We start from the raw sequence: 286,789 nt of genomic DNA, 5'->3' as shown, positions 1-286,789 counted from the left end.
TATGGAAAGATGGGCAGGATTAGATTTGGCCGTAACAGAAAACCCAGAGTAATACGGGCTTATATATGAGAGAGTTTATTTTTCTCTCCTATAAAGGTCCACGGATAGGCAGTCTAGGTTAAGATGGTAGCCCCATGATCTTGGCTTCTTCAGTCTTGCTTCTCTGTCAGCTTTAGCTTGTACCTCATGGTCTAAAATGGTTGCTTAAGCTCAAGCCATCGCATTAACCTACCATTCAGCAGGAAAAGGGGAAAAACTGCACACTACACTTCCTCTAATTTCCTATTTGCCGGAAGTTAATTTATAGTTTCACTATACCTGGTTGCAAGCAAATCAGGGAGATCTGGTTTCTATTCTGAGTAACCATGTGCCCAGCTAAAAGTCAGAAGCTCTATTTTTAAAAAAGAGGGACAAGAGGTAGTCTGGATACCCATTCTTAAGGGGAGAGAAATACTTAAAAAAATTAAATTTAAAAAAAAGGAGGGAGAAATACTTTCCTGAAATTTGTCTCTAAGTTATAACCGTACTAGAGTTCATTTCATTAAAATTTGAAGAAAATAACAATATTAGTGATTTACCTATTTTTACTTACTCACAAAGAATGACTTGGAGGATTGGAAATATATCCTTGAAGTGGCTGTCCTCTGTGCCCCCATCACTGTCACTCCTCCTTGGCAGATCCACCCCAACAGGGACACTGTCTTGTCGCTGGCAATCAGAAGGCAATGATTTCCCACACCCCCCTCAGCCCCTCCCCTGCACTGTGGCCTTGGGCTGCCCCTCCATGCTGTTTGAGCCTCGGTTTCCTCTTGAATAAAAAATTCATGGTCATGCCAACCTCAAAGGTGAAATTTTAAGTGCACTCTAGGGAACTTGGTGAATGTGACTGTCCTTTGCTCTGAGCCTCCTGTCGCCCTCAGCTTGATACATTCAGAACTGGTAATAGTAACAACAAGGGCATTCAGAACTGGTAATAGTATCAACAACGGCTGGGTGGGATCTCCAAGCAGGCTCTGGGGGAAGCCGTCCACAGCATCCGCACGAGGGTCTGCCTTTGATAGAAAAGGAGCCTGCAGGCTAAGAGACGTGCCGGGTGACCCGGCTGGGCAGTGGCAGCCAGGACCTCGGCCCAGTTCCTGTAATTTCTGGAGCCCAAGGATGGAAGCTCTGCTGAGCTGAAAATAACAAATTTGGGTTAAAAGCCCCCTCTCACTTTTCAAACCAGTAAAAACTTTCAAAACTTTCCCAACTTTCTAAGCTTAACCTAGAGGCGATAAAGAAGAAAGGCAGGCTCCTGGAGCTTACCGCACAACCTGTTAATGGTTCGGGATAGTGTGTTTATAAAGTCCACAAGGGGAATAAACAAGGATCATTACTGTTTCCTTTTTGTGCTTTAAAACACCGAGGATGGGCAAGCTTTTTTTTTTTTAAAGATTTATTTTTTTATAATAATCTTATTTTTTATAATTAATTTATGATTTTTGTAATTTTAATTTATAATCTAATTTTTATAATAAATCTTTTTAAGTATTTATTTATTTACTTGAGAGAGAGAGAGAGGGAGCACGATTGGGGGAGGGGCAGAAGGAGAGGGAGAAGCAGGCTCCCCGCTGAGCAGAGAGCCCCAGGAACTCAGGGCTCGATTCCCAGGACCCCGAGATCATGACCTGAGGCGAAGGCAGATGCTTAACTGACTGAGCCACCCAGGGGCCCCAGAACAATTTTTAAAGAGAACCTGAGTCCGGTGCACCCACTGTTCTCAGCTCCACTGGCGATCTGCTGACATTCCTCAGGGAGGGCAGGTGTTCTCAGGACCCACAGAAAGCCACCTGAATGGGCCATTGTCCTAGGGCATCTGGGCACAGTCCGGACTGCAGAGCCTGCTCTCCTGCATTCTGCCCTTGTGTGGCAGCACCAGAGTGGATTCATTCTTGACATGGTGCTATTTCTCTGCCTCAGAGCTTATCGAGCCTATCTGTCTTCCCTTTGATCACTGGTATCTTGCTCTGACCTGAAGCCCCAGGGAAAGCATTTCTCCCTACACCCATTCGCCATCCAGGCATGTAATTCCTACCAACCCCAGGAAGCTGGCTGCAGAGAAAAGAATGTGGACTCTTGGGCAGTGGCTGGGTCGGGGTGGGGGGGGGGGGAGATAAAAAGTGCCCAGGTTGGCACGAACGAGCCCATGACGCAGAAACTCTACTTGTACCAGACCAGATGGCTGTGTATTTCGCCTCTGTTTGAAGATGCTAAGCCCCAAAGGCCATGGAGCTCCTATGAAGGGTCATCTTAGCCCGTGCCCTGTAGGTGGGTTTTCTGCCTGAATACAGAAATATAAGACAAAAAAAAAAAAAAAAAAGAAGAAATTTTCTTTTTTTCTGAGGATGGGACCTCATGGCTTTTTAAGATACACTTTGAAAATAAAGTCATCCAGGCTCCAAGGAAACTTTAGCACCCTTTCCTCTGGTCACTGCCTCTTTTGGGGCTTTTCCAACAACGTGAGGGAAGGTCTCACTCAGCACAGTGCCCAGGTCATGCTGGCTGCCTGCTAGTTGTGCGCCACGTGGAACTGAAGATGGTTGAAAGTAGGCTGTGCCCCACGGAGGACAGCCAGGTCAGTCTCATCAGGGCTGGACCTCTACCTCAGATTTCGTGAGTTTCTGTGTGTGGAATTGGAGACCTCACCTCCTCCACCCAGATACCAGCTTCTGCCCAAAGGCAGCCATGCCTTAATAGTTGGGCTGGATTTTTGCTGGAAACTTTTGGCTTCAGATGACGATGAGCAAGGGGCACCGGGGTGGCTCAGTCGGTTAAGCGTTCAACTCTTGATTTCAGCTCAGGTCATGATCTCAGGGTCATGAGATTGAGCTCCACGTCGGGCTCTGCACTCACTCAGTGGAGATTCTGCTTCTTTCCCTCTCCCTCTTTCTCCCTCTGCTTGGGCTCTCTCTCTCTCTCTCTCAAATAAATAAACAAATAAATCTTTTTTTTTTTTTTAAGAGGAAGATGAACTATTTGCTCTATTACCTTCCTAGCCTTTGATAAGAGGCTGTCCCCCTTCTAGGAGGACCACCACAACAGCAACCTCCAGCCTGGTTTCAAGTCTTTAAGGAGCAAGACCCGGGAGAGATGGGTAAAAATGCCCAGCGCTGATAAAACCAGCAGGGGACCTGCTCAGTCTCCAAGGCAGGAGGAAGGATCCTTTTCCATTCTCTGCTGGGCACACTGGTCTCCCCCACCCCCCAGCTTTACCAATCACATAGCTGAGTGACCTTGGGCAAGTTACTGGCTCTCTCCCCATCTCCGTGTCTCAGCCTGTAAAAGTAATGGTACCTGTCTCTTAGGGTAGTGAAAAGGATTAAATGTATCGATGCATATAGAGGGCTGCATGCAGTGCTTGGCCCATAGACGTGCTCAGTAAATGTCCACTAGGATTACTCTAGTGTCTATAGGGAATCAATCTCTGAATGGGTAGCTAGAGATAGGTTTAGCCTTGAGCATGTTTCCTTAGGCGTTAAAGACATGTACTTGAGTAAATCAGGCAGACTCGAGGACTTAAGTCCCTACTAAAGACCAAAGGGGATGATATATGAGAGAAAAATTCACGTGATGGTGGTGCCTGGGGGGTAATGGAACAGGATGAATATTGGGAGCAGGAAACTGGGTTTTGAGGCCTAACTGGTCAAAACTTCTATTACTTCTCTCATTCATACAATTAATATTTACTGAGTATATACTGGGGACCAGGCACCGTGCTGAGTGCTGGAGATCCCGGCATGAACATGGATAAGTTCACGGAACTTATGTCCTAATGGCCGGGTGGCAGGGAAAAGGGGAGGAAGGTCATGGAGAGTTAACAAGTGTATGAACAAGATCATTTCAGATAGTGGTTGGTTATCCATTGCTGGGCAGCACACCACCCCAAAACAAAGTGACTTAAAACCACCATTTGTTTGCCCAGGATGCTGCAGTTTGGGCAGGCGTTGGTGGGGTCAGCTTGTCTTGGTTCCACGTGGCATCGCTGTCTCATGCCCTGGGCTGGCATGCTGTTGCTGGCTATTGGCTCTCGACTGTTGGCCAGGCCCTAGCTCTGCCCAGAGCTGGGATGGCCTGTCACAGATGGGCCTAAGTCGGTGAGAAAGCATTCCACGGTGAGTGGCAAGAGAGCGGGGAAACGGCCCAGGGTCTAGATGGGGCAGGGATGCAATCTGAGAAGGCAGTTGCAAGACCTCTTTTTCATTCACAGATTGGGAGACCTGCCTGAACCGCTTCGGAGGTTCCTTCCCGCTAATTTTCCCAGAAGAGCATTAGCTCTTTGGTGGCTGTCCTTCTGCATTTGGGTCTTTTCTGTTGCACTTTCTCACCCGGGGAGCAATGAAGAAGCAGAAGGCTTCCTGGATGCTTAATGAGAGAAGACACTCACTAATGAAGGGGTCCTCAGCATGTTCTCCACGCTGTTTTGTGGGCCTGGTCATCAGGGCCATATACACGCAAAGCATGTGAAAGGGAGGTGACCAAGCAAAGCCTCTTTGGAGCAAAAAGAAGGAATATCAGTTATCAAAGAATTTCAGAAGACACAATTCCTCCAGTCCAGATAAGACCAACATGTAAACCAAATCCCGCCTAGCTGGTGTTACCCCAGGGGTAACTCAGTGGTCTAGGAGGCCATGGAATAGACGTTTTCTTTGCAATTGAATTAGATCAAGATGGTTGATATGCTCCTTAAGGAGGGAGCTGAGCATTGAAAATTATCCCAAAGGTATTTTTCCCCAGGTATCTGATCTGTAAGGGGAGCCGTGAACCCATCAAAATGTGTGATAAGGAAGCTACATGTGTCATTTTTAAACTAGTTCAAACCAGCCAGGCTACTCCCTGCTCTGAGCTGCTGGCTATTAGCTGTCATCCAGCCTGGATGTGAGACAGGCAGGTGGATAAGGAAGACATCATCTCCTTAGGACTTGCAGGAACAGGCAAGCGGGGTGCCTATCACCGTCCACATCTCCGAGGCAGGCTCAGGCTCCAGCATGAAGCACCATGTTAGATGGGCTTTTTCATTTCAATGACATTTTTTTGGAAAGGTTAGAATTTAATCCTCTCTCAGGATGGAGTTATTTCAGTTTCCACTGATCCTTCCGATAAATGAGACAGGATTTCATTTTTTTTTTCTCTTGCTACTGTGGTATCTTATTTTATAAAAGCCTACAACAATGTAATAATTTATTGTAGCAACAGGACGGCTGCGTGTAATGACTCGTCTACTTTCTATTAACTTTCTACACGAATCTCTTCCCCTTACCACTGAGAAGCTGTGCATGCCTTTCCCTGTGGGTTTCATTAAGACTGTTTGAAGTCATGATGGCAAGATCATTACGATGTTTTTGAAAGATAGTGGGTTTCAAAAGAGTTGTACTTACAAGACTTAAAAAGCTTCATCATCTTAATTCCTGTCCTCAGCTACTTTTTCAGAGCTATGATCTGGATGTGTGGTAATTGGTATCATTTTCCTTACAAGCTCACCCCTAGCTTTTATTGTTCTTATCACTGCTATTCTTCTTCTGAAGTGACATGTGTAATAAGAAATTAAAAAATAAGTCAGAGCCCAGCATCTTCTAAGGAATCCAAAGCCAATGTATTCATATGCACTCACAAAATCAGAGTTATTTTACACATCCTTACAGAGGGGGGAAACTGAGGCAGAAGATCTTTGATAAGCAGTCTAGCTTAGGTAATCATTTCTTACAGTCATGCCATGGCCATGTCATGGGGAGGGCCCGTGTGGGCATAAAGTAGAGATCAGTAGAGGAGTGTGTGAAAACATTTGCAAAATTGTCCCCAGAGGATGGAGAGGAAGGGCATAAAGGAAAAAAGGGATCCGTTCTGAGCCTCAGAGGCCAGACTGGGGCTTTCTGCTAAGACGGAGGACTGGAGCTAAGATGGAGACAGATTGGGGCCGGGCAGTTTGGGGGACAAGAAAATAATTATCACAAATTCCTAAACTTGACCTTGATTTACAAAGAAGTGTTATATTTGAATTATAATCATTTCATCCTGTGACTGAAACTTCTAAAGCCTCCATTTTGCAGAGAAGCTAAGTCAGGAAACAAGATGTCAATTAACTTGTCCAAGCTCATAAAGAAAGATCACAAATTAAGAGGCAAGTTGTGATATCCCTGGTCTGTGACTTAACCAGCAGAATCCTTCTGCCTATCCTGGTTAGTGTTAGGGAAGCAAAGGTGGTTGATGTGATTGCATGAACCAGGGGGCCTCTTCTGCCCTAATGGGCAATGTGTTTATCGTATCCAGGTATTCTGTAGAAAACACTGTTGGTTGAGCCACATTTCAAACCCATTCAGGATACATTATTTTGTAGGTTTAAACTAGATCTAGGACTTTTGATAGTGGAATAGATATGCTCTCTTAGCCAAGCATGTTTTATTGATTTCTTGGGGGGGGGGCGGTGGTTCTATGGTGGGGGAGACACCGTACAAGAGATCAGCCTTTTGTCGAAAAACAATATTTCGACAAAGAGCAAATGGATCAAAACTATCACAGGGAAATTTCCCTTTTGCTGCTCAGGAAATGTTTTTAAAAATTGAAAGTGTGGGAACGCTGCGGAAAAATATAATTGAGGAAAAATGTCTCTGTACCGTGCAGACTTCCTTAAAATTGTCCTGTGCCCTTTCTGACATACAAACTATTGATGTTGCTAAATGTACTCTTCTCAGCCTGATGAACCATTCTTTCACCCAAACTCCCCTCTGAGGAGAGTAATTGTTTTGTTTGGATGGATGCTGTGGCCGTCCGCTGTGGTGGCCCACACGCATGCAGCTGCCCTCATAACCATCCTTTTGCAAGAGCTTTCCCTCCTTAATCAGAAGTCAGCGTTCAGTGCCATGGTCTGGGATTGTCCCCTTCAAAGTTGGTAGTCATGTGCCTTTCGGTTTGGAGCACTGGGAAGTTTCTGCTTCGGTAGTTCCCTTACTCAAGATGATAGGAGCTGGAAAGAATTTTTTTGAATGAGAGACAGAGAAGTAAAAGATACTCTGTTGTGCAGAGTTATTTTCATTTTTTAAAACACACACTCTCAGATGCACACACCAGACTGTTCTGGAAACACATGAGCTCGAGTCCCAGCCAAGGCCTCTGCTGGTAGGCGTCCTTCTTACCCAAAAGGGACCGTTGGTTAATAGCTGTATTTATAGAAGTTAAAATTAAATTTCTGTGTATTGATGTAAAGCCAGTTTTCCCCTCAGGGCTATTTATTTAAAAAATCGAAAATAGTAAGGGGTCCACAGCACATGCCACAACGTAAGCAAATTGGGGTCTGTGCTCCGAGCAAAGGTTCCTTTGTGCTTGTCTCTGCGATTTAATGCCCTCCAGGAGAAACCTGGCAGCCTGCTGGCTCCCCCTTTCCCTTCAACATGTGGCAAGCTCAGGCAGTTTGCAGATTCGCCTACAAGAGCAGTTGTTCAAGATTTTTATACCTGGTGGCAAACACTATAAGCAACAGAGTTGTCCCCGATGCGCCACCACCGGGCGGTGGGGCGGGGGTGGGGTGGGGTGGGGCGGAGTGGGCGTAGAAGACTCCAGCCCGCCTGGGCGATCACTTTTCCTTCAGGGTCCAAGGTTGGGATTGATGGTGTGCTTAAACATATATATATTTTTTCAAGTAAAAAGATTTTTTAAATTAAAAGTCAATATTAAAAAGCCAAAGGGAAGGAGGCCATCTCCAATAAATGCCAGTAAATACAGCCAAGAAATGGCACATACCACTTAGAAATGCAAAGGCTTCAAATCTAGCTGTTTAATGGAAGAAGAGGAATAAGAAGTTGAAGGCAGTGGTAACAGTAAGTTGTAGTGCTAAGTAACAGAAACGGAAGGCGTGTCTTCTCGGCTCCTTGGTTGGAGTAAGGGAGAAAGCAAGAGTCTTATAAAATGCCTTTGAAAAAATCCCAAAGCCCTTCTAGTGAAGGAACGAATAGCCTAAGCAGTGGTGGGAAGGCAGATGGGTCAGCGTAGACCTTCCCTTTGCAACCCCAGCCAGTCTCCCCACCCCCATGAAGCAGCAGGAAGCCTTTCAGGCTGGATTCACCTTTGATTTCCGCACTTGCAGTTTTTATTTTCACCCAGAAGAAACCTATCCTGCTAATGAGAGGACCTGCTCGTCTCTCTTCTCAGAAGTGCGTCGCGCTGATCTCTCCCTTTGTGTTAGTGAAGAAATTTAACAGATGAAGTTTTGGCTATTGGGCAGGAGGAGAAGAAAATATTGATGAGCGAGTGTGCAGTGACTTCCTCCGGTTGGTGAGAGGCATGTTCCGGCTGTTCTGGAAGAGCGTGATCGAATTGGAATAGCCCTAGGATTGAGAAAATGCTACCCGCCTGTCGTTTGCGTGACTCAGTTGCCCTAGAGTGGGGGATTCTATAGCATTGCCCGTGGCTTGTTGTCCATGTTTTATCCAGGACTCCTGACCTGGAAGGGAGCACAGCAGCCCCCCTTGGCAGCTGGGTTTCCCATTCCTTTGTCCCTCACTTGGGGTCCGTGAGTCATCGGTGCATTGTACAGGGGAGCGGCCTCTGCTTCTTTGGGCAAAATGAATGAACAGAGTTGGAGTTGTAAAAGCAGAACCATAAATCAGCTCTGTTACAATGGCAAAGTTCTTGAAAGCACCTAAAAGCCCCACATGCATTCCTCCTAGTTAATAAGCAACAAGGTAGAGCCTAAGCCACTGGCTTGGTGGAGGCCAAGTTAGAACGAGAAGATCGATGTGCAAAAATCAGTCACCCAGGAAAATCTAAGCCACCCAAAGAAACCCAACCAACTTCAAAGGCCCCTTCTTCCTTCTCCTCTATAATGCCTTGTCGGCTGAATACTTTGTATAAAAACGCAGCTGGGTCTTCCATGCACGCAGCTGTTAGAACACATTTGGTGCAAACCCTATCGAAGGGCACTTTCTCTTAAAACCTTCTTTAAACCTTTCCTTGAAGTATTGCCTGGATTCCCTGGGACATGTTGGAAAGCTGAGGGCGGCCTCCTCTTCTCCGGGTTTGGAGGCCCTCATGTTCTCTTGCTTGCTGCTTTTCTCTGACCCCCAAGTGTGTTGATAACTTGCTTCCTTCTTCAGCTGCCCAGGAGGCGTGAGACCCTGCAGGCTCTCACAGTAAATGAAACTAAAACAGATTCCTGCTGATGGAGTTTTTGCTTTCCCTGTGAGAGGAGGTGTCCCAAGCCTCTGTAGCACAAGAAAGGGAAATTGGATTCCAAAGCAAGTGCATAATCATTTAATCTCTTTGTGTGTGTATATGTGTGTGTGTGTGTGTGTGTGTGTGTGTGTGTGTGTGATTCTAGTTTATTGGTCTTCTCTTATCACATTTGTTGTAGGTTTACATATGAATCACAGAGCTTTAAATTCCTTCCCTCTTCCTTTTAGAATTGATCCTTATGTACTAGATAAATTTTGGCACACCGCACGCCCTACCAACGCCCCGCTCCCCGCCCCCCCCACCCAATGCCATCCTTATCATGGGGGTTCACATTCAACAATAACCAAAGATCCACTTGGATTTTTTTTGGCTTTTCCGAAAAACAAAACACCCCCCTCTCCTCATTCCCAATGGATGTGTCACATTTGAGAAAAAGCATTTACCTAGAGTGGTCCTGGTTTAATAACAAAAAGGAAATGTGTGCAATAGTTTTACCTTTCAAATGCCTAGCTCATCATGTCCTTTTCACCGGAGTGAGCCTTCACTCAGCTCCCCAAAGAAAGTGCCCTGCTCAGTTCTCTGTTGTGGGTGACACGCATGGCCGTATGGCAAAGGTCCCATAGTGTCTCCAGTGACGAGCCTGACCTTTCCTCTTGTGTCACGCCCTGGCAGAAAGTCAGCATGTACTGATGGTTTGGGCCATGGCCATGGCCACTGTGGGCTGTTCTCCCAAGCTTCATGCTTAACCCCCAGAGCAAAGAGTCTGCTCTTCCTTCTTCAACCCCCATGTACCATCACTCTCAAACCCTCCATAAAGAATCCAGCTTGGCTCACACAGGCATTGAGGAAAGGCTAGTTTCCCTAACAGAGGGATATTTAACCTGCGGTTCCCGGACCCTAGAAAGTCCATGAATGGGCTTTAGGGTTGCAACCACCCCTTGAGAGCATATGCACAGTGTCGTATGTGCCAAGACTTGTTTTGGCGATGAGTGGGCTTGTCGTTGGTCCTTGGTGGCATCTAGGAGGACTCCAAGACCTGGTGAAAGTTCATTGCCGTCACTCTTGCTGGCTTCTTGCATCCAATTTCATTCTCTTCCCAGTTCATCCTGTACGTGATATTAACGTCATCTATCCAAAATCTACTTTTATGTCTTGTCCCACAAGCCAAAGCCTGCCAAGACTCCCCTTGCCTGCAGGACAACGCACACTCTTGTCCTCGAGGCCTTCCTCATTCCCTCTCCCACGGTTCTCTGCACTTCTCCCTCTAGACTGTTCTACTTACCTCCCCGACATGCCTGCTCTCGTCCCTTCCCCACATTCTTACGTTTCAACTCCTTTCAAATCAGATGTTCCCATGATGACTTCCTCCCACCGACCAAAAGCCTCCCTCCCGCCCCCATGCTTGAACCATCCGCAATGCTCTGACCCCTAATCTGACCCTCCCTCATGATGTTATTTATGTCATAGAATTACTCATGTATGTGTTGTTTTGCCATCCAGACTGGATTGTGAATTTCTTGAAGACCAAGTTTTGTCACTCATTCATTTGTTCAGCAGATACGTATTCAGGGTCTTCTACTTATGGGGCGCTGAGCCTGGTGCTGGGCTTGGGCCCTCACTGTACCTGGGCCAGTTCTGTGTACAGAGAACACACTCAGTGAGCAATGAATGAATGGATGGATGGATGGATGGATTTGGGTTAAAGCGAGCTATTTCAGGAATGCTTGCAAACCTCTGAAAAGAATGCACAGCTACAGGGGCATCTAGGAGGCTCAGTCGGTTAAGGGTCTGCCTTCAGCTCAGGTCATGACCCCAGGGTCCTGGGATCGAGCCCCACGTCGGGCTCCCTGCTCAGTGGGGAGCCTGCTTCTCTCTCTCCCTCTGCTGCATGCTCTCTCTCTCTCTCAAATAAATAAAATCTTTTTTAAAAAATCCAATTAAAAAAAAAAAAGAATGCACAGCTAGAGACTCTCTAGATCTCTGGAGCCAAAGCAGAACACCGAGGTGTGGTGATTCCTAAAATGTAGCCTTCTGGAAGGGCTCAGAGAGTCCCAAGCAACAATTTCTTTCCACACCGAGGGCAATAGCTTTCTGCTGACTCTGCATCGTTCGTGGCAGGTTCCTGGCTTTGCTGGCTCTCCTTTGCTTTCCCTTTCCTGGGGATGGCTGAGCGAGAGTGGGATCAAAGTCCACCCTTTCATCAGAGTTTGTAACCTACAGTGAGGAAAGAAAAAGAAAACACCAGTCCTTTATACCCACCAGAGCTTTTGAACATTCTCGCCCCTCAGGGCCAGCAGCTAAACTAATATTTCTGATAATGTTCCTTCCCGAAGAAGCCCACCTGTGGAATGGGGGTGGGGGACGTGGTGGGAGGTGGGGGAGCGGCATCTATGCAGGTGGCATCGAGTTCGCACACCTTCAGGTGGGCTCAGGAACTGGGTGCTAGGTGCACATGGCTTTTAGAGGTTGCTTTGAAAGCCCCTGAGTGTTTGTCTTGGCCGGCTCCACGGGCACTTGAGTATCTGCCATGAGAGCTGGCCAGGCCGGCAGCTTAGTTTCCAAGGCCTTGAGTCTTGGACTGGGACAGATTCCACCGCTCTGCTTCCTTCAAAGAAGGGGGAGTATAGCCCCTGAGACCTAGGAGCGGCAGCAAGCTTAAGCTCTGTAAGCCACATCCCGGAGGCAGGGGGCCGGCCCCCAGGGCCCAGGATTCTGTCCTCATTGCTGCAAACCAGAGCACCGGTCCTGCTCCTGCTCCTGCTCAGAGGCCCCATCGTCTGCTGTTATTCCTTTCTGCCTCCTGCTCTCTCCTGCCAGTAAAAATAAGAGCGTGAAACAGCTTTGATGCTGGACCTCCCTTAAGACGACGTGCTGTGTGCCGGCAGAAAGAGAGAGATTGTTCGTATGCATTTCAGCGTATCTTTTACACCTTAGGCTTTATTTCTCTTGACTTATTTTTGCAGAAGTCCCCTGCAGAGGTCCTGAGCAGCTACCTTCAAAATAAGTAAAATACACTGCAACACTGTTTGGTTGGGACCACCGGCCGCATGTTCTGGAATGGGGGAAAAGTTACCTTTTACTCTTTATAAAATGGACCCATGTGGGGCGTCTGGGTGGCTCAGTCGGTTAGGTATCTGACTCTGGATTTTGGGTCAGGTCACAATCTCAGGGCTCTGAGATTGAGCCCCGCACCAGCCTCTGTGCTAAATTGGTAGTCTGCTTGAGATTCTCTCTCCCTCCCTCAGCGCCTCCCACATCCCCCTGCAGCCCACCCTGCTCACACTTGCACTCATGCTCTCTCTCTCCCTCTTTATAAAATAAATAAATAAATCTTAAAAAAAAAAAAAAGGACCCAGGGTGCCGGAGTGGCTCAGTCAGTTAAGCATCCCACCCTTGGTTTCGGCTCAGGTCATGATCTCAGGGTCCTGGGATTGAGTCCTGAGAGGGGCTCCCCACTCTTTCCCTCTGCCCCTCCCCCTGCTCACACACTCTCTCTCTAAAATAAATAAACCTTTTAAAAAATGGACCCATGTGAAAATATGCTCAGTTACCTTTCGATTTTATTGGGGTAAAATACCTATATTATAAAATTTGCCATCTTAACAGTTTTAAATGGGACAGTTCAGTGGCATTTGGCGCATTTGTGACGTTGTGCAGCCATCAACGCTATCTACGTCCAGAACATTTTTTCACCTCTAAAAGAAGCCTTGTCCCCATCAGAAGTCCCCCCCACTCCTCTCCCCCAAATCCTGGCAACCACTACTCGGATTTCTGTCTCTACAGATTTCCCTATTCTGCATATTTCATGTAAATGGAATCAGACAATATTGTGCCCTTCATGCCTGGCTTCCTTCACTCCATGTAATGCTTCTAGGTTCGTCCACGAGGTGTCATGTATCAGAATAACTGTCCTATGTCCTATTTTCTCTCCTTTGAACTTTTGTTCCCACCCATACTTTCACGCCGATTCTAGACCTTCTGAGGTCGTGATTCATCTAAACTTGATTCCCCCTAACTTGCTCCCCTCCAATCTGGCCAGCAAGCCCCAAACCATACCCGAGAGCTGCCTGCACCAAGGTCCCCCGAAGGACTGATTAAAACTGCAGTTTCCCAGCCCCGCTCCACAGCTCCATACCTCCTAAGCTGCTCTCTCTGGGGATGGAGCCAGAAAATCTGCATTTCTTACAAGCTCCCTGGTCTGTGATATGCACACGTGTGCACCACTGGGGCTGGGCCACAGGGCTAGTGCATTCCTCTCAAACACCATGGTCAAATCCCAATGGCTGGGCTTCATCCCCATCAGTGCCCTCCGGAACCCCCAGCTCAAGTGCCACATCGCTTCTGATCTGTAAGCCTTTCCTCAACTCTGGGCTAAAATTCATCTCTTCTAGACTGTGAGCAACCTGAAAGCAGGGTCCAGGCTTCTCTTAGTATGCCTTGAATAAAATTCATTCCCAGAACTCACTTACATGCAGGTGCTATCCTGTGTGCTTCTAATCAAGCACCACATTTAATCCTCACAGGACACATGAACACAATGTCATATCCCCAAACACCTGTAACAGCTAACTTTCCAGGAAGCGCCTGGGTGTTTCTGCTTATGACAGATGGAAATTGAGCCCTCAGCCTGTCATGGAGCCATGCACAAGTAAGTAAAAAAAAAAAAAAAAAAGGCTATCCTAAACTCACTGGTAATGAGAAAAGTGTCATGGCGCTGGTAGGATAATAATCATTTTAAAACAAATATTATTGGCTTCTAAGGAAGAGATGTCACGCTGAGCTGGGCTTTCAGTCCTGCAGAGGGTTTCCTTCTGTCCGCCAGCTTTGTGCTTCCTCCCGGGTACTTGGCGAGCACCTCTGTACCTGAGGCTTCCTATGTGGAAGGTGTTCATCTTCCTTCACCTTCACTTTTGGTCTCACTTGGTTCACTTTTCTCAATCATCCTGCAGCCAAAGCATAAGGTATGAGCCATTTAGTGTAAGAAAGGCACGTGTTAATTCATGACTGGGCTCCAGCAGCAAGGCCTGTGGGACATGTGGCCCCCGTGGCTCCTGTCTGGTAGTCTAGGACAAGCCTTAGCCAAGAAATTAAAGCACTGAAGCAAAACTGAAACTTTTCTTGCTATATAACCTAGGAATTCCACTCCTAGGTATGCATTCAAAATGCCTGAAAACAGATCCTTACATATCTGTGTTCATAGCAGCGCCATTATTTACAATCACCAAAAGGTGGAAACAAGTGTCCATCGACAGATGAATGGATAAACAGAATGTGGTACGTGCATACCGTGGAATATTCTTCAGCCTTATAAAGAAGTATTGACACATGCTATAACATGGATTAATCCTGGAAACATGGTGGGTGAAATAAGCCAGACACAAAAGGACAAATATTATATGATCTCACTTACGTGAAATATCTAGAATAGGCAGATTCATAGAGAGAGAGAGAGAGAGTGGACTGGAGTTTACCAGGGGTCATGGGAGGGAGGAATGGAGAGTTATTGCTTAATGGGGACAGAGTTTCTGTTTAAGGTGTTAAAAAAATTTTGGAAATAAACAGTGGGGATATTTGCACAACATTGTGAATGTAATTAATGCCACTGAATTGTACATTTAAAAATGGTTAAAATGGTAACCTTGATGTTACTTATATTTTACCACAGTAAAAAAAAAAAAAAAAAAAAATCACAGCCTTCCTTTTCAGCCACTATAATGAAATAAAGAACTGGGGGTTTGCCAGACTCTGTTGTGGAATCCCTGGGTCTTAGGTCCCCTTTGAATAGGGTCTATTAGGAGCTCCCTGCTGTTGAGCACGTAATCTGTTTAACCTCCTACTTCCCAGTTCCAGCTGCCGCGGTCTGCGCTGAAAAGGATTTCTGGCTTTCTCTGAACAGCCGCAGGGAGAGTGTGTCCCAGCTGAGAGTCAACGCCTGGCCCGCAGGCCTTCCCAGCAAGTCTCAACCAGCAGATGTGCCCCCGGGGCACGTCCCGTTCTGGGATCAGAGTCCTGGCTGGTGATCCTGCAATGGCCACTCACTGGAATCTTCTTTCGTTGTTAGAAATTCCCCGGTAACATTCTGCCTGTGTCCTTTCGGGGCTGACAGACTCTCCAACGATGAACCGAGCATTGAATAAATGTCCAGATTCACCCCCAGCCTTGTGGACATACCTACAGTGACTCTATAGACCTGGTATGGGTAGGTCTTGTTAATCCCACAAGGGAGGGGGGCAGTGACCAGGACTAGGGACAAAAACGTTACTGGTGACAAGGCCCATGGTGGGGTTGATGGTTGTTCTCGAATATACCACCATATACATCTCCAGTTTATTTACATGTCATATTGATTTTATAAGCAAAAAAGTCTCCCATATCAATTCAATGCTCTATCAAAGACCTCCATGCTTCCCCAAAGCCTCATGTGCTCCAGGCTGTTTGGAAAAACGCTTGCTTAGCTCTTCTGAAACGTCACTTACAGATATTTTGTTTTATTTTAATTTTTATTATTAGTTTTATCAAACATGTATGTAGATTTATTATGTGCCCAATGTGTTCCGAGCTCTCCATAAATATCACCGCATCGAATCCTCCTAATCGTCCTTTGAGGTAGGCTCTTACCTGTTATTACGTCCATTTTACAGATGAGAAGACTGAGGAACAGACTGCAAGGACATTTCCTACGGGAGGCAGGCAAGAGACTAAACAACCCACCACTCACATGCAGGGTCAGCACCCATGCCCGCCTGTTTGCAACGCTTCTAGAAGGCCCAGCCGAGTCTGCTAAAGGGCAGGGCAAGAACAGGAAGCCTGGCTGCCTGCCTCTATTTCCCCACCTCTCCCTTGTTCAACCTGCTCTCCTTGGCTGCTGGTGAAACTGAGGGAAAGAGGGAGGGGCCAATGTCTTTTTTCACCTTGCCTTTGAGGCTCTCATCAGGAACTGATGGCGGAGGGGAGGCCAGAGTTTCCTGAACTTCCCCCGGCATCGGTACCTTAAACGTGCTTGCTGAGCCATTTTTAAGAGCAGCGCTGAAATTCCTGGCAATACAGCCATTGTTGAAAGCCATTTCGAGAGGGGACTAAAATGCCATTGTTTAAATCTGAATGAGGGCCGTGAATCGTCCCAGTGGCAGCTTCCTGGGTTTGATAGTGTGCTTTAGTGATACGAGATATTAGCATGGGGAGAAACCAGGTGAAGGATACACAGGCCCCCTCTGCGCTATTTTTGCAAGTTCCTGTGTATCTATAATTATTTCAAAGTAGAAAAGAGTTTTTAAAAATGCCATTGTTCGCGATGCTGGGAAATGTACCCCCTTCTTCGGCTGGGCTGTGTTTCTCTGTGCTTCTGCGAAATAACAATTGTCAGCCTCAGGGCTGTGCTTGCCTCTGTCAGAGGCTGACCCCCCTCTTGGCACAGGTCCCCTTTCCCCCCACACTGGGGATTCTCTTTTCTGCTCTGGAGCTGGGACAATTAAACTGCTCCCTTGGGTGCCACCAGGGGCCTGCGCTGCTTGCCCATAAATCTCGGGCACCACCGGCCCCGAGACTCCCAGCCTCCCGCCCCAGCTTCTTGGGGGTCCGCCTTTCTTGTCCCCTGTTGGGCGCTTCATTCGGTTCTCTCAACAGGAAGGATTTTGACCCAGGAATTGCAGGTGTCTGTGGGGGAGGGGCAGGGACACCCCAGATGGAGGGAACCCCAGAAGCCAAGGCGCGGTGGCAGGACCCCGTGGGCCACTGGGAACAGCAGAGGTGCCACTGGGAACAGCAGAGGTGCCCTGGGGTCGGACCATCACAAGGCGAGCCAGGGCATCGAGGAGACATTCTGAGACCCGGAGTTAACGAGGCTTCTGGCAAATAGGGAAATGAGATTCTTGGCCGCAGTAAAACAGTCTGGGCTTTCTTCATGCTCCAGACACAAGGGGCTGTCATCTTGCACAGGTTTGTCTTCTCCTATTTCTGTGGCCGGGCTGTGGGAGCTTGCCCTTACAGCCTCAACTACCCCAGACTCCGATCTCTCCGGACCCTGGCATTTGGGGCTAGGGCCTCTTCAAGGGGAAGCAAAACAGGATGGGACATTGTGGCAACAACAGTGGAGTCCCCGAGCCCACAGTGCAGAAAATCCCTGTGCATTAGATTGGGCTAGAACGCCTCGGGGTTTAGGGGCGCTTTAGGGAATCTGAAACCCGACGCCCTGGATTAGGAGGGGCAGGGTTCTCTCTCCTCCTCACTCAGATTGGGCTTCAGAGTCCAGGAAACAAGCCTGCCCTCCCAAGCTCTGTGGCTGCATCCTCTCCCCGCCCCCGCCCCCGTTGGCCTTGAGGAGCCAGGACAACTGTCTCCCAAAGGACCACGGGGTCCCCTCCCCTACCTTTCTTCCCCTCAGAGCCTGTTTCCGTTCCTGGATCAGGCAAAGAGGAGGATCCTCCCTCCACCCGCATCTCCAGCCTAGCCTATTTTTTTGTGATTCCTTCCCTGCAAGACAGCCAGGCCGCTTTTCACAGGCTATTTCTGAATTTGGGCCCCCAGTCCGAGCTGACTGATTCTCCTGTGGCTGGCTGCATTGGGTCATAAAGCTTGGCACCTGAATTTTCTCGCTAAGAGGCCCCCGTCTTGGCCATAAGCTTCCTGAGTGGGACTGCAGGGTCTCCCAGTCGGAGGACGCCCATCCATCATCCCAGCTTCCCGCCACCAGGCACCACGGTCCTTGTTCTAACTAACGGGCCCCCCGAGGCCTGGCAGACCCAGGCTGCTCGAGGGCCAGACGGGTCCCACTGGGGCAGCAGGAAGCTGAGCGGGAGGAAAAGCAGAGTCACGACTTAACCTCACTCAAGAAGTGGTGAAACAAGGGGAGCCTGGGTAGCTCCGTCAGTTGAGCGTCCAATCTTGGTTTTGGCTCAGGTCCTGGTCTCGGGGTCCAGGGACTGAGCCCCACATTGGACTCCCCACTCAGCAGGGAGTCTGCTTGTCTCCTCCCTCTGCCCCGCCTCCTGCTCACTTGCTCTCTCTCTAAAATAAATAAATAAATCTTTAAAAAAGAGAGAGAGAAAAAAAAGTGGTGAAAGAAAAGGAAGGGGCCATACTGTATTTTATGTTGTGATGGTAAAGGTGACATCACAGGTGGACGGGGGCTCTGTGCTGCTAAGACCCTGGCCTGACTGCACGTCCAGTAGTATCAGCACCAGGCTTAGTAACACTAGCTAATACTTCCGGACCACCACGGTCTTGAATGCTTGTTACCTAGTTGCTCAGCTAATCCTCCTAACAGCCCCATTTTATGGATGGAAACTGAGATTTAACCACTAGGGGACTTGAACCTATATGGTCTGGCTCCAGGGTCCTTGCTATTAACCACTAAGCAGCAGTTAATAATAATAATAATAATAATAATATATTAGATTATAAATATTAAATATTAAAATCAAACATTTAATGTAGAAATATATTTATAGATTATTAATTTAATAATTGTTATAATAGGTTATACTATTGTATGTAATTATATGTTAAATATATAATTTTATATTATACAATATATTTAATTTTACATTAAGTAATATTAATTTTGATATTAAATAAGTTAATATTATTAACATGATAGTTTAATACTAATAAGATATTTGCTAAGTCCTTATTAAATGTCAGGCACCATGCTTCGAAATGCATCCCCCCGCATTCTTCTGGGGAAGGTGTTTTATGCCCATTTTATGGGTGCAGAAACTGAGGCTCAGTTCAGCACAGGATTCAGGCTCAGGCTTCTCTGCTTCCATCTCCTGCTCTTTATTTTGGGGTTATCCAGGTGGAAGGGAGGCTGTCAAATGTTGCCTGGGAGGGCACCCCAGCAGCGTTTTACCACACACTTTCTACACACGTACTTCCTAGGGGCTCAGTCTCATCTGTCAGGTGGCCTCCAGGCCGCTACCTTCCACTTTTCTGATTTTTGCGGAGTACCTTCCCTTGATATCCTGACTTGCCCAGTGCATGAACCCAACATGGCTGGACTTCAATGCCACCCCCATGTCCCACGTCCCACCCACCCTGAATCTCCAGGAAACCAGCACCTTCTTCAGCTGCCCTTTCTGTCACCCACCCCCCTTCTCTTGAAACCTTGGGGTCATCTTTGACTCCTTTTTCCCACTTGTCCTTTACCCCAATAGTTACCAAGTCAGAAAAACTCTATGACCCCTGGGACACACTCATGACTATCTAGTGGGGAAAATCCTGGAGTGGCCAGATGAGATCCCGATCCCTGGGTCTTTTTTCCCAGGTCCATACTATCATCTGGCAAACATAAATCCTCATGCACTGAAGACCCTGTGCTCTACGCCAGGCTTGAGTCTCCCTCTCCAGCCTTCATGGGCTTCAGGGGTTCTGCCGCTATGGACTCAATGTTTGGGTCCCCCTAAGTGTCATATGCTGAAGCCCTAACCTGCACTGTGATGGGTATTTGGAGATGGGACCTTTGGGAGGGGGTTAGGTTTAGATGAGGTCATGAGGGGATGACCAACCACCCAATACAACAGGATAAAAGTTTTCAAAGCAGAAGGTCAAGAGGTACCACAGGGAAGCAGACCCACCTGGACCTAGTTCCCTTCCCAGAGGCAAGCACGGCTCCCCCTTGATTTGTTGGGAATATTCCAGAAATAGTCTACACATGCTCCATCACACAGGCAAACACCCTCTGACTTCTTTCTACCTGCACGGTAGCATATTATGATCACTGTCTGGTGCTCCATTTAAGCAAATACCTCAGATAATGTTTCCCTCGTTCTTCTTCATGGTCTGCATGACACCTAACAGACCGAACCAGCCTCCTGATAATGGACATGTAGGTTGTTTGCAGTCTTTTTGAGTCTTGTGAATCTGGGAGGTGAAATATGGTATGGAACAGGATTTAAATTGTGCCATGTTTTTTTTTTCATGACAAAGATTGAGCATCTCCTTATATTTAAGTGAAGTCATTTGGATGTGGTTTTCTGTGCATTTACTGGGTAAGTCTTTACTCTCAGCTCTTTGGGTCTCCATGGTAAGGAAACACCCTTAAGACCATTTACATTCCTTAACGCCAAAAACTGGCTGCTCAAGGCATGTATTAGTGACAGCTTGCAGGAGGGTTGGCAGAGTCCCCTCTGAGTTGAAAGATGGCACTCAGAGGGGTAAGGCGGGCTGCCCCCTGGCAGGACCGTCAGACTGGCCGCCTGTGTTCCAAGGAAGAAAATTATTTCCATTAGCCCAGGCATCTCTCAAGTGCCCTAACATACCACTAACAAAAGTAAGCAGCCAACTTTCTTTCTCGAGGTTCTACTGTGTGCCGGGCGGTATGGCTCAGCACGTCAAATGCATTATTTCCTTTGATTCACACTGTCGGGTCAGGACCGTTGCACCTGTTTTACGGATGAGAAGACCAAGGCACAGAGAGGGGTCAAGCGAATCATCTGGGGTCCCACAACAACGGACAGGATTTGAACCCAGGCTGTATCTTTCATGCCCTACCTCCTCCCACATGGGTAGGCAAGCGCTTCTCAGGCTGGTAGGCATAAGAGTAGCCCCGGGATATGGGCACTGTGAGGATCTCAACCAAGAACTTCCTGACTTCTCCATGGTCATGGTCACCCTTGCCAGTGATGTTCATCAGAGGGGCAGTTTTAACCTCCCTCAGCGACAGCAAAATCTATCCCATTAAGGATGGTGAGAAGCCTCTTTGCTCAGGGCTCAGCTTTGCCCTCCTTCTCTTAGGCTTGTTTTGGCAGGAGCAGCCCAGGAGCTTGGCTGTCCTGTAAAAGTCAAAGAAACACCTACAAAGGGGGGGATTGTTTCTCCCTTCAGCCCCTCCAGCACCCTGGGGTCCTTCCAAAGCAGAATATGAATCCCTAGGTTCTCCAGGCAGCCAGCTTAGGAAGGGAAGCTCCCTTGGCCCCTCCTGGGAGGAGTCCAACCACAGCAGCACTCGAGGGGGAGGGAGAGAAGCTTCTGCACCTGCTCTGCCTTTGGCTGAGGCCTGGAAGACTTTCCAACCCCACCCAAGTTACATGATGATTCAAGGCGCTACACCCGGTTTAGGGCACGTCCCAGGACCGAGGGGACTGTTTCCAACAGGAGCTCCTGGCGTGCCGGGACAACCTAGGAGCCTGAAGACAGGTGACCTCATGTACGGGCCTCAGATCTGTCAGTTTCTGGTGCCACTTCTCTCCCTTTCATAGGGAAGGTGTGTCTTACCTCACCTGCTCCCCCCAGGTTGGTATCTGCCATAGGGAAATTGCCAGAAGTTTTGGCTGAGCATCTCTCCTGATGCTGCCGGGCTGAGCACCCACCTCGCCCTGATCCACCCCTGGACTGGGATGGGGAAGTGGCATCAGGAGTCTGTTCCCCACTGAAACAGAGCAGTGCCCCATGCCTGCCCTGCTGGCCTCCTGTGTCTCTTACCACAATTTCTGTAACAAATTACAGCTGATGGCTCAGCTCCAAGAAAGCAGTAAGAGGGGGCAGTCAGTATGCCGGTGGTCACATCCGGGCTGGTAAAGGCACCCTTGCCCTCAAAGTTGTCAAAATTGTGTGTGTGGAGAGAGAGAGGGAAGGGTGCAGGGTAATAAATGCAATAGAGAGATTATTTGCACCTTCACGAGGAATCTTCTAGAAAACGAGGCCAGGGTTGTTTTCCACCCAGGATATACAGTGAATAGCTAAGAGAGTGAACAAGTTGTCAGGCTTGGTCATGCAGCAAGAAGTAGTTCCTTGGTCAAGCTGGCTCTGGAAACCCCCAGGTGCCATTTCTAACACTGGTGAATCCAGGTTTATGGAAGCTCCAAGGCCTTCCTGCCTGGTCCCCACCTTCTCTCTCACTACCCTGTATTGGAACCACGCCGAACCCTTACCAAGTACCCCCAGACCTGTTCTTTCCCACTTCCATGCCTTTGCTCATGCTGTTCCTTCCCCCTGGATAGCCTTCCTTTTTTTCTCCGATGCTCCTATGTTATCTGTGCCTTGGGTCCCAGCCACAGGCTGCCCCCTCCTCTAGGCCAGCGCCCACATTGCTCAGGGAATGAGCAGATCTCCATGGGAACCGGACAGGGGACCCACAGATGCGGAGAGCCGTGGTGCACAGTGCTAAGTGCCTCTGGTTTTGTTCCGGGAAGTGATGAGCCCAGCTAAAAAAAAAAAAAAAAAAAAAAAGACTACAGTCCCAGCTCCCTTGCAGCTAGGGGACCGTGCCTCCCAGTTCTGACGAGGAACGTGTAAACAGAAGCTTGAGTGGGCCTTTTGAGGACACTGCTTAAATGGGAACAGGATCACGATATGGCAGCCCCGAGGGTCCCAGGCCCATGCTAGGGATGGCCAAAGATGAGCTGGAAGGAGCTCTGTGGGCTCTGTGGGGAAACCCCCCCTACCCCCTACCCTGGAGAAGTTCTGTGCGACAGATGCAGGCTTTGTGAGGCCTGAGGCTCTTCCAGCGTTGGGGGGTGGGGCTTCTTTGAGAAAAAGAATATAAAATATCAAATAAAATGGCTAAAACTTGGGAGGGGTCCAAAAGTCTAATGGGACCTCTGCTAGAACTCCTATTTCTGTGCTTCTTTAACACGGAAAAAAGGAACTCTTAATTTGTTTATGCCACGGTGCTCAGAATGCTGTTACTCGGAGCAGAACGGCATTCCTGACACCCCTGTGTTATCAGGAGCGTTACCAAGTGCGGGCCACCCCGTCAGCTCAGAACAAGGTCCTGAGCCTGGCTGCAGGTGGGCAGCGCCCGAGACGTGTCTACAGCCGTAGGGGTTGACCTGGGCTCCACAATTCAGTCCCTAGAATTCATAACCCCCAGTAGCTCAGAATGTGACCTTGTTTGGAGATAGGGCCTTTAGAAAGGTAATCTGAGTTAAGATGAGGTCCTTAGGGTGGATCCTAAGCCAGTGTGGCTGGTGTCCTTATAAAGGGGGCAGTTTGGACCAGGAGCTTGGCACAGAGGAGAGACAACGTGAAGGCACGGGAAGAAGATGTGATCTACACGCCACGGAGCGAGCCCTCAGGGGCGCCCGGGTGGCTCAGTCGTTAAGCGTCTGCCTTCGGCTCAGGTCGTGATCCCGGGGTCCTGGGATCGAGCCCCGCATCGGGCTCCCTGCTCCGCGGGAAGCCTGCTTCTCCCCACCTCCCACTCCCCCTGCTTGTGTTCCCTCTCTCGCTGTGTCTCTGTCAAATAAATAAAATCTTTAAAGAAAAAAAAAAAAGAAGGAGCAAGGCCTCAGAAGGACCCAACCCAGCCGGCACCTTGGTCTTGGACTTCCAGCCTCCAGAACTGTGAGATAGTCAATTTTGGTTGTTTAAGACCCTGCCCCCGCCTAGCTTGTGGGACTTTGTAATGGCAGCTCCGAGACCCACACCACACCCAGAGAGTCTGAGTCAGTGGTCCGGGGCCAGTCAGAGCTGGTCATGTTTCAAAAGGCCCTGGGGTGATCTAATATGCAGCGGGGGTGGAGAACCAGGGATGTCAAGGATCGGAGAGAGATTCAGAGAGTAGATTAAGGTCACGTGGGCCTTGAAGACTGACTGGCTGAGCCGACACGAAGCAGGGAAGGTGCGCAGGCAGGGTAACCAGCCAGAGTCGGTGGCGCACAACCTGGCCGTGTGGCCACGTCACAGGGGACCAGGCAGGGGGCCGGAGGTGAGGGCACAAGGGTGGCCTAGGCCAGGTGAGTGGGGTCTCACGTTGGCATGTGGGGCGATTTTCCTCAGCAGCAGGGAGCCGGTCACGTCTGCAGACTGAGGCCGGCTGGGATCAGAGCTGTTCCCAGGAGCAGTAATGAGGCAGCGCTCATTACTTTCACCGGGTGGTCGTGACCGGGAGTTCCTGCGAACTCCTCAGCTCGGGGACAGCCCTGAACGGACACAGGTCACGGCTGAGCTGCACGACAGTGGCCGTCCACAGGCCGGGGCCCTAGGACGGTGAGGGTGGCACCCGTGAACCCTTGCAGGCTGGAATCGGTGGGCTTTCCTTTCACGGAATGCCCCTCCCCCTCCTTGCCCTCTGGGCAAACTCCTACAGCAGCGTCAACACCCAGGGCGCGCCACCTCTCCTGGACAGCCTATCCTGTCTTCCTTTGGAGGCCGCCGCCGTCCCCCATTCCGGCACCTCCCAGGCTGCATTGCCAAGGTTTGTGTCTAGCTCCCTCCTCACTGGTCTGTGGGTGCCTTAAGAATAACGATTCTGTCTCCTCTGCCATTTATTCAAAACTGTTTACTAAGCAGCTGCCGCCGGTCGGACACTCTCCCGCAGCGGAGAGCAAGACTGATGCTCTCTCCATAGACAGCGGCTGAGCTGACGGAGCAGGAGAAAGGCTCTCGGGGAAGGTGAAACCGAAGGAACAACTTTGCATCGTGTCAGCTTGCAGATATGTGAGGATTTGGATGGCCCCGGGGCCTGTGTGTGTTGTGTGAATTAAGTTAACCACTTAAAACTCTCCAAGCCGATTGCCTGTCTATAGAGCAAGAGTCAGAATCAGCTGTCGGTGTAAATCTGTTCAAGGAAAAGCCACTAAATCATATTCTGTCTGCGTTTAAATTCCTTCCCTGGGGCAAGTGCCGTATGAACCCTGGGCATCTGGTCATTTTTCAGGTCGTGTGTCCTGTGAGGGGACAACCTGGCGGGCCCCTCCCACCTCTAGGCTTCAGGTCCGGGTGGAATGCAGACAAGCCGATGGCAGATCCCCTGTCTCTGCCCTGCCTGACTGCTCCTCTCTTCCCCGCTGCAGGCTTTACTCTTATCCATGGCTTGCTGGGTGACAGTTTGGGTCCCCCTGCAGCCCTGCGTGTTCTCTGCTTGCAGCAAGGGCTGCATTAAAGAGAGAGAGAAGAAGCCAGGAAAGCCCAGGGCGGGACTTGCTGAGACCAGAGAGGAAGGTGGTCTGAGCATCCTCAGCAACGGGTCTAGGCTTCAGGCCGCATCCCATGAGTGTGCCCTGGGACTTCATCCCCAGAGCTGGTTTCTGCTCGCACTGGAGGCCCCCGGGAGGCATATTACAGTCAGCTTGGCAGAGGGGCCGGCTTCAGAGGGGAAGGCTCAGCTTCCTTCTGAAAGCAAACCAGGTGTTCCCAGGGGAATTCTGCCGTTCAGGAATGATTATTGCCTCTGTGGCAGAAAGCCTGCTGCAGAGGGGAGTGGCTCTTTTAGCAAAAGAGTCGCAATTAATAGATATTTCTTTGAACCTACCCCATGGGTTACAGGAACAAGCTTTTATTAAAGATCACATCGACCCTGGTGTTTGGCATTCACTTCTCTGGGCTGGCCCAGAGCGGCCAGCCGCTGGACACTGAGGCAGCCCACGCAACCCACTGTCTACTTGGCAATGGGCCTTCCTTGCCCTCAGGTGGACAGGGCAGTATTTAGAGACCCGTGGGTGCCTTTTCCTGGAAGATGCCATTCTAAAGGTTTCAACTACGCGAAACAGCGGATCACGCTTTCGACTAACCTTAAAGGTTAGGCACGGGTGGGGGCGCCTGGGTGGCTCCGTCGGTTAAGCGTCTGACTCCTGATTTCATCCCAGGTCATGGTCTCAGGGCCCTTGGATCGAGCCCCGCACTGGGCTCCGCACTGAGTAGGGAGCCTGCTTGAGGATTCTCCCTCCCCCTCTCCCTCAGCCCCTTGCCCCACTCATTCTCTCTCTCTCTCGCAAATAAATAAATAAACCTTAAAAAAAGAAGTTGTGCATGGGTGAATGGGCTGTTTTTGGACAGGAGGAGATGTTGTGGCGTGTCAGTAAGCAAGGACACACAGAGCTGAGGGAGAGGGTGGGGTGAGTGGGCCCAGGTTTGCCACCGTGGGGACAAGGAGGAGTCTTGAATGGGGGACATACACGTGCTCCAGCCGGGTTCCTTCAGCAGCAAGTGAAGACCACAGCCTGGAGGGCACGGGTGCCGGTGTGGGGCCTGCTCCTTAGGACCGCGGTGGGCCCTTCGCTAGCCCCCACGGGTCACTGCATACAAACACCGCTCGGAGGGCTGCTGCATGGGGGAGAAGCTGGAAACTGGGCAAACTGAAGGTAATGCTCTTACCTTTCCCTGCTCCTTCGAGCAGCCAGGTAGGAGCGGACTATTGGCAGTTTCTTTGAAACTATGACGGTTTAGTCAACCAATGCTCGCCATGGACCTACTTAGAACGGGGCTAGGGTACGGCCACCCTCGAGGGGTGACCATCCCGTCAGAGACCCAGGCTGCGTGGCCCCTCAGAGGCAGGCTCTGCCTCTCTCATCCCTCTCCCCTGGGCTCCCCAACCAAATCTGTCACCCTCCAGGCTGTGCCCAACTCCCGCACTCAGCCTTTCTAGGCTTCCTAACCCTGGATCCTGGCTTTCAAAGACCCGTAGGATCTGGCCCCACTGCCGTTCCAACTTTGACCCCTCTGGGAGAACCGCCTCCCCCTGGAGCTCCAGATGACCCAGAAACGCTCTGTCCTCCCAGCCGTGCCCCCAGCCTGGCATCCTCTCTGCCTGGCAACTTGCCCATGTCCTCAGCCCACCGCAACCTGGGAGCTCCCAACTCAAGGCCTTATCCAAATCCCGCTTCGCCCTGATTCCCAAATGGGGCCATGCTTTCCTTTCCTCTCCTCCTTGGCGCTGGCACCTCCCACATTGGCTAATTCTCCCAGGCGGCTTTACACAGTAGTATTTCAGGTCCCTCTGTTTCACTTAATATTGAACCTCATATGTTGAGGCTCTGGTTCTCAATCTGACTGCACGTTGGAACCCTGTGGAGGGCTTTGCAGGAATAGTGAGGTCTGGGGTCACACGCCCAGAGATTCTGACATCATCAGTCTGTGTACAGCCAAGTGGGGAGTTTTAAGAACTCAACACGCGATTCTGATGGGCAGCGGTGCTTCGAGACCATCCTTATATCCTCCGTGGTATCCTATTTATTGAATTTGAAGGAATTATTGGAACTTAGAGATAGAGTTAGGACCTGAGAATATAGACCAGCACTGATGAATGGAACTGTAATATGAGCCACAAATATGAGCCACATATGTAATTTCCAATTTTCTAGTCACCACACTCAAGAAAGTAAAAAGAAACAGTGAAGTTAATATTTGTCTTGCCATGTATGCCAATAGTGTTGTTTCTATAGGTAATCAATACCAAAACCATTAATGAGATATGGTACTTTTTTTTTTTATATACTAGCTCTTTGAAATCAGGAGTGTATATTATACTTTTGGTACATCTCTATTGGGATGAGCTCCGTAGCCATGCGTGGTTGGTGGCTGCCATCTCGGTAGGTAGCTGTGGCCCGGAGGCCGATGAAATCATGAGGTTGCTGTGCTGAGCTCGCCTGGAGAGCACCTGCGTGCTGGCAGGAGAGGTGGCTTCTGCAGCTGTGATGAGAGAGATCTGACACTCCTGGCCCTGAGCAACACCCCCTTCTAGTTAAATCACTGTATCGTCTTATCTGGCTCCACTCCGCTCCCCCGGCGCCCCCACCATCTGGATCGCACATCCAAAACAAATTTCCTCCCATGCTCGGCCTCCTGAGCGCCAGCTCTCTCGCACCCAGCTGTGGACCTGTTGCTGTTTCCTGTCCCCCTTGCTCTTTGGGAGCTGGCGGCCGGTCGCAGCGGGAAAGAGGCGTGGGAGGATGGGGGCTTCGGGCCTGGTGGTCTGGGAGAGGTCCGGGAGAGTGGGGAGTGTGTTCTCTCTCACTTGCTCCCCTTCGCTTCCTCTTGCTTTCTCCTGGGGTCACCTGACCATCCCCCCACCCCTGGGCCTTAAGTGTCCTCCCCAGCCCTTAAGAAGCCCCCAGAGCTGAGCAGCTCTCCAGGTGACAATCACCGGGCTATTTGCCAACCTCTCCAGGGGCAACCCCTGGAGGGGACATTTTGATGCCAAAATGTGCAGAGCCAGCAAGAACAGGACTATTATTAGGCCTTCCCCCTACCCCCCGCCCCCGGCCATCCTGGTTACCAGCCACATGACTTAGCCCTTTGATGTCACAGTAGGAGCTTGGGTCCAGCTCTCCGTGACACGAATATGGTATTTCTGCAAATGCTTTCCCACTGGCACATACTATCACTGTGCTCTCAATGATTATCTTTTATTTCCAAAGGCAATTAATCTTCTTTGTCGTATTTTTTTTTTTCCTGCATGTGGCCAGTCCTCGTCTTTGTTGCTGTTTCAAATCTGTGAATCGTTTGGGAGCATGTGGTAAATTGGCTTTTATGCTGTACGTTTTTGCTGAAAGCTGAGGCGGCAGGAATGGCTAATGAGAAATATATATTTTTAAAAGTGCTATAATTCTTAGGCATGTAGCAGGAGGTTTCACACAGAAACTTGGAGAGATTAATTGTCGATGACCCAATTTTATGGCAGTGTAGAGTGCTTCAACCCCACTGGTCCCACAGCTCAAACATCAAAGATTGATGGAGCAGTAACTGGGCAGCACCGCATAAGCTCCTGAGGAGGTGGTGCAGGGACAAACCAGAGCCCCATCTAGTTGAGGAGATAAGATGTATTGTGCTGGTAGAGAGAGGCCACAAGGTCATGTATGCTAAATGGAAGTCTACGAAAGCAACACTACAGACCTAACCGTGGGGAACCAGACAGGAAGGAGTGATCAGGGAGTCTCCCCAGAGGAGGTGTGCTCAGGTTGAACAGAAGGATAGGCTGGTCATAGTCACAGCGGCTAGGGAGGGCATCCAGTAACTCCCACAGTAGGTTCTGCATGAGTCTAGGGGGGAGTGTCAGGTTTTATGATGCTTGAAGGTTGGAAGATGCTCTATTTCATGGCAGAAGTGGTGATTCCCAAAGTCAAGAACATTAGGTTCTCTTTTTAGCTCTGCTGCTGATACCCTTTGGTAACTTTGGCGAGTCACATAACCACCTCCGGACCCCTTCTAGGACTGAGGGTTCCTTTCATTGCTTTTCCCTTGATCTGCTGTTCAGGAAAAATCAGAAATTGACCATTCACCCATCATTCACCCATTTAAACATCTGTCCACCTATCTATCCATCCATCTATCCATAAATACATCTCTTATCTAATCATACAACTGTCTATCCAACCATCTGCCCATCCACTACCCAGTCACCCATCCAAACATCCGTGCATTCACCTAGCCACCCACCTAATCATCCACCTGTCCACAAACCAATCCATGCATCCATCTACCCATCCACCTGTCCATAAACCAATCCATGCATCCATCTACCCATCCACCTGTCCACAAACCAATCCATGCATCCATCTACCCATCCACCTGTCCACAAACCAATCCATGCATCCATCTACCCATCCACCTGTCCATCCATTTATCAGCTGTGTGTTTGTTCATTCATCCAGTCCTTGTTTTCTGAAGGCCTATGCTGTTACATGCACTGGACTAAGTGCTAAGAAATGCAGAGCCAAAAAACACAGTTCTCACCATCAAGGCAAGTCAAGAAGGTAAGGATGCATACACAGATGACAGAGTTCCTGCCATAAGACAGGGGTAAGTAAAGGACTGCCAGGTTAGAGGAAGAAAAAGACCTTGAGGGAGTAGTAACAGTGTGGGCTCACCCCTCCCTGAGCACCGACTTCATGGGATTATGATTATCCATGTATCTTCTTTGTTAGATCCCAAGCTCTTGAACCCAGAGACCATGGTTTCAGTACCACCCTCTGACTTAGACAGAGGGATCTCTGTTCAATTTTAGGGTCCTGGTCTGATTCTCCTTCAACTCCACTATCTCTCCAGGGACACGCTCACCTGGAGCCCATGCCTCCTCTCCTCTTTCGAGTCATGCCACAGATGGCCAATGCCACCGACAACCAAGGCCAGAATTCTTGGCCCACGTGGACCTGAGGAGGGCTCTTCCCTGTCCCACATCACTGGTGTATGCATCCCTGAGCCCGAGGCAGCCATCTGTAGGGTTCAGATGAAACTTGCAAGTGCAGGCTGGGGTGTCCACTTGTGTGCATCCAAGACTCCTCATGATGTGGGACAAGGTCCGGATGGCCAGAAAGAGGGGGGGCAGGCTACAGGCCAGGGACAGGAGGCTGCTCTTCCCAAGTCATGGATTCCAGCACAGAACCCCAAGGCGCCCAAGAATTCTGCATTAGAAACTGGACCTTCCAGTTGTTTTGAACGTGCATTTGTCAAGTAGGAAGAGAGAACATGTTTTAATGAAAGTTTTTTTTACAAAAATAGCCTTTAGATATTTAGACCTATGGCCCATGGGCCTCCTCTAGTGCTCTTGCCTGCGTCCTATAAATGTCAGGGGCAGGACTCCATGCCTTTCTGTGGCTGAATGGTAAACCCCCAAGCACACATGACAACGAGATATAGTATGTGATTCTGGACGGAATTCTGGACTAGAGGAAAAAACACTGTAAGAGACGTGATTGGGACAATGGACAAAACTGGAGTTTGGACTGTAGATTAAAGTATGCCAATGTGAGATTCTAGAATTTGAAAGCTGTGCTGTGGTTGCCTGAAGGAACGTCCTTGTGTTTAGGGATCACACACAGAAGTCTAAGGGGCAAAGGGGCATGACGTCTGCAGTCCTTATCAAATGATCCAGGAAAAAAAAAATTAAAAAGACAGTGGGAGAACACACAGAGAAAACGTTAGCAACTGATGACTGGAGGTACCGGGTATATGGAGGGCCTCGGTATCATTCCTGCCGCTTTCCTTTCAACGGTCACCTTGAAATTATTTCGAAACAAGAAGTTTAAAAACAAAGCGGCACAGTGCCTTGGGCAGAGTCGTGGTGTTTGCTGGGGTGACATCTCAGCTCGCCCTTGAGGAGGGCTCTGGTTTCAATAGTCAGCGCGAGGGGGAGAAAAAAGGGTTAACAGCCATGGGTGCGGAAGCCATGCCTACAATCTCGCTAAGGGCTTTGCTATATCAACTCGCTTTAATCCCCGCGACAGCCCTGTGTGGTAGGTTTGATCATTCTCCCCATTGCACAGAGGGGACGCCGCAACCCAGAGGGGTGAGCTACACTGCCCAGGCCCTGCAGGGGTTCACAGCAGAGGCAGGGTCGGAAGCCAGGTATCCGGCTCGAGAGCAGGCCACTCAGCCCTTACATTCTACTCCCTCTAACATTAGCTGATACCCAATGAACCACACATGCAAAAAATCATGGTTCTCCGTCTTTCCCATCCATCGACTCCGTTAATCCCCATGTCTTACTGTATAAATTACTTACGTATTAGGTTGATTATTTATTTTACGTCCCCCCAACCCCACCTTCAGCTAGAAAGCAATCGCGGTTAAAACCAAGATGTTTATCTATTTTACGCACCAATGCATTCCCAAAGCCCTCAACAGTGCCTGCCACATAGTAGCTGCTCGATAAATACTGGTTAAATTGAATTAACTTAACAGAGTTGGGGGATCAGGAAGAGGGACTGGTTGGGGAGGAGGTGTTATGAGGCCAAAGAGAAGAGCTCTGGGATCTTCTAGAAGGCGTGGTTTATAAAGCAGCCCTTGCCCCATTCCTCTGCTCTGTGGGGCTTCCCAGGACCAAGGTGCTACATGCTGGCTCCCGTGGGCTCGGGTTGCCTCTGTCTTACCCAGAAAGACCCGAACTAGTACGTCCTTCAGAGTGAGGACATGAGAGCAGGAGAGTTTTAATGTTACTCTTTTTGGAAGGAGTCACTCAACTGAATCAGATCGACCGGTGTGGCATTGTACACCATAACAGCACTTTTCCCCTGAAAAGAAGTTTCTCCCAGACAGCCAGGGAAGGTGGGCGAGTACCTGTGCTCCCCGATCAACAGCGTCCCTCTGGACGTAGTACAAAGACGGCGCTGTTCTCAGGAAGGGAGCTGAGCCTCCATCTCTCCACGGCGTGAGATGCACGGTGCATGGGCCCAGCAGATGTGGGCTTTCCTGCTCCCCTCCGGAACCCTGGTGCTCCCTTCCTGCTCTCACTGCCCCCCGTGTTGTTGCTGACCTGCGGCCAGACCCCCCGGGGCCAAGTGTTGACTCCGATGCTCCCCTGGGTCACTCTGTCAGCGTTGCCCCTGGCACCATGCTCCCTGGCTGCCCAAACAGTTGGAAGAGACGCGCTCAGAGCTGCTTCCACACTTGGCTCTCCCCACGGAAATTCTGGGCTGCTTCAAACCACCAAGTAGCTGGCTGCCTGCCGGGCCTCCCGGTGCAGCACCTTCCTGCCCGGGGCCCTGTCCTTCCTGGGAGCTGGTCCTTTGCCTTTGCTCTCTTCAGAGTCCGCCGTGGGAGTGGGCATCCACACGCTCCTCATCTAGGCTCGCCAGTCGAGTCTGAAGATAGGAACTATCTGGGGTGTCAATAACACAAGCTCCTGGAGGTCCACCCAATAAACTGGCCACCCCCAGTTCATGAAAAGCCAGAGCCAGGATAACCAAACAAACCCTCTAGAGCTTTGGACAGGATCCTGTTTATAAAAGCTGGGGACTTTTTCCATCTCACGCTAAGAACATCCAGAAACTGGCTTCTATCCCTGTGCCATATCTCCTACCACTCTGCCTGAGCGCCCTGCCGTAGGGCCTGCATGCACGGTGCCCAGCACTTGGTAGGCACCCAATAAACAGATGCTGAGTGCATGCCTTCCTTCCAGCTGGGGTGGGTGCTTTCTACCTCACCAAATCCCAGTGCCCCTCCAGGATCCACATCGAGCCCTGCTCCTGTGTGAAGATTTCTCCAAGCTCTTTCTCGAGGTGCTTCCCCCTGCTCCAAAACCTGGAAGCAGGTGTTCAGCCTCTCCTTCGGCTGCATTAGTGCTTCCATTCTTCCAAATAAACCCTTAAATCACGCGGTGCTGGTTTCTGTTGCTTGCAACCAAAGAATCTCATAAATTTTTCTTTGTGAACAGGGACGAGGGTGTGGCGAGAAGGGGATGCTCACGTGGATTGAGTATTCCGGCAGGCCAGGCAACGTGACAAGCCTCATATTTCACACATATTCCGCCCCCCCCCCCGACACGCGCGCATTTTAGCGTGAACAAACCAGCACGGTTTTATGCCAGCTGCCAGCCACAGAGTCAGCTGTAGATGTTCCTACCTGTGCCTGAACATCAACACTTGCAGGGTCAGCGCCTCTGACAAAAATCCCGGAGATAATGAGGAGAACTCTTTTAAGAGAAGCTACATACTTCCAGAATGAGGATTTTAACAAATCCTCAGGCACAGAGGCCAGTATTGTGTGGGAAATTGTGGATGGTGACAAGTCTCGATTTAAAAGATAATTGTAGGGGCACCTGAGTGGGGGGAGGGGCAGAGGGAGAGAGAGAGTCTTTTTTTTTTTTTTTTAAGATTTTATTTATTTATCTGACAGAGAGAGACCCACGGAGAGAGGGAACACAAGCAGGGGGAGTGGGAGAGGGAGAAGCAGGCTTCCCGCCGAGCAGGGAGCCCGATGCGGGGCTCGGTCCCAGGACCCTGGGATCACGACCTGAGCCGAAGGCAGACGCTTAACAACTGAGCCACCCAGGCGCTCTGAGAGAGAGTCTTAAGCAGACTCTGCACTGAGCGTGGAGCCTCACGCGGGGCTTGATCCCACAACCCTGAGATCACGACCTGAGCCGAAACCAAGAGTCAGACATTTAACCGACTGAGTCACCCAGATGCCCCTAGCCAATTTAATTCACTTATATATCTCATTTCATCAAGAGTGCAATAGAATGGTGTCTGATTAAAATACTCTCTAAATAAACCTAAAAGAGTTCAGTTGATAAGGATAAAATAAATATTCTAAGCCAGGGACTGGCAACATTTTTCTATAAAGGGCCGGTAAATGTTTTAGGCTTTGTGAGCCAGATGATCTCCATCACAACCTCACAGCTCTGCTGTTGTAGCATCATAGACAACAGGTAAGCAAATGGGCATGACTGTGTTCTTATATGTGTATAAATATCCTATACTATTTGTTTATGGACAGCAAATTTTGGATGTCATACAATTTTTTGTGTCATGAAATATTGTTTTATTGTGCATTTTTAAAAGCCATTTGCAAATATAAAAGCCATTCTTAGCTCGTGGGCCATACAAAGAGAGAGGGCAGGTTGATAGCTTGCCAACCCCTGTGCTAAGTGATAAGAAAGCTCTGCGTCACGGCCTAATTGACAGCATCTTTTTTCTCAGTTCACCCATGGTTCAATAATGATGCACCGTAGGGTCAATGCAATACGTTTTACAGCAATCCTATGAGGTAGGTCACGTTCCCAGACGGTGCTGACGAAACATGCAGAGGTTTTGTTGCCCAAGATCGAACAGTTAGCAGGTGGCAGAGTTGAGGTTCAACCCTGAGTCTGGTTAATGAACTAGAAAACCCCAGAAGAAGCAAAAACAGATGCCTTTTTAAAGATAGCAAATCGGATGTTATAACTGACCTTCTGTCGACAGGTAAAACCTGCAGTGGGTCTGATGGCTTTAATTTGAATCTGCCTCGTCCATACAGAGTAACGCAGGAATTTGGGGCGAGGACAGCATGACGGACTAGGTAGGTCACTATTCTAACGGGAGCTGATGGCCTGGGTCTGGTAACTGGCACATACTCGGGAGGCTGCAATTTTCATAAGGTTTATCAGGCTCACTGTCCTACTTACCTCTTACTGTTTTGAAATGCATTTTTATTCAGAGAAAAATGCAGATAAAAAGAATAGAATGAAGTGTTGCTTATAATAGGTGCACCTGGCCTCAGCTGCCTCCCCGGTTGGCTGACACACTTGCGGTTTTCTGGAACCCAGGCAGGGCATTGGCTGTCTCACTCCGGTCCCCGGGAAGCCTGCAGGAGCAGAGGTGTGGAACGGGTGAGCCTCGCGGCCGATGGAGCAGGGGCCGGCCCAGCCCGGTGGTCGCAGAGCTGCAGAAGGAAATAACAAGTGTTCTGCTTCATTTTTCCAGGCACCGCCCTGCGGACAGGCCTCCTGGACAAGCCTTAGATGAGTTCTGCAAATGGGCTTCCAAAATCAATAGGCTGCAAAAATCTATCTGGCCCACAAAGCTTTCCTTGGTTGGCTTCACATCCATCAAGTCTTCGCTCTCCCTGGCTCCCCTTCTTCCCTCCACCCCGCACGCACGGCTTGGTGGGCACAACACAGGCCCAGGGGAGGGGGGCTGGTGGCTCAGTTCATAGCTGCGAACACGGGCCTGGGAAATGATACCCGAAGCGAGTGGCAAAAAACACTGAACAAATGCATCTCACTGGGGATCCTTCTAAGGCGTGCTTGTGTTCGTGGCGGCCCTTATGGAAGCCCTGCTTTCCCTTCTTTGGGTGTGACCCTGGAGGGTTGAATGTCTTCCAAGGACTGTTCAGGGCTTGTTTTGTGAGACCGATGGCTACCATTTACTGAGCAGCTGCTGCGTGCCAGGCATGGCTCTCTGAACTTCAGAATGGTTTCTTCTCTCCTTTTTTTTTTTTTTCCTCACACCTGCCCTTAAAGTATTATCCCTGTTTCGCAGAGGAGGAAACTGAGCATCAGAGAGGGAGTGAATGTGGCTTGCTGCCTGGGGTGGGATGCAGACTCTGTTCTGTCTTCTCTGGGAGATGGTGCTAATTTCACTTTACAGGAGCCGAGGATTTGAAGAGCCCATCAGAACCCGGCCTGAAATCAGACCCGTGGCACCTGTCACATCTCTGGGATCATTTCTCATGTCCAGGTTCTCTCTGATTTCAGCCCTGCCCCCTGGCTCCACTAGAAGCTGGCCACCGTCTGCACCTCCACACGGCAAACGGAAGCAGGGGCTGTGAATTGCTCGCCCCTCCTGGACTAGGGTTTGAGTACATTGAGGGAGGAGGGCAAGCCAGAGGTTTCTGCACCTACCTCACCACCCCCGTGTGCAACGGCTTCCTAGTTGTTTGTGGAATCCATGAATGAACCCACCGTCTGATCACCCTGTCCCTCTGTCAAAGATGACTTGCGATCCCCAGGTGAAAGCTTTCCTCCACAATGTGGAGCTGCTGGGACGTTACCGCATCTTTCATCCTTGGGAGCTGCTTGATTTTCAGGTCGAATCTGTGTGTGTGCAGCCGGCTGCCAGCCTGGTGGACACTTGGGAAGGAAGGGGGTTTTCCTTATAAAATCAGAATGTACTTTTGAACTTACAGGTTGTCTCCAGGGCATGCCAATCCTTAGGGTTGTATCAGATTCAAATAGCAGTGGGCTGGTGAGAGCAAGCTATACATTTCGAATCTGGCAGGCAATGGGAAATATCTATGCTGAGGATGAAGACAATGTTGCAGTGTTTGCGGGAAGCTGAGACAAACATGTGATTGTATACTGCTACACGGAACCAGCTCCTGGCACTGGGTACAGAGACAAAGCATGAGCAGGGGAGAGGGGCAGAAGGAGATGGGGGAAGCCGACTCCCCACTGAGCAGGGAGCCCAATGTGGGGCTTGAACCCAGGATCCCAGGATCCCAGGATCCCGGGATCATGACCTGAGCCGAAGGCAGACGCTAAACCGACTGAGCCACCCAGGCACGCCGGGATTTGGATTTCTACCCCGTGCAGTCAGGAGCAGAGCTCCAGGCCCACGCTTCCGCCACTTGCTCCTCTCTCTGGCTTCTCCGTCTTGGTACTACCACCCACCACTGCCGAGACCCCCAGCCAGGGGCTGCCTCAGTTCTTCTCTCTCCGCTCTCCTCCCTGGGCCCACGGCCTCCCGTCCGTCAGAAGTCCTGTCATCTCTGTTTTCAAAATATATTCCAAATTCAACCACTTTTTATCCCCTCTCCAGCTCCCATGCTGGTCCAAGGCTCCATTGTTTCTTGGCTGGGTGAGTACAATGGCTTTTTCACTGGCCTCTGTTTCCATCTCCCTAAGGCCGTCAAAATGATCTGTTCACCGTACATGTGATTGGGAAATGTCTCTGCTCTTTTATTGTCACTCCACAGCCCCCATTATACTTGGGATTAAACCCCAGCTATGCACCGGGCTTGCGGAGCCCTGCGAGCCTGGCCCAGCCTGCTACTCCTGCCCTTCCCTGTCTCTATCCCCCATCCGGCCTCCCCCAGCCGCACTGTGGCATGTCCCGCTCAGGCCTACCCCAGGACCTTTGAGTTTGCCATGGTGTCCGTCCCCAGGCTCTCGGTACCTCGCATTTTCTCAACCAGACCTCTGCTCACTTGTCCTGCCCTCTGAGAGCCTTTCCTGACCCACCACCCAGACAGTCCCTCCTCTGCCATCCAGTCCTTCTGGACCCATTGCCCTGCCCTATTTTCCTATAGCAGTGCTCATGATGAGAAGTGACATTATTATTCATTTGTGCACGTGCTCATTCTCTGTCTCACCCCATGGAGCGCAGTTCTAGGGGTAGATGCATCTGGTCTCGTTCATTGCGGGAGACAGGGACCCTGCAGTCATCTGGTGACCTTCTCAGAATAATGGCTTTAAATGCATGAAATAAGATACACAAGATTACAGAGGACAGCAAGGGTGTTGAAATATAGTTTCAATGGTTATGAAAATACTAAAAACGTGTGGTAGTATAACAGTGCATATGCTTCTTTATTAATGAAATTCAGTGTGGGTATAGTAACTACAGTAACAATTACGGTAATAACTACATTTCAAAGTAATGATGAGGGTAAATACGATTTTACAATGCCTGCAACAGTTATAAGACGATATAAAACTATCTGAGATTTGGTTGGTGACACTAGTCACAGGTACTGCTAATACTGTGGTTTGGGGCCTGTGTTCATAATTGATGGAAACGCTGAATATGAACTTGAGGTTAGTAAAATGAAAGATATCGTTTTTTTCTCCTGCCTGCAAAGAGTATCCAATCCCATTGGATGAAACAGTCATGCCTGAGCAGATAATTTCAATACAATTTAGCAAATCTAATGGCCTGCACTGAGGTACTGAGCCCGCACTGTGTCTGCAGGGCAAGCACCTGGAGGAGAATCCCTTGAGCTAAATGCTGGAGAATAAATGACACTTGTCCAGCAAAGGTGGGGTTGGAAGTGTGTTCTAGACCCATGGAACAGCGTGAGGGGAGCTCAGAGTTTTAAGGGGTGGGGGAGAGCAAAATGCAGTGTGGGAAGTTAAGGGGGTGGGTTCCTTCCACAAATATTTATTGAGCACCTACTAAGTGCCAGGGAATTCTGTGCTGAAGGAGACAAATTCTCTGCTTCTAATGAGCTTGCATTTCAGTCAAGAGAGTCAGACAACAAACAAGTAAGTATATACACTTTGGTGGTCCCACGGTGATAATTCCGATACAAGAGAGCAGGAGGCAAGGCTGAGGTGTTCCAGCAGGAGCTCTGTAGGCAGGTGTGGGGTACGGAGCCTGCTGGGCGGGCACCGTGTCGGAGGTGAGGGCAACATACAGGTAGGAACCTGGGCCTGCCTGGGCCACTGAGCCGCTGAGACTTGATGGCACTGAGATTTCTTCCATCCCCACATTTTCAGGCAGACCAGGAAATGGGGGAAGGGAGGTCATCGTCCTGAGACTTCCTCTCCCTGGCCGGCAGGGCAGAGCGCTTGGGGCCCCCATTGTTCCCACACAAAGGGGCAGTGATAAGTTAGTTGTTTGTAGCTTCTGGTGCCAGTGGGAGAGGCTGCCTCCCTGCCCTAGGACCCGCCTGTGTGGGGTACCAGATGATGTGAGGCCCTGAGCTCCCCAGTGGTGGTGGAGGAGGGGCTGGGGCTTATACCTGAGTCACAAAAGCGGCATTGATGGGCTCCGGGCAGGCGGGGGAGGCCGAGGACCAAGCTGGACCGCCCTGGGCTGGCAGAGGCTGCTCCCAGGTCTGGGACCGGCATATCCACTTCTCTGTACGCAGTCTCACCCTTCTTCCCCCACCCGCCTTCCTCCTTCCCTCCCCCTCTCTTTCTCCCCCTCCTTCTTCTCCCCTCCCCTTCCACTCCCGGTGGACCGCTAACCTGTACAGCAGGTGTCTACTGCTCACCCTGCCCCCCGCAGGAGCCCTGCACCCCCGTGCTGGCTTGTGCTCCCACCCCGCACCTGGCACCCCTTGTCTTCAGGTTAGCCCATACCTCGTCCTCTTCCCCACCCCTCCTCTCTCTTCATCCAAACTTACCTGTCCTGTGTCTCAGTGCCCTCCAAACCCTGCTGGGTGGGTGGCTTGGTGCTGCACCCACGCGCTTGTTTGGTAAATGGAATTACCTGCTTAATCTGAGCTCCTTTGGGCTGATGCATCTGCTGGAGTCCGTGATTTAATGTCTTCTCCCTCTTATGTCACCTTGGCATTATCTTGTGGCCATGGGTCTAGGGGAAGGTGGTATCCCAGAGCTTTCTGTCTACTCTACTTCCTACTGGGCTGAGCACAATTCTTCTCTTAGGAACCCAACAGGCGTTCTGCCTCCGCAAGCCTGGTTGGTCAGGGAGGGACACCATACTCTGGCTCAGACCTCTGTTCTGTGCTCCCCCTCTTCTGAGCTCCCGGTATACACCTGCATCTTACCTACCACCACCTTTCTGCTCTCTCGGGTTGACCAGTAGTCCGACGGACTAGTCACACTGATGCTATGGCTTCTGGTTTCATGGAGCCTCTATATTTTAAATGGCACAGCCCAAGGGACAATGCGGGTCTCAAAAAGTGGCATTGCTGTGTGATGGGCAGGTGGATTGGGTGGCCTTCTTGCTCAGATGAGTCTTTATGCATGTCCTCAGAATCACCCTGCATCGTCCGCAGCAGGGCCCTGTCTTCTTTAATCAACACAGAGGGGTGCCTCTTGAATGTTTGTCTGACGAAGGTGGACATGAGACACAGAAGTGATGATGAGGCCACGTGTTGGCACGTGCCTACCGACTGCTTGTCCCTGGGATCACAAGGCACGTCCCATAAGGGCAGAGATTTGTGTCCATTTTGTTCTGTTTCCACAGCAAACACCTACAGGGGTGTTTGGCCTAGAACTTGCACCCCCCCCCCCCAGATCCTTCTTGAATAAGTGAATGCATCAGAATCCCCTAGCTTGGCATGGCCATTCTCTCCAGGAGGCTGGGCACTGGACCGAATGGATTCTTAGGGTTCCCTGCAGTCCTGGGGATCTATCCCGTGTAGGTTTTTTTCCAACAATCAGCAAGAGGCCACTTCTAGTTCCCTGACTCACAGCAAACCTGCCTTCATAATTATGCACAGTGTTTGGATGCTTTCAGATCCCTGTTCCATTTGCTCCTCACAATCACCTATGAAGCAGGCAGAACTAACCATGCTAAGTCATTCTACAGAGGGGAAACTGAGGCTTGGGGACATTCAATGTCTTGCCCAGGGTCACACGAACAGTGAGTGAGCCCAGAAGCCGAGCCCATGGCCTTCTGCCAGCCTCCCTGTGTTGGGGGCATCTGTGAGCATTGAGGTCGTGACTGACGAGGGAGGGTCTTGAGAGGGTCTTACAAACCAAAGCCAGAAAGACCTTTCCAACCAAAGGAGGCAAACATCCTCTTAGATTTAAATGCGTGGCCTCTGGGGTCTTACAGTTGTTCACTTTTTTAGTGAAGTAAAAAATCCCACAATATAAAAATAATTATTTAAAAATGTACATTTTTGTGGCATTCAGTATATTCACAGTGCCCAAGGCTCTGCAACCACTAATCGGCTGTCTGTCTCTCTGGATTTGCCTGTTCTGGGCACGGTCAGTGAACCCAGAAGAAACTGGACAGAGAGGCCAGTGGGGGACAGCACTGGGGACGGGAGGCAGCAGACCACACTCTGTGAACCCTGCCTCACGTTCACTGGCAACCTCGTGGAGAACTTTCCTTGCTGGGTTGTGTGACCCACTCTGTGCAAGTTAGGTATAGGCCCCAGACCCCTCCTGCCTTGCACACCCCGAGCTCCAATCTGTTCATTTCTGGTATTAGTTGCTCCAGGCTTAGTGTCCAGCTTGGGGTTCCTAGCTTGTATTTTCCTCCACCTGCCACATGGATCTTTTGGATGCTCATTAGAACGTTCCCCAGGTTCCAATCACCGAACTCCAGCACGAACCATCTGTAGCGCCACAGGTTCATGAAGGAGGGCTCATGGGGCAATTACGTGAGTTAATTGCATACATTTTCTGGCTTCTAAATTTTGAGCAACTTGCTGTGAACACTATGATCATCAGTATTATTATAATTGAGTGCACTGGAAAAAGAAGTACAAAAATGTCGCTGGCTTGGCTTGTCTGCTGGATGAATTCCCCATTTCCCTGTGAGTCTGAGCTGGGAACCGTGGACCTGTCCTATGTGGAGCTCAGCATCACCACCTGTGGCTAAGCTCCCAGCCTCCTGCCAGCCCCGCACACAAAGGGAAGCTGGGCTCGGTGCACCAGGGTGTAGTCCATACTTAACAGGATTCAAACCAGAGACAGCATTTCCACCTCACCCCCCCTCCCCACATCCTGTTTCCAAGTGGCCTTGAGGATAGAGCCAGCTTCGCAAATGATACCACACCAGGAGCTGATTGCTACCTTGGATGCTTTGGCTGAAATGCAACAAGCTTCATAAATGTGCGCTTCTTGAGCTTTCATGGGCTTACCAACCACCTGTGACCTGGCCAAAACGTAGAGGTTGTTCAGCAATCTGAATAGAGCCTGAGATTCTGCGTTTCCAACAGTCTCCCGGGGGAGGCTGGGTTGCTGGTCCTTGGAGCACCGCGGGGGTAGCAAGGGCCGACGCGCTTCGTCCCCTTGCCCGGGCTGCGTGTGTGAGACTCACCTGTCACGGGAGCTTTTAGAAAATCCCTGACAGGGTTTCTCGGCTGCTCCCGTGCCATGAAAGCGGTGTTCCTTAATGACATCAGGAGACGGAGTCCGGCAGCTGTGACCAGCTGGGCTGCAGGAGGAGCTATGGCCTTGTCGTGTTAATGGCCAGTGACCTGGAGCAGAACTGTGGTCTATTCAATCCACTGGTTTGAACCTGAGGGCACCTCTCTTGCCTACGGGCACGGCTCAGGCTGCAGGGGCACTCAGCCCACGGACGTGGGGACGGGGTGGGGGGCTTCAGGGGGCACATGGCCTTTAGTGCCTGCTCTCAGTCAAATGTCAACTGTTAGTGTGATTCTGCGTGTTACGTTCCTGCCACAGGGGCTGCACCCCCCTGCAGAGGCAAGGAGGGGGACTAACTCCCCATCCTGGGGTCACCCAGCACAAACCCCGAACCATCTGGTCCCCCAGCTGGTGCTCTGGTGTCTACTGGAGGAGTGGTCACATTGCCGAGACTGTGGAGTACACGAAGGCATCTGGAAGATTCTAAAACCAGGAGAGAATGCACACTCTAATCCGAGGATGTGGGGAGCGAGCACCCCACTTCCCACTGGCACAGCTGTGCCCACACTGGGCTTCCCTGTCATTCCACCCCTTGGTACCATCGGCGGCCACCAGGCCTCAGGACTTAGTGTTTTTCCTCATAATTCATGGGGCAAGACTTTCCTCTAGGAAATGGGGTGGAGAGCCAGAAATCATACATTTTGTTCTTTCCCTTTCTTTCAAGGGGAATAGGAATGTTCTTGGAAAAGGAAACAAGTGTGCATCCCCATTTGGGATGCCATGAATTTCAGACACATCTTGCAGGGAGAGATGTGACGGAGCGAGCCTTGGCTGGGGCAAGTGGCCAGGGGTGGAAAGAACAGTTTGAAGAGTCTTTATTTATTTATTTTTAATAACGTTTATTGTTATGTTAATCACCATACATTACATCATTAGTTTTTGATGTAGTGTTCCATGATTCATTGTGTGTGCATAACACCCAGTGCTCCACGCAGAACGTGCCCTCTGTAATACCCATCACCAGGCTAACCCATCCCCCCACGCCCCTCCCCTCTAGAACCCTCAGTTTGTTTTTCAGAGTCCATCGTCTCTCATGGTTCGTCTCCCCCTCCGACTTCCTCCCCTTCATTCTTCCCCTCCTGCTATCTTCTTCTTCTTTTTTTTTCTTAACATATATTGCATTATTTGTTTCAGAAGTACAGATCCGTGATTCATCGGTCTTGTACAATTCACAGCGCTCACCATAGCACATACCCTCCCCAATGTCTATCACCCAGCCACCCCATCCCTCCCACCCCCCACCACTCCAGCAACCCTGTTTGTTTCCTGAGATTAAGAATTCCTCATATCAGTGAGGTCATACGATACATGTCTTTTATTTATTTATTTTTTTAAGATTTATTTATTTATTTGAGAGAGAGAGAGAGAGAGTGAGCCCAAGAGCGGGTAGGGTCATAGGGAGAAGCAGACTCCCTCCCGAGCAGGGAGCCCGATGTGGGATTCGATCCCGGGACTCCAGGATCATGACTGGAGCCGAAGGCAGTCGCTTAACCAACTGAGCCACCCAGGCGCCCTTGAAGAGTCTTTAAATGCTCCTATTCTTCAAATCAGGGCAGAGAAGCCAAGGCCAGGGGCTATGCAGGCAGTCGGGAATATGAGGATTTGGGGGGCAGCATAGCAGACCTGCTAGGGCACGATGCTGGTCCCATAGGGGCTTCCTGGTTGATGGGAAATGGAAAAGGAGGCACCTGGGTGGCTCAGTTGGTTAAGTGTTGACCCTTGATTTCAGCTCAGGTTATGATCCCAGGGAGGCACCAAAAAGGGAGGCACCAGAGTGAAAGCCGATGGGGAGCAAAATGAGGGGTTTCTTCTCAGAACAAGTGGAGAAAGGCTGAGGACTGTGAAGAATCACCTCTGAGAAAGAACTAGCTGTCACCGAGAATCTGCCTTGGAGTGAGTGCTTCACTTAACCCCCAAAGGATCCTGCAAGGGAGATGTTTTATGCCCATCCTACAGATGCACAAACTGAGGCTCCTTTAAAAGAGGTAGTCATTTAAAGTCGCAGTGTGACCCCCGGAGGTGGAGCCCCAGGCCTGGATCTGTAAGCAGCTGGCCACGCACTCTGTAGTTAGAGCCATGTTGTCTGGGCCGGGGTGGTGGTTGCTGCTCTTCAGAAGGGACCACTTTGCCTCTAAAAACTGAGTCATAGCCATCGATGAAAGCTCAGTGGGGAAAAATAGCACGAGAATGACCTTCTAGAAGTATTCTGTGGGTTCTCCAGGCAAAAAACTTCTGAGCTGGGACCAAGTGCTGGGAGAGCTTTACAACTGCATGGAATTAGCATGCTTGCTGTCTTCTCGTTGATAGTGGATGGTGAGTCAAGCTCCCACTGTTCTCTGGCGGAATCAAAACAAGCTGACAGTTTTGTATTTGCTAATGTTTCCATAAGGTAAGGCCCTTGTCTTTAAAAGATTTTATTGATTCAGGGCTTTCCATGATGCCTGTCTTGATCTGTTTCTCTGCAGAACCCAAGCCAGTACATCAGTATTGAATCAATGGTGGACGTTTATTGAATGTTTACCATGTGCCAGATATTTTTAAATGCACTTTACAAGTATTGCCTCCTGAATTCTCACTACAAGCCTAGGATGCAGGTACTGTTATTATTTGATAGTTGAGGACACTGAGGCCCAGAGAGGTTCAGTAACTTTCCCTTGATCACACAGCCAGGGAATGTTGGAACCAAGATACGAGACCAGACATGTTTGTTTGTTTTAAAAAACTGTTTACTTGGGAAAATTTCAAACACATAAAAGTAGAGAGAATTGCATAATGAACCTCCATGTTTCCATCACCTACTTTCAATGATGATCAACATTCTGCCATCTTGTTTTCTTTTTCTTCCCCACATTTGCTGTTGTTTTCTGGAATATTTTAATCCCGGATATCATATTATTTCACCTATAAATACTTTAGTGAGTTTATCTCACAGATAAGGACTTTTCCTTTTTCATATAACCATAATACTTATAATTGCTACCGCAAATTATTCCTTCATATCATCTAACACTTGGTCCATGATCAGCTTTCCCTGATCACCCCCAAAATGTCCTCTTGCAGTTGGTGTGTTTGAATCAAGGTGCAACCACCCAACCCTGCACTTGGGTGATGTTTTTCGTCTCTTTAGAACAGTTTCCCACTCTTTTCCAGACCATTTCTGGGTAGAATGGTCTAGATTTTGCTGTTTCTACCGTGGTAGTGTCATTCAGCATGTTCCTCCGTCCCTTATATTTCCGTTACCATGGGAGTTAGAATGAGGGGGTGGGATTCCATTCAGGCTTAATTCTCTAGAAAGAATCCTTCATGGGCATTGCTCTTCCTCCCACTTAGGGGGGCTGTCTGGTGATTCCATTTTTAACGACGTGAATTGTTCTGTGGGTTCAGGTGGTGTCAGCCTGGTCACCTCATGACCCCGCTCCCTGCTGGTCTTCACAGACTCTCAAGTCTAACTGCCTGGATTAGCAAGTGGTTGCTGTGGGCAAACTTCAGAAAAGCGGTTCAGCTAATGGATACAGATCAGGAAGGCAGGAGTGGATTTATTTCAACAGCAATGCCGAGAAAGGACTGTCGCCTGAGCTTCCTCCGTCCTCTCCTTTCTAGGTCTGGGTATTCCGTTCCTACTGTAAATATGTGACGTGATCCGTAATTCCACATGAATTCTGCTCTGCTTAAGTTAGCCTGAGTTGCTGTCTGTGGCTCACAACCAAGACACCCAGCTGGGGAAGGCTCCATCAGCGTCTCAGACAGTGGGACTTAGCTGCCAGGGTTGTGGCCACCCAGATGGGCGAGCTGATGGGAACTGCTTTGGTCGCTGGACTTCGCAACTCGGCTGCACTGTCACTCTCCCACAGTGGCATGCACCTGGAGAACAGGAGAGAAGACGCTGATTTGGGGCACCTGGAAAACCTTTGAAATGAGGCTTCTTCCTCTTGGCTTTTCCAATGAATTCGGTTTTATGGGAAGTACACGTTTTCCTGCATGTGGCTTCACCGGCTTAATCTCACGATTATGAGACAGAGGAAAAGTGGCAAGAAGCTACCAGCATCAAGGATTGGATCCTCTCGTAGGATCCCCACATCTCTACCTCCCAGAGCGACCTTGTCAACACCTGCCATTGCAGCCACATCTGAAAGAGGTTTCAATTATGAGGGTCTCCGTGAGGTCCCTGAGTCATCAGACAAGTTTTGTTTAGTGCATTCTGCTTAAAAAGGAAGGGAGGGGGCGTCGGGGTGGTAGAGTCGGTTGAGCCTTTGACTCTTGATTTCAGCTCAGGTCATGATCTTCAGCATCGAGAGATGGAGCCCAGAGTCAAGCTTCACGCTGCTCGTGGAGTTTGCTTGAGATTCTCTCCCTCTCCCTCTGACCCTCCCCCTCCCCGCTTGCATGTGCTCTCTCTCTTAAAAAAAAAAAAAAAAAGAAGGGAGGGAGGGAGGGAAGGAAGGAGGGACTTCCTGCTGAAGAAAGTAGAAGGATATTCATCCTCCTAATTCCCAAAAAAACAAATTAGTAAATAACAACAACAATAAAAACAAAACCCCCAAAAGCAAAGAAAGCAAAAAAAAAAAAAAAAAAAAGCCCTACCAAAAACAAACAAATGAACAAACAAACCAAAAACCCACAGGTAGTAACCAAGCAAGGAATTACCTTTGTCTGGGAAAGTCATGACCTTGGAAAGAAACAGCAAATCCTGATGTAGTGCAGCTCCCGAGTCCAAACCTCTCTCTCCAAGAAAAGAAAGAACCTTGGTGAAATTCAGCATTTTTACTAATACTCTTCCATTTAGAGAGAAACAGGATCTCTAGCAGAGAATGCAAGAGGAGGTAGCACTGTGAAAAGATCCCTTGAATTTGCAAGGCCCGAAATGTCTCCTGGAAACCTCAGCCGAGGTTTGCCCATCTGCAGGGAGCCAAAAGTGGCAGAAGTGAGATGCAGCTGGGCTGGATGGAATGGCTCTTGATTTATGACATCTAGTGACATCCTCAAAGAGAGCAGCGCCCAGGCTTCCGCGAGAAGGCTGCTGGCTGTACTCCCGACCCCATGATCTGCTCCTTCCCCATTTCGTCTCCCCAGACTATAAAAGTATGGAGAGCTAGTAAAATCCCCACTATGCTGTGGCCTACAAGACAATGAATCCTCGATAAGGTGAAGAGGGGGTCAAGGAAAACTCCTCCACTATTTCTTTTCTTTTCTTTTTTTTTTTTTTTAAGATTTTGTTTATTTATTTTAGAGAGAGAGGGAGTGCATGAGCTGGGGAAGGGGCAGACCGAGAGAGGGAGGGAGGAAGCAGACTCCCCACTGAGCAGGGACCCTGGGCTCCATCCCACGACCCTGAGATCATGGCCTGAGCTGAAACCAAGAGTCCGACGCTTAACCAACTAAGCCACCCTGGTGCCCCTAAAAATTCCTCCACTCTTTTAGAGTAAATAGATGCATAAAGCGCTGCACTCATTCAACTTGAATAAGACAAGACATGGGATGACAACCCTACAAACACATTATAGCAATGGCAACTTTGGCAAGAAAGGGAACACAGCTGGCTAAAAACAAAATAGATGAGGAGCGTGCCCCAGGCAAAAACATATTCCAGGAACTACCTATGAACATGTTGGATAACAGAAGAACTGAGTAATACTATGAATCTAGTAAAACAAGACCTCAAAAGCGAGATGATATAAAATAATAGAATGAGATTTTATAAGATTTCAAAGCAAAGGAAACACACTGAGTAGTTTTAAAAAACAATTTGATGACATCACTAATATACTGGAAATCAGGAATAATAGAGACGCCACTGAAAAATCAAATTATTGACAAGGAAGACTTGCTGGAATTGTTCCTGGTAAATACACAGGAAGAAGCAATGATGAGAATAGGCTAGAACACATGAGAGCCACAGAGGACAAAGAGGGTCCAAGACGGTCATGAGCGCTCAGAATGAGGGATCCGACAAATGAAAGAGGGGAAATGTGCTCAGAGAAACCCTCAGAAAGAAGTAGAACAAAAGAGCATCAGGAAAAAACCAGCATGCCCATACTGACGTTCAGCTGTATCCTGGTGAAGATATTGAACTTGGAGGATAAACAAAGACTTCTCAGGCATTCAGGCAGAAGAAGCCGACGAGGGGAAAAAGTCAGGTTTCCTGGACTCACTAAGAGAAGACAATGGAGCAATGTCTAGAGTGTTCTGAAGAAAGGAAAGCAAAATCCAAAAATATTAAACCAATGCAAGCTGTCAACTCAAGCAGAAGAGCAGCGGGCAGACACCTGAGCTGGGACAGTGCAGGACCTCCAGCACCTGCGTGCTCTTCTGGAAGGAGCCCCACCAATCAAAAAGAGGAATTCAAATGAAGACCTTGGAAGTGTCATACATTCAACAACTAGGAGGTGGGAGGAAATGACTCCAAATTCTCGCTATCTTTTTTTTATGAATAAAAAAATCAAGGGACGCCTGGGTGGCTCAGTCATTAAGCATCTGCCTTCGGCTCAGGTCATGATCCCAGGGTCCTGGAATCGAGTCCCACATCAGGCTCCCTGCTCAGCGGGATGCCTGCTTCTCCCTCTCCCACTCCCCCTGCTTGTGTTCCCTCTCTCGCTGTGTCTCTCTCTGTCAAATAAAATCTTAAAAAAAAAATTATGATAGGATACTATTCAACTCATTCATTGAACAATAATTACTTAGAGCCTTCTGTGTGCCAAACACTATTCTGGGCACTAAGGAAACTGAAGGGAGAGAAAAAGAACAAAATGTTATATATCTTATATTAATATTAAAATATCACATATATAGCATTATTATATATAATATAGCATATATAGCATTTAAATATGTTATATTAATATTATAGTATACATCATATATAATATTATATGTTATATATTATATATAGCATTATATATACTATCGCATATATAGCATTTAAATATATTACATTAATATTATATCATAGGTCATATCATATAGTATCATATATCATATGTTACATATGAGATATATAGCATTATTATGTACATAAAATACTATAAAACTATTTCTACTCATCCTTCTATCCTTACAGAACTTTAGAATGCCGTTCATCAAGTATTAATGCTATGATTTCTAGGTGGTGTGTCTTTGAGGTGTGTCTTTGAAATTTTCGTGTTGATTAAACTCTTTTTATAAAGCACATTGTAGCACTTTTAAATTAAAAACAAGTATGTTTGAATGCTATAGTTAATTGGAAATTGGGGAATTATTCTCTTTCATTTATTAATTTTGCAGTTCTTTCATTGCTAATGATGCTGAATGTTTTCCCATATCTTTGTTACAAGCTTAGGAATACATTAATCTTCATTGACATGTCTGTTAGATAATGTTCCACTTATATGCATTGGCATATAAATGTGTTCTTTCAACTTTTGCAATCTCCAACATGTTTCTTTTTTATGGTACATATTATTCCTGGTCTTGTTTATGTTTACGTCTTACTTATTAAAATAATATATTTTTCTTTATAAAAATACATGATCATTGCAGAAAAATCAAATAATATAAATAAATGGGGGGAATCACACAATCCCCCCTATTCAGAAACATGTCCATTAACACCTTAGAGCACATATTTCCAGATGCTTTTCTGTATAAATACCAGTTGGGATTTTTTTTTTTAAACAAAAACATCACAATACCACAGTGTTTTGCCATATGCTTTTCTTCACTTAATTTACAGTGAACGTCTTTCCATATCATTAAACTGTCCTGTTTTATTATTTGGCTCCTTATTTTTAGTTAGTTCACTCTTGGCTATTTCGAAGATTTCCTGTCTTTCACTATTACAATCCATAGTGCAGTGGATGTGCTTTATAAATAGAGTTTTGTGCACACCCATGTTTCTTTCCAGGTACAGTTGCTGGGACAAAAACTAAACACATTTTTTTTAAAGATTTTATTTATTTATTTGACAGAGAGAGACAGCGAGAGAGGGAACACAAGCAGGGGGAGTGGGAGAGGGAGAAGCAGGCTCCCCACCGAGCAGGGAGCCCGATGCGGGGCTCAATCCCAGGACCCTGGGATCATGACCTGAGCCGAAGGCAGACGCTCAATGACTGAGCCACCCAGGTGCCCCTAAACACATTTTTAAAAAGATGTTTGACATATATCGAAAACTGCCATCCAGGAAGATTGACCAAATTTCAGTCCCACAGGAAGTACATGGGTGGTTTTGTCCCTACAACTTGCAAAAAAGGCGTCCTGTTGGTTTCGTAAGCCTCCTGGCAGGTGAGACATTGTGTCTGAAAGTTGCTTTAATGTGAAATAATTTGATTAGAGGGAAGGTTGATTTTTTAAAAATTCTTATCAGTCATTTCTATTTCTTCTCTAAGAAATGCATCTTCATGGTTTTCGCCATTAAAAAAAAATGGGCATCTATTTCTTCTTGTTTGGGAATAGTTGCTTATGTCATAAGTATAGTAACCCTTTATTATATGTTTTCTAAATCTTTTTCCTGGTTTGACACTTAATTTTTATTCTGATCTTTGTGCACAAGTTTTGTTTATTTCTGTTGCCAACTTTGTCAAAATTCTCCTTAAAAACATTAGGAGAGGGGCACCTGGGTGGCTCCGTCTTGAGCGTCTGCCTTTGGCTCAGGTCATGATCCCAGTTTCCTGCTCGGCGGGAAGCCTGCTTCTCCCTCTCCCACTCCTCCTGCTTGTGGTCCCTCTCTCGCTGTGTCTCTCTCTGTCAAATAAATAAATAAAATCTTCAAAAAAAAACACACATTAGGAGAGTGTACAATGTAACATACAGAGTTTCCATTTAACCTCAATGAGAGCCAAAACGCTCAAGGATGTAACCTCTCAAATGGACTCTCCTACATTGCTCTTTCTGCTGAGGTTGCCTTTTTTTTTTTTTTCTGAAGATTTTATTTATTTATTTGACAGACAGAGAGAGAGCACAAGCAGGGGGAGAGGGTGAGAGAGAAGCAGACTCCCCACTGAGCTGGGAGCCCGACGTGGGGCTCCATCCCAGGATCCTGGCATCACGACCTAGTTGAAGGCAGATGCTTAACCGCCACCCAGGGGCCCCTCCGCTGAGGTTTCTGATCACCCTGGTTCTGCTGCAGTTTGTTTTCATCTGTCCCCAGGATGTTGGTGACCTGCCATGATCCATTTCTCTTTTCTGGGGCACCTGCCACTCACCAGGTCGTGTGGATGGAAAGATCAGTTTGTCAAGGCCTGTCGTCTGGGGTGCCATGGCTTTAAGCTGGGCTGGTGGAGCTGCCCCAGGCACCTCAGCAGTCCTGCATCGGCAGCCCTTTTGGGGGAGCAGGGGGGTGCAGGGGTGCCTGCCGACATTGCTGCACACGGGAGGTGTAGGTTTGGGCCCCCAGGGGATGTGGTTCCGGGTCCGGACTCCCTCCCTGGGACACCTGAAGGGGGCAAGGTGAAGCTCCTCTGGTCATGCAGAACGTGGGGAGTCCACTGAGAGCCCGGCCACTGACAGATCTGAGGAAGCCAGGTCATGAAAAACAAAACCAGGGTCCAGAAACCAGGGGTGGTCAGAGCACAGCAGCTGCCAGAAAGGGGCTCTGAAGGCTTTAACACCCGCAGGCTTTAACGTTTCTTGACTTACCCCCACCCCAGGCTTCAGGCAATCTCCCCTTCCTCCCATACACTTTCCCCACCTGCTCTGTAGCACGCTTTGCTTGGGGTTAGGGTAACTAATGCACACGTGTTATCTCCCTTGCGGAGCGCACCCCTCCAAAGTCCAAAGTCTTGTGTTTGCGTCCCCTCGAGCACCCAACATGGCGCTTGGCTCACACAAGCCTTCCTGTGGAATGAATGTCTCCCGGGGATGGGTGACTGTATGCGTATTTAGTTGTCAAAACAGAAAACTTCTTCTTCTCCTCCTCCTCCTCCTCACAATGATGGTGGTCGTGCTGGTGGTGGTGATCGTGAATGACGCATTTGTTTCCCCAAAGTTGGCTGCAATGATCATGCACTGAAGAAATAGGGTTTTCCCAGCCATTCGCCTTTGTCTCAAAGATGAGTTTTGTTGTAAACAAGGTGTCTTTGTTACAAAGTTACATTTATCTGTGGGCTTCCCTGAGGAGCAGACTCCAGGCAGGAGCTCACCACAGGACTTCCTGATCCGTTTCCACAGGACCAGCCAAGACCACCGACCACAAGGAATGTGACAGTCCAAACACAGCGAGAAGCAGGAAAGCCTGTGTTCTGCTTGAGCGGAGGCCTGGGGGACACTTTACTCCAAGGATCCAGCTTACAACGTCACAGGGGGAGGGTGACCCCCCACACCACAGAAGCCAAGCCAAGCCAAGACCCTGAGAAGGAGCACCCTCCATTTAGAGAGGGGACATCCCAACTTCCTGGGTGGGAGGTTGTGAAAAAGGAAGCGGTGGGACCATCAGAGAGACAACAGCAGAACATAGTGAGGCTTCTGCTCCTGCCCTGAGGCCTCTGTTTCCAGCTTTTCAACTTGAACCCGAACTATTCCTGCACATAAGCGCGTGCTGCTCGCCCTTCTTGCCGGCACTGACCTAGAAGTGTGGGGTGTCAAAATACATTCACACCCCAACCCAGACAACCGCGAGGCTTTGTGTCACTGTGCGGGTGTGGGTGAGGTGGGCTTCCATCCTCCGGGTGGGCCCCCCTGGCTCCCCTCCCCGGGGTCCCTCCAGCAACAGCAGCCTGAAGAAGAGCCCACGGGGCGCCCAAGTGGCTCAGTCGGTTAAGCGTCTGCCTTCGGCTCGGGTCACGACCTTGGGGTCCTGGGATGGGGCCCCGCATCGGGCTCCCTGCTCAGCGGGAAGCCTGCTCCTCCCTCTCCCACTCCCCCTGCTTGTGTTCCCTCTCTTGCTGTGTCTCTGTCAAATAAATTAATAAAATCTTAAAAAAAAAAAAAAAGAAGAAGAAGAGCCCATGTGTGAAGGTTCTGGCTGGCTGGGGAGAAGAAAGGCAAAAGGGTGGATTTGCTGAGAGCCTAGTGCCGCAAACCCAAGGTCCCCTCCACCACCAGAAAGGAACAGAGGAGTGTTTGTTGTTCTTTAAAATGTGTCTTTCTAAGCATCTGGCAAGAGACCATATATAAAGTAAAGCACGTTCCAGTGAAGGGAGGGTTTGAGTGATAAAGCTGACTATTCACCATCTGGCCTGTGTGTTTGACTTGAACGACGGTCAGAAGGATGAGTGTGTACTTGACATTTCTTCTAGAGTGTCTAATGCGTTGCCAATCCGTCTCCAGGATGGGAAGCTTGTAGAAACCTCTGTGTTCAGCAGCAACAATGCAGCTTCTGAGTCGCCCAGCATGGAACCACTTTTGGTAAAAAAAAACAACTCAGAGATCTGAACTTTACTTCTTTGTTCCCGAACCACACTGGGGTGTAGATTCCCAGCTTCCGATTTGAGTTAGGGCACTTTGTCGCTGTGTTACCACGGGCAGGTCGCTTGGCCTCTCTGTGCCCTTAGTTTTAACATTTGCCCAGACCAGAGTGTCAGACCTGGGCTTGTGCAAACCTTCTTCAGTTGAGAATTTGGCAAACAATGGCCCATGGGTCAAACCTAGCTTTTGTATGGCTGGTGAGGTAAGAAAGGTTTTTACGTGTTTAGATCACTGAAAAAAATCAAAAGAAGAAGAATACTTTGTGACATACCAAAATTATATAAAATTCACACCATGCTAAGTGAAATAAGCCTACACAAAATGATAAAATACTGATTCTGCTTATATGAGGTAAGTTCAAGTTCACACAGACAGAAAGTAGGATGGTGGGTGCTGGGGGAGGGGAAGGGGCGGGGGGAGGATGAGGGGGCGTTAGCGTTTGATTTGTATGGAGTTTCAGTTTGGGAAGACAAAACGGTTCCGGAGATGGATGGTGGTAGTGTGCTTACAAAATGGTTAACATGGTCAATTCATGTTACATGTGTTTTATCACAATAAAACAATTATGTGAAATTCCAATTTCAGTGTCCATACTTCAAGTCTTACCGGAACACCGCATGGCCGGCCACTCATGGATCATCTATGGCTCCTTGCGCTACAACTGTGGATTTGAATCGTCGCAACAGGGACTGTATGGTCCATAAAGCCAACATTATTTCTAACTGGCCTTTTGCAGAAAAGGTTTGCTGAGCCCTCGAGTCGTAAAACATGTCGCTTTTTGCAAAAGGGGGGGCACAACCTGTCGCACTGTGACCCCCACATATTCGGGCATCTCTGAATGCAAGGCATCCCTCATGGAGGCGGGGTGGTGGGACAGAAAGGCATGGCGACATGGGGGGCGGTTGTCAAGTTCTGCCACCAGCCATCTGGGTGACTTTGGGCAGGTCCTTTCTCTCTCCGGGCACAGTGTCCTGAGAGGTCCGGGGGTGCGCGTGGACCCCAGATGCGCAGGTGTGTATTTATATCCAGTCAGGGCCACTTCTGAGCTGCGGGATGTTGGACCAGTTACGGCGCCCACCCTGCGCCTCAGTTTCCGCATCCTCCAGGATTAAAGAGGGTATGTGTATTGTTTGGGATGATGAAAACGTTCTGGACACAGGTGGTGGTGATGGTTGTACAACAGTGTGAATGAACTTTATGCCCGCTAACTGCACACTTACAATGTCTAATATAATACACTTTATGAGATGGACATTTTACCACAACAATACAAAAAGAGTGGATTGCGTGCAGTGTTTAGCCTCGCACCTGGCATGCAACAAGCACTTAATAAATACAAACCATTTTGCAATGAAGGGTTGAAACCAGACGATGGTGAAGAACTATGGTAACACTTGGGATCTGAGGGGTGTGTTCTCTTTGGGTCCCAAATGTATTGCACTCACATTAGTTCCTGAAGGCAGAATCTACCTGCTTGGGCATTCTCTCACCGGGCTTTTGCTCAGTGACAAGCAGGGAAAATTGGGCAGCTGTTAGGATTTTCCTCCCTATCGAAGGAAGCCAACAACTGAAGGAACATGCTTGTGTTCTTCCAACATCATGATACCCAGGTGGCCAAAACATGGCTCCCGCCTCCCATGGTCCCACCTGCGCTTCCTCCATAAGATTCAGCAAACGACCAGCCTTCGATGGCCCTATTGGCGAGGTCCTTGCTTGCTTTCTTCTAGTACTAGGAGCCAATGGTTTCCTTTAGAGATGATTAAGAACATTACTGCTGTGTAATTAATCGTCCTAAGACCCACTATGCCAAAGCAGTGACTTACTATTTTTAAGTAAGTTTTACCAGCCTCTGCATCTGGTTTCCAAAATAATCGAGTTAGAGCTAAATTTAAGAAGGAATGATCAGTTCATTGCTTTGAGAGGCTTGTACCGTCTCATGGAACCGTCATTTCTAACAGGGTCCAAACAGGCGGGGAGGGCAGGAGAGTTAAATAAGATTTCTCTTCAAGGTAAAACTTTATCTGTGATTTTTAAAACCATCAAAAAGAAATGTTCGTGGAGGGGCGCCTGGGTGGCTCAGTGGGTTAAGCGGCTGCCTTTGGCTCGGGTCATGATCCCAGAGTTCTGGGATTGAGCCCCGCATCGGGCTCCTTGCTCAGTGGGGAGTCTGCTTCTCCCTCTCCCTCTGCTGCACCCCCTACTTGTGCTCTCTCTCTCTCTCTGTCAAATAAATAAATAAAATCTTTAAAAAAAAAAGAAGAAGAAGAAATGTTCATGGAGAGAGCCAGTTGAAACCCAGCCTTACCGCATCATTACCCAGAGAGCCCTCGTGCGTGGAAGCTGACCAACGAGAAAGGTAGAGCTGAGACGAGCGTTTCTCAATTTGAGCAGGCTTGCTAAAAATCACAATCTGTGCTTGCAAAACGGCAGCTCAGATTTCAGTCTTAGAGGTTTGCCACAGTCTGTGACCATCCGTTTAAACAGTCAAGTTGTAACTTAATTCTGTAGATCAGCGTTCCTCAAAAGGAGACGTTTTTAGCTGGGGGGCTCTGCCCAGCCTTTTCCTGGCAGCCTCGCTTGGAAGTGGTGTGTGCCTTTCTCCCTCTTCAGACTCTTAAGGACGGAATCGAATGCTGAGAAACTTTAGCCCGTTTAAAAGAAACTCAGTCCATATGTAGACCCCTGACAGGACCCAGGGCATGCTGGAGATTAAAAAATGTGATGATCACACCTTGTTTGGGCTCTGGGAGGGGAGTGGAGGGGAACTGGATAATTTTTTAACAAGTAAAGGCATGCGTAAGACATAGATCTGAAAGAATTTCTATAAATGCATTCTTACAAGCAGCATACCAAATGGACTCATTTTGGGGGAAAATTGGTGGTAAATGTTTCTCTTCTAGATGGTATTTCTTTTTTCTTTTCTTTCTTTCTTTCTTTTTTTTTTTAAGATTCTATCCATTTATTTGAGAGAGAGACAGAGAGAGTGAGCAGGGGGAGGGGCTGAGGGAGAAAGACGGACTCCCCACTGAGCAGGGAGCCCGATGCGGGACTCGATCCCAGGATCCCGAGATCATGACCTGAGCCAAAGGCAGACGCTTCATGGACTGAGCCACCCAGGCTCCTTTAGATGGTATTTCGATCCTTTGTAGCCATGTTGTGCTGACTGCTCACGGTTGCCAGGGAAGGGCTGCAGAATTGAGAGAACTGGTAGACATTGGGAGGAGTAGGTAGACCAGGAACGGTCGGGCGGGGTTTGGTGCCACAAATATAGTAGCGGTGTGCTCATAAATGTGTAGCAACTGCTTCCCCAAGAGAAAAAATAAGCCCCGATGTTTAGCATTTGCCGATGTCTATGGTGTAAATGTTCCCATCCTGGTCGCGTTCCAGCTATGCACGTGAACTCCCCGGACCTGGCCGCGGTGGGAAGTACACACCGTGGGCTCCTGAGGACCAGAGGAGCCAACTCCATCCCGCACATGAGATCAATGGTGATTCTCCAGGATTTAGGAGAGAGATGGCCGTGTGCACGAGGGAACGAGACCTGGCTGAGGAAGCCCACCAGCTGTGAACGAGGCTCAGGGCTGGCACCCGTCACTTCTCACTAGAGGTAGGACCCGTCAGCAGGGATGCTCGGGGCCCTTTCTGAGAATTCTCATGTCTCAACAGGGAAAAGTTGGCTCGCTGTCCATTTGTATTGGATCGTCAGCAATGAGACTGATATGGAGAGCAAAGACATTCAGCAAACTTCTATGTGAGAGGCAGCAAGACCACCACTGTGCCAGGCATAGCCTCTCCCTCTGCAGAGCTCAAGAGTCTAGAAAGAGACATACAGGTATACCAACGATGCCATGCTATGAATAGATATGGCAGCAAGATGAAGGAGCGGTGACTTCTGACCAAATGTCTGCATCGTGCACCAACGATCGCGACGAATCTGTGAGCTCTGAAACACGCACGCCAAAGGAAGGTGTGAGAAGTTCTTGGAATTGCAACCGACATCAGCGTGCCAACCACCCCTTGAGCTGTTAGAAGCCACATGGGGACATCTCATACTTCAGTGGAAGAGAACCCGGAGACCACCTGGGCTTACTGCTGTGTGGCCTTAGGCAAGTTTCTTTACTTCTCTGACGTTCACAGTCAAGCTCTGCAGAAGGGGACCTTGCAGAACCCCAGGGACAGAGACCAACTCCTCAGAGCAGTGCTCAGCAGTGCTTGTGTTCTTGAGGGCAAGGAGCTTAGCACCTGCAGTGTGACTCTGAACCCACGTTCTGCTAATAGGCTTTGTGGCTTCAGGTCACTCTTCACCTCCCCAGGAATCACTAACTTTATGCATTAAATAAATAGGTTGCATCTGATCATCTCTAAGACTCTCTTGTAGGAAACACTGACAGCTGGGGCAACCACATGCCCTCACTTACCTGGGACCGTCCTGGTTGACCCCTGCTGTTCTGGCATAATTATTAAAGTGCCCTATTTGCCACCCAGAGTGTCCCTGTTTGACCAGTGGCTTATATGGTCACCTTCTATAGCTGACATCTTTCAAGTACTTACTACTTGCCAGATAATGTGCTTTATAAATTTGATTTCATTTAACGATTTCACTTTCATTTAATCATTTAAATTTATGAATACATAGGCTTAGAGAATGTAAGGTCATGGAAATCGTGACAAACGTCACTGAGACGCGGACCCAGATCCTTCTGTCTGAAGCCAAGGTCTCAATCCCTTTTAACCATCATGCTTCACTGCCTCAATATTGTTCAGTCACTCAACAAATATTTATAGAGTGCCTGTTATTCTATTCTAGTCCTGTGGTTCAGAGGAGGTTTCCAGAAACAATTTCAAAGGGCTGTGCATGTGAAGTTGGTTATTGCTAATAAGTAAAAGCATCATTAATTAGCCTGTGCCCACAGCACACACTGGAGGCTTTCGTGCACATGTGATGCATACACGCAGCACATCTAGGCTTCAAGGAATCTTGCCGTAAATGAGTTTGCCTTTTCAACTTGATGCTTTGGGGAGGCCAAAATAATGTGAAACATTAGCTTAAATAAAGCACCAATTAAGTAGGTGTGTTTGGTGCAAGGCATGTTTCTGCTTGATAATTGTTCTTTATCGTACACAGATGTGGGTCAGATTCCCAGAGATGCCCAACCCTGATGCCAAAGAAAATCAGGGAGACCTCACGGGGGCTTAAAGAGACAGGACAGCCTTTCAGGTACGACTGGTTTTGCGTGATGTTTTTACAAGGCTTCTCTGTGACTCCTGATTGCTGTCTTTTTCTCTAACTACCATGGATCCGTTTAATGCCGAACTGAATCCATACAACCACACGCCCAGGCTGACTCTCAACTGCTTCCTTCAAATCCCCAACGAAGGATCCCCATCTGTTTGTCTGTTTCAAGGCTGGGTAAACTCCAGGCTTCTAGATCTGACTTCTCATTGTATTCATGTGTGTTTCCTCTGATCGCACCATATACTGCAAGGAAAGCAGGGCTGCATTATCAGCCCCGTGCACACATGGGCCTCCAGGGCCAGGAGGTTAAATGCTTGTTAGCGATGGCCCAGAGATGCCCCACCTGCTGCTCTTTCCACAGCACCCAGGGCACCTGAGGACCGAGTCTAGCTCTCAGAGACAAAGTAAAGGGCAGGGGCAGGTCCAAGCAGAGTAAAATGGCTGGGGGCTGAGATGTGTGTTGGGGGGCGGGGGCTGTTAAGGGCAAGCCACTTGGTCAGGGTTTGCAGTGTTTCCCATGGTCTGTGGTCCCTGCACCAGCAGCTTCAGCATCATCCGAAAGTCGGTGAGACAGGCAGCATCTCAAGCCCCAGCCCAGAACTAGGGTATGAGACTGCATTTTTTTGGTAGGATCCATAGGTAGTTCATGGGCACACTGAAGTTTGAGACCCTCTTTAGACAGCGGCTGCCCACCTGCAGAAGGGTGGGGCTCCAAACCACAAGATGAGGCCCCTTGGGTGCTCTTGACTTCCATCCTTTTATTTTCTTGTTCACTCTTGATGTGATCTGTAATTGTCTTGTTTATTTATTTACTTGGTTACTGTCTGCCTCCTCCAGAACACAAGTTTTATGGGGGACGCAAAGACAAAGATGTTGTCTTATTCAATGCCGAATCCCTGGTGCCTCACCCGGAGCTCTGCACAAGGCAGGTGTGTGCAAAAAAAATATTAGTAGGTTGGCTGGATGAGAATGAATGAATGAATGAATGAATGAATGAATGAATATGGAGAGGGGGGTTAAGGAAAGAAGGAGCGAGGTAGATTGGCCGACAAATGGCCAGCCTTTTCTCAAATCCCCCAAAGGCAGCTCTTGTTGCTTATGAACTATTTGTCACTCTTTGTCACAAAGCTGCCATCAATAGAAATGGGTGACATTTATAGATTGACTGTAAGAGACACACGTTGTCAGTGGGATCCTTCAGTCACCTAGCATTGCGGTTGTCACGTTTATTTTAGCAGGGAAACTCCTTTGCAAATGAAATGTGATGCAGAAACTGAACTTTGATGACATACATAACCAGGGGCAATGGGGTTCCAGATCAGGGGACCCTGGCATGTCCAGCCGAGGCCTACCAGGTGCCCTGCATGGGGGCTGCCCTGGGCCCCTCCTCGCTTCCATCCCTCTTGTTCTGACCCTGGCCTTCTTCGGAATGCAACACAGAGCACCCCTGCCTCTCCCTCGTTCACGATGGGGCTCGAGGGTCGGCAGAGCGATGGCAAAGCTGATGGTGCTGCTCAGAACCAAACAACGGGGGTAGCAGCCAGGATCTTCCTGGAACCAGTGACCTTCCCTGGCCTGCACAGCATGGGCCTTTACCCTGCTAGACAGGTAAGAGCACACAGGTCCCCAGACAACAGTGGGGTTGGGGACCCGCCCCGGCACCCCAGGGGAAGCCTCCCCCCAGTTGCCTCCCCGTTGCTTAGTGAAAGAGCATGGCCAACTGGCCCTTCCCACGCACGTTTGCAGATAAGAAAACAACGCCAGAGAAGGGCAGTGGTCTGCCTTTGGCCTCCAGTGACCGAGCTGGGATGAGAACTGCCATCCCCGGGGACAGGCCCAGTTCTTTCTCCACCTCCCTAGGCTGGGCGTGTCTTTTGGAAAGAAAGAAAGAGAGGAAGAGAGAGAGAAAGAGAGAAAGGAAGAAAGGAAGGGAGGAAGAAAGGGGGGGGAAGGAGGGAGGGAGGAAATCATTAGTGAATGCTGTGGAGAGAAGGTTTGCCTTCCCACCCCCCTCCACCCCTGCCCCTAAATTCATATGTTGAAACTGAATCCCCAGTGTGATGAGATCTGGAGGTGGGGCTTTTGGAACGGAATTAGGTCATGAATGGTGGAGCCCTCGTGACTGGGATTAGTGCCCTGATAATTAGAGGCCTGAGAGCTCCCTCCCACCTCCACCATGTGAGGACATAGCCGGAAGATGGTCATTCATGAACCAGAAGGCGGGCTCTCACCAGACCTCCAAACTGCCAGCACCTTGATCTTGGACTTTCCAACCTCCAGAACTGTGAGAAATAACTATTTGATGTTTAAGGTCCCGGTCCAGGTGTTTCTGTTCTAGCAGCCCAAACAGACTCAGACAGTGAGTCACCACAATGATGGGCTATAGGGGTGAGTGATGGAGGAGTGCCTTGTTTTCCTCCAGGCTCAAGGGTCCATTTCCTGGTGTGACCTTTAGACAAATCTTTGTATGATATTTGGTGGCTGGGTCAATGCATCCTGTGCAGGATGGTGCCGATCAAGATGCGGCAGCAGATAGCATTAATTCTCAAATCATTTGTTCATAATGTATTACTTTTTCAGACAGGACTTGGGCTGAGAGCTGAAGAACAAAATTTGTGCTGACTTTGTATGGAGCCACAGGACTAACGACATGATTCGCATTTGCAGCAAGAAGCGGTTCTATGGTGCTCTCCCGACTTGGAATCACTTATTGAACACCTGTGCTCCCGCCAGACCACAAGCTCCAGGACGGTGGGCTCTAGCAGCCCAGCTGCTCAGTAAATGGTGATTGAATGACTGAATCAATAGATCAGAGGCAGTAGAAGTTGTCTGGAGTTTCTTGGTTGTTCATTGCGCAGTTGTCTGTGCATTTTATCAAACGTTCCAAACCTCCCAGATAAGCCCTGATGTGGAGACTGACCATCTTTTTTTGTTTCATTTTGCTTGATTTCAAATTGGCTTTGGGAACACCTCGAAAAGTAGGAGAATGTGGTGAGACGCCATTAGTCACCATGGGGAGCGGAGATGGGGACACGTGCATGCCGTGACTGTCCCCACACCTCTGGGCTGTAGTCGGCGGCTCTGTCTTTATGTGCTTGGCAATTGCCGTGTGGATGAGAAATCGCTTTCTGGAAATCTAGCGTGGTTTTCGCATTATGGTTTGGGAGTCCCTTAAAGCGATTTCTGATACCCACACCCATCCCCCACTGCTTTTCCCAGGAATTGATTGGACTGGCTTTCTGGGTATGCAGGGGTCCTCCGGGGCCCAGGCTCAGAGGTCCCTGCAGAGCTAAAGTAATATCTGTAGTCTGGGTAAGTGAAATCAGGCAGGGATGGGAGAAAGGAGGTTAAAAAGAAAAAAAAAAAAAAGCAAATGTGTGTCTCTTTCCTGAGTGTTCTCTCTCTATGTAGATTTAACTATACTACATGTAAATTCAACCCTAGTTTTAAGTTTCAGTTGATTTAGATCACAGCACTGTCACATAGAAAAGGACTACTAGAAAATGTGTTTGGAGTTTGGGATTGAAAAGTGCAGAGAGTGGGGCGCCTGGGTGGCTCAGTCGTTAAGCGTCTGCCTTCGGCTCAGGTCATGATCCCAGGGTCCTGGGATCGAGCCCCGCATCCGGCTCCCTGCTCCGCGGGAAGCCTGCTTCTCCCTCTCCCACTCCCCCTGCTTGTGTTCCCTCTCTCGCTGTGTCTCTCTCTGTCAAATAAATAAATAAAAATCTTAAAAAAAAAGAAAGTGCAGAGAGGAATGGGTCTTGTGGTCACCAGTAGACTCAAGGGGGCATTTATGATCAGTGAGAGCTCCGTTTGTTTGCATCAGGAACGTCCAAAGCCAAAGGAGAAGAGAAAAAGTGGCCAGGCCAGGACAGTGGGGCTTCAAAGTCGAGCCATGCTCCCCCTGCCATCTCTCACCCATTGAGGAAAGGTGGAAAGTTTCCTTGTTTCCATGACTTTGTGTCTCCAGCCACTTCAGTGCCAAGCCGGGACAGCTGTGAGACTGATCCTTCTGCCCAGAGTGAGTCCTTAGCCACCAGTGGTGTCTTTAGCAGCATAAAGTGGAGTGTCCTCCGCCGTCCCCCAAGAGTGGCGTCCTGCGGTGGATTAAAGATGGCTGCAAATTCTCTGCCACTCCTCCCATGGAGGGGTGAGGTCCCTCCCCACTCCCTTTGGATTTGGGCTGGCCTGACTTGCTTGGATGGAAGGGAGGTGTTGGAACCTCTGGGGCTGGGCTTTCACAGGTCTGCAGTTCCTGTTCGGAACCCAGCGTGACGCCATGAGAAGCTCAAGCCCTGTGGAGTGACCGTAGAGAGGGAAACTGAGGCTCTCTGTTGACAGCCCTCCTGAGCTCCCAGATGACAGCTTGTGCACATTGCTGGCTGTGTGAGTGAAAGAGAGTGGGCATTCCAGCCCAGTGAAGCTTCCAGATGAGTGCACCCCTGGTGACAGCACCGGAGAGCAGAAGACCCCCCCACCCCCAGCTGAGCTCAGGCAACCCACACGACTGTGGGTGGGGATAGCAACCGGCTGCTGATGCAGTCGAAGATGCCCCAGGGTCACCGTAAAAAGGAGGTCCCAGCTCAAAAGCCCCAGGTGGCCTCTCACCTGGCTAATCTGACCTCACCCGCTTTAGGCTGAGCTGAGGCTGTCAGCAGCGGATGCTGGATGATCACCTCCTGGACCATTTGAAGAGTCACCTGGCTTGGGCCGTGGGCCTGACTGGATTGCGCCTGGGGAAGTACCAGAAGGATCTGCGGCTCGGACTCTCCCTCCCCCACAACCTAACAGGGAGCATTTCCTCTGAGCGGAACTTGCACACACAAGCCCCTAGGAGGGGATCCATAAACTAGGTTTATTAACCAGCTGAAAGGCGGGGAGCTCAGGACCCCGGGCTTTGACGCTAGGATTCAAACATCACCACATTTGTTTATTTTTTTTACGTTTCTGAGCGAATGTATATTCCTTCATGTTTAGAGATTGGCAGCCCTGGAAAATGAAGTTTATTTATCTACCAGATACACATCACATAAACAGCTGCAAACAGCTTCCCCCACCCCCAATGGCTGTGGCTCTCAGCTCTGACCTGTGGGACCCCATGCTCTGCAGCTGAAAGGTAGTTGCATTTTCTGGCGTGCTCTGCCCTTGGCCTGGCCTTGGGGTGGTGCCTATGGGAGGTGGAGAGCCTGCATTATGGGACCCAGGTAGGGGGGAGACCAAGTCTCGGCTGCAAGTGGGGGCGGCTTCCAGAATCTTACCTGGTTGCCTCAAATCACTTCCTGGTCTATGCTTACTTGTTCATTCAACAAACCGATATCCATCTTTCCCGGGCCCCGTGCGAGCCCCTGGTGATGCAGAGATGATCAGCCCACCCCCCGGGGCGGGAGGACCCTTACCCTGAAGGTGAGAGCCTTGAGAAGCAGTTCTTGGGGGAAATGGTGACTTCCCTCTGGGGCATCTTTCAGGCCCAACCAAGCCCACCCGCCTCTTTTACTTCCCCAGCGGCGACAGCTGTCCTGTGTCCTCCCAGTCCCATTCCCATCTGTGCCGGGGGGAAGTGAGCTTAAGGACGTTTCCGGAAATGAGGAGAGGTCAGGATGCTGAAGTGTTTGGAAGTCATTCTAGAGGACGCCCGCTGAGGCCCTTGCTCTCCACTAAACTCTGCTTGTGGGACTGCTCTGGCTTTGCACGTGTTCCGATTTATTGAATGTGGAGGCATTCAACTTCGGGGTGAGATCCCCGGGCTGCTGATGGGCTCCATCAGGCCTTTCCTCTGTTGCATTTCGAAGGCAGGCAGACAGAAGAAATGCACGAGGGTGGTAATCAGCCAATACCCAGCATCTTGTATGTAATGCAGATCCCCAAAGAATTATGGCTCCTGGAAGGCTCACTTGGCAAGAGTGTTTGGATGTTATTGTTTTTCTTTCTAGGAAGAGCAGTTCACGTTTACAAGACGGATGATTATCGGGCCAGGAGCAGCAGAGGGTGCAATTTCTTGCCTGAAAATTACTCGTCTTCTGAACCTTTCAGCCACTGAATCAGCACCTTGCTTTGTCTTCGCTTCTCCCTGGCGGGGCTGGGTTTTTCCTATCTGCATTTCCTAATAGGAAGCCTCTCTTTTCCGGCCAGCCGAGCAGCAGGATTTCCAGGGTGGTACGGCCTCTCCGTTCTCCCTCTTTAATCAGCTCAACCTGCCAATGGGCGCGGCACCTGAGCGGTGGCCTTCCAGAACAGGTGGGACTTGAAAAGCAGCCAAGATGTGGATTTGGACAGTGCAGGAGAAGGAAGGGGGCGTCGCAGGCAAGGGGGCAGCCTGAGTAAAGGGCCGTAGGGAAAGCTGAACCTGTGCTGGGACAGGGACAGTCAGGAAGGCAGGACGGAAGGAGGTGCCATTTCTCTGGCTCTTGCCACACCTGCACCACCCGGCCAATCCGTGCCTGCCAGGACCCAGAGTACATGACCGTAGAGCTGCCCAGTGCCCACTGCCCCTGTTGGTTAAGCACCGGCCAGAGGTCTGGACCCTGTTTTTGGGTTGAATTATGTCCTGTGGAAGTCCTAACCCCATTATCTATGTTTTGGGTTGAATTATGTCCTGTGGAAGTCCTAACCCCATTATCTATGAACGTGACCTTGTTTGGAAATAGGATCTTTGCCGATGGAATCAAGTTAAGATGAAGTCCTTAGGGCGGACCCTCCTTCGGTGGGACTGGTGTCCTCAGAAGGCGAGGGAAATTTGGACCCAGACATGCAGGGAGAAGGCTGACTTGAGACAGAGGCAGAACCGCAAGCCCAGGACTCCAGTGAGCCACCACCAGGAGCCAGGAGAAGAGAGGGGCATGGCCCGACTGACACCTTGGTTTGGGGCTTCTAGACACTAGAACTGTGAGAAAAGTCACCGGGTTTGTGGCACTTGGTTATAGCAGCCCTAGGAGACTAATACGCCTGGTTTCACGTCATCACCCCACCTGTGGTTGGCAAATAATGGCCCCTGCCCCACGATGTCCATTCTCTAAACCCCAGAATCTGGTGAAAGGACTTGTGGATGACATTAGAGCTACTGAGGTTAAAATAGGGCAAATGCCTGGGTGGACCCAACCTGGTCACGCAAGCCCCTGAAAGCAGACAGCGCCCTCCAGCTGGAGCAAAAGAGACACGGCAGAGGGTGAAGTCACAGAGACTCAGCGGGCGACAGGGGCTGGACATGTGGTTGCAGGCCCTGAACATGGAGGCTGGGCGCTGAGAGAGGCTCCCGACTGCCGGTCAGGCCGGGAAATAGGATCTGAGCTCTGCAGCCACAAGGAACTAACTGCCTTCTGCCAACAACCCAAACGCCCGGGAGCAGGTTCTTCCCCTAGAGTCTCCAGAAAGGAACACAGCTCCGCCGATGCCTTGACTTCGACTGAGCTCCCCCCAGACCTCTGACCTTACAGAACTGTGACCTGAGAATTGTGTGTTGTTTCAAGCCACTAAGTTTGTGGTTACGTGTTCTGGCAGCCCTAGGATACCCATGTACCATCTATAAAACAGATGGAGCATAGAGAGGTTAGTCACCTTGACCAAGTTCAGATGGAGGCTCAGTGGAGAAGCGGGCATGGGGACCCAGCTCTGACTGAAACCAATGTCCATGACTTAGCTGTTGGAAGCCGAAGAAATTTGTGGCAAAGGTGGATGACAGGTAAAGTAAGTCCAGAGACAGAGACATGACAGGGGCTGGTGGGAGGCAGGGGAGGGTAAGCAGGGAATTTCGTGATCCCCAGGCTGGTAGAGGGGTGGGACCCACCGCAGATGGCTGACAGGGATGGGGTGAGTTGCTGGGAACCCTGCAGGCTGGAGCAGAGGGCCGGTCCTGACCACCAGAACCAGGTAGAGTGGCAGGGGCTGGTGCTGGAAGGCAGCCAGAAAAATGTGCCAAGTGTGCGAGGGCACATCGGTAGCAGAAAGGTTGTCTGCCTCCATCCTGGACCAAAGTTCCATTTTCCCCGTAAACTAACTCCCCATAGGATAGCTGAGGCCAGGTGAGAACCCACAGTGGTGGGAGGCTGTCATCCCAGGCTTTGTGGCCAAGTCCTCCTGGAGCCACACTAACCCTGAGCAGGAAGGCAGGACCCAGGATGGCCAGTGAGGCACCATTCCCTGGTGACATGGTCACTGGTTCTGAAAAATGGATGGTGGCCAGGATTTCTTGAGACGGCAGGCACCAGAGGCTGGTGGCTGAGCACCTGCCCGTAATAGCCACTCTCTCTGGCTCATGGTGAAACTGGTGCCTTAAATGTTTGGGGTCTCATGGAGGTTGTCCACTGTGGCAAGACTCTGCCCCAGGGAACTGACCACAGCCACACATTTCGTATACACACTTGATTACCAAACACCATAGCATCCTCACACCACAGTCAACACCCTGGGTACTACTTCACTCGGGAGGAAACACGGCGGGCCGCCTGGCTGCCTCAGTCGGGAGAGCATGCGACTCTTGATTTCAGGGTTCTGAGTTGGAGCCCCACGTTGGATGTAGAGATTACTTAAAAATAAAACCTTAAAAAGAGATCTCTTTAATTTAAAAAAATAAAAGAGGAAACAGGGATTTTTATAAGATTATTATCATTAACATCAAATATACAAATAGCTCTCTCAATATACAAATTAATCACTTCAAACTCGGTGCAAGTGTACCATACAATGGCCCCAGAAACCAAGCCTGGGGAAAGCATTATGTTTCTGATCAGGCCTGACTTTTCCAGTGTGAGCCCAGGATGGCAGGAAAAGGCAGGTAATTCCCAGTGGTCTCTGGAAAGAATGCCCACCTCTCTTGGACTTGTCCCAACCAGTCAACCTGTGCGAGCGGCTTCTACCCAGTATCAGGTTGCCAGAGAAAATACAGAACACAAAGTTCAATCTGAATTTCAGAAAAACAGTAATTTTTGAGGTAAGTATGTCTCATGGGCTATTTGTTCATACAATATTGGGGAATGCTTCTACTAAAAAAAAAAAAAAGGTGCCTGTGTTTATCTGAAATTCTACTTTAACTGGGTGTCCTGCATTTTTATTAGATAAATTTGGTACCCCAAACCAGCAGTGTTCTGAAGTGGTATCTTGTCTTCTTTGGAGGAGACAAGGCGACCATATGTCTTTTGAAGCACACGGAGGGCTTTTTACAAAGAAAAAGAGAATGGGACAAAACAACGCTTCAGTTGGATAAATGCAGAATCTGCCCAACGTCACGATGAGCTAACTCTGGAACAAATCTGCGTGATATCAAGAAGACCTTTAGAAGAAAGTGAGCAAATGCTCTGCCCTCAAAAGCTCCAGCTTCTGCTGGAATCAAGACTCTTAGAGGTGAATCTGGAATATGGTTACACCCAATATTCACAACCTACAAATAAGGACGCAGAGAGCCAGAAAGGCTGAGTAACTTGCCCAGAGTCACACAGCAGAGATAATCAGGGAAGTAAGGCCAGGGTTGGGACAGGGCTGCAAAGAGGGAGGTCTGAATGCCTCTAGTCTGGAAATAGTAAAATTAGCTAACACACACTGATCATTTGCAGTGAACCGAGCACCTTACGTGAAGCTTCCCATTCAATCCACAAAAACTCTGGTAAGCACGTTAAGCAAGCATTACTCCAATTTAGAGAGGAAGATGTAGTAAGAAGGGGCAGACATGAGGCCCTTTGCAGGCAGAACTGGCCTACAGATCCCATTTTCTTAGCCACTTCCAGACAGCAGAGGATATGACCTGCAGACCCACAGGCCAACCCAACAAAGGAGCTAATGTCTAAAAATTGAGACAGTTAGGGGCGCCTGGTTGGCTGAGTCGGTTAAGCGTCGGCCTTCGGCTCAGGTCATGATCCGAGGGTCCTGGGATCGAGTCCCGCACTGGGCTCCCTCTCCCTCTGCGGCCCCCACTGCTTGTGCTTTCTCTCCGTCTTCCTGTCAGATAAATAAATAAAATCTTTAAAAAAATAAAAATTGTGACAATTACCATAATCTGGATGGGATAGCCAGCTTCTCTGGAAGGATCAGAAGAATGGGCCCCGCTGGCCTACATTCCCAGTCCCCCGCAGCTGCACCACCCTGGGCCCTCCCCCACCGGGCCCACACCACCTGCTCACCAATAGGGGCAGCAGAAGTGAGGCTTTGAAGCCAGGCTCCCTCATGACCCTGTGACCTTGGGCAAGCTCTCAGTGTTTCCACTGCCCAATTTGTAAAGTTGGGGTCATAGTGGTATCCACCTCACAGGGTCCTTGTAATCAATATGTGATAATTCATTAAAGGCCATGGTCACAGTTGTTTGGAACATAATAAGAACGCAATAAATGTCAGTGCCAAGAAGGCAGTTGCCATGGTCCTTGCAAATGGGGAGCCACCAAGGCTCTGGGCGACCTGATGGAGGAGGAGCAGGGCAGCGGTCCCCACCTCTGGGCAGAGTGGCTGGCAAGGAAGAGAGATTAGAGACAGAAGCTGCCCGAGGATCCTGAATGACCGTCCCCAGGGAGCCAGGACAGCTTCAATGATACTAGGGAAAAAGCCAAGAAGAATGCGGGTGCGTGGCTTTCAAAAGATAGCCCAGATCTCGGCATGGACTGGCCTTGGTGGGAAGGGAGCGGGCAATGCTCAGCCTGGAGGGAGGCGGCGTTGGTGGAGACTGCGGCCGGAAGCTCAGACAGGGGGTCCGAAGTTGAAGCCGGGAAACGTAGCTCTCTGGCTTGAGGATCCAGGTGGAGAGATGCCGCCCCAAGCTGTGGACAGAGAAGCAGCCGGAGATAGCTTCAGGCCAGGCCAGGCCCGGGTGGTGGAGACAGTTGCCACCCCACGTCGCTGCAGGATCCCCTCCCGGCGGTGCTTCAGCAAGCACCAGGATTCCTGCCGCAGACACGCCTCGACATTGATCGCTCAACACCTGCACAGCCCGAACGAGTTCGGGGTGAGGCCTGGTGCAGACGGATCGCCCCTCCTCCGCGCCGGGCCTCCCGCCCGCTTCACTGGTCCAGCCCCGCAACCTCTTGCCCGGGGCGCCGGCCGCCCCCGCATCCACCCTGCGCCTCTCCGGACGCCCGCGGCCACACGGGGGCGCTGGCGCCCGCCGCGCGCGTACCTGCGCGGAGCCGCGAGAACAAAGGGAGCCCTGGGGACCTTGGCCTCCTTCACCCGGAGCCACCTGCTCCCCCGGCATCTGGCCCCCGCGAAGGAGTTAAGTTTTTTGCTCAACGCTGCTCTTAGAAATCTGTTAAAGAAATCGCTCCTCCCTTGATGGCCTTTCTCCCCAGCTTGGGGACAAAATATAAGAGCTCTGGGACTCTAAAAGGGTTACTGGGTTTGTGGTTTTACGATGTGTCCTGCCCTGTGTTCTCCGTCTCCTTCCTGGGGTTTACCAGGATCCTGGCAGCATCATTTTTCTCCCCTTTGGTTTATTAAAGTGAACTTCCTTTCACGTTTGGACGACGTAGACACGCACTCGGGGGAAATGGTGTAACAAACTAAACACAGAAATCAAGGGGAAGGCACTGTGGAAATCGGGTCATTGCAAGGAAGGTTCACTTGCACCACACAGCTGCGTCGGCCTTGCCCTAACATGGCTTCTGTGCCCTAACTTCGAAATATACCTCATCGACTAAGGTGCAAACCCCTGTGCTAATAATGTACCCGGATGCCTTAATTGGGAAACCCCAAAAGAGGCTAAGTTACAATCACCATCAATCAAGTATCCATTGAGGGCCTGTGAGCACAAAGGGCCTGTAATAAACTGCCAGAGGCTGGCCAGGCAGTGAGCCCGGCCCCCGCAACTGCAAGATGGGGGAGGCAGGCTAAGCTTTCTGGGTGTTCTAATTTAGTGGTCCCCGATTAACCCCTCTCCCCCCAAACTGATGCCCATGGTCACATTCAGCGGGGTGTTTTCCAAGGGCATCGCCATCTTGGTTCAGCCAGCCTTTCTCCCTCTGGGTTCACGGCTCTGAGCGCACAGCTGTGAGTTCTTGAGGACTTGGGGGAGCAGGAGGCCTCCCAGAGAGAACCAGAACCCACAGAAAACCCTACTGAGACCGGGGTCTGCTTTGAGTAGGCCCCAGAATCAGGAGATGATGCTATAGACACCATATCACTTATGTTCAGTCAACAGTAATATTGCAGTTGTCCAACGAAGACCTTTCCTGGGAATCTCCTGCGCTCTTTCCATGCTGAGGTGCGGAGTTCCCACCCCTAAACTCCTCTGGTAGCATGACACGAGCGAGAATATACGGGAGTTGGGGTTGGGGGAGGCAGAAGCAGTTCCTGGGGACTCCCCCGGCTAAGGAGACCTCGGAGGAAAAGAGGAAGACAGGGTCACTCTCCAGTGACCATCTGTCATACCAGCATCCCCCAATTTGGTAGCCAGAGCCACGGGTGGCTATTGAGCTCGTGAAATGTGGTTGGCGCTCCTGAAGGGCTGACGTGTAAGTTTTATTTAGTTTTAATTAATTTGACTTGAAATAATCATACTGGCTAATGGCTACCATATCAGATGGTGCCAGGACAGCTCTAGGCAGTGATGGTGGGCAGGGAGCAGGGATGGAGCAAAAGTTGACAATAAGACCTAATTGCACCCCACCCCACCCCCTGCTAAAAGCCCCTGCATATTTTCTCTCTAGTCTGCTGGGAGCCATTGTGGCAGAGGTGGTGGTGGCTGAGTGCAGGCCAAGGGTGTCGGGAAGGCATGGAGTCTTGTAGTCAAGCAATGACATGCCATAAATTGTCCTTAAGCAGCAATGGGCCACGGATTAGAGGACTTTCCCGGTAGATACTGTTACCAGTAGACAGGGGTCAACAGCAGGGTTCCTAGACTGTGGTTTCAAAATACTTTAAAGAGGATGTTGACTTCCTCTAAACCTGGTCGCTCTTTGGTGATGGGTCAATGACAACTTTTAGTGTCTCTGGAGGCAGCGAATGTTCAGGGATGGTAGGGGTTGGAGCTCTTAGACACATTTATTTTTTAAGGGGAGACATTATGCAAAAGAGGGTGAGGCCAAGGGGTGGGGGCATGTTCAATGACTTTCCCAGAATCATATGGTTCTTGGCAATGTTGGGATAGAACCCCAGGTCTGGGATGCCCTGGCCTGGCGCTGTTTCTACTGCACAACGTGGCTGGTCAGGTACCTTGTGACTTTGGGCAGTGTAGACATTACATCTGGCTGGTTCGGCCAACCAGCGAACTGACTCATCAATTTTCCTTCACAAATGGGCAGGTGCCTGGTAGGAACTTGCAGCCCGGCGGTGGGGGGGGGTGGGGGTGGTGGTGGTGGTGGTGGTGGTGGTGGTGGTGGAAGGGATAGTGTTGAGGCCAGAGTAAAATTTCCCCAATTATTCCCCCTCCTACTACTTTTATAGCAATTTTTGCTTTTCTTGAACCAGAATGGGGTCGAATTGCCTGTTCATTGCCTTTTGAGTGACAGACCTGGTTGCCCAGTTTTAAATAGCAAACGTGTAGCAGATTTTTAAGCCTTAATTTCTCAAACACAATTCTTCAGAATTGTCCATTTCTATTTGTTTTCATTATATCGCTGTTAAGAGTCATTTTATGAACCACAAACGTTGGCCCTTACCTCTTCCCCTATTTTGAAGACTACAAATTCAGCTGATGAACTGTAGGTACGTGAAAGAGGTCTAACAATCTTATGTACCTGAACTTGAAGGTTCTTGGAAACATTGACAGCAACAACGACCCTCACCAAATTCTTGGAGCACTTGAAGAAGTAGGATGAACCCATGGTGAGTGGACAACTGTTCTCTTGAAATATTAACATTTGGGGAGGCAATGAATTCTACTCAACATGTTTCAACTCTGCACTGAGTTGAACCACCTATAAGGATCCCTCAGGTGGCATGGATAGGTGAAAATGGTTGACTTGCTCTGGTGGCCACCAGAATGAATCCCAGCCCCATCAGGAGACCAGACTTTTGGCTTCCCTGCCCTTAACCCGTGGTGTGACCTTGAGCCCACCACTTCCCCTCTCTGTGCTCCACTCCCCTCCCCTGTCAAATGTGGGGTGTCAGCATGATGTTTTAACACACACTTCCTCACCTTTGGGTCTAGCCTCCTTAGGAAGACTTATGCAGGTCACTTAAGCCACTTGGAAATCCGATAAACCGCAAGAGCAGAACATAGTGGCAATTTTAATTCCGGTGCTTCTCATGTTTGTAAAAAAAATTCTTCCTTTGGGGCTGAATTGTTCACCAGTGCTAAAATAACTTCTATCTGAACTTACCCCTGCCTCTCTTGCCACCCCCAGGGACTGCTGCTGGGGAGCAGTGGGTACCAATAAGCACTGCGTTGCCTTCCATTTGGATAATCATTTGTATGACTCAGGCTGCCTGCACAGGCGACATTCCATCTCAGGTGGGCTTTGGGTAGGCATCACCAGGTCCTTCAGCTGGGGCAGAGGGTGGGCACGGGGAATTCAGAAGTCCTGGCTCCAGACTCTGTTAAAACCAGGTCCATAATAATATCTGGGTGGTGCCAGTTGGTTCTAGGCTCTTCACTGAAACACTTGGATCCTTCCAATAGACCCAGGGGGTAGGAATATTAAGAACGGCTAATAATAATCATAGCAGACAACATTGCATTTCCAGAACCATGAGGAGTATCTGGATAAAAACAGGTTTTGTCACACTTTCATTCACTTAATCTTCTTAGTGACCCTATTAAATGACTACAAGATAGGTACCACGATTGTCCTCATTTATCTGAGAAAATGGAAAACCCAGAGAATTTAAGTAACCTGCCCGAGGCCACACAGCCATTGAGTGAAGAGAGCCACACCTTGCCTGTTGGAACCAAAGCCCCTTCGCCTCAAAGCGAGGCAGGAATTCTGGAAGGACTTTGTCTCCAGGGACGTCCTGGCTTTGAGATTCCATTCTAAGTTTAGCATCGTCTTGGATGTTCGATGTGTGGTGCTGGGATTTATGATGTCGCTTCAGTTAAATGCCCTAAACTCCCTGAAGATGGGACGGAGCTGTCAGAGGATGGGGCCCCTCCCCTCATCCCAGGAGTTAACTAGGCTAACCACAGTCCTTGGACTCCTCTATATTTCGCCTTTCAAACGCTTCTTTTATGCTCCGGACATTATTGAGATGTAGCCTGAAGAATGAGATTCATAGTTTTGTAGGGAGCTCAGAACAACATTAGAAGGGCTCATTAGCACTTAACGTCAGCGGCCTTTATTCATCTAACTTTTCTATAGGGTGAAGGAATAGCCACCCATTAAAAAACGAATTATTAAAAAAAATTCTGAATCTTTAGAGGAGAAAGGCCCGTGGCTGCGAGGGCTCCCACCACACCCTCCCCTCTCCTCCCCTCCCCTCCAATCACCGATGGGCCAGCGACACAATTTGTTTCTTGAAAGTCATAGGGCAAGGGAGTTCTGGTGTCCTCATTTTTCTTCCTTCCATTGATGTATCATTACTAGAGTGAAAGAAAGAAGGGCGTCTCGAGGGCTTTTGAAAAAAAAAAAAAAAAAAGGTGGCTACTCAAGACATTTTGTGAAGGGGGGAAAATTGTGAAGAAAAGGGCCCCCAGTGGGGGGCGGAGGGGTGGTGAATGTGGCCTTGTCTGGCGGTTCTTTCAGCAGAAACCTGGTGCTGGCGCTGGTAGTTCAGTGCAAACTGTCACCTTTAGTTCTTGCTGGCTTTTCTGCCCTCGGCCCTGAACCTCAACAGATTGGGGCTTATTTACCTATTCACACTCGGCCGGGGAAGCTCATTAATAGGCTTATTAGCAACACCATTCACGGGAGGCCATTGACAAAAGGGGTTCCAGCCACTTGAAGAGGGAAGAGAAAAAAAACTGTCCAGAGATTATTTTCTCATTCAGAAGCCTCACTGGTGTGAAAGCTTTCCTAGACCCTCTGAGGTCACTTGAAGCCTAAATATGATGACAGAATCGGTTTTTGTAAAAAAAAAAAAAAAAAAAAAAAAAAAAATCCAAACATGCTTTTGCTTCTTTCAGAACTGAAGAAGGTTGCTGCTGTGGGCCTGTGGGCTTTGCTCCCTTAAAAAAGGAACACTCTAGGGGAATAAGGGTCTTGTGATGGATGGGTGTCTTTTCAGCCCTGTAAAGAATAAATTCTGCAAACTGCATCTGGTCATGAAAGTAGGTGTTCTGATTTGTCATTTTCAGTGGAAGCCTGCCTTTTTATTCAGTGTACATCAAGCTATTGATGAATGGGGTTAGGGACGATGGTTTCCTGCACCAGTAATTTATGTGAGAATGTGTTAACAGCATTTTCAATGGCTGACGGATATGTTGCAGGATGGGAAGGGGATCCGTCCTGAGACACTTGAGTTTCCCATTGGTGGGGAATATAAAGATATTAAGTGCCAGGGCCCGAGGAGGCAGACATGCAGGCACCTCTCTTTTTATGATCACAGGTCTGAGGACCTGGAAAAGGTATTGGTGTGTTCAGAACCATCCAGGTGTGAGTGGACCGCTGAGGTGTCAGTTCATGAAAGGCCTTAGGACTGATCCAGGTTAAGACTTGACCAAAGGAGCACCTGGGTGGCTCAGTCGTTAAGCGTCTGCCTTCGGCTCAGGTTATGGTCCCAGGGTTCTGGGATGGAGCCCTGCATTGAGCCCCGCATCTGGCTCCCTGCTCCGCGGGAAGCCTGCTTCTCCCTCTCCCACTCTCCCTGCTTGTGTTCCCTCTCTGTCCGTCAAATAAATAAATAAATAAAACTTAAAAAAAAAAAAAAAGACTTGACCAAAAACACACCCAAGCATATGGACCAATCATTTGGCTTGAGAATCTATTCTTTTTGCGGTCAAATTTCCAAAATAGAATTTCACAGCCATTTGCCTGAAGCATTTCAATGGATTTGATACTCCCAGCATGTAAGTTATTTACATAAAAGTTTTCTGTGATGTATTGTGAAGCAAAATGATTTTCTCATGATGTGTGGCACCTTCAAAAAAATTTTTTTTCGTAAATGTTATTGAAGTGTGCTATGTTGGTGACCCAGGAGCAACTGCATTTCTAAATGCTGGAAAAGTCGATTTTCCAGGTCAGTTTTGTACTCACTGCTCCATCTATCTTCAGGCCTCAAAAGCATTTTGAAGCACTTCGGGGTTTAATGACCTTTTCTAAGGAAAAATAATTAAGGTTTTTATCTATGTTGTCTTGGACTTAAGCACAAAAGCTTAGGACCTGGATGAGTGAGGAGGAGAGAAAGTATATTAGAAAATAAATTATCCCGTAGACACAGCCTCCCGAGAAAGGTAAATGGAAAATACGAACTTTAACCAGTTGCAGCCTGGCATTCAGTTTTAGAATCTGATTTTGCGGTTGAAGAATTTAAGATTCAGAAGGAGGAACTGCTTTGCTCAAGGCCACATAGCTATTTATAGCGGAGTTGTCTTTAGAATCTTTCCAATTTCTTTTTATTACTCCAGATATATATTACTAAACAACACATTTTTTGTCGTTGCCGTTTTTGACTTTCTCTAGGAGAGGCCAGATTCAAAGTCAGGCTCTGCCAATAAGCGGCTGTGTGGCCCTGGACAAATTGCTTAACCTCTCTCCTCCTGTTTCCTTATCAGAAACTGGCAATATTACTTTCTGCAGGGCGGTGATGCCGAGGAAAAAGAACGTGTTCGGTGTGCCCTGTCCAGAGTAGGGCCTCCATAGATACTGGTTTCTTCTCTCACCGCTATTGTTTTGCAGGACATTCTCCTCCAGAAGTTTCACTTGCATTAACCACCCCCCCGCCCCAGTGCAGTCGCTTCAGGGGTAGGGCAGGCAGTCCGTCATTTGTTTTACTGACTTGAACTAAAACAACGCAACGCGATGAGCGATCAGCGATCAGCCGGCGAGCCGTCTGCCTAAGCCCCCAGGGAAGGAAGGGGGCGGTGGCGCGGGGCGAGACCGTCGCCGTACCTCTCCGGGCCGGGGGTGGCCAGGGTCTCTGGCAGCTCGCGGGCGTCGGGAGCCGCGCGGAGTCCGGGCAGCCGGGCGCGCGGCGCTGATTGGCAGAGCCGGCGCCGCCGTCCAGGAAACGGCTCGGGTTTCAGCGGGGGCGTGACCCGCGGGGAGGGGGCGGCGGCGGCTCGGGCGGCGGCGGCTCGGGCGGCGGCGGCGGCGGCGGCGGCGGCGGAGAGCGCCGCGGAGAGCCGAGCGGGAGGGCGGCGGGTGCAGAGCGGGCGAGCGAGCGAGCGCGGCCGCCACAAAGCTCGGGCGCCGCGGGGTGTGCGCGCGGCGTAGCTGGCCTGGCGCGGCGACTGCTCTCCGGGCTGGCGGGGCCCGGGCGCCCCGAGGCCGCGGCTTTCCAGGGCGCCCTGTGCGTTCGCAAGTTGCGAGCAAAGTTTGGTGGAGGAGACGCCGAGCCTGAGTCCTTTCTTCCCCTCGCTCCGCAAACCCGAGGGCAGCCGGCGGGCGTCATGCCCGCGCTCCTCCTCAGCCTGGGGCGCGCCTGAAGCCTCGGAGCCTTGGCGCAGGCAGGACCCGAGGACCACTCTGTTTTGGAGTTTCCCCCGAGTTCGTCGCTTGCTCCATCCCGACTCACGCCGGGCGCGGGGACAGACCGGCGGCCGAGGAGCGTTGCCATTCAAGGTAATCGCCGTGTCGGGTGCCTCGGGGAGCCTCGCCAGCCGGGGAAGCTGGCGCCGCGGGAGTCCGGGACGCCGGGTGCACCGTCCCCCGAGCGGAGGGCGCGGGGGCCTGGCACGGTCGAGGCTGTTCCCTGTCCTCCCTCTTTGGCTGCATAGGTGATGGGGGAGCGGGGTGCGTGCTGACGGCGGCCGCTTGGGAAGCTCGGCCTCTACTTATCGCCCCCATCCAGATGCTGACATCTGCTTCTGGCATTGACACCCGGTCCCTGTCAAACTCCGGCCGGCGCCATCCCACCGGCCGGCGCGATCCTCCGACCCCAGGGCGGTCGGGCGAGTGGCGGGGCTGCCTCGCCCGTGGCTTGGCCCCGCAGGTCCGGGGTTCGCAGGGGCATCTTCGGGGTGCCTCATTCCGGGGCCCGGGCGGCGCGCGCCCTGTCCCATCCAGGCCGGGCGGTGGAGACCCTTCCCCGGGAGGGAGCCGCTGGATGGGACCGGCGACCTCTCCGTAGGGCTGGCTGTGCTCGGGGGTGGCACCCTGGGGGAGGAGGCTGCTCGTGTTCCCCGATTTCAGTGACCGGCGCCCCTCTCCCGCTGCCGCCGTCGGTGCTGGAGGGAGCGCAGCGCGCCGGGGCTAGGGGGCGAACTGGACCGACTTTTTCTAGCTCGCCGCCTGCTCAGCCGGCAGCAGCTCGGGGATGTCGAAAGCGCAGGCGAGTTCTAACTTGCGCGCTCATTCTTTCAGCGCCGGGGCCGCGCCGGGGAGTCAGCCCAGGGCCCTGCGAGGCGCTGGCTCCCACCCTCGCGGCCACAGGGCCGGGCTCAGGGGTCCCGGTCGGGCGCGCGCAATCGCCGCCGCTCCCCTCGAAGCCCGGCTCTTGCCAGACCCTTCTACGGGCCTGCCTTCCTCCGGCCCAATTCAATAAAACCTACCCTTGAAAGCAAACCTGCTTTCACACTCGGGGCACCCATTATGTGTTTGGTGTGAAACGCTATCAACATTTAAAACCCCATTGTCCCCCTGGTCCCAAATCCCTGTAAATCTTCCACTGGCCGCGACTCATTTTCATCTGAAAAGCCTGTTTAGTTTGAATAGAAAAGCAATCAGGCGCCCCTCTCCCTGGAATGTCAATTAAAATGCAGATTTCTCTGAGCTCTTTAGCGCCCCAAGAAGGGGGAGAAAAACAGGATATTCCAGGCAAACAAATGAAAGAAATGCTACAATGGAACCGGGCTGGAGGTGGTTAGGAGTTCCCCAAAGCTGCTGCAAGTTCTCACTGGCTTGGTAGCGTTAACCAGGGCATGGATTGTCGTCCTGGGTCAGCCTTATTTTGTGTTTTTGGAGATTTCAGTTTGTTGAGGAACTTCCTCTCTATCCGCCCCCCCCCCCCCCACCCGCCCAGATTTGACCCCTGATAGCTCTCTCCATTACTCAGCTCGGAAGACAAGGGGAACAGTAGGGAGGCTTTGAGCTCAGAGATAGGTCGGCCCCCCTGGGGGGGGGGGGGAACCCAGGCATCCCAAATTTGCCTGGCACTGTTGACTTTCCTGATGTAAAATCTACCAGAAACAAAGCGCCCAAGTGCTCAGCATGGGTGAGCCGGCAGAGGACAGATAACCACTCAGTGGTAGAAGCTCAATTAAGGTAGGCACTGCGTTGGTTTGCCTTCTTGGAGCGTGGGGGTGGGGTGGGGGGGGATTGGGAATATTTTGGTTAATTGAGGAGCCCAGCACGAACCTGGCATAGGGACCACTCGCCAGTCAGGCTCTCTTGCTTGTCACTTTGCCTGACTTTGGGGGCAGGCTTGTGCCCAGGTGAAAACAGACCCGGGGAGCGGGTGGCCGTGAAGAGCCGTCCGTCATAGGGAGGGTGACAGCTCTTCCCAGGGCCGAGAAGAGAGTTCCCTTTCAAGGGGAAAAATAAACACGCTGGGGCTTTCACTGAGGCTCAGACTCCAGGAAGGATTATGGTATTGAAGGCAGGAAGCCGGGATTGTGGCCGCCAGCAGCCTGCTGGGCCTGTGTTCCCAACACCGAGCCTCGGGACCTAATTATCCTGCCTAGGAGGTCCCTCCACACTTGCGTCCACTCTGGTGAGGGGTTGTGCAGACGGGCTGCCTTAGGCCTCTGCGTTCCAGAGATTTGGGCAGGGGGCGGCCTGGGGCCTAGACCTGGTAATGGCTAAAATTCAGGCTTCTCGTGCAAGCTGATGGGATGAATGAATGGTCTGAGATTTAGCTGATTTAGGTCCCTGGCCAGCTTTCTCTGCCTGGAGCAAAGGAAACCCTTCTGGGCTGGGACAGGTGGGTGATGAAGCCAGGGAAGCAGCCTGGGATGAAATCTGCTCGGATTTAAGATTGTTCCTAAAGTTGTGTCAGAGGAGGAACATTCCCATGCATTCTGGAAATGCTTAGTAAATCAATGAGAATGCTTGTGTACTTTCCTCCCACACGTATGTAGAAATAGATACCGAGTTATCTTTTGAGGCTCTTAACTTCAAGAGGAAAGAAGATCGAGGGGGGAGAAAACATCCTTCAAGCAACCTGAAAATAGAGGGTGTGCTCACAGGCACATGCTTTTCTTGCTTTTGCTGTGAATCACACCGTTTCGTATGTGCTTTCTTTTGAAGCAGAGGTTTTCCTTTTTCCGTCTCAGGAACTGCAGCATTCTCTTTTCCCATTTTAATCCTTCGTCAAGGCTAAGAGGAACAGTTTTTCTGATGTAGCTTTGGAGAGGCTCAGGCAGTGTTGAAATCTTTGAATCTTTGACATGTTTGAAACATCAAGTTGGCATGCCAAAAGCCCAGGCTTTAGAGATTTTTATATTAAAGGTCTCACCCTCACCCCCAGTCCTTAAAGTGTGGTTCGTTTATTTGGTTCACCGAATCTGTGGTCGTTGCAAAGTTTCTCAAGTTTGTGCATTTCGGTTCTGCACTTAGTCATTGAGGATAATGAGTACATTTAAAGTTATTTAGAATAGTTAAGCTTGGACAATTCTCTTTGCCTTTGGGTCACATGGGTGAACAGACCAGTGAGTAGAGCACCCCCTGTAACTTCTGAAGTTTTAGCCAATAGGTTAGCATATTGCAAGTTATTGGTCCAATCACATACCATGACAGTAGTTTACATATCACCATCGTTGTTAATCAACACCCGCGTTATTCCTCAGAGTTTGCATCCGCTGTGTGGGCTGAAGACATTGACCAGGAGGGGGCTGCCAGTAGTCGAAGTGGAAGGGGATTCAGGCTTTGAACCTCTTTTTGGATCCGCCGCTTTGAATGTGTTTGCAGTTCCTTTCATTCTCCCGTAAGTGGCTGCTTGGCGCAAGATCGAGAAATACATTTCCATATTGGAAAATGAATCCTGACAAGTGTAAACTGGTGAGGGCTTTTTGGTAGCCTTCCTGGGGTTCCTTTTATTTTGCGGGTCTCCTTTCTTGCCGAGTACTACAGTGAGGGTGGAGCCAGCCGCTCAGCCGCGGCCCCAGAAATAAGTGTGCACGCAGCCGCCTCCACCATCCAGCTGTCTAAAGCCCCGTTGGCCTAAGAGAAGTCAACAAGGACCCGGGCACTGTTAACTTGCTTTTGTACTTGCCCTTGAAACTAAGGGCACGTTGCTTCTGTGTTTTGAGGGCTGTAGAGGTGACAGTGGATGGCAGAAGAGAGTGGCCGCACGGAGCTGTGTCCCATAGCCACTCTTTCATCTCCGGTTCTTAGAAGTGTGCGTCCTCACGGTCAGCCCGGCACGGCTCGTCGGGGACCGGTCTGGCAGGAACACCTGGGACCCTGAGGTGCCCACGCAGGGCGTTTGCAGATAATGCAGAGGAGCTGTTGGTGCCTCTTTGAAGAGGCTGTAGCCCACTTGGGTTTCCACGAATTGGCATCGGGAAGGATTGCACTGACTTGCTGCATCTGTCTCCCCTAGGGGCTGCAGCGGCTTCGGCGGCACCTTGGCTCCGGAACGCGCCGCAGGCTGGAGGCATTGCTGGCAGTCCATGCTCGAAGACGAGGTGTGCAGATGGGAGTGACGTCCACATGGAGATATGGAAGAGGACGGGGGACTGGCACGGCCACGGCCGTGCTCAGCTGGGCCCGCTGGGGCTGCCTGGTCGCGGTCACCATGGCAACCTTGTCCCTGGCCCGGCCCTCCTTCAATTTAGTGGAGGATACCACATTAGAGCCGGAAGGTAAGTTGTTTGTCTCACCTTCCAGGGCACCGAGTTTGTTGGGGGATGTGTCTGGGGAAGTGGCGCTGAGGTTAAGTCCTGTTTTTGAATCAGCTGCCCTTGCATTGTAAGTGAGTCTTCAAGAGCAAGGAGAGTGGGCTCTCCGCTCCCCCCCAGGTCAGAGATTGGCACCCCGTCCCCCCAAGTCCGAGATGTCGAGAGAAGGTTCCTTGCTGTGACACTGCAGGCAGAATGGTCCGGTTTGGTGGTTTCTTGGTGTGTGCGTTTTTCTGTGCTGGGCGAGGGAGGAGGCAGCGACCCAGGAGAGCTGTGGGAGGGGAGCCTGTAGGTGAATGCCATCTAGAGCCTTCCAAGCAGGAGCATTCTTACTGGAGGGAGAGTCTTGCCTAGGATGTGAAGGATTGGCTGTTTGCTGACAAAAGGAGCCACGGAGGGAAATTGCCAATATCTGAAACGCTGACGCTTTATTTTCATTGTCTAAGGAGAAAAAGAAGCTTCTGGAGTTCACAGAGATGCTTGACGTGTTACCTTTTTTTTTTTTTTTTTTTAAGCCGTTGTGATTCCTAATACCTAAGCAATATGTCACAGGAGCTGCTAGTCTATTTTAGGTAAATTTGAAAGTGAAGGTACCTGGGTGTCTCCCACCTCTATGAGAACTTCCAGGTCAAACAGGCCACACACTGGTGTTTCAGCTTTGGAAATTTAATTTTAAAGGCAGAAAGCCAGTTGTGAACACTAAATGGTGCTGCATTACTCAGCTGGGCAGTTCTGGAACCTTTTTCCCGGGTCCTTCCGAGACGACAGTAGCCAAGCCTCCACTTGGGGCGGCATTGAAATCTGTCATCAGCCGGGAATATTGGTAGCTGAGTTATTTTTCGAGTGGTAATCCGAGAATAAAATGGCAGATCCCAGCACTCATCGCCACTTAATGAACCTGTTTGCTGAGAGCCCACCTGGTGCTTGCTTAGCTTTGGGGGCCTGCCGTGGTCCTGAGTGGTCTGGGGTCAGCTCAGCTGTTCTGGAAAAGCACCCGGTGCCACAGACTGGCAAAGGACAGAGAGCCTGGTCAGGATAACATGGGAAGGAGGGCTGCGTCCCTGCCCAAAATGACCGCGCTGAGAGAGGGGCTCCCAGTGGGACCCTGTGCACGGGTCATGAAAGGATAGGTAGGTAAGGGCAACAGTTTTTCTAAAATGTCCTGGATTTTACCCGAAGGCCAGTGCCCTGTCTCATGGAGAGGCATGGAGGCCTCATGAGAACAGGTGCAGTGACGTCACAGTGGCTTCTACGTCTCGGGGAGGGGGAGTCTGGTGAGAGTTCGTGTCTGTGGCACTTAGAGGGGACAGGCTCCTTGTGACCTGTGATGTGACGTAAGCATGCGTGTGATTTGCAAAGGCATTGTGTTTCTAAAGGGCTTAACGAGAGAGAAAAGGGTCCTGGTTTCTGAAAGTCAGGCCTGTACTACTTTAATTTTGCTAATAATTAAAATAGATGTGTTTCCTAATTGCTGGTTTTCCCTTGAGTGCATGGCTCAGCACGCAGTGAGGCAGCTGAGCCAGGATTTCCTACCGGATGAGCCCCGGAATGGCCCAGGTTAGGAAGAAACTGTCATTTTTCATTTCGACTTTCAGGACAGCATATTCTTGGCAGTTTATCTCAACAGAAAGTGTAAAACGGTCCTGGAGGACTTCTTTTCTCGTCCTTAATTACTGAAGGCAGTTTAAAATATGCAGGAAGAAAGAGGTGGGGCAGAGAGGGGGAAGAAACCATGGACAGCGATAAAGTGCCCCCAGTGGTTCTTTGTGTAAAAATTTATATCCAACAATGGGAGTATTGTTGAAAGCAGGTCTTCCCAACCTGGGATCTGGGGATCCTCTTGGGGTTTCGGGTGGGGTGGTTCGCGAATTCCCCAAAATTACAAGAAATACTTTGCCAAAGTCGTTTCATGCATTTTTCTGGGCTCACAGCTTCTTTGAAGTTTGTGTCCAGGGTTGTGAGATGTTTTAAATGGAAGGTGCAGACCAACAGAGGGGTGGAAAAGCATGCGAACCCCTGCCCTCTGTTTCCCTTTCTGTTGTCTGATGGTTTGATAAGATGACCTTGAAGGTCTTGATTAATGTTAAGTGTGTATTAATGTCCTCAGGAGGCTTCTGGTTCCTTACATTAGAAGGTCACCGGGAGATTTCAGCGATCCTGGGAGCAGAGAGCAGTCGGCACGTGGCCTGGTACCTCCTGAGCATCCAGGACATGATAGCCTCCTTGTTGCCCATGAGATGGGCACACGTGTCTGCTCTGTCCCATGTGAGCTGGCCCTGCCGGGTGCCACAGTGTCAGGAAATGTGGAGGCTTTTGGGGACAGTTGAGAAGGAAGTTGCTGTGTCACAGAGAAGGCCCTGTGTGATTCCAGGCGGCTGTGTTTGCTTTCTGGAGCATCTGGGCTGCCCTGGTCGGTCAGTACCATATTGGCAACCGATGTGAATTCTTCCATTGCAGGTAGTTTAGCTTTGGTGTCAGAGGTTATTAGGAAGGTCATCTAATCTAATTCTAGACGAAAAAGGAGTTAACTGGATGCCAACTGACTGATTGGGACAGCTCCAGCTTAAGCCATGGTCCCCTTGCCGAACTGGGGGGAAAAAGGGAGGGTGGGCGAGAAGGAGGAACTATGGATGGATGAGTGTGTGCTAGTCCCAGGCTGTCCTCCGTGGTTAGTATAACTATAGCTTTGGTTAATATAAATTCAACCTTAACCTTCTATCGCACCAGGCCCCATCTCGGAAGACTTTCTGGTTTGTTAATTCGGAGGCTCAGATTAGATGAGGTCTCTTGGGCTGGACCAGAGGAAAATGTATCCAGGGAAAAATGCGAGGAAGTTCCAGGAAGAAGCCTGAGCCCTAAGACTGGAGGATCCTTTGCCAGGCTTCTTGGCTTTGTACAATATTACCCTATATCATCCTGTCACATCATCTGTCACATACCATTTGTCTTCTGGACACGATGAAGTGGTAACAAACAGTAGGGTTGGATCTACTCAGCTGACTTGAGAAGCAAATAATCTCTAGGAGGTTTTAGTTAATATCCCAGATAAAAAAAGAATATTTCCAGTTGGTCATTCATTGTTGTAGAGGAATGGCTGAAGGCTATAAATTCAGTTATTGACTCAAAGGGGGGGGCAGTCCTCAATGCCAAGTACTGTTCCGTTGATTAATATTCTAATTATTTAAAGTGTAGTCAAGCTTGATTATCCTGGGGGAGGAGGTGACTCTTTTAAGTTCTTGTCACCTACTCTGGTTAATTAAGTCATTGTTGACATTAATGATATCTTTGTTTACACCAGCCCAGTAGGAGCTAAAATAAAAGGGCTTTTCCAGCCCCAAAACCCTAGTTACTTTCCCACCCTCCAGAAAGTGTGATTCTGGAAAGCAACAACCTGGGAAGAATGTAGTTTGCCTTTTTTTTTTAAACCAGTTTTTTTGGCAACCTTCTAAGAGGTGATGCTGTCCTGGACCGATGTTGAGTTGGTGCAAAACTCAGTAGCAGAGCCGGTGAGTGAAGGATGCACAGGGAGAACTTTCAAAGTCAGATTTTTCCAGCGTGGTTTAAGTCCTTTGTTAGAAGTATTGTGAATGCCACAACATCAGCCATACGCATTTAATTGCAAGTTAAAAGAAAAGAAAAAAAAAAAAGAATATATCTGCATACCAAGAGTGAATGATTTAAAATAATCTGTTTTGTATTATCTGCATCTTTGTTCCTCAATACTAGTGTTAATATTTAAGAGTTGACTGGAACTTGAGAGTTCGCTTAGGAACAAGGACTTACTCTTGCTCAATTAAACCAAATGCAGGCTTATGCAGTTAAAGAACTGTGCTTAATATTACATTGAGAGTGACAGTTTGGCAAGCTGAGAGACTTGGCGTTTGTGTAGTTAGTTTCTGTACCCACTCCCTCTGATCGGAATTCAGCGTGTATGTTGTGTGTGTTCTGCCTGTTCATTTTAACCAGTCAAAACACTGAGTACCTACTATGGGATGAGCCACCCCTCAAGGAACCAGAAGCGGTTCTTTCCAAGTCCTTCTGACCCAGCTGAGGGTGAGAATTCAGATAACCAGAGCAATCCAATAAGAGATGTTTCCAGTATGGGACTGAAGGAAGAATTATGCAGTTATGCAATACCTAGGGTAGTGTTTCCACAGGAAGAGTCTTGTTCGGTGTTGACATTCTCCATAAAATGTATCCAGTAGCCTCGCAGCCTGAAGTCTGTTGTTTGGGTGTTGACTTATCCCCGGTGATTGTTAAAAGGCTACCACCCTTTCTCAGCAGAGTCTGGCCTGATTTTCCATTTCCATGGAAGCTGTCTGATTTTAGTCTTTCAGGGAGAACGTGGGAAATTGGTTTTTGGCGCCAAGTAGGAAGTAAAGCTGGTGTGCTACTTTCCACGGTCCTGATTGGATTCCTAGCATGGTGACTTGGCTCGGTAGGCAACTCCGAAATTATTTGGGGGAAGTTTTTCAGGCGATCCCACAAATGATTCGGATCCAGTGGGTTTTCTGCTGCTGTGCGGAAATGCCCGTTTTCCTTGAGGAGGGATGACGTTAGCTTTGTATTGTTAGTTTTGTATTCTTTTTTTATCCATTTGCTGTGTCCACTTAGTGAGGCTTAGCAATGGCTCTGCTTTTTCAGCGTTAATGGCATGGACATGCTTGACTCTGCTCACCATGCCACACCTTTGCCTCACGTCCTTCTCTCTGACCTGCCTCTTTAGTGTAGTTTCTTTTAACTGGTGGTGACCCATGTTCAAGGCTGTATGTGGCTGAACAGTGAACCTGATGTAGGGGCTGAACCTTTGGCCTTAGCTGAAGTGGGCCAGGGGTCTGAGCAGTTAACGTTTCAGCGTCATTGTATCCAAGCTGAGCAAATTCCTAAGAACACAGCTTGAACTTTTTAGAGGCTCTTGGACTTGAGGTTTTACTATTTTTATTTTTATTTATTTTATTGTTTTTTTAATGTAAGCTCTATACCCAAAGTGGGGCTTGAATTCATGACCCTGAGATCAAGAGTCACATGCGCTACAGACTGAGCCAGCTAAGGGCCCTGGATGTGAGATTTTAAAGCTGTGTATAACTTGTGTTCCATTTTGGGGAAAATGTTTTATCTTCATGCATAGCCTTGAGGCTTTCTGGAAACCGTAGAGTCTCCGCAACACAGCCACCTCCTTCTCCTTATCCAGGTAGACCTGGAGTGACCCAGCTGGTTCAGCTCTGGCCGTCTTGAATTAGGGAATGTGTAAAGGAGGTAGGGAAAGGAGCCTGAGGCCAGGCTCTTTTATGAGTCTGGTTGAACAAGCTGTTGGCCACTTTACCATGATGATCCTGTGTGTCTTGGAGATGGCTCCTTCTGAAATTAACAAAGGTTAACGCTTTTCCCAAGTGTTTTTGTTTTGTTTTGTTCTCTTTTCCTTTCCCCTTTCTTGCTCTGATCTGTGACTACCCCTTTTTAACAGGGCATGATAGAAAACCCAAAGTGGTAGCTTTCGCTAGGCTTCATTTATGTAACTTCAAGCTTTTACTACTTCTGTATTCATGCAAAAGGATATTTAATTCTCAGGACAGACTGTGGCTGTCGTTGAAGAGAGTACGTTATGTAAAATGGGCATGCTTTAGGTTTTCAGTGATTTTTGGTTTCGGGAAACTTGCACCATGACGGAGTTGTAAGATGTTGGGCGTGTGAACTGTTGTCATTTATTCCACTTCGGAATACCTAAGTAATTACGCCCCATTCTGGATTTTTGCCACTTCATGGGAATATTGTAAATTTCAGATTCTTTTTGTACTGAGTCAGGGAGCTAAGCTGTGGCATATTCTTTCCTTTAACTCAATGTCCAGCTAAAGACTGGTAAATTCCAAGTCCTGTACAAATGGAATGAACTTATATGGAATTTCAGGTTATAGTGAGTATGTTTTATGAGGAGGTCAAAACCAGCTTATAAGGAAAGTTCTGATATATTCAGGAATGAGGACAAGGGATGTATTTATTTGTATGATTTATGTATCACCTTTCCTGGAAAGAAAGGAACTCAGTCCTGAGCTCTGACACTGAGAAACTCTGCATGAATTGTCATGTTTATTTTCTAACATGAGAACTCCTTCTTTGTGATTCTATGTGGTCTTTCTTTACACGTGATGTTGACTGTTAAGGTTTTCCATACATAACCAGGTGTAATGTTTTAAGGATATGTAGACATCATAAAGGCCAACTTGGCTTGTTGGGTGGGGAGCAAGGTGGGGAGGGGCCTTAGAGTGAAAATAAGGATCTTTGCGGTGACAAGTTTTGGGTTTAAACTTTTTGGAAAACCCTCAAACTTGAGATTCTCAGTTGATGGTGAGATTGCCCCGTAGGAGTGTGGCTGGCTGCCTTGAAGAGCCTCCTCCTTGTCTGCCAAAGCCTCCTGGGTTTCCACCAAAACACATTGCATTCTTAACTGACGGGTGGTAGGTACACAATCGAGTGTGGATCCTAAATGTTCTAAATGTTTCAAATTTAATACCACTCAAATCTTTAAAAGACCAAAAAGCCCCTATAAAATTAACTTAAATTTTTCATCTATTTTTTTCCCCATAAAGATGAATAAAATAATTCTGAATGGCATGTCATGTGCTTTCTGGAGACAGACAGAAGGAACTTAGCCTTGAGAGTTAGGCAAGTCAGGCTTGAATCACTCTCCTATCTTCTGGTGCTGCGACCTTGGATAGGATAGATAATCTTTCTGAGCCTCCCTTTATCTAAAATGGGGCTGATAATATCTATGTGAAGGGGGGGGATATGAAGATTAAATGCAAATGTATGTAGACCGAGCCCTTACTGTAGTTCTTGGCCTAGAAGAGGTGCTCGGTAGATGCTACTTTTCTCTCTACCCATCCCTGCTTCTTGTCAATGTAAAAACCTGATACATGATTGAAATTTTTTTTTCATTTTTCTATTTTTAAAGTGTGTGGCGGGGGGGCAGGCAGAGGAAGAGACTCTTAAGCAGCATGGAGCCTGATGATGTGGGCCTTGATCTCATGACCCTGAAATCATGACCTGAGCCGAGACCAAGAGTCAGATGGTTAACATCTGACTGAGCCACCTATGTGCCCTGAGAGAGAATTTAAAACTAGTATTTCAGGTATATTTACCCTACAACGTACAATGATAAATTTTCTAATGAGAGGCGTTTACATTAATTAAAATGGGAAGGGTGTCTAGGCCCTGGTTTGTCCAACCCTTTTTATTATCTTTGGTCTCTATAAGTCTGGACTTCAGAAACGTGCTCTCATCGCCTTGCTGGTTGCAGTCCAGACGGTTCAGGGTTAACCTATTTTTCCCCATTGAAGAAACGCGGTTGCAGCCCTGCGGTCACGGTGGGACACGCACTTCGTGGAGAGCAGTGTATTTTTGGCAGGGAAAGCGTTTTCTGTTGGAGGCTTCCAAAGGATTGTCATCAGGCCCTGTGAAGAATGATGGGAGACTGGGTTTGGGGGGTGGGGGGAGCGGTTGGGGTGTAGTGGGCTCCGCTTTTGTCCAGGCCAGTGAGGGGAGCGCCGTAGCATGTTATGGACATCCTGGTCAAGTTTGCCCCTAGTGACTTCCCCTGGGCAGCCTGCTGGGAGTTCCTCGGGGCACAGGTAGCTGGGCTTCCAGAATTTAGGGAAGGGAAGGAAATTGTGAGGGGACCCACACAACTGAGGGCGAGTAGCTGAGCAATGCTTTGCGTGTTATAACCTTGTGGGGTCACTCGATAGGGTGGGTGGATGGGGTCATATTCTTTAGCCCGTTCCTTGAGAGGATGGGGATGAGGATGGTAACTAACAGGAGCTCATTGCCATTTAGTAAGTGCCTGCTACGTACCAGACAGGTGTACCTTGGCCTGTATTATCTCTAATCTTTTTCTCCCCATGTTTAATTGAGATAGGGTAGACACAGAGCACTGGTTAAGAGCGTAGGATATACAGCATGATGATTTGACTCTAGGTACTCATAGTCCCATTTTGTGGAGGAGACTCTTGACCGAGACTCCTGGAGTTGAAATGTTTCCTCCAAGACCCCACAGTTAGCATGGGTCCAGGCGTTTGGGTGAATTTACTGGTATGCCAGAGATTTATCAGTTGATTCCTTCTCTTTCCTGAGCAGGAGGGTCTTTTGTGGAGTACTGTGGTGGCCCCCTCATTCTGCCCTAAATCCGTCGTTTGACTCTTAAACCTGTAAGGACGCTGCCGGGTGATTCTGTCTCTTCCCCACATATCCACACCTATTTTCCTAAAGCTGTTTGAAGAAAAGTCACCGGGCAATAAAACCACACCAAGAATTGCCCCTTTGTGATTCTTCTAGAATGGCCTCCGGCGGTAGGCGGTATGTAGCTTATTAGTAAGGAGCTAACCCTTTTCCTGCCCAGTGGACGGGAGGGGGATGCTGTGAGTCCCAGTTAGTGACCCAGCCTAAGTCACCCGGCGGGAGTTCGGGCAGGTAGGGCTGATTAGTCTGGTATTTGCCCATTTTCTGGCAGTTTGCTCTGGCACTCCAAAGTGTTTGCCTTGTGGGTTGTCACTCTGATAGTATGTCCAGCTTTTCTTCAGCATGTCTGATTTTCGGTGGGGTCAAGACCCACCTGCGCAGACTGGTGTACCTGGGGCTCTTGCAGCCTACGGTCATGGCAGTGACAGATGCCATGGGAGTGATAAATACCTGGCCCTTATGATGTCAGAGACTAAGAAAGAAGAAAAAATAGTGGGGAGGGAAAGGTCAGAAGGAACAATACCTTTACCTCCTCTTGGCTAGGAGGGGCATCCCAAGGGGGGGAAGAGGCTGGGGAGTAGAGCATTTTGAAAGCAAACAAAGTTCATTTTGGGTGGCTACAAGTAATTTCTGAGTGGAGCTGCCTGGTCATGGAGGTGAATCGGGGCTGGTTTAGTCTGCTGGACTCTGTGCTGAACTTGGACAGTGATTGCAGAATGCCCAGGGGTCGCGGGTGTTGAGAAGGGGGCGCTCAGGGCTGGGCAGAGGGTGTTGAATACTTGGCCGCAGAAGACCCTGCTCTTTCTCTCGAAGCCTCACAGCCCTTGTGTGGTGACAACTTGCAGAGCTTGGCAGAGACAGCAGATTGTCCGCACACTTTTCACGCTGCAGCGTTATTGACTTTGACTTTGTTCCCCCAGGTCTGTTTTTTGGAACCCTACTATGCGCTAGGTTCTGTGGGGATAGCATGGCAAGCCAAAAACAGCCTCAAGTGCCGTTGAGTGGGTAGCCACGGACCTTTGTCACAGAGCTACAACAATGAGGCTCCAGCTCCCATGCAGGGTGCAGGTGCTCTGAAGGAGCAGCGTGGCGGGCTCACAGGGAGGCAGAGCCCCGAGGAGGCCAGAGTGCTGCGGTGACAGGGGCCAGGGGCCTCCGGGAGGCTAGAGAAGTGGGCCGCGCCAGCCTGGGAGGCCTGTGGGCCACGGTGAGGATTTTTCTGGGTACTCCAACTAGGCAGCTTCCCGAGGCCGCTCTTCACAGGGTGGTGGGCACCCACCTCGATGGATCAGCTGACCCCCTGCATGGGCCCTAGTCATGACCAGCCAGATGTGAGGGCCAGGTGGCTTCCTGCGCCTCTTGGGAACTGTTCAGGGCTTGGCCCCTCTGCTGGCCTCTGTCCGCGTTCACTTGTTGCCCAGAGGTGCCCACCCTTAAAGGTGTGGCCTGTGGACAGGTGGTCAGGGGTAGCTCTCACCCTCCTCCTCGACTGTCTCTTTTTTCGGGAGCTGCAGTTGTTTACCAGGTTACCATGGAGGCAGGGGGATGGTGCAGGGCAGGGGAGCCCGGTGGACCTGGCCTGGGTAGTGAACACCGATTTGTGGGGCCTCACTCGAGGACCTGGGGGTTCAAGTAAGGCTCCCTCCTTTTCCCTGGAGTGGGGTGTGGCACAGTCTTGGGTTAAAAAGGGCAGGTATGTCCTCCACAGCAGGCCCGGATGCTTGGGGGCCCAGCACAGCCCCTTCCAAGATGAGATGCTCTGGTGGCTTTTGCAAGGGTCTCTGCCTGGAGAAGCGGGATCTCTGCAAAGTTTGTTTTCAAGAAGGTTTTATTTCTATGCAAATAGGCGGCTTAGGGCCTAGGAGAAAGGTTAGGGTTTAACCCTGGAGGCACCTTGCTTAATTTGGAATTTCCTGAATGAATGTGGTTTCAGTCCTGGGGCACAGGATCGCCCAGGGGGAAAATTTCCTTTTCTCTGTAAGTCATGGGAGAAAAGTGATCCCTGGGGCTTGGACCTGCCTTTCTTGGTCTTGGGGGGCAAAGCCAGCTGGGGATATGCCCCTCCCACCGCAGAGGCTCCCTGCCCCCTCCGACCTTAGGAAACCTCCCCAAGAGGCCATCCTGACCCAGCTCCTTGCTAAAGACCCCTCGGGCTACGAATCTGTGCCTTCAGCCTGAACGTGATTTCTGCCCCGGCCAGGCCTGAACTTGCTGAGGCCTGCGTTGCCAGATCAAACCCATTCAAATGAGGAGGGCCATCTGTTTCCCAGTATCCAGCTGCTGTCCCTTCATTTGTAAATGGCTGGGATGCTGCTGGTGGGGCGGGGGGGGGGGGGGGGGGGGCAGTCCTGGGACACAGCTGCAGACTCTGAACAAGTGTTGGAGCTGGGGTCCTGCTGAGAGTAGAAAGGTCCAGCCCTTTAAGTAAACTTGCCGATGGGTACCGGCAAAGGGCCCCGAGTTGAAGTGCAGGAGGCGGCCTTGCCTAACTCTTGGCCCACCCCCTTTCCCTTTTCTTTTGTCCCTGGGGGTACTATATTCACATGTTCCGAAAGTACTTACTGAGGGAAGGACCGGGGGAAGATGTCACAGAGGATCTGGACACCATCTGACCTTTCAGGGACTCGTAGGGCAAATGTACCTACCCCCTTGAGTATGCACTGTGGACTGTTTATGTCCACGTCAGGCGGTGAGCTGGTCCTGGGCAGCTTCGAGGAGCCAGGGGTAACAGTAAGTGTGGAAAGGTGACTTGCCACCCCTGAAAACTTGCTTCTGGAGTGTAGTCTGAGGACTGGCTTTGGGACATGGTCTCTGGAAAGCAGGCCGGTTACCCCACTTGCTGTAGCCTGGCTCCTCGAGCTTGGGACCTGTGCAGGGCATGGGTTGAGCCCCTTGCCCGAGGGATTTGGTGTTCAGGGTTACTCCCGGCATGCTGTGGGGTTGTGATGAGGCGTCCTGTCAAGGGAACTCTGCTGGGGTTTCTGTGCTCCACATATAAATATCAGGTATCCCTGATTTGTTGGATGGATGAACAGTAGATGCTATTTTAATAAGCCACAGGCCTCTTCCCTCAACTAAATTCATCAAACAGGTGTCATCGGTGTTGATAACAACTCTGGCAAGATCCTGGGATGTTTAGTTCCATTTGCGAACATTCCAGAAATCCCCACTTAGGTAACTTACATAGATAGAATGTGACAGATTTGCACATTTGAAAGAAGACCCTGTCTTAAAGTCAGAGGAATGCAAATCAAGGTTCCCATGTGGTTGGGGCAAAAAAAAAAAAAAAAAAAAAAAATCTGCTTAGTTAGCATTAAGCTACAACCCGCACAGAGGAACGGAGGCCCGAGCTGGGGTGAGGGGTGCTTTTTCTCAGACGTGCCCCCCACTTCAGGGTTGACAAAGGCCTTCCTAGGCAGCCTCTTGGTTTGTCCTCATGATGACCTTGACCAGCAGCAGGCTAGCCCGGAGGTGTTTTTCCTGTTCTATAAACCAGGACTCAGGCTCAGCGCTGGGAAGGGGCCGCCCAAGTTGATGTGGGTTCACCACTGCAAAACCAGGTCTCAGACTGCCCTTGGACACTGACACTGAACTTCTTCCAGTGTGGGCTCTGGGAGCTTGTGGGAGGTTCAGACTCTCAGACCCCACTCTACTCTACTGATGCCGAAACTTTGGAAGTAGGGCCCAAGGGGCTGTGTTTTAATAAACTGTCCAGGTGGTCTTTATGCAAAATAAAGTCTGAGAAGCACTGTGCTGATCCCCTCCTCAAGAAGCTCAGTTGGAGGGGATGGGTGGGGGAGGCGGACTGTATTTGGCTGTGTATGTACTAGATGTATAAACAGAGGCTGTAGTGTCTTGGAGATGAGAGCAGTGATAATGGGAATCAGGCATTTTCACAGAGGAGATGCTATTTGAGCTGGGCTTTGAAGGCTGAATAGGAGCTTGCCAGGCAGAGTGGGACAGGGTTTCCAGGTAGAGGAAAGAGTGCCCATTAGAACAGACGAGTCTAGGGTGTGAGGGAGAGGGTGGAGAGGGACCTGGGGCCTGGAGCAACCAAGGCCTGAATGTGGGTGATGTTCCTTGGGTTTTACCCTCTCAGAGTGGGGAGTGGTCTCTGCCTTTTTTTTTTTTTTTTTAAGTCAAGATCAGATTTGCTTTTCAGAAGCTTGCTCCCGTGGTCCGTGGTGGATACATAGGGTGGACTGTGGCGGTGGGTTGGGGGCATCGTAGAGGTCTTTTGGAGAAAAGTTAGGGGCTCAGAGTGAACCTGCACGAGTGAGGTCTTGTCTTTGCTCTCTTTTCAGAGCTGTTTTGGAGAGAATTCACAGGGGTGCAGATGCAGGGGCTGATCCGATGGGAGGCAGGAGGGAGAAGCGGGGCTTTGGGGCGGACTTGGAGCTGGTGATTCCACTCAGCGAGAGGCTGCAGGTGGGGAAGCCGTGGAAGGAAGGGCACGTGCGGGTTTGGGGTAGCATCTCCATAGCTGGGCAGCTGGAAGGGGAAGCCTGTGAGCAGGGTCTTGAGCCGCATTGCCCTGGAGTGGATGGGAAGAGCCCCTGAGACGGAGGGGAACAGAGTGCCGGGAAGGGAGCACCAGAGCCAGGGGTGGGATTCGGCACCTGTTTGCAGATGCAGGGGGTGTGGAAGGAGGGGGAGGTCCCAGGAAGGCAAGAACTCCACCACAGGGCTCTGTGGTTAGAACTCACACACGTGCACAAGCAGAAAACAGAATGACACTAGAGATGATTAAGACTAACCTGTGTGTTAGGGGTGCTAGGAATATAATAGAGGGGTCCCCTCTGGTGTGCTGCATCCCCATCCTTCCGTGCTGAGCGCACCTGGGTGGGGGCTTTTCTTTCTTTCGTGCTTTGTCTGCCGCCGCTGAGGAGCAGTGCTTTCGGCCGGAAGGTCTTCCTGCTGGCGGATACCTTCGTGTTTCTGCGGAGGGCTGGGCCGGAGCTAGCTGCTTTTTGCCCACTCTCTCTTTTATTACGTTCCTGGCTTGCAGGTGAAGAAACAAGAAGTGATGACAAAAGCTGAGAGGCTTGTTTCCGGTCGCACAGGTTGTAAGCGGGCACGTTGGGACTTAGGTCTGTTTTCAGTGTGTTAACGTCTCCAGAATGTCCTTTTCAGAAGAGTCACCAGGGCGGGGACAGAGATGGGACCAGAGCCTTAACGTGAGGGCACCGGGAAGGGCTCAGGGACCAGCTGTGGGAACCGAAGGAGCATCCGATTAGGAAAGTGGCTTAACCCCTTCATAATGAGGAAGAGGGCCGTGCCATTGTCAGGACTCGGGGGCCTGAAAACATTTTGGGGGCAGATGAGGTTTTCAGAGCCGGAGATGATGTGTTCGTTTTAGAGGAGACACCTCTGCAAGGCCACTCTTGATCTTCAAGAGTGTGTTGCTAAAGGTCAGGCAAATCCCGTTCATTCCTTCATTCCTTTACGTGCTCGTGCAGCCATGTCCCCCCCCCCCCCCCCCCCCCCCCAGTTCCCTTCCTGATACAGGGAGCGCAGAACCTTCCCACCGGGAGAGACTGGGTCAGTCGCTGGGGCCACCGGCAGTGTGCCCAAGGAAGCCCTGAAGGTCTTGAGAAGCACCAGCTTCCTCCCATGTCTGGCAAGTGTGTTTCCAGAAGGCAGGAGGCTCGGGCCTGGGTGAGCAGGCAGTCGAGCACATGGACCCCTCGTTCTGTATCCAACCGGGGCTGCAGACCACTGTGACAGAACTTGTAGTGCTAGTTTTTGCCTCAGATAATCTAATGGCGTGTTTGGGAAATGCCGTTTGAACAGAGGGCTGACTTTTGAGGTTCTTGTTCAGGCAGAGCTGCTGGGGACTTGAGGCAGATGGGGCTCTTCGCTACCTGCGTCCTGGGGGTCCGGTGGAAAGTCTGCTCTCCTGGACATAAGAGTTTGATGCAGGTGTCGTGAACGGGGAGTAAACCTTCCTTTTGGTGTCCCCCTCTCCCCTTTTGGAGAACGTGATAATTAACAGCCTGGAACATCAGGATCAGAAGGAAAGGAGATGCTGACAAAAGACAGGGGGTGAATATTTCCACGTCGGGTCCAGATCTCGGGTGATAGTGATGGCTCCTTGGATGAGCATTCCTAGGTACTTGGCTGTTTCTACAGTTTGATTTTCTCATGGGCAGCAGCATCATTTCTTTTTCAAACTTGGAAGGCTGTTCGCCATGTATCTCCAAGATAGACCTAAATTATATGAGGGGTGTGCCTAAATATGTAATTTTTAATGGTTACCATATTGGAACCATATGCCATTATCCCGTCTGATCATGAGGAATGTGAGCCAGTCCAGAATTTCTGGAACAGGCAAGCTACTGTGGCAGAGGTAGCTATTAGTGGTTGTTACGGCCCCTGTGGAACAGACAAGGAGAGTTTTAAGTGCTGACGTGTGTCTATAAGACACCCCGACAATTGGTCGGAAAGAGAAATCTGCAGCCTCTCAGACTGTTTACGTATCTGCATTCCATCGCTTTGACTCCTTTGTGTCCCCCCGTTTTTATGTTGGCAGTATTTCTTGAGGCAGGGAGCTTTCATCTTTATATTGTGCAGCGTATTTGTCTCTCCCTCCTGCCTCTTGCCTCTTAAAGAACAAGTAGTACCCGTGCCTTATAAGGTGTCCGTTTGATGTCAGGATTTTTGTCTTCTGCAAGTCTGCTCTTGCAGAGGGGAAGCTTGGAGGATGTCTGAGCTGAGAGAGCCAGCTCTGCCGTCGCCTTCACTGGCTGTGTGTCTGCAGAGGCCCCGGGGTAGGGCCCGCAGGGGCGGTCATTTCTGATGTCACTGGGGGGGGGGGACCCCGGTGCCTTTATGTCTTTCCGTTGGTGAGTTCCGGTACCAGGCAGGCTGATCCGGTGCCATCTGTGGGTTACGGAGAAGCTGGGCCGTAATGCCCAGGGTCTCGACTGTCCAGACTCCCTCAACTCACGCTTGTAAAAATACTTCAGGAGTCCTGTGTGCGATGAGGGGGTTTTGTATTCCAGCCCCATGGACAGAAAATTGGGTATCGGCCAGGTAAATCTTTGTACCTGGAGCATGGCGCGGCCGCTTCAGGCCATCTCAGACCAGGAGGGTGAGTCGAGGCTAACCGAACAGACAGGATCAGCCGCCGCGGACTTCGAAGTGTCACCCGCGCTGTGACATTGCAGTGACATTTGCAGCTTTGGTCTGTGGGCTGTTTCTGTCCAGACGTGGGCAGCCCCACAGCGGTGATATTTATTTCTCTTGTAGAGGGCGGTGCAATATCAGGGAGGGCACCAGGAAACCCAGGCTGTTTTACTACTCTTGCCCCTAGGCTGGTGCGACAGTTCCCGTGGGGGCCCTGAGCTGCGCCGAGGGGTGCAGGTTGGTCCCCACACCCTGCCCCCCACCCCCCGCCAGGCCCCGGCAGTGCGTGATCTGTTTCTCCTATTCTCTCTCTTTCTCCCCTTTTAACCCTTTCTGGCGGAATGTGTTTGGGGCTTGGATGCCCCTGCCTATCTGAGAGGGAGGGGCGTCGGAGGCTGCCTTCCAGTGGCCACCCCACTGCATCCTCGAGGCTGGGGCTCCTGTTTCTTCGCCGTGGTCGTCTCGACTCGTGAAAAGCCACCGTCCCGAGGAAACCCCGGGAAAGGCTGAATCTGTGCCGTGTGACGTAGTTGTCCTGCAGGCACAGGCTGCTTTGTTCGTCCGGAAGGGTTTAAATCTGTCGTCCACCCTCTGCAAGCGATTGGACGGGGCGACACGCGGGCTTCCCATCTGTTCTCTCTTTGCATTTGGGCGCCATTTCAAAAACCGCACGGGAAAGTTTATAGGCAAACGTTATAAAAAGTGACAGTCTGAAGTGCTGCTATGGCTGGTTTGGCAACGTAAAGCGTTACCTGAAATAGCTTACTGTTCCCAGCGCCCTCCCCGCTTCAGTTGTCGCCAGGCGGTCCTGCTGGTGACCCTGGCCAGGATGCGTAAGTCACGGCCCTTTTCTGACTTTCACGGGATGTCCCGTTCCCCCCCCACCCCCCCGCCCTCCCCTGGGCTCTGGAAACAGCCAGCCAGGATTTGCTTCCCTGGGCTTGTTTACCCTGCAGCCGCTGACATCACGCAGTGTCCCTCCAAGAGTCCGTGGTCCCTGCCTCAGTTTCCTTCTCTGCCCAGATGAGGCCCCTCCGCTCCCCAGGAATGAGGGCACGAGGCCTTCCTGAGGGGAGGGGAGGGGAGGGGAGGGTGGCCCACGGCGGGGATTGCACAGACTGTATGCGGGGTACCCCGCCTGCGTGCTCACTCTTTCATTTCCTAACCTCCCAGGAGTCACTTTAGGGAGAAGAAGCAGTGAGACCTTCTGCTGCTGGCACTTCTCAGGGTTTGGAACTTCTGGGGAGAAAGTTGAGTTCCGCACGCCCACTGTGTGCGTGTGGTGTGCCGAACCAGCATGGAGAGCCCTCCCCGGCCGTCACCTCACCTGCTGGCCCGCTTAGCTGTTTTGGGTCACGGCGACACTGTCCGACGGTAGTGTCCATCGGTGCTAGCTTTCTCACCTCTTTGTGAACTTACATTATGAGCGATAGGTGGGCACATTCGGTGTCCGTCTGCGGATGTCCCTGAAAAGAGTATTTGGTGTGGAGCAGAGGGGCTTCAGGAAGCTTCCCCTTGGTTGTGTTTTGGCGAGATCAGATGAGGGACAGTGTTGGACTGTGCGCTCCACGTGGATTTCAGCCCCGCTCTGCACAAGAAAGGTTAAAAGTAAGCTGTAGCACCAGGAAAGAAAAAATCCAGGAAATGTTAATATCACTATAAAAGGTATTGTTTAAATCTCCCGGGGAATACTTTGCCCTGTGTCAACCGTCGGGTGTTACAGAGCAGGCCGAGCAGCTTGTTGGAGTCGGGGCGGGGCGGGGGGGGGGGTGCGGGCACCGGCCGTGTCCGTGGAGGCAGACCGACCTCAGGGAGGCTGCGGGGCCATGGCAGACGCTTCGTCGCTGGTGTCAGAGGACTTGGCTCTATCTTCTTGGCTCCGTGTGAGGGAGATACCTGTGCAGGTGTGGGCAGAGCAGTCGGGGAGCGTGTTTGCAGGGAGTCGGGTGCAGAAGAGAAACCCAAGCCTGGAGTGGCCTCCACGGAGCCAGCTGTTGGGGTTCCAGGCAAAGCACCCATGTCCTTGCCCCTTGTCCCGAGGTGTCTGATGCCAGAACCCACAAGCTGGGTGGGGGTGCTCCCGGGTGGCGTGGCAGTGGACCGGTGTGGCTTCCCTTCCCTCCTCCCACTCACCTCCCACTCAGTCCCCCTCCCTCCACCACTGTCCCTCTCTTCCGCCCTCCCCTTCTTTTTATTCGCCTGTTTGCCCTTCTTCCTGAGCTGCCCTCCCTGAGGGTGCTCCTCCTGGCATGCACCCCGGTCTTCCTGGGCTTCACACAGCCCGGGTGAGCTTTCTGTGAAGGGGTCGCTCAGGTGAGGGAGGAGCTCATGCTTTCTGAATTTCCCATGCTGTAGTTACGGGTTCAGACTTGGAGTCAGGTGGCTTCGTCTTATGGATGAACATCCTTATTGATGTATTTGGGGGAGTTATTTTACTGTCCTTGAAGCTTATCGTCTGACTGGAAAATGGGGTGACAGTTTTGACCTGGTTTTACTAGAAATAAAAACCCGCTTTTAGTATAAGTCATCTTACACCGAGTTGGGAGCCTGTCATTAAACTGTCCTGCATTCTGTGGAGATCCACCAATCCAGGTTTTCTCTTGAGTGTCCTCTGGAAAGAGTGGTGCTCAAGTCCCCGTGAGCATTTTTCAGCCTTGAAGAACGACGGCAGCAGTGCCGGTCGTGGGCGCCCAGCAAGCTAGGGATGGGACGATGGGGTTCCTGTTGGTTGGCTCATTGGGTCCTCACAAGGGACACCGTGTTATTTGGGCCTTCTTGCTCTTCAGTGGATGAGGGGCTGGAGGTGGAGAGATCAAGCAGGAATGGAGTGGAATTGGGCCTCAGGGCTCCATCCTCTTCTCGTGCAGGATGGCCCCCATTTATCAAGCAGTTCCTGTGTGTCCAGCCCCAAACAGGACGTGGTCCCTGCCCTTGAGGCCTCATTGTGCCCGGTTCCTCCTTCTACAACTGGCAGGTGGTGGTGTCTTTGGTGACATGGGTCCAGGCACCTCTGGTTTCAGTGAGACTTAGTGGTTTACCTATTTCAGGTGAGGCAAAGGTTTCTCAGTGAACATGCGTTCCTTTAAAAACAGGGAAATCACGGCTCTGCCTTGGTCAGGGGAGAGATTTTTCTGCGTCATAAGTGCAAGTATCTTGCTTATTATTATTATTTTTTAAAGCAGTGTGAGCGTGTCCCGCTGCCTGTGTGAAGTAGGGACGTGGTTCTCCTGATCTGAGGGCCAGGGTAGAAGCAGGCTGGCTGCATGGGTCCCCGTCTCTCCTAAAGAGAGAGGGGAGTACTGTGGTTTGGGTCCAGCTACTCCTCCTCGGTCATCTCTTGATGACCGACTCTGACTCAGAGGAAAGCCAATGTTGTAATATTCTTAGTGACATGATGATGATGATGCCATGTGGGCCTCATAAATATTATTTTATGATCCGGGCCAACCCGGTGTAAATTCATTCTAACATTATGGGTGCTGTTTCAGTAATTATTTGTCAGTTGTAGGGGACCCAAATGGCATCTGATCCTTACTTTAACCAGCTGTGAAAGGGCTTGGGCCAGGTGTCCTTCGGGGCACCATGAGTCCTGAGGTGACTCCAGGCCTCTGGAAGTGGGGCAAGGTCTGAGATTTGGGGCCAAACTGAATTCCTTTTTCTCCTCTTCTTCCTCCCGCTCTTGCCCACATATTTCCTCCTCTCCCTTTTGTGCCCAGGCTTCAGAGTTCAGGATCTTTCTCTTAGTCCCGCAATTCAGTTGCATTAAGGGACCTGAACAACCTCAGAAGTGGCCTGAGGACCTTCCAGCTAAGTTCCCAGCGCCATGTTTCTCAAAGAGCACTGTGCCCTTCACCACTAGGGAAGCCTTCCCTGAACAGCCCATTCAGCGGGGGTTGGCAAACTTTTTGTAAAGGGCAAGGCTTTGCAGGACATAGGGCATCTGTTACAACTAGTCAGCTCTGCCACTGTAACAACAGTGGCCCCAGACCATACTTAAGGAACGAGTGTGGCTCTGTTTACAAAAACGGGCGAAGGCTGGGTTTGGCCTGGGGACCATAGTTTCCCAGCGCCCGCCCTAGAACGAGTCCTCCCCCGTGGTCTGTGGTGGTGCTGCCGTCTTGCTGTGTTTGGCTTCCTGACACTTAAGACCACCTCGCGTACTTTGTATTTTTGGCTGATTTTTTATTTATTGTCGGTCACCTCCACTGTAATTAAAGTCCCGCCAGTGTTGCAAGGATTTCATGGTGACCTGTTGCTTCCTGAGCATCCAGAGTAAAGCGTGGCCTGTGGTAGGTGTTCAGGAGGTGTTGAATGAGAAAAACAAACTTATTTGGGAAATGTAAACTGTCTGTGAGTTGGGGTTTTCTGCCCTTGTTCCCGGGTATGTTTGTCATGTTAAATTTGACTTTTTTCTTATTTGTTGTTGTGGTTAGCTCTTTATGTCCACGTCCTCTTCAGCATCTGGGCCCATCTTGGCATGTGTGCCTTTGGAGATGCCCCTTTGGGGAGTCCTGGCCCTCCCATGTTTGCCATTGATGATGGTGCTGTGGAGGATTTCTAGAACCAGAGGCACACGGTCCTCCCTGTTCCTTCAGTAGTGGGACCAAGGCACGAAGTGACTTTATTCCATTGTTATATGGGAGATTTGTCCAGACTACACTCAAAAGGGCAAAACAATTGCCTTGTGATGCTGCCCAGATTTGGAGCCATCCCAGAGCTGGGAAGCTTGATGTTTCTTGGGTCTGGGACTCTGGGTACCATTCACAGTTCCCATTGTGAGGGATGAAAGCCCATTCACGGGTCCTCGTGGGTCCCAGCCAGCAGCTCCGGCTGCTCTCCTTACAGACCTGTGGCTCCCTCTCATCTCTGCTTGCACACGTTGCACGGGTCCCCTCTTGCCCTGCATATCTGGGGACTGCAATCCTGTTCAGCACGGGGCCCTTCCATGTGTATGCTTGGGGGTGGGGCGGGACGCCCAAGGGGACCTGAGCCCTCCGTCTAGATCTTGCTGTCTCCCTGGGAGACAGGACATGGCCACGGGATCTGTGGTGCTTCCCCAGAAGCGGGCGAAGTGGGCAGGTGAACAAGGAGGGGAGATCCATGTCACCCCAGGCCTGGGGGATGGATGGCAAGCCCACATCCAGCAGGATGAGTTGGGCCTGGAAGGATGAATTGGGTAAATGGGGAGGTGAGGGAGGAAGGCATACCTCTAAAAGGACATAGAGCTACAGGTCTGAGGGGGCTGGAACCCAGGACGTGTGGTGGGGGCTGGTGGGCAGGGAGGGACCCAGCTGTGACTGTGTCAGAGGGTAAGGTGCACAGTGCTCAGCGGCTTCATTTCCAGATCCTTTTCAGTGCAATATGAAGACCACCTCTCGGCTGTCTGGGGGCATTTCGTTCTTTTTGGTGTGAAGAAAAACAGGGTGTTCAGCTTGCCCAGCACACAATTGGATCTCCAGACCGGCAAAGTGATCTGAGCCTTACAGCTTTGCAGAAGGACTCATTAGTTTCCCTTGAGTTTGAGGCATTTCATTTTAAGAAGCTCGGCTTTGTGACAACAAAAGTCTTAACAAAAATAAATAGGGGTGTGTGTGTGTATGTGTGTGTGTGTGTGTGTGTGTGTAGGTGTAGACACACAGCCATGCAGTCGCATTGTATGAAAAAGATGATAAAACACACGTCCCTACAAATAAAATGCCACAGTAGAATTGCCGGGGTGTGACAGTTGCAAGCAGACTTTGGATTGGCAATCGACTGAAAAGTTTTTTTGTACGATATTGTTCAATGCTGGGGTTCGGGTGTGTGTTTACAGCCCCCCAGCTTGCGCAGACTCAGCGGGGCAGCTTCCACTGGGTGCTTCCTCCGGTCCACATCTCGGACACTCAGTCTCCTCTGTGCATGAGGCTGCTTCCTGGGCTCCCGGGCATGGGCAGAGGCGAACGCCCGCTGGGGCCATTTGCAAACCAACAACGGCCTCTCCCAGGAATGAACGGGCCGCCACTGACCTTTGTTGGACGTTCTCTCCTTTTCCTCCTTCCCATCTGTCTCCATCTTCTCTCTCCTACCTTTCTGCAGAGCCACCAACCAAATACCAAATCTCCCAACCTGAAGTTTACGTGGCCGCGCCCGGGGAGTCGCTAGAGTTGCGCTGTCCGTTGAGAGATGCCGCCACGATCATTTGGACTAAGGATGGGGTACACTTGGGGCCCAACAATAGGACAGTGCTTATTGGGGAATACTTGCAGATAAAAGGTGCCACACCTAGAGACTCCGGCCTCTATGCTTGCACGGCGGCTAGGCCGGTAGACAGCGAGGCTGTCTACTTCATGGTGAATGTCACAGGTGAGTTGGCCTGCGAGCCCTCCGCGCTCTCCCCTCTGTAGCCGTTTTCTGGGTCAAATTGTATTGGACAAGCGAAATCATAGTGGGAGCTGCTAATTGGATGCCACGCACAGAGCTTCGTAGTTTGTTATTGATCTGTTTTTGAAGTTCTTCCATGGGACCAGCTCAACCAGAGAGGCTGGTCGTTAAAAATGACAGGATTCTCATGTGCAAAGTAATATTTTCCTCTTAAGACAGTCCACTTTTATAGAAGTAAAAACACATCTTCAACCCCCTTCCCTCCGCCACCCATACTGCTGGCATCCTTGGCATTTAGAATCCAGGACTGAAATTTTTGATGTGGAAGATTTTGGATTCCTTTTATTAAAATGTGAGTGTCTCTCCTTTATTTTTCTTCCGTGCAGTTAGGGGGAACTGCACGGACCCCCTTTGTGGCCGAGTTTAAAGGTTTGCTTTCAGAAGTTAGTAAACGGATGGAAGGCCACACAGGGGCTAAGTTTGGCTAGGGACGAATTCCCTTCTTGAAGGGGGTCCTGAGAACTGAAAGGCGGTGTTGGAAAGAATCTTTGGATGGGTCACAACACAATCAGTAAATCTGTTGGGGACTTGAATGCTGTTTGAAGCTTAAAATCCAGTTTCGATATATCCAACTTGACAGCATGTTTAAATAACGTGAAAGCAGAAAGCTTTGAGAATCATAATACAGACCAACTGTCATCACGGAGAGAAAATTTAAGCCATTAAAACCATCTTTGCTAAACACGGTCTCGGACTTTTTGCGTGGGCTCCTCCCGGGTTGCGGAAGGCCCTCTCCAGAAGGACTGAGTTGTACGTGATTGCAGCCTTTTGCTTTGCACAAACCACATCCATGGCTATATTCTTTTGAATACAGATGCCATCTCATCCGGAGATGACGAGGACGACACGGATGGTTCCGAGGATTTTGTCAGTGAGAACAGTAACAACAAGAGTAAGTAGTGACCACCTCGGAAGTTTCCGGAGCAAGCAGAGCCTGGTGGGGAGTCTGGACTCTAACCTGTCATCTCGTCCGTTCTTCGGGATACCGTGGCCTACAACCCACAACCCTTGCCTTTCTCCGCTGTGTCTACTCTCCTGACTTTCGAATCTGAGAATAAACCAGTGCTCCTGTACACCCTTCTCTACTGTCGGTCCTTTCTTATTGTGTCAGAAGCCACTCTCTCTGGGAAGCGGTCACGATTTTCCTTTCCTTGATTTTCTTTTTCTCTTTGGTTTCTCACGGTTTGGAGACGTCACCCGAGTCGAACCGCATACCATCTCCTGGTTTGCTTTGACAGTGCGGGGCTTAACTCTGGGGTTCTCCGCTGGGGGGGGGGGATTCTCCTCCTTCTCCCTCCCCTGGGGGACATCGGGCAATGTTTGGTTGTCTCACCAGGGGAAGGAGGGATGCCAGGAGCATCCAGCAGGAGGAACCAGGGTGCTGCTAATAAACATCCTGCAATGTACAGGACAGCCCATAACAAAGAAGGATCTGGTCCAAGGTGTCAGAAGTGTTGAGGTTGAGAAACCGGGGCCGTTTTAAACACTGCTGTGTGCCGAGAGGAAATACGGGGAGTAGTGTGCCTTACTTTGCAGGCAGCGATAGGGAAGGGGGCCAGCAGGTGCCGCTGGCTTTTTGTAAAGGCAGTTAACACTGAGCAGTGACACATGGGTGGCCTTGGTGTAGAAGCACGTGGCCTCTCTACCTCCGTCACTTGGGCAAGTAATTTAACTTCTGTGCCTCAGTTTCTTCAGCTATAAAATGGGAATAGTTACAGTGTCCGTTGGGGTTGTTAACGAGGATTAGATGAGTTTGTACAGCGCTCAGAAGAGTGTGTTTGTTTGTTTGAGAAAGAAGATAAAATAGAGCCTTCTGTCTTTCCGGTAACATGGCTTGTTGTGTTCCCAAATTGATTTTAGACTGGTCACTGGCATTCTTTGCTCAGGTGTTATATTCTACGTGTTTTCAGAAGGGTTTCATCAGTTTAATAAATTTAAACAAGGCCTAAATAATAAGACAATTAGTTATTAAAAGAGGCCTGGGGCTCTTTAAGGGAAGACGAGAAAATCAATGCTGTTAGGGACCTGGGATAATGTGTTAAGTGGGGAAATGCATTTGTCCCTGAGTCTCCTAGCAGCTTCGGCAAGAAGGGAAATGTTTTGGGCTATAGTTTTCACTGTTTTGGCAAGAGAAAACTTAGGGCCTGGACCACTAGCGTCAGCATCAGCTCTAAGAACTTACTAGAAATGAAAATCGACACGTCGATATGCCTTGAGCAGGGGTTTACTGTTAGAGCTCTTATTTATAAAACAGTGGGTGAATGAAACTGTCTTCTGCTGTGATTCATGCCAACCTTCTAACAAAGTTATTACTATTTAGTAATAAAACCCTGGTACATCAGAAGACATCACTCATTCCCTACTATTAGTTCTTTGGCTCTAGCAGGGGAGGCAATAAAAGACCCTGCTTTGGAGTCCTGCTTTGGGCAAGCTCTGTGCTGGTTGCTGGCTCAGGCAATGCCCCCCCCCCCCCCCACAAGCCACATAAGGTAGAGAAAAGTATTATTCCTGTGTTATTCATCGGAAATTCATGATTCAGTGAGCAAAAGGCAAAACTGCCATTCACTTGTAGGCCTGTTGCATGTTGAATCACAGCGCCCCTCTCCCAGTCCCCAGGGTGGTGAAGAGGGTGCAGTGTTGTTTACAGCCCTCAAGTGGTGCCCCCACGTGGGATCTCAGACTCCGGCGGCATCTGGGTTGTGCTGACATGTCTGCAAGCTGCATTGTCCTGCTGAACCAAGTCTCATAGCATGTTGCCAGGAATACTTGGGAAGCAGTACAATGTAACAGCAAGGTATAGGTTATGTAACAAGTAGACCGAGTGAATTGAACCTCTTTCTGATGATTGGGAAGGATTACCTGCCACAAACCTCCAGGTTTTCCTCCTGAACACTAGTCCCATCTTCCCAGTGCCTGTGCAGACGGACCAGGGAGTGGAGTGCATTTAATGAATGCCGTGCCTTCACCCTGGGCCCAGGGTTCTTTGTAATTAGCTCTTGAATGACACCAAGTCTGCCCCACGATGGGTGCTCTGCAGTGATTAAGGGCTGGTGTTAGCTGTACCAGGGAGATACTGCTGTCGGGAACTGCCTCTGTTTGGTGCCTGTGAAACATTAGATGCGATTTAAAGTGATAGCGGTTCTTAGCTGGCTACTTGGCCTCTGCCATCTGTTAGTGTGATTAGGCTGGTCTGATTCACAGGTGCAGCCTGGGGCAGCGGAGATTAAGCAGCTGTGGCCTGTGTGGACAGAGGAATGCCATGGCCAGGGTAATTGGCAAGGCGGGGAATGGGATGTTGTCATTAAAACAATTTTTTGCCACCTCCAGTGTCAAATGCCTGACCTGATTAATAGGGAAAATTGTAGAAACGCCGAATTCCATGCATTTTCAGCCACCTGGAAAACACCCATGTGTCCAGATTGATTCCTCTGGTGCCTTCTGATTGTCTGGAAATGCCACTGGGGGGTGTTTGAAAGTTCCTCTTCAGTGAAGTTAACAAATGATGCTCCAGTGATCTTCTGCTGACAGTCACATTTCTGGGCTTGTCTGAAGTTTTTTTTTCTTCTTGGGTTGGTAGATGTTAGTTCTGTAGCCGATGGCTTGAAAAATATATTGCAGGTCGTTCTCTCTGCTGGTATGCTAGATTTTTGTTTATTTGATTTTGTGGTTAGCTATAAGGCGGCAAGCTTATCTGCCTGGTAGAGTTCTTAAATTTTGTACAGAGTACAAAAAGCATGGCAGGCAAATACAAGGGCAAAAATAAGTCCAAAATTAAGGCAAGATTGTTGAAGTTTGGCCATGGAAGTAGGTCTGATCTGATTTTTTTACAGGGATGTTTCACAATATTCAGGGTTGACTTTAACTCTCACACCATCATACAAGACCCAGCTCAGCTCAAAAGTGAGCTCCCCTGTAGAGATTTCCTCGCTCACATAAGTAGATTGAGTGGCTTGATTTTGAAAGTTCACGTGTTCCGTTCTCTGACATCACGGGCCGTATCGCATCGTGTCTCAGACCCGCCTTTCCAGGTAGACCACTTTGGGAGGCAAGGACTAGCCTGGATGTTGAGGGAGTATTCTGTGAAATTACAGTCCTCATGTACATCTTTCATGGGTCTCATGAGAAGCGGTAATGCTCAGGTCTGGTCTGTGCCTTAGTGCCTTAAGAGAATAAGCTGGTGTTTCCCAAAGTATATCCCTTTGGAACCCTAGTCCAGACTAATTCTGTGCCAAGGAGTTGTATTTTGAAATGAATTTGAGAAATACCTCCTCCTAGGACCCTTTTCTCAGACTTACAGTGTCCGTCAGTCAGCATACTAAACTCTGCAGTGTTCAATGGTAAAACATCCGTTTAATTTTGGCCTTTCCCAGGGTTTTCCAAACTTACTGACCCTAAGACCTTCTTTAAAATACAGCGTTCATTCACATATCCTGTTGCACATGCTTTGAAAATCCCTGCAATGGGCTGATTTGATTGACCTGACTTTTCTCTTGCCTTTTAAATCAAGTCCTTCCCTCACAGATGTGAAGGGCATTCTCAGGTCATATTTTAGCAGCTGACTAGCTGATGACCTCACACCTTACCAGCGCTAGACGTTTCCCTGAGCGGAACAATCCTGTGATGTCATTGCAAGCCTGGCTGCCAGGAAATAATGCTGCTTACATATGCCCTTTAGTGAAACAGACTTTCTGGGACAGAAAGTTGCGATTTCAAATGCTAATTTTTGAAATGCATCCAGGTTGAGGGTTTTGAAAGGTTCAGAGTTTCTACTTCAGCAGAGAAAGCATAACTTAATTAGTCCTTGCCTCCCCTAGGTACAGGTGTCTTAATGGGTTATCTGGCAACTAATAAGTAGACATGCATGTCCATTTTTTTTTCTCGAGTGATTTTTTATTACCTCAAGCTTGTGTTTAAGTGATTAATATTTCTGAAAAGCTTGAGACTTAGTTCTCGGGAAGATCATGATTGACAAAATTCAGGTTAACTGCTAAACTAGAGGGATAATCACAGCAAGGCAGCTTTATCAAGATTTTTGCTCCCGGAGTGGTTCTTTCTCTTGAGTGAAGAGAGAGACAAGGCAGTTTTCTATTTTGGTTTCATTCCTGTTGAGACCTGCAAGTACCCATACTCTGTGTCAGGGAGAAAGGCAATTTTTTTGGAACTGGCTAGGGAAAATGAAGGAACTTGGCCTGAGATTCCATACTCCTTTTGTTGATTAACCTGCTGATAACAACAGTTTACCGTCACCTTTGGTCTAATTGGGATTTTTACTTAGTAGAGATTATATCTAAGTTGGTAAATGTTGTGTTGCAGTTTCCAGGAATTAAAAATAATAGTAATAATAATAATAATAAACCCAAAGCACACAGGCTTGCTGAATTTTTTTGACATTCCTTCATAATGAAAACCTCATCCTAAATTGGTTTGGGTGTTTTATCACAAAAGCCAGGGATGGTGTTCTGTCCGGAAGGTTGGATTGAATTATCTCTTTCTTGGCCTCCACTGTGGTCAACCAGCATAACGAGTAAGTGGAGGGTTTTCTTTTGAAGGCAGATCCTAGGAACCTCCCACGGGGCAGCTGGTCTCCCGGTGGACTCAGGCATTTCAAATGAGGGTCACTTGCCTGGCTTGTTTTAATGTGTTTCTTATCAAATGCCTCACTGGTCAGCAAGTTGTTGTTTTTAATGAGATTCTCAAATAAAGCCCGCTGCCCCCATAATCATGCACACACTCACATCGCTGTATTTTGTTAGATTTGTTTTCTCTTAATTTATGCAAAACTGAAAACAGATGAACCTCAGTCTACTGGAAGGATGGGGGTGGAGCTCAGAGACATCTTCCCACCCCCACCCCAGTCAGGGTCAAAGCATTCAAATGTCCTGATTAGTGGTATTTTTAAAGGCCCTAATTATAGACTTAAGACAGAGGCCTTAGTGGGGCTTTAGGGAGTTTGTGAGACTTAATCTAGGAGCTGAAACAGGCTGTGTTTTTTTATTTTTGCATCAATAAAAATACAGTTGGCAGTCATCAGGGTCCACAGCTCACATAAATCTTGAACTTTTGACTTAATTACCATGGGAGAGTTCAAAGGGCAGCCTGGAGTGGTTGAAAGAGCATTGCCCAGAGAGCTGGAGGCCTGGGTCTTGCCTCAGCCTGGCCTTGGCCATGCAACCTTGATCAGATCACTTGACCTTTCTGGGTGACATTGATCACATCAGCCGTTGGACCAGATGGTGACTGAGGCTTATTGGTACAGGGATAATATGATTCCATGTTTCCTTTAAACCACTGGGCTGTATTCTGTTTTTGATTTCAGAAAGAGAGGAGACCATAGACCTTAGGTGTCCATGTTGAGATACATACTGGGGCATGTAAGGGCTTCTGTAGGGGCAGCCCATGTTTTTGATTGCATGGTCAAAAGAAACCCTCTAATCCTCCCATGTGTTGACAAAATCATTATCTGCCTAGAATACCTGACGGAATGTTAGGACATGGAGGGACCTTACCATACCAGAACATTCAGTTCAACTCCCTCATTTTATAGCTCAAGCTTTTAGTAGTTGTCCATCTGGTACATTTGTCCATCTCTCTGTATGTCCATCCGTCCATCCGTCCATCCATCCATCCATCCATCCATCCATCCAATAAACACTTGAGTGCCTACTCCATGGGCTGAAGGCGACTCAAGCTGTACCCTTCAGGTGCTCTACTCTTACTGGTCAGCAGACATTGAAAAGGATACATCTCACTATGGAGACCCCCTGGTGATGGAAATGCGTAAATGACAAAAAGGAGGCCTAGCAAAGGAATGTGATGAATCTTCACTGTGGGATGGAGGTGGTAGGTTGAAGGAACATTGAGGGAAGTTTTTGTGGGGTTATCCATCTCTGTTTAACCAGCACATCTTAAGAGAATACTGCTGTATTAAAGTAAAATTTTATTAGCATTTTCACTAATATACAATAACTGTTTCAGTGTAGAAAATGATACTGAGTAGGTGTAGTATTCCTTGACGGGATTTTACTTATTTATTTTTTGCCAGGATTTTACTGTTCCTTTAAGCTCATTGTTAGTATTTAATGACTAAGAGAGCATCATTCTTTTGCTACCTGTTACATCAGAAGATCCGAGAATGTCGGAGCAGAAGGGACCCCCCTATCCTGTAGGTCAACTTGCTTCCCTCCGATTTAGTAGAGTTCATTTCTTCACGCCCTCCGAGATTTCTGTCACCATTCCTTTTCTGTGGATTGACTTTAAACTCACCCCTCCTACACCCCTAAGATTATGCCAGGGAGGATCCATTAAGTAGATGCTCAGAGACTCAGAGACTTCTTTGAAATGTGATGTAGCCTTGGCCTGCAGGTTTCATCTTTTATAAAATTGTTGAGGAAAGGTTTGTACTGAACACCTACTATGTGCAAGGGCCATTTTGCTTTTGTAAATCATTAATTTGTTAGGTGAGTTCCTTCTGCAAGTGAAAGTTAACCCACCATATGAAAAGAGGAGCCTGGTCCTGGTCTCCCACCAGCTGCGTTGTTGTTCTTGGGGGGGGTGTGTTGGGGGGTGGGTAGTGGCTGGCATTTCCGTGTGTCCAGACTGCAAAAATGGCAGGAAATATTGAATGCAAAGTTCGTGGAGGACATGAGGCCACCGATGAAGAAAGTGCAGCTAGGGCTAGTCCTACAGTCTCATTATTTTTCTAGACCTTTCAGGCTCCACATAAAACTAGGTTATTTCAGGAGGAGCCGTTATAACATAAGAATTCCTCCCCTCTAGCATCATGCGCATTAAAATTCATGAGCCAAAATCTTCAAGGAAAGTCTGGTCACAGAAGTGTGTTGTCCTGTGTGACGTGAGTGGGACTGGGCACAGCATTGGGGTGGCCCACCACTGCCACACAGACAACCTGGAAAACTTGGCTCAACGGCTTTTCTGTCAAGTCACTATTTACAGGTGTTCAGGAAAAGAGTGTTGCAGATGTAGGTTTCAAGGGGGTAGCCGTGTAGGTGACCATTTTCTACTCTGTTGATTAGATTTCACAGTGCCCCGCCCACCTGGCATCCCTGCGATTTTAGATGACAAGCTGGGCGCCCATACCCTGCTTCGTGGCCGTGCATCTATTTTGCACGAGCAGATTTTATAGGTGCAGTTTTGACGATTGAAATTTTACCCCAGGGAAGTGGCTTCCTGCCAGAAATTCCAGCAAAATTCTTTTCGCCCTTGTCCTTAAATCATTCCTTAGGTGCCAAGACAAAGGTGCCGGCTGTCAGTGTGATGTTGCCACAGGCCATGACCGTGCGGGCTCATGTAGTCTGGGGTGATCCCTGTGTGGGTTACAGCCTCCCTGACAGCTTCGCTCCGGCAACATTCCTAGTTCCTTCAACTAAATCTTACTTTTTAACATTTTAGGGAACGTACAAATCATGCCTAATGGAATGTAAGCACGTATCTGTTGATTTCTTTTATATGAAAATGGAAAGACATTCCAGAGGATCAGCTCAGCTGTAATTGATGCTATCTCAAAGAGTTACTACATTAATATTTAGCTAATTCGTATGAATAGGCCATTGTGTTTACTTAAACAAATGACATGAGTATAGACACCTGACAGCATGAGGTATGCTTTTCATTTAGGTCAGATTTATAAAAGTCTTTGTGTAGCGACAAAGCTCATTATTTATTTTGTGCTCTTAATGGTTTCTTTTTAGTGGCTGTGCTGTGGATGGATTTTTCTAAGTAGAAGCTTTTAAAATGAAAGATTATTGAAATTGTTCCAGTATATGCCAGGCTCTGGGAGCCTTGTGATGAATAGCAATCAAGTACTCCCCAGTGAGCCCTCAAAAGAATGGGTGTGTTTATGGGCATTCGACACCCAAAGCCAAATGGCCACCAAGTTGCCTACTCATTGCAGATACAACTGGATTCAGAGGAAAGCGTGCAACCCCGTTCTTATTCCCTTGGCTCTCCTCCTGCCCCTGCTCTGGCCTTTCTTTCTCTGGTACACATGACCGCCTCAGTTTTGCCTTGCCTGCAAGGTCTTGGCATTGTGTAGACACCATCTACATCTACACTGATACTTAGATAAACAAGGATAAAGAAGATTCAGCATGCCCTTGTTAAGAAATCTCAGCTCCACCTTTTATAGTCAGGTTTCAAGAGCAAGGGTGAGGCAAACAAGGGTAGGTGTTTTGAACGCAGTTTTTCCAATTCCTCATTCTGCCATGAGAGTCTGGCTGTTAAGTGAAGGGGATTGTTAACCCCCGCCCGGGAGCGAGCTCTGTCAGACACACAATAGAGGAGGAGACCTGTAAATCCACATCAGAGACAAAACCCCTGCCTGGACCCGTTTGTCTCTGGTTTGTGAAATGTGTGTGCCGCTGCTCAGTCTAACCCTCATCAGTGGTAAACACAGTTATGAATCAGTCTTCTAGAATTTCAGTGTTATAGAATGTTCTAGAAGGTGCAAGGCCCTGTTGATGGATGCTTTAGGGAAATTTTGGCTGCCAGTTTGCTAAGACAGAAACATACATGTGAAAAGTTAAATAGCTGTACGACATTTGAGTGAAACTTTTGGGCAGTAATCAAGAAGGCAGTGTGCCTTTGGCAAGGGCTGGCTGTCCTGGACTCCGGTCTTTAACATCAGAGTGGTTGAAGGTATGGATTTCGACCCCTTGGAGAAGCTGGTTCTTACCAGCCATGGAGAGTAGGGGCAAAGACAGTGGGCTCTGGAATCAGACCGCCTTGGCTCAGATCTGCCTGCCCTTCTTCCTAGCTTTGTATCTTCTCTGTGCCTCAGTTTCCTTGTCTGTGAACAAGGGTTATAATAATGCTTTTCTCATCAGATTGGTGTCAGGATTAATATGCTAAACATGTAAGAGTTTTTAGAGCTTGGTTTGGCAAATAAGAAGCCCTCAGTCAATAGTGCTCATTAGCCGCTGTTGGCAGGCATGAAGAATTTACAGTGGTATTCTGGATCGATGCTGTGGTTCCTACTTAGATAAAATGTCCTTCGTTTGGCAATTTAAAAAGTTATCTCTTCTCTTGAGTTTAAAGAATCACTTGTATCCATGACTTTGCGGGCCATTTAGAGGGCTCACCTTCACATAACACGTAATTGATAGCCTTCTGTTAAGTTTTACCTGTTTAGACGCGGTGGTAGAATTATGGCATTCACAACCACTGAAAAATCTTTTGTCCATTTAAAAAATTAAAACATAGTTAGTGATAGGGCTTTCTGGTTTGTCATATAAGGTACTGGGAAATTAATGATGCCTCCCTGAATAATTTATCATCTTAGGATGGTAAGTTGTATTATTGATTATTCTTTACAGCTTCCGTGGCTGAACTGATCAGGCTTCGAGCACACCTTGTATGTGTATGTGATCATTTGCTAGGTGTGGTGATCTAAAATGATTCATTTTGGAGGACTTAGCTGTTGTTAGTTACTGTATAAAGTAGCATTTGAAAACATGATTCGCCATGAATTTATATTCTGGCCCTAGGAACAAGGGAGAGAAGGTACCTCAAACACTTTTTCCCCCATTAAGAGACACAAACTAATAAGCAGTCCATCTCCAGGGATCTTCTGCTAGGCCATCTGCTAGACTTCAGAAAACTTTTTTCCTAATGTAAATACTACCCAAAGATTTTTGAGAATGTTAGCTCGCTCACTTACAAAGTAACATTATCTTCCCTGTTATGGAAATGAAGCTGTCCTCTGTACATTTTAACCGTGTTTTCCACCCCAGGAGCCCCGTACTGGACCAACACAGAAAAGATGGAAAAGCGACTTCATGCCGTCCCTGCAGCCAATACTGTCAAGTTTCGCTGTCCGGCTGGGGGAAATCCAGCACCAACTATGCGGTGGCTGAAGAATGGAAAGGACTTTAAGCAGGAACATCGCATTGGAGGCTATAAGGTAGAATGAAGTTTTCAAAATGTTCTCTTTCTTACGTTTTTATGAATCTCTTTTTTAAGTAGTTGAAAGGTAGCAGGAACCGGATGGAAATATATATATATTTTTAAATCAGTTGTTCTCGGGGTGCCTGGGTGGCTCAGTCGGTTAAGCGTCTGCCTTCGGCTCAAGTCATGATCCCGGGGTCCTGGGATCGGGCCCCATGTCGGGCTCCCTGCTCTGTGGGAAGCCTGCTTCTCCCTCTCCCATTCCACCTGCTTGTGTTCCCCCCTCCTGTCAAGTAAATAAATAAAATCTTAAAAAAAAAATAAATCAGTCGTTCTCCTCATCGGTCATTTCCACAGTTGATCTTTTAAAACTGTTTTCCTGGACTTGCACATGCTTTAAAAGCACAGTCCCCGTTGGCATTGTTCTTTATGCGAGAAGAGTTTAATAACAGGAGGGTAGAAAGTTGAGAGTCTGTTTTCTATATGCTTTATAGTCTATAAAACTAAAACTGAAGCAGAATCGGAGAAGCGTCAGTATACTTGCCCTGTTTGAGCAGGGTTGTGTGAGTATGGATGGACTTGGCTCAGACGCTGGGTATGAAATAGTGTTTATGAAGAGAGAATGCTTCCATGGTGACAGGCCATCTCTGTCCTCCGTCTACAAGGCTCTGGAGAGCCCATCACAGAAGGTGGTGAAGTGTAGTCTCCCCGCTCTGGGGGAGGTGGAGCTTGACAGCCGTCTCCCTAAAGAGGCCTGTAAATGCCCGTTCAGGCTCTTGTTCATCCAGTCAGTGGACGTTGATGAGCATCCTTGGGGGCAGGCACCCTCGGAGGGCTGGACAGCACACAGCCTTAGCTCACGGGGCTTCCTCGTCCTGAAGGGAAGACAGACCAGAGAGCCGTGATCCGAGTGGGCCAAAGTCAGAAGAGCATGTGGTCCTGTGGGCGTGCAGGGAGAGAGGATGTTGGCTCTTGGGAAGGCTTAAGGATAACAGAGGTCAGGAAGGGAACCTGGGCTGAGTTTGAAGGAAGGGTGTCTCGGGAAGAGAGACATGGGAGTCTCTCTGCACTATTTAGTATGAAAGGGGAGGCCTTGAGGAATGTAGTGTATGAGGAAGGCTGGAGGAATTTGACTATGACATTCTTTGGTCCGTTTGGATAGCATGAGTCCGTGAGTCGGTGCATTGGTTACTTATTACTGTGTAACAAATTCTCCCAAAGTGCAGTAGCTTTAAACAACATTTTTTTATCACAGTTTTCCAGGTGTGCCTTAGTTGGGCCTTCCACGGCGAGGTCTCTCGTAGGACTAAGATTTCAGTTATGTCTGGAGTCTCATTTGTAAGATCAGCTGTGGGGACGGACCTGCTCCCAGTCTCATTCCCGGGGCTGTTGGACTCACTTCTTTGCAGGTTGTTGGGCTGAGGGCCTCAGTTCCTCACTGGCTGTGGGCTGGAGGCTGCCCTCAGTTCCTTGCCCAGTGGGCCTCTTCATGTGGTAGCTGGCCCCCCTCAGGGAGGGCAGACGAGAAGAGGTAGCGTGTGAAGAAGAAAAGAGTCACAGCCTTTGGTAACCTAATCATGGAAGTGACCTCCGACCACTTTGGCTGTTTTCTGTTATTCAGCAGATCATTAGGGAAGGAGATGAATTCCCCAAGGGCATGGACATCAGGAGACCTGGGATCAGCCGAGCCATCTGGGCAACCTTCAGGGGGACGCTCTAGACTGGACCCCAGGTTCTGAAGAACCAGGTCAAAGAGGGTTTCTTGGTAGATGGACTTTTCTGCTACAGCTGTGTCCACAACACCCCGACGACACTTGAGAGGGCACGTGAGCCCCGATCTCATCACTGCTGTGGTTCATTGGGCCTCCTCTCTATAAAAAAGTGCCCCGGAGCCCTTTTCTGAAATACCCTACCCAATTCTCATCTTTAAAAGGGTTGTTTTCTTCTAAAAAATGGTTGACTTTTGTTTTAACATTTAAAAATATCCAGAAGCCAAAACCCAGAGGACAACAACGGGGAAAGCCTAGGAGTGAATTTCTAAGCGTGGACGTGGGGCAATTTGCGTGTGCGACAGGTGTGAGGTTTATCTGCTGTGAGGTGGGTGCCTTGGAAGCTGTGGAAATAGACACGCTTGGCCTGTCTTTCACGACTCCTGTTTGTTGGTGGGAGCAGAAGGCAGAAAGGTGCTTTGTCTCTTTGCTCTGAGGTCAGTGCTTACACCAGGCACCATGAGCTGGGAAGATTGGCTTGCTTTTTTTTGTAAAGGCTGATAAGACAAAGATTTCCTTACGTGGGTGCTGGTTGGAAAGGAGGAGTTAAAACCACTACAGTTGTGGCCCTGGGGATTGTTCTAACCACCAAACGCTCTCCGGGAACGTAATTGATGCAGTTCTAATGATTTCATTTCAATACAACCAAAGTATAAGAGTGGTGGTCAAAATCCTGGCGGTTAACGAGTTTCCTCATTTAAGACAGCCTTGGAAAAAAGTAAAAAGAGTTGATGAGCCTCCAGAAACTCCTGGTCTCAAAATAAATAGGACCAACATCATTATTATGGGTAAGGAGCTTTTTGCAAATCTGAATTAGTGATTATAAATGAGCTAGAAGACTAAGGGTGCCTGATGAGGAAAAACTGCTTGATTTTTAGCAGGTGCAGTTCAGTTTTAATCACTGAGGGCAACATTCCACTAACCGAAGAGCGCCCGGGTTCTAAAAGCAAAGTGGGGAAACCTTTCGCAGAGTACCTTTAACCTGTTCGAGTGGAGGCATAGACCAAAGGATTGTCATTTCATGTTGGAGCCATTTCTGGAGTGAAAGAGAGTGGGGATTTGAGTGCATGGGAACAAAAAATCTGAAGTATATTTTGCTATCGGGGTGCCTGGCTGGCTCAATCGGTAGAGCATGTAATGCTTGACTGGGGGTGTGGGTTCGAGGCCCACATTGAGTGTAAAGATTCCTTAAAAAACAAGATCTTGTAAAAAGATAAAATATATTTTGCTGTTAAAAAAACAAAGATCAAGGAGGGGGGAGAGCATCGGAACCTTTGGAAGGCGGTGTGCTGGCTGGCAGTGAGGAGTGCACATTTCTGGTCCTGTTGGACTTCCTCTGGAGAAGAGACCGTGGCCATGCCTGAGTGCCCTGGGGTGTGGTGGGGGTGTCAGTCCATCAAGCGCAAAGGTGGTCAACCTGGGTTGAGTAAGGAGTTTTTACAGCAGTTGTGGTATAGGACATTGATTTGGGGGATACTCGTTCCCTCAGGAATTCTGTCGAGCCCCACGGGCTTCTGGGATTTGAAAGGGAAAGAGATCTCTCATCTCCTGGGAAAACATAGTTACCTACAGCATAAGCCTTGCTAATGATGTGTTAGACGCAACCCAGGCCCCCAGGTCATGAAGTCCTGGGTGGTCACAGAGGCCAGCAGCCCCGCCCCCACCACGAGTCCAAGCCCCCTGGCTGGTGCTTCTCCAACATTCGGTCTGAGGGAACCCGGCCCCCCCCCCCCCGCCGCTGCAAAGCAGAGACCCCATTGACATGCGGACAGCCCCATGTCCAAATGTCCCTCTCCCCTGACTTGCATCCCTTTGCCACTGTATATAATGAAGAAGCGAAGTGTCAAGTTTTCCAAGATGTGTTTTTCCAGAAAGCAAGACCTGAAAGTTTCCGCAAACAAATATGTGTTATTTCTGTGATTTTTTTTTTTTTCCTTCATAAATCTCATTCCATAAACCATGGTCGCTCTGTCTGCCTAGCTCAGCTGTCGGTCTAGCTCTTTCTACCTGTTTATGGATCAGGCACCTTGGCTCTCGTCCACTGTGTTACAGCTTGTTTTGAAATGGTGGCCAGTGAAGGGCGAAGGGAACCTGAAAAAACCCAAAACAAAATCAAAGAGAATTATGAAATGGGACAGAAAGCTCCTTTTAATTAAAATGACCAAGAGAGCTCTTTGGTATGCTGTTGTTCAGTCTTATTTATCAAAGAACTCATGCTGAGCCTTCCTTAGGTGATTTAAGAGTCATATTATTGTTTTTCTTAGTATGTGGGCAAAGGCTGGGTGGATGTTATTATTTATGGTGATAAAGGTTGACCTGAAGCATAACTATATCTCCCTAATTGTACTCCTGCCTGGGCTCGCTCTTTCATCAATCTTGACTTGGGCAAGTTGTTGAAGCTCTTCTTTTAGGTCACCTATCCTTAAAATGAAGTTTGAATGGATAGTCTTGAACATCTGATCCCTTCCAACTGTGATTTAGTAGCATAACTACCAACCATTTTTTTATCCTAAACAATAGCACAGATTTTTTTTTTTTTTTTTTAGGAGGAGGTTACCAAAAGGCTAGATATTTCAAAGGGCTCTGAACAGTAATTACCATTTAATGCAGAAAAGCAAGAGGACCGAGGTAATTAATAGACCACCTCAGGGGCGCCTGGGTGGCTCAGTCCTTAGGCGTCTGCCTTCGGCTCAGGTCATGGTCTCAGGGTCCTGGGATCGAGCCCTGCATCGGGCTCCTTGCTCCGCGGGAAGCCTGCTTCTCCCTCTCCCACTCCCCCTGCTTGTGTTCCCTCTCTTGCTGTGTCTCTCTCTCTCTCTCTGTCAAATAAATAAATAAAATATTAAAAAAATTAAAAAAGAAATAGACCACCTCAGTTCCCGACTTCATTCCTAGGTAGTGACTCAAGCGTAGAGGGGAAGAGTATTCTTAAAAAACTGCCTTTCATGCCGCTTAGTAACTGCCAAAGAACCAAGAGAGATCACAGGATCCAGCACTCCCCTCCATCTGGCTGGCGGACGGGCACGGGAGGACATGGCCTCAGGCCTCCTGGAGGGGAGAGATCCTGTGGACCCCTGAGCAGGGCGAAGCATCACCCGGTCTGGACTGTCAGTTTCCTGGTATGTTTCAGGCCCAAGAAAAGATGAGGTAAAACTTGTTTTTCATAATCACAACGAAACTGGTGGTTTTGCTGGGTAGGTTCATTAGGTTTACATTTTCCAGGTTACTTAGATGTCATATGAGAGACTTTTGATTAAATGTTATGCTTAATCCCAAAGTATGTTTCTTTGGAAAAATCGCGACTAATGTCCTTCATACATTTATATTTTGCGGACCTCTTTCTCAGCCAAGGCATTTCAGCTTTCATCCCAGATCGGGCCGTCTGTGATGAGGAAGCAGGTGTATGTTGCCATCAGCCAGCATGCAGTGACTGCTCACCCGTGTTACTGCACTGGGTCCCCTGTGCTGCCCAAAGAGGGGGACTGTCATTTCGCCCCTTTTATAGATGAGGCTTGTCACGTGACTCCTCGGTGGCAGAGCCGCCATTTGGACCCAGGTGGTTTTCCTCCAAAGTTCATGCTCTTACTAAACTGTTTTCTTCAAATGTGGTCCCGTGTTTTTATAAAAAACACTTGAAAAGTCAGAAACATGGAGGTAGTAAGGGCATCCCAAGAACATGTAAGTATCAGTCAGCCCAAGGTATACTGTTGAGAGCAAAGTTGGGCATATGATCCGTGGGATTTTTCAAAATTGTGGTAAAATATACAGAATATAAAAGTTGTCGTTTATTTTTCATCACCCCAAACAGAAACTGTGTATCCGTTAGGCAATAATTCTCCTTTCCTCTCTCCTGCCCCCCCATCCCCCAGGCCCTAGTAACCTCTAATCTTTTTCTGTGTGTGCATTTCCTGTTGTAGGTATTGCGTGTAAGTGGAATCATAGGATATTTGTCTTGCTGCCTGGGTTCGGATGTGTTGTTACTGCTTTTTAGGGCTGGATAATATTCCATTATATGGATAGGCCCCATTTTGTGTATCTCTTCATCTGTTGATGGGCCCTGGGATGTTTCCACCTTTTGGCTCTTGTGAATGAAGCAGCTTCGAGCATGGCGTGTGCAAGTATCTGTTTTGAGTCCTTGCTTGCGGTTCCTTTGGGTATAAACCGAGCAGTGCGACTGCTGGGTCATCTGATGATTTTTCATTCAGCTTTTTGAGGAAGGTCATGAGATTTTTAAAGAGTGAAATTCGAAAGGCAGTGACCCTGCTGTCAGTCGGCCCCCAGAGTGCCTTTCTGAGCCCCTTCCAGCGTCTGAGGACAGCCTTGAATTTTCTCATTTTCTCTTCCCTGCCCTGGGAGATCCATGCACTGTTCACGGACTGGAGGGAAGAGTTGCTGCAGTTGCATGCTAGGTGGGATCAGAGCTTGCCTCGCCCTGTTCTCTGGACACCTCCTGAAAAGCAAACTTAAGGAGTTTAAGCATTAATCAGGCATTTGCCTCCACATCTTCGTGGTGCTAAGCAGCCGTGAGTGCCACAGCCCTTGACATGTGGAAGCTCAGTTTGTGCACACCTCCAGAGGCCTGGCTTAGAGACCCAGGAACCTGCCGGAAAAGGGGGTCTGGCATGGGATGGTAAGGCTCTGTGCATCCTAATGACAGTTGGCTTATGGTGAGCTGTAGTTCATGGGCTGCCTTTGTGAAGGCCAGGGTTCAAAGGGATTGCTGCCTTTCTCCTTAAACTGGGCCCTGATACGGGTGGAAGGAAGTGTTGGGGGTATTTGCCATCACATGGACACAGTATTCATTGACTTGGCGTAGAGCAAAACTTTCCATCCAGCTTCTCGTTGTTTATTCTGCTTGTTATCGAACACCTAGCTATTTGGAAATGTCCAGTTGTTTTTTTTTTGCAATGTGGAAACCAAACATCCAGGTGACAGCCTGGGTCTTTGGCCTTTCCCCTTTCCCCTACGTGTTTCAGTATCGTAACAGACTAAATCTACATTCCCAGTTGTCACCTGAAGATAGCTGCGGCTTTAAACATGCACCTCGGAAGACTTAGGTAGCAGAGGAATTCTGAAAAAACCTGTCTGGGCCATCTTTTGTCTTTGTGACCACGGGCGTGGAATGTTTGTGGAATCCACTTTTTTGTATTAGGAGTAAAAGAGTTTAGGCCATTAGCTTCAATCTGCTTTGTTTCAGTATGGAAATGTTATTTTTACAAGTTTTTAGTGAACATAGTTTTGAAGCCTCATGCTGTCTAATTCTGTTCCTTGGCAGACGAAAAATAATGGTGAATTCCACAAAGATTTGGCCATGGGCAGGAATGAGAAGAAAGGGTTGTGCGTGTGTCTGCCGGTGCAGGATTCCTGTCCTCCCCAGCCCTGTCGCTCAGGCTGCCAGAGACTTACAGCCGCGGTGGTTTTGCAACAAGAGCAGCTACCACTGAAGGGGGAGGCAGGGGGAGCGGTTTTATTTCACTTTGTGGGTCAAATGTCTGCGATTTCAGTTTAAATTTGAAAAGCAAAAATGAGAAAAAAGGCAGCAACGTGCATAACTCCACCTACTTATACAAAATGTCCTGCTAACAATTTAGTACAGTTTCATTCTGATTTTAGCTATGTTTATACGGTCATGCTTATAGATTCGGGGCTGTACCTTAGGCAGTGGTAGGGTTGTGTGTGCGTGCGTGTGGTATTTCTATGCAATGGAATCCTGAATATACATATTTTTATCCCACCTACTTTTTGCCCCCCCATTTATCAGTAGCTGTTCATGATATCTTACCTGGTCCGAACTTAAGGATACCTCATTCTTTTTAGTGACCCTATGCCCTTTTGTTGGAATGAATTAACTCTACGTTAGTTCACATAGGATGAACTGTGTATTATTAATGACTCTCTTCCTGAGGGGTTCAGTTTTGCTGTTACGAACGGTGCTCGAAGCAACAGTCTTGTTCATGTGCCTTGAAGTCATCCTGCTGTTTTCTGTGTAGGCTAGATTTCCAGAAGTGGAATTCACTGGGTAAAAAGAAAAAATGTGCTGCTAATTTTAATAGGCGCTACCAGATTATTTTACAGAAAGGTTTTTCTCCATGTTCCTGTTCTCAGTTTGAGCCTCTCTTTCCCTCCACTCTCACTCAGTACTCTGTGCGGTGGCTTTACCTAATTTTTGTTAATCAGCTGGGGAATAACAGTGTCTCATTATTGTTTTAATTTGCATTTCCCTGATTGTTAATGAGGTTAAGTGTCTTTTCCTATGTTTATTGGGTATTTACATTCCCTTTTCTGTGAAAGTAGAGATGTACATTTGATCTAACTGGCAGAAGGATGGTAGCTCTAAAAAGATGAGGAATATTAGAAAAACACTGTGAAGAGGACATCTGACATTTTTGTTGGAAGGGCAGTGTCTTTAGGTTGACCCTGAATCGGGGTGTAGAATTGCAGTGCTTAGGAAAGAAACACAAAAGTCTTTGTGCCTTTGCTCCCCATCTTGATAGTTACTGTTTGTCCTCTCTCAGCTTGTCATTAGGCAACCACTAATTAATGGTGGGATATCCCCTATGAAAGTGTCAGACGTTCCCACTTGTTGGCAGCTTCTAAGGGCGTCCATTTGGAAAATGCCACAGCTCATAAAATTTGGGATTGGTGGTATGTCAAGGAATCAAATACTGGAGCAATGGTGTAAGAAAATAAAAATTAACCGCCCTGCATGGGGCACTATTGATTGAGTACCAAGGTCTCGGAAAGGGCAGAAGCACCTTGTCTGGTCAATGTGTTTCTCATTGTGAAAGCATTTGATAAATGTTAACTTGTTAATATTTGTCGTGCATCTCCAGGAAGTAAATATTCAGGGAGCACAGGCTCTTGACGAGGGATCTTACGTGGAATGCCATAGCCCCGACGAGAGACTGGATCTGACCATATGCCCGGGGGTTAAAAATGGCAGTGGTATGCCGAGCTGCATATGCCAAGATTTAATGTCTTGGGCAGAGGCAGATGATGCCCTCCCTGTGCAGTTCAGGTTCAGCTCCATTTGGAATGTGCTGTGTGCCAAATCTGGATCCAGGCACAAGAAAGACATTGACAGTTTGGACGGGGTCCAGAGACAGGCACTAGTCATGATTAAGGGCTTATGCGCATGACATTTGAGCGGGGGCTCAAAGAACTGAATATTTACAGCAGGGCTAAATGCTGGATTACGTGGCTTGGTGACGTCAGGGCCTATGGCTTCATCCCCAAGTTACCCTCCGTGTGATTAGTTTTTCAGAGTCCAGGAAAGTCCCATTTCTGATACCCCCTGAGAGCTTGGGGAGAGGGAGGGTCTCCGCGTGGGCCCATCTGCCTCAAGTTAAATCAAGAAGTTAGTACCGGAGTCTTCCATGCTATTTAGCACACAGCTCCAGGGTTAACACCCAGGGGGCCAGGATTTCGGGAGAGAGTTCTCATTGCCCTGGAAACCTTAGCAACCGCCTCTTCTTCTTCATAGCATTCCCTCTACACACCGTGCACGGAAGGCCTATCTCTCCTAAGAGGGGACCTAGCCTGTTTGGGTTCTCCTATAAGTCTATGGCCCAGCCAAGAGCAGAAGGCAGGTCTTCTCCAGGGGAGGAGACAGACTCTCTCCACTGGGGTCCGATGCCTTCAGATTCATTTTACTGCCAGACTCTTCGCCTGGGACAGTGAGAATCAACGTCCCCTCGTCAGCTCCATGACAGTAGATTGAAAGAGTCTTCAGGATTATACAGGGGAGCTGGTGAGAGGGCAGCAGCTAGAACAGAGGGACTGTCTGCTCAGAACTCACTCTTACTTCATTGCTTGTACTCAGTGAGGAAGAGTCCAGCCCTCACCCGCGGGATCCTGCATGAGACTGTCTGTGATGAGCAGGGGGCTCGTTTTTTGAACTCGGTGTCTAGCTGCTCTCTCAGAGAGTGGCTCGCAACAAGGCTAAACATCTGATGTGACACGCGTTGGGTGGGAACAGACTCTGATAGCCTCTTACCTCTGTTGGCGCTGCTTTTCAAAGCGGACAGCTGCTCTGCCCTCCTGTTTTTATAATGGAGCATTCATGAGATGATTTTCTTTATTCTCTAGTTCCTTGACTCACTCATGTGCTTGCAGAGTCTCTGCGGGTATTATCGGTTTTTTTATGTGATTAAGGCAGAAAACACTTGCAGTGCTCAGGGAATCATTCAGAAGGTCAGTTGAGATTCCTGAAATCATAGTTAAGACTGGTAGGGCCCTGGCTTTTTATTTATTTATTTTTTCTCCATGTCTTTAGAGTGCCTGGCCCAAAATACCTTTACAACATGATTTGGATTTGGAGAAAAAGGTTAAAGCCTTGAACCTGCAAGATAAAATCTGCATTTTATAAAAAAGATTTTATTTATTTGACACACACACACACACACACACACACACACACACACACACACACAGATGAGCGTAGCAGGGGGAGGGGCAGAGGGAGAGGGAGAAGCAGGCTCCTGCCGAGCAGGGAGCCCGATGTGGGGCTCTATCCCAGGACCCTGGGATCATTACCTGAGCTGAAGGCAGGTGCTTAACTGACTGAGCCATCCAGGCGCCCCGATAAAATCTGTATTTTGGTCTTAGTAAGGAAAAGTCATGCTTGCTTGAAAGTTTGAGTCGGTGAAAATATTTTAAAAGCAAGGTGGGAATGTTAGAGTCTAGTCTGTTTGCATGTTGACAGAACTGTGGGTAGGAATCACAATAGCTTATTTTCACATGTGCTGCTTATCTTTGAAAAGTCTCAAGGAGTTTGTAAGCAGATGGATATACAACTTAGGTTTCCTGAGGATTCATTGCTCCCATATTTGGAATTCTGGGTATGTCTCTCAGGAGTATGTAGCATCTATTTGGCCACTGCCAGAGATGGGGGGGGTGGGCAGACCTGTGTTCCCAGTTGAAACCTCTTGAGACCGCCAGACAGCATCTGAGGGCCGTGGGGAAAGGAACTGGAAGGCTCCAGGAACAATGGAGAATCTAGCTTGTGGGCTCCTTGGGAGAATTGCATTAGCTAAGGCGGGATGGAGTGCTCAGAGCAGTGCCTGGCATATAGTAAGTGCTCATTGGCGTTGGCCCTAAGTGGTCCGTGGGTGCCGTGGGGCCTGAGGGTTCCTAGTGGATGAGCAGCCTTTCCACCCCTCTGCTCTGGGGCACTGATAGGGTCGCAGGCTAATGTGCAGGTTCCCCCGGCCATTTGGTAGCTCCCGGAGGAACCCTCACACCACGACAGTGACAGACCCACCCCGCACACTTGCAGATCTGAACACGTCCATATCCTGTTGCCAGACAGTCACCTTGATGGTAATGATTGTTTTCATTTGTCTCCATTCTGAGTCCTTACTATATGGGAAATGTAGAATTCAGGTGATTCTTCTCTACCTTCCTTGTCTCCCTCAACTTCTTTTTAAATCAAGAAGGCAAAGTGCCTGGTATTCTGTGCTAAAAGACTGTTAAATAAGCACCTTTACTTTGATCTTTTCAGGTGCGAAACCAACATTGGAGCCTTATTATGGAGAGCGTGGTCCCGTCCGACAAAGGAAATTACACCTGTGTGGTAGAGAACGAGTATGGTTCCATCAATCACACGTACCACCTCGATGTTGTTGGTGAGTGTGCTTCTCCCTGAGGGGCAGGTGTATAGCACCTTGCCATCGTGGCATCATGAAAACAAGTCCCGTTTCTCCCCATGGTTTAAGGAGAGTTGATGCATTCTTCTTTCTAAATACATGCTGTCGTTGGAGAAGGGTTCTTCTATCATTTGACAGTGTGCTTTTTCCTGATGAGCCATGTTTTATGTATTTTGTGTGATCGTCTTGGTTCCCTTGCATCTTGTGCAAAATGGACATAGTAGGAAAGGCGCTGATATTCCGGAAGCTGAGATTACTCTGAAGAACGTTAGTGTGTTCAGGGAAAGGGTAGAGATACGCTCTAGGAGGACTTTTAAAGATTTATTTATTTTAGAGAGAGAGCAGGAGTGAGTGCAGGGGGCGGAAGGGCAGAGGGAGAGAGAGAGAGAGAGGGAGGATCTCAAGCAGACTCCACGCTGAGCGTGGAGCCTGATGCGGGGCTCGATGCCAGGACCCTGACATCACGACCTGAGCTGAAACCAAGAGTCGGATGCTTAACTGACTGAGCCACCCAGGTGCCCCTAGAACTTTGTTTTTAAAAGAGAGGCAACATGATCTAAAGAAGGGCAATTGTATTATGCCAGCTGAAGAGTAAAGGAAAAGGTATCACGAAGACTGAGCTGATGGCTGGCTGGGGCAGGTCAGGGTCAAGGCACCCTTCACTTGCATCAGGAGAAAGTCATTCGATATTGTAGGTTCAGCGTTTGTTCCTAGAAATGATTTCCTCTGTGAAAAGGGAACTGTGTATGGGCTTGTAAATCTCTTAGGTGCTCAGATAGGTAGGCTATTTTAAATAAGTATCTTAAGACCATGAGCCTGTTGTCCTGGAATTTCAATTTCTTCCCGTCTTGCCTGTTGTGATGGGTTGTGTTGTAACTGATGAGGAAATAGGGTTTCTCTGTCTTGTTGGAGGATTGGAGATGCCGAGGATGTGTGTCATTGCTGCAGGGATGGTGTGCTAAGATCCTTTCTTTATGTGATCCATCTTTTCTCTGTCGTGTCATCTACCTGGACACTCAGGATCACCACCTGGCCTTGAGTCCTGGCTGAGGGTCAGCTAACCAGTTTGCCCTTCTCTTGCGGATTGCTGGCGCCTGCAAGAGGTCTCAACTCCAGGCTCTCCCTGATGGATTTTTGCCTTAATGTGACCCTATGTAACTCCACAGACTCATGCCCCCACCCTCTGTGTCTATGAACAAAGGCTCTCCTCCATCATTTCCTATGCATGTGTCCCTAGTATTATTTCATATGTGGGCATTTCTTCTCCTTTAAGAAACTAGAAACTCTTTGAAGAAAGGCTCCATAGCGATTTGAAGTGCCCAAAGAACCATGAAAACACCTTCCAAAAGCTTGATTAACCAAATTACATAGATTTTGGTTAGTTGAAGTTTTTAGGTTAACTGAAAATGAAACAGAAAACCATTTTGATTTTCTATCAAGTTAAAATAAATCCATAAGAAACTCTGCCTTAGCATGAGATAGTGTTTATTTCCACATGTATGTTAGAATTCAGTGAAAGAAAGTATTTGTGACATTTTATTATTCAGAAGCCTTAATGTGAAATTTGGTAGCTTTTACATAATGTATATCCTGTGGACATTCATAAGAGACTGAGTTTCAGAACCCTCTTTTCTCACAGAGGTATTCGGGGGAGGTTTTTTTAGTGGGAATTACTATGTACGGATACCTTATAGATCAAACAGAAAGAAGTAACACTCAAATATGAGAAGAGAATGGCGAGCATTTATTGTGGCATTGATGCACCATAAACCTGTTGATTAAGCACACAATGTGGAGTTCACGTTGGGCCTCACATCTCCTGAATTTGACATGAGAGTGTTTCTATTTAAGGAAAGAAAGATTTGGGGCTACAAGTTCTTCAATACTTAATTTTGAAACTAAGTAGTTGTGTGAATAAAATAATTGTGTTGTAGCAGTCTGCGGGGGATTCTGGCTTTGCATAGGCCCACAGATTGTTCGCTGGGATTGGCTGGAGACCCGTCTAGGCATCAGGAGTCAGCTTGGCCACCTCAGCCATGGGCTGTCTCGCTCCTAGCAGGTTTTAGGTTGAGTTGTTATGTAAAACATTCAAAAGCCCCTCACCCCACCTCTCCTTTGAGCTTTCTGGCAGCTCATCTCTGTGAAGCCCTGCAATCTCTCTTACAGTTTCGGGCTGGATTTGAATTGGGCTGCTGAATAATGGAATTGTGCTGTCTAATGTTAATCCCCTGGCAATCAGTCTTGTTGAAAAGAGCGTATGATTCAGTGGTGTAATGTAGAGGGAGCATAGAGCGTATGGAGTAATGCAGAGAAAGGCCCGATTATGTCACAAATTTGGGAGATTGCCCAGCCAGACGTGGGCCAATAATGACACAATGCTGGTTGGGAATATCCATTAAAGCTCAACCCCTAATAATTTTCCAAGCCTTGAACCTTCTTTATAAATAGAAGCCAAAAGTCAGTGGAGTATAAGACATTTTCAGGAAAGATGGAGGTGTGAAATACTCTCATCTTTGCTCAAAACCCCAGTAATTGCTTTGAGAAGCACTAATAAAGTAAGAATTGAGTCAGCTCGAGAGTCTCATGTAGACTTATGGGGTTGGCAGGCAGGCGTTCTGAACATCTCAGCAAGAGGCAACAAAAGGGATTCAGGCTTGAACAACGATTTTCTGGAGGCCCATAGTCCAAGTGTAATATACCGCCACGTGATAACAAGCTTCCCAGCTACAGCTGCGTCTCAGAAAAATCGGAGACTCTGTCCCAGTGAAAGTGAAGTCCTGTCCTCATTCACATTCTTCGAGGGTTTGTTTTTGTTGCTATGATACATAGGTTTGTGGTTCAGATATTACGAAGCATCAAAATGGGCGAGATCTTTTTATTGAAACTCTTCCTCAGAAAGGCATTCCCATAAGCACTTTCACGTAAAAGCCGTGTAATTTAAGTGACATTCTTGTGTTCTGGAATTAAACAGCCAGCCATTGTTGTGTGTGAGGGAAATGCTCTCGTGTAGGGGAGCCCTTTTAGGAGCCTTGCTTGATCCTCATTAAAATTGACACCATTACTTTTCAGCCATTTACTTGCGAGGGAAAATTAGCACGAGACTCCGCATCTCGGTAATTGTGACTCTCGGAAACCAGGCTCCCCTCACAGGGCTGGCTCCGGGAGGTGGCGGGTCTTGGCCCTCGTTCATCAGCGAAATGAGGCTGAAGCACCGGGTTCTGATGGCTCTGCCACCAAGAAGCCGCAGCCTGGGACAGATCCCGTAACCTTGGGTTTCGCAGCCCTTGTGTCTGCGAATGAAGGAGCCGAGACCCACTTACGTCCTCAAAAGGCAGCCGGGTGGTGTGGAGAGAGCAGCAGGGCCCCGAGGGAATTGTCACAAGTCCCTTAGCCTTTCCTGAGCCTCTCCGGCCTCATCGGGGGAGTTGGAGTGATGGTACTTGCTCGTTCGCGTGATAGTTGTGTCCGTCTCCTAGGGGCTGCTGTGACGAGCACAAACTGGGTGGCTTAACACAACGGAAGGTGATTCCGTCTCCATTCTGGAAGCCAGACATTTGAAGTCAGGGTGTCGGTGGGGTTCGTTCCTTCTGGAGACTCTGAGGGGGCATCAGTTTCACGCCTCTCCCCAGCTTCTGGTGGCTGCTGGCCGCCCTCGTCTTGTGGACATGTCACTCTCGTCTTGGCCTCTGTCTTCTTGTGGCTTTGGTCTCTGCGTCTCAGATACCCTCCCATGTGTCGCCTACAGGGACACCTGTCATTGGATTGAGGGCCCGCCCTCCATCCGGGATGGTCTCATCTCAAGATCCTTAACTTAATTACGAAGACCTTGTTTCCAAATAGGGTCACATTCACAGGTTCCAGGGGTGAGGACATGGACTTATCTTTTGGGGGGGGGGGCCAAGTTCAACCCACTACAGTGGTTATGAGGAATCTGTTTGGGTTAACAGATTAAACAAAACAAAAACCCTCCACCAAATTGGCATCAGGTGGCCAGCAACAAATGCTGATTTTCTTCCTTCAAACCTGGACTTTCTGGAGAGTTAGAGGGCATTTTTAGCTATTTTTATTTTTTTAAAAGATTTTATTTATTTGAGGGAGAGAGAGCATGAGAGAGAGCGGAGGGAGAGGGAGAAGCAGGCTGAGTGGGGAGCCTGACGTGGGGCTCGATCCCAGGACCCTGTGATCATGACCTGAGCCGAAGGCAGGTGTTTAACCGACTGAGCCACCCAGGCGCCCCTAGAAGGCATTTTTAATAGCTTTCATTAGACTCCATCAGAAGTTTTATTAAATAAACTGAATGCCATGTTGGGGCCCTTCTGTGGGGGCCGTCCTGCTGGCTTTATACCTTTGGTTAATGCAGTCGTCACGGCCGTCCCAGGACTGGTCCAGTGGCAGGAGAGGATCGTGGTGTTTGAGAGCTCTAAGTTCCTGAAGGTGGCGTCCACCCTCACCTCTCCACCCCGCTGATAGTTGAGGTGATGAGGGATTTATTTGCCAATGACTTAAAAGAACTCCAGAGCGGGGGCCTCCATCTAGGTGTTCTGGAAACCTGGATTAATGCTCCATGCACTGCACATGGGGGTCTCGGTTTTAGTTGTCCCACGGTGTGGACCAGCAGGGACCACTGCAAAACTCTGGAAAGGTGCTGCTATTACCCCCGCCCCATGTTCAAAACAACAAGGTGAGAGAGAGAGAGAGAGAGAGAGAGAGAGAGAGAGAGAGAGAGAGAGAGATGAAAGTATTTAATGGACCAGTTGGTCCTCCTCGCTCGTAGAGACCATCGGCTTTGATTTATGAACTTTTTCTCCCTTTGCATGTCCCAATTCTGCAATCTCAGAGGCCATGAGATAAGTTTTGAGCTTTTCACGTGGCGTTGGCTACTTGCGGGGCAGAGTGCAGGGGAGGTTGGAAACAGTGCCTCTGGATTTGCTGAGGTCAGCCATGCCTTGTCCTCTGTCAATCTGACTTTCTAGAGTTTTGTCCGCCCCTGAAACAAGAGCTGTAAGCTCCAGACAGGGTCTCAGTGGATGGTTGGGAGCCAGTCAGCGGCCAAGCACACCTCTGGCTGGGTGGGGGGTCACTCAGGCCTCCTCACCAGCCCTGACTTGCTCAGCGGCAGAGCAGAATGGTGCTGTCGACTAGTCCTTGACATAAATCTGCTCTAACTGGGCTCCAGACATGATGGGACGGAGCCCGAAAGCACGAAGGAATCTGTCCTGGTGCTAACCCTCCTCCGGTGTGTGTTCAGGAGGAATGAAGAGTCTTTTATTCCAGGCACTGACTGATAAGCCTGGCTGTGGGGTTGACACCTGGCACTGAGCTTTTGGCAGCCCATCCCCAGCAGGAGAAGGAGAAATTGCATAAATTGTTTACTGCTCAGGGTGGCCTCTGTCCTGGGAGGACAAAGCGTCCAGTATGATCCCTGAGCAGAAGACGGACTGAGGCAGGTGAGAGTCCCTCAAGCCACACTTCTCCAGGGTGAATTTTGGACTCTTTTTTTTTTTTTTTTTTTTTGATGGGGGCGGGGGGGGTTGGAACAAAGTAGAATTTAAGTAAATGAAGAAGTAGTGGCCTCGTTAATTAACTGGTTGGTTTCTTACTGAAACTGTCAAAATTGGGATCATTCCTGCTCACTTGCTCCTAACGGAAGACCCCCTGTCTGTCCTCGTTTCCATTACACCAGGGCTTCTAGACAAAGCTTTTGTTTCTCTGTCTGATAAAGGGCGGCTGTCGTGGTAGGTTGCATTAAACCACATGAAACCATACATCTAGAGATTTTTAACGCCTTAAACATTTGACTCTCATGTTCAAGAGTTGCCACACTCGTGCATTTCCCTGGCATCCACCAGCCTTGGCTCCACAGAGCCCGTGGTGGTTCTGAACTCAAAGCATCTCGACCTAGAGGCTTCTTGGCCAGGCCCCGTTTGATTTTCCATCTTCATCTTCTTGCTGCCAACTAATTCTTTCCTTTTCTTGCTCTGGGTTTAAGACTTGGTGTGTTTACCCTGATATTGGTCCTGCATGCCAGCTCTGGAGTGGTGAAATCGCACCCCGGGAGAGATAGGAAGCCCCCCCCCACCCGTTGACAGTGGGTTGGGGTGCCACGCTCGGTAATAGGTCACAGCGAGCGCCTTAATAAGTAAGCTTGTTCAGTTACCATAGAATCCTGGAACTGGGCAGGGTTGTGTAGGAAGCAAAGTCCTGCGCTGCTTTTGTGGCTCCAGAGCCATTTCCCCCTTTCCTTCCCTACCAGGGCTCCTGTGTCAATGCTCCTGGGACTCCCCCCCCCCCCCCCCCCCCCCCGCTGCCTGGAGGTGCCCCTGGAGGTCCTCGTGGGAGTTACATGGTGGAGGGCTTCACATTCCATTTCCAGCTTGGGGAGCTCTGTGGCCTTGGAAGGCATGGAACCTCTGACCCTCAGTTCCCTTGTCTGTAAAGCTGGGGCGGGGGGGGGTTTGGAGGGGGCAGAGCTTCTAAATAATAGAACCACGTGCTTGATTGTTAGTCACTATCCTTACGTGGTCTCATACCTCCTCTTGGATCGTGAGGCACTCAGCGCAGCCCTGGTTAAAGGAGTGGTCTGGTTTGTCCTCTTCGTTCCTCCGGGACAGAGATTTCAAAACGTCCTTTGAGCTACTGTTTAATGGGCTTTGGGTTACTACAGAGCAGATTTTTATACCTGTTTCACAACCGGGATTCTGGGGGGCAGAAGCTGGTCAGTGCTTAGCTATGTCACTCCAAAGGTACTGACGGGCATATGAGTGCTTTCCCGCAGGACCAAGACCAGCCGGAAGTTAGTCCTTCCAGGCACCAGGCAGGTGGTGTCTTGTGTGCTCGCTGCCGGGGTTGGAGCATGTTAGGACTTCACAGCGTCAGCATTTTTGCTGTGTTCTCTGCAAGCCATCCGTTGCCCTCTGCCCCATAGTTGAGGAAGGAAGCCTTATTGATTGCTTTAGATTCTGGCAGGGGTCCTGGCTGAGGTGGCCGGGGAGAAGGCTAGGCTAATATTTGATGTCTTGTCTCATCTTTGGCATTGAGTCTATGGTGTGGGCAAAGAGGATGTGGAAGTGTCACAGACGAGTTACGGTCTTACAGCTTTTCGTAAGAAGACGGTCTCCTCACATACCTGGTGGTAGGATGGGTCAGGGCAGGGGGTGGGGAGAAAGCTGATGCTGTCCGGGTGTGGGCAAGTGGTCCTGGCATGAGGATCTAAGTGCACTGCTGGCAGTCACAGTGCCCAGGAATGGGCTAGAACTTCGTAAGAGCTCCGGTGGTGCGTGCCGAATTGGAATAATAGAAGAAAAGCAGTTTAATGGGTGACTTTGGTTTTTAAAGATTTTATTTATTTATTTGAGAGTGTGAGAGAGAGCATGAGCAAGGGGGAGGGGGAGGGGCAGGGGGAGAGGGAGAAGCAGACTCCCTGCTGAGCAGGGAGCCCGACGCGGGGCTCGATCCCAGGACCCCCAGGATCATAACCTGGGCCAAAGGCAGACGCTTAACCACTGAGCCACCCAGGCGCCCCTAACGCGTGAGTTCTATTTGGAGTTTGGTTCTTAGCACGGTGAGTTCTCAAGCAAGTCCTCTTCAGAGCTTCTCTCCAAACACTTAATACAGCTTCGATTTCCAGTCACCTTTATAAACCAAAAGACCCCGGTTGGGAAGTATTAAGTCAACTGTCATTGAAGTGTCAATATAGAAATGCCATGAGCTTTCTTCACGTTTCAAATGATACTTCCACCAGAGCGCCTTTATGGCCACCACCTCCCTTAGGACGGGGGTGGAAGTCAGTTGACTGAGACACGGGCTCTGCCCTGTTGGAGTTCTCATGTCACAACACAGAAGACCCCAAAACTGCCACAGTGGGATGATGATAGATAGGGATGGAGGTTTCTGGAAGTTGCTAGAACTACTTTTTCTTTCTCCCAGAGCATCCCCCTCAAGAGGGTTCTTTCACGCATAAGTATACAGATCAAGTAAGTATACAAATCAACAGGTCAGACTGTGCATCAGACCTATTTCCCCTCATATCAGGTTGAAAGTGATATTTTGCAAGACAGGTATTGGATATTATTCCAGAAGGATCATTTGACAGTTGTGCCTTCTTTGAAAAAGGAAGTCCTTTTTTTTTTTTTTTTTTTTTTACAGAGTGCACTTGAGCCGGTTGGGGTTAGGTGAAGGGGCAGAGGAAGAGGGAGAGAGAATCTTTTTTGTTTGTTTGTTTTAAAGATTTTATTTATTTATTTATTTGAAAGAGAGCGAGAGAGAGACAGAATGAGAGAAAGAGAGTGAGAGAGAAGCAAGCTCCCCGCTGAGCAGGGAGCTCGACGTGGGGCTTAACCCCAGGACCCTGGGATCATGACCTGATCCGAAGACAGTTGCTTAACCAACTGAGCCACTCAGGCGCCCCAGGGAGAGAGAATCTTAAGCAGGCTCTGTGCCCAGCACGGAGCCCAAAATGGGGCTCAATCTCCCGACCCTGAGATGATGACCTGAGCCGAAATCAAGAGTTGGACACTTAACTGACTGAGCCACCCAGGCGCCCCAAGGAAGTCCTCATTTTATTGGGTTCAGTATACACTCTGGACTGGGCCTGAAAAGTAGAAGATTCAGTCCTTTGCGTTTTACGTTTTGGCCAATAGAAACAAAACCATTCTGGGTGTGAAACCATCAGCGAATGTTCAGTGGGGAATAGGCTGGGTTGCAGGCTGGCTTGAGACGTCCCAGCAGGCTCAGACGATGAGAAGTGGAGCCTCTCATGAGCTGGGTGACTATCTGGATACTTCTCTGTAGGTGACGCTGACAGTAAGGAGTATCGAGAATCACTTCTAGGTTCAGTGTCTGAGTTTGCCTCTAAGAAAACGAATGAGGTTTTATCATTTAACTTCTCATGTGGTTTGTACCAAAGAGGGGAAGTATTTGTTTGCTCAGATGGGCTGAAAGCTTTAACTTCCGCTTGAACCACCCCAGGAGCAAAATAAAGCTTCGAAGAGATTAGTGTGATAGATTTTTCTAGACTTCCTCTAGAATGAAGGCCTTTTCATGGTGGGAGTTGATTAACCTGTGAACATTATAAATGTAGACCTCTTTCCATGCCTGTACATATCGATGATTTCATTCTTATTCGTGACCCATATGCTCTTCTGTCATGGATAGTGTATAATTTATTTCATCATTCCACCCCCCCCCCCGCCCCCGAGTGGGTGTTTAGCTTGTTTTCCAGTTACAAAAGAGGCAAGTTTTGTGCACACCTTTGTTGGGCACCTGGGTGACTCTTTTTCTGGGATGGATTTCTAGAGCTGGACTAGCTGATCTCTTTGATGTCACTGAAACATCTCCAACCTAAAGAGCTTCATTTTGTGTGCTGCTGTCTTTGGGGGCTCCCCGGTGATTTGATTTTTAGCTTCTCTGCAAGTCATTTGAGAGAAGGCATTCTGATTTGGAGTTCAGCAGAAAGGTATGTTTCATTCCGGGACTTTGAAAAAACATCTCCAGCATGCTCTTTCCATGGAGAAAACCCAGCTATGCAGACACCAGCTGATAATCTTACATTCCTGAAGGATGTTGCACCCCCTATGGCGAGTGGCGGGGTGCTGAGGCTCTGTGATGTGGCTCCCAGCATGACCACTCTCAGCTGTGTTTACCCCAGCGCCACTGGAGCGAGCTTGGGGAGACTGACGTCTGAGTTTTACATCAGCGTGAAAACCAAGCACAAGACAGGAAGGGCCCTTGTGCGGAGTCTTTGTGTCAGAACAGAGAAAAGCTCTCAGTAAACTCGACAAGGTAAATACACTTAACTAATTGAGAAGGCAGGTTTTCCATGACCCTAGAAATAGATCTTGTTCGCTCTCTGATAGTAGTCACCTTTGCCGTGTCTCCCTTTTAAAAAAAAATGGTGGCTAAGTCTAAAAAAAAAAAATAAAGGCTGTATAACAAAATGTACCATTTTAGTCAATTTTGAACGTGCACTTTAGTGGCATGAAATATACATTCACGTGGTTCTGCAACGATCACCACCGTCTATCCCCAGAACTTTCCATCGCCCCGAAGCCATGTCTCTCTTTAACTAAAGGAAGGGCATTTTTGAAACTCACTTGGACATAACTTTGTGGTCACCTAAGAGTCTTCAGTTCCGGTTTACCTTTTGAAGGCACAGAGCTCAGGGTATCGTAAACATTTGGGGTGTAAGTAACACACTGCCCGGCTTCGGTAATTTGCCCAAGAAGACCTAAATTGACACCCAGCTGGTAGAAGCCACTCAGCCCCCAGCCACATAATGCAGTTGATGACATTAATTAGGGAAGGCACTTTGCCTTCACCTGCTTTGGTCTTCCCAGGCCGCCCCGCCCCGGCAAGCACTTCACTCCGCTCTCCACCTCATCGAGCAAGCACAAAGGAATTAGTGGTGTTTTGCTTCTAGCATTTCACATGGTGCAGCCTCCTTAAGTCACCAAGGGACTTCAGCACCAGAGGGGAGACCCTGTGGCTTTCCCCAAACAGGCCTGGTCTGCAGACTTTTTTGCTCTCTTTCTGCAGGAAAAATGTGTATGTTTTGGAGGAAGCTGGATCCCCACTCAGCCCGGTTCTGCAAGACTTTCAGGGTCAGATGTCCAGGCGGGAGGAAAATGAGGCTCAGCTAAGCTTGGGACAGAGAGAGAGAGAGCAACACACCAGTCACCTTCTACGAAAAGGCATTTTTCCTTTTTTTTTTTTTTTTTAAGTTATTCTGGGTGCTCAGTACCCCAGGCCACTGCATCTGTTCTAGAAGATGACAAGTCAGAATACCAGCTACCGGTACTTGGGCTCTTTTTAAAACAGTCCAATGTCTAAAAGAGATCAGCCCTACTGATCAGTGCTGATTTCTAGAGGCTGGAGAAAACGTAGGGAAAACAAAACTCAGAACCCAACTTGATTTCTCCTGACTGTGTTGAATGCATTAGGTAGAGTCTTGACAAGGCAATGAACTCATTCTACTAATTGTAATTAGTGTGAGGTCTTTGGCAGGTTATTGGGCTCCTCAGACTTCAGAGGGCTTTGATCGCCTCTTGCTAACTGGTTTAATGCGTTTTTTATGCAACAAAAGCAACCACTACCTACTCTTTAGAAAACAAGCGAGGCTGGGCTTTAGAAAAAGAATTCTCCGTTGTTTTCACTTGTCCTCCAAATCGTGTAGAACGTTCTTTCTCTATTCAGGCCCTTGGAGTTGCTAAGAAACTGCCATTTAAGAGGAAGGGTAATTAAATTTTGATTTCAATTTAAGGACAGAGCAGGCAAGGTTCTCTACACTCCTTACATGAATGGGTGCCCCAGACCAGGGAACATGCTGTCTCCAGATCAATACTGGGCACTCGGTGTGATTCGAGTCTCTGGGTGTTTTGCTGCCGAGAGAACAGCTTTGAAATGGTTCTTTGTGGCAAGTACTGCTGAACTTTTGGGGAGAAATACTCAGGAGACCAGTGTGTGCTGGGAAACCAGCAACTCTGGGCTTGATTAATTTATAGGTGTAATTTAAGAACCTGGTCTCCTTCTGATCCCCGGGATGCGTATTTACTGAGCCTGTAGGCATGAGGCCTCTCTTCTCCGTGGACGTTTTTTATGGCCTTGGCTATGTCAGAGCAAAAGTTGTAGATCTCTTATGAGCCAAGCATATTATTATGTCCAGAGGAGGACTGGCATGTTATAAAGTTTCAGTGGTCAATTAACAAAGATTTATTCTTTGTCACTCAGGTATTTTCTTTTTCTCAATAATTACGTCTTGGAACGAAGCAGGCTGTTTTCCGCCTGTTCTTTCTGATTGTGACTCCCAGCGTCAGAGCAGGACTTGGGAGGGTCAGTCTCGAAATTCAGACTCGTAGCTGCTGGGTGTTCTGCTTGAGGAAAGTGGACTCACTTGGAGCTCTTGACAAAAGGGAGTGAGAGAGAGAGAGAACTCGTGAGGGAGAGCATGTATTTTTTAAAGCACTTCAGTCTCTGTTTACTACGCATCAATTTGGTGGAACCTCCTTCCAGCCGGGCAGCCCGTGCCCCATCGGCAGCAACCGCACCCTCCGGGCTTCGTTCCCTTCTGTCTCAAGTTGGAATTCGCATAGAGGCCCGAGAGTCACTCCTTTAAAGGTACGCGACCTGGTTCGGGTCTGCGCAGTGACCTTCTGCCACCTGTTGTGCTCAGAATGTGTATTTCGCACTAAGGACACAGGGGTTGAGCTGCTCATCAGCTTTCTGGTTTTCCTTATATTTATTTCACTGCCCCTGGAAAGAGAAAAATCTGTTTTCTGTAAGATCTGAGAGTTAAACATGCAGTAAGAGAACCTTGCCTAAAACTGTAAAACCTTCCTGGTAGAGAGGCTGTGATTTTTGTTATCCCATAGAAGACTGAGAGATGGGCCAGCTCTGAGTTTTAGTCCGTGACCCAGAGATATTTCATTGACTTCTTCTTTTTATATCGGCCTGTTGCCCAAAGCGTTGGGAACCTGGGGGATTTGCTCTGCCTGGGGCCTGGTGAGGTTCCAGGGAGAGCACATTAGCCTTTGGGGGGCGGTCCTCGTGCCCACCATCACTGCCTTGTTCCCGGGGCCCCCTGGGGAGCTGGCCACAGAGGTCCCATCTCTGCGGGAGCTGTTGCCTGCACCCTGCTCTCACCCCTGTGTTTCGGAAGTTAGAACAGGAGTTCTACCTTCTGTCACCCCCTTCCTGCTGGTCCCTGTTCTTTCGGGTCTGACAGACACCAGGGAAGAGCGATCGCTGAAGGATTTGAGAGGAGGCACAGTTCGGGGAATGCCGGCATCCGGGACCTTTCCCAAGATGTTTGGGGCCTGGTCTCTGACTTGTTTAAGGGCAGAGAATAAGGTTGCAAAGGAAATCAAAGCCTGATGTGGAGAACGAAACATGAGGCCTACTGACTTTTTAAAAACATTTTAAATAACATTCTCTAAGGTTTCATTTTATACTGAAGGCAGCTGTAATAAGTTTTGGAAGACGGTGTAAGGTTTCGATTACAGAGAGATCCCGACTTGCAGTTTTTGTACCCAAAGTGAGAAAGGGTGGAGGTATGCGGGGGTGGTTAAGAGGTTATTTTGTATAAGGTGAGAAAATTTGAAAGGATACATTCAGGACTGCAAGTGGTAACATTTGGTACGCCGTAATTTGCAAATGCAATAACATTAAACCATTGCAAGGGCTTCCCCCCCCCCCCCCGTCTTGGTGAAAATAGTCGGGATAGCAATGGAATAACTTAACAACTGGAACGTAGCAGCACGTTGACCACAAGTAAAACAAGGCTGCACCTCTGCAGCGGGCCCTGCCCGTGTTGCCCCAGTGACTACGTTCTCTGCTGAAGGCTGGCGCCGGCCGGAGAAGGCGGCCTTATGAAAGCACTCATTGTTCCCAGGGCATCATTATTTGGTATTACGTGCACAATGTTTGCTTGTGAAACGATTTATTGGAAACAAGTATGTTTAAGAAGGAGAATTTGGTTTGAAATTCAGTTGATCTGGCTTATGACATTTAAGATTTTATAGGACCTTTGTTTCTAAGAATAAATATTTAGATCCACTGTAAATATTTATCTTAAAACACACAAACACACGCACACAAAACTGGAAAACCGAGCCAGGGAATGAATGGATACCTAAAATGCACTTCTCTGCAGGAAAGAGTAAACTCCCTCAATATGAGGTATGTGTAAAGGAGTGGATTTTGTGAGCTTGGCTGGCAGTATCCAGTCCAGAGGACAGTGTGTGTGTGTGTGTGTGTGTGTGTGTGTGTGTGTGTGTGTGTGTGTGTGTACTTGACTGCTCTTCTCACGTGGATGGGGCTAGCTGGGATTAAACCAGCCCTGCCCCTTCCAGCTGCAAGCCGGGTGACCGTGGCATCCAGCTGGCTGCCACACCTGACGGGGAGGCTGGCCGTGGCGCATCACAGGGATGGTGTGTCAGCCGAAGGGTGAGGCTTTCTGGTTATGTTTGAAGGGGTCCTAGCTTTGAGATTTTCTGTCCGCAAAAGTAGGACTTCTGGGTTCTTCGCTCAGCCTACAGCGTAATGTTGGGAAATAAATGACTTCTTTGGAGGCTCTGAAATCCTTATCTTTTTAATGTGAAAGTGTAGGTGTCTGTGAAGTGATGGAAGATTCTGGAATGAAATGTGTTAAGAGTAACCCACTAGCACTTTTTTCCTTTCCTTTCCTTTCCTTTCCTTTCCTTTCTTTCTTTCTTTCTTTTTTTTTTAATTTTTAAAGACCAGCAGACTTGTGCAGTAAAATCAATTTGCACATGGTTTGGCTTGTGTCCAACAAATTCCAGCAAATGATATTTTAATCTGAAAGGCCCAAATATAGAAGGGTTTAGATATCTATCATTCTAATTTGCTATTTCCAATCCAGTGCACAGGGATACTCAGGTGTAGGGTGGAGGCATCTTTGGTGTGTTGGGTTGGCTGGGATCTCCTTCTTTCCCTTGGCCATTTTTTAAGCTGGGAGTTAAAGACAGTGGTATCTACAGTGTGGGGAGACAGAGGGGGAGGCTGGCTTGTACGTGCAGGTACGTGGGGGTGGGGTGATATGTTTGTGGATGGCTGGCTGGATGACTGGGTATGTACTCTTGACCGAATTGTCACGTAGTAAGATGGCAGTCCGCCTGGGGTTCTAGGGCCTTTGTGGACTGGATCACACAACGGGCTGGTGTGTCACCAGATTCTTGAGGACTCTTGCCTACAGTTTCTCATATACCTTGACCTGGTTGTCTCTATATGATTTCTGTAGAGACCCCCTCTAAACGGGAGAGGAACTTTTCCAGGCATAAAATGAAGTGTGTCTTTTGTTGAGAACTTTTTGCCTAGAGAGAGAGAGGCAAGGCAAGTGAGGGTGGGGAGTGATGGCTAGCATACCCTCCCTGGGGCTTCCTTGAACACGGCCTAGAACATCGCCAGGATTGGGGAACTGGTGTCTGTCTATGGTTCTTTTGGTGCCACATCTGAAGAAGGAATGTCTGCTGGTGCATCTAGCGTTTGGCAGACGGTAACACTTAATATATATCGAGGTAATCAATGGATGGATGTTGAATAAAAGGAGTGAAGTCCAGAGTAAAGGGATGAACCCAGTTATTCATTCAGTCTGTTCTTCACTCTGAGCTCCTGCTTTCGGTTTTTCTTTCCAAAATGAGAAATGGAGGTTTTCTCAGAGCACCTTAGAGAATTTTCGGGAGACACTGTGTATGGGAGCCATTTTGGTGTTCCGGGTGACCTTAGGCCTGTCCCTTGCCTGTGGTGTTAAGCTTATGGTCAGAGTGAGTCTCTGATATTATCCCAAGTGGGACAAGTGAAGAGGCCCCCGTCCCCTGCCGTTTGTCCTTTCGATTGTCAACATAAAATCTTACCCCTTGTTCGGTAGGTGGCCACGGACAACCGATAACTTGAGATATCAGAAGTTTCTTCTCTCTGTTTTCTAAATAAGTATTCTTTTTACAAGGGTTGCGCTCCAACAGTCTCCTTTGAAGTCGGTTTTGTTATGCATTGGGCCGCAGTGTTATTTCAAAGGAGTCAGCCAGCAGACTTGAGGCCTTTTTGGCTTGTGTTCATGAACAGCCTTCTGGACAACACAACTTATTTATTCGGCTCTCCCCTCTGCTCCCTCTCTCCCTCAGAGCGATCGCCACACCGGCCCATCCTCCAAGCTGGACTGCCAGCGAACGCCTCCACTGTGGTCGGAGGCGACGTGGAGTTTGTCTGCAAAGTTTACAGCGACGCCCAGCCCCACATTCAGTGGATCAAACATGTAGAAAAGAATGGCAGCAAATACGGGCCTGACGGGCTGCCTTACCTCAAGGTGCTGAAGGTGAGGACTTTCTGAATCTGAAGGGACCCACACCTGGGGTCTCCGTCGTGGACGTGGGGACAGGTTCTTTGATTTCCCGTTGGATCTGTTGGTCTTACTTGACCGGCCAGAAGAGAGTGTGGTAGGGAATTAGCAGATTATTAGGCTTGCTAGTAAAATTGCAGAAGGGGATGGGGGGGAGGGGGAGAGGAGGAGGGAAGGGCTATTCAAGTAGGAGTCAGAATAATTCAGCTACTTATTGGCCCTGAGATCTCATATGAGATATTGAGGCTTAGCTGCACAACCGTAAGAGTGGGGATCATGATGCCATCTCCCCTACGGGGCGGTTGTGCAGAATCCATGCGATGGCGTGCATTGAAAGAGCTTTGTGAACTCGCGTGGTACCAGTGTTTATGGTTAACGCCGATGTCGACTTCTCTTAATACGACGTTAGGATCAAATTGGAGTAGCCATCTGTCAGAGGCAATTTACATTTTACTTTTAAAAGAAGGCTTTGGCCTTTGAAATTCATTCACATGTGGTTTAGACAATAAACTTCAGAAAATGCTTCTGCACCAGTGAAAGGTTGAACAAGGAGACTTCCTTTCTCCTTGTATTTCGTGTTTGGTTCCTTCCAAGAGGGGACTTGGTGATAGCATCGGCCTCTTTAATTTTTAGATCTGTCTTGCTCTTCAGGACGGTGATAGCAAGTGGTAACTAAGTCTGTACAGCCTCTCCTTAGCCACTGCCTACCACGTCTCTCTCATGTAGGTGCTCACAGAGAACGTCCTTAAAAAGAACAGTCTTCCCATAGAACCATAGGTAGCTCCACTAAGAACTCTCAGCCGATGAGGTGTTCTCCCCAGCTGAGAATCCCAGTGGTCAAAAGAGCTGGAAAAAGACGACCAGCCTGGGGAACTGCGGGTGCGTTCTGCTCGGTGTTGATCACACCTTCTATCCGTCTCCCCTGGGTCACTTCCGTGGCTCACCAGTTAGCTTATTTTGTTCTGTCTAAGCCCACAACCCTGTAAGGCAGCTCCTTAGACCTAATGGAGATTTGTTTTTTTTTTTTTTTGTTTTTGTTTTTTGTTTTTGGTGATGTGTTGGTGGTGGGTCCCTAAGACAGTGCAAAGTCCTTCCTGGTTGGCCGTTATATTGTTCTCCTGTGTCTGTTCCAGCACTCGGGGATAAATAGTTCCAATGCAGAAGTGCTGGCTCTGTTCAATGTGACTGAGGCGGATGCTGGGGAGTATATATGTAAGGTCTCCAATTATATAGGGCAGGCCAACCAGTCTGCCTGGCTCACTGTCCTGCCAAAACAGCAAGGTAACAATGTTTTGTGTTTTCGTTTTTTGTTTTTGTTTTTTTTAAAAGAAGGCTGGAATTAGAAGCTGAAAAGATTTGGTGCTTTGGGAGACTGCAGGCAGCTTCTAGGATGACTCTGTGGCCTTGGTATATTCGTCATAATCTTTCTTCGGTGATGCAGCTGGTAGGATACCAGCAGCCATGGAAAAATGCCCACAATGTTCAAAGTGCTTGCTCTCGTTTCCTCTAAAGATTACCTGCCACCCCCTGCAAACCACCCCCCCCACCCAGTTTTTAAGTCGTTCCTTCTGGTTTATCTTGTTTAGGCTGCACATTCCCTGTCATTTCTGCACACCAGCAGCAGTTTCAACACACACAGGCATGCCTGTTGAATTTGGGACATTTACACATCAGCAGAATTCATGCCTTCTTCTGCCCCAGATTGATAGAGAAATATTGGCGTGCGATAATTTTTCCAACAGAATATCATTTCCTTGGTTACGTAATGGGTGCTTAGGAGATACTGTCCTTGACCTTGCTCCTGAGTTGGAGCATAATCCATCTTGTGGATGTGGACACTGTTGAAGGCAGCGGTTGACATTCTTTGTCACGACTCACACTCAAATGTTTATATCGAAGGAAAAAAAAAAGACCCAGTTTCTTTGCTACCAAGATTGTACTTTCATGCAGTGTGAGTCAGAATGGTTCCCTGTGAATATCAGAGTCTGGTAACCGACACAATATTCCACCCTGGTTGGTCCCCACCAGGCTGGAAGGATGTGCCAGGTGTCCACTTGGGCGTGTCTCCAGGGTTTTGCTTTATAGCACAATAATTTAGACAGCACCATCCTTTTCTCAAGGTGGGAGTCTGCAGCCAACAGGACCAGAACCCAGCTGGGACTTTTGGGTGCTTACATTTTCGGAAAACCATCCCTAAATCCAAAGCAACACAAAGGCCAAGAGAAAACGGATCTCTGTGGGTTGATTTTTCCATGCGTCCGACTGCATGCATGTCTAGGTGGTGAAGCCGGTGTGGTGACGGGCCTGTGGAGGCGAGCTGCTCAGTGTCTCTCGGTTGTGGGCTTTGTGGACGGGCTGCGATCGGAATCTTCTGGTGGCCAGCACCTGCCGGAGCCCCTGGTGCAATGCCTCATGGTTCCACGGCCCCCTCCACGATCATCCCTGTGTTGTCTAGCCTTTTCTCTTGCTTCCCTGTTTTCTAGGCCGCCGGTGTTAATACCACGGACAAAGAGATTGAGGTTCTCTATATTCGGAATGTAACTTTTGAGGATGCTGGGGAATATACGTGCTTGGCGGGTAATTCTATTGGGATATCCTTTCACTCTGCATGGTTGACCGTTCTGCCAGGTATATACTGCTCTTTCTCGCCATGGTTTTTTCCCTTTTCTGGGTTGATTGCTATAAAATTAACACAGCTTCTGTTCTCAGAAATGGCCCCTTTTATCCTGGCATAAAGATTCTCAAAAATGCTGAAAATTATCCCCCGGGGATAAGAAAGTTGCCTTTGGAAATTCACTTACAATGAGATCCCCCCACTCCCATTTATGATCAAGTGAAATTTCATCCTTTAAAACCCAAAGGGATCTTATATTTTCAGTGAGTCATTGAATCATTGTATAAATTCACCCATCCACATTTCTTTTAAGGAAAAGAAGGGGAAATTACTTTGTAAAATTCAAAGTAATTTTTTCTCATCTCAGATTCCATTTCACTAAAACCCCATATGTACTTTTATTACGTTGTTCCACTCTCTCTTTTTTAATGATATGCAAATAGGTGGATGTATGTTGGGGTGCCTGGGGAGAAGCACCTCGGCACATAGGACGTACAGAAGCAGTGTGTTACCTACCTCGGGAATCGGTGGCTTGCTGCATGTTGCGATAAAATGGACCCTCAGTTTGCCTTTCCTGCAAAGCATGTTCTCGCCAACTTGGGCTTGATGTTATTTCCTCCCTGTGGAGAAATCAACATCAGCGAAGCCCTGTTGCCTACATACTGCCTCTGTCTGAATCTTTAACCGACATCTCTGTCCTTGTCAAACTTCTCCTGATAATCACGATCTACTCTGATGTGTCTGTCTCTTTGTCATTTCCTTTGTGAAGCTGCATAGACTGGTCTGCTAGCTCATGATGTTCCACTCCCAGTTATTAATTCCTTATTTTTAGAGTATGGTGCCTACCTGCATGCTTATTTTCATACCTAGTAAAAAGAAATTGATCATTTCATTTTGTGCTGTGCTGCTGGGAGTTTTGACTATCTTGCAAGTATTTTTTCTGATTAAAATGTATGAGCTTTAAATAATACCATTGCATCCATTTTTCCCTTTTGTTGTGAGTCTGCTCTGTGGATATTTGCTTTGAAACAATGAGATGCCTCTTATGTTGAGCTTGCTTTTTACTTGTAGTACTGCATTCTGCAGGTGCCTAATTGGCACTTCTTAACCAATTTGCCTGACAGTACTAGCCCATTAACTAAGAATGCAGTGCGAGAAAAATACTGTTTGGAAATACACTGCTTGTAGCTCCATGACCATTGAGGACTGAGGAGGGGGCAGCTATTACTGGAAGTTGATCTAAGAACTAAGATCTAAGAACTAATTAACTAAGAATCTAAGAACGTGCTACCTTAAGTAATTATGTGGAAACTCACGTTAATTCCGTTTCTATTTTTTCTTTGAGAGAAAAGTTGTAGTGACCTCAGTATAACCAGAGAACACAAATCTTAAATGGTAATTGATTAAGGGATATTAGAAGCGTTCCGTGGTACAGACATAATGATTGTATATTAAAGGCAACTTGGCCCTTAAATTCAGTTAATTTGTTTATTTGGTTGAATAATATGCTGGACTGTATTAAGAAATTTGAAACCTTTCTGGACCAGCCTACTAGATGAGTATTTATTTCATTTCATATGGAAGTGTGTTCATCTGGGGTAAATCGCCCTGTCACATGTTCCTTTGGAAGAGCTCACCCAAATAAGAGTGAGGTACCATCTCTTCACATGCATAAGTGTGCATTGTTTATATTTACGAATTTTTGATTTGGTTTGCGTCAGAGACCACCATGGAAGACAGTCCTTTTTTTTTTTTTTTTTTTCCTGCAGTTGTGGATGGATAACTGTCCTATTCTGCCCAAATGTCTGCCAGAATGTGGCCCTGTAGCCTGCCCTTTGTGCCTTGGAGGCAGCCAATCCATCACGATCACTGGATTGCAGAGGCCCATTGAGGCTAGAGCTAGTGGCTGCTTGGGCCCCGGGGGTCGAGTGGGGAGCCCTTGGTTACTCACCTTCATTTGGGAGAGGTGCATGGCAGGCCCATAGCCCGTGCCATTCTGCAGCATTGAGTCATTGGGAAGCCTGTCCTTGGGAATGGTCATCCCCTTGTGATTCGTTTAGCTCTGCCGGGATGCAGCAACCCCATGTCCTAACTCTGTGGCCTGCTTATCTGTTCCTCCCCTGTGGTCTACACTCTAGCTCCTGTAAGAGAAAAGGAGATTACGGCTTCCCCAGACTACCTGGAGATAGCCATTTACTGCATAGGGGTCTTCCTCATTGCCTGTATGGTGGTGACGGTCATCCTGTGCCGAATGAAGACCACGACCAAGAAGCCAGACTTCAGCAGCCAGCCAGCTGTGCACAAGCTGACCAAGCGCATCCCCTTGCGGAGACAGGTAACAGAAAGTAGATAAAGAGTTTGAAGAAATTTACTCCTCCCCCCACGCCCCAGCCAGCCCTTGGGTCTGTTTCTCGGCTACGATATCCTCTACTTCTGTGAGCTTCGCTGTGCGAGCGGTCCCGACATGCCTCTCAGTGGCTCTCTAGTTAGTGTTGGGGGCTCGGGGAGTCAAGCCCTGGTGCATCAGTGGGGTCAGCTGAGTCAAGTTCCAAGGACAAGAAAGCATGACGGTGTGAGACTCTGGTAGCTAATCGGTAGGACTGGAAATAACACGGGGCGGCAATGCCCTTGTGTGTTTGAGGCTCAAGTGTAGTGGTCTTGTTGAATCATAGGCCACTTTTGTCCCCTGTGATCTAATACTGTTTTTGAGACAGGCTTATGCCACTAGTTGGAAAGGGCGGGACTCTAGTTCTCTTTGACTTATATTTTAAATCAAGGTCAGAAACTTATGCCCTGGAGATGAAAGTGAACTACTGCTTGATTTAGACCAGACTATGATGTCTTTCTTAACTGGGTTTTGGCTCGACCTCTCTGATTCTTAAAATAGAAATGTATGCATATATGATGTTATTGTTAATCGTTCGCAAGTGTGGCTATGGATTTGGTGGTAGAAAGATTTTTATATTGAATGAGCAACAGATTGTTCTTAACCCCGTGACTGGCCTTTGGTGGCTCCTTTTTGCTTGTATGTGCCTCCTGATTGGTGTCATTTTGCTTTGCGGAGAGGGCAAGATAGAGCCTCTACACCTTTGTCTTAACCCAAAGCTGCAAAGCCGAGTGGGACAGGGTATGCCCTGACTCTTTCTTCTGTGTTCGTGAAGATGGAAGGGGAAGGCAGGTATGAATGGGAAGTGTTTACAAATAAGTATTGGGAACTTTGTTCCGATCGAGGAATTTCTTTTGAGACAACCAAGTAAAGTGGCTAACTCACCGGCTCTATTGCAGTATGTGCTTTAGTAGAATTTACAGGGCGTTTGTCAAAATTACAGAATCCTTAGTCTTAGCCCTGGAGATTCTCGTCCAGTAGATCTTGAAATGGGGCCCAGAACCTGCATTTTAAGTGGGTCCTTGGGTGATTCTGAAATGTACTCCGAGAAACTCTGGGTTAATCCCAGCCCTGCCCCTCCTGGGACTTCAGGTGGCGATGACATTTTCTGGATCTGGCGTTAGCACGGATTAGGAACCAGTCGGCCAGCCACAGTTTTGGCATGGCTCTTGCTGTTCTCGACCCAGCTCCAAGCTCCAGGCTGAATGGGTCCTTGTTGACTCCTTTGAAGCCACGTATCAGGCAGCTCTTTATTCTTCTTAGAGACTGAGGATAGCATTTGGAGTGTGTTGTCAAGTGCAGGTGATTGCCCAAATTATGTTAAGAGCAAGGGAGATAAAGGTGCCCATTGGGGTGACTTTTGCCACCAAGAATGCTATTGTTATTGAAATGACACCGCTATCATTCTTGGGGCCTTCTAGAGAAGCAATGATGGGGCCACTTGCCTGACTCTGGGAGAGTCCAGTCTGAAGGTGACTCTTCACATGGCTGGATGGTGCCTTCAGTGACCTTCAGGGGCTGTGGCCACCCTTCCCCCTCCCTCCTTCTTTCCACTTACCTCTGGGCCATTCTTCAGCCACCATCTTGAGAACCTGACCTCAGGGAGTTGGAAAAGGGAGTGGTGTTCCCATCTCTATTATTAATTTTTTTTTTCTAATAGGGGAAAATGCTACCTTCTGGAGGAAACTTGCAATTTGGTGTAGCTAGACCATTGGCCCATAATGACGTCATCATCTTTTTTTCCGCCACTATTACAATGCTCTTTTTTTTAAACTTAAATATAAAAGACATAGCTGCCCTTAAAAATCTCCTTGACTCAACCCTAGTCATCTTATTATCATTTCTCTTTGACTGACTGGCCTTTCTTCTTTGTCTCCACCTCTGTTGGTCATTCTTGTTATACTCTCCCCTGTATAACAAAGGGGAACATTAGGTTTTTCTCCTTTTTTCTCCTTCCTTTCTTTTTCTTTCTCTCTCTCTCTTTCTTTCTTTCTTTCTTTTTCTTTCTTTCTTTGTTTCTTTCTTTCTCTCTTTCTCTTTCTCTTTCTCTCTTTCTTTCTTTCTTTCTTTCTTTCGTCTCTTTCTCTCTTTCTCTCTTTCTCTCTTTCTCTCTCTCTCTCTCTCTCTCTCTCTCTTTCTCTCTTTCTTTCTTTCTTTCTTTCTTTTCTTATCATAATTTCCCGAGTGCTTGGTCTAACCCAGGTTCCATGCAAGATAAGACCTGTCACCTTCACCAGTGGTTCCAAGGTTATTTGGCAGTCATCGTTTGGGATGTAGTTGTCTTGGGTTTTAGTAGGGTCAAGTAGAATAAGAGAAGCAGAGGAAGGTGGGCAAATAGCAATGCCCTGGAGAAAAAACAGATCTCTGGGAGATTAATTTATTGGGGGGAATGTTGACACACCTCACCTCCTCTTATATGTTAAAATGGATGTATGATTCTTTACAAAGAGCACTCTGACAGTTAGCATGGCCCCTTTGGTGGGGAAGGAGATGCCTATCAGGTATCTGGATAAAAGAGGGTTATTGGGCTGTAGCTGGAATGAAAAGCCCCATAAAGGCCAGCAGATATGTTGATGACAGAGAAAATACCACAGGGATGCCAAGCATGCCTTTACCTGGCGACAGGTGAGCCTGTAATCAGATGTCTTGAGGATGTGTCCTTCCTAGTTATTTGCAAGGCCACTTTTCATGCTGTATTTGCCCAACCTCCTCTATACCACACAGGTAACACTGAGCGTCTTCATGATGGAGTTCGAGTGTTATCTTCTTGGCCCTGACCCTCGCCCCTCCCCCAACACACATACACACAACATCTCACTCAACTCAATCCATCATTGTTCTCTGTTTAGAACAAGAAGAGTTGTGTTTTTTCTTTTCCTTCTTTTCTTTCTTTCTTTTTTTCTTTCTCCCTTTTTTTTTTAATCCTACTGTGAGTTTTTCCTTCTTGACATTTACTAATTTGTCCTGGACTTAACCGTTATGAGACAGACATTTCAGTTTGTTATTTTTTTGAGTCAAAAATACTCTTCTCGGGTAGCTAAGAAGAAATTCCTTGTGTTCATGCCCCAGTAAGCAGGAGTTTTTTGAGGCTCTTTATGCATTTTGGTGCTTGAGGAAAGACAAGAGAACTTTTTGGTTGGGGGAAGCAGGTCGCACACAGCGTCTCCCTGTGTCCCTTGACAGGGGTTCATCCTGCTTTCAGTGCTGGGGCTCGGATACCATGCCAGCCCCTGGCGCGCCTGCTCCTTTGGAATCAGCATGATCAAGGGGTCATGACCGGCCCAGAGAGGGTGTCCTCGTGAGCTTGTCAGCTCTTGTGTGGGTCTCTGGGGCTGCCAGTGGATAGCCATAGTCATTGGGAGGCAGCCTTTGCACATCCATGAGCTCAAGAGAGGGTTTCACTTTCCCTGTGCCGCACACATCAGGGGCATTGGTGGGGAGAGGGGTACAGGGGAAATTGAGGAGGTTTGTTCAGGAGGCATGTGCTATTGCTGGCTTTGGTGGATCAGTTTTTCAGTGAGTACATCGACTTCCTTCTCTGGAGCCAAAAGTCTCCATAGGGCAGGATGGAGATTTCCCTTTTGCCATAAACAGATAAACCCATCTCCTGGGTAGGGGCTGTGCATTAATGGTTATTAAACACAATGAACCCTGTGAAGGAGGGTTCCACTCCTAGAAGCTCATTCACTGTCTAGCAGCAAAATACCGTGATCTTGGAATAGTCTCCATGGTTTGGTTCCTCAGGTGGTCTAGTGAGACCTCCCTGGTTCCAGAACACACGTGGGTAATGAGAGTGGCCGTGCATGGCCAACTGGATTCTGCCCTTCCATGTGGGTGCCCGCATTGGCTGTTCTCTCCTCTCAGCCTTCCAAAGACAGGGCAGTGTGCGATCTGATTTGGATTTTGGCTACTGGGATCTTCTAGGAAGAACCAGCCCGTCCAGGACCCGTGAGCCATTGCTCTGATGGGTTGATTCACAGAGTCCAGGGAGCAGCATGGGGGAGGCAGAGACCTGGCAAAGGAGAAGAGTGATAAACCACCTCGTCTGATGAGTTAAATTTTGAATCCAACCCCCGAAACCCCTTGAACCTTTATCCCAGCCACCTGGTTCGAGGTGGTGAAAGCATTTTGTTTGGACATCAGGGAATGGTGGGCGGGGCTTAGAGCAAAAAGTATGTTAACTCGGGGCCTGCTCTTCTGGCTTGGGAACGTGGATCCACAGCTTGAGAGTCAGGAATTAGCGTGCACATTCATTACCCCTCCCCTCCTTGCTTCTGCCTGCCTTCTTCTCTGTGGGATCCCCTGCCTTGGTTCTAATCTAGTCTACTCTAGTATGCAGAGGTAACACTATTTCTTGGTGGCCCTTTAAAAAGAAAAGAAAAAAAAAAAAAACCACTTCCTTGCTTAATCTCCCCTATAGACTGTAGAAAGATACAAAAGGCACATTTCATTAAAAGCTTGATTTATGGCACGTGTTAAAGAGATTCCGGAAAGTGGGGAGTTGAGTAGAGACTGAAAATACACGCTAGAAGCGTTCCTGTGGGGATTGAGGAGCGGGAAGGCAGTTTATTTTAGGGTGTTCCCATTTATCGTTTGTCAGTGACTTAATGATCGCCACCCATGGAATATTTTTAAATTAGATAGGCTATCTGGTAAGGGAAGATCATGATTTTGTGCAAAAAAACCCAAACCCAGTGATAATTCAATAGCGCTGTGTTAGTCAAGGGATTCACAGATGGGCAGTGGGAATTACTTGAGGGGCATGTTCTGAAGGAAAGAAGGTCCAGCAAGATGCAACATTTCATGGAGGAATCGCCAAGCCCCGGAAACACGTTGGCTCACAGCAGAAATGGCGTGAAGAGAAAGCCAGCCATAGTTACAGTCGCAGAGGGGATTTTAAAAGCTCAATAAAAAAGCATGGAGGTAAAATTAAGATAACACCTCCATGGACAGAGTGACCAAATTCTAGTCTCTCATACTTCTGGCATTTTCTTACCTCTTTTCCCCCTTTCTGCTTTTTACAAAAGTATTTTCCAGATTTATACATTGAATCTAAACCTCCACGCTTAATCTGGACAGAACTTTCATAAAGTAATCCTTTTCGTAAACGACGATTTTCAGGTTTTTAATAGTAATGATAACAACCAAGTTTGTCAAGGGTTTCCGTTTTAAAAGCTTTCACATGAAAACCTTGTCGAGGTTGTTTGGAGGAGGATGTGTATGTATGTGAACTTTCGCCATGGGTTTGTGGGCAAAGATCGCTCTCGGGTCATAGGTTAGCCGCCGAGCAGTTAACGTCTGACTGAACGTTAGGTTTTTCTGTTCTTAGGCAACCTCTGAGCCATATTTGTCATGAGGACGTTCTTATGTTCCAGCTTTCCTCCTGCCCTGGGACTGACCCCTGACTCTGCGATCCTTTATTTCTTGGGTTTGCTCTTTCACTTGCTGGAGCCGCAGCCCATCCTGGCTGTGAGCAGAGGGTCTCATCGTCCAAACCAGTAAGACAGTGTCAGCCCTTAATGCCAGTGGGGTTTTGTTCTTTGCGGAGCACACAGTAAGCTAGCATCTCCCACACAAAACAACCGCAGGCTCCAGATCTTCCGGGATCCCCAGAGGAAGGTGCTGGTCATAAGCTCTCTTGGATCCGGGCAGTGCAGGATTCTGAAAAGGTGCTAGGAAAAGCTGTTGTGGTGTTGGTAGCAAATATTAACTGAGCTCTTAGCAAGTGCCAGGCTCAGCACTAAATGCCTTATGGGTGTGACCTCATTTTACCCTCGTGGTACCTCTGTGGGGTGGGAACTGACCGGGCCCCGTGTCGTGAACAGTTAGCAGGGGAAGGGTACCAGCTAGGGTTGACTGCTTGGCCAGGGCCGGTCAGTGGGGTGCCCACATGGGAGGGTGCAGAGATGCCGTAGAACCGAGCACGGTAGCACAGGGGAAGGAGAAGGGCAGGGTTCTTGTCATTTCTAACTCATTTTAGAAGTCAAGTCACCGGGTTTCAAACATATTTTTATTGTTAAAGAAGGTGCTTTTTCTAAAACGTAAGAGAACGACATAGGCATGGTAATAAAATTCAAATGGCTTGGAAAGTTCTGAGGCAAGACAAATTCTGCCCCATTCCGCCGCTGTTTGAGTCTCTCTCTTTGAAGGTGGCCACCCTTAAATCTCTTCTGTATCCTTCCTGAAAGCTTAAAAACAGTGCTATGTTCTCACACCCCACATGGGAAGGCTGCTTTCTTCCATCATACTCTTAAGTCTTGCCACTAAGAGCAGAGATTTTTGAGGACCTGCCTCTTCACTCAGAGCCATGCCCCCCTGTTACTTCCCCGTTGGGTTTCTACTCCTCTCTACCAATGGCAGCACACCAGGCGCTGATGGTGGAATTCTGGAAATCCTGCAGGGCTGGTAGTGACAGGCTACCTGGCTGACCTTGCAGAGAGTCATGGCAGCAGAATCTGCTAGACCGCGGCCATTTGGGGCCTGTATCATCTCAGCAAGAGGCTGACTTTTACTAGTGTGGTCGGTACTTGTTGCCTGTGATCCTCAAGTACAAGTTCCCATTGCAGTGAATGGTGATTTTTGCCTCTTCGTGGGGGAGAACTTTCCGGAAGACCTTTTTGTCTCTGAAAACACCAGCCTCCTTTTGTATCCATAGCACATGGCCTTGAGTCAGTGTAGTGCAGTGTGTTGGGCCCCACACACTGGAGGGGTGTTCCAAGTTATCTGTTTGGCCAGGGTGGGGTCCCTGCCTAGTCCCTGGCATTAGTAGGGAGCACGGGTGGGTTCCATGGGAGTCCACACAGTTACCTTTTGTGCTTTCCTCCTTGCTTCTGCCATTCGATCATGTGGGCACTTGGATGTGAGGCCTCAGCCTCTGGGAGCCCAGTCTATTCATGAAGTTCTCTCAGCTCCAAAATTATTGATTCTTCAGCTCCCTTTTAAAGAAAAAATTATTTATGGTGTTCACGATAGCACTGCTCATACTATCCGCATAGTAAAATTTAGGAGTGAGTCTTCCTGTCAAAGGATTGCTCAGAAGGCTCAGAAATGTTCTTTTGTACGTTTTACTTTTATTTTTTAAAGATTTATGTATTTAGAGAGAGAGAGAGAGAGCGAGCGGGAGTGGGCTGGGGGGGAGAGGGAGAATCCGCAAGCAGACTGTGCTGAGTGGGGAACCCAGTGTGGGGCTCGATCCCATGGCCCTGAGATCGGTACCTGAGCCGAAATCAAGAGTCAAATGCTTAACCGACTGAGCCACCCAGGTGCCCGTTCTCTTGTACGTTTTAAAAGATAATAGAGATTCTGGGTTAAAAATCACATACAACTTGATTTTAATACTGAAACCAACTTCCTATTCCTAAAATGATTTTCTCCGCCTCCCAGTCCATTCTTGGGCATCGTCTTGGGTTTCTGTCTGCCTTAAGGGCAATTTGGGCTTACAAAGGAGAGAATAAAGGTTTTCCAAATAACGTTCCCAGGGAAGTACGGAGGGAATGGTTCAGGCTCCATTTTGTGAATAGTCATCCCAACTGAGTTTGTTCGTCTGCATTCCGTCTTTGGCACCTTAATTTAAAAGGTGTTGGTCAGCACAGCTGGGGAGTACAGTTGACCTGGGCAGTCATGCAGGGGACAGAACCAGGGTGGGAGGGCAGGCCGCTTTGTTGGACCATGTTAAACCTCATGTTCCAACTTTCTTGATTCCCAAGACTCGTTCATGGTTTAGAATAAGGGGGTGGTCAAGCAGCCCATGGTTTTCCAGGATTGTGTAGTTATTCTCAAATTTGGCCTTCAAGTGGGCTCTGCATGTGTTTTCCTTTACAGAAACCAGCACAGGGAAGGTGCTATATTTAAGAAGTAACCATTTTATCAGACGCAGACCAAAATGGGTGAGGGTGAATGAGAAAACTCGGGGAAGCCCTTGCATGCCGCAGGTGGAAGAGGAGCTTTCCCATGTGATTATGAATCAAGGGTGTAGTTTTTTGGCTCCTTGACTTTTCGTCCCATGTGTTCAATCCACTAGTTTCTGAAAGCGAAGTTGACAAGAGTCTGTGGATTTTCATTGAATGGCCTGGGCATCCGCCGGTTCCCAGAAGGACTGGGGAGAAGCAGAGAATGGCCCCAGTGCCTGGGCCTCAGGTTACCTGGAATTAGGGCACTTAGAACTACTGGAACACCCTTCACACTCGAATCCTCGAGTTAGTTCCTTGAGACACTGAGCTTTTCATTCCAAAAGGCAGACGAAAATATCGAAGAGCTGATTTTCTCAGAAGGTTTCGTGGAGTTTCGTAGGCACAGAATTGATTCATGGTCTGAGCTGGTCTGCAGGGAGATTGACCACGTGGGGCTCTGGGACAGGTCTAGGCAAAAAGGCAGTCATGAAGCCCATGGGGTGGTGGCCCCGTCCTCAGGTGCTTGTTCGGAGGAATTGGGTCAGAAGGCTGGCATACGTTGCTCCGGGAGCATCTAAAAATGTTTGCACACCTGGGCTTAGGGACCTAGGATATGGGTGAAATCTGGTACTGCAAAGAAGGGAGGGCAGAGGTGCTGGGATCCAGCGGTTTGGGTCCTAAATTCTTGACTTTGGCCAGCGCTCCCACTTCTATTCCTTTCTCAGAATTAAACATCTGGCTGGGCTCTGGCCGGCTGCCAGGCTTCTCAGGTAGGGCCAGGATTACATCTGCATCTTTGCGTTTTGTCTCCAGGTTTCCGCTGAATCCAGTTCTTCCATGAACTCCAACACCCCGCTGGTAAGGATAACCACGCGCCTCTCCTCGACGGCAGACACCCCCATGTTGGCAGGGGTCTCCGAGTATGAATTGCCAGAAGATCCAAAGTGGGAGTTCCCGAGAGATAAGTGAGTGCTTCTATTGGACGCATCCCCGAATGGAATCGTAGGCATAAATGGGGATGTTGGATTGACATGTTCTTTTTCTGATCCTTAGCTGCAAGGGTCATGCAACAGGAGCGAGTGAGATGCTATTTCTATATAACCAACTCATGAGAAAGAAAAGAATGGGTTCTCTCTCTCTCTCTCTCTCTCTCTCTCTCTCTCTCTCTTTTACTGGTTCTTTTAAAAAAGCTGCTAGGCACGGCTGGTCCCCAACCAAGATAGTACCTTGTTAACACTTTTTTACTTTTTGGATAATTCAAACCTAGTCACACGGACTAAACGTAGGGCTAAATCTCATTGATAAAACAGATATGACATTCCAACTTCTGGTTATTAGAACATGACTGTTCTATAGTTCATTTCTTTGGGAGAAATTAGGTATAAAATACAAATTGCCTGAAGAATCTTCAGTCAGTGTTGCTCTTTTTTAAGGGTTGTTAATGTCCTGTGGGGCTGCAAAGGTTTGAATATGGTAGCTGACATCACATTTCCTGTGGTCCATAATATTTTCTTTACTGGATCATGTGGAGGCGTTCCAATCAAGTGTTCGTTCAGTCAGAGCATGACCACTTGGGCTCTGTTGAAGGCATTACTGGGAGCTCTTAATCTCTTGATTTGGCTTCAGGTCCATGTATTTGGGCTGTCTTGGGCGGGATTTGAATCCTGGCTCAGCTAGCCAGCGACTGGGCAACCTTGATTCTCTGAACTTCATGTTTATAAAATGATGACCATGGTATAGACCTCGCAGGACCGAGTGCAGTTCTCGGCTCATGAGTTTCCCTGTCTTGTGTTTCCCTTCATGGAGTGGTAAGCTGGGAGTTCTGAACCACAGACCCCAACAACATGGTGGTGCTAGGCAGAGAGTGTGTGAGGCAGATCCTGTGCTCCCAGCTCTCTGTCTTCTGGGCAGAACCAGCACCCAGACCCACCTTCTGAAATAAAGTGTGATGGTCCTTGAAGGCCAGCAGCTCCCTTCCAGGGTACCACTTGTAGTCCCTTGAACCTGAACCTTGGTAGTAGTGGAAGGTGGAAATCACGGACTGTCCATCTACATCACATCAAGCGGAATGAGCTCTTGCCTTGCTTCTATGTAGCTCCCACTCCCTATTTGTCTTGACATTGGCAGTATCTCCCTGAGATTAGGTCAGAGAGGTGTTTAATTACAATAGAAGAAACTCATCCACAAATGTAGAGGTACTAAGCTAAGCTATTCTAGAGCCTGGGTCTGACGAGCTCTATTTGGAAAGAGAGGTGGCTTACAGGGCACCATGATTTTGATCCCACAGCTCTACACCCGATTTGTTCCCCAAGAGCCAGTCTGGAGATACTAGTGTGCATCATAAGCTAGGACCAAAGAATTGCGCAGGTATCACTCTGTCAGGAGAGTTAGTGGAGGCCATTTCCAGTGTAGCTGTGCACCGTAGTGGAAAGACCATTCATTCATTCAGGACTTGTTTATTGAACAACAACTGGGAGGCATCAGAGAAAAACACAAAGAATGGTTTCTTTACCTGGAGAGTGTGGAAAGAGAACGGGGTAGTTTCTCCCGAAGCCACCTCGCTCCCGCCTTTGGGGGTACAAGTAGGAGGGCTCTGGCACACATTCCTGTGCGTCTAGGACTGACTTGGGCTCCTGTGATCGCACGTTAAGAAATGACAGCTCTCATGTTCGGGCCCCGCGATGCTTCGGTCAACAGTGGATGTCTGTATGTGCCTAACTGTCCACTCCCACCCGGGGGGCACCCTCAGTGCAGCAAATGTGAGTGCTAAGCGTTTCAGAACGGAGTTGAGCACAGATGTAGGTGGGGCAGATTTCCAGTGAATGAAGGCTATTTAGAAGCAGTTTATTAGATTGGAGGCAGACGTGGCACAAAGAAAGGATTGTTATGCTTGTAGTAACAGGGCAGTAGGACATAAATTAGCCATTTTCCCAATGCAAATGTTTATTTTCTGCCAAGATATTAAATTTAATTTTAGTTCAGGAGAGAAACAGAATGACCTCAGCCTAGCATATACACTGCCCTCAGTCTTTGCTTAGCTTTTGTAAACCATTGTGTACTTACCATAAATACAGTTTATTTACTCAGGGCTGCTAAATGCTTTGCTGCATTATGCTTAAGTGGAAAAAAAAAAACCACATTCATGAGTATGCCAAAGATTTCTCCATTCTTTCGGCTTCTAGAATGTCCAAAGACAATATGTGGCTATTAGTAGGACGTGCACCGAGCTCCTGGGCTTAGAAATACGGTTTATCATGTTCACTCTGGGTTTTCTTCATTATTAATTTTGGGTAGTTAAGGATTTCTAAACCGTTAGGCCAAAAAAGATTCCCCTCAATTTCTAGAATTTTCTTTGTCCTTTAGGGAAAAATTAGAGATTCCTTGAAATGCGTTTAAAGATTCATATCATGTAACTTGGCCAGGAATGTGACCGTAAAATCCACTGGTATTTGAATAATAGTGATTTTAAAGACATCACTTCACAGAGACCAAAAAATAAGAACAGCTTTAACATTTTTTCTTTGAGACATTCTAAATTACGAATATTCAACTGGCCCGAGATCAAAAGCTCCTCATTGTTAGCACTTAGGAAAGCTGACCACCTCACTAGCAAGGATACCTTCCACAAAGAAAATAAATCGTGAACACAAATGTGAAACTTAATAGCTGTCCCGCCCGTAATTGACATTCTCTACAACGTCACTGAGAAAATACTCAAGCGCGTGTGTACCCCCGGTCTCATTAGTTCCATATGATAAATGCTCCATGCTTTTGCAAGCCGCTGAAAGATTTTTATATTTAGTTCTGGAATTTCCCCTTCACCAGATGCTGTGCACTAATCCCCTATTTACACATTTAGGCTGACGCTGGGCAAACCTCTGGGGGAAGGTTGCTTTGGGCAAGTGGTCATGGCTGAGGCGGTGGGAATTGACAAAGAGAAGCCCAAGGAAGCAGTCACTGTGGCCGTGAAGATGTTGAAAGGTACGTGGGGAGGGGGACGGGTGGGTGTGTGTGGGGGAAGTCTTATCAAGAATGTTCCTTTTGTGGCATGTGAACTCTATCGTGGCAGGGGGTCAGAGAGCACATAGTTGACCTAGGGGTTGAGAAGTTTTCAGTATAAATCAGCATCCTGGACAGATGATTTATCTTGAGCTGCGTGCACTTACAAGAAAGAAAAGCCAGTTTGGTTAGAAAGGGGTAGCCTCCCAGATTGTTCTTTGTCAGCTCCTTGTTGATGACCGCGATTTTTTTTTATTCCCTCTATATTTGTATGTGCTTAGAAATATCAACTCACCTATAATTGGTTCATTTAGATGAGTCCTGGTATGCTGAATTTGGGATGCAAGCCTTAACTTAACAAATAAAGGAGGGTTGGCCTCTGGGAGGGAGGGAGGAGGCGTGGGGAGAGGAAGACACACCTTCTCTTTTGTAAGAGGAACAAAGCGGAATTGACACTAGTCTGGGAGAAGCCCTTAGAAAGCTAAGAGGGAAGGAGCAGGATCAGTGGTGGGGTTGGTGGCTGGGCAGAAACTTCTGGAACATGTGAACAGTTTCCCTGGGATGTGAGCATCGCATGGCATTCGTGGGATGACTGCCCAGCCCTGCTTCATGCCAGTGTCCAAGGAGCTTATAGCACTTCAAACGCCAGCTTCCTCCTCCGTAGTATTCTTTTAGGAGAGGAGTTCTAAGGGAATGGTTTCGTTATAAATCCTATTGTAGGGAGCTGAGAAAGGATGGAGTTTTCCCCATGTGTCCGGGCAGAGATGCCTGTGTGTTCTTGGATGCCGGTGCCTGACCACTGTGGATGCTCCCGGAGTTAGGCTTTTTCTTTTTCTTTCGTGGGCTTTGTGCGATGGTCGTCCTGTCGCTCTCCGAGTGGAGAGGTAGCAGGGTGGAACTAGTCCAAAAAAAAAAAAAAAAAAAATTTTTTTTAAAGATGTTGATCTGAATGGCTCCCAAGGAAAGCTTGGGTGTTTTGAGCTCCTCACCTTGGGATTTGATGGGAGAGAGGCCTGTGCCCCACCAACAGAGGTGGCCCTCTGGCTTTTGTCCTGCGTGGCCGGGGTCTGCCTGTGTGCCCTCGCCCCCCTGTGCGGCAGGTGTAGGGGGCTGCGTGCCCCAAAACAGCCACCTCAGCAGCCCCTGGCCATGCACCAGGGCAAATGTGGGGAAGGCCCAGGCTTCCAGCCTCTTTTGGCAAGAACTTTTGTTTGGTTTTTGGAGCTCAGAATTGGAAGTCTGGGCGTTTATTTCTCTGGATATACACAGGCTGGCCTTCCCTTTCAGGATGGAGAAGGACATCAGCCCCGGAGCCCTGTGGGGGCCCTGGCGATTTTTATAGCCAGTGAGTGGCTCACCACAGAAGGACAGCCCTCCCTGGGCTCTCTGTGCATCTCACCTTCCAGCCAATTACATTGCTCTTCCGCTTGTGAAAGTTAAAAAGCTTTTTGCCACGTGGCTCCTGTGCATTTCCTTATTTCATTTTTTTAGTAAATGCAGTTTTCCATATCGAGTTAACTCAAAGGGAGGCACGTGGGGAAGAGTCTTGCCGCTTTGCCGAAGCTGTGAGCCCACGAATGTGGGACCTAAGCTGTTTTTCTTGAAATTAGAGAGCAGAGGTTTATAAAACTTTATGTTTTTTAGGTTGGAAATCACAGCCCCCGCCCCCCTTGGAGAAGCCTACAAAGGCATGAACCTTTGCCCACTCAAAATGCACGTGCGCACACACACACTTTTGTAAACACTTACGAGGTGCCCCCTGAACCTGTCTGTGACTTCTGTAAGGGCTCGGGTTAGCGGCATTTGGTCCAGAGAAAGTCTGTAGTGATTTGAAATGCCCCATTCTCCTCCTTTTCCTTTGTTTTCTACTCACGGTTGCTAAAGGCACCTTGAAGTTTGATACGGTTTTTTGGAGGCACCATAGATCTGCCAGAGGATGGACTGACTTCACGATAAAGTTAAACACCCCCACACTCGTGACGGTTGCTAGAAAAGAATTGGTCTCAGCATCAGAGACTATATTCTCGTCTTGACTTTTGACCCCATCGACCCCAAATTAGCTATTTGACATGGATCAGGGCAGTTCCCCGTCTGGGCCTTTGCCCCCTTACCAATAAAATGAGGGAGATGATTTGGAAAGTGTTTTCTGCTTCTAAAATTCAATTTCACGCTGTTTCCACTAAGTTTTTGGCAACTAGCAGTGGCTGTCGATGGGTTAGAGAAAACTAAATGGTTTTTAATTTACCTAATGTTTGTAGATGATGCCACAGAGAAGGATCTTTCTGATTTAGTGTCAGAGATGGAGATGATGAAGATGATTGGAAAACACAAAAATATCATAAATCTCCTTGGAGCCTGTACTCAGGACGGTGAGTAGGAGGAAAAAATGCTTTCATCCAAATAATTTACACTTGAATGTTAACATCATTTTAGAAACGGTTGGACTTTTGGATCTTGCTCCTAGGGCACCTCAAGTGCATGTTTAAAGTTCTCTTTAAAATCCCCTTAGGAAGATGTTCCTGGCCATGAACACAAAGGGGGACTTTGTGGCCATACTGGGGGACTGGGGAAAGGTAGGCGGCGTTGGGTGGCTTTGGATGGGAGGACCTTCTAGAGTCCTGCTGTTTTTAGGGCATAACCTGGAGGGTGTTTAGAAAAGACGGTCTCCTTATGTTTTTGTTTTTCTAGTGCTAAGAGGGATTTCTCAAAATAAGACCCTATGGAGGGGCGCCTGGGTGGCTCAGTCAGTTAAGCGCCTGCCTTCGGCTCAGGTCATGATCCCGGGGTCCTGGGATCGAGCCCCGCATCGGGCTCCCTGCTTGGTGGGGAGTCTACTTGCCCCTCTCCCTCTGCTTCTTCTGCTCATGCTCTTTCTCCCTCTCTCTCAAATAAATACAGTCTTAAAGAAAAAAAAAGGACCCTGTGTTATGGTTGACAAATCCCTTAAAATGGGGATTGAAGAAGCCATGTCTTGCTATGGACAGCAATGGCTGAGCTCCCAAGAATAGTGCAGGGGAGGGAGAGGGTAGAATGAACGGACACGTTAACTTCCTTGGGGGAGAGGGAGCATTGACTTCTCTTCACTGGAGAGCTAACTGACACTTCGGGAGTCGGTTTGATGATAATTAATAAACTTGAAGAAGCCTATCTTTGCCTCAGCCATTTCTCCTTGAGGTCTATACCAGGAGTCGGGAGACTTTCTGTGAAGGGTGATTGTCAGTAGTTTTGGTCTTGTGGCCTTGAGGGTCTTTGTGGCAACTACTCATCTTTGCCTTTGGAGTGAGAAAGCAGCCACAGACAGTACAGAAGTGAACGGGCCTGGCTGTGTGCCAATACCATTTAATTACAAAAACAGGCAGTGGGCAGGATTTGGCCTGCAGGCTGTAGTTCGCCAGCCTCTGGTCTATGCTACGGAGAAAGGATTGCACGTGTGTGTAAGGAGACATACACAGGAATGTTCCCCGTGCAGTTTGTTACAGGCCAAACCTGCAAGCAGTGTAAATGCCCATAAGTATAGGGAAATGAGTGAATAAAATGTGGCATGTTTACATGATGGAACATAGGTAGCTGTTAAAAGGAATGATCTAGATTTATTTTTATCAGCCCGACTGGGTTCCAGGACGGTAACGTGTAGGGGGAAGATGTTGCAAAGCTGTAGCTTTATTATTCATGTATGCGATTAAAAATAATAATGTTGTTTATTGATACATATATGTATGTAAAATGGTTAAAATGAACTGGAAAAGGCAAAATTTATAGTAAGCATTGCTCTGCAGGAGGGTACAGGGGAAGAACACTCACTGCATCTCTGTCTATTCCTCTAAGACTTTTGAGGCTGTCTTGACCCGAGTGTCGATGATCATTTTGGGGGAGATGAGAATGTAGGTGTTCTATTTTTGTGTGCACTTTTCTGTATGTTTCAATTAAAAAAAAAAAAAAGAGAGAAAGAAAGAAAAAAAGTAGCGGGTTGAAAGAAACAAAATGTGGCTGAGCTTCCCCGGGGCAGATCTGGGTGCGTCTTCTCAGTGAGCTTGTCCTCTCCGTCCACAGGGCCTCTCTACGTCATCGTCGAGTATGCCTCGAAAGGCAACCTCCGCGAGTACCTCCGAGCCCGAAGGCCGCCCGGGATGGAGTACTCCTATGACATTAACCGAGTTCCCGAGGAGCAGATGACCTTCAAGGACTTGGTGTCCTGCACCTACCAACTGGCAAGAGGCATGGAGTACTTGGCTTCCCAGAAAGTGAGTCCTTCACATTCTCCTCAGTTGGGTGGACTCCAGTTAAAAAGATCTGTGAAGAAAACAGGCAATTTGGACGTGCTCATTTGCTAAATCAAGCCCTTGCATGTCTTGTACAACCTGGAAAATACTTATTGCGTTATTCACATTGGGGTTTGGTGAACTCTTTAAAAGCCAGAGAAGCCTGTCATGACACTGCGGAGATGAGCAGAAAAGCTGTCTCTTCTCCTGGGATTCTGCTCTCGGTAGAGAACAGCTAGGTTAGGGGATGCTGCCTTTAATTCTCCTGAGTTTTGGGGGCTTTATTTGTTTTGGGATGAGTTTTTGGACATAGACTTGGGTGTTGTGTTTATGGTTTTAAGCTTGAAAGGGCCTTCAGTATTCTATGAATAAAGATCAGGCAAAGGGGTATTTTAGTAACACTGAGTCCTGGGTATCATCTGGGTTTATTTTGTCTCATTTAGCGGGGTGACCCTTTGGCTCGAAGTTGGCCAGGTCCCCTGAGGTGAACCGTCTGCATTCCAGGCGTGCCACTTGCAATGGAACTTTAAACATCTGAGTTATTCTGAAAGCAGTTAGGCAGGTGCCCCGATGCCCCAGAGGACATCTCGGATGACCCAAGACACCCTGCCGTAGCTCACACTTCGGGGGCGGGGGGTTGCAGAACTTCCTCCTTAGGCAGAGGTGGGGTCCGTTCTACCTGTGGTGGAGCTTGATGCCCATCTTTGGGTCCCCAGAGAAGTGAGATTCTCTTGTGGCCGTGGACCCCTTGTCACCGGGGGGCCCAGGCTGGGTCATGGCTCTGCCCAGTCACAGGAGTAAGGAATCCGACCACAGGGCATCAGGAATCAGGGAGGGGGGCTGCCACAACATTCTGTCTTTTGGTTTGCTTTTTATTTTCTTTTTTGTTTGTTTTTTATTTTCAAGAGAGTCCAGAGTTGAAGACTTTTTCAGATTTTTTTTTTTTTCCCGTAAAAGCTCTTACTTAACCTATAGATTTTAGGAAGCAGTTTTGTGCCTGAGATTGTGTACAGGTGCAGGAATACAGGCCAACTGAAAAATCTTTGACGTGAGGAAATGGATCAGATCCAGAATGTGGGACATTTGACAAGACATCGCTTCAAAATGTCTGCGTCACAAGAGACAAAAACCACTGGGGAGACAGTTCCAGATTAAGGGAGGCTTCAGAGACAGGTGGAAAACCATGTGTGCATGTGTGACCCTGGACTGAGCCTTGTTCAGGGTTAGGGGGGCAGCTTTTGTAAAGAACATTTAGGAACAACTGAAACTTGAATCGGGTCTACATTAGATAATATGATTGGATCGATATTAAATCTGGGGGTGGTGATAGCGGTCCTGTGTTAAGGTAGGAGATGTTTGCTCATGTGTTTAGGTGTGAGGTGTGCAGTCAGTTTTAAATGGTTCAGGCATACAAAGTATGTGTTTTGGGCTGGAGATTGTGTGTAAAGAGGGAGCCTGCATGACAGGCGATCCCAGCACACCCGGACCATCACTGTTCTGTTTCACCTTTGCTGTAGCTTTCAAGTGTTCCTAACTAAACCCTAGGGAGCGTGGCCTGCCTGCACTGCTTGAGGGGACCCCCAGGGCTGAGGCGGGGGGAGGGCTGGCCACCCCCCAGGGCCCGGCCCCTCTGTACCCTTCCCTGTGTGGGAGGGGGGAAGTGTTTTTTGGACGCAGCATGGTCTGCTATTAATACAAAAGCAGTAGGAAGGCTGGCTTGGTCATTTTATTAATCCTTCAAGCAAATATTCCGGAGCACTCCTGACTCTGGTGCTTCGTGCCCCAGGTCAGGCTCCCGTAGCGGGTGGCTGCAATGGACAGAGTCCTTGGACCTCTTGGAGCAGGAACCTCGGGTGACAGCAGGAGAGATCAACAATAAGCGTGGGAATAAAAATAACGATGGGAAAGGGTGAGAGGCGTGCTGTGCAGGAAACAAACTGTGGGGGGTCAGTGGGGGGTCCAGGGGGAAAGGTGGCTGGTGAGCACCGCCGCCGGGGGACAGCTGTGTGCAGCTTCTAAGGAGGGATACAGGGTGCCGGGAGCAGGGTGCGCGATGTGGCTGAGCTCATTTGGGGCCTCATGGACCCAGGCCAGGCCTCCAGACTGCGCTGTAGGCTGTGCTCTCGGACTGTGGCAGGCCACCGTGGTGGGGGGAATGGGGTCAGGTTTGTGCTACAAAGCTCCCTCGGTCTTGTGCGGCTCACAACTGGTGGGTTGCAAGCTTGGTGCTGGTGTTTTGGGCTAGGGTTTATTGGCTCCCACAAGGCACTGGATAAGAAGATTGATTTTGGACAGATTTTGCTCTTGGGATGGTTGGTGATTTCCAGCCTGAGAGATTGGACGGTAGCGCAGCTGATCAGGATGAGGAAGACTCTGGGGTGGGAGGTGGTGGGAGAGGGTGGTGGGAAGAGATTCTGGTGCACAATTCAGGATGCACTTTCACCACGTGTGAGAGCCATTCAAGGGCCAGTGCGGGGCAGGAAGCTCTGGGGGCTGGCCTAAGACCTTGGGAGCCAGCAAAGGAAGTGTAGTTCCAAGGCATGGGAGGTCATCTAGCCGGGGAGAGGCAGAGAGGAGGGGGAGTAGAAAAAGCTCTCGATTTCTGGAGCTTGGCGCAAAGCACCTGATGGCGGTGGAGGCTGAAGGGACGTAGAGAGGGGAGAGGAAAGGCAGGATGTGGTTCACGGAGGCCACGGGACGGGTTTCAAGAAGGCGGAGTGTCATTCTCCTCAGAATGGGAGAGAAGAATGTGCCTTGCACCTGGCTCCTGGAGCCCGTGTGGACTCCCCATTGCTCCCCAGCCCCAAGGACTGTGAGATCCTTCCTCTTTTGGAACTACTCAGAATAGTGAAGAGGGAACTTTGTGAAAGGGGGCAATTCTCATTATTAATCAGTACCAGTTTTTGAGAGCTCAACATCTACCAGGCACAGGACGAGTGTTTTACGTACAGTATCATCCATAACCTCAGAACACTTCTGAAGTAGGTGTGATTTTAGGTTAAGGATGCTGAGGACCGTTGGGAGGTGCCAGGACACCTTTGAGCCAGGTGTGCCTGAGTCATTGTGCTCATTTCCAGGATGGGGACTTCTAGGTCCACAGAGAAAAGTCTCTGGTCCCAGACTGGCCCTTTGGTTCTCCACTCACCCACCCTGTGCCCCAGCCTCCCCACCCTGCTCTCAGGTAATCCCTGCCTCAGTGGATGGGGTGGGGGGGGGACCGACAAGATGCCTTGTGTCAAGGCGTTGCTCACAGACACAGAGTGGGCCAAAAGGGAGCTTTATGTCATTAGGGCCTTGAACGGTCCCAAAGCCCTTTGCAGAAGATGGCCTGCAGTTGAAGACCTAGAACAGGTTTGAAACTGGCCGTAGATGAAGATCTTAAGAATGGTCCCCTTGAGGGGAGCTTGCTTCCAAAGACAGAGGGCTTATTCCTGACGGTGGAGTATGAAGAAGCAGGGCAAGGGCCTGCTCACACTCACGCCTCACAGCCGCCGGCGATGAGCTTGCTGGAGGCCTGCTTAAAGAACTGTTGAGTGAGCTCTCTGGCTCATTACTGATGGAATGCAATAATGAATTCGGCTCAGTAAACATTGACTGGGTCAGGCTCTGTGCTCGGTGCTGGGAATATAGAGATGAACACGCAGGGCCTGTCCTTGAGCCGCTTAAATATGTGCACGCGTGCATGCACGTGTGCGAGTGTGTTTGTGGGGAACTCGGGGGTGGGCAAGTAAAGAAACACTGTGATGTATACAGAATACAGCAAGGTAATATGGGGCATTTGAACCTTATACAAATTATGAAAGCTTTGCTGTTTTTAGTTCAAAGTACACTAATTTTTCTTTTTTACCAAATCCCAAAACCAGTCCAAGGTGTTAAACCTGAGTGGGTGTTGTTTTTGTTATTTAAAGCAGGCTCCAGCTTCCCTATCTGTGAAATGGGTGCAACCATACCCATGAGATTGCCATGCTATCGTCTGGGCCATAGGGGTGTTAGTCTTCCTTCCCTTAGTGTGACCCATGGATCTCCACTTAAGAAATGGATACCAAATGGTCTGAGGACCCTAGTTATGTAAATGGTCAGCTCTGCCCTGGAAAACAGCTCTGATTTCTGCAGATGATGGGAATTTGGCTTGATGTTAATTATTTTCTTTTTCTTGCGTGTTGGTTCCAAGTCTCTTACTGTTCAGCCCAGAGGGTGGGCGTTCGTGTCTGCTAGCATCATGGGATGTGGGAGGTTGGTGCTCGATCCTGGTTCTTGCCAAGACGATGATGGAGGTCACTGTCGTGGTATCTCTGAGTGGAGCACTCATGTGTGGTGGGAGCCCAGCGTGTGGGAATCCAGATTCTTGTGACCACACAGCTTGCCAAATGCACAGAGCTCGTGTCGGCAGGGAGCACGCCGCCGGGAGAGTTTGGCCGAGGGCTTGGAAGTTCAATTTGAAGAGGCCTCCAAACTAGGAACATGGCTCCCGCCCCGGCCGGATCCCCAGGCGGCTTCTGGAAGCTCTCACATTTCCTGCTTCCGTTCTGGCACAGGCACACCTACTTGTGGGGTTTTCCTGCTCTCCCTTTCCTGGTCTTCACCCATCCAGGGGGCCACAGAAGCGTCTAAAAACAAGGAATCGTTGGGCGGTGGGCAGGAAAAAATAACTCCTAATTTATTCTTCAGAGAGAGTGTGGCTTGCTCCTTTTTATTGGCCATGTCGTGGAGTCCCTAACTACAACCAGCCCCATTTCACCCTTGTCAAGTGGCTTGATAAGACTCTGTCCTTCATCCAGTAGTTAACACATGAGCCTGTGTCAAAGCATTTCGTAGCCATATTTGTTCACTTCCTTAGACCTTGCCTTTTCCAAAAATAGGGGCTGCTGATTGGGGAATTCTCATTACCATGTGTCATGATGAAATCTTGTGATATTGAAGTATAATACTTTACAAAAGTGTATCATTTGTAGAAAGGAAAAATGGGAGTTACAATGACCAGACCTTTCTGAGACCGAAGGGTATCAGAACTATAAATTAGCTGCCCTCTGGTGAGCGTGTCTGCATTCCCCCCCACTCCCCACCCCACCACCCTCCCCCACCCCCAGGGATTTTGTGTGAGCCGGTGTCCTCCGGGCCTGGGCCTGGACAGACAGGCGTTGGTCGTGATATAAGCCGGGAAAGGACATGGTCAGTTCTTAGAAACACAACTTGTGGGGAGCGTAGCAGGTGCAGTAGGGCCGAGTTTGGAAGCACAGAGACCGGTTAGGTAGGCACTGTGGCTCTCCATGGGGCTGGGGGTGGGCAGTGGTGATGTCCTGGGCTAAGTGTGGTTAGTAGTGGGGACACAGCAGGGTGGACAAATTACAGAGGCAGGTGGGAGTCAGCGTCCACAGAATTTGGGAGGAGTGTGCCGAGAATTCTGGTGTATACTTCTCGCACTGAGCGAGACCCAAGAGGGTAAGAATTAGGGGAGCAGAGACCTTGAATTTGAGGAGCCAAAGGGATGTCACAGTGGAAATGTCCCATAACCTGTGGAAGATGACAGTGAGGGTCCCAGGAGAGAGGTAGGAATTTGCAAATCTTTTGCGTGTATCTAAGAATAGAAGCCCCAGGGATATGTGGAAATATACAAAATTAATGGGACATTTCTCCTATTTTGAGGGATAGGGGAAGAGAGGAGCTGGATTGAGAGGGTGAGCCAAGAGAAGGGAGGGGATAGAACTCAAGGGGTTGGGGGGGTGGGGACCGTTTTTTTAAAAGGAGCACGAAATCAACAGTGTCCAGAGCTGCAGAGGGAAACATTGAGGCATTAGAAGAGCTCACTTGGGTCTGACAAGAGGTTCCTCATATACTTTTGGGAGGGGCAGGGATGGAAACAGAATGTTTGTGGGTGGACCAGGAGGTCGTTGTGGTGTTGGGAGTTCCACCAGCTCTTCTGAAAGTCTGGCTGTAAAGGGCGGGAGAGTTAAGTGTTGAGATAAAAGATTTTAGAATTAATCTAGCACAGATCTCGTGCTAGGAAGGACGCCAGTGTTGTTGGTCGTTTGCAGGTAAAAGAGGATTGGCTGCTTGGTGTCTCTTTGCTCTTTGAAATGATTGGGGCCTTGGTTTTTTAGTTACTTTGAATTAGAAAAGAAATACCATCTTTTTGACTTAAGGTGTACTTTCTGTCTGCATTGTAAGAAGTGAGTATATTTTCTCTTTATTCTTGAAACATTTTGAAATGAGTTCTTTCTTGATTTCAGTGTATTCATCGGGATTTAGCTGCCAGAAATGTTTTGGTAACAGAAAACAATGTCATGAAAATAGCAGACTTTGGACTGGCCAGGGATATCAACAATATAGACTATTACAAAAAGACCACAAACGTAAGTCTACGGCAGCACTGTGGTGGAAGGGAGGGAGGGGTGGTGGTGGCACGGAATGTTCCAGATGAAAGATAATAGGCGTTCATTCCTCTGCCCTTTATCTCTGTTCTTTTGCTGTATTCTTGACAAACTTCTCAATAAGCAAATTTCAGCTGTAGTTAAGATACTTTTAGTAAATGTGAAACAGCCTTGTATATAGAATGATCGGCAGCCTCTCTGGTCTTCATCAGGCTCTTTGTCAAGAACTTCCCTAGCCAAGACTAGAGCTTGGGAGTTTCTGGATTAATTTTTGCCTAGAAGGTGGTCAGGGTGTGTCTGTGTGCGAGGCAGATCGAGGATGATGAGAGTCCAAAGAGACGGCACTGTACTCATGTGCCCAAATCTGTGCATCTTGCATGTTACGTGTCGGCCCTGCTGGACCTTATTTCTGCTCTAATGACTGACCATTGAAAATCATTAGCGTCAGCTCTCAAATAGGGCACAGCCTGTCGAGCCAGCAAAAGTAAACTGGTTTTAATCTAGTGGTTTTTACCTTTTCTTCCCCCCACACTTGCAGGGGCGACTTCCAGTCAAGTGGATGGCCCCAGAAGCCCTTTTTGACCGAGTGTACACCCACCAGAGTGACGTGTAAGTAACTCCCTTCTCTCCGGCTTCTCCCTCGGGTTGAGCTGCGAAAATTGTTTGTTCATCTTTCTTCATTCTTTGGTGTCTGTTGTATTTCACACGTTGATAGAAGGTGCAGGAGCCAGCCTTAGAAAGGACGGATTTTATGGTAGGCTGGTAACCAATGCGCTGTTACTAATCTGCCCGGCTTCAAAGTGCACGGGAGGTGTAACTTCGAACGTCGTCCTGCCAGGGAGGAAGTGCCCCCCCGGCCCCGAACCTCGTCCTGCTGTGGAAGTACCCCCCACCCCCAACTTACTCACGGATCTACGACTACAAAGCTGCTGTCTCATTTGCCAGGCCGTTGGCATGTTCTTTGCTCCCCGAAAGAAGGAATTTTGAAACTTTTCCTACTTGAGGGTGGTTTGTCATACTCCCCCCATCTCAGGTTTGTCCTCGTGGGGACAGGCTGAGTGGGGCAGAGTCTGCTCAGGTGATCTCCACGGGCCCGCTTCTTCTGTTTATCCTTTGAAAAGATCTGATCTCGGCCTGGCACCCTTGTTGACATTACAGGAACAGTGAAAACTCTATAATATTCTCATTATGATACACTTAAAAATACTCATTTCCAAACCTAAAATTCTAAAATATCAGCTGGAGGGGCAGGCTCCAACTGATATTTTAGAATTTTAGGTTTGGAAATTAGTTTGGAAGAAGTCACCCTGGTGGGAAGCTGGGGGGAAGGTACAGAGCATCTTTCTGTACTTTTTTCCCCCAAGGTCCTGCGAGTCTATAATTAGTCCAAAATAAAAAGTTAAAAAAAAAAAAACAGTTGAGCTATTTTTATTTATGTGACCAGGATAGGCCTGGTGTCGCAGCCGGCCCCCTTTAGCAGATGCTCCCCAGGATAGGCCTGGTGTCGCAGCCGGCCCCCTTTAGCAGTCCTAGAAGGAAGGTGTTGCAAGTCCCGGTTATGTCAGGAGTCGGCTGCCTGCATTGTGCCCCCACTTTTGCTCCACACAAAACTGGGGAAGAGTTTCATTTCTCACCCCAAACCCAAAGAGAGTCGGGAAGGGTGTGTGTCAAGAGAGCCTCAGTGACATAGGTAAATGCAGGAGTCTTGGCTCGATTACCCCAGGAACTGTGAGTATCCTGAACGAGGCTCAGAAAGTCCAGCCGTGGGTCTCCGTGAGGTCAGGTACCCGTGGTCCCCTGAGAGAGGTTTTCAGTTTCTGCTGTAGGAAACTCGTCCAGGGCACGGGATTCCTTCATCCCTATCCCAGCCTGATGCCCACTCCCTCCATGACCCTAGTGAGTCATGAACCTTTTGTGCTCTCAGATGCTCCAACTGGCCACACTTGGCGGCTGTTTACCTTGCAGAGTTGGCTTGCTGGCCTTACTCGGTCAGCAGCCCATACTGGTGGGTCACGGTCCAGGGGCGTTGGGCACAGAGGCTGTTGGAAGAGCTGGACGGGAGCATGAAGAGTTCTGCAGCTTAGGAGCTGACATCCTCACGTTGCTAACACCGCATTTAAGGACAAGTCACCTCATTTGAGAGTGTCAGAATGAAAAAGCAACCACCCCAAATCTCTACCAGAAAAAAAGAGGGATGGTTTCCCACCCCTACTCTGTTGTCTGTTGATGGAAAACTCCATGGGAACGTCCCTCCCCTCGTTCGCATTTGGGGAGGATGCTCCTTCGGGGCAGGGAGGGGCCTGTGGGATGAACTGCAGGAGGGTTCAGTCCATTTGTCTTTGAACATGAGAAGTGAGTGGGCGTTCACTTTATTCACTGGGCACATTTGGGTTTTGGGGATTCAGGTGGGTTGGTAACACTGTTTTCTGTCTTCCTTGCAGGTGGTCCTTCGGGGTGTTAATGTGGGAGATTTTCACGTTAGGGGGCTCACCCTACCCAGGGATTCCAGTGGAGGAACTTTTTAAGCTGCTTAAGGAAGGACACCGGATGGATAAGCCAGCAAACTGCACCAATGAACTGTAAGGACCGTTGTCTCTCCTGATACCCAGCGGACCCACCATGCCATTAACTCTTCTCCTGACTTATTTCGGGTTTCCCAAGGCCCCTGGTTTTCCATACAGGCCCTAAGAAGATTTACTGCTGAAGCTTTCTGGGCCCAGTCCCAGGACTGGGGTGGATGGTTACACTGATGGCCATAACCGCCCAAAAGAGAGAACATCATCCCGAGGCGTATGGAGTGAGCTTTGATCAGGGCATTGGGCCCCCTGGCTGAGGGCTTCTGACTTTCGAGAGCGAGACGCAGCAATCTTCCTGGGCCACCAGGCTGTGCTTTGCTGTTGTCTTCTCAGATGGACAGGGAGAAAGATCTGGCCTTTTCTCATACACAAGCTGGAAAGCCGTGGGCCTGCCCGGCCTTTCCTCACGGCTTACGCCTGCCCCCAGCACGGCCAGGGGGCATGGGCGAACACTGAAAGTTGCTCTTCTAGATTGGAATTGACCACACGTCTTCAGAGCAAACTGGGGTCTGGTTACCTCTGTCTTACCCATAGTTGAGCACAGAGAATTAAGAACGTGCCCAGGTCCCAGATCTGGCTATAAAACCATGAGCTCGTTTCGAGAAAAGCCTACCCCACACTTCAAGTGGAATTATGTTGTGTTTGTGACATGCGTCTTGTGCAGTAGAATCAGTGCTTTGAAAGGGAGTCTCTCTTCCCAACCCCCCCCAGGATTAACTAAGAAGAGTGATTGTCCCGGAGACTGTGGTCTATTGTGTATCGTTTCATGGGGATTTTATATCCGTAATCCCATGAGTGCTTTTCACTGTACAGTGGACATCTGATGAATGGCCACATTTTATAGTATATTATATAAAGGTATTTATTGTGCTGCCTGTCATTCCTATTGCCTTTTCTAATATGGAGGGTCTGTCGAAACCCATAATCAAGATAAGGCCTGGGACCCTAGGCCTGTCCAGGAGTTAATCAGGAAGTTAATGTGCAGCCCAGGGATAGCAGATTAATTCATAAAAACCTTACCTTAAAGTTGTGGTTTCCAAACTTCATTTTTTTTTAAACTGAGGAACCTTTGTCCTCTGCAGTCATTAAAATAAAACCCAAAGTGTCAGGGAGAAGAATGTGTAGCTGCTTTGGTCGGGAGGAGGAGTTGGGGGCGGGGGGGTGGGGCGGGGTGTGCTGGGGAGAGACCGGAGACCGGGTTGCTCCTAGAAGGTTTTTCCTTCAGCATCTCGAAGTGCCAGAAAGATGTGCTACTTCTGTGTGTGTCACTGTCACAGACGCAAGTCAGCAGCAAAGACGTAGAAATAAGTCTTGATGGCATAGACACTATCCTAAAACGTTTGGGGTGAAGTGATGTTTTTGTAGCTCAAAGTGCCTTTCAGAGGAACCAAGCAGTGAATTTTTTGGGAAAGCAAATAACTGCCTTCTAATTTGGAAAGTTCTGATACATGTTCATAATTTAGGACGTTATCTCCCAAGTGCCTGTTAACACTGGCTTATAGCCGTGCACCTAGTACTTACAAAATGAATTCACCAGGAAATCCATTTCCCCAGGTATATGATGATGAGGGACTGTTGGCATGCGGTGCCCTCCCAGAGGCCGACGTTCAAACAGTTGGTAGAGGACTTGGATCGGATTCTCACTCTCACAACCAATGAGGTAAGAACCCTCTTCCAGAAGCCTGTGGTCCTTTCTTGGGAGGCCAGTGCGGCTTTTTCAATGCAACCTCCCCTGTCGGAGTCTGTGGTAGAGATTATCATTTTTCCACAGGGGTCAGACAGAGTTAAAATATGTGCAGTTTTGAGAGTTCTGACTCTTGAAACCAGACCGAGGGCCCTACTTGAGGCTGCCCCCCTCTCTGTGGCCTTTGGGTGGTGGGTCCAGGTTGTGGTATGCTGGACAATGTGGAGGCGAGAGAAATAGCAGCATTTGGGTTTGCATGTGAGGAGCTTGGGTTTCTGTGCTGCTTGGATTCGGCTCCTAACGTAGGAGTTGCTGCCGTTCTGTTAACTGGCGGGCTTCGCTGGAAGCAGTGAGGTTCTGCCAGTCTAGCTTCACACGCGCGGCAGTGTCCACCGTGACCCTGTTTGGGAATGGCGTGGGGCATGTGGTCTCTATACACACAGTTCCGTGTAATGAGGGACTTGTGATTTTTTTTTTTTAATATTTATTTATTTGAGAGAGAGAGAGAGCAAGAGAGGGAACCGGGGGAGGGGTAGAGGGAGAGAGAGAGAGAGAGAGAGAATGAATCTCCAGCAGAGACTCCCTGCTGAGCCCAGCGCCTGACTTGGGGCTCTATCTCAGGACCCTTGAGACCAAGACCTGAGCCGAAATCAAGAGTCAGACGCTTAACTGACTGAGCCACCCAGGCGCCCTGGGACTTGTGATTTTTAAGTGAAAGCTTTTACCTTTTGTTAAAATATTTTTCTATAAAATATTTGTAATCTGTACCAACGAGAGAAACACTCCTCTGTCCCTCACTGCGTGATTTCAGTCATGGTAGTGCTTGCTTCAGTATGCAGATAGAGTGGTCTCTGGTAGAGAGTGTCTGATCTGAGCAGGAACGATGAGAAACCCATCGAGGTCAGAAGAATCCCACAAAAAATTGTTAATGAATGAATTTGAGATATTTAATGAGGGTGCAGCAAGCAGTCTTCCTTCAAACAGGAAAAAAAAAAAACCTCCCCCAAACCCAGTTACCTTAACAACAACAAAAAGATGTTAAAGTTGCTTGAATAAAAATAATACATTTAATGTATTTTTGAATACATTTAATAGTTTCAGAATGATTTTTTTTAAATCAAGTGTTGTGATATGAAGCCTTAAGCCAGCAACATTATCTTGTGTGTCTAACTGTAGCTGATAAAAGGAGAGATTGCGTTTAAATGAATACAGCTGACCTTCAGAAGTTGAAAGGAAAGGAACAGTTCAAGGGGGAAAAAAAGCAACTTTCTTCTCCTGCCAAAATTGTTGTTTCTAGTGTAAGTTCCTTTAACCCTAGACTTGGAATCCGCTGATACACCTCTTTTCCCCCCATCAGATCTGAACATTTATGGCTGCATTTAGAAACTGGGAAAGCACTAATGTTCCATTTTACTGGTCCTAAGTCCATGCTCAATGCTCTTTATTTGTATATTTAAATTTAAAGTGGGTCCATTCATACTGAAATTTACATCTAGCATCCTAAAATAAAAAAGCAGAATGCCATATTGTCTAACGGATATAAAAATCGAAGTTTCTTTCCTTCTGAAAATCATTCCCATATGCTTGAGAAAAATGGTTCCATTTAGGACAAAATTTCATTTTTATCATTGTAAGCAAAAAGTTCTCTTTTGATGTGGTGGGCGTGTTTGTTTCCAGTTGTGCGGTTAATGCTGATGTTGTTGGAACTGACACATCCCCCATTCTTGGATGGGGACTTTTTCCCTTGCCAAACCTGGTGATGAATTATAGTGTTTTTTTTTTTTTCTTCCAGTTTTTTTTTGGGGGGGGTGTCTTTTTAAAATGTCGAGGTCCCAACATTCTGCGGGCTCTTTTCTGATAACACCCGGGCTGGCTGTGCTGTGGTCTCAGCAGAACCACACATCCTGGACTCTCACTGGCTTCAGGGTGTGGGAGCAGAACCACCCCAGTGTGTCAGCCCAGTAGGGGCAGCGACACCCAGAAGTTCCTCGGTTTAGAAATCTTGCCAGAGTTTCCAAGCAAGGGTCTGCGAACCTCATCGGTAAAGGGCCAAATAGTAAACATTTTTTATCTCTGGGAGCTGAACTATTCAGGTCAGCTGTCAAGGCGAGAAAACAGTTATGGACAATATGTCAATGAGTGTGTCTATGTTCTGGGTAAAACTTGATGGACCTTAGCATTTAAATTTTGTATGACTTTTATGTCCTTTTATGTCATTTTAATGCCATGAGATATTACTCTTCTTTTGATTCCCCTGCCCGCCCCCCCCCGCCCCCCGTTGAAAAATGTTAAAACATTTTAGCTCATGTTTCAAAACATGTTTTTGCTCATGGGCCACACAAGACCAGGCAATGGGCTCTCACGCTGCCATAAGTTGGAGGAGATGTTATCCTGGGTCATCCAGGGGGCTCTCTTCCATAGCAACCCCAACAGAGGCTGTAGGGAGCAGAAGAGACCCTTTTGAATTTCAAACTCTTCTTTAACAGTCCATTATGGATTTAACATACACGAGTACCTCCGAGCCTTTTCTGAACCTGTTTACATTTTCCACTCGGAGAGCTTCTGAGAGTAATGAATTACATCTGTGAAATTACCCGCTGAATGGAGACAGATTCCCCCTAAATTATCCTAGAAACTGCAATAGTAAAATGTAATTCGTAAAATAAATATTCATGGTCTCAACTATTTTAAGGGGTCCCCGGAATCCATAACACGTTACGTGTTTTTCATTTTGCGGGGGCTCGGATTTGAACAGTGTGCTCCCCCTTGAGGAGGCGCGTAGCAAGCCGCTTTTTGGGGGTCTGTGTGAGTGGACTGGAGTGCTCAGCATTTTCCCATTCCCTCCTTGCCTCTTGTTTGTTCATGATGGATTGTAAGAGAAGGGTTAAGGGCAGCCTAGAGTCAATAAAGCGGGGGGGGGGGGGGGTGTCTCGAGGAGATCTTTATGGGAGCGGGGGGGGGTGCTAGGTCTCTGAGTCTTCAGCTCCGATAGAGCGTCTCGAGAGCCTGCATTTGAAATAAAGGTCTTCTCTTCCCTTCTTTCAGGAATACTTGGACCTCAGTCAACCTCTCGAACCGTATTCACCTTGTTATCCTGACCCGAGATGAAATAAAACGTCTCTCTTCCCTTCTTTCAGGAATACTTGGACCTCAGTCAGCCTCTCGAACAGTATTCACCTAGTTACCCTGACACAAGGAGTTCTTGTTCTTCAGGAGACGATTCTGTTTTCTCTCCGGACCCCATGCCTTACGAACCCTGCCTTCCTCAGTACCCACATGTAAACGGCAGAGTTAAAACATGAATGAGCTTGTCCTTCCGTTCCCACACAGGACAGCACCAGGGAGCTAGCCACACGAGCAGGGAGGCCATGCCTCCAGGAGCTTGTTGGCTCCGCTTGTATATATGGATCAGAGGAGTAAATAATCGGAAAAGTAATCGGCACACGTGTAAAGAATTTATACAGTTGGAAACTTGTAATCTTCACCTGGAGAAGAAGAATGTTTCTGGGGCCATGGACTGCCATGGGCCACCACGCGCCCACGACCCACTGTGGGTACTGGCTGTGGACCAGCTGGACTTGAGGCAAACTTAGGTTCTGCCTTCCTTGTGAATTTTGTAATAATAGGAGAAAATATATGTCAGCACACACAACGGCACAACTGCAGTATATAAGTGCTGGATGTATGTAAATATATTCAAATTATGTATAAATATATATTATATATTTACAAGGAATTATTTTTTGTATTGATTTTAAATGGATGTCCCAATGCACCTAGAAAATTGGTCTCTCTTTTTGTAATAGCTATTTCCTAAATGCTGTTCTTACACAGAATTTCTTAATTTTCACCGAGCAGAGGTGGAAGAATACTTTTGCTTTCAGGGAAAATGGTATAACATTAATTTATTAATGAATTGGTAATATACAAAACAATTAATCATTTATAGTTTTGTGGGGTTTTTTTGTTTTTGTTTTGTAATTTAAGTGGCGTTTCTTTGCAAGCAGCACATCGGACTAGTCAATCTATTGCTTGGACTTAACTAGTTATCAGATTCTTTGAAAAGAGGAATATTTACAGAATATGACTAATTTGGGGAAAATGAAGTTTTGATTTATTTGTTTTAAACCCTGCTGTCAGATGGTTGTTCTTACACCACCAGAATGCCAAGAGGAAACAAACCCATTAATAAGAGAGTATTTTGTTTTGCTGTTCAGCTCTGTCATTGGGCCCAAGGAACATTTAACTGGACTTCCCAAGACAAATGGGACCAGCGTTCTCTTAAAAAGATGCCTTAATCCATTCCTTGAGGATGGACCTTAGTTGAGATGATAGCCGACTGTCCTCCCCGGCAGCTGGTCTTCTGCGCTGAGTTGCACGTTAATCAGATTAGCCTGTATTCTCCTCAGTGGATTTTGATCATGGCTTCCAGATTCATTGGCGTTAGAGAAGGCTTTTAGAATTGAAACCCTGAGTTGTTCTACTGATAGTCTTTGGAGACACTTCCATCTTTTTAAGGGATTGCTTCTGTCTAATTCTGGCAGGACCTCACCAAAAGATTGGGCCTCATACCAGCGTCAGACACAACGTTGCCATGTTGTGCGTTCTGTATGAAAGGATTGTGTTTTGCTTTGGAAACACCTACTCACTCTGCTATAGTCATGCCACGTGCAGATTACACTGATTCTACTTGTTACAAATTGGAGAAAGTATTTAATAAATCCTGTTAATTTTTATACTGACAATAAAAAATGTTTCTACAGATATTAATGTTAACAAGACAAAATAAATGTCACGCAGCTTATTTTTTTAAGACTCGTGTCTCACCAAATGGTTTCCTGTGCTTAGAGGTGTTGACTCAGTGCTGTTTGGTGTGATGGCCTGAAAGGCAGGGCTGGGAAGGTTCGTTGTTGGCTACAAACCGGTGACTTGCCACAGGGATTGGCCGGGACCAGCAGTACCTGGGACAGGTGGATCTGGTGGGAAGTCAGGGGAGGTGGGTTTCCGCTCTGGCTGTGTTGCTTCCTGGGACCCCGAAGGTGTCGTATCTTTCTGGGTTTTAGCTTTTGGAAAAGCAAACGTGGGATGGCGTGGGCAAAGCTTTGCAAACAGGGAGGTGTCCTGCGGATGGCAGGTGCTATGAGTGGAGAGGTTCAGATGATCTGGCTATTGGGGAGGGATCTTGAAGCCTTGTAGACTGGCTTCCTCCTGATGTACGGGGAGTAGAATTGGCTTCAACATTTCAAAAAGAGAGCTTGAACAAATCTTAAAATAATTTGACCTGTTTCCAGGCCACCAAGAATCTGAAGAGGGAAATGATGTTTTGCTTGCTAACAATGTGAATTTATGATTCAGGGTCCCATTATATCTTCTTGCCAGCCAGGAAAGGGAGACAGAAATAGTCCGAATTCGTCCATGCTCTCAGAACCATATGGTTAAAAAGTGCCACGTTGAGGCTCTTCATTGGGTTGGAGGCCATTAGTGGAACGAGAGTCTGGCCAGCCCTCTGGAGGGTGGCCCATTGTCCTGGGAAAATAACTGGTGTGCATTTTATGCTTTTGAGACTGAGGGAGCAGCTTTCTAGGAGACCATGTCGATTAGAATACCGTACTGGCTGTTGGCCGTTTGGGTTTTTGAATTATTTTGAAAGATTTGACACCCAGAGGGAGAAGTCAGTAAGGTGCATAAGAAGAATGAGAAACACTTCTTTTTTGAGACCTGCCCCCAAATAAATAGATGGAAGCAGGGTGTGATAGGATCCTGGAGCTTATGCCCCCTCCCGCCCCCCACCAAACCTAAGGAAATTAGTTGAACCACAGTGTGATTGGCACTGTGAGGTGAGATCGGTTCATTTACGAAGAACCAAAAATCTCAGGCATCTCCCTGAGAAGTGGGTAGTGTCTGGCTCTTCCGTCTCCATCTGGGAAGGTTGGTAGTCAAGAGGCTGGTGATGGGCTCGGGCAGAAAGCAGCTGGTGATGGGCTCAGGCAGGCTGGGGAGGATGGAGGAGGAGGACAGAGAAATGGGGCCTTCTAGAGAGTTCTGTGGATTCCTTTGGACTGGGTTTACCTTCTCTACTGCTCAGCCTCTCAATCCCTCTTTACCTCAGGAAGCTTCCCTCCATCGGATCTTGTGGAAAGTTCCTTGATCCCACAGGCAGTTACAATCAAATATCTGGTAGTCTTGAAGGGCCACTGATTTGAGGACCCAACCACCAATTGGGAAACAAGAACTTGGTCTGCGTGCGAGCTTGTACTGTAGTTGAGGCTCCAGAAGGGTGGAGAACAGAGGTCTCTGCTCTTACAGATCAGGAACTGGAGGTTGCTGAGGGTCACGTGGCTGGGAATGGTCTAATGTAGCCTTATGCAGTAGAGGTTGGTGGGTGGAGACAGATTTGGATTGGTTTATTTCTTAAAGCTGGGTGATGTTGGGCAAGTCAGAGATTCTATCTGGACAGTCCTTTCCTCACTTGCAAAAGTAGTTATCACCAGCTTCCTGGTCTTAACAGTGAGGACTACCTACAGGAGCTTAGCTCAGCTCTGGCATACCATACTCTAAATAGTGTTCTAAGAATTTGTTTTTGTACATTTGTGATTTTTTAGTATATTCACAAGGTTATGCAACCATCGCCACCATCTAATTCCAGAACATTTTCATTACTCCAAAAGGAAGCCCTGTACCAATCAGCAATCACTTCCCACTTTCCTTTTCCCTTTGAGTCCTGAAACCATCACTCTGCTTCCCGTCTGTGGATTGGCCCATTCTAGCCATTTTACAGAAATGGAATGGTACAATATGTGGTCTTCTGTGTTTGGCCATTCCTTCACTTAGCCTAATGTATTCAAGACTCACCCATTTTATAGTATTTCTTAGTACTTCATTCCCATTTTTTAAAAAAGAGTTTATTCATTTATTAGAGAGAGAGAGAGAGAGAGGACAAGCGGGGCAGTGGAGGCAGAGGGAGAGGGAGAAGCAGGCTCCCCGTTGAGCAGGGAGCCCGACACAGGGCTCGATCGCAGGATCCCCAGATCATGACCTAAGCCGAAGGCAGACACTTAACTGACTGAGCCACCCAGGTGCTCACTTCATTCCTCTTTTGCCAAATTATATTCTATTGTGTGAAAATAGACACATTTTGTTTTTCTGTTCATTGGTTGATGGACATTTGGATCTCCACTTTGTGGCTATTAGGAATAGTGCTGCTATGCACACTGACGGACAAGTTTTTGTGTGGACATATGTTTTCACTTCTCTCGGGTCCACGCCTGGCAGAGGAATTGCTGGGACATGTGATAGCTGTGTTTAACCTTTTGAGGAGCTGCCACATTGTTTCAAAGTGGTTGCACTGTTGTACATTCTCACTAGCAATGTAGGAGAGTTCCAATTTCTACATATCCTTGCCAGCATTTGTTATTGTCGGTATTTTTTATTATAGCCATCCTAGTGGGTGTGGACTGTCTTCCTAAGAATGTAATAGCTGAAGAGATACCACGCTGATCATGAATCAAAGATACAGAATACCTTACTGGGTTTTCTAGAACAAAATACTTAACTTCACATAATTGGCCAGCTTTTGCACTTAGAAAATGGCCAAGATAGCTGAGGGGGCTTCGGCGGAGCCTCGTGGAGTGGGGGGGCTGAGATTGATCATTTCCTCTCGGCCGAGAAAGGAAGGAAGCACTGACATGTGATGCAAAGGAACAGACATGCTTTCTGGCTGGGATCCTTGAGGGTATCTCTGTCCCGTGTCCCCAGTTTTATGAAGTCTGGTGAGCTTGAGCAATTCTCTGGGACTGATTAATGCACCATTACTTACGTATGCACATCAGAGCCCTCCTTATCCAGCCTGCATTTTGATGTTATTTATTTTTTGATGTTTTTAAAGATGAAAGCCAAGTTTATCGTCTCTCACATTTCATCCCCAGGAAGCCTTGAAATGACTTGGTGGGGCACAGACTGCAGAAGCCTTCCACGGCTTAAGAGACATTCTGGAAGGGGCCCCTCTTGTGTCCTTGCTCCCTCAGGGCTCCAGGGGTTTTGATGAGCTGCTCAAAATTGCCTCAAGGTCTTGGCTCAGAGGTCACACGAGGTGCTGTAGAAAGAAGACAGTGGCTATAAGAACCATGAGTGTTGACCACCTTGCCATTATCTAGGGACGCCGGAAATAAAAGGCTGTGGATTTCTTCTAATTTGCAAAGCTGAATCCTAGAGTATGTAGCAGCTGAGTGACAGAATTGGGCTTAAAATACATATGCAGGTAAGTGATCTTTCCTCCTATGGCTCAGAACACTGCCTCCTTCTGGGCCCTGTCTTTTTAGTTTCTTTCTCTCTTCTAATTCCTTAGTTGAGAGCACTTAACCAAACCTTGCCTGAATCCCTTTCAGGTCAAAGTCCGCAGCACCATGTATTTGGAAAGGAACAGAGAACACTTACGGATTTGTAAATTAAGAATAGAGGGGGAAACATATTCTTATTCTGTAAATGGATGACAAATGATCTCTTTCTCAAACAATTGTTGAATTAAATGAGCTTTTACCTGGGAAACACTGAACACAGTGCCTGCTACATAGCCCTCAAATATTAACAGCTGTTTATTTATTTTTTTAAAGATTTGATTTATTAGGGAGAGAGAGAATCTCAAGCGGACTCCCCACTGAGCATGGAGCCTGACATGGGGCTCGATCCCACAACCCTGAGATCATGACTTGAGCTGAAACCAAGAGTCAGATGCTTAACTGACTGAGCCACACGGGAGCACCTTAGTAGTTCTCTTATCTATCATTTTTTTTTATAGATGTAAACATACCCAGATATAGATCTAAAGACAGAAAGTATACCTGTGTATATATGTTTATTTTTATTTTTTTTAAAGATTTTATTTATTTGATGGAGCAAGAGAGGGAACACAAGCAGGGGGAGTGGAGAAGGGAGAAGCAGGCCTCCTGTTGAGCAGGGAGCCCGATGTGGGGCTTGATCCCAGGACCCTGGGATCATGACCTGAGCCGAAGGCAGACGCTTAATGACTGAGCCACCCAGGCGCCCCCTATATGTTTATAATTACTACTGAAGAAACTGATTCATGAGATTGCTAGATAGCTGTGACTTTCATGAGGGCGATGTCTTTTTCTACTTTTGTAAAAAAAAAAAAAAATCATTGAAGTTTTAAGTCAAAGAAAGTGCTCAAAAATTTTTAAAATGAAATTATGCTTACGACATTCAACCTGTTATGTTCCCCTTTTAAACAAGAATTTGATCTATAAACACTGCCAGGCAATGCCCTGTCTGTGCTTTAAGGGACAATTCAACATGTTCAGAACTGTATGGACCATGCTGCTGAATGGTTGAAGTACCATGGTCTAAAAGGCTGACCAGAACAGAAGCAAAAGTTCAGGAGGGTTTTTGCAAGGGATGCTCCTTTCCAGCTCTGCATGTGATGTTGTTACAAGCAAATCCAAATGGGTTCCGTGACAAAAGGAAATATCACATGGAAAAAGTGGAGGAGGCCTGACGCAGTGTTCTCCCAGGGTTAGGGTTGTGTATTGTTTAGGGGCTCTTCCACTGAATCTTTGGGAATTGTGACATGAATGTAAGTTACCAACAGGGTTGGAGAGGCTGAAAGATGCTCTGTTCCGTGGGGCAGTTCATTAAGCGTTCTGGTCGACCATGGGCATATCTCGTTCCTGCAGTGAGTACTGGGAGAGTGGAAATGGGAGAAAATGGCTGGATAGTTTATGCAGCCTGAGAGCTACCCTTTCAAATTATGCTGTGACTTGGTTGCCTCTTCTGGAAAAAGGTGAAGTGTGCATACACTCACCCAGTGGGAGAGGAAGTCAGAACCTAGTTTCCTTCCTGGCATCATTGTTACTCCCCATAAGACTAGCTAGCCCTCTGGTTGCTTTGGGTTGGATTTTAGATTTAACCAAAATGCAGAAGTTCCTGGTTTATTGCTGGCCATCACCCAGTAGCTGCCAGAGCTGTGAAGGAAAAAGGCAAAGTCAAAACATTAAATCGCAAAATGGGCAGTGATATCACTAGGGTTGTGGGTGTGGTTAGTGGGAGAGCTTTCCTGCTCTTGAGTAGATCGGGGTGGACAAACGGTGGCCCACAGACCAAATCCAGCCGACCACCTGCTTTTGTACTGCTTATGAGCTATAAGAAAGGTTTTTACATTTTTATTTATTTTTTATTTATGTATTTTTAAAGATTTATTTATTTTAGACAGAGAGAGAGAGCACAAGCTGGGAGGGGTAGAGAGAGAGGGAGAGAGAATCTCAAGCAGACTCCCAGCTGAGCACGGAGCCTGACACGCGCCTGGATCCCACAAGCCGTGAGATCATGACCTGAATGGAAACCAAGTGTGGGATGCTTTTGGACTGAGGCACCCAGGTGCCCCTGGCTTTTATATTTTTAAATGGTTGAAAGAAAATAAAAGATATATCTTGATACAATGGAATATTATGCAGCCATCAAAAAAAAAAAAAACGAAATCTTGCCATTTGCAACGATGCGGACGGAACTAGAGGGTATTATGCTAAGCAAAATAAGTCAATCAGAGAAAGACAAGTATCATATGACCTCACTGATATGAGGAATTCTTAATCTCAGGAAACAAACTGAGGGCTGCTGGAGTGGTGGGGGGTGGGAGGGATGGGGTGGCTGGGTGATGGACACTGGAGTGGGTATGTGCTATGGTGAGCGCTGTGAGTTGTGTAAGACTGTTGAATCACAGACCTGTACCTCTGAAACAAATAATATATTATGTGTTAAAAAAAAGAAAGATAGTAGGAAGGGAAAAATGAAGGGGGGGAAATCGGAGGGGGAGACAAACCATGAGAGACAATGGACTCTGAGAAACAAACTGAGGGTTTTAGAGGCGAGGAGGATGGGGGGAATGGGTAAAAGAAAAAAAAAGATGTATCTTATGACGTATGAAAATTACATTAAACTTAAATTTCAGTGTCCATATGTAGTTTTATTGGAACGCCACCACGCACATTCATTTATGCATCATGCATAGGGGCTTTAGCGCTATGACAGCAATTGAGGAGTTTTGACAGAAGCCGCATGGCCCAACAAGGCTGAACCTATTTACTCTCTGTTACCCTTTACTAAAAGTTGCTGACCCCTGGTTTAGATAATGAGACACCAGTTAGAGGGAGGCCAGGCTCTCACGCAGGTGGCTTGTGGGCAAGGACAGCAGCAGAAAAAGAGGTCCTGAAAATGGGTGACGCACTAGAGAATGGGGTCCACTTGAAAGAGAGGCCTGGGGGTGCGGATGAAAGTCATGAGCAACACCCTTTGGCCAAGCAGGATGTTTTAAGATCCTCTGGAGATGGTTAGTGGCCAATGTGATGTGTCTAAACCAGCCTTCCTGGCGCCGTTTCTCCCCTGGAGCGCCATGTAGCAACATGCCCGGTGCTCTTCCAAACAAGGTTGCCAAAGAGATCCGCAAACCAAAGGCTAAATAAATAGTGTGGCTCTTCCAGAAGCAGGGAAGGTGAGAGGTTGACATTCAGATTTGAATGATGCTCGTCTGGCAGCAAGTAAATTTGATCTTTTCCAGCGAAGGAGCACCTTTGTACCGTCACACTGTATTCCTCGGCGGGGCTGGGAACACCGAGTTCAGGGGGCAGGATGACCCCAATCTCATTGGCCTGGTTTTATTTTGCATCCCCACTCCGGTGTTCTTGTGTGCAGTAGGATTTTCATGGACGAGGTGGGAGGCACACATCCTTGTCTGAACTCTTCTTTGAACACAAAGGCCATTGCCGGACAGATCATGTTGGGGCTGCCTTAGCTCACCTGCCCACACCACCTGAGTACGACTTCCATTTGCTTCCCAAGAACTGGAGCTCAGAACATTTCTAAAGGTCAGGCTTGACCTGACAGGGCCACTCGCCCCGTACATCAGCACGCAACTCCCCTACGTAAGCAGATCCGCGGAAAAATCTACATATGCCATCCCATGCATACAGGTAATGGAGAGTTTTAATAAAAATGCGTGGATCTGGTTTCAGCTTTTCCCTTGTCTTCTGAATGAGGGTTAAAGCAAATCAAACACTTAAGCTGTTATTTTTCTGACCGGAAAGCAGGTGAGTTTAGTCAAGGGCAGGAGACAGAGATGAGGGGGAAATGCAGCGTGGGTGTGCATAGCAGCTTTGGGCAAGCCGAGCTTCTGGCAGATCCCCAGGGTGAAAGCCTAGACCCTTTGCAAACACTGGGACAAGTGTGAGGGAGAAGGCAATGGTGTAAGTCGTGTTCCTTGAAAGGTACACATTGTTGGCCTGGCCTGATTTACATGGCACCTGTAAACCCAAGGAGAACTCCAGAAGGGGCCCCTGGGCAGCAGCCAGGCGGGTACGTGTGGTGGCGTGTGTGTGCACAGGCACCCTTGTAGACTCGGCTTTCGCAGCTTTTCAGAACAATAACAACATTCAGAACTCCCCCTGGGTATTTAAGATCTCCACATGACTCAAGCGCATCTTCGAAGGAGAGTTCAGATCAACCCCTTACCTACAGGAGAGCACGCTGGCTCTTAAGACAGAAGGGGGTGTCCTGGGTGGTTCCAGAATTTCTTCATCGTCGGATGAGTTAAGGGTCTGGAGTTGGCATGGAAGGGGGCTTGGGGACCTGGGGAAGTGACTTGGAGCTGCTTATGCATAGCAAGTACCTTGCTTTTATGCAAATCCAGTGGTTTGGTTGTTTTTGCTGCATTTGAGGGGTTGAAGGTTGGCAAAGAGCGTCCCAAACTACCAAGCCACCCCATGCTGGCCCACCACCACCAAGAGTTCTATTAGCCCGAGTAGTTTCCTTCCCAAGCCCTCCTCCCCAGCAGTCCGCCGGACCCCCCACGTTCTAACCTCTCCTGACCACCCCACCTCCCCCACCCTGGCAGGTAGGAAGGAACATGGAGTATCTTTCCCCCTCCCTTAAGAAGTCGCACCGCACCTTTCTTGCTGCCTGGAGCCATGGCTGCTGGATACAGCTCCACGTGATGAACACAGAGCACCGTCTGTCCTGAAAGCTGAAAGGCTATCGGAGTTTGTGCAAAGGGAGGCTCCAGCGGGGTGTTTAACTTAGCTCCCGTGAGGCAGGTGTTTTGACATTTGGCAGAGCCAAGGGTCACAGTGCATTCTGGAAATGTGTAGTCACACCCTGCTTCCGGGGGAGGAAAGGCCATTTGGGTAGAGTTGGCATTAGGTAAGGACAAAAGGGGACAGTACCTTCAGAAATGGCTCTGTAAGCCAGGTTGTGAAGTCACTTTGGGGCAATTTCTAGGCTCATTCTTCCACTCTTGACCGAACCAGCCAGCCCCAAGTTATGTACTATGGGGCCAGTCCTGAGCTAGGGATTTGAGGATGTATTAGTTATTATCCATTGTTGAAATAGTCCTAAAGGGTGTTCTTTTTTCCTGTTGTTGCTGTGAGAAATTCCCACAAGCTTGGTGGCTTAACGCAACAGAAGTCTTCTGTCACCATTCTGAAGACCAGGATCCCACATCAAAGTCTCAGCAAGGCAAGAATCTATCTTTGCTTCTTCTAGCTTCTGGTAGCTCCAGGAATTCCTTAGCTGGTGGCTTGTCATTCTGTCTCCGTCTTCACGTGGCCTCTTCACGGTGGCTCTCCTCCGGGTGTCTCTGATAAGGACACTTGTCAGCAGATTTAGGGACCACCACATGATCCAGGTGGATCTCATCTTGAGACCCTTAATTGAATGATATCTGCAAAGGCCCTGTTTCCCCCAAAATTCTCATTCACAGGTTTCAGGGGTTAGGACATGGACCTACTTTTGTGGGGGGGCGCTACTCAACCTGCGACCTAAGTGGAGGGCGGGCTATTTGAGGCTTGCTGGCCCTCTCAAATAATGTTCCAATCGAGTTGGCAGGGAACAAGGCTGGAACTCATGAAATAATTTGCTGGGAGCTTCCATTTCATTCAAGCGCTTTCTGGTGTGCCAGGTACTGGCTAGGCGAGAGCAGTAAGACCCATTGCCTCCCTGGCCCTGAGGAGAAGGGAACTCAGCTGTGGGGGGCGGGGTGGGGGTAGGGTGTCTTCTGAGCATCTTCTCACACTTCACAACACTCTCCTGAGGCAGATGCAGGGGGTCACCCAACATGTGCACAATCACAGTCGCCACAGGGAGGTATGGATCCCAGCTGGCCGGATTCCAGATCTGGAAGTCTTCTCAATACCTGCATCTCTGGTAACTGCCCCACAGTCAGTCCCTAACCTCATGGGCGAGATTTGGGTGAGGGGGTGACCCACACCCGACTTTCTCAAAGGATAGAACCCGCTGACGAAAGTGACCTCAGGTCAGAGGAACACTTGAGGGTCATTCTCTGGTGGGCAACAGCAATAGGAACCCCCCCCCACACACACACACATACACACTCACAGGAGGGAAACTGAGCACATCTGCCCATGTGAAGGTCAGTTTTTAAGGAAAAATCGTCACCTGAGCTGACTGGGATGGACCTCAGCTCAGGTCTCCGTGGAATGGGAATAGGATCCCTTGTGTTCCTCTGAAGGTGGAAGAGATTTTGGGGGGAGGGTGTTTAGGCATGAAAACTGAGGGTTGAGGGCAACGTCATGCACCCTGGGTGGTGACCAGCCCCAGCGAGGCTGCTCTTTCTCCCTCTTCTCCTGAGTTTGTGCTTATCTTAGCTCGAAACCTCATTTCACGACGAAATACCACAGACTGGGCGGCTTAAACAACAGGAATTTCCCGCAGTTCTGGAGGCTGGGACTCCCAGATCAGGGCTTCAGCTGATTCGGATTCTGGTGAGAGCTCCCTTTCTGGCTTGTCGATGGGAGCCTTCTCACTATGTTCTTCTAGGACCTTTCCTCAGTGCCTGTGCAGAGTGGGGAGAGGGAGGAGGGAGGAGGGAGGAGGGAGAGCAGGAGGGAGCTGGGGGGGAGAGGGAGGAGGGAGAGCGGGAGGGAGCTGGGGGGAGAGGGAGGAGGGAGAGCAGGAGGGAGAGCAGGAGGGAGGTGGGGGGGGAGAGGGAGGAGGGAGAGCGGGAGGGAGCTGGGGGGGGAGAGGGAGGAGGGAGGAGGGAGAGCAGGAGGGAGCTGGGGGGGAGAGGGAGGAGGGAGAGCGGGAGGGAGCTGGGGGGGAGAGGGAGGAAGGAGAGCAGGAGGGAGAGCAGGAGGGAGCTGGGGGGAGAGGGAGGAGGGAGAGCGGGAGGGAGCTGGGGGGGAGAGGGAGGAGGGAGAGCAGGAGGGAGCTGGGGGGAGAGGGAGGAGGGAGAGCAGGAGGGAGCTGGGGGGGAGAGGGAGGAGGGAGAGCGGGAGGGAGCTGGGGGGAGAGGGAGGAGGGAGAGCAGGAGGGAGCTGGGGGGAGAGGGGAGGAGGGAGAGCGGGAGGGAGCTGGGGGGGGAGAGGGAGGAGGGAGGAGGGAGGGAGCTGGGGGGAGAGGGAGGAGGGAGAGTGGGAGGGAGCTGGGGGGGAGAGGGAGGAGGGAGGAGGGAGGGAGCTGGGGGGAGAGGGAGGAGGGAGAGTGGGAGGGAGCTGGGGGGAGAGGGAGGAGGGAGGAGGGAGGGAGCTGGGGGGAGAGGGAGGAGGGAGGAGGGAGGGAGCTGGGGGGGAGAGGGAGGAGGGAGGAGGGAGGGAGCTGGGGGGGAGAGGGAGGAGGGAGAGCGGGAGGGAGCTGGGGGGAGAGGGAGGAGGGAGAGCGGGAGGGAGCTGGGGGGGAGAGGGAGGAGGGAGAGCGGGAGGGAGCGGGGGGGGGGGGAGAGGGAGGAGGGAGAGCGGGAGGGAGCTGGGGGGAGAGGGAGGAGGGAGAGCGGGAGGGAGCTGGGGGGGAGGGGAGGAGAGTGAGTGAGAGAGAATGCACTCTCTTCCTCTTCATATGAACCCACCAATCCTATAGGAGGGGGTCCTTACCCTTATGACTTCATTTGCCTTTAATTATCTCCCTAAAGGTCCCCATTTCCAAATACAGTCATGTGAGGGAACAGGGAGTCAACATACGAGTTTGGGCGGGACACAGTCCAGTCCATAGCAGCTCCTGTCTCCCCCTTTCTCTCCTTGTCTTCCTGGCCTCACGTGCAGCCCTCAGACGTTGTCCAGCACAGAGGAAAGGGCTGGATTTCTCCTCAGGCCACCGCCAACGTAGTCTCTCCAAGTTGGTGGGGTGGCCTCTGAGCAGCCACTGGCTTCAAAGCCAGGCCTGACCTCTCCACGTCCGCCCTCCCTGTCCAGAGCACAGGGGGAGCCCCTGGCCTTCAAGGGCGGGGCGGTGGGGGGTGAGAAGAGGTCACAGTGTGGCCAGACAGACTGCCCAGTGAAGATCGGAAGCCAGACATTGAAAGCCAGCTCAGGCCTGCCCAGCCACGTGGCCCTGGGCAAGTGACTCGGTCCCCCTGAGCCTCAGGTTGTCTCTCCGTGTTCAAAGCCCTGGCCCCGCCTCCCTGACACAGCGGTTGTCAGGTAACTTTGGGAAAGGCCTGGAAAGGGGCAGAACACAGTACGGGTCTCAAGGGTAAACTGTAAGCGTGTGTGTAAATAAATAAGAAGCCCCTGGGTCTGGGCCACAGAGGAGATGCCTCCGCCCAGACCCAGGCCCATGGCTGAACTTCGGGCCCGAGGGAGCGGCGTCTTGGGGCGCGGGCAGGGCACAGGCCATGCGCCGTGGCTCCTGTGGCAGACACAGCACTGGCAGCCCGTCCAGCTCCTTCTGGTTGTTCGAGGCACGTGGTTCTGGAGAAGCCCACTTGTCTCAGGGCCCAGGGGACTTTCGCTTCCCCTGGAGACACAGGCAGCCTTGCTCTCTCTTCTCTGATCCCAGGGCGCCACAGGGACAAGGGGGGGGGGGGGCCCTGCAGATGTCACAGAGACACAGCGGTCTTCTGTCTTCTCCCACATCTGGGTTTCTGAAAGAAAATATCATCGAAGAGAAAGGAGAAGAACTCTTTCCAGGTAACGAATCTGATTTGTATTTAAGCGGAGTTACGTAGGAGGGCAGGTTACTTGGCTGAAGAAAGTCCTTTGAAGCTACAGAATGTGGCCCAGGATTGGGTTGACAGCCCACTGCCGTCTTCCCGTGCCAGGGCAGGTGTAGAAGGCACCGACGATGATGATGGCCCGTGTTTTTTTTCACACAGATGCTCCTGCCTCCTGCGGTATATGGGTTCCTAGTGCCTAGAAAAGGGTAGCCTCTCCTTCCAGAGACCAGCCTCAGTTGGCCCTGACCTCCTACTTGCTGTGTGACCTTGGGTAAGATGCTCAACACTTCTGAGCCTCCCTCTCCTCATCTTCAAAAATGTAGACAAAGAAGCGGACCAGGGCTTACTGTGAGGATGAGGTGCGGTGGTGGAACGGAGAGTCTCAGTGCCTACAGAAACCCCTGGGAAAGCAGGCCACCGTATCCCTGACACCTCAGTGTGACTTCAGCATGTTGGCTTTTTCCTTCCTCACAAGAAATCACCGGAAACCTGAGGGTAATAAAGAGGGCCTCATCTACCTGAACTCACCGTTAGCTCAAGGTTGCCTCTGCGTTCCAGAAAATACCTCTTACTCACTGAATGGTTTCTATGAGCCGAGGGCTCAGAATCCTAGGCTGTAGCAGGACGAGGCCTGGGAGTGCACGTTGTCCGACCCTCTCATTTCAGAGAAGGGGGAGTCAAGGCCCAGAGAAGGCAGGCGGCTGGCCCCATGACACACAGCGGAGTCGGTCAAAGACCGAAGGCAGGAACCCACGTTTCCCGACTTCCGGCAGGCATCAAGAGAGTGAATACCAAACGTGTCCTCTCTTCTCTTTCCGTCTCTTGATGTTGAAATTCTGCCTGGATAGTGATCGGGCACAACAGAGCACAGGTCTCAGCACCAGGGAGCTGTGCAGTGTTTGGCCTAGGCTGTGTTTTAAAATTTTTTGCAATTGTTTCTCCATGTTAACAATTCAGAAGATTTCACCGAAACATGCATATTCCAAGCTTTTCTTAGAAGGTCAGATACTGGCGGCATTGGCACTGCCTGGCCACAGCCCCTGGAGCGGATTTGCTTTCGCTCCCTTCAGACCAGGTGCAGGGGCTCCACCCGGTCTGCTTCAGCCTGGCCTCGCAGCTGGATGCGCCCACCGGGGCTCAGTGGGGACCCGAGGCCCTGACGTCTGGATAGAAGGTGTTGATGCGGCATCGTTAATTCTCCCCGCTCATCAGACATCACGTCCAGACAACAGGTGGATCCTGTTTCTCTGCCTCTGTTCTCTCGAGCAGTTAACCTGGCTGTAGGTAAAAGTGAAGGCAAAGAGACGTCCCATTCCCCAATGGAGTTATTTCTCTAATGTCCATTTGCAAACTGCAAATGTTCCAGAAGAAATTCTTGTTTTCTTTCCCAGCTGACCTAGTTGTAAAGGAAAGTCTTATTTTCTTCAGGAGCTGAGAGCTTGCTGGGGCGGCGGTGTGTGGACAGACCGCTCAGCATTTCCATTAGGAACACTTTCCTGGGCTTTAAAACCCAGCCATAAAGATGTGTTTTGGACAAAATGGGCCCTCCCCCAGTGGAACCTGGGACTCTTTATTTCAAGGACGCTTTCAAAAGATCTTTCACTCTTGAAGTGCAAATATGTGTGGTTTGCGGCTCGCTGGACCACGTCTGGGGTTTGGATTTTGCTGTATGACATTTTTCCAACCTTTAAGTTTCAAGCCATCCTGCCCTATATTTATTTCCCTGGTTAAAGTTGGTATTTTCTCTCTCTCTCTCTCTCTTTTTTTTTTTCTAGTGGAGGAGGGTTACATAAAAGGCGACTTTGTCTCTCATTCCTAGTCGGGGTGCACGCTGCCACGAGGCCTTGGCAGAGTCCGAGGGTGGATGTCTCCTAAGTGTGCTAATTTACGTTAACCGGCAAAAGTAAGTGGACATGATTCAATTGTGAATCAAGAGGTGGGTTGCATTCCTAGCAGGGCTTTGCTTGTTGCTCTCGTTGTGATGCCTGCCCGGCCTCTTGCAGATACTTAAGATTCTCTTGATTGTTTTAATTATCAGGAAATAGGGCTCCAGACTCCATATGATTGTTCTCAGGCAAATTTTGCAACTCTGCTCTGTATCTCCGGGTCACTTTCTTTTTTCAAGGATTACTTGACATTTGAAGTATGGAGAGGAGGCCTACGTATGTAACTCACCCCATATGTATCCGTTTGCTCCACTCATGCCGACCCACTCCAGCCTGCTCCTCTCCTTGGTTGCCTACCTCGGTCCAGGCCATCCACCCAGTCTCCCAAGCTGGAGACTAGACGCTGCCTTGATTTCTCCCACCTCTCCCTCCCAGCATCCAGTAAGCCACCGCTTCCTGTCCCTTGTCTCCATGAAAACACCCTGACTTTGTCTCCCTCCTTCCCGCTCCCTTCTTCCTGGCCTCACCATCTCTTGCCTGGGCTCAGCCTCCTGATAGCCTGGCTGTACCAGTCTCTCGCCAGCCAGGCCAACCTCCGCCCTGCTACCAGCTTTCATCCTAAAAAAGACACATCTCATTCTATTCCATTCTCTTGCTTAAAAGGTTTTGTTGGCTCCTGCTGTCTCAGGATAAAGTCCAAACTGCAGCATGACGTACTAACCAACTTTCCGGGCCTGTCATGCACGACTCCCTCCTTAGGAACCTTCTGTTCCTACCATTCTGAACCCATCATTCCATGGACAACCAGGCCCTTTGCTAAAATCAGCATTCTGTTCTCTATATCTAGAATGGCTTCCCTCAGACACATTCAAGGCCCAGGTCAAATGTCACACCCCTTGGAAATCTCTCTGGTCCCTTCTAGGTGGAGTTAGTACTTTTTACAAAGCTCAACAACAGCATTTGTCATAACGTATTGTGGTTATCTTTCTTTGGGTCTCATCTTCCCCTAGACTGTGAGCCCTTGGAAGATAATGTTCCGGATCTTTATTGATCTCTGAGTTTCTGTCACTTAATACAGTGTCTGGCCTATAGGAGGTGCTCCATCAGTGTCTTGTGAATTGAATAATAAGAGCTAATATTTATAAAGCGCTCAGCACGCACCAGGTACCATTTCAGGTGCTTTACACATTTCAATTTTCTCAACCACCTTTGAGGTATAAGCACCTCTGGAATTCTGTTTGCTGATGAGAAGCCTGGGGGCACAGAGAGGTTATGTGAGTTACCTAAGTCACCCAGCCTGGATTGAACTCAGGCTAACCTGCGCACAGAGCTTGCCTGCTGGCTGAATCCTGACGTTCTTCTGTTTTCTGGTAAATGAGTGCCAAGTTGAGTGCCCTGATCAACCACCGGATAGATTTGAGGTGAAGGCCATAGTAGTCACTCAAACCCAGGGTCCATTCCTGGCCCTGAGATTTAATCTCTTTGCTCTTTATCTCCTTAGCCACTAGACCAGGGTGAGCCACAGGGCCTCAGGAGGCTTGGGTAGGAAGGTTGATATATTGCTGGCCCGCCTGAAATCCTGATCTGAACGAACCCTCCTCGGGAGTGTCAGAACCTCAGGAACAAGGGCAGAGACACACTGACCCCTTCATCATCGTCCTCATCATCACCCTCATTATTTGGGAGTCTTTCTGAGGTCAGCAAATAGACTTGGTGCCAGTCCGCCTGCCCAAGTGTGAATGACAGTTTTCTGAACGTTTGTCCGGGACACAGGCTCATACATGAATGACTTGGCCTGACTATACGGTGTGGTTGAAGTTTCCCTAGGAACACTGGTCGGGAGAACCAAGGTAATTGCCTCCTTCCCAGAAGGATCTGGATGGGATTCATCTGTCTGGAATGTTTAGGTACAATATTCCCTGGAGGTGGGGACCTGAACTTGGACTTTTCCCAGATCTGGCCACAGAAAGCTGGATCTGACAAACAATGCTAAGCGTCGGCCTCTTAAATAGAGGGCCTAGCGGTAGATAGCCAGGTGTGCTGGAAAGAACAGAGACACGGGAGCAGGCCTCACCTGGGCTTCAGTGGTGGCTCCAGGACCAAGGTAGGCATCTCTCCGGTATAATTCCCACTCTGGATCCTTCTTAACGATCCCTACCTTCTGTTCTGATGATCTGTGTGATTCCAGGGAAATGGATTCACCTCTTAGCCGCAGAGATGGAGCCCATGATCTAGGCAGGCCAAGTGGCACATTCTGGCTCCCCCAGACGCAGTCCCTGGTCAACAAGTTGGAGGTGAGACTTCAGCAAGTCCGATCAGAGAGCTTTTTTCGCTGGGAACGCAGGACAGTGGGACTCCCTTTTCCCTCCGAATATACTTGAGGAATCCTGTAACCCTGGGGGCTTGCTGGAATTCTTAGGCCTTATCCAGAGTATCTGAGCCAGAGCCCAGGAGACAGCCCTTCCAGATAACTCTGAGGAACGTTCCCATTAGAGAACCACTTCTTTACTTCATTCAACGTACAGATGGTTGAAAAAGTAAAAATAAACAAAAACCAGGTTCAAAGAGGCGAGGTGACTTGCCCAAAGTCCTAGCTGGTAAGGATACAAGCCTGGGACGAGAATGTGGGCTTGCCTTCTACCCCGCTGGCCGTGTAAGAGGTATTTGTGTTTTCCTTAAGTTGTGAAGCTATTATTGGAGCACCAGAAAGCACTCCTCACCTTCTGAAGGTCCTCCCCTACCCGGTCCCTTTCTCCAGAGATGCAAAGAAATTTCATGCAGTCTGAGGATACGTGGGGCAAAGGCTCCCTATTACTCACACGTTTATGTGCCGTATCACAGACTCAACATTGGTTGTACTTAGGAGACATTAGAGCCAGCAAGGACCCCATCCTGCCCAAGGAGACAGGCCCACCTTTGGTCCAAGACCAAGGGCGTGCTGGGAGAAAGGCGGTTACTGTCATTTCTGGGGTCAAGCTGCTGGTTTCTTGGCTGGCTCCTTCCGGCTTGCTCCGGCCTCCCCCTGCTGCTTTGCCACCCAACGCTCCGCTCCAAGCGTGTGCGAGGGTAGGTGGGGGTTGGGGGCATGGCTGGTCCCAGGCCGGCGTCGTGGCTCCGGTCTGAAAGTCCAGGCATACCTAAGGCGTCTCTCATGGCTCCCCAATGCCATATTAGGCTGCCCCCTCTGAAGGGTGGAATCTCTGACTCATCCTCCCCCTCCCCCACACGCTCTCACTCTCGCCAGTTTTGGCCAAGATTAGAATTCACTCAAATCTGTGTGTTCTAAGGTTTATGTGCTATTTCAGTTTGGCAAATGACTCTTTTTTGTTTCAAGTCAGAAGAAGAAGCGCTTTCCCAAAAGGGACTTGGGGAGGCTCTTCTGGGTGCCCCACGGATTGGTGTAACCGAAAAATGGGATGATCTCCACGCACGTGAATCAGAGAGAAGTTGACCGTATTTATGTCCTGGGGTTAACAGATGGGCAGCAAGAAGACTTTGTCATCAGAGTGACAGGGAGGATAACAACCCCCCTCCCAGGGTGTCCTGCTGACCTCCAGTCCCAAGCTAGGCGGTCTGTGCGTTTTACTGACCCCTGCCCCAGTCCCACCGGGTAGGCAAACTTCCCCGTTTTAGAGGTGAGGAAACCGAGCTTCAGAGAAGTCAAGCCTGGAGCTTGAGGCCACACAGCTGAGAGGCGGCAGCAGGTGGTTTTGCCACACTGGTGGTCCTGGTTCCCAGAAGAGGCAGGGGTCTTGCTCGGCTACTCCGAGGCAAGTGGGAGGTATGTGGCCTCTGTCCGTTTGCCTTGGGATCTGGAGAGTGAACCAGGTAGGGCTGTTTGGATGGGGCATCCGAAGAGGACATTGAGAATGAGGGATAGAACCAGACAGAAGATTCAGGAGTTAGGGCAAAAGATTGGATCCTGAGCTGCCCCAAGAGTCTTGGTGGAAGCCGGTAGAGGATCTGTCTCGGTGCTGCCACCGTACCAAGGGAACCACTATGTCCCACTCTGTGTCTCTCTGTGCATGATTCGGAGTCCAAGGAACACTTGTGTGGTGGGCTCTGCTGGGCTCAGGTGCCCTTCTCTTGGCTTGGGCAGGGAAGGCCATTTTGAATGAGATCTCATCAGACTGCATCCAAGTTTCCAAAAGGAGGTTAAGAGGACACTGCCACTGGAGGAAAGGGCCTCGAGGGGGTGGATATTGGGTTGGTTGCCAGAAAGGCAGAAAAGCACACAGCTTGGGTGTTGGGGAGCCCCAAAGGCCTCTGATCCTCTGGCCGTGGGGTGGATCTTTCTCTTTCTCCTCCAGGGGGCCCACAGGCATTTTTTAAGTAGGCAGACCTGAAGCCCCAGGTCTGTTGCAGGCTGCCCGGTCACCCTGGAAGGTGGCATGGAGAGACAGGCTGATGGTGGTGACAGGGCTGGGAGATGGCAGCCTCACAGAGCTCAGGCCCCCCCCCCTTCAGCGCACAGACCCCACCCTGCTAAGCCACAGCCCGTGGGGACTGTGGGGGTGTCACTCATGCCAATCCCGAGGGCCCCCTGCCCACTGTCCAAACTTTGGAGCTCTGGGGCAGAAAAGGCCAAGAGATGGTGAGTAGGAGCCAAACAAAACTACTCTCCCCCAGCCCGCCAAGAAACACTCTGGGATGAAGCGGGAAGAAGACACTTGAGGGGTCTTCGGGGCCTGAGCTGAGCTGGGTCCTAGAGGTGACCCAAGCCACATTTTTACTTTAAGAGGGAAATTGAGGCCAGAGAAGGGAAGGCAGAGCCCAAGGTGGTCCCGTCAACTGACTCACGGTGTCCTCCCAGCCACTGCTCTCGCCAGCCCCCCTTCTGCTCAGCCCCTCAGCCTCCGTGTGTTAAGCACTTACTATATGGCAGCTCTGTGGTCACACCAGGGCTCCGGAAGCTACTCCCCGTAGCAGGGAGTTTACAGCACACAGGGAGGAGACAAGGACACAAAACAGCACAATGGAAGGCTATGGGTGAAGGGACTCAGGTGGGCACCTCTCTGACCTCCGAGAGACCCAAGGCCTTGCATCTTTGAAGATAAACAGTCAAGCTAGAATATTCGAAAGAGACAGAACCTGCAGAAGAGGGCTGAAGGAAGTTGGTGCGTGTGCACGTGCGCAAGTGTGTGCACGTGTGCGCAAGCATGGCTGAGGTCTTGAGTTCTTTCTTTCTCTCCCCCGCCGCCGTCAGGTGTTGTTGGCAGCTGGGGTTATCAGCGGAGTGCCTGTTTCCAGGGTGGGCGGAAGATATTCGCGGTGCTTTCTGGGGTCACGTGTTCTCATGTTCTTGGCTTGGCCAAAGTTTTGAAGAATGAAGAATTTTAACATTCCCTGGCAGCGCCATTCCCACCTGGGCCTTGGCTGCTGTCTGCCCAGCAGCTCACTTGCCTTCCTCTACGCTTGTTCGAACCTTCATCCTGCCCCTCCAAAGTCCCCGCTCGAAGGCCTGACCTGCTCCTTTCCCGCATCCCTGTCCCAGGAGCCCTCTCTCTGCAAGCGCAGAGTGAAGTGCCCAGAGCCCACTCGGAGGGTTAGCTCTTCAGTGGGGCCCCTGCGCACACAGTAAGGATAACTAGTGATGCACCTTCTCTCCATTGGGCCCCCGTGTTTGCCCACCCTCTTAACCCTTCCAGGCTCACTCCCAAATAGCACTGGCCCAGAAATGCTTTGTATACCTGTTGAGCAAACACCTTGCTTCCATTTAGGGCCACAAAATCATTAAAAGTGGAAACGACGCTTCCTTGAAGTAGAATTTGGCAAGCACATAGTGACCGTGGCAACATGGTTGGTTTGAACTTGAGGTTCAAGCCCCAGCCCTCCCATGTAAAAGCTGTGTGACATTGGGCCAGCTACTGAACATCCCTGAGCCTTAGTTTACTGATCTGGGCAATGGATAGAATTCTGATGCCTATTCTCACCAGGAGGATGTGAGAATAAAATAAAAGACTATAAATATAAAAGGGTGAGGCAAACCTCGGGGCACTAAGCAAATATAGCTATTATTTTGACACATATTATCTGTTTGAGGAAAGATACAATAATTCAAGTCTTAGTGCCTGGGCCAAATGATAAAAAGGAAGGAAAAAAAAGGAAAAGAAAAGAAAGAAATCTAGTAACCTGTGGTCGGTGGCTGTTTTCTCTTAAAGACAGTTACAATACCAGAAGAAAGAGCTGGCAAACTTGAGCTGATTAGATAATTCCCGAGGGGGGTCTGTAATCCTTTTCCAGGAGGGCGGGCACGAGTTATCACAGGGCTCAAACAAAGGTGTTGACCTTTCTCAGTGAATGTTCCCCCCACCACACACGGAAAAACCCAGCCTGGAGGGGTGGCCCGACTGATATCATCTATGGGGTGTGCCTGCCGCAAAGGACAGAAGCAGGGACCAGGCCGAGGGGCATCCTGGGCAGTGGAGGCAGACGAGGCCAGGGAAATGCCAAACTTTGTCTTCTTTACAGAAACTCATTCTTTCCTGGAGCAGAATGGGGCCTTCAAAAACATGGTCCCCTGATCTGATTCTATCCAAAGAACATGATAATGCTCTCCAGGATGCAGAGACCAAAGGCTCGATGCTATGGACCGCTGAGCTGTCCCCAGAGAGAAGTATCAACACGGAGACTGCAAGGCCCCCGGGGGAGGAGGGGCTGCTGCAGAGAGCCCCCCCCCATTAAATCAAATGAAGATGAGATAGGGGGGCATTTAGATTTGGGTTCTTCATTTTTTTCCAGCTTTGAGATTTGGGGTTCAAATCCTAACAGTGCGTTAAAGAGATGAAGTCCATCAGAACCCGTGGTCCTCCACACTGTCGTTCCTCCTACATGGGGCCATTGGCTCTCTGGACCTCCACCGGGTCCTCTGTTCCTCCCCTACAGGCCGCGCACCAGTCCTTAGCAGTTGGGTGATCACTAAACCATCAGAGTCCAGCGGTAAAGTGTGTCGGACTGCTTGGATTCAAGTTCAAATTCAAATTTCCTGCTCCCTGTGTGACCTTGGCAAATCACTCAACCTCTCTGTGCCTTGTCAAGTGGGGCTAAAAATACACTACGTCATAGGTCATCGTGTTCAAATGTCATGATACGTGCAACCTGCTCGGCACAATGCCTACATGTAGTAGTAAGACTCCACAGTGACCCTGGAGGCCATCCGGACACCGTAGCTGGGAGGAGGGGCACCTGTGACATCCAGTGGGGCCATGTGACTGGCCGATAAAATATGTGTAGAAGTGATGTGCAGAACTCTGCAGGTAAGAAGTCTTCATGTAGCCAGGTCCCCTGCCCCTTTCTGTAGCAGCTGTGGAAGCACCCTGTTGAGATGGATCCCTGGGCTCCCCAGTAGTTACAAGGAGCCGAGGCCCCCCCCGCCTCCCTGCACTAGACCCCTGATGGAAGCAAGAATTAAAGTTTTGGGAGTGAAGCCTCTAGAATAGTTGGTTTGTTTTCTACTGCATCAGAGCCTAACTACTCCTGACGACTACAATCACTAACAATTTGTTGATCCTTGCACGACATGGGTTTGAACTGGGCAGGTCCATCCACTTATGTGTGGATTTTTTACAGTATAGTACTGTAAATGTATTTTCTCTTCCTTATGATTTTCTTTCTTTTTTAAAAGATTTATTTATTTACTTGAGAGAGAGAGAGTGGCGTGCCGGGAGGAGGAGCAGAGGGAGAGAGACTCTTAAGCAGACTCTGTCCCAAGCGCCGAGCCTGATGTGGGGCTCGACCCCACGACCCTGAGATCATGACCTGAGCTGAAATCAAGAGTCAGATGCTTCACCAATTGTGCCACCCAGGCGCCTTTCTTCCTTACAATTTTCTAATAGCATTTTCCTCTCTCTAGCTTACTTTATTGTAAGAATACAGTATATAATGCATATAACATACAAAATATGTGTAAACAGTAAGCTATTAGTAGTTAAGTTTTGGGGGAGTCAGAAGTTATATGCATATTTTTAATGCTCGGGCGTCAGTGCCCCTAATCCCCGTGTTGCTCGTGGATCGAATGTATTTCCACTTTAGGATGCGGTGCCCAAGGAAAATTCTCCTTATTTCACCCTCATGCACCTTCTCTTCTGGGAGGAGGCAGGTGACAGAATGGACAGAGCCCAAGCTCTCGTTGTACAGACCTGGGTTTGAATCCTACCTGATGGTTGTCTGGCTCTGCATTTTCAGGCAAGCCGTTGAATTTCTCAGAGCCTCGGGGTCCGCACATGATAATTTCTACTTGGTTGGGGTTGTGGGGCTCCAGGTGCCCGGCCCGACAGGCTGATGAGTTGTGCATGTTCCGCACTTGTGGGCCATGATCAGATTTGCTAGTAGCCCTCTTAGTGTGGGCAGCCGCACATCACCTCCTCTGGAGCTAGGCAAAAGTGTAATAATTGCTCAGAATCCTTCTCTCACCATTGGAGATGGGCTGACATCTTCCATTAGCTCCCTAGGAAGCACTCCCAACCTGTCCACCTGTTTCTGCCTCAGAGGCTGACATGTATGGATACACAAGCAGGCCATTGGCTTCCACTGAGTTTGGGACCAGAGGAAGGGAAGAAAGAATTTGGGATCCTTAGTCCTTCCATTGATATCCCTAGCTCCCTCCTTGTGAGGTCCCCTTAGGCTGGTATTGCCACTTGACCCCCGGTTCCTGCACCTCTCAAGGTGGCCCCGCCACATGAGGCTCCCCTGGGGTACAGTAACTACACCTGGGGGGGGTGGTAAGGGGCGCTGTTGCCATGTTCCTGTGCCATCCTTGGTGTTCCCCTCATGCCGCTCAGAGCCCTTCTGGAATGATCCTAAGAGTGTCATCTCGTTCCTCCTGAGATCCCAAGGATGCCTCAATGCACAGCCCTCTCTTCTTCTCTCTCTTGCTTCCTGTGATTTTTCTTGCCAGTCTTGCTTCCTGTGGCCGTAGCCTCCTATACGCCGAGCAGAGTGGCATGGCCACCTCTCTTGATGCCTCATCTTTCCAGTGATGTTACCGATATGCTCCCAAAGCAGAAACTCTCAGGTCTTGCTTGGGTGCCTGCCCAGAATGCATGGAAGGCTCTTCTCTGGTCGCACATCTGGAGCATGTATAAAAATACAGAAGCCTGGATTCTGCTTCAGACCTGTTTATCCAGGTCTCTGGGTGGGACCAGGGATTTCCATACAAGGGTTGAAAAGCAACAGAGAGGAGGGTTGGTAACTGTGTGTTCATGAGGTTCTGGTGCACCAAGTTCCTGTTAATTATGGTATGATTGTGTGAGAAGCTTGATTTTGGATGTGATCACTTTCATGGCTATCACCTCATTCAGTGTGGACATGTGTGCAAGGATGTGCCTGGGGGTGTGCATCAGCGGACTAGCCAGCTAGTCCGCTCAAAGTCCCCTGGAGTGGCTCTACACACCACTCCTTCTGAGCCTTCATCATGCTATTCCCCCGTGAGAGCAGAAGAGAAATACCCTTCCCTTGGGCTCTTTAAGCCCTGCTGTCCCTCAAGGCCCCCCAACTTCAGCCTGCCAGTGCTGGTAGCACCCAGAGAGGGAGAGAGCCCCTTTGGTTATGTTTCATGCGCAGCATGAGTGGTCTGTGAACTGTGTGTGCATTCTGAGAATGAGAACTAAGTTTTAAACTTTCTTCCTCCTCCTTCTTTTACTGCCTGTTGCCAGCCTCATCTATGCCAGGGACCAGGCAGGGTGCTCCTTCATGAGTCAGCTCATTAATCTTTGCAACCTCCCCATGAAGTAAAACATTATCGTCACCATTTACAGATAAAGCAGCCAAGGCCCTAGGTGGGGAGCAGGGTGGTGGTGGGGGAGTGGGTGGTGGTGGGGGAGTGGGTGGGTGGGGGGTAAATAACTCGTCCAAATGGCAGAACTGAGTTTGCAGCCCAGGTCTGTCTGACTCCGAATCCTTTGCTGTAAATCAGTGGTTCTCAAACTCTGATCTCAGGACTCCTAGACTCTCCCTCTCTCTCTTTTTTTCTTCCAGGTTTTTATTTAAGTTAGTTAACACATAGTGTAGTATGGTTTCGGGAGTAGAGTTTAAGGGATTCCTCACTGACATATAACACCCTGTGCTCGTCACAAGTGCCCTCCTTAACGCCCGTCACCCCTTCAGCCCATCCCCCACCCACCTCCCCTCCAGCAGCCCTCATTTGTTCTCTATCATTAAGAGCCCCTTATGGTTTCTCTCCCTCTCGGTTTTTATCTCATTTTATTTTTCCTTCCCTTTCCCTCTGTTCTCTGTTTTGTTGCTTCAGTGCCACATATGAGTGAAATCATATGGCATTTGTCTTTCTCTGATTTATTTCGCTTAGGACTCCTATACTCTCTTAAAAATCATTGAGGGTTCCCCAAAACTCCTGTGAGCGTGGGGTATAGCTATCAATATTTATCATATTAGAAATTAAAACTGAGAAAGACACAAAGGTATTTATTTCACATAAAAGAGCAATAATAAACCTGTCACATATAACACATGTAACTTTTTAAAGTGAAAATGAACGATGTTGTCCAAAACAAAAAGATAGTGAAAAGTGGCATTATTTAGCATTTGTGCAGCTCTTTAGTACCTGCCTCCACAGAAGACAGCTGGATTCTCTCTGCTTATGCCTTCAATCTGTCACAATACCACAAATCACAGAGCCTCTGGAAAACACCATACGCTTCTGAGACAACAAGAGCGAAGAAGGCAGATAACTTCTGAGTGTTGTTAGGGACATCATTTGGAACCCACGAGCCCCTGGAAAGGTCTCTGGGACCCTCAGGGGTGCCTGGGCCATACTTTAAGAACCACTGCTCTAAGTTGGGAAGCTCTGTCTTGCTGGCATGCTCACTTCTCTGGGTACAACTTGTCTTCAGCATGGTCTGGACCTCTCGTATTCCTGTCTGTTGTTGGGTAACAGGAGGGTTAGCATGTGGGCAGCCTTGGAGCTTGGGGAGCTCCTGGAGAGAGGCTGCGCTGGTCCGACGAGCAGCCTACGTTCTCCACGCCGTAGAGGGGACCCGGGAGGTACTGTGCATCCTTGACCAGTCTTCACGAGAATTTGCCCGCTCAGCTTTATCATGATCCTATGACCTGAAGGAATCACCAACATTTATTTTCAAGGAAAAATAAAGAAAATTATACACACATTCCTCTAGTAACTTTGGAATCAAGAAATATCCCTGTTGGTTTGGGGGGAAGGCGGATGAATAGGTGGAACACAGGGGATTTTTAGGGCGCTAAAAGTATTCCGTATGATTCTCTTGTGGTGGATATAGGTCATGACACATTTGCCATATACAACACCAAGAGTGAGCCCTAAAGTGAATGGACTATGACTTAATCAGTGCATCAGTTATAACAAATGAAGCACATTAATGCAAGATATTAATAATAGGGGGAATTAAAGAGGGAGGGTCAGTGGTTATATGGAACTCTGTACTTTCTGATCATTTTTCTGATCACAATAGAAAACAAAACATCGCTGCCAGTCTGGATTTTTGCCAGAGGCTCTGTGGTTTGGGGGCTGGGCTGGGGTCCCACGGACACCCCCAGGCTGCCGGCCGGACCATGGCTCTGTGCTGGGAAGCTGCACCCGCTCATACATCCTGACCCCAGATGAGCTGTTCTCCTGGGATCTCTCTCCCATCGTCTGTAGCTCCCACGAGTCTACAGTAGCATCAGCTCGGCTTTGGAGGGTGTAATTCTGGTGGTAAGACTGGTAATTAGAGGATTGGGTAAAAGACTCCCGGCGTTGTTTAATTACTTGAGAACTATCAGCTCATCATCATGGGGGATAATGGGCCCTCGAAAGCCCAGTGAAGTGGGCACACTGTGTCTCCGGCTGGGGAGCCTCCTGGAGGCGGGTCTGGGCGGGGAGGCCCGGCTCTCTCTTCTCTCCAGGCCACTCGGGGCGGGCAACAGCGGGAAGGTGTTGGGTGATTGCGGGATGGGTTGGAGGACGTGGCTGGTCCAAGTGTGAGAACTGCTAGTTTATCTCCAACTCAGGCAGACAGGCCTGGGCTTGCTGTGACACCCCCCACCCCCCGCCCCAAGTCTTCTTTTAGACAAGCCGTTGTTGGGAGACTGGAACCTGTTTTTGCTGTCCTTGTTCCCTGGGCATCTGAGGATCCAGGATGGGGCCGAAGGGGAGGCCAGAGAGGCGCCCAGGGCACCGGTTTTGGGGAAGAGCAGCGAGGCAGGCTGGACATCTGCAGTGAGGGGCTTTCGCTCCCGAATGCTGACCCGGACCCTACACCACGCCTTACCTTCATGGCCGTTTTCAGCTCCAGAGGCGGCCCATGACTCCACCACACCTGAGTTCCATGCGTTATGAATCCTTCTCAGTGTGATCTCAGTTTCTTCACCCGGCACCCACCTCCTTCCCCAGCTCCTTCCAGGCTGGCAGTCTCAGGAAATGTGCTGGACTCTGGAAGGTTCTTTCCACAGTCCAATGAGCGCACAGGCTCTGAGCGGGGGAAAATGTGCTTGGGAGACAATAAGCAGTTGTTCTGAGTTTGAAAGCGGAGACCCTAGTGACAAGGCATGGGGGGGGGGGGCGGCTTTCTCAAACGCTTTCAGGATACTTTCTGCTTTTGGGTGGGGGAGTGGCCGGGGTGCTGTTTGTGAGGATAGGTACTGCAGTGACCCTCTTAAAGAATTTGCTTGTTTGTTTATTTGTTTGGTTTTTTTTTTTTTGGTTCTCTCTTTGCTCAAACTTAATTAGTAATATTATAACTTTCAATTTAATCATTGACCTAAATGAGTTGCATTTTTATCTCAGCAGGAGTCTGGCTGGGCTGAAAGAAGCAGCCAGGGCAGCTGAGTGAGAGGGGAAACTCTTACTCGAATATTTGGGCTGGCAAGTGACACCACTTCTGCTCCGAGATAAGATGGAGACATTTTCAAGCCATGTTTTAAAATCATAAAAAACAGAGTCTCCTGCGGGAGATAAGATATATATGTTGGTGTGGAGCATCTGGGAGCAGTAAAAGAGGAAGGTTATACCAGCATTGCTGAGATTATTGCTGAAACCAAGATTATAAGTAATTAAGGTTTTGAAAGTTTTGTCCAGGTGCACAATAGACGACTCAGTATCTTGGATTCCTGAGCTGGGGTCAGGTTAACTATTAAAAGAGGACAAAAGTATTTCTAACAAAACCTGCAGTTTACTTAAAGCCTATGCCATGCCTGCTGCCTGAGCAGGCCCTGGTTTGAGCCTGCCCCCCTGTTCCCAGCTCTCAGGAGATCTAATGTTGATTCATTCCATGCCTAGATTAATGGTGTTTTGCTTCGGTGTGATGTTAAAATGGCCTGGTCATTCTCCGTCCCACCCCACCCCCAAGGGTGGATGTCCCTCACTGCAATGTTAACTATGACCAAATGGACTCACAGCCATAGGATAAATGGGGACCGATAATCGTTGCATTTCTTCTCCACCTTGATACGCGTCTGCTGGAACTAAGTGCTGGGCCTGCACAGGAGATTCTTGCTTGCTTTTTTTCTCAGAAAGAACAGATTGTGGAAGCATGCAAGCTGTAACTGTCCTATACCTAAAATCCTCTTTATAGGCATCCTTTTTCAGTAGCTTTGATCGGGAGGATGCAATCACATTTTCCCTGAAAGTATACATCATCTAGAAAAACAAGAGAAGGACATGCCCTTAAATAACTCCTCAAACTGAATTTAAAATGTGATTTAATTATTTTGAATTATCCCATAATTCTCCCTTCTCTATCTCCTGGTCTCGTCTTGAGCTGTAAAGGGTCTTAGCATCCTCTGTGCTGGCCACTCTGTATCTCAGAGGAGACAATTCATTCACAAAGGAAAACTTTGTACTTGGTTTAAATTGGTGTGGAATGACTTTCCTCAGGATCAGAGGGTTTAAATATATATATTTTTTTAATTTTCAAAATGTCTGTTGACAAATGAATAAAGAAAATGGGATACGCAACGGAATATTATTTGCCTTATAGAAGAAGGAAATCTTGCCATTTGTGACAACATGGATGAATCTGGAGGACATTATGCTAAGTGACATCAACTAGTTACAGAACAACAAATGTTTCATGACTTCACTCATATGTGGAATCTAAAGTAGCCAAACTTACAGAAGCCCAGAGTAGAAAGGTGGTTGCCAGGGGTTGTGTAATGGGGAAAAATCGGGAGATGTTGGTCAAAGGGTACAAATTTTTAGTTATGCAAGATGAGTAAGTCCCAGGGATAGAGTGTAGGATGTGGTGACTAGAGTTAATACTTTTTTTGTATATTTGCATTTGCTGAGAGGGTGGATGCTACGTATTCTCACCACAGACACACATACACACACACCTAACTATGGGAAGCGATGAATATTTTAATTAGCTTGATTGTGGTGATCATTTCACAATGTATATGTATATCAAACACCAAGTTGTACATCTTAAATATGTATAATTTTCATTTGTCAATTATATCTCAATAAAGCTAAAATTTTTTTTACAAAAAGACGTTTTAACAATCCTTTGAGCAAATATGTACCGTAGTCGTCAGGATTCCTTGCGTTGCAGGTGCCATAAACCTGCTCCAAAAAGAGACACTATCGAAAGGGTAGGGGGTAACCCCCAGAACTGAAGGGCCATGCAGCTTCAGGGCCTCAGGAACAGGCTAACTCCACCCCCTAGGTGCCAAAATGCTCCTCGCCTTTCTCTGTCTTAGGAAAAATGGGCTAAAAGTAACATACAGGGATGCCATGACCAACTGGAACCCTCAGTTAACCAGAAAAATGTTTTTCATCTAACTTTAGGGGTAAGTGGAAGACAGTCTCAGGGGCTTACTTCATAGTCCCAGTCTTGGTCTAAGTTGCAGGGGGCATAAATATATGGCTTCACCTCCCATTGCTCCTGAATGTCTTATATATGCTTTTTAATTGTGATAAGATACACATCACATAAAATTTCCCACTTTTAAGTGTGAAATTCAATGACACTAAGTACATTCACAGTGTTGTGTAACCATCACCACCATTCATGATCCTAAACAGAAACTCTGTGCCCATTAAGTAGTAATGCTCCATCCCCCTGCCTCCTGCCCCCAGTAACCTCTCTCTGTCTCTATGAATTATGCCCATTCTAGATACCTCATAGGAGTGGAATCATATGATATTTGACCTTTTGTGTCTGACTTACTTCCCTTAGCATAATGTTTTCAAGGTTCATCCATGTTGTAACATGTCTCAGAGTTTCATTCCTTTACATGGAGGAATTTATATATGTATAATATATATACAATATATAATATATATGTATATATGGAGGAATTACATGTATATAATATATATAATACATACAATATGTATATATATACTATATACAATACAAATTCCTTTATACGGAGGAATTATGTACATAACATATACAATATGTAATATATATGTATATATGTATACAATGTATTATATATATATATATATTCCATTCATCTTGGGGCACTTGGGTTGTTTTGCATTTCGGCTGTGGTGAATAATGCAGCGATGAACATTCGTGTACACCAAATGTCTTTGGGCAGTGCTGAAAAAATATTCATTTTCATAAAAATGAGACCGTGGTATCTCCAATTACGCAACCCAAAATTAAGTTTCCCATCCAAATGGAGGTTCTCTGGATTCACGGAGAGAGGATGGGCTCCAGAATCCTATCGACTCATCTTTAACGTTGGGCTTTAAGGTTTCTAGTCTCTGATGTGGGGCACATTATTTAAGCTCGCTGGGTTTTAGTTTCCTCAGCCAACAGCTGACTGACGAGAAAGGCTGACGTGGACATTTCTGGGCTGCTTTGAGAATTCGGTGCTTCACCCCAAATTCACTTAGTAACCAAGAAAGTGCCTATAACACTTTTGAAAAGCAGGTTTCTGACCCTCGGCCTGGAGCCTCTGACTTAGAAAATCTGGGAGTGAGGTCTGGAGGGCTGCATCTTTACCAAAATCCTCAGGGGATGCTGACGAAGCCACATTTCAAACATCACTGAAATCAAGTGCATGAACCCAACCCCTCCCTCAGGACTTGATATGGAGGAGGAACGGAAGGAATGCTCATCCCCCTTCTTCTCCCTTCCCCCTCTTGACCCTGGACCTATGAAGAAAGGACAGAGGATGATTGCGTTTTATGCAACAATGACCATTTCATGTGACAACAACAAAATTCAAATGATCAGTCACCTCTGGCTATAAGTGGTGTTGGCAGTTCAGGTTATAAAATCGTCCACTTTATCCATGTATATCTTTGGTTACACATTTGGGTACAATTGCGTTGTGTGTGATCGGATCTGCTGATGAGGGTGCCGGGGCAAAGAGGGGCTGGAGGAAGATGCCACATCATGCTATGCGGCCGAGGGAACTCCTTAGAGACAGTCATGCAAACTAGACTTCAGTGAACAGAAAGAACCAGTGAATTTGTATCAAACAAACCGGATTGAAGTTTTTTATTTTTTTATTTTTTTGGTGTTCTTCAAAATATAAAAGGAGTGGACAGAGGGAATGTAGTAGATGTAATTTGTTCCAGGTTTGAAAAGGCGTATTTGTGTCTTATGAAATCTTATGAGAAAAATGTAATTCAAATTGGCTTGGAGATGAGAGCTGTCAAATAGATTGAAAGCTGGATTATAAACCAAGACTAATGAGAGCCTGCAATGTGCACAAAGTTAGGGACGGAGTCCAAGAGAATCACTACAAGGTCTTACCGGGGAGGTAAACAGCCTATTAATTAAGGTAGCAGATGGTAGTAAATTGGGAGATGTTTCAGATTCCAAGGACAGAGAAAAAAATGAAAGCATGGGATCTGTATTGGGTAGTTAGAAACCCCAGCATGAAATCAATGACAGGAAAATAATAAGAGTCGCAGGTAGTCTTGGGAGCGAGCCGTATTTGGAATACCATGGGAGTTAGAAGGAGACTAGAAATGTTAGTGGGATGGCTTAGAAGCTACCAGAGAAAGGGATCCATGCCGAAGTAGCGTCATTTCAGGGACCCAGCAGGTCGGCTTGGGTATGTATGGTAATGAGTTTCTGGGTAAGCGGGGTCTTAAGATCTCCCCAGTGAGCATTTGCAGACAAGGAAGTTGCCTGAGTAGAAGGAGCTAAATTGCATGTAAACTGAAGAAGTAAATTAGCATAGGGGGAAAAAGCAGCTAAGTAGATAATCAGTGTGATCTGACCAGCATAAGAAGGCAAAGTAGTGAAGTAGCTAGAAGGAGGGCTTCGGATCTCTCAGAGTGGGGACCATCATGGACTCTTCCATTTACCTTCAATTAATGGCTTAGCCTCTTTGAGCCTGTTTCCCCATTTATAAGATGAGGACAATATGTCCTCCCTCCGATAGGTATTGTCATCTGGATGAGATTTGTCTATAGATCACCAGGAACATAGTAAATTTTGAACACCTGCAGGCTCTTCTTTGAGCTACGCGAATGACGAAAGCGATCAGTAGGTACTTGTAGGAGGGGTTGGTGAGAGGTGTTTGGGGAAACTTTGAGAAGCAAATGTCCCCACTTCTCAACTTCCATGTGTAGAGAAGTTGGTTGTACTCTGTTCTTATGACAGGGGAGTCACATCTAACTCAGGGATTCGAAAGCCATCGCATGAAGGCAGGATCACATAGGGTCAAAATTATCCTTGAAAATACCCCCAAAGTGCCTGTAAAGTATAGTACTATGCTGCCTCTCAAAAAGTTCCCTTTAGCCGGTTTTTCCTCCAGTGTTGGGACTGATCGAATTTTTCATTTTGCAGTTGAGCCCCAGGTGAAGTTGTTGGCTTGCACTTTGGGTCATGCTATATGAAAAATGCTTCTCTTTTGACATGAAAATGGCACTTGGCATAGTAGGACGCTCACACCAGAGGGACACGCAGGAATGGAGGGCAGGGCTGGGGCTCCTAGTTCATGCTGACTCCACACCTGTGCTGGACAGGTGCAACTTTGCCCCTTTTGCTCTCTTTCTGGGCCACTCTTAGAGATTGTCTTGGTCCACGCAGGCTGAGATGCAATATGCCATAGGTTGGGTGGCTTAAACAGCAGACATTTATTTCTCACTGGTCCAGAACCTAGAGGTCCAAGAACAGGGTGATGGTAGGTTCTGTATTTAGTGTGGGCCTGTTTCCTGAGGTGCCTTCTGGCCATGTCCTCATGGGGTAGAGAGAGCAACTCTAGCTCCTTTCTCTTTATAAGACCACTAATCTCTTCATGGGGCCCCATCCTCATAACCTCATCTAAACCTAATCACCTCCCAAAGGCCCCACATCCTAAAACCATCCCATTGTGGGTGGGGGCATCCATATATGAATTTGGGGGTGGGGGTAAAAACATGCCATCTATAACAGAGCTGTATGTGCCTTTCCCGAGCTGAAGCCAACTGCGGAGGCTTAGACTGGCTGTCTGGCTGTCAGCTTTGCTTTCGGAGAAGGAAAATGTACACAACAAGGCTCCACATTTGTTAGCTTGCCAGGTCCCTCTGCTTGGCTGGTTATGATGGATTCTCTGGGGCTCTATCAGAGGGCGTGAGGCCCGGTCAGCGCTGCCTGCTTTGGCCCAGCATGAGTGTGGGTGAGCAGGGGCAACCTGACTGATGGTGCACCCACGGACACCAGACCGACCAGCCTTGGCAAGGCCTCTGTCTGCAGCTATATTGCCCTTGGACGAGGGTGTGTTTCTCTTTGAAGCCTGGAGATGGCCCAGGTGTGGGTCTGTTTTTCTGTTGCTACTCCCAGGGAGGTAAGTTTTAGTAAAACTTGGTCATTTAGGGGCACTTCGCTGGCTCAGTCAGTAGAGTATGTGACTCTTGATCTAGGGGTTGTGAGTTCAAGCCCCACACTGGGTGTAGAGCCTACTTAAAAAAAAAAAAAAAGGAAACCAACCAAATAAAAAAGACCTGGTCAATTAATGCGTTTATTTATTTATTTATTTATTTATTTATTTATTTATTTATTTAGTAGGCTCTGCATCCAGGGCTTGAACTCACAGCCCTAATGTATACCCACTGTTCTGCAGTGGAGTACTTGCCTTTTTTTTTTTTTTTTTTTACTTAAAAGTATACCTTGGGGATTATTTCCATTGGTACATAAGAGACTTCCTCATCCTTTTTTTAGTACATAAGAGACTTCCTCATCTCTTTTTTAGTTTTTTAGTTCAACTAAAAAAAATTTAATTTATTTACATAAATTAAAATGTCCTGCTTTAACCATTTAACAATATACAGTTCAGTGGCTTCTAGTACATTCACAGAGCTCTGCAACCATCACCACCATCTAATTCCAGAACATTTTTATCACCTCACAATGAAACTCCATAACAATTAAGCAGTCACTACTGAGCCCTGCTCTGCCCAGCCCCCAACAACCCTTGATCTTCCTTCCTTCTGCGTGGATTTGCCTATTCCAGACATTTCATATATGTGAAATCATACACTATGTGGCCCTTTGTGTCTGGCTTCTTCACTTGCATAATGTTTTCAAGCTTCACCCATGTTGTAGCAGGTGTCTGAACTTCATTTCCTTTTAATGCCAAATCACATGCCATTGTATGGATAGACCACATTTTGCTTCCCCATTCATCTGTCTGTCGATTAACATTTGGATTGTTGTCACTTTTTTTTGGCTATTATGAATAATGCTGCTATGAACATACATGTATAAAGGTTTATTTGAACACCTGTTTCCAACTCTCTTGGGTATGTATTTAGGAGCGGAATTGCTGAGTCCTATGGTAATTCGGTTTTACTTTTTGAGGAACCATCAAACTGCTTTCCAAAGCAGTTGTATCATTTTTAAAAAATACTTTATTTATTTATTTGAGAGAAAGAGAGAGAGCACGAAGGGGGGTGGCAGAGGGAGAAGCAGATTCCCCACTGAGCAGGGAGGCAAATGCGGGGCTCAATCCCAGGACTCTGAGATCATGACCTTAGCCGAAGGTAGCTGCTAAACTGACTGAGCCACCCAGGCACCCCAGCAGTTGAATCATTTCACATTTCACTAGCAATGTCTGAGGGTTCCAAATTTTCCATATCCTTACTAAACACTTATTTTCCATTTTTATAATAGCCATCCTAGTGGGGGTGTGAAGTAGATTCCTGTGGCTTTGATTTGCATTTCCCTAATGACTAATGATGCTGAGTATATTTCTATGTGCTTATTGGCCATCTGTGCTTCTTCTTGGAGAAATTCTATTTGGATTCTTGCCCATGTTTTTAACTGGGTTGTTGTTTTTGTTGTTGTTGAGTTGTAAGATTTCTTTATATATTCCCTTATCAGATAGATGATTTGCAAATATTTTCTCCCATTCTGTGTGTTGTCTCTTCACTTTCTGGATAATATCCTTTGATGCACAAAAATTTAATTTTGGTGAAGTCCGATTTATCTAGTTTTGTTGTTGTTGGTTGTGCTTTTAGTGTCACATCTGAGAATCCATTGCCAAACCCAAGATCATGAAAATCTACTCCTATGTTTTCTTTTAAGGGATTGTTTTAGCTCTTACATTTAGGTCTTTGATCCATTTTGAGATAATTATTATATATAGTGTGAGGTAAGGATCCAACTTCATTCCTTTGCATCCTTTAAAATATCTGCATAGCAATCTGTTCCATAGTTTATTTGACCAGGTTTCTACTCAGATGTTTGGGTTACTTCCAATATTTTACCACTAAAAACAATAATACAATAAGCATTCTTGTATTTAATCACTTCCTACATATCTGGGCATATTTGTAGGCTAAATTCCTAAAAGTGGAATTGCAGGATCAAAGGTTGATTGCCTTATTGCTCTCCCTAGAGGCTGAGTGGATGCCTTCCAGCACTGGGTGAGGATATGTTTCCCTACATCCTTGCTAATCTTTTTGTAGATCGTTGCCAACCAGATGGGTAGTTTTAATTTGGAATGTTCTTATTATGAGCAAGGTTGTACACTTTTTAATATATCTTAAGAGCCTTTTGTAATTTCTTTGCTATGAGTTTTTCATGCCCTTTGCCTTTTTTTTTTCTGTTGGATGATTGTTCTTTGTTTTGTAGGAGATATTTATAAAGCAAATGAGGCCTGTGTCTGTAATATGCTTGTCATTTACCTTTCAGCTTTATTAATGATGTTGTTTTTCTTCTCCGTAGAATGTGCTTCACTACTTTTAAGATTTTTGAGTTAAGTGACCACTTAAAACAGCTTTCCCTATTCCAATATTGTAATATTATTTTACATTCTGTTTTTCTGGTATTTTTATGATTTCAATATATTGTCTACTCTTTGGTATGACTGGAATTTATTTAGTTATATGGTGTGAGGTAGGGATTCATTTTCCCCTCTAGATAATTGAGGTAGTTACTTGTGAGGTCAGGCATCCTCAGTTTCTCACAGCAAACAAAGCAGTAAAAGTTCGGTCGTGACTGGAGGGAGGCCCAAATCCAGTTCATTGTTTGGTCCAGGCTGGAAAGGGCATCTCTCTGCACTGGAACCAGAGGGTGGCTCATTCTCAGCTTTACCTGCCTGAGGAAGCGTAGAACAGTGGTGAACAGCAAGACTCAAGAGGCAGGCAGACAGTGTAAAAATCCTGCTCTCTCAATACCTAGTTAGTTGTATGACCCTGTGACTCTGCTCAAACTTTTCATCTCTCTATTGTGTTTTTTCCTTATCTGCAAAATAAGGATAGTAACAGTACCTCCCTCTTAGAATGGTGCTGAGAAGTAAACAAAGCTCTGCATGGAAACCTCGCAGCACAGCTCCCGGCAGGAAGCAAACCCAGCAGAGCCGGTGCTACCATCATTACCACTGTGGGCACCATGACCATTATCTGGACACCTTATGGTGGCTCCAACCACAGGGCTGCCCTTTCTGACATAGAGGGCCTGGCTGTGGGCTCCTCCACCTGGAGTGGCTCCATCATTTCTCTAGTCTTCTCCCAGGGGAGCAGGTGGTGACCTAGGCCATCCTAGGGGTTCTGAGCTCTTTTGTACCTTATCAATTTCTCAGTCTTTAAAATTAGATAAAATCAAATAAAAACAGAAATCCTGTGTAGCCCTGAAGGGAGATGAGATCTCACAAAGGGTGATTTGTAGGTAGTAAACTGAGGTTGGGAGTGAGAAAGTGAATACCTAACCCCAAATGGATGATTTTTTGGTTGAGCGGGACCCAGGGTCCTGATGCCCTAAGTAGGGCTCAGACCACACAGACACGGCCCCGGGCCCCACTGTCATCAGATTGTGGTGGCACGGAGACAGGGCCCCAGGGCTTCCGTTACCCCCTCCCCCAGTTTTGAAGATAAATAATAAAGCCACCTCCTTATTTGGGGGAGATGGCATCAGTCTCAAGGAAGGTCCCTTGGCATCACCCTTGGCACTCCTCTGTCTCTGAAGTGTCTGGGCAGTGAGTGTGACCTTTAAGCTCTTAAAAGACTGGAGCTGTGTCGTTTCCTGAGTATCAGGCCAGTAGTTGGATGAATGAACCTGGGTGGGTTTTGGTAACCATTACTTTCTGTTATTTTGCGACCTTCCGTGAGGCAGGTACTGCTTTCTCTTCCCAGCCTCAGGGAAGGGAGATACCATTCAGAGAACAAAAGAAGCAAATTCTTGCCTTTTGAGTTTAAAAGGAGAAATAGATGAACAGATAGGGCCCCTTGGTTCTCAAGACTGGGAAGAGCCCCCAGGGAAGAAAAGATAGTTTAGGCTCAGGTGGGTCCTTCAGAAGGGACTCCAGCCTCCCAGTGCCCTCTGGGAAAGGGGTGGCCAGGTGGCCAACCTGAAAACCCCCTGGGGGCACACCTGAGTTCCAGGGGATCTCTGCCCCACCTCACCCAGTGGATCTGGTTTTGGAATAGAGGTTGCTGCCTGCCGGGATGCTGGCCCGAGGTTCCTTTGCAGGAGGTCTCTGATCTGGGGGTGGTTTAATTCTTATAGGGCTTGAGGCTTAAGCAATTTGGGACCCTCCTTAGAACACAGAATTCAAAAGGATGAGTTCACGGTTAGGTATAGGCGGGATTTCTTTTGGGGGTGATGAAATGTTCTGGAATTCGATAGTGGTGGTTGCACAACATTGCAAATATAACTAAAAAACCACCGAATCTTATCCTTTTAAAAGGTGGATTTTATGGTATGCAAATTAGATCTCAATTTAAAAAATATACTAAAAAGAAAAATTAGGCACAGGGTTCTAGGAGAAGCCAAACAAGAGAGGGTCCCAAGCAGTCTCTCTGCATCCCAGTATGGCCGAGAGTGGGGAGGGCGGAGGGCCAGTCGAAGGCAATCCCACTAGAAGCTGTGGCCTGGAGACATGGCCCTCTCATGGACCAGATCGTCCCTCCTCCCTGGCCTGCCTCCCATAACCAGGCCCTAGGGACTTCGACGGACTTCCAGGAACTTCGATGCAATCCTGGAGGAAGAATGGGAATTAATTCACCTTTGTGCACCGGGAAAATAAAGAAGTCATATTTCTTGTACTCCTGACTTGAAACACTGAGGTTAGAACCTGCCTTGTATGTGTGAACTTTGGTTTGGAGGAGCTCAAGGAGGGGCATTCCCTCAGACCCCACAGGTGATGGTGGAGCTGGGAGGGCTTACACCCCCATGCCCCCCCGTGCAGGGAGTCGGGTGGGGGGGCAGCCAGGGGGGCGGGGTTGGGCCTAGCCAGAGGGGACCCCGCTTCCACCCGCTGTGGTTTTGGGCGGAGAAACAACTGCAGTCTGGGCAAGCAGACGAGGCCCTTTGGAGGCCAGGGATATGCCACTGTCATATTTATAATCTGATCCTTGTTTATCTTGAATCAGACCCGGCTCTCTGCATAACTTCTGTTCCTCACATTCTGAAGATTTGGGCCCAAGACACATTTCAGGGAATAAGGAGAAAGCTCATGTTTGAAAATGAACCGGCAAAATAACTCATTGTTTCTGACATGATGCCCATTGAATACTTTTCAATTCTTAGCTTTGGCAGCAGCGTTTGAAAGAAGCGCGCGCGCGCACACACACACACACGCACACACACACACACGCACACACACACACACACACACACACACACACACACACCCACCCCCAAACCTATCACATAATTCTTTCTGAAGGGCTCATTCAGCAGGCCTGCCCCTCTCGGTTCCCAGCCCCCCTTTCGCTTTCCTTCTCTCTCCCTCTTTTTTTTTTCTTTTAAAATCAGCCCCTCTGGTGAGAGGGCAAGTGTACGTACAGTCGTCCTTTGTGTTTGTGAAACAGAGCCGTATCAGCTGAGCAGTAATGATAATATTTGTAGTTGTGCAAGCAGAGATAACAGTAATCAGATCTCCTGCTCTTGGCAAAAACCAATGGCTGCAACCTCACCGTAGGGTGGGGTATTATGCTGAAAGGGGAGGGGAGTGTGTCTGTGTGTTTTTGTTTTATCAAAGCCCCCAGCACACTTTTTCCTGCCAGAGGCTCTCCAGTTAAAGCCCTCCAGAGGTTGTCCAGTTAAGGAGACCCTGCCCTAAATGGAGATCTGAAGTTCCTCTCCTTTGCTCAGAGTCTCCTGGCTATTTTTTCCTGCATCAAATGATTCAGGGCTTCCTTTGCTTTCCAGCAGGTAATTTGACCTCTCTATATTGGAAGGAGTAAAGGCTAATGTATTCACCCAAGCAGAGGCCGGCGGGACGGCAGAACGATAGCATCAGTTTGCAATGCCATTTGGATTTTTTAAAAAGAAAGGTGTTGTTCTGGAGTTGCCCTTCTTCCTTCCCAATCTGATTTCCCTGAGGGGGTTTCTGTTGCATTGTTACCCAAACAACATGCAAATATATTGATTTCTGGGAATTTAGACAGTGGCAAGGTCTAGACGTTGCAGTTGCCAAGGTACATACGCCAGGCCCAAACCAGAACCCAGGCGCGTGTGGGTTTGATACAGTGGAGACCAAGATCCTCAAAATGTGAGCTATGTTGAGGGATCCTGAAATGAACTCCTTATTAGGTGTTGGGTGTCTGAGTTTCTTTGCTCTTTGGTTTCTCTGATTCATTTTGGGGTTGTCATCCAGTTACTCTGGGGAGAAGAAAATAGTGTGGAGTTCTCCACGGGCAGCAACTGATGTCTTCGTGTGGCCCACACATCCTATCATGCCGCAGTTGTCAAGAGACATATCCTAATTCTTATCTGACTTGGGCGGAAACATGGATCCACAACCATAATTTTCAACACAACGGAAACCAAACTATTTTCCCCTTCTGTTCTGAGGGTTCCTAATTTACGTTTAAAATGAAATGCATGTTTCCCCGCTTTTCTCCTGGATACCTGAAGAACTGCCCCACTTTCTTTCCCCTTTCTACTCATCTCTGCCCCCCCCCCCCCCCCGCAAAGAAACCGGAAGTAGGAACGTAGACCTGGAATTGCGAAAAGCTGCAACAAATAAACTATGAATTGCTTGGGAGTTGGGGTTGGGGGGTGGGGGAGAATTGTATAAGGAAATAAATTTTTATTTCTTTTTTAAAAAATGTTTTATTTAGGGCGCCTGGGTGGCTCAGATGGTTAAGCGTCTGCCTTCGGCTCAGGTCGTGATCCCAGGGTCCTGGGATCGAGTCCCGCATCGGGCTCCCTGCTCCTTGGGAGCCTGCTTCTCCCTCTGCCAATCTCTCTCTCTGTCTCTCATGAATAAATAAATGAAAAAGTTTAAAAAATGTTTTATTTATTTATTCATGAGAGTCAGAGAGAGAGAGGGAGAGAGAGAGATTGGCAGAGGGAGAAGCAGGCTCCCCGTCTAGCAGGGAGTCCGATGCAGGACTCGATTCCAGGACCCCGGGATCACGACCTGAACCGAAGGCAGACGCTTAACCATGTGAGCCACCCAGGCGCCCCTAAGTTTTTATTTCTTAAAGATATATTTTCTTCCCTGTCTCCAGACATAAGTGTTTGAATTAAAAATTATACTCGGAATGCGGTGCAGATGTTGGCATTTGAAAACGGAATGTGATTGGCCTGCGGGTTGCTAGGCAACCCGTGCGACCAATCAGCGTGGGCTTTAAAAAGAATTCTGTTCCAAGAGACAAAACGCAGCGGCCATCCCTGTTGTCGGGGGGCAGTGGGCAGAGGCGGGAGGTTCTCCATGTGCTGCCTTTAGTTGGGACTTAAGCACTCTTGGCTTTCTTTGCCTGAACACGCATTTTAATTTCACTGTGTCATTTCTCATTATCTGTCTACATAGAATCCCCTTTTTGGTTTTCAGAAATAATTAAGTAAAGAGCCCTTTCACTCACTGCATTTTTGGCATCGATAAAGACACGTGAGGCATTTCAGGCAAGGCGGGGGCCAGTATCAGAGCAGTCTTTGAAGATGTTCGTTAGACGCCGTTCTGACAAACGGTGGCAAACAGGCCAATTAACCCTAGAATCGAAGTCCCGGCGGCTTTAAACTCCCTTCAAAAGAAATTAGGCCTAATGTTAATAAAGTGGGTGTTAGACCATTTCAAAATATCGACTTCAGCCGACTGAGTCAATTGGAATGGAATTACTGCATTGTCTTGCCAAAAGAGGAGTCTTGCGCTGGTGTGAATTTTTGTTACAGTTGCTGTCTGAAAGTTGGAGAAAAAAATGTCCAGACCGTAGTTGGAGCAAAAATCCCAAGCGGAGTAGTAGAGGGTTGTTCAAGAAAGACATAAATACAGTGCTAGCTTTGAGAAAGAAAAAAGACTCAGAAAAGGAAGTGCCCAGAAGTGTGTTCTCTAACACGGGGATTTGTGGTTAGAATCAGGATTACAATCAGGGCTCCAGCTCCCCAGTGATAAGCCTCACTAATACTTCTCTGCTCACCAAGGAACACTGGGAGCTCAGCTCTTGATTCCTTATTGATTTTTCAGATCACACGGGAGACAGACCCGGAGCGGCAGGCACCACAGGTAGTGCTAATGAATTGCCAAGACCCGGGGTATATATTTGTGTTGTCCTGATGCTTTCTCACAAGAGAAAAAGGAAATTATCCGCCTGGGCAATTGTTTTCATCTGCTCAACCGTACAAGTCGATTTTGTACCGTTTTGATGAAATTTCCATTTTCGGGGCTTGTGTCTTACCCTTTAGTCTTTTTTCTCAGAAGAGAGAAATAAACCTTTTAATCCATGTATTCTCTGAGGAAAGATAATATTTTCAGTCTCGCCCTGCCAGCATAACTGTTTGACAATGCAGAGGAGGAGGCAAAGACAACAGCAACTCCAGTGTGGGCTGAGCAGGGGCAAAGGGAGCGGAGCCCCTCAGGGCCCTGAGCCCTGGTGGGACGAGGCTGGGACCTGCAACAAAGCCTCTCCTGCTCAGGTGTGGGTGGACGTGGCTAGGCCTGGCTTGTTGGGTCTGAAAGGGAGTCAGACCTTCAGCTCTCAAGAATGCCACTGATAATGCTCGCCCTCGTCCCACTCTCCCTACAGGGCCCTGCAGTTTCCGGAGGGGAAACCCGGGCTGGGAGGAGTGCCTTGCCCAGAGTCCCATGACTATGGAGTGCCCAACTTCCCTGCCTTTAACTGGTCCTGCTTCTCCCCACTGCCCTGGGACCCCAAGTTTCAAGCTGCCGGGACTCAGGATTTCATTTGAGGTTGGCCATGGGAGGGCCAGGCTCCTGCGTTTGCGCCTGGTGCTTTGTGCCCAGCCCTGCATGCTGCTCCGTTCTCACGCTGGCTGTGGGTTAGGGCTGGGATCCCTCCGTGCTGGGGTGGGGTAAGGCCAGGGGCGCTGGGGTGGGGTAAGGCTGTGGCCCAGGCCAGGGCAGATGGTAGAGGCATCTGCCTCCACACTGTCTCCAGCTCTGTTCTATCTCCACTTTCTCAGGCTCTGCCTTATCTCCCCCAGATAATGCGCTCCTCTCCCAGCCACCACATTCTCTGGCACCCAATGAGGGTGAAGCGCAGACTTGGTGGGGAAAGGGAGAAGCCCTCAGTGCTGAGCACTGACTCTCTTTGTTGCTTTAAGAGGCTCCTATGTTGTTTCTCTATGTTAATCTAGGAAAAACAAAGTTCCCGGGTTGGTTAATTCACTTGGGAGATCTCGGATAGTTGTCCCATTTCCTTGCTTACCCTGTGGGTGATGTCCCAGTTCTCTGCATAGAGGCTCCTCAACTCAAGTGTCCAAAGGCGAATTCCTCTATTTAGCTAAATTCTCAATTTACTGTCTAGTTTGAACCTCAGAATGGTAGAAATCCAGTCTGTCAACAAGGGGAAACTTTCCTCTTTTCCTGGGGTTGGGTCTGAAAATCTGAGGGTGGGGGAGGGTGATGAGACCCCAAGGTGATGCGGCTGCAGAGGCCAGGCCCTTACTAGCCACCTGTTCATGCTGCCGCCTGCTGAACCGAACTGTCCATCATCCTCATTTCCTTCCCTGAGCCTCCTCCAGGGGTGATGCTTCTCTGCGGCTCTTCAGGGCACCTGGAAACTTCTGCTGCTCTCACACCACGCTAGGGAAAGGGGAACTTTCTGAAACTCTGTCTGTGTAGACACAGTACCATCATTTTCTTGCTGGAGGTGAGACATATTCTTGGGGGCTCCACCTAGGATGGGGGCATAAGTCCCTCCACTCCAAGGTTCCAGAAATCATTCTTGAAGTTTCTCATTTTCCTGCCACCCTCAAATCTTGGGGTGGGGTTCATTCAGGACTCCTTAGGAACCCACTACTCTCTGAGTTACTTTCCTTCTGACTCTCCCTTTCTGCCAACTTGGAAATGCTTTTCCTGTCATCGAATTATAATTGATGTACAATATCATATTAGTTTTCAGGTGTACAACATAGTGATTCAGTCTTTGTATGTGTTGTCAAATGATTGTCTCCATAGGTCTAGTTACCATCCGTCACTGTACAAAGTCAATACAATATTGTTGACTGTGTTCCCCATGCTGTGCACGACACCCCCATGACTTATTTAGTTTTTGACTGGAAGTTTGTACTTCTTGATTCCCTTCACCCATTTTGCACCCCCCAATCTCCCTCCTCTCTGTCCACTTGGGAATCTTTATCCAGTAATGAAGGGCAGGACTCATCTTGTTTCCATGCAAACTCCCTGTTTATGCCCCAGCCTGGTCCTCTCAGGCCTGAGTTTTGAGGTTCCTTTTCCCCATGCTTTCTGACTGAAAAAATTATACACACATACATCTTTACTTAGATGTAATTTACATGTCACAGAATTCAACCATTTTAAGTGTATAGTTTGCCGAACATTCCTAACTTTATAAAGTTGTGCAGCTCTCCCCACAACCTAGGTTTAGAACATTCCCATCACCCCAGAAATTTTCCTTGTGACCATTCACAGTTAATCCCTGCTCACCCATGGTCCCAGCAACCACTGGTCTACTTTTTGTTTCTATAGTTTTGCCTTTTCTAGAAATCTCATATAATTCAGTATCTGGCTTCTTTCTCTTTATATATATAATTTTTTTTAAACTTCCTGGATGCCCATGATTCACATGGTCTGCAGATGAGGGTTGGGAAACATGAGTCCCCATTTAAGAAATCTGGCCATGAATGGAGGCCATAGGCATGGTGGTGGCTGGCAGTGACAAGGGGCTGGGGAAGGGCTTATTTGATCCAAGGCATAAGAGGCTTGAGAAGCTTAAATGCTGATAGATGGGTCACTGGTGAAGGAGAGGTTGAAGGTGCACGGCAGGTGCTGGGTGATGAGCTGAGCAGATAGCGTGGGGTCTTTAAGACGGGGAGGAGGTTTGAGTCTAAAACTTGGGGGGAGAGGCTCCCCTTGTGTGGGAGGAGGGGAGGTGGGAAGGATAGGCAGGTTTGGAGGTTTGGTGGACATTGAGGACATTCTCCTCTTACTAAGTCTTCTTTCTCCATCACCTACCAAGAGTGAGGAGGGTGGAGTGTGGACAGGAAGTTTGCCCAGAATGCAAGTTTGAAAAAATTCTTGCAGAGAAGGGAAGGTTGAACCAATCGGGGAGACGGAGTTGGATGCTGGGCAGAATGAAAGGCCCAGGCAGTGGTGGTGGTGAGTATGACTTCATGATGGCACCACTCTGGACATGCCATTTGCTCCAACTATGCTTAGTAGTCTGGGTACACTTGGGAAGAAGAGAGCATTGGGTGGATTTGGTGTTTAAGTTTCACCTCGTGACAGAGATGGAAGAACAGACGAGGAATGTAGGGTAGGGGTAGGAGAAAGCTTGAATAAAGCTTTGAACCCGGGTTGAAGATGGAGGGCAGTGGAGAGATGGAGAAAGGTGGGGTGGGTCAGTAGACAATGGGACCTGCTGAGGGTGAAATCAATAGGGTGCTGGGAGTCATTGAAAGACGAAGCTGAAAAGAAGGGAAGCCCCCCCATCTCCTCTGAGAGAGGAAGGACTGAATTTGTGGTCAGAGGGGGTACCTCCTGTGATGAAGGCCACCAGGTGGCTGATTGGCAGTGAGGAAAAACGAAGGAGATGAGAGGTCAAGGGTTTGGGAAGACGGGTGTAGGAGGGCTGTTCACAGGTATGGCAACGCTTCTTCCAGGTAACAGGGGGCTGCGGTAGAGAGGGAGCGTGATGGAATGACCAGAGGGGCTGTTTGATGGGAAGAGGCAGCAGGGATGGAAGGTGCAATGAACCTATTTACCTGAGACCCCTCAGGTAAGGTGGTCTGAACACCTCAGGAGGGTCAGGTTGGTCTCAAGAAAGCTGCATTGGGCATAGAAGATGACCCAGCCCTCTTCATTCAAGATGGCCCTTTTGGGAGCAGTGGTTTCAGTGGAGACCAGGCTTCAGATAGAGCCAGCAGATCCAAGCTGGGGATGAGTCAGAACTTGCTGGCACCTCCTTCCCACCGGTTCAGGTAAAGTGGGGTGAGGAGCAGGCACCAATCTCAGGTGTAAACTGCCCTCACAATTTCTCTAAAAGTAGTAGCTCATCTATGTCTTAAATAGCTCAGGGGGATTGCCTGGTTCCCCAGCAACAGTAAGGTAAGGAACTAAAATCACCTGTGATGCTTTTCTGGCCCAGTCTGCATTCTGTTATTCAAGCTACCTGCTGTGTGTGCTGCCCGAAGGACGGGAGACGGGAATGAATGATGTGCCTTCCTCCCGCAGAATGGGCCTTCACTGCCCCTACTGTTTGTATAAGTTATTGGCAGTAGTTACTTGTTTTGCTGAATAATATAAAATCACCAGTGGAAATTCTTCTTTATGAAAAGGGCAAAAAACCCCGCACAAAAAACAAAAACCAAAACAACCCACCCAAAAAACCCCACAAAAAAACTCTTTGTTTTGGTGGAGGATACACGCTCCATTTCATCCCCTTAATGATTTTTTTTTAATTCTGAAGGTTGCGTGCTATTTAACCCTTCTGTTTGTCGCTCTCAGGTCCTAGAGCCTTACTTAATCTTTTCAGTACATCTCATAACCTCTCAGCATCTGAAATCATCATGTTGCCTGCAACTTCTGGACGAGGGAGAAATAACTATTTCATTTGTGTGAGCTAGTCCACCACCTTTCATCCAATGAATCCGTGTCCCAAAGTAACTGCGAGGGGCGGTGAGAACCTGTTCTTCCTCAGGTGGCCCCGGGGTCAGCTCATTTCTCTTAAGGGAGCATCGGCCAACGCTATGATGAGTGAGACTTAGAGGTAGGTAGGTATTTTGACTCCATGTGATGTTTACCTTATGCTCTGACTTTGAAACACAGATTTCAAATGCAAATGCATTGCATTGTTTTCCTGGGGTCAAAAGATTCCTTTGAGTTCTTTGGCGTTGTCTTCTCGACATCCCAAAAATGGAGCTGTTTTAATTTGTGTTGAATGAAACAATACAGGACCCTTCACTGAGTCCCTACCCTGGGTCCGCGGTGGATATTCATGGGATTTTCTTCCTGGTGTCCTCCCCCCTTATCATTCTAGGGACATTTTGCCTCCCAAATCTTTATGGCTATTGCAGGGGCTAACTCTAACGTGACCAGCACTGTTGTCCACTGTCAGGTGGTATTGGGTAGCCACTGACCCAAGCTGGGCCAATTGGTCCCTTACTTTTGGATTTGGGAATGGATGAGGGTGGCCAACTTGTCCCAGTTTGCCCAGAACTTTCCCAGTTACGGCACAAAAAGTTACATGTCCTGGAAAATCCCCGCCATCCCCAGCAAAGGGAGGCAGTCTGTCGCCCTAGGCTGGACAGGACATTAAAGCCAGTTTCTCTTGGTCACTGAAGCCCTAAGTTAGTCTGGAGTAAGGGAGAAATGTGCTGATATGTGTGGAAGCCCTGGCAGAGGAGGGAAATGGAGAGACACCAGCCTCATCTTTGTTCTTCCTATGCTCTGTGAATGAGCCCTCCTCATAGTCCACTAACCGGGGCATCACCCTTTGTGCTCATTTATGTTAAATGGAGGTTTGTCACCTCAACTGAAAGGAGTCTGATGGCTGAAATGCTCTGTTCTCAAGCTGTGCTAGGTCTTTCCTTCTCATTTAACCTGAAAACAACCTGTGAACTAGACAGTAATGTGAATTTTTACAAACAAAGAGACAACGGCTCAAAGATTTTAAGGGACTGGGGGTCAAGGTCACCAACGTAGAAAGATACAGAACTGGGAGTGCCATCCAGGCCCAGAGACTTCAAGTTTGGGGTCTTATTGTCACACTGCAGCTGCCTCTGCTGTTGATATCTGAATCTGCTAATATTGGCAAGGTGCTGGTCAATGCGACATCTTATTCTGAACATCAGCATGTCTCAAAAGGGTCAGGGGACTAGCTTACGTACACTTCTTCAAATCCAGCTTGCCCTTTTTGATGGGGAAAATCTTTGGAGGCAGCTATTGGTTCTCTCACATTTGCCATACACCAGCATTTTACATATACCAGCTAATTTAACCTTTGGGGCAATCCTATAGATTATGGACTATTTTATCCTCACTTTATAGGTAAGGAGACCAAGGTAGAAAGAAATTAAGCGATTCGCTAATAAATGGTAGGGTTGGGAGTAGGAGTCAAGGCTATGTTGCTGGGAGTCCCCTATACTCTATCGCTTCAGGGCACTGAATGATCACCCCGATCCTGAAACCAGGTTGGTGTGTCACTTCCTCTGGTACCAGCTGCTGTGGAATTTGGGAGGTTGTTCACCTCTTTGACCTTCCTTTTTATTTTCCATCTGTAAGGACGAAATGAGAGAGTTATGTAGGTTGCCAGTTTAAGTCCCTGGCTCTTGGTGAGTGTTCAGTAGTGAGGGGTACATCCGTCTAGGCCCCTCTCTCTAGATGTGTCACTCACATGTCAGTTACAGAGAATAGAATCAGTTCATGTTGTTTAAGCAAGAAGTGTCTTTTGTTTTGCTGTGCTTCTCCCCAAGTATTAAATGGCTTGCAGAATTCTTGAGAACGCTGAAGAAGCAGACTAGGTTGACCAATCAAGAACAAATCCCAAATCTGGAGTGTGGAACTGACTCCCAAAGAAATATGGGCTCTTCTATGAAAAGGAAACCACTGGCTCCTGCAATCCAGAAGCCATGCTCTGCAGGAGGCTACCACTGCTTCCATCAGCTCCAGAACCAGCCCGTATCTGCTGTAATCCACACCAGCAAAATGGATGCCCTGACACGTATGAAGCTAGAGACCCTGGCACTGCTACAGGAAAGCTAAGTGGCTCTAAGGCCAACAGAAGTACTACTTCTACCTACTTCCACTTGCCCAGGCAGACATGCTGGCATCTGATTGGCTGGGACTAAGTGATCTCTACAACCCTAGTTGCACAGGAGTCTGGGAAATGTAGTTTTTAGCTTTCTAGCCTCTACCACTCAAGTAGGAACGGAAGAAGGAGAGTAGAATGGTGTTGGTACCCATGGTCACTGGGTGCCAATCCACTATCCGAGGGGTGCCCCATTGGCAGGGCTACCTGCAGGATGCTGAATGGAGCTTCTGGGTAGAACTGTTAATGTTATGGGTGCTCAGGCAAGGAGTAGAGTGTGGACGTGGCTAAAAGCCAAACTTTCCAATACTTCTCTGCCTTTAAGAACTGTGAGCACTCCTGCTGGGCAATGTACCTCCTCTGGGAAGCAACCTTCCCAGGTGGAGTGGACAGTGTGGCATGGTTTGAAGCACTCTGGGCAGAGGTTCTGGTTACCCTTTGCCACTGACAAAAGTGTGACACTGAGCATGCTTCTTCTTTAGTAAACAAGGGGACTGGCTGAGGCTTCTCGCCACACTTAACAACCTCTAAATTTATAAGAAACAGACTCACTTGTGGTCACCTCATTCCAGAGCTACGCTGGAGAAATAACATATTTCTTTTCAATATCAACGTTGTCAAAACCACAGTATCTGGGTTTGCATGGTTTCTGGTAAAACAGTGGCCATTAAAACTATGTCAGTGCAAACGTGGACATAAATAGATAATAAATCCTGATAGGTATATAGGACTGCTATATTTGGATTCAAACCTGTTAACCCTCACAAGATAAAGCTCCGTTTGATGGCTCAGCTTCCAAACTGGGCAGAGGTTCAGAAGTGGAACGTTTGTGGATTTCATTGCTAAGAAAACAGAAAGTAGAAGCAGTAATCTAGAGTGTCAACACTGATGCTGAATTTTACTGTTGGAGCCCAGGCTAACATTGGGCTCCCAGTCTTTGGCCCTGTGGAGGTCAGGTGTGAATTCCTGGATTCTATTAGCCTGACATTTTACGGGCCGAGAGCCATTTAAAAAAGCTGAATATGCATACAGAGACCAGTGTGTAACGACCAACATTTAGCTTCTGTTTAAGAACTCCTAGCAGCCGAGGTGACTTTCCTAAGTATAGGTAAGCTCTAGTTGAAGAAAGCCCAAATACACAAATGTTTGATCAGGGGCTTTACATGAGAGTATTTACAAGGAAACATCGCTAGTATCATAGCGGTTGGCTTCCTTCTGCATTTTACATGAATAAGCCTCTCTTGGCTCTCCAGAAGTCCATCCTTTATAGGGCATGAAGCCCCCCAGAGCAGGCCAAACTCTTCTCTGGAAATGCGTATTGCTTGTGGTATTTGCTGTTTGATTTTCTTAGTTAAGAAGCTCCTGAGAACAAGAGGGAAACTTCAAGTTCATCTAGCTCAACTCTCCAGTTGGGAAAAGGCAGTTGGGGCATGAAGTCAAAGTAGGAAAGCCTTGTGGGGGACCCTGACTGTCAGCTGATTGTCATTCCTGCTTGGTCCCCCCCTTGCCCTTGGCCAACTGTGCCTCCAGCTTACCTCTTGGACATTGAATTTCTGCAAGTCAGTCAATTCCTTCCCTTCCCATTTCATCCCCCAGCTTTTCTTTCTTTCTTAAGCAGTCCATGTTGTGTTTCCTGGGAAGATTTTCCCAGTGGATCAGCATCTTGGACATTTTACTCAGTTAGCTTTGAAGTTGTCTGGCTTCCCTTAGCTTCTGAATCGAATCAGTCCTTAATTATTGATTTATTATTTGACTGAATTCCCTTCTCTCTTCTCTCTACCTTCATCCACACCACTCCTGGCAATGGATGGGTCGTGGCTGGACCAGGGGTGAGGACACCTACACCAGTGTGAGCGGTTTGTCATCCAGGGCAGCAAGGATGCCCAGAAGAGCCAGTAGAGGAGGGGACGAAGCAGGAAGCAGTAGGTCCTCCAACCAAAGGAGCCTGGCAGGTGTTGAAGGCAGGAGACCAGACATGGAGACAGAAGAGAGCCACCTAAAGGGCAGGGCCAGGGAGCTCGGCTCGAGCAGCATCACTCCTTTATGCTACCGGAGTCAGTGAGGGACTCTCAGTTTGCAGTACAGGCTGGGATGAACGGATGGCATCTATTGGGATTTTAGCACTGTTTGTGTGTGTGTGTGTTCTTGTGTGTGCACGTGTGAGCGTGTGTGTGCAGGGACCTATGAATGGCAAGAAACTTAAGACACATTCCTTAGTGATGGTTTCCAAACCATTTGGAAACATTCAAGACCCATATTGCATAGCAGGCCATGTATTAAGTACTAAACTATGGTGGATAGAGAGCTATACCGGTAATGAGGGTGCCCAGATCTAACCCTCTCCCTGCTCCTTAGCTTGGCTGTGTGGGCCTCCATTTACTCTCCTGTAATATGAAGGGATAGGACTGAACAATTAAAAAAACAAGACAAGTTAGAAAAGAAAGGTAACTAGATGTAGGATGTGCACAGAACATGCGAATTTCTACAAGGCAGACATTGGAATCTGTGGTGTTGGTACCACCCAGGTTAAGAAATAGAATAATTCCAGTGCCCAGAAGCTACCTTGCATCCCCCTCTACATCATTGCCCACTTTTCTCTCCAGAGACAGCCACTGTGGTCTCAATAGTTTGGAAGTCCCTTTTGGCCATAACATGGAGTAACTCTAGACATAACTGCCATGGATGGAAGACCGCTGCGGTCCTGGCCAAAGCTGTTGAAAACTGGAACTCTGTTGTTGAATTTCTTTTACACGCTCTTTTTTAAGATTTTGTTTATTTATTTGAGGGAGAGATAGTGAGCGGGAGGGTGAGGGAGAGAGAATCTGAAGCAGACTCTGCGCTGAGCGCAGAGCCAGATGCGGGACTCGATCCCACGACCGTGAGATCATGACCTGAGCCCAAACCAAGAGTCGGACATTTAACTGACAGAGCCACCCAGGTGCCCCCCTTTTACGTAGTTTTACAACAATGAGTATGTAGAGCCCAGATAGTTCCTTTGGCCATCAGAACTCTACTTTTTTTTGTTTTTTTTAATAACTGAGGATGATCAACCAAGTTTCTATAACTGCGCTCTGCCCTGTGTCCTTGGCACTGTGTTTCTGAGGTTGTACACTGGGTCAGAAAATTCCTGCTTTCATCCCAAAGCTCAATACCAAGTATAGAGCTATTTTTTTCTGGTGGCGCAAAATTGAATTGTGGGTACATCATGGTGCTAAGCTGTTCCTTGGGGCTGCCAAATTGTGACTTGGCTTGTGTACTTATGCCCGTAAAAGGTTGCCTTAAGCACAGAGAAAGGACAAGCATTGTGATTAAATACACACGGATGCACGTGCACACAAACACACACACACACACACACACACACACACACACACACACACACACACACCCAGAAAGCATGGCCACCGGCATAATACCCACACGATGCACCCATTCAAATGATGTTTGCAAAAGGAAATGAATTTGAAAATTGTTTGAATGGAAAAAATGGGGCTGGATACTGTTCAGAGACAAATTTGTATGCGGGGTTTTACTGAAAAGCTGGTTTCCAGCACAGCTTAGGATCATTTCTCTGTGGCTTTCACTGTATTAGAGGTTCCTAACTTCTTCCAGTTAGTGACGCAGTTGGAACTTCTGATCACTCACGAGGGAGTGAGTGACCTTTGTCTCTTTCAGTCCACCCGTCAGCTCAGCCCTGCCCATGTGCTCCCTGCCTTGGCACCGGAGCATATCTACTTGCATGCCCACACCCGTACATACACATACGTGTGTGCGCACACATACCCTGGGTGCCTTCACTATCTCTCCATTCCGGCCATGGCTACTTCTGCCTGGCAATTGACGCTGGCCTGCCCCACAGCCTGCTGGTTGGAAACATGTTGAAGAAGACCGTCCTAGGGGTTTCCTTCTGATCCCGCAGCATGGAGACACAGTGCCTGGAATGAGCTGAAGCTCACACTCCATTGCCTCCCCACAAGGACAGATGTAATTCTCACCACGTGTTGACTTTCATGGGGGTGAATCACATATGGAGCTGGAGAAGGTGATGGTTCTGTTGCATGATTTGAGGAGGAGGGAGGTGCCCAGCTCGTAAACCTGTTCCTTTTCTCCATCCCACCTGCTTGTCACAGCCCCCAAAGTGCACCTGCTTGGCTCCACGCCTGTGGGCTGTGAAAGATTTTTGGTCATCAGGAGTTTCCTGTTAAGAGGTGGCCCGTGCTTCGTAGAGATCAGATGAGTGAGGAGCCATGGAGAGGGCTGGCAAGGGGCTAAGGACCCCTTTGCTTGGTAAGACCCATATGGAATGCTGGACTTTAGTATTGCAACAGGCAAGAGGGGGGACATCCTTACTCCAGCTAAGCACCGGCTACAGATTGGTATGGTTTCCCAACTGGCTGTGAATTCACTGGTGGTGGGACTGAGGCTTTCCGGAGGCGTGATCAGGTACTAATGACAATGGGTTGAGGGCCTGTCACAGGCCATGTCCTGTTTGTCACTTGGTTCTTCTCTTTCTCCGTGGTGAGAAGGAAGGCACAATTCTGGATTGGCGTTGTCCCAGGTATAGACAGTGACCTTCAGGGACGCACTAAAGCTTGTTCGGTGTCCTTGATCTGCCCAAAGGAGAGCGCCTCTCTAAGGCCGTAAAGGAGCCACAGAAACTGGGACTTCATTAAGCAATGCGACCTCCTGATGGACAGAAGTCCTTACAAAAACATGAAGATTTTTGGAAGTAAAGCGGAGTCATTCTTGAATGTGAGTCCACGCAAGACTGCAAAGGAAAATACAGAGTGAAACCTGATCAAACCTGGCCCCTCTCTCCCAGCCTTCCTCGGGGGCGGAGGAGATGTCTGTAGACTGGAAAATGTAATTTCAAGGGGGCCTGGAGAGAGACAGCAATAAAGACCCGTGTGCTTTATTGCACATTCTGAGGGGGAAAGGCTTAGGAAGTGCCTTCCTTAACAGATGAAATGAGAGATGGTTCTAGAGGACAGAGCTTGATAAAAGGGAGGTGGCCCAAGCTCGCAACAGGAGAGGTCATGCTTCTTTAATTAGGTGGAATTCATGAAGGGTTTACTCCAGCGGCAGCAAAGCAAAACTCGTGTGCTGTGTGAGTCTCTATTGATCCACTCTGGCGAGGCAGAGATGAGAAGGCCTGCCGGTGATGAGACAAACAATGATGTGCCGGGCAGAGTTTCACAACCGGCTCTGGGGTACGGTGGACAGAAGCCCGAATCGGGTTTGCCGATTCCCGTGGTGTAAATACTCCCACGGTGGCCGACGTCAGGCCTCCAACAGGATGTCCCTGAACACGGACTTGGGAAGAGAGACACCGGCTCCAGCCCAGCCCAGCCCTGCTTACACCACTGGTCAGTTGTTCCTCCGGCCTTGATGCGGGTGGTGAGGGGGATAAGGGAGCAGCTGGTCTGCGTGGCCTTCCTCAGCCGGGAGCTGCTGGCCTGCTTCAGGACAGAAGGCCAAGCTGTCCTAGGTGGCAGGAGACTTGGGCTGGGGAGCAGAGCCAGACGCAGGCCCCTCTCTCCTGAAGCTGGGATTTAAATCTGTAATGTTTTAAAATGATTCCTGAAGCATCTGAAATGCCTCAGAGACATTCCAGTGAGCCCAGAGGATTCCGAGCAACACAGGATGCGCCCGGCAGAGGAACCTTGGGTCTTCGGTGGGGTGGGGGTGGGGTGGGGGTGGGGGAGTGCCCATTGCTTGAAACGGACCCTTTCCGGTGATGCGTGAGCTGACCCTGGGTAACGGGATCAACAGGGGTCACGGGGTCATCCCTCTTGGAGGCGGTGAAGATTGTTTAGAAAGGGCCGGCTCTGGCTTCCCTCGGAGCTCCTCTCCGCACTCCATATGTCTTGCATTTGAAAAAAGAGCAGACCTGAATTAAAATGTTCTGTCCTACTACCTCTGAAGGACCGTCATACTTGTCAGACCAAGCGTGCTATGTTTAGACCACTTATGAGGCACCTTTCCTCTGAGTGTAGGGTTTCAATTCTCGGGGCTTAGGAGTACTGGGGAGCTGCCCTCTCCCCTCACCAGAAGCCATGGGAAAGGGGTTGCCACATGCCAATCCTTGACCTTTGTGTGGAGCAGCCCTGCGTTTTGGGTGTCTGAGGTAAATTCTGACTGGACAAAGGTTTCTGTGGTTAATGATAAATAAATGATCAAAAACCCAAGATACAAACAGCCACCCCCGCCCAGCACTAAAAACAAAAACAAAAACAAAAAACATATAAAAAAAGGAAAATCGGCTGTTTAATGGCTTATTCCTGCTGGCTATTTTTCTCTAATTTATCTCATGCTTCCAGGACACTTATGTCTTTTGAATCTAAAGACTGGAGAGCTAGAAGGTCCATTGTGCAATTTAGTCTACATGTATTTATTGCTAAGTGCTGGAAAAATAAACAAGACCCAGTCTCTCTCTCGGGAAGAGATTCGGTATTGAATAAGGAACACAGCATCTGAGAGTAGCTGGCACTTAGGTCAGGAGGCAGAGGGGAGCCATGGGCAGCGTTTGGTCAGGGCCATGACGCCATCAGAGCTATGCTCCCAGAAAGCGGTGTGGGAAGGTGGGTTGGGAAGAGAGACCGAGCGATGCCCACTGCAGTTTCAGGATGGAGGTCACAACAGCTCACGCTGGGGGAGGTAGTGGGAAGGGAGAGAGGAAGTGAACAGGGCATCTCATGAAGAGAAACACTAGTGTTAAGAGGAGGTGTTCTGAAGGGCGGGGTGATGAGCCCAGTTGAACGGTCGAGCTTGAGAGGAGGCAGGAAGAAATGGACGTAGTCTCCGTGGGTCTCTGGTGTTTCTGCACATCTGTGAGCACGGGCACCGATAGCTTTTGTTCCACACATCCAACTTTCCAAGGATATTTGTCTAGCCAACAGCGTTGGAGGATAGAGATAGTGTTGTCCTCTGGAGCAGAAGGTAAGTTTGTTTGCTGTCCAGTAAAATAAAGGTAAAGTCTACCTTGAAGGTCAGGCAGCTTTGCTGGTAGCCCATCATCAGAAGGAAGCTCGCCCTGCTTGCTGCACCGTGAACAATAACATCCTTGGTCTCTGACCCAGGAGTCTTGTGTCTCCTTCCAACATTTGTGCACCGGTGGCAGGCTAATGAGTCAGCCTGCAGCTAGGATGACATCTTAGACCCTTTACGGCTCTTGACACATGGCAATAGACATTTCAGTCTCGGTGGGCTTTACATATCATTTATTTCCATTTTCTCATGTTAGAGATGAGGAAAACTGAAGGCCCAGGTGACTTGCGCCAGCACCCAGAGCAAATCAATAGCCAAGATAAGACTTTGTCCCAGATGCTCCCAACTCCTTTTCTAGAACTTTCTCCACTATTGCATGTTGTACTTTGGCTTCACTGTAGGAGAAGATCCAGTGGATGATAACAGCCTCCAGATCTACTGAGTGCTATGCCAGGCTAGCCAGGCATGCTTCCAGAAGCTTCACAAGCACTTGCATCTCATTTAAACCCCCTCTTCTTCTTCTTCTTCTTCTTCTTCTTCTTCTTCTTCTTCTTCTTCATCTTCTTCTTCTTCTTTTCTTCTTCTTTTCTTCTTTTTTAAAAGATTTTATTTATTTATTTGAGAGAGAGAGAGCATGAAAGAGAGAGAGAGCATGAGCAGGGGGAAGGGACAGAGAGAGAGGGAGAACCAGACTCCCCGCTGAGCAGGGATTCCCAATGCGGGACTCCATCCCAGGACCCTGGGATCATGACCTGAGCCGAAGTCAGATGCTTAAACAACTGAGCCACCCAGATGCCCTCATTTAAGCCCCTTCTATTGTAATTTCAAGTTTGGAGATGAGGAAACTGAGACACACAGAAATTAAGTGCTGGGTCTGAACCCAGCAGCCTGGTTCCTACATCAGGGGTCTTAGCCACTGTCCCGTGCTGTCACAGCCTCATCAAAGTGGGAGAGCCACATTTTTGGATGTGACCATGGAAAACTTTCAAAGTTGGTATTGGTATTGGATAGGTCATAATAGAGAGGAAGGCCTACAATGTGTTTTGATCATAGAGTCAAGATGAGATATCCAATGGGATTATTTTGGCTTATAAATAATACATTTCATTTCTGATTTCCTTCTAGTTGAAAAAAGGGCCCAGCAGTAAGTTGACAGAAAATATCTGTTGAGAGAGAGAAGGGGAGAGGAGAGGGTCAGGAACGCTGGCCAGCAGGGACAATTCCCTCAAGCGAGAAGGAATAGGAATTCACTTTGACTTTTCTTTTGCGTCATAGTCAGCATGTCCTGGGCTCTCCCTGTTTGCTGGGAACTGTGCTAAGCATTTCACTTGTACTGTCTCATGGGAACCCCTGTGACTCTGTGTTCATCTTGTCCATTTTACTGATGATGAACTGAAGGCAGAGAGGTAACGTCAGACATCAGCTATATGTTAGAAGCCAGGATTTAACTCCATGCAACCTTCCTTCAGATTCTGTTCTCTCAGCACTGCCTTGGCTGTGTGATCAGGGAAGGCTCCATAGAGGAGGTAGCATCTGAAGGTGAAGCAGACTTCTGGTAGGTGAGTGGGGAGGGCGTCTGGGGTAGAGGCGATGATGCCAACAAAGGCACAGGCAGGTGTCTGATGGACGTGGGGTAGTGGGAGATAGAGTTGGAAAGACAGGGCTGGATCACACCTGGGAGAGTCTTGAATGAGAAGCTAAGGGGGGTTGAGATGGTTTTCGAGGAGGGAGAGTATATCATTAATACTGCTGTTCAAGACATCACGAAATGGCAAGAAGACCTCAGTGTGGCTCCAGGATGCTCATGGAATCTTGCCTCCTGCCTTGTCCTGCCTCCCTCCTTGCTTGCCTCCTGATGGCAGTTGTGTGCTCATTACCCAGGAATCCTTTGTGGTCTTCAACCAGACTTACAGTGCTTCAGCCCAGACTATGAGATCCGAATGTGCGCACTAGAGAGATGGAACCTTCGCTCAAGGGGCAATCAGTTGCTCCATTTGGGAAGGTACCCACACAGGGGATCAGCTAGTACTTGCAACTGTCTTCTAAAGGGCGCTCTGCCCAGGGACCTACTACAGGGCTTTAGCCGTATACCTCCAATCAAAACCAGGGGCTTTTGTCACTAGCACAACAGATGAGGAAAATGATTTTCCATTTCCCCCCGGTGTGTGGGATTAGCCTCCTGTATTTAACCTGCCGTGTGAGCAGCTAGAAGAATGTACAGGGAGTCCAATAGTCTATGCCCTTTGTAATGATGCCCCAGGCTTGTTGTAGAACCAGCCTAGTCCAGCCAATGCTTTGGAGGATCCTCGCTGCCCACGTCCAAGGTTTAAACGTTCGTAACATTGACCTTGAGTGACGTCAGCCCATCGTGCAAGTGGGATTGAAGCACCCAAAAGCAGGACAGCTGAGACTTCCTCATGTCTACAGAACATGAGACCATTTTTGTGCCAGTTTGCTAAACAATGTATCTGGAGCAGAATTTGGTCTGGAACTAGTTTCCACTGTAAGACGGAAGGCAAGTCGTGGGGAGGAGAACACATCTACATCTCACCATTGGAGGCTACTGATATGTACCCAAAAGATCCTGATCATTGGCAAGGACCAAACTGACTTGTGCCCATTTGCCTCCCTCACGTATGAGGCAGGCATGACTAATACCTTCATCTTACAGATAAGGAAACTGAGGCACGGAGGAGAGGGCCAGCCTGCCCAAGGCCACGCAGCCAGGAAATGTGAGCTTCAAGATTCAAAATGTCACCTTCACTTGTTCTGCTAAAGCAAAATGTATCTGTCATTGCTTCCTCGTCATGAAAAATTAATTTGTAGCAGGGAAAGAGTGGAGATTATATATGTGGAATTGCTATTTAAAATACATGACTGTCACAGGTCTATATTTTTAGAATTCATTGCCAGGGGCAGATGAAGTTGTGCATAGGCCAGGCCCAACCCCATGGCTTTCACTCATCCCTTCCCACTCTAGGGGATCCAAATATAGTTTTTAACATTGGTGCCTTTCCCTCCGGCTTATTCTGATCTGATTTTAAGGGCAAAGAAAAACACTGAGCTTGGCTTGGGTAAGATTGGAATTCACCTACCTGGTATTTTTTTCTTCTTATAATCTAATGTTAGTCTTAGTTCAGAGCAGGTGGATTAATGAGGCCTGCGTGGTAGGGGTCTCCAAAGAACTGATGTCCCTTTTTCCTCGATAAGGGTTAGACCAATTAAACTTTGTCTGAGCCATCTACGGAAATTCCATCCTTCTTTGCTGATGAGTCGTGTTTGGGGGACGGCATAACCCCATCTTAACCAATAATGGGGCATTTAGTAAACAATTTTGGGAATTTCCTTTCTGATAAAAAGTAGAGAGTATTATGAGGAGTAAGTGCCTTTGCTCCCACCCTCTTCCTTCTTGCTTGGATGGGACACCGTCATGTGAAGACCTGACGTCTGGTGCTGCAGCAATCATCTTGTGACCATAAGGGGAGACCCACCAACATAGGAGGATGGCAGGGCAGAAAGAACTGGGATTTTTAGTGGCATTGTTGAGCTATCTAACTAACCCTAAGGAGGCTAGCTTCCAGCCCCATTGTTATGGGAAACTAATAGTTTAAGCCACTTTCAGTTGGGCATTCTGTTAGTGTAACTGAACACTTTCCTAACTGTGTGATTATTAATTAGCAAAGCATAAAACAAGGGAGGAGTGACTAATTCTCTGATGGAAGAGTCAACCGTGTTGTTCATGAAAGATGTATCCTGAGACCTTGATTAATGCCATACTCATAAATCTGTGATAGGCAGGCCCATAAAATGTGACAAAGTGTCACTAAAAAATTGAAGACTCCTTGTCCTACCTAATAAGGGATGCTCTGGTTGTAAGTAACTAAGAAATCAGTGAAAGGAACCTACTGGCCCCTTAAGTGAAAGGTGCTGAAAGTAAGCTTCAGCTATGGCTTGATCCAGGGCTCAGTGAGGCTATCCAATCCTAGTCCCTCTCCATCATTCAGTTCTGCTCTTCTTAGAGTTGACTTCATGTTCAGGCTCCAAGTGGCAACAAAAAAGCTGCCACCAGCTCTGGTGCACATTCTCCATTGTTGAAGTCCAGCAGTGAAGTGGTGAGTTCCCTCCAGGGCACCAGCAGGACTCACTGTTTTGGTAGGCTCTACCGGGGCCATGTTTTCCCCCGGGGGGGAATGCCATGCTTTCATTTAGGCCCTAGTCGCCTGTCTCGCACTGGTACTCAAGTAGAGGCAACTTCACTGGAAAGTCCAGAGGCTAAAAATGGGTAAAGGCTGCTTTTCCAGAAGAATCTAGGGCCTGATGCAGAAGATGTATGAATGTTGAATGGCGCAAACTGGAGATGTCATCTCTGCTTCTGCAGGTCCTTTAAAAAATCTGTTTCCTGCTCAAGGACCACCGATCTCTTCACCATTCTCATTTTTAAACACACACACACTGTGAAATTCCATCACGTGCACATTACCAATCAGCTTTCTTGGCTGTGTCATTTTTCTTGAAGTTTTTAAATGCGATAAGCTGAGAGCACTCAAGCCATGGGCAAAATGAACGCAGAGCGGTCTGCTAAGACCCCCGCCAGCCTCACAGTGTCCATAATTAAAATGCACGCCTTGGAAAATTACACAGGAGCACAGAGCACGCAGCTTCCGGTTTTGCTCTCAAGTGATTAAAGCCTAAGTTCATGAAGCGACAAAGAGCTGCAACGATGAACGTTTTACGGTGAGTGACAACAGAGCTTGGGAGGACAGACAGATGGTGGAGTGACCCTATTTGTGACTCCATTTATCACAGTTTAGCTGAAAACAATGGATGCTCTTTCCTGGACAGTTGTCACAAGGCCGAGGGTGTGTCTGGGGGAGGCCACTGAGACTCTCCAAACAGTTGCCGAAGGCGGTGGTGTCCCCCATCCATACTGCTGGGTCTTCTGGAATGTGGGGCTCACCCCAGGAGGGAGATAAGCGATGCCATTAGGGGGTAACACAAATAAGGCCTTTTCCCACTTTAATAGCTATCAGAGTATTTGTTTGTATTAGGCTAAAAGTAAAACTGTACAAGGCTAGCGTGCTAAGCTTTGATCTTATGGAGTCGTTGCTGAAGAGGGGGCAAGGCGAGCAGCTCCCCGCATCCCCCTTGTGCAGACCCCCCAAGGCGCCGGTGTAGCACCCACATGTCACGTGCACGCAACAGAAGTTTCCTCCTTCTGAGCTCGGGCTTCCCTTCTTAGCTCATGGGGTTGTTGGCAGAGCTCAGCTCCTTGTGGTGGGGGGATTGAGGTCTCTGCCTTCTTGCTGGCCGCCAGCTGGGGGTCCCAAAGGCCACCCACAGAGACTGGCCACGTGGTCCCCTTGAGGGCCCTCCCTCAACCTGCCAGCTTTCTCCTTCAAGGATGACTCTCCGGCCAGTTGTCTAGGATGGAGTCGTGCCGAGTCACGGAATAACGGGAGGGACCTCCCCATCACCTCTGTTGTATAGTGTGATCTATTCAAGGGAGTGGCACCTCACACTCAGTGGTGTCACCTGCCCTGGAGGGGAGGGGTCCCACAGGGCTGAGTTCACCAGGGGGCGGGGATCTGGGGGCCATTTTGGAATGCTGCCTCCCGCAGCGTTGAATTTCTCCCTGTGATGGTCGATTTTGGGTTGTCGGCTCGACAGGGCCATGGGATGCCCAGATGTTTGGTTAAATATTATTTCTGGCAATGTCTTTGAGGGTGTTCCTGGATGGTATATATCCACATACACGTCTCTACATATGAGCGCCCCTATAGGTGCTCATGTAATTACGGAGGCTAAGGAATCTAGGCTCAGGAGGGCCGGTGGTACAAATTCAGTCCAAGTCTGAGTCAGAAGGCAAGACAGATGTTCCAGCTCAAAGACAGTCATGTCGAAGGAGAAAATTCTTTCTTACTCAGCCTTTCATTCTATTCAGGCCACCCACATCGGGGAGGGCAATCTGCTTTACCCAGGCTACTGATTCAAATGTTAATCTCACCCAGAAGCCCCCTCACAGACACACCCAGAATAATGTCTAGCCAAATATTTTGGCACCCCATGGCCTGGTTAAGTTGACAATGTAAAATTAACCATCAGAGGGAAAAATCTCTCTCTCCTTGTACACACACACACACACACACACACACACACACACACACACACTTATACTCACACTCTATTGGTTCTGTTTTTCTGGAGAATGTGGACTCTCCTTCCTTTGGTTCATTCACCGGATATTCCTTTCCCATCCCATGCCACAAGGCATGCCCAGTCTTGGACATGCAGTAGTGATAAATACACAGACCTACTTCCTGTTTTTATGACATTTAGACTAAATCAAAAATTGTCATCGGGTGGCATTCCTAGCTGGGTCCTCCCTGGGGGGTGGTCTATGGAAACTCGAAGATGAATCCGATACCAGTCCTGCCCTTGTGCAGCTTGCCGTCACAGGGCCAACTTGCTGGGCAGAATTCCACACGTGCCACGGACACAGGGAGTGTCTGTGGGGCATGTGGAGGGGCTGAGAACTGGACATGGTTTTCCATGGAGATGATGGTGGGAAGAAGTGATCTGAGCTGGGCACTGAGGCCTCCGATATTCCCAGGCAGCAGGTCCTCAAGAGGCCACCACATTCAAAGAGGTCCCCAGGGGGACTTGTCGGGATGCATTGGCAGAGTAAACATGGGGGGTCTTGCTTAGGTTTTTGGTAGAAGCAGCTATAAAACAGGAATAGCACTGTCCCCCAGAGGTCTTTTTGTATTTTGTGTAAGCTGAGAAGGATGTCAGCTGTCTACCTCACGGTGTGAGGGCCACATGAAGAGAGGCTTCTGGGGGTCGCTGATGCAGAGACTGGTGGGCACAACCCCTCCGGAGCCTCTCTCGGCACTGCCTGGGGCTGGCCCTCGAGGAGGAGGAGACGGTCTGATGGGCAGAGAGGGGACAGGAGAGAGGCCCTCTCTTGGAGACGCAGTTCATGAGTTCTCCTGGCTTGCCACCTTCCAAAATCAGAATGTGTTTGTGCGTGATGAAGTGAGGTGAAGGCCATTTGGAGAATTTAAAATACCTAACTCACAAACTTAGGCCAGTTCAAATGTGAAAATGTAGATTCTTTGGCAGGGTCTATGGTTTTGACCAGAATGGTGGCCTTGGCTCTGGGCCGAGGTCGGGGAGGAGAGGAGCAGGTCCAGGAGGGTGAGCTCTGGTCGTCCCGGCTGAGAACCACAGGGCGGCAGCTAGAGGAGGGACACGTCTCACCCCCACCCCCTGACCCTTTCCTGCAGCTCCTGTCAGGCCTGGCAGGGGGCTGCTGAGCCCCAAATCGGGCGCCTGGTTTGTCTCATCTCTGGAGCCCTTTCCTGTCTGCTTCCATCCCCCCGGGGGCGGGGTGGGGTCTGTGTTGGGGTGCTCCAGGCTCATTTCTTTTTTTCTTTTTTATTACTGAGGTATTACTGACATACAACATGATGGGAGTTTTGGGTGTACAACATGATTTGACATCTGTATATATTGGGAAAGCACCACCACAATTAGGTCCCATCCATCCCCATGCTTGGTTACTCTCTCAGCAACTTTCGAACAGACAATCCAGTATTATTAACCATGGTCGTCATGTGCTGTGCTACACGTTACATCCCCATGACTCATTTACTCTCTAACTGTTTGTACCTTGACATGCCTTCCACCTATTTTGCCTGCCCCCCACCCCCTTTCTCGGGCGTCCACCCGTCTGTGCTCTGTATCTATGAGCTTGGCTTTTGTTGTTATTATTGGTGGTGATTTTAGGCTCCATTCTTGATGATATTTAAAACCTAAGCAAGAGAGACACACACAGACCCTTCCTGCTGGACGGGCCCTGCTCAGAGTCTGGCCTGGTACCAGGTGCTCGTCTAGGGCTGGGTGTCTTCTCTGGGTGGGCCCCACTAGCCTCTCTCTTTGGTCCTTATCAGCTCCCCTCTAGGCACTGGAAGGAGAAAAGGCGTTAGAGCCAGATGATCAGAGTTCAGACTCCAGCTCCGTGGTTTGCTAATGTCTGAGTGTCCGTGGCTAGTTGGTCATGTGCGTTGAGTCCTTCCGCCCGCCCCCCCCCCCCCCCACCGGTCCCAAAGGCGGTTGTTTGAAGACTGAGTGAGACAGTGAGCACAAAGTGACGATTATCCTGTCAGCTGCCCTGGAGGCTGACCCTCTCCCTCTTCTGCAAGGCTGAGAATAGCATGTCTTGGAACTTTTTGATGTGTGCCTCAGTGCTGCATGCTTGGCCAACACCCTTTAGGCAGCTACTAGATACCATTTCATCCTAGGATCAGAAAGTTCTCCAGCACCTTATAGCCTGTTACTTGGGCAGGGGGTGCCGTTGGTGGGAAATGGAGTCATCTCTTTCTGACAGTGAGTTCTGGTTAGCAGAACATAGATGGAGAGCAGGGTGTTTGCCGTGTCTGGGGGTGATACCCACACGTGCGTGCAAGACAAGTGTTATGCTTCAGAGGGTGGGTTGTGGGCTACCTCTCAGGCCCAGTTCAGGATGATCAGGGCAGAGCAGGTTTACTCTGACTCTCTGAGGGCAACGCCCATTCTATTTTACCCTTTATCTTAAAACTTACGAAGTTTTTTTAGATTGCTTTCCTCTCCTGGTCCTTAAATACGGAGTTTGGTTTAGCTTGTCTGCTGTCTCTGGCCCTGCCTGGGGGCGGGGGTGGGGGGGTGCGGTGGGGTTCTTTGAGTAGGAGCGGCCGGCGAGGGCTTTCTGTCCCTTGGTCTTACACTGCTGCATTTGTACCTGACTGTGTTCTCACTTGTCCGATAGACTTGAAACTGTCAATCATAGTGTTTGGTTTCTCTAGTCACCATTGGACACTATTTCAGAGCTCATTCCACATGAATCCCTGCAGAGAGTCTCAATAATGGCCCATAGGATGTTGGAACAGGCAGGTCCCAGAGATTGCTGTGCCTTGGTGTAGAGGTGGAAGGCTGAGTTTTGTAGATGTTAGGTGCATGGCACTTCACGCAGCCCATCGGGAAAGCATGGACTCAGGCTGGTTTCGTGGGTCGCTTAGAAAAGACTAGCACTTGGTTTCATTCTCTGCTTTCCTCATCTTGAAATTCTTGATCATTTTTGAACAAGCAGCCCTGCATTTTCATTTTGCAACGGGATGTGCACATTTTATAGTCTGTCCTGCAGAGATTTGTATTTGGTGGCTTGTAGCGTTCAGGCAAATAGCATGGGGAAAAAGGGGCAAATGTGTAAAGTAGAATGAGTTTCTTTTTTTTTTTTTAAGATCTGTTTATTTATTTGAAAGAGAGAGAGAGAGAGAGCAAGCAGGGGGAGGGGCAAAGGGAGAGGGAGAGAGAGAATCCTTAAGATGACTCCGCACTGAGTGGGAAGCTCGATGCGGGGCTCCATCCCAGGACCCTGAGATCATGACCTGAGCCAAAAAATCAAGAGTTGGATGGTTAACCAACCAAGCCACCCAGGTGCTCCTAGGATGAGTTTCTTTATAAGCTGAAAGCTAAGCACATGTCTGATGGCAGAGGGCCCTGGAGTGTTCCTGTGGGCTTGGGAACTAGCCACTGAGGTCTCCTACCTGAGGTAGCTGATTCTGGGTGAAGCAAACGGAGCTCCCATTTGTTGGATTATTACCATGCACCAAACACTGTACTGGTGGTAAAAAGATGAGTAGGACAAAGGAGCCCAAGGTCCAGTGGGGAGTGTAGACCCCTCAAGAGCAGAGTATAGTAAAGAGCAATGTGGTGAGGGCAAGGGGTTTTAGGAGAGTGGAAGAGCTATCTCTAACCCCCACTGGGCTGGGGGTGGGGTGGAAGAGTGAAGTTGGGGAAGACTTCTTGGAGGAACTGATGCCAAAACTAAGTCTTAAAGTGTTAAGAGAAGTCAGCCTGCAAAGGGTGGCGATGTGTGTGTGCATGTGTGTGTGCACCGGGATAGGGAAGACACTCTAGGCAAATGTAACCACATGAGCAAAAGCGCAGAGGTGAGAGAACGTTGCGTGCAAGGAGCTCTGCAAGCATCTTGTAGCTGCCATACTAGAAGGTATGGAGTAGCAAGAGATGAAGCTGGAAGGACTGATTACAGGGACCCTTGTAGCTTTGTTTTGATGACTGGGTCATTGTCCTGTAGGTGGTGGGAATCATCTGCATCATACAGCAAAGGAAACAGACTCTCAGAGAGGTGAGCTACCTGCTCGAGTTTGCATGGTTAATTAGTAGCAGAACAGGCGTGCAAATCCAGGTCTGGCTGACTCCCAACTAGGTTTGACAGACTTAGCAAAGAAAAAATATAGGATGTCCAGTTAAATTTGAATTTCAAACAAACAGCAAATGATTTTTAAAGCATAAGTATGGCCCATGCACCATTTGGGATATACTTACCCTTAAAATTATTTGTTGTTATATGAAATTCAAATTGAAGTGGGCATCCTGTATTTTCATTTGCTCATTCTGGTGACCCTTTTCCCAAACCTCTCTTCCTCCTCCTATTCCATGATGGTCCACCACTGTTAATGCTCCTCTATCCAAGGAAGGTTCCATGAAAAAGGTGGGAGAGAATATAAAACATGGCATGAGGAGAAAGGAATGTCCAGAATTTTAAGAGATGCCATTTAAATAGATATTTAAAAATAAAAGTGCCCCCTGGTTTCCTATGTCATTGAAGTGGGATTTAAAGTAACCAGTGCTGTGCACCACCACCCCATTATTCTGAACGCTCAATGAGGGATTCTCCAATTTCATGCACAGATGGGGAAACAGAGAAGCAAGTTCTTTGACAACCAGGATTATTTTGTCTTTTTTAATCTATTATATTTCAGGAGCTTTAAAATCTTTAAAGACAACCTCAGGGGCAAGTAGAGATGTCACTTACAGTTTTAAGCATTTTCTATTGTGTAGAAGAAAAAGAGGAATTCTAAATATGGGAAGACCATATTTCCAGTGCTCCAGCCACTTTAAATACCCTTCAAAGAAAGTGCCAACGTGAACGAGAATGAGGAAAAGTTTTGTTTTTTATGTCTCCCTTATTATGTTTTTGCCTTCTTAAGGTCTTAACATGCCTGTGTCAGATGCAAGTAGCTTTTCACTATCATCTTGAAACAGAATCACGAGACATTTACTCTAGAAACATTTAGGCTATTTTTCTTCTTCTCTAAGTAGAAATAGCACATTATGGTTAGCATATGTGTCTCCCCCTTTCATGTGCTCTTTTGCATTACGTGTCTTGTCTCTCTGGGTCTTTGTAGTTGAAAAGGTGAGGCTTTCCTTATAAACACTGGGGTCCTGCAGACACGTCTTGGGCGGCAGCGCCCTGAGAAGCATGTCTGCCTGTGCTGGCTGCTTTATAATTGTCAGGGCTATGCAGGTTAGGAGGGTGTCTAGAGTGTTCCCGTCTCCAGGCTGTGTCCCATCCATCGATGCCTTGCTGCTGTGTCCCGTTGCTTTTTCCCTTGTTTGGAGTTGTCTTTCACTGGGGCGGGCAACTAATGACTCTTGGATTCCTGTCCCTGGTTATGTCACCTTGGGGGATACTCTTAGCTACTCTCAGGATTCCTTTCCTTTCCTGTAAAGCAGGCGTAGCGATATCTACCTCTCAGGTTGTTGGGAGCATGGAACCCCACAGGCATGGTAGCTTGGATTGGTTTCCTAGGGCCATTGTTGCAAATGGCAGCCCACTTAGCGGCTTCCAACAACCAAAGTTTATTCTCTCACAGATCACGAGCCTAGAAGTCTGAAATCAAGGTGTCAGCAGGGCCAGGCTTCCTGAAGCCTCCAGGGGAGACTCTTGCCTTGCCTCTTCCAGCTTCTGGTAGCCCTGTAGCTTCCTTGGCTTGAGGCTGCGTCACTCCACTCTCTGCCCCTTTGTCCCATGGCCTTCCCTCTGTGTCTCCGGGTGTCCGACACCCTCACTGGGTCAGGGTTCATCCTCATCCAGTGTGATCTCATCTCTATGCTGACCTCATTCACATCGGCAAAGACCCTATTTCCAAATAAGGTCCCATGCCGAGGTGACCGTGAACTTCTGGAGGAAGCTATTCAACTCATGCCACAGCTTAGTGCGCAGCGCCGGGCTTTCAGAGACTGGAAGTTCCCTGTTCCATCGCTGCCGTCCGGGCACATGGTAACTTCGCCAGGGTTTTATGTAACTTTCTCAGTCCCTTCTAAAGAATAGGCTATTTACATAAGGCCTCAGCAAATGCCTTATAGTCGCTGGCCAGGTGGTTCCAGCCGGCTGGTCTGTGCCAGATGCTGGGAGCCACGGGCTAGGTGACAGCAGTCCAGCCCTTCAGGAGCCCAGGGTCTAGAGGAGGGGAGTGACATGTAAATAAGTAATTACAATACTCCTATTTATTAGGCTGGTGTGAACGCAGGACTCCATCCAGAACAATGCTCCCAGAGCCGTTGGCGGCACCCACGGTTCGAGGAGCCAATCCCGCCTTGGCTCTTGCAGCCTCCTCCTCGGGCCTCCCCCTGCTGCCTCCACTCCGGGGCTGGCAGGTTTCTCACAGGTTAATTTCAATCATTGTGCTCGTCGAAATCCCTGTCTCCTCTCTGGTTTTGGCCTTTATCGTTGTTGGAAGCATCTCAGCTGGCTTTATTGCGATTTCATTCCCCCCCCCCCCCAGGTGATGAGTTTCTACACCTCTTTTCAAAAGACAAAACAAATTGTTTGTTTAACCTTCGTAGGAATAAGTGGGCCAGGGGTGGCGTGGGAAGGGAAGCATAGTTACTATTCTCGTGGGCAGACCTTCTTGGGTATTTCCAAAGAGATTCCTGACTGACTCACCTTTATTTTTTTCCTTTGGGTAGATTTATATATATATTCGTTTCCCAACCACCCCCCACCCCGTGCTCTCTGATTATGCAATGTGGCCAATATGTAGTTTCCTATTGCTCATTTTTGTATCTTTAAGAGATCAGCACATAAGCCACAGTGAGCACTCAAGATGTCATTAGTTGACCGACAAGTGACTGTCAACATTGGTTGAATGGGGCCCGGGGTTATGTTAATAGTTTAGGTCTGTTTGGCAGGGCTTGGAAGAACCAATCTTTTGGGCAAATTCCCCAGGTAATGGTTCACTAAACCAGTGAGTACTATTGGAATCATGTGGGTAGCAGGCCCTTGCTAGACAGAGGAATGCTCTGTACCCCCCGCCTCGAGATTCTGATTCCTTACGGCCAGGAGGAGGGCCCAGCCATGGTATGTTGTAGAAGCTTCCCCCAGGCTCCTGACATGTCACCAGTCTTGAGATTCTGATGCCCAGGGGCTACCCCAGACCCACTGGATCGGAAGCTCCAGTGTGAGAGCCAGGCACCAGCTGTTGGGTTTTCAAGCTCCCCAGGTGAGGCCAATGTGTAGCCAAGGCTGGGAGCCACGGCCCGTGTTCAGACCGGAGCTAGCTGGCAGGGTAAACCCAGAAGCTGGGCCCCATCCTCAGACTCGCACGGGGCAGGACAGACGCAGCAGGCTTGCAGTGAGAGGCTCCTGATACCTCCACCTCCACCGCTTGGCTGAGATCACACTCTGGGCACCGTGGTCCTAAAGCGAAGTCACTTTCCCCAGGTGAGTAGGCATTCTCCCTTTTCAGCCCCACCTCGCTTCGCTTCATCCTGCCTCATATACTCAGGGAGGGCATTCCTTCGGTTGGTTCACTGGCTCCCCGCTGTTGTCTGGCATCAGGATCAAGGTGAAGTGCAGGCTGGCTTTGCCGAGGACAGAGGCCTGCTTTTCCAGCCTGCCTGGCGTTTGGGTTTCTTTCTCTGGACATCATGCTGGGTGTAGGTAGCTAATGAGAAGTAAGCTGTGTTACTTCTCATGGAGCCAGATTCCCCTTCTATTGGCTCACCCTCCCCAGAGGAGGCTGGAAAGGGCTGGGCTGTGTCCCCAAGGCCTAGGGGGGACGGCTCTTAGCACAGCTCAGAGATCCGGTTCAGATTGGGTGCCAGGGAGCCTCTGAGGTTGTATGACAGGTGTGGGGTGCTGACGGTGATCCGGGGGTAAGGGAGTGAAGGGAAGGTGGGGTGCTCTGGGCTGCAGAGGCGACAAACTTGGAACTGCAGGAATCCGGGAGCACAGGAGCCCAGCCTTCGTTGGTGTTTTGCAGGTTAAAGGCAGGGATACAGCAATATAGTCTGGATGAAGATTCTCCAGGCCTTGCTTGCCATGGAGAGGAGTGGTCTCTCTTTCTCTCTCCTTTCTCCTACCCCAGAGCAGGTAATCTGCCATCCAGGTCTGCGGCCCAGGAGCCACTTAATTTAATGGCCATGATCCTGTAGTAATCATAGAGGCTTCTGGAATCCACCCCACTCAGCCTGTGGGACAAAAGCAGTAAATGTCAAAAGCTGCCCTCCCAGTGGGACATAAGGCCGTCTTTGTTAAGTGCCAGGCTTATCTGTGAGCACTTTACCATCTGCAGGCAACACGCCCACTCCTCCTGTTTTTCTTGGCCAGGTAAAGCCTGAGGCCTGAACCCCTGGTGGAGTTATCTGTTCAGAAGGTGGGCTCTGCTTGAGGGGGAGGGAGGGATGCCTGAGGGGCAAGCCAAGGAGGTGGCTTCTTCTGCACTGCCTGCACCCCCCGCCCCCCGCCCTGAGAACTCCACCATAGCATGATAGTAATAGTTATTGTTTATCGTACATTTCCCATGCAGCGTGCGCCATGCTAGGTCTTTACATGTTTTGTGTAATTTCATTTTTATAATCAACCATTGGTTAAGGTATTCTTATTAGCATATCGCAGAAGAGGAAATGGACACTCAGAATAAGGGGGAAAAAAAAAACCCTAGTCTTTAGTTACTTCTGGCCGGTTTTCTAATCCTGCTGAAGGGTTGCTCCCAATTATCACCCGCCTGCAAAGTACGCGCTCCGATATTTGACCAAGCAGGCAACCGCTTTCAGAATCATTTTTATTCCTTGCTTTACTGGGTTCCTTATTTCTGTGATTTACTGGGCTTTCCTAGCTCTGTCCTTGCGTAACTGCTTTGCCATTTAGAGATATCTTTTCCTTTCTTGGTTAGTATTGTTATTCTTTCAGTCCTTTTAAAGAAAAATTAAAAGAACAAATATCAAACACAAACAGAAGAACAGTTAAAACATGTGTAAGAAGTAGAGCATGACCGTGAACCCACCAACCAGCTTAAAGATTGAATGCCTCTTTACAGACTTTTCAAGTGAGACTAAGGTGCTTTGAGTCCATGCACGGATCTTGAGCTGCACCACCCCAATCTCTGGTTGTTCTCATCTTTATCCGCAGCAAGCTCTCCAAAATGTTTTATTTAATGAGGTTCAGAGATCAGGGCCCCTTGTGAATGGGGCATGCTACCTCACACATCCCAGGGAATAGATGCTCTCAAAGGAATAATTTAGCTGTTTGCAAAAGAAGGAATAGTCCTGGCGATCATGTAGCAAAATGCATAGTTAATAAAAATGGAAATACCCCTGAGGGGAAAAATGGAGCGTATGTTAGAGTCTCAGGGAAGCAATAGCTCATTTTCTTTGCCAGAACTCAAAAACTGCTTAGAAATTGCATCAGGGGCTTCTCTACTCTGGCGTTCCAGCCAAAACCCAAACTGCCCTTGACCACCTCTCGCACAGAAGGTAAAACATGGCGTCTGTTTTCGTTACGCTTCTCTCCAAAGAAAGATACCTGCAGGCATCATGAGTGTAATGACAGCTGTGTTACTTTATGGATGACACCTACTCTCCCACGCTCATGGAGTGAACTTTGTTGATTCATACCATGAAGACCTGTGGTTCCCACGTGGGGCGGCTCTGGCATGCGGGAGGTGGTGTGGGAGATCTTGGAGTAAAAAGAATCTCTGCATTCATACCTACAGCAAAGCTTGAGCATATATCTACAACTAGTTACCAGAAACACACTGATGCTTTTAGAATCGAAAGTGCAAATCCATTCAGTTTCTGAATGAGTGGCAACTTTTGGTCACACTTTTTTCCCCCCAACCAAGAGACAAGATACAGTTATGAAGGGGCTTTGTGAAGTGTTCTGACATTGAAAATGGGGCCGTTGTTCAACATTGAGGATGGTTGGACTAGATCATTTCTTACCTTTGTTGTCCCAACTTGCATGATTTTGTGACCTTGGGACATGGCCACTGTATGCTGTGGGCTTTTCATACTTTCAGTTCCTCGGATTATATCTCATGTGTGGGACTGTGTCTTGGTTTTATTTTTTGAGCAGGCTATTTCCATGGATTGTGGGCAGAGGCACTCTCCTAAAGTTCGCCGTGTGGCCTATGGGCCCCACCAAGTCTGAACCTTTGAGTCCTTGTTAACCCTCTTGTGGGTTTCTTCTGTGTTCTTCTACTCAATCATTTCATAATCTCCTAATTTCCTGGCTGTAGTTTTTTATCCATCCTTTCCTAGTCCCCCATGTGGCCTCTAAACTAAAATTATTACGTCACTCCTTCTCCCATCACATATTAAAACTCCTCATAGTGCAAATGATCTCAATTAGCTAGGGGTTAGGAGGAATGTAATCTGATTTAATAAATTCATACAAATTCATGCAGATGTGACTGAGAGCCCCATAAGAGACTAATTCCCCACCCCCAGTCATATTATCCTTTTAAAAGAGGATGCTTATTAATCTAAATTATCCTTTAATTGGTAACTCTCAATAGTAAGAAAACAAAAAAAAACCTGTGAAAAAGTACAGACGCCTAGGAAGAAGAGATCATTTGGTGGGGGGAGGGGTGGGAAAGAGGAGGGGGGAGGAGATGAGCTCACCAGCCGGTGGACCGGTCTTGGCTGGGAGGCTGTTCTCTCGGTCAGCATCCCTCTTCCCTCTCTTTCGTCCCCTTCATTCTTCAAAATCCCCACAAGCGTTCACAGGTGCCAGTATTTTTCACACTGGCTCACCTATCAGGGTAGACAGAGAAGGAGAGAAAAGCTGTAGGTATTGATAGTAGATTTTTATATAATAATAATTTGCTTGTGTGAGTTCAGGGCTTCCTTATTGTGAATGGGAGCAAAGCAGTCATAGTGATGAAAAATTAATTTGGAAGATCTGTTGGATTCTGGAGCTGTTTCCTACTCTGTGTGAAACAGGGAACCAGCTGGACTTGGGTAACTAAGCCTGATTTCTAGATAATGTTTATCCTAGAAGAATGGTGGTAGCTGGGTGGGGTGGGGTTGGGTGGGGGTACAGGTGGGAAGGGGCGCTGTGTAGCAAGAAGCTGAGTCAGAGAGTGGAGGGCCCCTGGGCATCATGAATCCTTGTCCACAAGAAAACAGGGCTGCAGGTCCCACCAGAGGCTTAGGGCCATCTTCTAGTTTCCAGGCAGTGGATGGGGTATGACAAACCATAGTCTCCATGTTTTTGGAATACGGACTTGGAAACCTGGAGCAGCTCAGGTTGAGGAGCAAAACAAAGTCTCCATGATCAGAATGGAGGAGCCATGGAGGTGGCGGGGCCGGGGCTATGGGAAGCCCAAACATCCCTAAGCGTGAACTTCATATCCGAGGTCAGCCTAGTGGTAAGCTTGACCTAAGGCCAAGACCCTTGTGCATGGGGGGCTAGGGAATGTTGGCATTCTTGTCACAACTCAGGTTTGGTTAGAAAAGCTTCCAGTCTCTACAGAGCTTCGTCTATCTGAGGAGTGGGGACAGACATTTAGAATCCAACATGGTGTAACACAGTTATGGAATCAGTATGAGTCAGTTCCAGTGGAATTGTGTGAGATCAGGAAAAGGTAAGGCTAATTCTGCCTGGAGGCTGTTGGGAAAGGTCTTCGTGAGGAAAATCTCTGCCAAGCATTGAAGAACAAGGGAGAGAGCAGGTGGAAGAAAAGGCATTGTGGACAAAGTTTTGGGGAGAGAGGCAGGTCTGGTCATGCCGGGGAGTGATGGAGAGGAGGGTGGTGGGAACTGGGAGCACAGGGCTCGGGGTTCCACTGGGGAAGGGCAGAGCTTCCTAGGGTGCGGTAACAGCTGTTTATATAGATTTAGGAATTTGTTCCCTTTCCTACTCTGAGTGACTGCAAGGAGACTGGATTTGAGCAATAAAAGCTTCATTTGTACAGAAAATTCTTGCTGAAATCAATCCTTTCTCCAAGGAGCTCTTGTCCTTTTAACTGGAGAACAACATTCAGAAACCAGTATCTAAGTGCCAAGTGTGCTGGTTGCTGCTGGAGTGTCTGCATGGAGGCAGGCTCAGTGGACGGAGCGAGGCAGTACTTGTATTTTACTAACCCCGCATATTCGTGCATCTGTCCTCTCCTGTCTCTGCCTCACCGATGGAATGCCCTGGGTTCTGTGATCTGCTTTTTACTCACAACGCTTCTGAGATCAAATCCATGGGTTATTGTTTCCCCCCGCCACACACACACACACTAATGAATAATCCAACTCTCCAGACTCCAAGTGGGTGTCCTACAACTTAATTAAATTCTGACACCAACTACCTGGAGTTTGTGCAGACCCCACAGGTTAAGGGCTCAGTCCCGTAAAACTGTCCCCAACCTCAGATGCCAGTCCCGAGTCCGGGTCTTCGGGACTTCTGACAGACCGGCTATAAATTAGGAGTTTCCATGACCCCTCCTCAGGTTCCATAATTTTTTAGAATGGTTCACAGGACTCAGAAAAGCACTTATGATTCCCAGTTTATTATAAAGGCTACAACCCAGGAACACCCAAATAGAAGAGATGGGCGGGGCAAATATGGGAGGTGGGGGGCGGGCTTGGAGTTTGCATGTCCTCTTGGGCAGACCACCCTCCCAGCACCTCTGTGTGTTCACCAACCTAGACACTCTCCAAACCCCATCATTTAGGGTTTTATAGAGGTTTTGTTGTGCTGGCGTGATTGATTAAATCACTGGCTGTTGGTGACTAACTCAATATCCAGCTCCTCTCTCCTTCCCATAGGTTGGGGGTAGAGTTGAAAGTTCTGAGCCTCTTATCACATGGTTGCTTCCTCTGGCAACCAGTACATCCTGAAACTATCTAGGGGCTCACCCAGAGTCCCTCCCTGTTTCAGAAAATCTTGTTCTAGGAACCAGGGACGAAGACCAAATGTATGTTATTATGTCACAGTCTCACAGTTCTTACTAATGCTTCTGACTCCAGTCCAACACCATGGGGTTTATTCTAGCCTTCCCTCTGTCCATATTTGTAACAACAGTAAGAAACTCCCTCTCACGTGTTCCACGCTTATTTGCTCATTTCTAGTATGCCACATCCTTATTTGAAATTGGTAACTCCTACCCCTCTGAGAAACACGGTTACTAACTAGATGATAGCATTCACACACAGTTCCTTTTGTCCTTAGCCTTACACTATCCAGTCAAGATTTTTGTTTTCCAAGGTGACTTAGGTTAGTTCTGTTCCTCTCCAACCACTCTGTGTGCTTATGTGGTTTTGTTTGTAATACAGTTAGGCTCATTTGCTACCGTTTGTATTCAATTTGGCTTCCTAGCACATCTTGGTTGGTTTTAATTAATTAATTTTTTTCAGGATGGGGAGGGCATTTGAAACATTACTGTGGCTCTCATGTTTTTATGCAAAAAAAAAAAAAAAAAATCCAGTGGCGCTTGGGTGGCTCATTCGATTAAGCATCCGACTCTTGATTTTGGCTTAAGTCATGATCTTGGGGTTATGGGATCAAGTCCCTCATTGGGCTCTGCACTCAGCGGGGAGTCTGCTTGAGATTCTCTCCCTCTGCCACCCCCCCCTCTCAAAATAAATAAATGAATCTTTAAAAAAAAATCCAGAGGTATCATCCCTCCTTTTGCCTCGTACCCCACCCCTCACTTTCCCCCATGTTTCCTACCTCTTTTCTACCCATCGCAGGTAACCAGTCTCTTTGGTTTCTGGTTAAACACACCACCCCCCCAACCATTTCTTTTTTTTTTTTCCTCACAAATGAGCAGATACCTGAGCATATGTTTTCTTATAGTTTCTTTTATGGGTTGAATTGTGTCCCTCTTCCCTACTTCATACGTGGACATCCCAGCGCCCCCCCCGCCACCCCATGTACCTCAGAATATAACCTTATTTGGAAATAGGGTCTTTGTACATATAATTATTATTATTATTTTTTTAAAGATTTTTATGTATTTATTTGAGAGAGCGAGAATGAGAGAGAGAGAGAGCACACATGAGAGGGGGGAGGGTTGGAGGGAGAAGCAGACTCCCCGCTGAGCGGGGAGCCCGATGCGGGACTCGATCCCGGGACTCCAGGATCACGACCTGAGCCGAAGGCAGTTGCTTAACTGGCTGAGCCACCCAGGCGCCCCGTACATATAATTATTTAAGATGAGGTCACTAGACTATCCCGTCATCTAATATGACTGGTGTCCTTATACAAAGGGGAAATACAGACACAGACACACAGGGAGAAGAGTGTGTGCTTATAACTGGGGCTCAAGGGTGCAAACGCACTTGGCTCTGGGGGGCCCAAGCAGGCCAGGTTTGGCCCCTGACCACTGACATAATCCAAAGGCAGAGAGATGAATGGTGGCTGAACCAGAAAGGAATTTATTTCAGGGAGGCCAACACTGGGAAGACAGTAGACAAATACCTCAAAGACTGTCTCCCAAGTGCTGAAAATGCTCCTAGGTTTATGTAAGGAAAATGTGGGAAAAGGTCCATGGACATGCAGGGGCGCAAAAGAGGTGATGTTGATTATTGTCTTGGGGTCAGTCATGACCCCAAGCAAGGGCAAGTAGGGCAGTCCTTGCTTAGGGGCTAGTTTCAGTTCCCATCCTGGGAGGCTTTGCCTTCAGGTTCTTCTGCCTGAATTAAGAGAGAAGCTGGAGAGAAGGACTCAATCAACTAGAACATACAGACGGAGGTCAGAACAGAGGTGGTTGAAGTCTTCGTTCATGGGGGTGAAGGCAGGAATCAGGGTGATGTTTTTGCAAGCCAATGAAAACCAAAGGTTCCTAGAGATGCTAGGGGAGAGGCGTGGAACAGATTCTCCCTCGCGGTCCTGAGAAGGAACTAACTCTGCCCACACCTTGATCTTGGACTTCTGGCTTCCAGAACTGTGAGACAATGCATTTCTGTTGTTTAAAAGCGACCCAGTTGGAGATATTTTGTTAGAGCAGCCCTAGAAAAAAAAATACACCCCCCCTTTTTCTTTCATACAATGGTTGCCATACTATAGGTATGCTTGTGCCTTGTTTGCCTACATCCTAGGAATCGGCCCATACAGAAGATGTATTCATTCTTTTTTTTTTTTTTTTTTTTAAGGAGAAGAGCATGGGCACAAGCAGGGGGAGGGGCAGAAGAGCATTGCACAAGCCGAGGGAGAGAATCTTAAGCAGGCTCCACCCTTAGTGCTGGGCCTGATAAGGGGCTCGCACTCATGACCCTAAAATCATGACCTGAGCCAAAATCAAGCATCAGATGCTTAACCAACTGAGCCACCCGGGTGTCCCTGCCTTTATTCTTTAAAAAAAAAAAAAACTGCATAATACTCCAGTGAGTGCATGTACCAAGTCTATTCAGCTACTCCTGTGTATTAGCATTTAGGTTGCTTCCGATATTTTGCAATTATAAATGATACCGCAATGCATGCCCTTATACATATGTATTCTTTTTTTAAATGCATTTTTATACTGTTGGAAGTATATCTTCGAGGTGGATCGCTAGCTGTGGGACTGCTGGGTAGAAAGGGAAGCGCATACGCAGTTTTGTTAGGTATTGCCAAATTTCCCTCCAGGAGAGTCTGACCAATTTGCATTCCCACCAGAAGTGCAGGAGAGTGCAGGAGAGTGCTGATTTTCCCACAGCCTCCTGTATAGGCTCTGTTGCCATATTTTGACAAGTGAGAAATGGTATCTAGGGAATGTTTTAATTTGAATTTCTCTAATTATAAGTGAGTTTGAACATTTTTTTCATTTGCGTGTCATTGTTCTGTCTTTTTTGTGAGTTGTCTGTTCGTGTCGTTTCCCATGTTTTCCTATTGTGTTTTATTCCTTTGCCCCACAGATTTTGAGAGGGCTTTATATATAAGGATATTAGCCCTTTGTCGATGCTGTACATTGTATTTTGTCTCAGTTTGTCAGTAGACTTTGCATAACAGATAATACCATAAACACTTTTTTAAACTTGTATTTATACAAATCTGTCCATTTTTTTTTTAAAATTGCATCTAGGCTTGGATCATAGGTAGAAAGCTTTTCCCTGTACCAAGTCTAACCGTGTTTAATGTCAGTTTAGATGCTCAGGTAGATTGGAAGTGGTTTGCACAGTTTCATGAGATCCATGCAATAGCCTGGCTAGCCAGGTGAAGCACACTCCCGATTATTTATAACTGATTTTTATAACCATTTCTTATTCACATACCCAGTGAGCAATTGCATATGATCCACAGATGTTCATTTGTCAAGAGGCTCCAAAGCCTGACATCAAGCTCCAAAGGACCACAGTTGTCTGAACTGGAAAGCACGTTAGGCTTTTTGGTAGGACTTGTTCCTAGGCGTAGATGCATGAGTTCTCTTCTGTGTCGGCAAGAAACTGAGGCAAAGAGGGGGCAGTGATTAGTTGTCTTGAGACAGGGAGGATTTACAGATTAAAAAAAGAAAACTTTCAGTCTCTAAGTCTGGGGTTATAACTCTGAGAACTTATGTTGAGCTTTTCTTTCTTAAAACATTCTTTTTTTTTGATCTCAGCACTTGAAAGCTAGTGTTTTTTAAAGCCCTTCTCAATCTCGCAATCATTTTCTGCTTCCTCCCTCATCAAATTAGGGAAGCCAGACAGAGGCAGAGTTTCGGTGATTGAATGCATTGTTCAGTTAGGTCATTTGTGCGGTTCATTCAGCAAATATTTGTCTGGACTTATCTTTCAGGCAGAGTGTGTGTGTATGTGTATGCGCGCGTGCACGTGAGTTTTAACTGATGCCTACACCTTCCCAAATCCAGCGAGACCCTCTGGGATTAGAGCCTGGGCATCAATATTATACAATTACCACCAAGACTTCTCAGGTGATTGTCGTATGCAGCCAGTGATGAGGTTAGCTGTTCTGCATCATGTTTTGCAAATTTAATGTGTCTGCAAATTACTCAGGAATCTTGTCAACATGCAGATTGTGACTTAGTAGATCTGGGTCAGGGAAGAGGGGAGGTCTGAGATTCTGCAATTTTTTTTTTTAAGATTTTATTTATCTATTTGACAGAGGGTGTGCGTGAGTGAGCACAAGCAGGGGGAGCAGCAGCAGGAGAGGGAGAAGCAGCCTCCCTGCTGAGCAGGGAGCCTGATAATGGGACTCAATCCCAGGACCCTGAGATCATGACCTGAGCCGAAGGCAGGCGCTTCACCGACTGAGCCACCCAGGTGCCCCAAGATTCTGCATTTCTAACAGACTCCCACAGGAGGCAGATGCTGCCGATCCATGACCACACTGAGTGGCCAGGCTAGACCACACCAGACCAGAAAGCAAGTTTGTGGATGTGTTTGTTGAATAATTTCAGCTGTTAGGACCAACTGAATGGTTGTCTTGGGGCTGGAGGACCCTCCCCTAGAGGCATGCCTTTTTTCTGTGTAGATTTTTAATCCCCAAAGCTGAGAAAGTCTTTACCCATGAGGCTTGAGGCTGTGGCTCAAGTCTGTGAAATGCAACCCCATAGAAGGTGTAACTCAACTGTGTAATCCGTCCTGGTTCGGCCAGCAAGCTCTTTTCAGGAATGGTATCTATCCTGTTGCCCTTTGCTGTTGCTGTCTGTGGAGTCTGCACTAATATGAACTGTGTAATTGTAGGTGGAAGAGGCTATCCAGTCCACACCGTGGAGCACACATTTAGGCCCTCTACAAGATGCTCCAAGCCCCCCTAACCAACCAAAACAATGGAGGTTTCTCCAACAGGAAACAAACCCAGGACTGCCCCCATTTGATTCTTAGGATGAGCCCATTGGCAGCTCCTTCAAACAGTCCGGGAGCTGTTCTGCTCGTTTTGATCCAAGATGTGATTAGTGGTTAATGGGCCTTGAAAGACATCTTTATTTATTACTGTTGCAGAGCACTGTTGCCTTGATATTGATCTTTTCCAATTTTCTGTTTTGTCCTTTGAAATGCTAAGAACCCAGCAGGACAACTCATTGCCTGCAGCACTCCCTTTGCTTAAAGCTCATTTCCTTTTGCAATTAATGTAGTGATATTTCATTGTAATTGTTATTTGGTGTGCTTTTCTTTTAGACCAGAAGCTTGAGACGAATGAGGACCTGCCATTTTAAAGGCAGGTGGCAGGTAGAGGAGAACCTCGTTTGACAATAAATTCAAACTTCCAGTGAGGCATCAGGACCAACTTGATCAGTGTGCTTATCAAGAAATTGTAATTTTTCATATAATACTGGGGAAAAAAAATTCAGTGTCAGTGTTGGGAATTTTAGAAAGCCGATAGTTTTGTTGATCAGAATGTATATTATCCAAAGTATTTTTAGGAGGTCAATACTCATGTTCAGAAAAGATGAGTTAAATAATATTATGGTTTATTCAATGGATAATGTTTATATCTTTGATCCGTTTGCTCAGTTTGGTGCTGAGCCCTATTGGGGACAGATGGATGAATGACACATTGCTGTGCTCTTGGGACTGAGTCGAGGGGTGGAGGCAAATAGATAAGAGAGGGAACGGGGCGCCTGGGTGGAGGCAAATAGATAAGAGAGGGAACGGGGCGCCTGGGTGGCTCAGTCGTTCAGCGTCTGCCTTCAGCTCAGGTCATGACCCCAGGGTCCTGGGATCGAGTCCCGCATCGGGCTCCCTGCTCTGCGGGAAGCCTGCTTCTCCCTCTCCCACTGCCCCTGCTTGTGTTCCTGCTCTCGCTGTGTCTCTCTCTGTCAAAAAAAAAAAAAAAAAAAAAAAAGAGGGAGCTACGTCACAAAAGCAGGTGCGGTTCTAAAGTTAGTCCACAGACTACATAAAGTCAAAGGATGACAGAGCTAAGTGTCATTTCAACAAATACCCCTCAGCCTGCATGTCCTCTAGCTCCAGAGTAGATTCCATTCCTTCACTTATACTCCCCCTAGAGAAGTTGGCTTGTGTCTGGGGCCATGTGGTTCTGAAGGTATGGGTCCTTAAATGTGAGGATGATTCCCAGAGAGGGAAGGTGCCCACAGGACAAAAGGAATGTATGTATGAGCAGCAGATGCATATGTCTCCCCCTGAGATGTGCGTGCCTGGTGGGCAGACCAGCAGGTGGATTCCCTGCATTGTCTTCTTTTTCTTTGAATTCGTATATGTGCTTGTTATTCAATGCACAGAGCTGAGGGAAGGTATTTGACTTCCGTTGTGATTCTGGTGTATGAAGCCAGGCAGCCTTAGAGGTGCTAGAAGGAAGGTATGCCCAATGCAGGAAGGGGGCTTGGGAGAAGGAGAGATTCATTCCGACTGGGAAATGGGGGGTGGGGTGGGAACAGTGGATATGGGAGTCAGGCTTTGGAGGAAGGTGTAACTTTGCCAGGCAGTGTGTAGGGAGCTTGAGGCTCAGGTGGAAAAGGCACAGAGGATGCTGAGTCTAGACTCTGGGAAGCAGGTATGGGAAAGTGTGGGTGCACAGCAAGGGTGATGCCGTGTGACTTTTAGAAGTCCTTCCCCCCAGCAGGAGCAGTCTCTGTTCTGTGGGGGGTATTTGAGTGAGATTATGGGATGAACAAGAGCACTGGCCGGAGGGCGTAGTAACCTGGAGTGGTAGAGCTCAGCGGGGCGGAAGTCTGAGGTGGCTCTGGTGGGCATCTCGGGGGCCTGCAGGGGAAGCAGAACGGAGACTCATGGAAGGGATGTGGGTGACCGGGAGGGGCCCCCTGATGTGGGGCGGGGGGCATGGTAGGTTTGGAAGGCCCTGAAGATAACAGGGACTGGAGGCTGTACCAGAATCTCTGGGAGGTAGACGTAGCCATGGTTTTAAAAAAGCACATTCGGGCCGCCTGGGTGGCTCAGTCTATTGAGCATCTGCCTTTGGCTCAGATCATGGTCCCAGGGTCCTGAGATGGAGCCCGGCATTGGGCTCTCTGCTCAGCGGGGAGTCTTACTCTCCTTCTGCCCCTCCCCCTGCTCATGCTCAATCGCTCTCTCACACACACACTTTCTCTCTCTCTCTCTCAAATAAATAGTCTTTAAAAAATTAAAGAGCACATTCAATATTATAATTTATATTTGGAAAATTAAAAAAACTAGATATTTTTAATGCTACAAACAATAGGGAGCAGAATGCTAGGATCATTGTGGGATCAGGAGATGGGGAGGGAGCATAGCATGTCTTACTGGCTGGGCAGGAGATGCTGCAGAGGGACAGGGTGATTCTGAGAGCAAAGGAGGGGCCAGGGAGAAATATTTCCCCAGAGAATCCAGTGGGGCGAAGCAGGGATCCTAAAAGGTGTGTGATGCCTACACTGCTGAGTTGGGCTTGAGGGTCTATTTGGTGAGGGGGTTCCTAATTTTGTGCATGGACCCCCTTTGGCAATCTCAGAATAATGTTCTTGAATGCATGAAACAAAGTGCACAGGATCATAAGGGAAACTGATTATACCAAAGTAAAATTACCAGACTCATTAAAATAATATATGTACTTTTAATTAAGGCACTGAATAATAAGAACTAGAGGCAGGTCTACTCATTAATGCAATTTTGCAATAGTGATGAGTGTAAATAACATTTTGAGACCTGCAACAACTTTTTTTTTTTTTTAAGATTTTATTTATTTATTTGACAGAGAGAGACACAGTGGGAGAGGGAGAAGCAGGCTTCCCGCGGAGCAGGGAGCCCGATGCGGGCCTTAATCCCAGGACCCTGGGATCATGACCTAAGCCGAAGGCAGACGCTTAAATGACTGAGCCACCCAGGTGCCCAGTGAGACCGGCAACAACTTTAATGTGATTTGGAATATTTTTGATATCTATTCTTAACTACTATGACAATGGTGTGTTGCCCACCTTCATAATTGCAGGAAATGACAAATTTTGGTTAGAGGTCAGGAAGATAGAGATGTACCGTTTTTCCCATCTGAGTTCACACACCCTGTGAATTCTGTGGATTCAGGTTAAGATCCTCTGGAATCCCACAGCCCACCCAAGCCGTTCTCTGAACTTTGGAGTGTGGGAATGGGGACGGAGAAGTAGTCCACCATCACTGCTCACGGCATTCATCAGATAAACCCAGAGAAGTAACCGTACTCTCTTGGTGGATTCTAGATGGTGGGAGGGTGAATTCAGCAGAGATTTGTGTGGGGATGTGGGAGGGCCCCGAGGAGGAAGGCCCTGGACTCTAAAGAGAATTAGTTTGGGCCACTCATGTCAGCTGTGAAAGCCTTAAGGGCTGTAGAACAAGGAGGAGCACTAGGTGTGTCCTAATGCATGCAGAGCATTCTAGAAAGCCACACACATTTGGGGCGCCTGGGTGGCTCAGTCGTTAAGCGTCTGCCTTCGGCTCAGATCATGATCCCAGGGTCCTGGGATCGAGCCCCGCGTCGGGCTCCCTGCTCCGAGGGGAGACCTGCTTCTCCCTCTCCCACTCCCCCTGCTTGTGTTCCCTCTCTCGCTGTGTCTCTTGCTGTCAAGTAAATAAAATCTTAAAAAAAAAAAAAAAAAGCCACACACATTTAATATAAGGATCCATCTAACATTTGATATGGAAGATTTTGTTTTCTGGAGTTTCAGGGAAAAACATTGCATCTCTGGGTTTTTGAGATGTAAGTGAAATATCTTTTGATAACATGTTTGATCAAAAACATGAGGTTTTTGATCTCCTGTGGAAAACCTCACCCGAGGTCTATTTTGGGTGCAAAAATATGGTCCACGGCTTGAACATCATTAAAGATTCCCTCCCTTAATGACCTGACACTTCATTAAGGATGTGAGAAAATGTCGAGAAGACACTAATTTTCAAAGTGTTTAGACTATGGAAGTGTAATCTGCTGTTATGACAAGTGACAGTGGTCACTGCCGAGCCCGTTTCTGTTGACTTGCTCGAGCAAGCTGGCCCCACAATCCCTTATTCCACAGGAGGATGATAACGGTCATTGTGGAGATTACTCAGGCCATAGTGGAAGAAGAGCTTCGGATGCCTTGAAATGTTTTCTTAGGAGCTAAATCCAAGTGGGCCACTCAGTCGGACCATGGAAATCAGACTCCTCTTGCATTTTCTTTCTTTTGACAGCATGGAGCTCACCACAAAGCTATGATGTTTAACCATGCGGATTTGCTGGAATTCAAAGGCTGTCTGAAAGTACTGCAAATAGGACTGAAAATTTGAGAATGTGGCATGAGGAAAGTGTTGTAATGCTTGCAAATCAGTGTATCTCCCCCTCTTTTGGTGTGGGGTGGAGATCTGTACGTGTTGGTGTTGAACCTTAGCAGCTGGGTTCCTAAATCAGACTCTCCCTGTGTCAGTTGTCTGGTCCTTGGAAACAGAGCCCCAAACTACACCAACACATAACTCTCTTGTGTAGAAATTGCAAGCTCTTTGAGAAATGCACTTTCTGTTGTGCTCTCCCTTGCCTTCCAGAGTCTAAGGAGCAAAATTATTGGCATTCCTATGAAGAGCCAGCTGGGACTTAGTGTCCAGCCTCACGCTGCTTTCAGTGGTTGTTGGCAGGACTTTGTGATGAAATGTATAAGGTTCCAGGCCGTAACAGTTTCGTGTCAGTTTCCTGGGGCTGCTGCAACAAATCACCACAAGTTCAGTGGCTTTAAACAACAAAAAATTCATTCTCTCACAGTTGTAGGGCCCAGAAATCCACCATCAAGGTGTAGGCAGGATTGGCTCCTTGTGGGGGTTCTGAGGGAGACTCTGTTGCATGATTCTCTGGCAGCTTCTGGTGGCCCCCAGGTGTTCCTGGCTTGTGGCAGCACCCCCGCAATCTGTTTCTGTCATCACGTGGCCGCCTCCCCTGTCTGTGTCAGATCTCCCCCTCCTTTCTCTTATAGGGACACCAGTCACTGGAGTTAGTCTATTGCATTTGGACACCCTAAATCTGGTGTGAGCTCATCTGGAGATCCTTAACTTAATTACAGCTGCAAAGACTATTTCCAAATAAGGTCATATTCCTAGGTACCAGGAGTTGGGACTTGGACTTATCATTTTGGGGGGATACTATTTGACCCAGTACCTCACAGAGAAGAGGCAGTTGGATGTAGGGGAAGGAGCATGGATTTGGAATAGAGCAACTGGTTTGAAGCCCAGCTCTGCCACTGTGAGGCTCTGCAAATTATTTAAACTTCCGAGCTGCAATTTTTCCTCTGTGACATGAAGATAATGATGGCAAACTTGCAGGCTTTCTATGATTAGGGAGCTAAGGTCAGGGATATACCTGGTACAGTGCCTGAGACCTATCAGGGGCCCAATAAATGGTACCTATTCTTACTGTTTTTAAGACCAGAGTGTGGGGCAGCCCAGGTTTGGTTCCTTATCCGGTCCTCATGTGGAGCCATAGTATTTGGATGTGATCTGGCTACTATTGGGGCCGTTCCAGTGGGTTATAGATGTAAAAAAGTTGGCACCATCTGGACTAAAAGTTGGAATTCCTTCCCTTCCTGGGGTCGTTTCTACTACCCCTTCTGGTGCTTTGGAGTGGAGCTGGCCTCTGTCCTGCCCTGCACTGAGCCACAGAGCCTAACCTGTGTCAATCTAGACCCATGTGTGGAGTGGATTGTGAGGAAAATTAACCTGAGCATCAAACACTAGCTGGACGGTTGGGTCAGTGTCAGTATGCTAAAACTCAGAACTCAGAGCTGAAAACTTAGTTGTGGCTTACTTTCTGTAATATCCTGATAGATTAAAACATAAAGAACTTAGTTAACAGCTCATCCTATCTGGTTATAGCTCAGCAAATGGAAGGGATGAGGGATTTTGTGGCTAACATCTTGATAGAATCATCAGTAGGATTTTGCTAGTATTACCAGCTATGTGACCCTGGACAGGGGACTTAACCTCTCTGTGCCTCAGTTTTCCCACTTGTCGTAGAGGGATAGTTATAGGACCATCCCCAGCTGACATGTGGTTCACATGCTTAATGAAGGCAAAACACGTGGGCCAGGTGGGATGATTATTCACCACGGTGTCAGGACCACGGTTTTACATCTTTGGAGGGAGTTTTTGCTTGCTCTGGTTTTAAAAAGTCAAAGGGAACCCAGGTTTTGTGTCTTCTCAGATCTCGTTCCCATGAATCACTTATTTTGTAGGCTAAGCATGTTCAGAATTGATGATGAAGTTTTCTGGATTAGTTTTCAGGTAGAACTGGTAGGCTGGGGTAAATATGGTCAGTTATGGAATATGGGGCTGAGGGGACTAAGAAAGTAGAAATTCTAGTCAGTAGAGACATTGTCTTTGTTCTAGGATGGGAAAACAACTTTCGAACTTGGCTTTAGTTGGAGCTTTAAAACACTTGCAAACTTTCTTACTCCTTTCAAAAGATAAAAGAGCACAGGAAACAATAACACAGTTACTTCTATGTCAACATCAAAAGTAAATATTATCAAATTAGCTTCAGATCCCATTAAAAAGAACTAAAGAAAGAACATGTCACAGATGTAGTTGAAGGTTGGTCCTTTCTCCATCTACCCTTCCAGCTGACACATTAAATAAATGTCAGCTGTTTTTTAGTATTAATATGGCTGCTACTATTATTCACGCCTATAGACTACAGTTATGTCGTGAACTTGATGTAGGTCATTCTTTTGTCTGTATTTGTATGTTCTTAACCACATGTGTAGGTATCCATAACAATAAATATGTACTTTAAAATTTTTAAATTTTATCAGAATGGTGTTGATAGACATAAATCTTGTTCATTGAAATTGCTAAGTGGAATTCTATTATATGATTAAAACATAGTTTATTTACCCGTATGCTTCCCGAGGGATAGTTTGGTGGTTTCCACCCATGCAGAGGTATAGCGGACAGCCTCGTACAAGGTACATGGCAGGGCACGTGTGTGAGATTGTCTATGGAGCTGGAATTCAGGTGTGTAGAATGTGTAAGGAAGCACATCTTCCACTTTGTTAGGTATTCACAAATTGTTCTCGAATAGTCTGCCATAGTTGGCACCTTTTAGACTGGGAGTGTGGTGGCACTCAAAAATAACCTTAAATATTTCTGTGAAATGGCTGGGATGTGTTGAGGAAACCTGCATTTAGTGAAACTTGAATAAGAACATTACAAGTCCTGCATTCTTGACTTTCAGATAGCATCCTAACTTACTGTCAGCTGTAATGTATGTATGTCTGTATTTTTACACCATAGATTCAGTGTTGCTGGACCCATAATCCAAATCTCCAATAGCTAGGAGTTTTGAATATGTTTTTCATTTATTGCTAAGATGCTATATACCCCACACGCTTTAGTACATTCTTCCAGGGTTTGACTTCAGAGAGAGAAGCGCTTCATATTAACCAAACAAATCTGTATTATACAAAGAGTTTAACCCTTTCACTGCAAAACTGGAGGAAAGGGGATGGTATGGGGAACACAGCTCGATAGAAAGCATTTCAATGATGGCCAGATACTGTTTCTACTTCTATGGAGTTTATAATCTAGTTGTGGGTGATGGACTATCGAAGATAAAATGATTAAACAGTGGCTTTGTAACAATATATTAGCAAGTATGCGAAGGACACGTTTTTCCATATTTTATGATGGAGGAAATAAGGACTAAAAGAGGTAGAGCAGAGTAGAGTTAGCTTGGAAGGATCTGGTAGAAGATTAATAGCCAGAGAGGGAAATTCACATAGCATGATGGAAAACGCCATTTATTATCTTCACCTCAGTTGATTAATAGGTCCTGGTGATGTTGAATGATTCTAAATCATTCATCTAAATGAAGAAAGGAATGGAACATCATTTGTGTTCACTACATTTCAGAGGGATTCTTGCCACCTTTTACTAAGTGGCTGGCCATTGGCAGAGTTTTTAACTCCTCATTCAATCCTGGAGACAGACTTCCTGCCTGTGAATTATTACCAGGGCATCTGAGTCCATCCCCGGAACCAAGTTGTAAACCTGAAAGAGTATCTTGGCCATTTACATTTTCAGCAGTTTTAGACACCCTGTGTGGAGCTCAGATGTCACTTAGAATTGAGAACACAATCCACATTTGCCAGAGGAACATGGCCAGTGGGGCCAAGAAATGAAGTGATGCCAAGCTGGCTGCCATCCCAGGAAGTTGGGTTTTTGGTGGTGCCTGTGCTTGGGGACTTTTTGGGAGTGGGAACGTGGCACCAAGATGTTTATAGGCTTTCTTCCAGAATACGAACAAATGTTCTCTTCAGCAAGTTAACATTTCAAGGTGATTGGTGATGAGTTTCACGTCACATTTTGCTTTCTAGAATTTTCTTTGTGTAATATCATGCCTCTTCTCTGATTGAATCTTTCCATTGCTTTCCCACTACACTTGTAGCAGGGTTTCTGAATGTCAGCATTATTGACATTTTGGGCCAGATAATTTTTTGTTGTGGGGGCTGTCCTGTACATTATAGGATGTTTAGCAGTATTTCTGGTCTCTATCTGCTAGATGCCAGGAGCACCAACCTCTCCTCAACCCCATAATCGTGAGAACCAAGATTGTCTCCAGATATTGCCAAATGTCCTGTGGGGACAAAATAGCCTCCTTTGAGAACCATGGACTCAGAGGAACATCTAAACTCCTTTCCATGGCCAACAAAGCCATTGGCTTCCTCTTTGACATCTTGTCTAGCTGTCTTCTCTGGTTCATTATGCCCCCCTGTTCTTTGAGCCAAGCATTCCCTCCTTAGGGTTTCTGCTTGAGGCAAACAGCTCAGGCTGAATGGCTCTTTGCTCGGATCTTTGCGTGGCTGGGTGGCTCCTAATTGTCCTTTAGGCTCAAGTCTGAGACCTTCCCTGACTTTCTTATCTAAAACCACCTACCTTAACACCCTATTCACTCTCTATTATATCCCTCTATTTTCTTCATTATACTTATCCCTACCAGAACGATCTAGTATATTCCTATGTTTTCTTGTTTATTACCTGTCTCCTAGTAGATCATAAACGTCCAAGAATGGAAGCCATGTCTGTCTTGCTTGTTACTGTATCCTGGAGTCTAACACCTACTTGGCACTCAATAAATTTTAGTTGAATGAAATGATGAAAAAACAGTTGGCTAAAGAGGTAGACCAGATGACCGCTTCCATACCAGGTTGAGGCCTCACTTGAAGATGGTGCTGAAAGTAGGTTGAATGGGGTAGACTTGGCTAAATGATTTTCTGGAGGTGACTGTAAGTTTTACAAACCCCTAGATTCCAGCAGACCTTTTCCCTCACTCCCCGGCCATATTGCCTCAGTTCTTGTTAGCAGCTCCCTAACAGATTGTTGTCCACCGAAGGTCAGAAGTCACCCCTAAGGCCTAACTCATAAAGTCTACTGGTGAAAAGATTGGCATGGGGACAGGTTCTAGTTCCTTCCCAAGCTCCCCTCTCTCACTGGTTCTTCTCCACGGATAATTCCCTAACTGAGCTTCAAGCTTATAGTGTGAAGACCAATGAGGTCATCGTAGTCTGCTTGGAACTCTCAGCAATTCCAGCGCAGCCAGCCCTGCGGAGGCCATGCATGGCGCAGAGCTTTCCGCACCAGGCGCAGAATGCCCGTTGGTTTCAGGTCGAGGTGCAGAAGTGGCGCAGGCATAGCGTGGCGTTAATAAAAGCAGCGAAAATGAACCAGGCGGTGAAAGGGCTCGCTTTTATTTTGTTTTCACACATTAGGTTCTGCTTATAGCAGACAAGTACCAGTGGAAATGTTCTGAAAAGAGCCTTTGTGTAGGAGCTGGACGTTGCTCCATCAGAGTTGTCATTTCAGGAATGTCGCCAGATGTATTGACTTACTAGCAATTGCTTTGGTGCCATCTGGCCTCGCGGAGGCTGTGCTCAGGATGGAAAAGCTGAACAGAAGAAATGAAATTTGTTCATCATGCCATTACCCTTGCTGCTTATTTAAAGAAGGGGAAAAAATGTAACTTCTTGGCAGGGGGGGATGCCATTTGAAAATAAAATATAAGGTTTTTAGGAGTAAGAGTTCCAGAACTCCAAAGTCAGCTGTGATGTTTACACAGAGACTTGAAAGCTGGCCCCCCTTGCTGTCATATTGTATATATATGTTTTGTTCAATGTAAAACTTCTTTGTGACCCTACTGTTCTGTAGGTAAAAAAGTTAACCCCTTGGATCCCGTGCATTTGAGTGAGCTTCCTTTTAATGCTCCTTGGAATGTCACCAATAAACTAACCTTGTGGCTTTTATCCCATGACAGGGATTTCTGCTTTATCCCTGGCTTATAGTAAACAGCTTAGTTGTCACCTGGTATAAACTGTTTTCCTGCATAAAGGGGGCTCTCCAGGCAAATCAGATTCAAATTGCTTTTTCTCCACTTGTCCATGATCCTTCTCCCCTTCATAGTTGAAGGTCTCATTTCTGGGCATTACTTCAATCAATTACTCAAGCTGGGGCTGACTAGGCTGATTAACATCTCAGACATTTGAATTAGTAGGTTTTCTGACCTACTATTAGTGGTGAGAACACTGTTGTATATTCAGAGCCATCTACATAATCTACAGGATTCAGTGTAAAAGGACGATGTGGGACCCGTTACTCAAAAGGTATTAAGAATTGCAAGATGGCGACCACAAAGTGTTAGAGCAAGCATGGTGCCCTTCTGACCACAAGGTCCGGTGTGAATGTGTGGATTACACATTCACGAAGGCTGTATATATTTTCATTACCCACCCTTACCCTTGTATGCAGAAGTTTCTAGGACTCATCCCTGCGACTCTCCCTGCTTCCTCATTCTGTCCCAACCATCCTACTGGAGTTGGCTCGCTTAGCCTTAAAATTTCAGCTCAATTGCCTCATCTTCTCTGCATCTGCCTGCCTCCTCCCCACCCCTGTATTCCCCTTTGGCATTATACATTTAATTTTTAGTTTTCATTCAGTGACTGTAAGAAACATTTATTAAGTGCCTACTGTGTGGTTGGCATTGGGGATACAGAGTTGAACTTTTTTATTCAGTTTTTTCCCCTCATTCAATTTTTTTTTTTCCATTCCCTTCTGCCTACCCTTATCCTTACCATGCTGACTCAGATGGTACTATCTCTCCAAGGGGGAGACAGTCTGAAGGCAGGGACTGAACCAAAATTACAAATACACAGCTGAAAAAATAGACAGCTGTTCCCACGTTGGTGTGATTTGTGTATGGGCTGCTAACGAAGTAGGAATGTAATCCACTGAAGGGAGTCACAATATAAACTCAGTGAATTTTGTATTTGCTCATTTAATTCTTAAAAGCAATAGTTATCATCTCCATTTTGTAGATGAGAAAGCCGGGTCTCAGAGAGGGAACGTGTGCTAGGTCTTATAACTATTAAAAAGCAGAACAAAGATTTGAATCCAGGTCGCATTGACTCCAAAACTGCCCTGGCATTTGATCTAAATTCTACAATCTGAATATGTGAAAATGGATGGACAGGAGGAGACTGTTCTGGGTGCAAGGACTGAGTGAGAAGAGCAGCTGAGCAGTCAGGTATGGGAAATGTTTCTTGCTTCGAGTTTTATCTCCCCTTTTCTTATATGTATCCTCTCCTTACTCCTTACACCAATCCTTTGAGGTATGTAGGGAAGGTATAGTTTTTTCTCTTATTCCTACAGCATGAGTACATACCCCAGTTTTGGAGGGGGAGGAATTCCAGTGTCAAATATTCTGCATGGCCTCCCCAAGCTCACTCATATTTGTCAATGTGCCCCTGCTTTTGGTTCAGGAAATATGATCATCATAGGTACAGGGGAAAATTCTCTACCCGATGCCATATACAATTCTGGACCCATGCCATTTTTATTGATGAGAAGGCAATAGGAGGTATAGAAAAACCCTGGGTCTGGGAGCTGAGGGCCTGGATTCTGTTTCCAGCTTTGCTGACTCCTGAAGGTATGACTTTGGACAAGATATTTGGTGTATGTGCTTCAGTGTCCCTTCCCTGTAAAATGGGCTCTATGATCTCTCCTCGCTCTGACATTCCAGCCTTCTAAGGAATCCACTGATGGGCTAAAGAAGAATTTAAACAGAAACACAAGAAGATAAGACACTGGCAAGCCTTGGTATTCTGGATTCTATAGGAGAATATGGTGAGTGATTTGTGGTAGATACATGAGTGCTTTTCCTTCCTCGATAGTTTATTTAGAAAACTGTCCCTCTGATTTGAAGCACAGGTGTCTTCTGAAGCCAGCTGGGCTGGCTTCATCAGGGAAGACAGAGACCAAGAGCCATCATCTTGACAGAAGGACCAAACTTCTTTATTTACTGTGGTGCCAAAGGATAAAACCAAGATAAATGGGCAGAAGCTATAGGGAGGCCAATTCCAAATCCATAAAGGATGAGATCCCCCCAGATACCAGCCTCTGGTAGTGGAAGTCACCTGAAGTATGCGAGCAGAATCAGGCCAATTATGGTGGCCTGTGGATGTGTGTATGTACTTTAAACATGATAAGGAGCTATTTTTTTTATTTTTATTTTTTATTGTTATGTTAATCACCATATATTACATCATTAGTTCTTGATGTAGTGTTCCATGATTCATTGTTTGTGCATAACACCCAGTGCTCCATGCAGAACGTGCCCCCTTGAATACCCATCACCAGGCTAACCCATCTCCCCACCCTCCTCCCCTCTAGAACCCTCAGTTTGTTTTTCAGAGTCCATCGTCTCTCATGGTTCGTCTCCCCCTCTGACTTACTCCCCCTCATTCTTCCCCTCCTGCTATTTTCTTCTTTTTCTTTTTTCTTAACATATGTTGCATTATTTGTCGCAGAAGTACAGATCTGCGACTCAACAGTCTTGCACAATTCACAGCACTCACCATAGCACATACCCTCCCCAATGTCTATCACCCAGCCACCCCATCCCTCCCACCCCACCCCCACTCCAGCAACCCTCAGTTTGTTTCCTGAGATTAAGAATTCCTCATATCAGTGAGGTCATAGGATACATGTCTTTCTCTGATTGACTTATTGCACTCAGCATAACACCCTCCAGTTCCATGCACGTCGTTGCAAATGGCAAGATCTCATTCCTTTTGATGGCTGCATGATATTCCATTGTGTATATACACCACATCTTCTTTAGCCATTCATCTGTCGATGGACATCTTGGCTCTTTCCACAGTTTGGCTATTGTGGACATTGCTGCTATAAACATTGGGGTGCACGTACCCCTTCGGATCCCTACATTTGTATCTTTGGGGTAAATACCCAGTAGTGCAATTGCTGGATCGTATGGTAGCTCTATTTTCAACTGTTTGAGGAACCTCCATACTGTTTTCCAGAGTGGTTGCACCAGCTTGCCTTCCCACCAGCAGTGTAGGAGGGTTCCCCTTTCTCCGCATCCCCGCCAACATCTGTCGTTTCCTGACTTGTTAATTTTAGCCATTCTGACTGGGGTGAGTGGTATCTCATTGAGGTTTTGATAAGGAGCTATTTTTAAGGGTTTGAGGAGCTTTGGGATTTTTTTTTTTTTTTTAAAGAGCTTCAAGAAAGCCCTAGGGCCAAGAACATACCCCCTTCAGCCCTGCTAGGAGATCTAACAATCTCCACGTGAATAAAGGCTCCCGATATTACAAACTCCCATAAGCAAAGAACCCTCAATAAGCCCTCCACGACATAAACACCAATGATAAAAACAAATGTGGAAAAAGATGCTCGAAGTTTCCAGATAGACTACAAACCCCATTCCATCCCATTGTTCCAGATTCATGATCCTTTCTCCCGCAACGAGCTGTAGCCATCTTGTGCTGTCTGAGCTCTGGTGGGGAGAGTTGGGGAAGGGAAGACCTTGAAGAGTTACCTTCAACTCTTTCCCTGCCTGCAGTCCTATCAGCTCTGTGGGTTTTTTGATCCCGGGGCCCTGTACCTGTTCGGGGTATGTCCTGAGGCTGGGAAGCGATCCATGCTTCTGGCCAGGATGCGGGGCCAGATTTCCCGGGATCTCAGGCACAGTTCCTCAAAATGACACTAGGCTATTGCACGCTGGATCATGCAAGAAAATGCGGTGGCCTAGAAAAACTGGGCCTTACGTTTTAGGTCAAATAAAATGGAAAATCCTCTTCATGTGTTTATACTCTGGGTAATCCCATTTCAGGTGCCACTGCTGGAGCGCTAATGGCTAGGAAAAAAGTCCTCCTTTGGTGCCGTGGTCAGATGACTCTTGTTGGCTGGGGGGGCAGGTGCAGTTCACTCGCATGGAAATGCCCCATGAGATGGGGCATGGTCACCGTGAGGGTCTGTGATAGAAGAGAATCCCCACGAATGAGAGGGCTTGGGAAGTGGGGGCCCTCTGTAATCTTGCCTGCTAACCAGGAAGGCTTCCAAACTTTCTCTTGTGGGAAAGTTGTTTTACGATTGTTGAATCTTTCCTGATGGCACAGTGTAATGGGTATGATGAAATAAAACAAAAACAAAAACCGTGGCTCATCTTTGGCCTCATGGAATGGACTGCAGGCCCCGTCATGGCTGTGTCAGTGGGGACAGCATAGGACACAGACTGGATGCACCTGCAACATGCCTTCTGAGTATGAGCTTGCTAGGCCTCTGCTGTGGGGCTAAGTGGGCAGTCAGCAGATAGTGGGCTTTGAAGCCTGGCCTCTCCACTGACTATGTATCTTTAACCAGTTATTTGTAACCTCTTTATTCTTCAGTTTCCTTGTTTGCAAAGTGGGTAAGAGCTCAGAAACGTTCATGATTTTATTCATTTTTGATTTTTTTTAAAGATTTATTTATTCATTTGAGAGAGGAGGGGGGCGGGGAAGGGGCAGAGGGAGAGGGAAAGAGAGACTCTCCAGCAGACTCCCTGCTGAGTGCAGAGCCTGGACATGGGCCCAAGTCAAGAGTCAGAGGCTTAACTGACCGAGCTACCCACGCATCCCAACATTCATGTTTTTATTATCTGTGTGATGCTGTTTGTCACACTCAACCCCCCTTTTAAAATGAAAGCAGCATGTAGGCAGGAAATCTTATAAGTTGAGAATTTGGTAGTTGGGTTCTAGGGAGTCCAAGTTGTGGATCACTTCAGGACCATAGTAACACCTTGCTGATGCTGCTGGAGCGGGTGGGTAGGGAGGAGGGAATCCAGGGCTATGCCCAGAGGAGGTCTCTGGGAATAGCCCTCACTTCAGTGTTTAGTGTGTAAAACTGAGCTTCCGTGAAGCACCTAACACAGGACATCACATGACCTTTATCTAAATCTCTTGGGTTTGCAAATGGAGCTTTGATTTCATAAGAAGGCTTTCTGGAACTTCCTGCTCTTGGTCAGCAGCACCGTGAGAACAGGCTTCCCTGTGTATTTTGGCAGGGGTTGGCCGGAACAGGGAAACAAAGTGATGTGCAGAACTCAAGAATAATATAAAATGAGTGAAGTGATACTTTCTGAATCTCGAAATTTTTTGTTTGGGTTCATTTCAAATTTTGGGCAAAGAATCATGGGGCTGGTTCCCCTGTACGTAGGGAGGGCTCTGCTGCTTATATCTGAGGAGTTATGCAACCCTTTCCTTCATGTGTTAAGCCTACTCGTCTACCCAGTGGTTATTGAAACATTCTCATTCTCTCTCTCTCTCTCTCATTTTTTTCAAGTAAAATCCTTGTGTTTCCCAGTTTTCTTAGGACATCCAATGGGAGTTCTCAAGGAGACCTACGTAGAGCGTAGTTACAATGTTGGTCTTCCAGGGTAACTGACTCCATGTTTTATTCTTTCTCTTCACAGAGCATGTCGTGAGCCACCATATTGAATCATGTGGGCCTTGTCTAAGTTTGGCTGGTAGAACAGTTATGAAATGTGTTCTGGGGTCTGCTTTCACTGATGTATATTCAGGGTCAAATCTATAATGAAACCGTAATGAAGTGGAATCTACATTAGGTTTTTACTCCTGGTGTATAGCACTTTAGAAAGCTTTTTTTGAGAAGGTTTAAATGAGTCTTATTCTTTCAGGTATTGATTTTTCATTTTCAATGAACATTCTCAGTTTACTAAGCATTAGAACACTGGGTGCTTCCCTTGGAGATAAGAAAAGAATGTGCCCTTTAACATTTATTCAACACAGATGTCTTGAGTACCTACCATGTGCTACAAGGAGTATTCACTCTGTTTCTTCTATGTAGAATGTTCTCCCTTAACTACCTGGAAGTCTTAAATTCTAAGTGAATTTTTCCCTGTCCCTTAAGGCCCAGTTTTTAAACCTCACTTTTTTCTGAGAAGGTCTCACACATTAGTTTCCTGCTTGGGTGTTCCTTTGAGACTGTTCTTACCTCAGGTTCTAGCACGTACAGTCTTCTTAGTTTGGTGTTACCTAGAAATGGGGACTTTTCTTTTTGTCTTCACTTTGGACTTCTTAGGTGCTGAGAATATATTTATTGAATACATGTTGAATGATCTTCCAAACAGGGGTGGAATAAATGGATTGTCACCTCCTAAAAGGATGGGTCATCTTAATGACTGGGAAGATAAGGACTCACACTGGACCAGGTGCTTCGGCTACCTCTGTGGAGTGGCCTTTGTCCACAGACTTTGTGGGTCTGGTGAGGCAGCAAGTCAACCACTGTGCAATTCAACATACACATTGCCTCTCTGCAATGGTGAAGGTGGTCTGCCTGCCATAACTTTTGGTGTCGTTTGGTTTGGCTGAAAGAATTAGTGTGCTGAAAGAATTAGTGGCTGAGTCTGTTTTCATATTGGGTGGTCTACAGCGCAGACTGCCACAATCTGTAAGCCCCACCACTGAAATCAATGAAAGCCCCAGCAGTGACATGAAGTATGGACCCAGAAGCAATTCCTGCGTTTGTTTAGCGTAGTCTCTTTTCAGGGAGTGATGCATAAGTGAATTCCAATCACATTTCTTTGTGAATTATCCTGAATTCATGGTAAGTCAGATTCAAAGTAATGACCTTTTACCACAACAAATAAACAAAACCAATAGTCAGGGGGCTAGGGGGAGAAATTATGGTCTTAAAAAGAAAAAAAAATTCCTAGATTTTTTTTTTCATTTTTTAACTTTAAATTTTAATTTTTTTTTCTGTTTATATTACACTCAAGAAAGAATGAGAAAGAAGGAATGTATGACTTCCTCAAGGTGCTGTGTTGACCACCTCTGAGATCAAAGCCCTCTCCACCCCAACCCCCACCCGGAGCTATTTTTCTAAGCCTGCCAGGAAATTCCTCAGACACCCTACATGACAACTGCCTGACCCTAAGAGTGTCTTCACTGGGGGTGACAGGCTGATTCAAGCCTGACCCAGACACGTTCTGTGGTTAGCTGTGACCTTGAGGGTGATTTTTAGAAATGAGGTAAAGCATCCTTTCAATCTGTCCACCATGTTGGCTCATAGGCTCCAGGACAGAAGCCACATCCTTCACTGGCGTCCATGAGAGCTCCAAAGAGGATAGAAGGCATCGGGCAAAGTGGGCACTCCTTCAGAACTTTCCTGGGCTGGCCAAATCAGGGCCCGTGTGGCACCACTCAGGTCAGCCCTGTATCCTCAGCACTTTCAGACTTGGCAGATAGTGGTCCAGGGTTTCTGCATACAGACCTCAGCCCAAAGATTGCCCAGAGCCAGTGCCATAACTGGGGGAGATTTGTCTTCATCTGGCAAAACAGTGAAATCTCAGATAGTACCATACAAGCGTATACAGTGTATCTGCTTTTTAATAATTGTAAAGATCTTTCTTAGATATATGTATGCATATAACATGTATAAAGTATGTATATATGGCTTCGGTGTAAGAGTTTATCTAAAGAAATCATTCTTTGCCTGTAGAGAAAAATTTAAAATCACTGTTATATTTAAAAGGGCCTTTTTTAAATCCACTCATCCAACCCTGTAGCACTTCCAAGGCACTGGGCTCTATTCTAAGGGTATCACAAATATCAGCTGATTTCATCTTCCCAACCACCCTAAGTGGTAGGTACTACTGTTGTCTCCCTTTTGCTGATGAGGACCCAGAGGTTCAGAGTAGTTAGGGTGTTCCAGCCCAGGCTGTCTGGCTGAGTCTGCACTCCCAGCCCCAGACTTCGTAGCCCTCTCCCAGACAGACCCTCCTGGCCACTCACCCTCCACGTGCCTGGAGCCCGGGGACGAATGGCTTCATCTCTCCTGTCCGTGACCCCGGGCAGCTCTGCCCTGTGATCTCTGGGGTTTCCTTTAGTCTTGCCGCCTGAGACTCTTAGGGTCCTGGTGTGCCGGGGACACTGTGGCAGTCAGCAAGGAGGACTCCAGGGCGGGGGTTTGGAGACCCGCAGCAGATATGGGTGTCGGGCCTCAAGCTGGACTCCCCGCAGCCCTGACGAAGGCCAAGTGGCTAGTAGGTGGTAATGGACATGGGCCCACTGGGGTCCATTAGCAACTGGAACCAGAGGTGGCACAGCACTCCGAAACCAAGGGGCTGCGTTCGATTGCCCATCAGCTGGGACGGGACAGACAGCAGCAGTGGTGCTTTGTTTTAACTGCAACTTCAAACAGTTGTGTTTCCATTGAATTTATACTTACGTTGAACGACACTTAGAGGTAAATGATTAACTGCTTAGTCAGGTGTGCTCATCAGCTGCCTGAGATTTTATTAAAAATTATATCAGCTTTTATGAACATAATGAAAAAGAGCATAAGTAGAGAATCAGTAAGTGTCTCACCCATTTTCCTATATAAAGGATCACTTACATTGTTGCAGTCAGCTGTCTTATGGGGGCAAAAAGATTATCCTTTTAGGAGAGAAAAAAGCTTTTAAGGGACTATAATTTCTAAAGGCTCAGGTGATCAGAAATGTCTTAGGATGACTTCTGTGCATGAATCCAACTTTTGTGATGTTGCCGCAGTACAGAGTGATCCAGAGCATGGCCTTTATCGTAGACCAGCACAGCGCCGCTTTCTGTGTGACTCCCGAGAGGTGGAAGTTGTGTTGCAGAGTGATTTAAGGGAGACAGTTGCGGGGCTCCACAGAAGGGAATTTCAGGAAAAGAGAAAGTTGAGGTTTGCTCTTTAGGTGAACCTCTCCTTCCAGGCACTGTGTGGGGCTGGGCTTGCCCCCACAGGAATCCTTCCCATGGCTTTGGAGATCTTAAGCAGCCCTGACCAGGCTCAGAGCTGGGGCTCAGGGAGGGAGCAGCTGGGAGGTAGTGGGGAGGAGTCCCTACAGGGCTGGCCTGGAGAGCTTGCAGATGGGGAGGGCATGGATAGAGGTCTGCATGTTGAAGAGGCTTCACAGTATTTGATACCACATTCCTGTTCATCTGGAAAGTGCCCCATTGCCACTCAAGAGCTGAGTCTTGGAGCTGGACATTTAATAAGGGGGCAAACCCCCCAAACTCCAACAATTACCCTTGGCTATAAAAAGTGCCACAGAGGGGTATGGTGATGGGGAGGGCAGAGACCAACTGGGATTTGGTAAGCCAGGAAATTGTTCACAGACGGGGTATGGGACATTTGAGCTGGACCTGAGGGGTGAGCAGGGTTTGAAGGACACGGGTAGTTAGGAAAAGGCATTCCATCTCCGGTCTAAGCACTGAAGATGTATTTCTTGCAGAGCAGGGGGAAAGGGCCGTTTGATCCCTCAGGCAACTCTTACGTGTGGGAAATGGAGTCAGATTAAGGGAACTCCATGATTCTCCTGTTACCCTCCTTCCTCTCTTCCAAAATAATTTATTGAGTGGCTTCTCTGGACCAAAGCTGGCCGCCCAGATCCTCATTTGATGGGAGTGGAGAAGCTAGCTTGCCCTGGTCTGCCTCCTGGTCTGCCTGTCTGCAGGTAGTCCCTTCCCACACTGTGCCATGGTTGGTCTGTGTGACCTGCAGGCTCTGGCAGAAGAGACAGCACGTCACTTCTGAGACTAGATTATAAGAAAGACCAAAGTTCCGCCTTGGCTGTGTTCTCATGCTCCTGGGTAATTTGCTCTGGGGAACCCCCTGCTATGTCATGAGAACACTCATGCAATCTGCGAAGAGATCCATGTGGTAAGGAATAGAAGTTTCTAGATGAACATTTATGAGAGACTGAGGCCTGCTAACAATACATGTGAGTCTGGAGGCAGAGTTCACACCCTCCCTCGAGACTTCTGATGAAATTGCAGCCTGACCTCATGAGAGTCCTTGACCCAAACTACCCGGGCTTAGCTGCTCCTGTTTCCTGACCCAGAAAAATCTGCTTTAATAAATGTTTTTTTTTTTTTTTTTAAGATTTTATTTATTTATTTGACAGAGAGAGAGAGAGAGACAGGGAAAGAGAACACAAGCAGAGGAAGTATGGGAGAAGCAGACTCCCTGCTGAGCAGGGAGCCCGATTCGGGGCTCGATCCCAGGACCCTGGGAGCATGACCTGAGCCGAAGGCAGATGCTTAACGACTGAGCCACCCAGGCGCCCCAAATGTTTGTTTTAATCTGCTAGATATTGGACTAATTAGTTATATAGCAATAGATAACTAATATTTAGACTACCTTCTTACATCACCATTCACTTTCCTCTTCCTACTTTCTAACGTCTACACTAGCTAGTCAGGCATATGGCTGCTTGGAGTATTGGTCTTAGATTTGGGCAAGAGATGCTTTGTACCAGGCCCTGTGTGTTAGTGGGTCATGCTCTGGCCACCTTCCAGTCCTACCTCTTTCCTTGGGCTAAGAACTTACAGGGCTGAGAGGCTTATAGCCTGCATTAGCTGATTTCCCCTCACATGACAGCTATATGGATACCTGGGGTTCTCTGCCCAAAGGTACCCAAACCTGGCCTCATTCCTGGGTGGACCACTTGAGGGTGAACAGTACTGCTAGAAATAAACCCAAGTCTGTGGGTTGCAAAAGGACGACCGTTCTTGAGGATGTGGGTAGATCTTGGATGTGTGGGCTACAATGTCTGTATGTGTGCTCATGGAGACCCCCACGGCTCTTCTTCAGCATTCAGGCAAGAAACTCAGAATTTTAAATTTGAACCTGGCCTTCTAAGTCACTATGAAGATCTATTTGTCAGGTTAGGAGGACAGAATGGGTTTTATTCAACAGTTTGTGACTGTGATTTATCGCTTAAATATTTAGATATAGGTAGATGGGTCACCATTTTATTCTTGTTCTGGGTCCTATAAGTGTTAAAGTCAGTCAAGGCCATTTGATTTCAAAAGGGATTTGTAGAAAATAGTTCTTTGCAACCAGAGCTGGTCAAGCAGCAGGTAAGAACACTTTTCTACCTCTTAGAATCGGAAATAAAATGAAAACAAATCAAGCTTACATTTTTATCTTCAGCTCTACTTATCTAAATAGGTAGTTAGGTTGCCTATCTACTATCCATCCACCAGCCATCCACTTGCCTACCTACCTACATATCTAAAAATACCTTTCTTAGCTTTGCACAGTGGCAGTATTGTAGCCAATGAGGTTTATCCGAGGTGCGATTATTGCTAATTAAAAATACCTTTCTTTTTTAGGACATTTTTTCCCTCTAGAAGTTTTTTTCTGCCCTATACAATCTTCTTTATTTCCCATGTGGCCATCTCTTCTATTTCCTTTGGGACATTCTTCTTAGGGATTGCTTTTTACCATTGGGCTTGTTGGCCAAAGCTGTTAGACACACTGGTGAATTTGTGGGATTATTGGATTTCTGAACTCAGTATCTCTGCCATTCCCAATTAGAAGAAAACTTTTGACTTTTCTACCATTTCTCATGCTGAAAAAATACTTCCTTCTTGACTTGCTCTTTCCTTGTACTCTCTCTCTGCTAGTTCAGGAGTTGACACATTTTGGTGGCAGAAGAAAGTGATGGGATCTATATATCTGTTTATATTTTGTTGACTTGTGAAGCTCTTTGTCTAAATTATTTGTGTGTGGGAATTCTAGCCATTGGGGGAAAGATATAGAAAGGGAGTCGTTTTCTGTTCCAGCTGGAACTGGGACCTTAAACATAAACCATATTGCATTTGAAAATGGCCTTGTAGCTTTATCACGCTCACAGGAATCTTATCACATTCTTGTGTTCTAATGAAATCCAAAAGAGACTGGCTGGCCATTAGTAAAATCAGTGACCATTAAACAATGCTCAGGTTACCCAACCCATATCTTTCCTTCCCCGAAGTATGCGATAGCAGCATTTTAGTAAATATGATACAGTAAAGCAATTTTTACGTTATTTCCTGATATCTAAATACATTTAATAAGCTACATGTTCAGGATTATTTTGGAGTTGTTTTCTCAGTCAGTGTGTGTGTGTGTGTGTGTGTGTGTATATATATATATATTTGTGTTCACAGGCAATGTACATATGCATGAATTAATATTTGGAAAAACTGGCTTTTATTTCGAGGTTGTCCCACGTGCCTTCTGGCCAGGTCAGAATGGGTTTGTCTAGAGAAAGGCTGGTTCTCCCCACAGTTGTAGCATCAAATAGTCAGTACACATGGAGTGTTCCAAGTTATCAGTGTAACTCTAAAAGACACGTTTATTTAATCCTGACTCGTAGGACTTAGGCCATCAAGACCCTCCTCCTCCTTTGCCAGCAAAGTAATTGCTACCACATTTAACTTTATGAATGTGGTGCCATTTCCCTGCAATTGTGGTTAACTAAGGAGAAATCCTGAGACACATAAACCTTGGTTTCTATGAGACATATATGTATGTCATTGAAATATGAGAGCTCGCCTTTACAATGGTATCCTTTTAGAGAGCCAGAGTTGTCCGAGGCTCCTTGGAATGGTTCTCAAAAGACTTTGGCAGTGCTGCAATCTTTTCTTTCTTTCTTTTTCTTTTTCCTTTTTTTTTTTTTTTTGGAGGAGTGGGGGTACAGATTGGGAAAGGAGGGAGGCAAATGGGTTGGGGGTGGGTTGTTTTTTTTTTTTTTTTTTTCTGTTGGTCAGGAATCTGACATTATTCAGTGGAAGGCATTTAGGCCCATTTTCTAGGCAGGGGCCTTAGGGTCTGACCACATTTGAATCACTCACCCTGTAAATTTTCCAGTTTGTTGATGGGCTTCCAAGGGGAACATCTCCAAAGTGTAGTTAGTGACTGATGACAATCGCTGTGTCCAGATCAAAGCTTCAGTGTTCTGTCTGTTGACACCTGAGAACATTATCAGAGGGAATATCGAACTGTCAGCAACAGATGTAAAGGAATTATTTACCAGAGATCTAGTGAATCACAGGGCACTAGAAAAGCAATCATCTGTAGAAAACACAACATTTTAAAACTGGCTTCCAACCCCCTAACAGCGACGGTCCGGCCTTCCTGGTGGCGGCCATCTTGAATGTGTGGTTACAGTGAGGGCATTGATTAGCTTCCACCTGTGGCTCAGTTGCACACGTTTCCTGAGTGGATGCCAGTGGAGCAGCCCTTTCCACATTCAGTTTGCTACTTATTTGAGTTTCCCAAAAGAACCATAAAATTCAGGAAATAAACAGACACCAGGGAGAGCATTTCTGCTCCAACATACACATGTGTATGACCTCACATCCGTGTGATCGTATTTTTGGAAATTTGGAAAGCACATTAATAATAACTGAGCCCTTCTGCACGTCTCCGAGTTTCCCAGTCAACATGCAATGCCCAGGTAAGGTGGATCAAGTTTGTCCTCTTTCTAAATGTAGGTTAGGAAAGTGAAATAGAAACTACCCACTGGATACAGTGGCTGGGCCGGAGGTGCAGCTCAGGGTGTCCGAGCCGGGTTTGGGGGGCTGTCCTCGAGTCTTCCATACTGCACGCGTTTCCTGACGTGGATGAAGAAAGCCCCTAGGATGAACAAAGACTCCCACTTTCACCTACCTCCCGTTCTAGTGGGGTGTCTGACTTCAAATGCATTCTCACACAAGCATGATTATGAGCCGTGACAACTGCTAGAACAGTTAAGGACAGGATGCTCGCATGGAGCGAAGCTAGGGAGGCTTGTTTAGCTGGTCAGGGTTCGGGGGCACTTCGGGATGTCCCCCATGAAGTAACATTTTAACTGAGACCTAGAGCCACAGTTGGTCAGGGAAGAGAGAGGGAAGACCTCGGTAGGGCTGAGGGGAGGGCATGTACAGAGGCCATGACGTAGGGAAGATCTTGACCTTTTAAAGTCTTGGCTGGATCCTGAGAGAAAGCTGTGGAGAGACGGTGGGGAAGTCAGAGGGGCCGGACCAGGATAGTAGGAGGGCAGCTGAAAGCAACGTGCCTGCCTCAGGAGAGAGCCCCGTTTCCTACCTCCACAAGGAAAAGGATGGGACTGCCTTTTAGTTCCTGGGGAGGCTCTGATTCACCTTTGGAAAATAAAATATCCTTAAGGCAATTTGATAAAAAATATCCCCCTCTCTAATGAACTCAAACAGGAATTCTAAACCTATTGCTGATATAAATCACTTTGCAGAGTGCGTGGGTGGGGGGCTTCTGTCTGATGGTCTCAGTAATCCTAGATCTACCATTGATTGTGCAGGAATAGCTCCCAGAAGAACAGGACTTGTATAGGAGCTGGTCTTCCGAGAAGATTTACAACGAACCTCTTTCAGTTTTGTTTGGATGTACTTGCTCGTGTCAATACATTTCTACAAATGTTCCTTTATTTTGAAATACATGGATTTCAGAACAACAACAAAATAGCTCTTCTAGTTTAAATGCTAGAGCCAAATCTCATTCTCAAACTTTTCGGACAGAAGGCTTCCCTGAGGCCGTTATCAGCGAGGCTGTAAGTGAGGAACTATGAATGAAACACCGCTCCACATAGCCCCCCACCTCTTCCACCAGTGTGGCCAGGCCCCCGGGCAGCTTGGCCAGATCACCTGGTGAGAAGAGATCACTGAGAAATTGAGTCTCTGAGTTGTCTACTCTATGATGGGATCAAAGAAAACTTTACTCTGCCAAATTTTCAGAATGATTTTAAAAGGTACGCAACGTTGGCTGTGAAGAACTTTCTATTTGTCCCTTCGACAAGTACGTAGCAAATGTTTGCTATGTGCCACATCCTGGATTAGGCTTTCTAAGGCACCCCCTCTCCCCAGGAAAAGATTCCACCCTGTCTTTACAGAGTTTACAATCTAATAAGGACATAAAACCAAAGTTCTTCTACCCAAAAGTAGCATTAGGGGATAGTTCCAACTATCCAACATGGATAGTTCCAACAGAAAAGGCAATCAGAGTTCAAAGGATATAGAGATATATGGGCAGGGGGATCTGGAAGCGGGGGTGGGGAGGGGTGAGGAGGGAGGGCCTGGAATGTCAGGTGAGTGTTCACAGGGAGACATGGAGGAAGGGAAGGACTGTGGTTGGGAGAGAGGAGTACAGAAGCCATAGTGACGGGTGATACATGGGGGAAATTATATCATGACAATGATCTGAGCCTGTGTTTTATTTGGAAAATGACTTCTTGAGAATGGGGGATTGCCTGTAGTAGATACAGTGAGGAAACTGTACGAAGGAGAAGCTTGCAGGTCCCCAGTAGAGCTCCGGATGGGGGAGGGTGGGATCTGTATCCCAGGGGCCATGTCTTTGTTGTTTTCGTATACATCTATTAACTTTTTTCTAATCCTAAAAGTCACACATATGCGATATAAGAACAGGGCAAATACAGCAAATTATAAAGAATAAGAATAGCCCATAATCCTGCTGTGCCAAGGTGACCCCAGTTAGCATGGCAGAGTGTATTTATTTGTACAGGCGTGTGTGTACTTACACACAGCCACACACAGTTTTTAGAAAAAAAATGTGTTCGTAGTACTAAAAAAAAGTTATGGGTTTTGCTTAATTGTGTACCATGAGTGTTGTTTTACGGTGTCTGAGAATATTATCTTAATGGCTACAGAGTATCTATGGAAAGGACATGCCATCATTTCCTTGCCCTTCTCCTTTTTATTAAGCATTTATGTAACTTTCAAATCTTTACTAATGTCAATAACCATGTGATGAACACTCTGGAACATAACCTTTGTTTTCACTTCTCGTTACTTCCTTAGGATAAATTCCTAGATGCGTAATTATTGGGTCAAGTGGTATAAAGTGTTCTAGGCTTTTGGCATACGGTATCAAATTGTTAGGGCCTACTGGTAACCTGTTTGTTCTTTGATGGGCATAAACATTGCCTCGTTTGGTTAGGTTGCTTCTGCCCCAGGGATACCATTTTTATGCTTTTCTCCCAAATTTTCCAAACCAGGAATGGATTCCAATGCCAAAGAGGGTGAGTGCTCTGCACTATTAAAGGTCATGGGGGAGAACTACCTGGTGTGATGGGTAAACAAAATATGGTCTATCCACCCAATGGAATATTATTCAGCCATAAAAAAGAAATGAAAGACTGATACACCCACAACATGTATGAACTTCTAAACATTATGGTAAGTGAAAGAAACCAGGCACAAAAGATCATATATTGCATGATTCCATCTGTGTAAAATATACAGAATATGCAAAGGGGGTGGTTGAATGGGGAGTGACTGCTTCATGGGTATGGACTTTCTTTTAGGGGTGATGGAAACATCTTCGAATGAGGTGGAGGTGATGATTGCACAGCCTTGTGAATTACTAAATGCCACTGGGTTGTATGCTTCAAATTAGTTAAGATGATAAATTTTATGTTATATGAATTTTGCTTCCATGAAAAAGTTACCTGATGTGTATAATTGCTCAGGAAGGCAGAAAAGGCAACTTACTAAGGACCTCGAGGGTCCTCTTCATCTGTTTTAACAAATCTGGTCCAGGCCATCGGAGAAGCAAAGTACATTCTTTTTGGAAACAGAAGAAATTAGATCAAAGCTTTGATTCCAGGAGACAACTTTTCTAGTAATTATCCAGGTAAATTTAGATATAGCACATTTCTCCTAGCATTTAATTTCCTTCAAAGAGTCTTTCTAATAGGACAAGATCTAGTTTTCTCAAACTTTTTTTTTAAGACCACTGGAAGTGCCAACTTTGCAATATGGTGGTGGGGTGCGTTTAATGTAAGGATGATCCCCAGAGCCCATGTAACAGACTTGCTTGTAGAATTTCATCTTAGTAAAACCACTCCCTGGTTCTTTAATTACTCATTTTGTGAGGGAATGAGTTATTAACTATAAAATTGGCCAAAGAGAGTCTCTGGGAATTAAAGTCTGAATGTAAATTAATAATTAGCTCACCTGGCCTCAATTTTCAGAAGCAAAATATATTCACATATCTCTGTAAAAGTTGCCAAGTAACTAGCTCATTGGAGTCTCCTAATTATGGGGAAATAGCATTAATCTCTTCTTACTATCTCTGAGATTTAAGATTTTTTTTAATTACAGTTTTGGCTTTGGTCATGCTTTAGATTCGGTGTTTCTGAATATTTAAAGTTATTGATATAAGATAAAAATAGTATTTTGTCTGAAAAAGAGAAGGAAAGAACATGTTTAGAAAATTCAGTCAGAAAGTAGCAATGATAGAAGTGAAATTTCCATTAGTCTTATTAACAAAGCCTAGGGGACTTTTGAAAGGTGTTTTAATAGAAAAACCTAGCTCAAGAGACTTACAAAGATGAAGAAAAATGAACCCCCTCATCTTTATAGTTATTAGACTAGTGATGGAGCAAAACCTGTGTCAAAGATAAGCGCTCCCAAACAAGGACTGAGCCAGCTGTCTGTCCATCCATCCATCCATCCATCCATCCATCCATCCATCCATCCAATGAGCGCTTGCTCTGTAGTATCTGTCTGCCTTGCATAATGCTAAGCCCCACTGATACAAAGACTATATGAGAGTTTTTGACACCAGAGTTCTTACTGCGATTTTAAGGCATGTAGATTAGTAATATTGATACAAAGCTGATAGAAATATGCCCTATAATTAGTGTAACAAATTCTATACAGAAGGAAAATATGCTGACTTGCTGGCAGATTTGAGATTTCATAGAGAAAATGACCATGGAGTTGCCCTTGAAAGGCAGATAGCCCTTCAACAGCGAAGATGACAGAGGGCATTTCGTGGGGAGAAGAAGCAAAGTATGCAAGTAGCGGGGTGAGTGCGCAGAAGGATTATGGTCGGTTCGAGGCATGACGGCTGCTCTCATTTGGCTGAAGCATGGTTCCTGAAAGAGGAGAGTGGGGTGTGAGAGCAGACGGGCAGGGGTACACTGGCACGGGAGAACAAGAAGGCAGGAGGAGCTGGATGACAGAGGGTCACAAGGCAGAAATGGAAGATGGACACTGGAAGGGGTCCATCTGGCTGGGTGTTCCGGGTCTTCTCTTGTGGGGTCGGCTGAGGACACGAACTGTTCCCTTGGTCAAGCCACTTTGCTATACTTGTCTCTCCTTCCCCTCTAACAAAAGCCCTTACATGGAGGGAGAAATAGGACATGTTCTAAGAGCACTTAGCAATTTTGGACTTAAAAGGCACTTTTTTAATTTAAAAATAAAACAAAGCACTTCTCATTTTATTTGGGGCTGTGATTCTGTGGAGAGTTGAAAGCGGTAAACTATCCTCTGGCAGCACACTCCCCTCCAGCATCTGAGGATTTAAAGCCAAGGGCAGAACTACGTGGACACCTAGGGAATTTCATCTCAAACACTTTATTTTGGGGGGAGGGGGTGGAGAAGATACACACTGGATCCTAGAGAGGGTCCTGGGGTAGAGGGGAGGAGATTTCTTGAGTATAGGGAGGAGGAAGGAGCACCCAGAAGATGCGTGGGAGGCCATACCGAGCCTGGGCGGGGGGGGGGAAGGTGGACAGCAGTGGTGGCAGCAGGAAGACCAGCAAAGCAGGCAGTTATTAAGACCAGACCACTGTCTTTTATTTCCAGAAAGGCTTTTGCATGAACCAAGAGCCTTTAAGAGTGGTGGTATTGTAAGTAGTGTCAGTAATGCCAATGAGGGGCAAGTGAAGAACTAAGTTGATGGTTTAGTTTACTTGGGCCCGAATGGGATTACTGGCAGGTCCCTTTTTTTTTTTTTGAAACTTGATTTAAACATTTCTATTTGCCACCCATGCCTCCATCCTTCCTTCCATCCCTCCATCTCTGAAGACCGTATATTCTAATGCCCTCCCCGAGTGAAAGTATCATCATATGCTTGCTGGCCGATTGTCCTGACCCACAACCCCACTCTTCCCTTCATCTTTAAGTACACAGTGTCTCTGTCTTGTGTATCTCGGAAGCTGCCTGGCACGTGGTAGGTGCTAAGTAAATATTTATCAAATAAATTCACGAACTCATTATCATGCTTTAATTCATCACACATTATTTACCTACTTTGCTCCAGGCATTCTGCTAGATTCTGGACATACAAAAATGAATAAAAGACATGCTCTTTGCACCCAAGAAGCTAAGAGTGGGTTGCAGGTAAAAGAACACAGTCGAACATTTGCTTGGGAATGGTTATACAGATAGAAGGGAAGAAGAAACCCCCTTTATTTAATACCCAGTATGCACTTATTACTGTGCTTGTCGGCTTCCATGCGATGTATTTTTCTTGTATCGCCTTTGTAAGGCATGGTCTCCATGCCACTGGAAGAAACCAAGGCTCTGAGAGAGAGTGCCTCAGCTCCTGATAATAAAAAGTACAGTAAGAGTCCCGGGGCGTGGGGGTGTGGTTCATTCTGTTGGGAGAAAGGAGGTAGAACTGGTCAAGGGAGACCCCTAAAAGGAGGTGACAAGTGCACAGAGACTTGAAGAAGTGAGAGATTATACCCTGTGGAGGGAGAGGAGAGGAAGGACGCGTGCTGCTTTCTAGTGGAGACACGGAAAGGCAGCACCAACTTCAAGTAGGAAAGTCAGTAAAATCTACATCGTCAACAAATATGGCCCACAGGCCAGTGCACCTGACAATGAAAAGCAGGCTGCCTGTCCCCTGCACACCTAACATTCTGTTTCTGCACTGTCTCACAAAACCAAGAGATCACCAGCTTGCTGTTCAGCTGCTTTTTAAGGACAATAGTGATGATGAGGAAGGGAAGACCCATTTGTCTTCCCAGAAGTGGATTATGGTCTTAAAATTAGCAGGCTGAGTCAACATTCTCAAGTGCTGATGCCTACCACCAACAGACTCTATTTTCCTTAAAGGATTCCTTATCTTCCAGAATAGAAGGATGCACAACATATTATTAATTCCTTCGTTTCTGGTTGCTCCATTCTGCTTTGGACAGCAGAATGGACAGTAGCCTTTGGTGTTTAGCTAGAAAATATACAACCAATCTTTTCCTCCCCCACCCTCTCTAAATTATATGGGTCATTGCCTTGCCCTCACTTCCAATTTGACAATCCCACTCTGGTGTGAGAAGAAACTAACAGTATCAGGTTCCTTTGTCCTAAACAGTTAATTCATCTCACATGGTCGAGTGGCTCATTCCCAGGAAGTGCCTGCCCAGGCTCAACACAGGGTCAGCCCCCACTGTCACTGGGGGTGAGGGCTCTGGGTGGCCACAGATGCCCCTCCTTCCTGCCTCTTCCCCAACTATTCCGATGATGAAAAATAAAAACGATTCTTGTTTCACACGTTCCTCTTTTGTCATCCGAATACCGGACGCACTATACTGTTATTAATTAAAA

General features: G+C 48.0%; 1 protein-coding gene, 1 long non-coding RNA gene and 1 other non-coding gene across 17 annotated transcripts; all 3 read left to right on the top strand.

The window, feature by feature from the left end:
- The first annotated feature begins 58,404 nt into the window (after positions 1-58,404).
- Positions 58,405-62,064, top strand: LOC113923703. Its single transcript, XR_003520406.1, has 4 exons — positions 58,405-58,499; positions 59,355-59,446; positions 59,958-60,125; positions 61,098-62,064. It is a non-coding gene; the product is annotated as an uncharacterized LOC113923703 (long non-coding RNA).
- Positions 62,065-76,750: 14,686 nt separating this feature from the next.
- Positions 76,751-177,833, top strand: FGFR2 (fibroblast growth factor receptor 2). Of its 15 annotated transcripts, none has more exons than XM_027593870.2 (18): positions 76,751-77,083; positions 81,003-81,264; positions 102,736-103,002; positions 103,895-103,972; positions 113,829-113,998; positions 125,254-125,377; positions 141,031-141,221; positions 142,379-142,526; positions 145,998-146,200; positions 154,948-155,099; positions 157,994-158,115; positions 160,392-160,502; positions 162,184-162,374; positions 168,620-168,742; positions 169,299-169,369; positions 171,202-171,339; positions 172,891-172,996; positions 176,158-177,833. In XM_027593870.2, the coding sequence occupies exons 2-18, from the start codon at positions 81,096-81,098 to the stop codon at positions 176,320-176,322; spliced, it is 2,529 nt and encodes an 842-aa protein (XP_027449671.1). In that variant the 5' UTR covers positions 76,751-77,083; positions 81,003-81,095; the 3' UTR covers positions 176,323-177,833. The 15 variants fall into 15 exon arrangements, with proteins under 15 accessions (XP_027449671.1, XP_027449679.1, XP_027449587.1 ...); XM_027593786.2 differs by lacking the exon at positions 76,751-77,083 and adding an exon at positions 78,342-78,724; XM_027593795.1 differs by lacking the exon at positions 76,751-77,083 and adding an exon at positions 80,248-80,384.
- A 99,851-nt stretch (positions 177,834-277,684) lies between these two features.
- On the top strand, positions 277,685-277,830 carry LOC113924023. Its single transcript, XR_003520509.2, has one exon. It is a non-coding gene; the product is annotated as a U4 spliceosomal RNA (small nuclear RNA).
- The last annotated feature ends 8,959 nt before the right edge of the window (positions 277,831-286,789 follow it).

This window comes from Zalophus californianus, chromosome 15, assembly GCF_009762305.2.
Source record: "Zalophus californianus isolate mZalCal1 chromosome 15, mZalCal1.pri.v2, whole genome shotgun sequence".
NCBI lineage: Eukaryota > Metazoa > Chordata > Mammalia > Carnivora > Otariidae > Zalophus > Zalophus californianus.
The sequence above is the reverse complement of the archived record's forward strand: the minus strand, read 5'-3'. Positions and strand labels throughout refer to the sequence as shown.

Excerpts from the sequence above, each read along its gene's own strand:
- FGFR2 (XM_027593735.1), top strand. The coding sequence starts at position 80,435 with ATGAATCCTGACAAGTGTAAACTG. Across the intron at positions 142,527-145,997 it reads TGTCCTGCCAAAACAGCAAG|CTCCTGTAAGAGAAAAGGAG; the intron begins GTAACAATGTTT and ends TCTACACTCTAG. Across the intron at positions 168,743-169,298 it reads ATTACAAAAAGACCACAAAC|GGGCGACTTCCAGTCAAGTG; the intron begins GTAAGTCTACGG and ends CCACACTTGCAG.